The sequence below is a fragment of the Mus caroli genome, unplaced genomic scaffold (assembly GCF_978045245.1).
Source record: "Mus caroli unplaced genomic scaffold, Mus_caroli_1 scaffold_14, whole genome shotgun sequence".
NCBI classification, from domain to species: domain Eukaryota; kingdom Metazoa; phylum Chordata; class Mammalia; order Rodentia; family Muridae; genus Mus; species Mus caroli.
Window position 1 is genome coordinate 49,823,734 of NW_028227269.1, and position 288,358 is coordinate 50,112,091.

The 288,358-nt window shown below is 41.3% G+C and overlaps 4 protein-coding genes and 1 pseudogene across 19 annotated transcripts; 2 read left to right on the forward strand and 3 right to left on the reverse strand.

The window, feature by feature from the left end:
• Positions 1-12,412: 12,412 nt before the first annotated feature.
• On the forward strand, positions 12,413-24,866 carry Coch (cochlin). 2 transcript variants are annotated; one of them, XM_021179723.3, is made up of 12 exons: positions 12,413-12,500; positions 12,701-12,753; positions 12,837-12,887; positions 14,787-14,943; positions 15,882-16,015; positions 16,456-16,518; positions 17,415-17,459; positions 17,539-17,686; positions 20,941-21,044; positions 21,766-21,992; positions 22,316-22,832; positions 23,946-24,865. In XM_021179723.3, exons 2-12 carry the CDS (start codon positions 12,720-12,722, stop codon positions 24,119-24,121), a joined length of 1,656 nt encoding a protein of 551 aa, XP_021035382.1. In that variant the 5' UTR covers positions 12,413-12,500; positions 12,701-12,719; the 3' UTR covers positions 24,122-24,865. The 2 variants fall into 2 exon arrangements, with proteins under 2 accessions (XP_021035382.1, XP_029340578.1); XM_029484718.2 differs by having other exon boundaries at positions 12,437-12,517; positions 23,946-24,866.
• Positions 24,867-29,437: 4,571 nt separating this feature from the next.
• Positions 29,438-105,064, reverse strand: Strn3 (striatin 3). Of its 5 annotated transcripts, none has more exons than XM_021179720.3 (18): positions 104,473-105,064; positions 76,368-76,471; positions 75,915-75,988; positions 70,575-70,656; positions 67,845-68,018; positions 65,475-65,601; positions 63,389-63,530; positions 58,423-58,533; positions 51,820-51,960; positions 47,806-47,939; positions 46,169-46,344; positions 45,966-46,013; positions 45,563-45,684; positions 43,571-43,738; positions 41,980-42,120; positions 40,024-40,131; positions 30,204-30,290; positions 29,438-30,112 (listed from the first exon to the last, which is right to left on the reverse strand). In XM_021179720.3, the coding sequence occupies exons 1-18, from the start codon at positions 104,752-104,754 to the stop codon at positions 29,943-29,945; spliced, it is 2,391 nt and encodes a 796-aa protein (XP_021035379.1). In that variant the 5' UTR covers positions 104,755-105,064; the 3' UTR covers positions 29,438-29,942. The 5 variants fall into 5 exon arrangements, with proteins under 5 accessions (XP_021035379.1, XP_085686477.1, XP_029340580.1 ...); XM_085830351.1 differs by lacking the exon at positions 104,473-105,064 and adding an exon at positions 104,012-104,228; XM_029484720.2 differs by lacking the exon at positions 58,423-58,533 and having other exon boundaries at positions 104,473-105,061.
• Ap4s1 (adaptor related protein complex 4 subunit sigma 1) lies at positions 104,155-162,214 on the forward strand. Of its 4 annotated transcripts, none has more exons than XM_085830352.1 (6): positions 104,155-104,366; positions 136,301-136,509; positions 140,380-140,466; positions 142,708-142,776; positions 155,328-155,432; positions 162,144-162,214. In XM_085830352.1, exons 2-6 carry the CDS (start codon positions 136,372-136,374, stop codon positions 162,195-162,197), a joined length of 453 nt encoding a protein of 150 aa, XP_085686478.1. In that variant the 5' UTR covers positions 104,155-104,366; positions 136,301-136,371; the 3' UTR covers positions 162,198-162,214. The 4 variants fall into 4 exon arrangements, with proteins under 4 accessions (XP_085686478.1, XP_021035383.1, XP_085686480.1 ...); XM_021179724.3 differs by having other exon boundaries at positions 155,328-155,339; positions 161,835-162,214; XM_085830354.1 differs by lacking the exon at positions 162,144-162,214 and adding an exon at positions 161,835-161,913 and having other exon boundaries at positions 155,177-155,339.
• LOC110307361 (U6 snRNA-associated Sm-like protein LSm2 pseudogene) lies at positions 129,162-129,536 on the reverse strand (annotated as a pseudogene).
• Positions 162,215-168,860: 6,646 nt separating the features above from the next.
• Positions 168,861-256,883, reverse strand: Hectd1 (HECT domain E3 ubiquitin protein ligase 1). Of its 8 annotated transcripts, none has more exons than XM_085830358.1 (43): positions 256,742-256,883; positions 254,683-254,844; positions 234,673-234,907; positions 231,898-232,125; positions 230,747-231,028; positions 230,376-230,646; positions 229,111-229,187; positions 228,932-229,030; positions 226,800-226,914; positions 226,108-226,282; positions 223,067-223,205; positions 222,764-222,934; positions 219,499-219,721; positions 218,631-218,894; positions 218,450-218,526; positions 216,110-216,244; positions 213,844-213,990; positions 212,260-212,354; positions 210,338-210,443; positions 204,034-204,168; positions 202,220-202,359; positions 201,378-201,701; positions 199,647-199,813; positions 199,382-199,558; positions 195,510-196,205; positions 194,333-194,554; positions 190,704-190,831; positions 189,250-189,372; positions 186,993-187,149; positions 184,969-185,191; positions 182,497-182,551; positions 180,366-180,548; positions 179,718-179,925; positions 179,546-179,631; positions 179,244-179,371; positions 177,201-177,402; positions 175,432-175,569; positions 173,635-174,242; positions 171,791-171,869; positions 171,612-171,705; positions 170,906-171,056; positions 169,909-170,053; positions 168,861-169,801 (listed from the first exon to the last, which is right to left on the reverse strand). In XM_085830358.1, the coding sequence occupies exons 2-43, from the start codon at positions 254,820-254,822 to the stop codon at positions 169,664-169,666; spliced, it is 7,686 nt and encodes a 2,561-aa protein (XP_085686484.1). In that variant the 5' UTR covers positions 254,823-254,844; positions 256,742-256,883; the 3' UTR covers positions 168,861-169,663. The 8 variants fall into 8 exon arrangements, with proteins under 8 accessions (XP_085686484.1, XP_085686483.1, XP_085686482.1 ...); XM_085830357.1 differs by having other exon boundaries at positions 190,698-190,831; XM_085830356.1 differs by having other exon boundaries at positions 195,510-196,346.
• Between the last annotated feature and the right edge of the window lie 31,475 nt (positions 256,884-288,358).

Sequence of the window (288,358 nt, forward strand, 5' to 3'; positions counted from 1 at the left end):
CAGGCTTCTGAGAACAGTGCAGTCAAATGCATATACCCATGGGTCATTTGTAAACACAGAACAACAAAATTATCTGAACTTTTAGTACCCCTAACAGTGTTAGACTATAACACTTGGTGGATGGGTTTATTTTTTGGGTTGTTTGTTTGTTTGTTTGTTTGTTTGTTTGAGACAGGGTCTTGCTATGTAGTCCTGGCTGTTTTGAAACTTATCATGTAGACCAAGCTGGCCCCAATCTCACAGAAATCTGCTGACCATGGCCTGAGAACTGGAATGAAAGGCTTGTGCCACTAGACCCAGTACTGTATACTTTTGTAAAAAAGCTAAAGCCATGCTGAAAGTTTACAATGGTGGGTACAGAATATATATATGCCACATATGCAAGGCCCAGAACAGTACCCAGAACTACAAAAAGGAAGGCTGGGACAATAGGTTTAGTGTTTTGTACACACTTTTTTAAATTAGGAAAAAGGAACCCAAATCTTACCAAACCTCCATAGTTAACTACCAAATTAATTTTATTTCACAGGTCCAAAAATATGCTGAAAATATAATCAACAAAATACAAATTATGAGAAAAATTACCCAAAATGTTACCCTGACCTTTTTAATTTTAAAAATGAGTATGACATAATAATATACACCTATAATCCCAACAATCAGGAGACAGAAACAGGAAGCTAACCTGGTCTACATACAGGATTCAAGTTAGCCAGGTCTGCATAGTGAGATCCTGTCTCAAGGGAAAAAAAGGGTTGGGGCTGCAGAGATGGTTCAGTGGTTAAGAGCACTGGCTGCTCTTCCAGAGGACCTGGGTTCAATTCCCAGCACCCACATGGAGCCTCACAACCGTCTGTAACTTCAGTCCCAAGGATCTAATGCTCTCTTCTGGCTTCTGGTGGCATCAGGCAGGTGATACGAAGACATATATAGAAGCAAAACATTTCATAAATATATAAATAAAATATAAAAATATAGTGTATTGTTCAAACTCCACACATTTATAGTTTCTGTAACTTCTCTTAGTGATGTCTAGTTTTCTTCTATTATAATCTAACAAGGTTTGTTTTGATTCCCTTCTTTTATAGCAGTTAAGAGTTATTTTTTTATGGTCTAAATGGGATCCATTTTGCAGGACATTCTACGTGCTACTGAGAAGAATGTATATTCTGTAACTAGTAGGTGGGCTATTCTATACATACCCATTGAGTCCATAGTGCAGCTTAACTCATGTTTTATTGATTTTTCTAGCCTGGTTAACCTGGCTATAGATGAGCATGGGGCACAGAAGTCACCACTGTTATTATACCAAGACCTATGTGTGTATTTTTGTGCCCATTGTGTCTGTATTATGAGATTAGGATCAATGTTTCATGCATATGAATTTACAACTGTTAGATCCTCTTGATCAATTGCGCCCTTTATTAATATGTAGTGGCAACTCTCCTTCTCTTCTGACTCACTTTGACTTGAGGTCTACTCTGTCAGACACTTGAGCGGCTGCAACCACTTGTATTTGGCTTCAGTCGCCTACTTGGTCTGTTGGCTTCCATCCTTTCACGTTCACTCTCCGAGTCTCTAAAACACAGCAGACGATTGCATCTTGTTTTTTTTAACCCAATAATCTAGTCTTTACCTCTCAATCGGAAAGTTAAGATCATCTATTTTCTGAGCTATTGATAGAGATCTGCGTATTCATGTATTTGTTGGCTGTTTTCTGATTGGTTGAGTGATTATTTGTTTTTATTTTTCCCCTATTAGATTTGGGCATTACCTGGTTTCTCAAGATGAATATGATTGATTCTTTCATAAATTGCCTCTGCTCACTTGTAACCCCATGACATTTATTCTATCTTCTGCCAATCGTGGCATTCGACACCTTCAATCCCAGTACCTGGAAGGCAGAGGCAAGTGGATCTCTTTGAATTTGAAGCCATCCTGTTCTACATATGGAACTCTGTGCCAGCCAGTGCTACATAGCAAGACCCTTTCGCAAAAACAAAACAAAACCAGTGACAGATACACAGAAGAAAATGTTCCCTCCTGGGCTTTCATAATCAAGACTCTCTTATTCCTTTGTGTTTTCTGAGATGGTGGCCATGAAATGCTTTAGTTTGTGCTTGTCTTAGAAATCTCCCTATTCTCTATGACTCTGAAAGACAACTTCCCCTGGGTGCAGCCAGTCGGTTGGCATTTACTTTCAGGGACTGAACTATACCATTCCATGCCTTCCTGGTTTTTAGTTTCTATTGAAAGAACCAGTGTTTTTCTGATGGGTTTCCCTTTGTGAGTTGGCATTTCTCCTTTCTAGCTCTCCTTGGATTGTTGCTTTGTTCTACAGGTTTGGCATCTTGACTCTGATGTCTTGGAGAGGTTCTGCTCTGGTCATGTCCCGTTAGGATTCTAGATACTCTGCTGTTTGGATGACCATTCGTTTTTAAAGATTTGAGAAAGTTTCTGTTATAATCATACTGACTAGGTTTTTTTTTTTAATTCGTTTTTACTTCAGCTCCTTCTTCTACCCCCCTGGACTCTTAGGTTCAGTTGTCATTGTGTCCCAGAGATCTTGTCATTATTGCTATGCTCATTTTTCCTTTGTTGCTAAGTGCCATGTTATCTCCACCTTGTCCTTCAACAACAGTCTCTTCTCCTTTGTGAAGGAGTTCGTGAAGAAGTCTATTGGTGATGCTTTCCAGTGTCTTTTTTTTTCTTTCTTGAAATCTCTGAATTTTACATTTATAATATTCTATTTAAAATGTGGTCTTTTGGGAGAGGGGAGGGGAAGGGAAAAGGGGGTAGGACCGAGTATGGGAAGAGACAGGAGAGAAGTCCAGAGGGCCAGGAGAATGACTAGATATAAGTAGCAGTAGGGGATGGGGAACGGGGATGGGAGGAACCACTGGAAAGTCTCAGACACCAGGGATCCAAAAGGCTCCCAGGACCCAGTGGGGATGATATTAGCCGAAATACCCAACAGTGGGGAGATAGAACCTGAAGAGACCACCTCCAGTAGACAGGCTCAGCCTAGGGGATAGGGCTACCCACCCATCTCAAAAATTTTAACCCAGAATTGTTCCTGTCTAAAGGAAACACAGGAACAAAAAAATGGAGCAGACACTGAAAGAAAGTCCATCCAGAGACCACCCCATCTGCAGACACCAAACCGGGACACTTTTGCTGATGTCAAGAAGTGCTTGCAGATAGGAGCCTGGGATGGCTGTCCTTTGAGAGACTCTATCAGCACCTGACTAAGACAGATGCAGATATTCACAGCCAAACATTGAACTGAGCCCGGGGACCCTAATGGAAGAGTTAGGGGAAGGATTGAAGGAGCTGAAGGGGATGGCAACCCCATAGGAAGAACAAGAATATCAACTAGTCCCCTCAGAGCTCCCAGGGACTAACACACAAACCAAATAGTATACATGGGTGGGTCCATGGCTCCAGCTACATATGGCCTTACTTGGCATCAATGGGAGGGGAGGCTCTTGGTCCTGTAGAGGCTCGAAGCCCCAGAGAAGGAGAATGCTGGAGGGGTAAGCCGGGAGTGGGTAGGTGATTAGGGGAGCACCCTCTTAGAGGTAAAGGGGAGGGAGAATGGGGTGAGGTGGGTTTTGAAGGGGAGACCAGGAAGGAGACGTGTAATGTAATGTAAATAAATAAAATAATATATTTTTTAAAATGTATTCTTTCCCTAAATCTCAGTCTCTTTGCTGACTTTATCATCTCTATTCCTCAACTCTTCTCTGCATCTGAGTTAATTTCCTTACCCCATTATCGTCTTTACAAATAAACTTCTGAGTTCATCTGGCACTCAGCTCATTTCAGACTCATTGCATGTGTTAGCTGGGGCACCATGATAATAGCTAGAGGAGTCATGTTGGTTACATTTTTATGTTCTTTGTGTTTTATGTTTCTGGGTTGTGGTTTGTCATTGGTTGGGAATGATAGCTCTTCTAGTTTTATTTGGTACTCTTCTTAGTAAGCAGCCTTTCCTTGAGGGCTCAATCCCAAAACCTCTCAGAACGGAGAAAGTCATTTCAAGCCACAGACCAAACTATATAAATTGTGTGTGTGTGTGTGTGTGTGTGTGCTTTAATGTGGTGGTTTGAATAAGAATGTCCCCCAAAGCTTTGAAGGAGTCACTGCTTGAGAAGGATTGGGAGGTGTGGCCTTGTTGGAGGAAGTGTGTCACTGAGAGTGGGCTTTAAGGTTTTACAAGCCCACATCACGTCCAGCCTCCCACCCTCTCTGCTGCATGTGCAACAGGACATAGACCTCTCAGATACTTCTCCAGCACCACTTCCTCCTGCCACCATGCCCCCCTGCCATGATGACTGACTAAGCCTCTGAACCTGTAAGCCAGCCCCAGTTAAATGCTTTCCTTTATAAGAGTTGCCTTAGTCATGTGTCTCTTCTCAGCAATAGAACAGTGACTAAGACAAGTTGGTTAATACCAATTGTTATATCACCAATGATCATAAAAGTGAAAATGGCAAAAGCAATGTAGAGTAATCTATGATACTAAAATCACTAAGGGTAAAGCCAACTATCATAGAGGCCATTGTTGGAGGTTGGGGGATCAGAAGTCCAAGGTCAGTTTCATCTGTATATTGAGTTTGAGCCTGGGCTAATAAGAGGCTGTCTCACTGGGCCGTAGTGATGCAAACACTTAATTCCAGCACTCAGGACACAGAGACAGACATATCTCAGAGTTCAAGGTCAGCCTGGCTTACAGAGCGAGTTCCAGGCCAGCCAGGGCTACAGAGAGAAACCCTGTCTCAAAAAAACAAAAACAAAAATAACAACAACCAAAAAAAAAAAAAAAAAAAAAAAGGCCCTGTCTCAAAAAAACAGCAATCCCCCAAAATAAATGAGGAGAGGAGTGGAGAAATATCAATAATTAAAAATAAACGAACTCAATTCATCATAAAAAGAGGCAGAGTTACTACACTAACCAACTACCTGTTGTCCCCAAGAAACAAACTTTGATAGCAAAGATGTCCCAAAACTGAGTGTCAGAGGATACAAAGTAAACCTCCCGAACAATCAGAAGCCATAACCAATCAGAAGTAGCTATTTTTATACCTGATAAAGACTTCAAACCAAAACTAGTCTGTATTAAGAATTATGGAATTTTGACTTCTTTTGGTTTTTTTTTTTTTTGTTTTTTTTTTTTTTTTTTTTTTTTGGTTTTTCGAGACAGGGTTTCTCTGTATAGGCCTGGCTGTCCTGGAACTCACTTTGTAGACCAGGCTGGCCTCGAACTCAGAAATCCGCCTGCCTCTGCCTCCCAAGTGCTGGGATTAAAGGCGTGCGCCACCACGCCCGGCTTTTTTTTTTTTTTTAAATTTTTATTATTTTTTTTTGGTTTGGGTTTTTTTTTAAGATTTATTTATTTATTATATGTAAGTACACTGTAGCTGTCTTCAGACACTCCAGAAGAGGGCGCCAGATCTCGTTACGGATGGTTGTTAGCCACCATGTTGTTGCTGGGATTTGAACTCTGGACCTTTGGAAGAGCAGTCGGGTGCTCTTACCCACTGAGCCATCTCACCAGCCCAATTTTGACTTCTTTTAAAAAACACAGAGATATTATAAGAGCGTGCTCTCAAGTGAATCCCTGGCGTGGGGATGTGGGGCTGCTTCAGACTGTCCGAAGCAGGTGACTATGATTTGCCTCATGCTTTAGCAGAAGCACGGTTTTGCCACTGCAGATAATGTCTGTAATTGTATGATGTCTGGAATTCTGGGGATTTTCCAAAAACTAAGGGTTCCAAGAGGTAGGGTCAATGGTTGTTGGTCATTTAGGAAAGTTGGTTGTGGTTTGCTAGTAGCCATGGTCAAAGAAGAAACAAAAAGAAAGAAATTAGGGCTGGAGAGATGGCTCACTGGATAAGAGTGTCCCAAGTTCAAATCCCAGCAACTTCATGGTGGTGGCTCACACCATCCGAAATGAGATCTGATGCCCTCTTCTGGGGTGTCTGAAGACAGCTACAGTATACTTACATATAATAAGTAAATAAATCTTAAGAAAGAAAGGAAGAAAGAAAGAGAGAGAGAGAGAGAAAGAAAGAAAAGAGAGAAAGAGAGAAAGAAAGGAAGAAAGAAAGGAAGAAAGAAAGGAAGAAAGAAAGAAAGAAAGAAAGAAAGAAAGAAAGAAAGAAAGAAAGAAAGAAAGAAAGAAAGAAAGGAAGGAAGGAAGGAAGGAAGGAAGGAAGGAAGGAAGGAAGGAAGGAAGGAAGGAAGGGAGGGAGGAAGGGAGGAAGGGAGGGAGGAAGGAAGGAAGAAGCCAGGCGTGGTGGTGCACGCCTTTAATCCCAGCCTTGGGGAGGCAGAGACAGGCAGATTTCTGAGTTCGAGGCCAGCCTGGTCTACAAAGTGAGTTCCAGGACAGCCAGGGCTATACAGAGAAACCCTGTCTCGAAAAACAAAAACAAAAAAAAAGGAAGGAAGGAAGGAGGGAGGGAAGAGAGAAAGAAAGAGAGAGAGAGAGAGAGAGAGAGAGAGAGAGAGCGAAAGGAAGAGGAAGATGAAGAAAGAAATTAGATTCAGGAATTTTCCTAATTCCTCTCTCCCCTCTATACTTGTTACTCTCCTATCTAGGGAATGAAACCTGGGGGAAAAGATTGGGAAAAAGAACTCACAAAGTAGCAAAGACCAGCTATACTAGTCAGAGAGATAAACGAGGGAACCATATATTAAAAGAGACAATCATTAAGCATTTATGAACATTGTAAATATTTATACATCAAGTTTTGGGGCCTCCAATTTTATAAAACAAACACTAAAGACATAAAATGTCATGTAAGTCCAGACACAATTATAACAAGAGACTTCAGTTCCCACTCTCACATCTAGATGTCTTCCATATCAAAACTTAGCAAAGAATTCTCAGGGCTAAATTACACCAGAGACCAATCGGACTTAACAAATACCAAGAAAGCAAAAATTTTGAGAAAATCCCTGGTACCTACCCAGTCCATACCGGACTAGAAGTAGAAATTAAGAGAATCTTTGGAAACTACAAACGCTTGTGACTAAACAATATACTTTAGTTTTTATTCTATTTGATACTGGTGTGTGTGTATGTACATGCATGTGTGTGTGTGTTGTATATGATGCATGCACACATACCACAGCATACACGTGCAAGTCAGAGGACAATTCAGTGGAGTGACCAAACTCAGGCCATCGGGGTTACACAGCGAGCACTTTTATCCACCCAGCACTTACATTGGGCATCCTATAACTCCAGCTCTAAAGAAAGCAATATCCACTTCTGGTCCTCAGTGGTACATGAATATATCAATACATAGACATAAATACATGTATATTCAGTAATAATCAGCTGAGCCAGGCATGATGGTACAAGCTTTTAATCCCAGCACTTTGGGAAGCAGAGGCAGGTGGGTCTCTGAGTTCAAAGCCAGCCTTGAATATATACTAAGTTCCAGAATAGCCAGAGCTACACAGAGAGACTCTGTCTCAAAAAATAAAAATTAAAAAACAAAATAAAACAAAACCGAAGTGCTGAATCGAGTGAGTTGGTGCCCAGAGGAAAGCCCAGGAAGTACATCCCAGACAGCAAGGCCTTCCTGAGCAGCTCAGTAGCACAGGACGTAGCTCCAAGAATGTCCGAACACGAGTACGTGAAATTCAAATGTTTCTGCAGAGCAAATCCAATTAGCCACAGTGTGAACAGATAGCCTACAGAATGGGAGAAACACATTTATCAGTCACACTTCAGACAGAAATTACTATCTAGATTATATCCAGAACTTGGAGAATTTAACAGCAACCAAGAAAACTGCCAATCAGCACATGGGCAAATGCAGTGAACAAAAAATTCTTAAAACAAAAAAACCACAAATGGGCCAATAAATATTTGGTATTCTTGGCTATGAGGAGATGCAAATCATGACTGCTCTGAAAAAACATATCATTCTGGCTGGTTTATTATCAAGAAAACTGGCGAGACAAATGCTGGTGGGGAAAGATGAGCCTTCACCACCGGCATAAACCGGGTCAACTGTGATGGAAATCAGCATGTAGGGCCCCCAAAACTTAAAAATATAACGACCGTATGACCCAGCTAGGACTCCTGCAAATAGCTCCACACCCCACCACAGAGGTCCCTGCACACCCAGGTGTTACTGCTGCACTCTTCACAATATCGAGGAGCTGGAGCTAGCTCGGATGCCCAGCAACAGAGGAGCAGTGGGATTCTATTCAGTTGTAAAGAAAAGTGAAATGACAAACTGTTGCTGGGCATCTAAGTACTGTTTCCCACCTATCTCACAGGCCAGCTGTCGCAACTTCATTTCTGTTGTGATAAGACACCCTGACCAAAAGCATCATGGGAGAAAGGGTTCTTTGGTTTGCAGTTCCAGGCTACAGTCCATCAGTCCATCGTTGTGGGGAGTCAAGCAGGAACTGCAGGCAGCCAGTCACATCGAATCAGAGAGCAGAAAGAGAACTGACAGATGGCTCGATGGTTAAGCGCACCTATTGCTCTTGTACAGGACCCCAGCCCCAGAAGACCAGATGTCTCTGTGGGCTGTGCTCACCCGAGACTCCTCAGAACCACAATTAAAAATAAAATAAATCTTTAAATCTATTTCTAAAAGGAGCAAAGAGAGAATAAAATGCATGCCTATGCTGTGAGCACAACTTGCTTTCTCTTCTCTTTCAAAGTCCAAAGCCCTTGAGGCAATCAGGACAGCCTCCATAGCCACAATCACAGGCCTACCTAATCTTCATAATTCCTTATTGATATTTTTTCCCACAGAATTTTAGGTTGTATCAGGTTGACAAAGTTAGCCAACACATCATGTTAGGATTTTTTTTTTTTTTTTTTTTTTTTTTTTTTGGTTTTTCGAGACAGGGTTTCTCTGTATAGCTCTGGCTGTCCTGGAATTCACTTTGTAGACCAGGCTGGCCTCGAACTCAGAAATCCGCCTGCCTCTGCCTCCCAAGAGGATTTTTTTTTTAAGTAACTTTACTTTTAATTTTTTCTTCATATATCACATCCTTATGGCAGTTTCCCCTCCCTCTTTTCCTCTCAGAACCTCCCCTCCCCATCTCCTCCCTCCCCATCCACTCCTCCTCTGTTTCCCTTCAGAAAAGGATACCCTTCCCAGGGGGATCAACCAAGCATGGCTTGGTTACAATAAATAAATAAATTGGTACCAAGTTGCAATAAAGCTAGGCACCTCCCCTTACATTAAGGCTGGATGGGGCAACACAGTAGGAGGACAAGGGTCCCAGAAGTAATTCTTTACAGACCTTGAAAGAACAGTACTCAACTTAATATGGAAAAAAAAATGGGATAGCTAAAACATACTGTACAATAAAAGAACCATCTCTGATTTCAAGCTCCACTAGAGAGTTATAATAACAAAAACTACATGGTATTGGCATAAAACAGACAAGTTGATCAATGGAATCAAATCAAAGACCCAGACATAAATCTACACACCTATGGATACCTGGTTTTTGATAAAGAAGCCAAAATTATATAATGGAAAAAAGGAAAGCATCTTCAACAAATGGTGCTGGTCTAACTGGATGTCTGCATGTAGAGGAAATGCAAATAGATCCATATCTATCAACCTGCACAAAACTCAAGTCCAAGTGGATCAGAGACCTCAACATAAAACCAAATGCATTGAAGCTGAGAGAAGAGAAGGTGGGGAGCAGCCTTGCTCTCATTGACACAGGAGATAACTTCCCGAGCAGAACATCAATAGTGCAGGCACAATGATCAACAATAAGGGATTTACTCATTTTGTTCATTATAGAGTGTGGGCGCGAGTGTGCGTGTATAAGCTACAGCGCCCACCTCTGGAGATCAGAGGACAATTCGGCAGCCAGTTCTCTCCCTCCATCTTTATGTGGGTCACCTAGGGTTAAATTCTGGTGGCCAGGCTTGCAGAACCAGCACCTTTCTGTGCTGAGCCATTTCACTACCACTGGACATTGTTCTTAAACAACTATAATTTGTGTTTTATCATGGAAACATAGTTGACACATAGAAATAGAATCTCAATGAAAAAGTGAAAGGCCAGTGAAAGATTAAGAATTATTAATTTCTCTGCTGACAATGAATTAAGTATTGTGTATCTTGGGCTATGCATTAGAATCATCCAGAGAGGTTTTTAAATGCCCAAGGCTCTGTCCCCATCCCAGAGCAAAAGGATCAGAATCTCTTGGGGGATGGAAAACCCCGGGGCTACCATACAAATCAGTGCTCCCCAAGTGGTCCCCACAACAACCTAGTTAGGAGCCAGCTGCTCTCTGGTTTTTGGATTTGTTTGTTTGTTGATATCAAATGGTCTTTGTTAGAGCAAGATAACTAGCAATCCTGGACAATGCTCTGAAATGTCACCGAACTGAATATAAATGTGTCTGTTCAGTCAAGAGCCAGATCTGCCTCTCCCTCTGGCTCTGAAGACTGGTCTCTAAAAGCACATATTTTCCCTCCATATATTTCTGGTGAACATGAAAAACAAACTAACAGAGGAAAAGAAATATCACCCCGACTCCTCCACCCTCCTTGGTTGGTCTTTCCAAAAGAATAAAAATAAATAAAGACTTAACTTCTCTTAAATGTTTCAAAACAAAATAATTAAAATGCCTGGGTAAACAACCATGAAACTTAATGAGCTATTTCCTCTATTTCTTAAGTCACAGACTCAGGGTCTATCATGGAAATAGCTGCAGGAATTTGATTCTGCCAGATCATGGTGGACTGGCATCAGGGACTGTGCCCTGCAGGGACTCTTTCTCTGCCTTGCACCCCATTTGACCATGCTGCCTGAGTTGCTGCCTAGCAACTAATTATACAAGATCATGACAATTTCCAGGGCCTGACTGGAGGGACCTGTCCAACCCTGGCGTAGGACACACAAAGAACAACCATGAAAAGGACAGCTTTAATTGTCTTCATCTTCAATTTTTCTTCCAAGAAAAATATCAAGAATGGTTAGGTAGACTCCTGAGAAAAATCACAATTCTCTCGTGAAAGAGATCAAATCTTTCAAGCAGCCATGAAAAAGAAAAAACACCCAGTACTTCCCAACTCACCAACCAAGCAATTTTGCCCCTTCCCCCTCAGAAGACAGCCACGTGATAAAAGAAATGCCTGGTAAAACCACAGAGGCATTCTGTCAGCCCAGGCAAGGGCTGTTCAGCTGACGCACACTTCAGCATAGGCACACCTCCATATCATGCACTAGTGTAGGACTCCACATACATAATATCCAAGTCTATAGGGAGAGGAAGTGGACTGCTGAGGTCATGTGGTGGAGAGGAAAGGGCCTGCCGGCTCTTCACCAGGAGGCATCATTTTGGATGTGATTGAATATTCTGAAATTGATCTATGGTGAGGATCATAAACTTACTAGAAGTCACTGAATCCTGTCCTTTAAATGGATGGATTCTATGACATAAATTATAGCTGAATAAAGCTAGATTTAAAACAGGTATTGTAACCAGGTGTGACTGGTCCATCCGTGGCACTGCGGAAGGCTAAGGCAGGATATAATGAATTCAAAGTCATCTTAGACTACCTTAAAACCATGGCTCAAAAAACCAAAACCAAAACAACAACAACAAAAACCTAAAGCAGGGGCTGTCCAGGTCTGGAATGCCTCTGCTACCTTGCAGGTCTGTCATGAACACACCCTATGTGTTTTGTTCTTTCTCTATGCCCATCATGAAAAGTTACTATAATTGAAGTGCAGAGCACATACTACCAAATCTAAAGTTCTATAGAATCACCAGATTTGAGACTAGAAACACAGACAAGGAATCTTTCCTAATCTGGAGAAAGAGGAAGAAAAAAAGAAAATGTAAATATTGTCTGGAGGTTAGGGGCACTCTACAATGGACCTACTCTTTTCGACAAATGACCCATCAGGGAAAACCGTTTTCCACCTGAAAATAAGTCCAGAGGCCGAGCCCCTAAATTCCATAACATTTATCAAACACTGCTTGGTTTTACTTTAAAAGTAGGCACTGTTCCCCACGGGGCACAAAGCTGGGAAGTTTTGTTCTCAGAACCAGGTGGCTTGGCTGCTCTGCACCCTGCTGCGACTTGAGGAGGGGCCCCTCAATTCCCTCAAGGCGGCTCCTAAGACCGTCTCTGTCCAGTACCCTGCACGCACTAAGTGTCCCTAGGCGTGTCCCCAAGCGCGCTCAGACGCCTTTTCCCATCAAGTCCCCGGACGCCACTGGCGACCTTCACGCCTCCCCAGAGAACCCCCACACCGCAGGGAGAGGCGCCAGTGCGCTGGCCTCCCCCGGGGACCGTCGGGGGGGGGGCAAGGGAGGAGCTGGCGGGCGACCGCCCTACGGGGGCTGGGGGGGAGGGCTGGGGACCGCTCCTAGCCCCCGCTGGCGCCCCCCGCACAGTGCTCATGCGCGCCGCCTGTCTTTATAGCGGCCACGGAGCCGCGCTTGCCGCACTCGGGTGTAGCCGGGCAGATCCCACGCAGGTGCGGGACCCGGGAAGGTGCGTAGGGTCTGTGCCTCTGCCTGTGTGTCCTGGCGTCCCCCGACGCTGGTCCGAGGTGGCACAGCGCGTCTGGAGCTGCTCGAACTGCAGCGGCCGGGTTCTCCCGCCGTCGCCGGCTTCCGAGGAGCGCAGGGCCGTGCGATCCTCGGCGAACATCGCTCACTCCTCACTCTCCCGCAGGTCCACGGAGATCCTCGCCATGCCCTCGTCCTGGATCCCTGCTCTCTGCCTCGGTGGGTACACTCCCACGCCCTACCCCTCGCCCTCTCGCTCGGGCGGAGGCTGAAGCCACCACCTCGCTGTCCTCTCTCCGCAGGTGCGTGGCTGCTGTTGCTGCTGCCCCGGCTCGTGCGCGCCGAGGGAGCGGGTGAGTTAGGTGCGGGAGGAGGGAGGTGGGGAGGACAGGGTCAGTTCCCGCAGGCTAGGGACCTGCGGAGGGATGCCGGGCTGCAGAGGCGGAGACTCGCCCTCACCCATCTCCAGCGCAGCCCCCGGGCTTACTTGTTTTTCCACGCCAGGGTCCCCGGGGTCGGTCCGTGCCTCCTTCCCGGGAGCACGCCATCTAGCCCCGGGACCATTCGTCCCGAGTTACTCCGTTGTTTTCCGGGCTGGGGACAACTGTTTGGTCCCAGCCCACAGAGGAGGGCTGCTCACATCCTGGTCCCACCTAGTCCGATCACCTTGCTGTGCTGTGCGTTTGTGCTTGTAACCCCGTTGGAAAACAGCGTCGTCGGTTCCTATCGCTCCCTGGGAGCCTCAAAAGAGTTTGTTCCACGTGTAGAAGTCCGAGTGTGGTTCCGTGTCTTTTCTGCGATGTAAGAGAGTTTCGTTTCTAAAATCTTACGCTTGCTTTTCTTCAAAGTAGAAATGGTAAGTACCCTTTGCCCAACAAAACAAGTGTTAGCAGCTCCGGGCAACCTCGGTCCTGGATTCCAGAGTCGTCGCCGCCCCACTCCCACCTACCCCCACCCCCCGTCGCTGAAAAGGGAAAAGATTGGGGTTATTTGGTAGAGTTGCAAGGCTCCTATTTGAAGTTAGGATTTTAGCCGAGCCTGAAGAATTGATATTGCACCTTGCGTCTTCCCCTTTCTTCCGTGGTCCAGGCAAGGGTCCTTGGCAGAGGCAAATTACTCAACTTGTAAAACCACCCTTTCTTGCCGCGTGGGAGAGACCTTTTTTTTTTTTTTTTTTTTTTTAACATCTATTTACAAAAGTCTTGGATAACTTCAATTCCCTGTGTTTAGAAAGTCATATTTAATGATCTTAATCCCGACTTAATCATCAGTAAATTGACAGATTACCATTTGGGGGGGGGGGTTGTGGTAATTTGACAAATTAACAGCTTTCGTAGTAACTTTCTTGTTTGCATTTTTGAGCGGTGTCATTGTAGCTCAGGCTGAGCTGGGACTTATCTGTAACCCTCTTTAACCTCAAACTCAAGGCAATCGTCTGCCTCAGCTTCCTGAGTGCTAGGCTGGCTTCGTGAGCTACTCTGGGTGCAAAGCTGCATTATTTATTTATTTGTTTGTTTGTTTATTTATTTTTAAATTGGTCCGACTGACTGTAAGATTTAAGCATATTAGCAGTGCTTTCTTTAAAAAAAAAAAAAAAGTATTTGCTGCCTTCCGTCTTCCTTTGGACAGATCTGGAGGAGATACAATCAGATGCAAGCAGACGACTAATTTCCTTGTGTCCTGGCTTTTGGGAGTTGCGGAGTGCTCCGTAGGCTAATTAACTCTATGACGTTCATTTCCTCAGTTGTAAAATACGTGATCCAGGCACCTGTTAACTGGCTGGTTTATGTGAATGTGGGACTGTGTGGCCCTGACTGTATCAGGTAATGGGCCAGACAGCCCCCTGGGAAAGGTAGCTGAAGACGTTTGTATTTGGCTATGAAGACACTCCACAAAGGCTCAATACAGATGTACCGTCATCATAACTGGGAACAGTTCATCACAATTAAGATTTTTTTTTTTTAATTTCTAGGTCAAAGACTAACGTTATTTTCTCATTCTGATGTACTTTTTCAATTACATTTTCCAAATTGAAGAAGAACTGGGAACAATGTCACATTAGATGTCTGTAGTAACTTAGCCCTAGATTAAATTGGAAACCCCTTTGGGCTTGCTAATATCTAAAACGGTGTCAACATTTAAGTTGGTGTTTTGGTAGAAGTATAGAAATTGGGGGGATAAATAGAATCCCTGCAATACTTCCTCCGTAAAGCAGCCCGGGAGCTCTTACACGACACACCCTTTCTCTTCAGTTCCCATCCCTGTCACCTGCTTTACCAGAGGCCTGGATATCCGAAAAGAGAAAGCAGATGTTCTCTGCCCGGGAGGCTGCTCTCTTGAGGAATTCTCTGTGTTTGGGAACATAGTGTATGCGTCAGTATCCAGCATCTGCGGCGCTGCTGTCCACAGGTAAGCCGGAGCACACGGGAAGGGCGTGGCGGTGCCAATTGGCACACCTGTGATTGCTTCCTTTCCAACTTAAGCTGTGTGGACCCCTCTCCTACCTGCTTGCTTCTTCTTGGTGCCAATTTTGGCCATAGTTTTGAGATTTTCGTGGGTATTCCTGCATGACCTAATGTGCAAGGGAAACTTTCTGACAATGAGCAGAGTACTTTTTTTTTAAATGTTTGTGTGTGTGTGCGCGCGCGTGTGCACCCATGGAGGACTGTTGAAGGGGGTTTGAAGGTGGAATTACATGTGTTTGTGAATTACCTCACAGTGCTATGAACTGAACTTGGGGCTTCTGGAAGAGCAGCGAGCTCTCTTAAACACCGAGCCATTCCTCCAGCCCGGCATTAGTGCGTGATGGCCACATTTCTATAATTCTAAAATATTCCTCATCGTGTCATATAGAGTAGGGTTTTTTATACTACACACCCTGTCGTTTTAATCTCCACCACAAGTCTTACAGTAGACACAGCTTTGTTCTGGTTTTCACATGAGACTGAACTCAGGGTTATCAAATATCTTGCTGATGTCACTCTGGTAATCCAATCCCATGCCATCCTACAGTAGAGGCAGGAGTATGATTCTTTTTTTAAATACAGGTCAAGGGCACATGCAGTTAACTACTTTAAGAAATTTCATGCCTCTTTATTAAGTCTGAATCTCTGAAATGTAGGAAACAGGATATCAGTATATTCTTATCATCCCTTTTAAAAAGTTTGACAATATAAAGTCATTTTCCCAGACATACTTGTTTCTGTGTAAGCAGGTCTTCAAGGGCCAGCAGCAAGCATCCTGAGGCAACTAACTTCGCCACCCAGCTGTTTTCTTGACCAATGTAAGCAACAGATGGCTCTGTCTATTGGGTAGTGTCTCAGCTGTAACTGACTCTTGCCTGGCAGGGGAGTGATTGGCACCTCAGGGGGACCTGTGCGTGTCTACAGCCTTCCTGGTCGAGAGAACTACTCCTCGGTAGATGCCAACGGCATCCAGTCTCAGATGCTTTCCCGATGGTCTGCGTCCTTCGCTGTGACCAGTAGGTACAAGTTCATTGTTTTCAGCCCTGTCTAAACACCGCCTCCACTCTCCTCAAAAGGGTTCTCTGCTTTTCTTAGCCCTACCTTTTTCATTCTGTTGGTTAAGAAGTCAACCATGGGACAGAGTCACCCAAACCAAACTTGGGGGTCTGGGAGTGTTAACAATCCCACTTTACACGGTGGAAGCCAAAATCTGAATTGTTTGCAATCTGGATGCGTAGATACTTAGCAAGGAACTAACTGTCAAAGTAGGCAGTTCAGCCTTGGGTGCTTTTCAAATACATCAAGAATGCATTTTGATTCTCCAAACCTACGGGTCAGTGTGATGTTTATACCTGAGTGAACATTACTCCCTTAATTGTCATGTAGAACTTTAGATTCATAATGTCCTAATGTTAGAAAAGGAGGGAGAAAAACAATCAACTTCTCATTTCTACAGAAGGCAAAAGCAGTACCCAGGAAGCCACAGGACGGGCAGTGTCCACAGCCCACCCACCTTCAGGTAGGCAACACTGGGCTGATCCCCTTGTTACCTGGCGTTTGTGGATGCTTTCCTTCAGGACACTAATGTTAACGAGAAGCAAAGCAGCTACCTCATATTTACTGATGTATTCATGGATGAACGTATTCTACTTTATATTTCACAGTTCTTCTTTATTATAACCTAAGTCAGCCATTCCAGGAGGTTCTTTCTATCTCTCCCTGCTTTGATGGACCATGAGGAGAAACTGGTCAGAGACCACTTTCTGGCTGTTTGCTTCATGAAATCCCCTTAGTTTCTGCACTGTCATGTGACTGAAAGAAATCGGTGTGTCTGCTACAAAAAAAAAAAAAAAATCCAGGGATATCTTTTTCTAAAATAGTGACCATTTTATTTTATTTTATTAGAGATTGATTTTATGTGTATACGTGTGTGCTTGAATGTATTTATGTGCATCGTGTGTGTGCAGGCAAAGGAAGAACCAAAAGAGGATAGTAGCTATTTTGGAGCCTAAGTTACAGGTTATTGTAACTTGAGCAGCTTAATGTGAGTGACTGGAACCAAACCTGAGTCTTCTGTAAGAGTCGTGAGCACTCTTGCCTGCTACTCCATCTCTCTGACCCTGGCAGTGGCCATTTTAAATTCAAAGACATTATAAGCATGTGGCTTCGTATTCCCAATCTTGCCTTAATTGTTGGTTTAAGATATCAAAGCCTTGGATAGATTCATACAAAGTACATAGGCCTGCCACCATTCTGCTGTGTTTCTTTGTTGGAGTATTGCTTTCCTAGCCCAAAAGACCATGAAAAGAACTTAAAGGTCTTTCTAAGAATGGCACCCCTTGCCATGGACTCACCCAGGTGGAAGTTCCTGCTGTGTAAGCATCGTGTTGTTGCCAAGAGCTTCCTTCTTTTCAGGTAAAAGACTAAAGAAGACACCAGAGAAGAAGACTGGCAACAAAGGTAAGCTACGTGCTCAGGGAAATGGCATGTCCTTCAGAAGCTCTGGGGACTAACGAAGCCCTTCTCTGCCTCTCTGTAGACTGTAAGGCAGACATTGCATTTCTCATTGATGGAAGCTTCAATATTGGGCAGCGCCGATTTAATTTGCAGAAGAATTTTGTTGGGAAAGTGGCACTAATGTTGGGAATTGGAACAGAAGGACCACACGTGGGTCTCGTTCAAGCCAGGTACAAACTTTAAAGAGATTATGGATGTCTTCAATGATGACAGCTTACCAAGCTGTTATATTCATTTCAGTAAACATAACTTAAACCTGGACAAGCTGCAATCCAAACTATAAACTCAGGACTTAAGAATGCCTATGCATGGCTGGACATGATGGTGTATACCTTTAATCTCAGCACTTAGCAGGCAGAGGCAAGGCAATTGCCTTATGTCAGCTTGGTACTCATCTCTGTGAGTTCAAGACCAGCCTGGGCTATATAGCCAGGGCTGCATAGTGAGACCCAGTCTTTAAAAAAAAAAAAATCTCTGAAAGCACTTGCATGCACATGCATCATCCTCAATCCCCAACACTGCAAACAACGACATCATCAAAGACTGCCTGGGTAGACTGTGCAGGGCTAGTGTGTCATTGGCATAAAAGGACACCTTTCTCTGCTTCACTCAGTTCTTGGGTTTTCCTTTCGAGAGGAAGAAGCCATAAACTGTGTTCCCTGCCTTTTTGTTGGTTTGTTTGTTAGCTTGCTTGCTTGTTTGTTTTGGTTGCCCTATGTTCCTTCCTTGGGATCCAAGCATGGCTGTTACACTCTAGTTGACAGTGAGAACCTGGGAGAGTGGAGCCTGAAAAAAAAAAAAAAAAAGAATGAGGTAGCCTAGAGTGTCATCCAGTAGGCAACTTTATTCAGGGTATCAGACAATTTATAATCTGAGGGCACTCTGAGGATTAAGCAAGGTCGGATGAGCAAAGTTCACTGTGAGTTCAAGCTGTATCCAGTCACAACGGCGATGTCACATTGAGTTTAGGCTGTATACAGTCATGAGGGTGTACAGCTTACAAATGTCATTCTGAATAATAACAGGTAAAATGCTGGCTCATCTAAAGCACAACCCACTCCTGTGATTACACCTGGGAGAGGCACGAAAGCAGGTTCCAAGAACAGCCCATGTGATGGAGGGACAGAGGTCACAGCCTCTGTCTTGCTTACGTGGAATTTTCTAAGCTCTCAGAATCTCCTCACAGAGCTTCATTCATGGATCATGTTCTGACACACGACCTCTTGTGCTTTCTGACTGTAAAAATAATATTGGTGGGTTTTAGCCGTGTGCTATGTTCCTTACAGAAGGTTTCCAAAGTGGGGTACAAAGAAATACATTTCTCAGACCAAGCCTTTATAAAGTTGTTTCCTTTCTGCATTTGAGAAGATGTTCGTCTGTACGCATGCTCCCCTTTCTACAATTCAGGCTACCAAAATGTTGGACCCTGTGTATTTTCCCCCTTAGCATTTTCTTGAGGCAAATGTGCATTGTAGATTGCTTTATAGTTTTCCTTTGCATACTTGGCTTTCAATTTCTCTTTGTAGCCTTGGCTGTCCTGGAATTTGTTCTGTAGACCAGGCTGGCCCGAGTGCAAGAGATCACTCTGCCGCTGCCTTCTAAGTCTGCTTGTTACTTTTTATAGTTGGCTCTGCTTAGAAGTTATTTAACTTTTCAGTATAATTCAGCCATTTCCCCGTGTCTTTAAAACACTGAGCTCTCTGTTGTTTTGACTTAAAATGAAATATCAATTTCATAAACACTTAGACAAGTTTCTTTGACTCAGCTGCTGATTTTGCTGGTTTGTTTGGTTGGTTGGCTGGTTTTTTATTTTGTTTTTGGTTTGTTTTCTTTTATAGACCAGGGTGGCCTTGAACTCAGAGATCTGTCTGCCTCTGCCTCCCAGGTGCTGGGATTACAGGCATGCTACTATGTCTGGCTTATGTGCACAGGTACATACATATACATGTGTATGTAAAAGGTAGAGGACCACCTCAGGTCTTATTCTTCAGGTGTCATTCACTTTCTCTTGTTTTTTTTTTTTTAAAGATTTATTTATTATATGTAAGTACACTGTAGCTGCCTTCAGACACTCCAGGAGAGGGCGCCAGATCTCATTACGGATGGTTGTGAGCCACCATGTGGTTGCTGGGATTTGAACTCTGGACCTTTGGAAGAGCAATCGAGTGCTCTTACCCACTGAGCCATCTCACCAGCCCTCTCTTGTTTTAAATAGGTATTTCATAGGCCTGGAACAAGCTGAGTAGGCTAAGCTGGCTGGCCACCATGTCCAGGGACCTGACTCCCAGCACTGGGATCACAAGTCTAGGCCATTACACTCAGCTCTCTTTACATGGGATCTGGGGATAAACCCAGGTCCTGGACTGAACCAGGACCTGTCCTCAACATGGTCTCTAATGAACAAAATATAAAGAACCGGAATTCTTTATCATAACTAGGATTGGCGAATGTCATTGTTTATAAAAGAAAAAAAATGTAATTTTAAAAACATTGTAGTGTTTATAATGAATTCCCTTGTACCCTATCCTTAATCTTAGGGCTGGAAATGGCTCAGCGATTAAGAGCACTGGTCCCTCTTCTAAATGACACAGGTTCACATGGTTGCTCACATATATCTGTCACTCCAGTTCTAGGACATCCAACATCTGGCCTCTGTAGACATCAGGTATCCACATGGTGCACTGATATAACATGCAAGCAAAACACCCATACACATACAAATAATAAAATGTGTTTTGACCAGAGAGACTTAGGCCAATAGATTGCTGATGTACTCTCATATCCAATTGTTTCCTACCTACTTGGTGTCCAACCGTACAGACTTCCACTAAAGCCGGAGCCCAGAGCTGCACCTGCTTTAACACACTGCATATACGTAGTCTGTTATTCCAGTTCCAACCTAGATTTTGGAATGATTTTTGAGCCATTTGAGTCTGAATTTAAAAGGCAGCCATGTTTTCTTAGGCATATTATCTAAGTGTTCTGAGCCTGTTTCTTTAAATAATTGGGATAAGTCTACCTTGTGAAAGTATGAAGTGAAATTGCGTATACTTAGCTATCACCCAAAATATAATAAACGCTGAATATAGCAACTGTCCTTGTTACATTTCTGCAACATTCCCAGTGAGTGGAAGCGATGTCCTAGTTGACTGTATACTATGTGATTTAAAAAGACTTGGGTCTGACTTTAACTTTTTATTTCTATGAGTTTCCCGCCCCCCCTGAATGTATGTCTGAATCATGTGTGTGCCTGATGCCCATAGAGGTCAGAGGGGGTGTTAGATCCTTTGGAAGTGAGTTAGATGGTTGTTAGCCATTATGTTGCTACTGGAAATTGAATCTGGGTCCTCTGCCAGTAGATTTTTTTAAGGTCATCTGTTTATTTGCCTTTCCTAAAAAAAACCTTCTTTTTTCATTTTTATAGTGAACACCCCAAAATAGAATTTTACTTGAAAAACTTTACTTCAGCCAAAGATGTCTTGTTTGCCATAAAAGAAGTAGGTTTCCGAGGGGGTAACTCCAACACAGGTAAGCACACAGATGCTTAGAGATTAGACCTGAAAGCTGCATGCTGCCATTCATGACAGTTCTAGCACTTCAGTTCTGGCAGGATCTGCATATCAGTATCTGACACCTCTCTGTAATGGAAAATATCCCAATGGGTTAGCCGATTTTTCTTTTTGATTTTTTGGAGACAAGATTTCTCTATGTAGCCCTGGCTATCCTGGAACTGTATACCAGACTGGCCTCAAACTCAAGAGATCCGCCTGCCTCTGCCTCCCAAGTGCTGGCATTAAAGATGTGCATCACCATGGCTGGTGCTAATAATTCTTAAAGACAAAACAAAAACTCTACATCATTCTGAATTTGTAATCCTTACATTAGATAGGTCATTTACTTCTTTAGGAAAGTACCTATTTATAATCCAAAAAATCAACAATGAAGGAAGATGGGGCAGACTTTGGAAGGCTCCTTGTTCCCTAGCTGTCCTCATAGGTCAGGAGGGGCAAGAGTACATGACAGAAGTGGGTGTGGTTTGTTGGTATTGTTAACTGAAGGAACCGTGAGACTTCTGGAAGGTGGAGGGGAAGCATTGTGGGTTGTGAAGGCCAAAACTAGGTCTGAAGAATAATAATAATCTTTTTGCTAACTGAATTCCATGAGTTAAATTCTTAATGGCATCGTTATTACCCTGAAATAGGAATAGAATCTGAGCCACTACAAGTGATGCTCGTTTGCTTGTTTTTAGGAAAAGCCTTGAAGCACACTGCTCAGAAGTTCTTTACAGCAGACACAGGTGTGAGAAAAGGAATACCCAAAGTGGTGGTAGTGTTTATTGATGGTTGGCCTTCTGATGACATCGAGGAAGCAGGCATTGTGGCCAGAGAGTTTGGTGTCAATGTCTTTATAGTTTCTGTGGCCAAGCCCATTCCTGAAGAACTGGGGATGGTTCAAGATGTTGCATTTGTTGACAAGGTAAGGTGCAAGGGTTCTTGCTAGTGGGGAGGAGTGATTCATCTTGGGCCGACAAGCCCCTAACTAGATTAATGAACATAACATGTTTGATATGAGCCTAGAAGAATAAACCTGTAATCCTAGCTATTCAATGAGACCAAGGCAACAGGTTCAGGGCCAGCCTATGCAACTAAGACCCCTAACTCAAAATGAAAAGTAACAAAGGCCTGGGAACACATGCATAAGGTTCTAGGTTCATTCTCCAGTACTACAGAATTTGCAAAATTTTGCAAACTTTAAGCAACTTTTGATCTTTTGGGGTGTGTTTTGTCTTTTCCCATTAGGCTGTGTGTCGGAATAATGGCTTCTTCTCCTATCACATGCCCAACTGGTTTGGCACTACGAAATATGTAAAGCCTCTGGTGCAGAAGCTCTGTACGCACGAACAGATGATGTGCAGCAAAACCTGCTACAACTCAGTGAACATTGCCTTTCTGATTGACGGCTCCAGCAGTGTTGGAGATAGCAATTTCCGCCTCATGCTAGAATTTGTTTCTAACATAGCGAAGACATTTGAAATCTCGGACATTGGAGCCAAGATAGCTGCTGTACAGTTCACTTATGACCAGCGCACTGAGTTCAGTTTCACTGACTATAACACCAAAGAGAACGTCCTAGCTGTCCTAGCGAACATCCGCTACATGAGTGGTGGCACAGCTACTGGTGATGCCATCGCCTTTACTGTTAGAAATGTATTTGGTCCCATAAGGGACAGCCCCAACAAAAACTTCCTGGTTATTGTCACAGATGGGCAGTCCTATGATGATGTCCGAGGCCCTGCTGCAGCTGCCCATGATGCAGGTAAGATGGCTGTCTGTCCTTTGTATTCGGATGAAGGAAGGGGTCCTGTGAATTCTAGGGGTCAGCATTTTTTAGAAAGGATCCTTGCGGTGTGAATTTATATAGTCTACCAGCTTTGGTGTCTAAGCGAACTGAAATTTTTCCAAGCTCCACTGAAATTCCATTGGGAGGTTTTGCTCTTGTTTTTCAAGACAGGGTTTCTCTGTGTAACAGCTCTGGCTGTCCCAGAACTCAGGTTCTGGACTAGGCTGACATCAAACTCAGAGTTCCTCCTGCCTCTGCTGCCCAAGTGTTGGGATTAAAGGCATGTGCCACCAACACCCAGCTCAAGAAGGGGAGTGTTTTTTTTAATTCACCAGATTGCTTTAAAAACTTGCAATTTAAAAATAACAATATAATTTTTTCAAAACATTTGAGCATTTTTTCTGTGTTTATGTATGTGCACCAGGTGTGTACCTGGTGCCCATGAAAGTCATGAGAGGGCACTGGCCCTGAAACTGGAGTGTTAAATGTTTGTGAACTATGTGGGTGCTGGAAACTGAACACAGGTCTGGAACAAGAGCAACAAATTACCTGAGCCATCTCTCCCGCTCCAAGATCTACTACAATTTTTGATTGTAAAATGGATTTGTCACTATAACTTCAAAGACTGAATTAGAACAAACAAAATTATTTCTAGCCCCCATTCCTCAGACAATGCAACCTTCCCATTTATCTTCTGTGCCAGTTTTACTTTAATGTGGTTATCAGGATCCCCAAGATGATGTCTGAAAGTGACAATAGCAGGGATTCTCACTGCCAAACATGTGTGCCTGCTGCAGGGGCTTCATAAACCATCAACTTGATTTTCTTTCTCTTCCTCATTTGTTCAGTGCAGTCTTGAATAGATTGACAATCTCAGTATTTTCATCATTATTAATATGCAGTTGCTGATGGCAAAGCTTTTGGTTTTGACCAATTATTTTTGATATAATCAAAATGACTGTGGTCTAACCTAAAAACTCAGCATAGATTTCACTTAAAAATTTATCAGGCAGTTTCCTCTGCAGCTATGTATTAATGTATGGAATATATAACTACATTTTTAACTTATTTAAAATGTTTCCACTTTAGGTATCACCATCTTCTCTGTTGGTGTGGCTTGGGCACCTCTGGATGACCTGAAGGATATGGCCTCTAAACCCAAAGAGTCGCACGCTTTCTTTACCAGAGAGTTCACAGGATTAGAACCAATTGTCTCTGATGTCATTAGAGGAATTTGTAGAGATTTCTTAGAATCCCAGCAATAACTGATACTCTGACAACTCAAGGAATACATGCAAGGGGATCTAATGTGCAAATTATATTCTCAATGCCTATGTAACTTTATAGCTTACCAGTGTCAAAAAAATGCGTCAACAGCTGTTTAAAGCAAAAGAACATTCGTGTGAAGCTCACAATTTAGATTGGCCGAGACTTGATAATCAGGCCCTTAGAAACTCAGGAAAGAAGAGATGTCATGGATTAACATTGGGAGTTCAAATATGCATTCAAGTGGATAGGTAAGCTACACAGCTCAATAAAAGAACCTGGCGCTTACACACAAAGCACTGTTCCCTCTTTAATCACTCTGCATTGACCATGCAAGGAAAACAGAACAGCTTTTAAACACAGATCAAGTATAAATATTTTGACCCATGCGGATGTTTTCTTAAAACCAGCCAAGAACAGACAGCTGTTATTATGTGCACTAGCCATAACTACACATTATAGGAAATCATGTATCAAGCTTCTTTTGTAGTGTGTTTTCATAACTTGATGGCTGAAATACCACTGAGTAAAGGTAGGACTGCCTGGTATTTTTCTATTTATATCCTTAATTTTATGTGTATAGACAGGCATGTACTCCAAGGACTAAGAAAATGTTTAAGCAGATAACTTTTTTTTTTTTTTTTTTGAAAAAAGATGTGTCAAGTATTGTAACCGGAAAAATACACAGCTTAATAGCCTGGTTGTCAGCAATAAAACTGCTAGTGACTAAGTGCCTATTTATTAACACTAGTGTTTTTCCTTTTAAAAATTTATTTAGTGTACATTGGTGTTTTGACTGCATGTATGTCTGCATGACAATGTCAGAAACTCTGGAACAATAATTTCAGTTTTGAGCTGCCATGTGGTGCTGGGAAATTGAACCTGGGTCCTCTGGAAGAGCAGTCAGTGCTCTTAACCACTGAGACACCTCTCCAGCCCCTAAAGTTTTTCTTTATGACAAAAATGCTTCACTTGCTAACTTAAATGGAATGAGAAGTCTAATTTAGTCATGCAATAACCTCTCTTTCAATTATATACTAAATGCCTAATGTAGGCATCACTGCAGTCATGACCAGGGAAACCACTAGGGCGTGCTTTGGAGTACTGACTTCAAAAGAAATACAACTAGTATCATATTAAAAATTTAGCACATTTGTGAAGCTCATGTCAGGCAGAATCCACCTCGTATGGATTAGAGCTCACCACAGAGAGCCCTCACCACAGGGATATATCACCCCATCTTCTCTAAACCAGGCTCTGTCCCTCTCCTTACCCAACTGTGGATCCATTTACTACCAACTGACGTGGAAAAAATACTCGTTGTTGACTCGTGATTTACTTGAGTAAATGCCAAGCCCATGCAGAAGGCTTATGTGTGAGAAAGAGACAGAACTTGAATATCTCAAAAGCTATACAAAAATTTGATTTAAAAAAATTCCTTGTGCCCTCTTACAAAAGGCTGCAAATGACTCATTGTGAACCAGGAGAATCTTACCATAAAAATATTTAATTTAACCTAACTTGAGAAGTTCTCTCCTAGAAGTAAATGAAACCCCAGCGTCTCTGTAAGTGAACAAAGGATTAATAGTAAGGATATACAATAAAAAACATTAACTGAGGACAGGCTAGCCTTAACCTCAACATCCTCCTGCCGTATCCTCTTCATACTGAGCTTACAAGCACAGACCACACACAGCTTTAAGAATGAGGTTTTTAAAAGACATACTACAATCCAACTTCAGCCGGCACTTCTGGATGTCAAATAGGCTAGCTCATTTTGCGAAGTTTTGCTGTGCTTTTTTTGAGATAAAGTCACACATATCCCAGGCCAACCTTGAACTGGGGGTCCTGCTGACATTACAGGCATGAGAACCACACTGCCAGTGCCTGCTGCTTCACTTTATAACTTATAATGAGTCGAATGCTGGTTTTCAAGTTTTAAAAGCTTGAAATGAGGGAAGAAAATACAATCGTGAGAGATGCAGTGATTAAACATCAAGGAAAAAGAAAACCACCCTAACATTAAAATGCAATTAAAATTTTAAAACATTGAGGCAAATTATTTTTCATAAATCACAAATGGAAACAGACAAAAATAAGACATTATTTTATTTCAACCTTTTAGTCTTTTCCTATGTTTACCATCACTGAAAATCTCTACTATCTGTAAAGTGCATAGCACACTGTAAAGACAGATGTTTGTGCACTGCAATGATAAGTGCATTAGTTAAATGGCTGTTCAGTGACTCCACAACACAACTAGCTTGGGGGAATTTGTTAGAAAACAAAAACAAACGGGTAGTTTTTTCACTTTTCAGCTCAGAAAACAGGAACCATTTAGTGTCTATCTGACGCGTGCGCGCCCCTGCCTACATGCAGAAGCCAGAGCAGCAGTTTTCTCCAGTGCTTTCCAGGGAGAGGGTGGGAATTGAAAGAGTGTTCTCTCATTGACCCAGGTCACCAGTTAGGGCTAGGCTGGCTTGCCAGTGAGCTCTCAGGATCCTTCGGTCTTTGCCTCAGCACTGGGGTTATATACATGAACACCCTGCTTTTTCCTTATTCTCACTCACTAAACCACTACCATAGGAACAACAATTACTTTTTACATTTTTGAAGACTTAGTTTTGTTTTGCTTTTTGAATCACAACTAAGTCATTTGAAATTTCTCAATGTATAATTTTTAAAGCAGGAATCCAAATAGAATTTTGCATGTAAGTTCTGTAATGTCTAATTCAATTCCACTTACAATTTCTTTTAAGAAAGGGAGTACTAATATCATGAAACGCTTTTATTTATTTATTTATTTAAAGATTTATTTTAAAGATTTATTTATCATATGTAAGTACACTGTAGTGGTCCTCAGATACTCCAGAAAAGGGCATCAGATTTCGTTACGGATGGTTGTGAGCCACCATGTGGTTGCTAGGATTTAAACTCAGGACCTCTGGAAGAGCAGTCGGCGCTCTTAACCACTGAGCCATCTCGCCAGCCCAAAACGTTTTCTTTCAAACAGCTAACTTTATGAGGGCAACTTTCTACTAGTAAATGACGCAGTTTATTCTTTGCTAATAAACATGTCTGTGGAAACAGGTATACCTAAACAAGACAACACTACTTTCTATTAAGTAAAACTCAGATTTTAAAGTAATAAGATATCTAAGCAGATTATTGAAATTACTGCACCTGTGAAATCTGGAGAATGAGGATGACAATGGATGCCATATTTTAATAGCTTAAAAGCTACCCCCCAAAAGAACTCACACAATATGTATTCACTGATAAGTGGATATTAGCCCAAAACTTAGGATACCCAAGATATAAGATACAATTTGCTAAACGCATGAAACTCAAGAAGAATGAAGACCAAAGTGTGGACACTGTGCACCTTCTTAGAATTGGGAACAAAACACCCAGGGAAGGAGTTACAGAGACAAAGTTCGTAGCTGTGATGAAAGGATGGACCATTTAGAGACTGCCGTATCCAGGGATCCATCCCATAATCAGCTTCTAAACGCTGACACCATTGCATACACTAGCAAGATTTTGCTGAAAGGACCCAAATATAGCTGTCTCTTGTGAGACGATGCCGGGGCCTAGCAAACACAGGAGTGGATGTTCACAGTCAGCTATTGGATGGATCACAGGGCTCCCAGTGGAGAAGCTAGAGAAAGTACCCAAGGAGCTAAAGGGATCTGCAACCCTATTGTTGGAACAACATGATGTACTAACCAGAACCCCGGAGCTCTTGTCTCTAGCTGCATATGTATCGAAAGATGGCCTAGTCGGCCATCAATGGAAAGAGAGGCCCATTGGACTTGCAAACTTTATATGCCCCAATATAGGGGAATGCCAGGGCCAAAAGAATGGGAATGGGTGGGTAGGGAAGTGGGGGGCGCTATGGGGGACTTTTGGGATAGCATTGGAAATGTAATTGAGGAAAATATGTAATAAAAATATTAAAAATCAAAAAAAAAAAAAAAAAGCTACCCCCGGTGGTACAAAGTTACTCTGAAAAGTATTCTTAATAGTGTTTCTGCTGTAACCTTACTAGAATATCATTAAGTACAACAACGTATAAAAAGAATAGCATACCCAGCACTTGGGAGGCAGAGGCAGGTAGATTTCTGAGTTCGAGGCCAGTCTGGTCTACAGAGTGAGTTCTAGGACAGCCAGGGCTACACAGAGAAACCCTGTCTCGAAAGTCCAAAAAGAATAGCATAAAAACTGAAGGACTCCACTAAGAAAGCACCTTCATTTCCTAGTTTAATTGTGGAGAGTATTGCACTTTATTATTCAACACGAAATGATGTGGCCAAGAGCAACATACAGGTACACAATTTAATATTTATTATATGTATTTTATATACATTATTTTTCAACAGCTCTATGTTTGCTCTGGGGTACAATCTTAAAAATTTGCTGATTCATAGTCTGTAAAACAAAAACCTTACAAAACTCATCAAAACTCGCAAACTGATCAGAAAAGGCTTTTGGAAGACTAGAAAAAATACTTTATTGTCTTAATCATGCATTACACAAAGAAAATCTTCAGTTCCACCATAAAAGTAAGCACATCTAAAAAACAAAACAGGGGAGACTGTGAGTCCAGATCCAGCAGACTTCTGCATCCTGATTCAACTCTTTTTAAATATCTTATTTGTAATGGTAATAAAATATTCTCCAATTTTTTAACTAGTTCATTTTGTTTTAGAATCATGGTAAATCAAGATAGTATCTTGGGGAGAAACATCTTGGTTTGTAACTTAACTATAAAATATTCCATTTTTAGTCTATTTTAGACTGTTCAAAGAGTTCCAAAATAGATATACAGGTTCCTTTAGCACATTAATAAAAGGATATAAAGACCAACAAAAGGTAAAATAAATAATAGGCTATTAGCAAGATGGATAATCCTTGATAAATAAACTTGTAAATACAGTAAGATGTACAAAATATCACATAGTGATAGGATGTCAAGATTAGTTTTTAAAGAGTTCCTTTGGAGTACTAAACTCCACAGCTTTGTTTTAATACACTTAATAGTCCTTGGTTCATGAAGACATGTAGACAAAGGTGATTGATTTATCATCTTTATGAAGGACTTAGCTGAGCTGTATTAGGTAAAAGGAGGAAAGAAAGTGGTTATAGGTGGCAGGTTAGTGAGATCTCTGTGTTTTAGGGTTGTATAATGCAGAAAAAACATCAATATGATCTTGAGCACTGTTGTGACAGGCTAAATATATAAAAAGACTTATAAAAACTAGAATTTTATCCAAACATTTTGTGCAACTAATGCTAAAATATTTTAAGTTAAATTTTCTTTTCTTTCTTTTTTCTTTTTTCTTTTTTTTTTTAAAGCAAAATAAGTTTAAAAGGGAATCTGTGGCATTCAACTGATAAACATAAGATCACTAAGAGATGAAAAAAGCTACTCTTGGAGCTTGCTTCCCCACCAGAGCACCACATTCCTAACCCTAAGGCAGCACACAGAGTCCAACAAAAAGTCCTTTCCCCCTAAGATCAGACTCCACATTGGCTTAAACACCTTAAAAAACAAAAACAAAAACCGCTCAGTTCATATCCAGTATAGGGCAGAGATACTGGAGTCCTTTTTCTTTCTGTCCCACAAAATACAGTTAATTACAGTTAAACTAATAAACCTGACATTAGGATGTGACTCCCAATTTCTGCCTGCCCCAGTAGCTTTCACCAGCCAGATCACAGGTAGTGTCATGTCAGGAACCTTCATGATGGCAGTGATGCAGACCCCCTTTCTGACCAAGTCAATCTTTTTTTTCTACAATGTGAGTCTATGTTGGTTCACACAAATACTTTGGCAAGAGCATCAGCTCCTGCACTGGCAATATATGCCTTTGATGGATGGAAAGCAACATCATAAATTGACTCATCCAATTTCTTCCTATGAGCTGTTATTTCTTGTACACATGTCTTACTGTCCAAATTCCATAATCTAATGGAACAGTCATGGCCTGTAAAAGAAGAAAGGAAAAAAAAAATGCTTGTTACTAAGGAACAATTCTCTTATAAAAGTTTGTAGGTTGTACTCAAGTTCAAACTTACTTCCAGACATCAAATAGATTCCATTGGGATCTACTGCTAAACTTGTAACAGCATCCAAATGAGCTACCATAGAATGGATCATTTTACCTGTAAAACATAGCAGAAGGTTGATGTTGGGAGGCAAAGGCTGAAGCACACTACCAACACAGAACAAGCACCATCACAGCATTTTTAAGTTTTGGAACGTAATCACAACAAACAAGTTAGTAGTTAATGATCTAGGAGCACACAATTCCCCGTGAGCAACCACTACTACTTCAGAGCCCATCACCGAGAAAGAAAACCTTGTTCCAAGTCTATAATCTTTCCCCAATCCCTAGCAACAAGGGCCCTTTCTAGAAACTGGCCAATTCTAGATGCTTTACACTAGATTCTGAATATATGGCTTTTGTGTCTGGCTTCTTTCACATATTTTTCAAGATGCATCTACCATACTAATAGACTAAAGAAAATTTTTACCATTAGTTATTTTTAAAAGACTCTGCTCCTAAATGAAGCATTCCTCTACAGGTAGGGGGCGGGGGAAAGGATGCTCACTAGAGTCAGAAGATAAACAGTAGGTTACATATCTGAGAAAAGTAAAAACTTGGAAGACTCAGGAAATCCTGTCCCACCTTTTTTTTTTTAAATTAAATTTTAATTGATGTAAATGTTCTGTATGTGTGTCTACGTATGTGCCAGGAAGTCATAGAGGTGTTGGCTTCCTGAAGCTAGAACTGCCTGATGTGGGTACTGAGACTCTTTCCATAAGAATAGTATGTGCTTCTTAGCCACTGAGCCATTTCTCCAGCCCTTAAGTTTTTTAGAAGCAGTAAACAACTCCTTTTTAGAGATTTCTCCCATCTGCAAACCTACCTCCAAGTTGTGCAGAGAGCTCCACCGTTACTCACACTGGGGTGGGCCTTTCCCTACTGCAGCTGGTTTTTGTTTTTAAATCTATTCTGTAAGTAGCTCTCACCCGTGCGTGCTCCTGTTAGGAAGCCTCAGTAAGACCTTTCCAGGTCACCGATTAGGACGGAGCTCCCACCCATCCAGACCCGGTTAGGTAGGAACCCCAGTTAAGACCTTTTTGGTTCACCAAGTAGGATTTAGGCACTGTACTGGCTATTTTTGTGTCAACTTGACACAGCTGGAGTTATCACAGAGAAAGGAGCTTCAGTTGAGGAAATGCCTCCATGAGATCCAACTGTAAGGCATTTTCTCAATTAGTGATCAAGGGGGAAAGGCCCCTTGTGGGTGGGACCATCCCTGGACTGGTAGTCTTGGGTTCTATAAGAGAGTAGGCTGAACAAGCCAGAGGAGGCAAGCCAGTAAAGAACATCCCTCCATGGCCTCTGCATCAGCTCCTGCTCCCTGACCTGTTTGAGTTCCAGTCCTGACTTCCTTTGGTGATGAACAGCAGCATGGAAGTGTAAGCTGAATAAACCCTTTCCTCCCCAACTTGCTTCTTGGTCATGATGTTTGTGCAGGAATAGAAACCCTGACTAAGACAAATTGGTACCAGCAGAGTGGGGTATTCCTGTGACAACCTGACCATGTTTTGGGGAGGACTGTGGAAGGACTTTGGAACTTTGGGCTTGAAGATCCATTCGTTGTTAAGAGCTCTGTCAGATGTTGTGTAGGAGCTTGGAAGATAATGCTGAGAACAGTGTAGAAGATGGAGGCCTGGTTTGTGAAATTTCAGAGGGAAAATTAAAGACTCTCTTCAGGGCCATTGCTGTTTTTATTGTGAAGTTTTTGTAGTTCTGGTTAGCTGGGGCTGAAGAATCAGCTGTGATTAACAAGATACCAGAACTACTAAAGCAAAAACTTTGCATTACTGGGACTATTGATGCTGGTTAGCTGGAGCTAAGAAATTAGCGGTGATTAAGAAGAGACCAGCATCGTTGAGGTGACATCTTCTGGGAAGTGTTTTTTGAAAGCACAAAGAGGTTGTGTTCCAGAGATAGGCAAGTTTGTACTCCTTCTGCAGTGGGACTTGGTAATGTGTAAGGGTCACCCAGGTGGTACTGGTTTTGAAGGCATGAAGGGGTCACACAGCAGTTCAGGCTCGGCACTGTGAGAGGCCATGGAAGGCCATTGGTGAAGGTGCAGCCCCAGTTGTAATTGAAGGCCCAGGACTGAAGGGGTCACGCAGTGTTTTGGAGATGCCAGTACCACGAGATGACCACCAAGAGCAGCAGCAGCAGTGGAGTACAGGCATCTGGAGCCCAGAGGACGACATGTGTGCTACAAAGGGCATGGCTGGAGAAGTGACCCAAGCCCTTGGAGGAGCCCAGAAGATCGTGAGTTGGATCCCAGACTTTGGACGGTTGAAGATTGATTTTTGCTTTGATTGTGACTGTGCCCTGATATTTTCCCTCTTGAAGGAAGAAACTGTTTTGGTGGAGCCCACAGTTAAGAGACTTTTAATTGTAAAAAGACTTTGGATTTTAAAAGAGACGGATATTTTAAAGAGATTGAAATTTTAAGAATATGTAAAGACTGTGGGACTTTTAAAGTTATTTAGATCTTGGGGATGAATAAGAATGTAAAGGTTGAGGCTTACTAGTGATGTGTTTGTGTGTCAAGTTGACAAGGGGTCAATTGTACTGGCTATTTTTGTGTCAACTTGACACAGCTGGAGTTATCACAGAGAAAGGAGCTTCAGTTGAGGAAATGCCTCCATGAGATCCAACTGTAAGTAAGGCATTTCCTTAATTAGTGATCAAGGGGGAAAGGCCCCTTGTGGGTGGGACCATCCCTGGGCTGGTAGTCTTGGGTTCTATAAGAGAGTAGGCTGAGCAAGCCAGAGGAGGCAAGCCAGTAAAGAACATCCCTCCATGGCCTCTGCATCAGCTCCTGCTCCCTGACCTGTTTGAGTTCCAGTCCTGACTTCCTTTGGTGATGAACAGCAGCATGGAAGTGTAAGCTGAATAAACCCTTTCCTCCCCAACTTGCTTCTTGGTCATGATGTTTGTGCAGGAATAGAAACCCTGACTAAGACAGGCACAATCATATTTTGGTCTGTCCTGGGTTCCTTTCCTGGGTTGAATATTGTGTAGTGTTTTACTATAAAATCCACTACACAATAAAGATTCACTTATTTGTGTGTGTGTGTGTTTGCAAGTTTAAATTTAAGGAAATTATCAATAAGAAAAAAAACGGCAGACTGGGAAAAGATCTTCACTAACTTTACATCAGACAGAGGGATAATATCCAAACTATATAAAGGACTCATGAAGTTAGACTTTAACAAACCAAACAACCCAATTGAAAAATGGGGTACAGAGCTAAACAGAGAATTCCCAACAGAGGAATCTCCAATGGTTAAGAAGCACTTAAAAGGGAATACAGAGAAAACTGACCCTGAAATTCCATCTTACACCCATCAGAATGGCTAAGATCAAAAACTCAAGCGACAGAACATGCTGGAGAAGATGTGGAGCAAGGGGAACACTTCTCCATTGTTCGTGGGAGTACAAACTGATATAACCATTCTGTCAATCAATCTAGTGGTTTCTCAAAAAATTGTGGAAATAGTTCTACCTGGTTCTAATGATACCTAGTATCATTCCTGGGCACATACCCAAAAGATGAGCCACTATGTTCATAGCAACTTTGTTTGTAATACCCAGAAACTCAGGTTATTTCCAATGTCCCTCAACCAAAGAATCGATACAGATAATGTGGTTCATGTACACAATGTAAAATACTATTCAGTTATTAAAAACAAGGGCCAGGAGAATACAGGAAATATGCAGCTGATAGGGTGGGGGACATTTCTAGGACGTGCCAGAGACCTGGGGGGGAGGCTCACAGAAGTCATAGGGTTGGCCTTAGACTCCTACATTGGGGTTATGGCTACCTCCTATAAACAGGGAGGACTCCCAGTGGAGGGATAAGGACACCAACAGTCCAAAAAACTTTCAACCCAAAATTTGTCCTCTCTACTGTAGCTGCTCGGATTCTCATGTTATTTAGGTTCCCCCAAACCTGTTGGCAGTGTTCCATGTGTAAGAAAGATGGACTCTGACTCCAGTCGGTTCTGATTGGTAAATAAAGTTGCCAGAGGGCAATGACTGGGCACAGAGGCAGGACTTTAAGAATTCCTGGGCAAGGTTCCGAGGAGGAGGAAAGAGTTCTGCCATGCCTGGAGAAGTAAAACCAAGACGCTACTCCTGAGAGATGCAGGACAGAGAACATAGCCATCATGTAGGTGCTGGGGATGTAGCACATCTAGGTCTGGGGCAGCCAAGATGGAGGATTTAGTAATAACCTGGGAATATTGGGGGGTGGATTAGACATGTGGAGGTTAGGAAGTGGTCCAGCCATTGATCTGTTTAAGGCATATACAAATATAAAAGCTGTGTGAATGTGTCTTTCAATTGGGAACCCAGAACATGGGGGTGCAGGAGGGGGGCAGCGAGAAGCACTGTTTCCATTACAGGGATGGAACTGGACAGCGTTAATTGGATACAGCTACAGTCTACAAGAAATACAGGGACAGGGGATGGAGCAGAGACTGAGGGAATGGTCAACCAATAACTGGCCCATCTTGAGACCCATCCCATGGGGGCAGGCAGTAATCCCTGACAGACAGTATTAATGTATGCAGTAGTATGCTTGCTCCATCCAGCAGCTGACTAAAACAGACACCCACAGCCAAACATTGGATGGAGCTCAGGGACATTTATGGAAAAGCAAGGGGAAGGATTAAGGACCCAGAAGTGGACAAGAACAGCACAGGAAGTCCAACAGAACCAACTAACTTGAGCCCTTGGGAGCTCTCAGAGACTGAACCATCAACTAAAAGGCATCTGTATACATGGGCAGGACCTAGATCCCCTGCACAAATGTAACACATGTGCAGCTCGGTCTTCATGTGGTCCCCAACAACTAGAGTAGGGGCTGTCCCTAAAGTTGTTGCCTATTTGTGAAATCCATTCTCCTAACTGGGCTGCCTTGTATGGCCTTAGTGGAAGAGGGTACGCCTAGTCCAGCAGAGACTTGATGTACCAGGGTAGGTGGATACCCAAGGAGGGCCTCCACCCTCTCAGAGGAAAAGAGAAAGGGGAAAGGGATAGGGGGAGAGGGACAGCGATCAGTATTAATAAATAAATGGAAAAAGAGTAATCTTATGTTTATGTTTTGACTGCATATATGTATGTACTCCAAGTAGGTACCTGGTGTCTGCAAATGTCAGCAGAGGGAAGCCTGGGAACTAGTCTTACAGATGGTTGTGAGCTTCATGGGTTCTTTCCAAGAAGCTCAAGGACTCTTAACCTCTGTGGCAACTCACCAAGTTGAAATTTAAAACAGGCTGTGAGGGGGCTGGCGAGATGGCTCAGTTGTTAAGAGCGCCAACGGCTCTTCCAATTGTCCCGAGTTCAAATCCCAGCAACCACATGGTGGCTCACAACCATCCGTAACGAAATCTGATGCCCTCTTCTGGAGTGTCTGAAGACAGCTACAGTGTACTTACATATAATAAATAAAATAAATCTTTAAAAAAAAAAAAAAAAAAAAAACAGGCTGTGAATATAGTGGAGTATAAAGTCTTTGAGGGAAAGAGTATTCTGCACTGGCAACATATAATTTGAAGAAGAAAAAGCAACACCATAAATTGATTCATTCTGCGGTCATCAAGACCCAGAGAGGTGCTTGCCACCAAGCATAACAACGTGGGATTGAGTTCAGAAAGGAAAACCAACTCTTGCAAGTTGTCTTCTTGCCTTTAAACACATATCCTCACATACACAAATATATATTTTAAAAATTGGGCGGTGTATAACACTGCATGCCTTTAATCCCAGCACTTGGGAGGCAGAGGCAGATGGAACTCTGTGAGCTTGAGGCTAGCCTGGTTAGCAGAAAGACTTCCAGGACAGCCAAAGCTACACACAGAGAAACCCTGTCTTGGAAAAAAAAAAATAATTAAGTGAATGTTCTGTTATTCAGGTATCAGAAACTTCTAAAATTAATTTCTTAATTTTAGTGATAATGATATATAAACAGAAGTCAACAGAGGCATCTTGCTTTTTTCTCAAGTAGTAGCTGCTTAGTACTGCCGAAGTATGGTCAAACTTTTATAGTTTACGGGGCTGTTTTATGTATTTGTGTTCTAGTTTTGTATTCAGGTCAACAGTTGTGGCCTGAGGTTAAGGTTAAGGAGAGTCGACCTCTTTTATTTCCCAGTATAAAATATCACGCTGGACTAGCACTCTAGCAGATGATCACAACTTAAATTTATAAGATTTTCTGTATTTCATTAGAAATATATAATGAGGGCTGGCAAGATGGCTCAGCAGGTAAAAGCACTGACTGCTCTTCCAAAGGTCCTGAGTTCAAATCCCAGCAACAACATAGTGGCTCACAACCACCCAAAATGAGATCTGACGCCCATTTCTGGTGCATCTGAAGTCAGCTACAGTGTACTTATGTATAATAATAAATAAATCTTTGGGTTAGAGCAAACAGGGACTAAACGAGCAGAGTTGACTGGAGGGAGCAGGACCGACCAGAGCAAGCGGGGTTGATGGAGCGAGCAGAGGTCCTAAAATTGCAATTCCCAACAACCACATGAAGGCTCATACCCATCTGTACAGCTTCAGTATACTCACATACATAAAATAAATTTTAAAAAGTTATGCTTATAAAAAGGAATATATAATGAAATAACACCCATGCTGATTAAATGGAAATTGTTTTTTATAAAAAACAAGAGACCCACCTGCCTCTGCCTCTAGTGTGCTGGGATTAAAGGCATGCACCATCACTTAATAATTTTTAAGTATACAGTTTTACTTTGAGTCTTATACAATGTATTTCGCTTAATCAACTTCACTCCTCATTCCTTTCATCTCCACCCCCATTTTATGTCTTCTTCTCTATTTTTGAGATTATAAAATAATTACACTATTTCACCCTTCTCTATTCTCCCCCAAACCCTCTGTGGTGGTCTGAATGAGAACGGCCCCTACAATGTCATATATTTGAATGCTCGGTCATCAGGAATGGTACAACTTGAGAAGGATTAGGAGGTGTGGCCTTTGTTGGAGTCACTGGGGGTGGGCTTTGGAATTTCAAAAGCCCAAGCCAATCCTAGTCAGTCTCTCTTCCTTATTTTTTCTATTAATTAGTTTATGTATTCACTTTGTATCCTGATCATAGCCTCCTCACTTTCTCCTTTTCTTCCAGACCCACCATCAAGACTATGATAAAAATGGAGAAAGCCTCTAAAAATGCAAGCAAGCCACATTAAATGTTTTCTTTTATAAGAGTTGCTGTGGTGATGGTACCTCTTCACAACAATAGAACAGTGAATAAGATTCCTTCCCAAGTCACACCCTCCACCACTTTCTCTTTCAAATTCATGGCCTTTTTTGTATTAGCTTTTATGTGCACACAGTATACACATATACCTAAAGATAACTTGCTCAGTATGAATTATGTTACTTGTATGTTTGTTCTCAGGGTTGACCATTTGTTCCCTGGGGAACACTTTCTTCTACTTTGAAAATTTCCTAGTCCTACGGCTGTGTGGGGTTGAGGCTCTGTGGTCATTCCCCCACTGTGGCCTAGCTATTGTCATTGTTCTTGCTCAGCTTATGTTAGGTAGTCATGTTGGTGAGACTTTATGGGTATATCTTCTGATACTACTAGTCTCACAGCAGACTCCCTGCCCTGTCCATCTTCTGCAATGATCTGTAATCCTTAGGTTTGTAAAAATAAAATGTGTAGTCCATGCTGGCCTCAAATTTGAACCGGTAATCCTGCCTCTAACTCTTCAGCATGACCTACTTTTTTGAGCTACTCCAACAGGCTGCTCTTTTAAAAAATTATTTTTATGACTTCAAGTGTTTTGCCTGCAAATATGAAAGTGCTCTACATGTGTGCATGCAAAAAGTGCTGGATCCTGTGGAACTGGAGTTATAAAGACTACTATGTAAGCGCTGGGAACTAAACCCGGGGTCCTCTTCAGAGCAGTACATCCTGTCAAGCACTGAGCCATCTATCTCTTCAGCCCAAGAAAGCAAGCAGCAGCAGCATCTACCAAGTCCAATTTGCGCTGCTTATATCTTCACAGGTGTATGGTCAGCCACACCCATAAAGAAAATAGACTCTCTTTCTTCCAGAAGTTATCAATTGTCAATAGTTCCCCAGTTAGGAGTGATAGCTCTTGAGCCCCTCTGCCCTTTCCTGTACATACCCTGGAATGAGTTGACCTTGTGTAGATGACCACACCTGCTGATAACATAGCACATCTATCAGTTTTTTAATATTTATATGAGCACAAACAAAGAAGCCAAAGCAAGAATGTCGCATATCTTCTTATGCATCACTCTCTTTATTTACTGCCTTGACAGTGAGCCATACACTTACCCTTTGGGCTAAGTTGGCTAATCAAGCTCTCAGAATCTGTTTGTCTCTGTCCACCAGTACCAGGATTACAGGTACATGTAGTCATGCTAAGTTTTTTATATGGATGCTAGAAATTTGAACTCAGATCCTCAAGATTGCAGAGTAAAAGCTATTACACACAGAGCCATCTCCCCGCAGACTACTGCCCAATATCTTAATTTAATTAAGTCTTTTCTATATTATGTACAGTCACTTGAGACTGTGATTAATCCACCAGACAGACTATGAATAGAGGGATACAATGCTGGATCAAGTGAGATGTTGGTCCTCTAATGGTGATCATAACATTTCAGACCTCTTCCGGTAACAATGATCCCATTTTCACTAATACATACTTGCAGTTTCTCTCATTTAACCAACTTTTTTTATGGTTCCATTCTTTTAGTAACACCCTCTTCCATTAAGATGAACAGATTCCTACTAAAATGTAGTTCAGTAGTTCAGCACATTGACTATAATGTGCTAAGCACTGGGTTCATTTTCCAGCATCTGCCCCCTCCCCAACAAAATAAAAGTTGACAAAAGATAGTATCTTATGTAACATTTCACATGGTAACAGGAAAAGCAGTCCTTAAAAATAAATACACTGGACCAGTGCAATGGTTCAGCAGGTAAGGCATTTGATACACAAGCCTGATGGCCTGAATTTGATGCATACATCCTATATAAATGAAGGCCAGAACACAAAGTCCTTCTATGACTTCCAGATTGACACCCATGCTTCCAATTACATAAATCATACACACAATAAATTTTTAGAAGTTAAAAACTGAAACACCAATGCACATGAAACAGAAGTTAAAAACTGTGTATACATCTATGATTCAACTATAAGCTATTCAACAAACATACCTACTACACCAGAATTTGATCCACTCAGAAAGTTTTTAAGAACATACTTAAAATGCCAGTAAGTGATATATTTCTGGTGTATTAAAACATAATATGAAAAGTATTCAAATGAAAGAATGTATATCCAATGAAAATGGTGTTAGTTAGGCAAAGAATTACATATAGTCAAAAATGAAACTTGGGACATTTAAGAGTGCTATACTGGGAACGCCAGGGCCAAAAGGTGGGAATGGGTGGGTAGGGGAGTGGGCGGGAGCGTATGGGGGACTTTTTGGGATTGCATTGGAAATGTAATTGAGGAAAATACGTAATAAAAAAAATATTAAAAAAAAAGAGTGCTATATTAAGTAAAGTAAACTGAGTTCCATGGGCTTAGCGGAGGAATGCAGACCTGGGGTGGGTGGGTAATTAAGGAATGCAGACCTGGGGTGGTTGGGTAATTAAAACACTTCAGGAATCCCTAGCACCTCAGGAAACGTTTAACCTGATTATTTTATAAACCAAAAGACAACTTGCTTTATATAAAAGAATGGTACTTTCAATAATCTCAAATCAACAGTCTTACCCGTTTTATTGTCAAAAAACTTGATGTGTCTGTCTTCATGAGCAGTTATTGTAACAGGAAGTGTAGGGTGACTTACTACTCTGTTAATGTGATTACTAGATTGTAAACCTGAAAAATAAAGGAACACAGTAGTTTAAAATACAAACTAGCCGGGTTAAAGCTATATTAATAACAGCTTAGTAGTCTGGCCTATGTTAGGACCTGGGCTGGATCTTTAGCACAAAACTGATCTACAATTCAAACCTTCAAGCACAAAGTGGGTAACAGTTCTTTACTCTTATTCACTCTGAATCCCTGGTCAGAATCCTCAGATATTAAATTTAAGAACCCACTTATCTTATTCAGACCTGGAGGAGGAGGACAGGGCTGAAAGGACACCAGGAAGGACAGTCACCATAACTTGGGAGTTTATAATTGTAGTGCTTGGTAGGATAAGGCAAGAATGAGTTCAAGGACAAAACAACCCTTTCGCCTCAAATATAACCTGAGATCTGGCCAGAGAAACATGCAAACATTTCACATCACTATGAAACAATCCATATTTTAAAAAGCAGTAAACTTAACCCAGTGAACTGGTGGTATAATCTCAAAAGAAAAATATTTCAAGTACCATAAAATGCAGTGACTATGAGCACATGTCCACAGGGAATATAAGCTAGGTACAGACTACAGTTGAGCTGCTGGAGGTGGCAACTGACAGCTGTGTGAGACTCACAGGATGTATCAAATGAGAATGACAAGATGAGGATTCTGTGAGAACCAAGATAAATCTGAGTTTGAACCACAAGTCTTTTACATTAACAACAACAACAAAAACATGTTTCCTAAGTCTGTTTTTTTAAAAAAAAAAAGACCAAACAGTGAACACTCCTGAAGTCAGAAAGACCAGAAGGGTGAGGCTGATAGGTTAGCAACGAGAATGTTGCCACTCCTATTAACACCAACCAGTTTTTTAGGGAAGTGGATGAACTCAGGCCTGAGTTACAAAGTGAGCCAGATGGGCTTACATTGTTTTGCCGACCTGAGAAAGCAACAAAGCTATCAGAACCATGTCAGAGACTAAGGAGCCAACCTGAATAATAAGCTCCCACTGGCTAAACTGGTATCATCTAAACAGTGTACTGAAGGGAACACCTTCAATGAACTGAAAAACAAATACATTTTTATATAAAATTAAAAATATTTTGAGAACTGACAAAAGAAAATTTCTGGGTATTTTAGTTAAACAGGGAAGGAACAAGAAAAGCCAATTTTCCACAGTTAATGAAAAGACAGATAAATTACAAAAAGATAAACAACAGATTGTGTGTGTGTGTGTGTGGTATGTGTGAGGTAAGAGGAGCCCTATAAAATACCACCATAGGAACGCAATCAGCAAAATCTCCAATGGGAAACTTGATAAACTCCCAAAGCTCTTCAACTTAAAAGGCAACTCGTAGGTAAGCAGACTTATACTTAACCAAATCTCCAGACTTCTATGGATTCTTTAAAGAAGCTATAATAGACATCTTGTGCAACATTTGGAATACTCTTTGTAGATAACTTCTGAAAATAGGTAATGACTCTATCAGGTTCCTAGCATTTTTTTTTCTTCTTGGAAACAGGGTTTCTCTATATAGGCCTGGCTGTCCTAGAACTCAATAGATAGATATATCTGGTTGACCTCAAACTCACAAAGACCTGCCACCCAAGTGATGGGACTAAGGTATGTGCCACTATGCTTGGCTCACATATATTTCCAGATCAAAATATTTCCTTTGCTTTCATTTTCAAGTTACATTTTTGTTTCTATATACCTACTCTTTGAGGAAACAGTACAAATGATGTACAATGAGTATAACAAATTGTTTTCTAACCTCAATTCATAGTCAACATGAAAATTAGCTAAAATACCAATCTCTTTCATGTAATAATAATCTTGTAAAAGAAATTTCAAAGAAATTCAAAAAAACTTACCAGAATCTACCTGTGAGGAAAGCATCACTAATGACTGTGATGTTTCTAAATCATAAATTACCGCACTACCAGTGTTGAAAGACGTAACCATATGGGCTGGATCACAGCCTATAAAATCAACTGATGTAGGTATTCCATGTTCTGTAAGGGGCCCAAAATAGATTCAGATATATTTACCGGTGTACATAAATTTTCATTCTCTCTCCCTGCCTCTCTCTCTCTTTCTCTCTCTCTCTCTCTCTCACTCACTCACTCTAATAATAATAATGAAAAAGAAAGCAATGTGTTAGGGTAGGATGGTAAGAAACCCGTCTCAGCTACATAAAAAAGTATGGAGTAATATGTATTCTGTGATGCATTTTCTTTTAAGGTAAAGAAAAGAAATTAGTTCATTTCTTAATGAAAACCAACCAACAAAAAACAAAACAAACAGACAAACAAAAATGCCCCCAAAACTTCTCACCTCCTAACCTGGCATTCCCCTATATCATTCTCTGGGGAAGACTCTTGTCATATATGTAAGCCTTACCAAGAAGTTAATACAAGTCTACACGTCAAATTCTGGGTCTATAAACATGAAGCCTGAGACTGGGCATGGTAGTAGATGACTTTAACTAGGGAGGCAGTCTCAGTGAGTTTCTGTACAACCCAATCTATAAAGTTCTAGGTCAGACAGGCCACACAGTAAGACACAGTTAGGCAGGCAGGCAGGCAGGCAGGCATGCATATTGGGGATTTTAAAGCAGGTATATTTGAGAGTATGAGCCCATCAGTTCTTAAGAGTAGCTGACCCTGTAAGTAGTATCATTTGTCTACCTTAGTGTTTGATGCAAATATGTTTACATTAAAAATAGAACATGGGCTGGTGAGATGGCTCAGTGGGTAAGAGCACCCGACTGCTCTTCCGAAGGTCCAGAGTTCAAATCCCAGCAACCACATGGTGGCTCACAACCATCCACAACGAGATCTGGCGCCCTCTTCTGGAGTGTCTGAAGACAGCTACAGTGTACTTATATATAATAAAAAAAAAAAAAAAAAAAATAGAACATATTCCTGAAAATGCCAAGAAACACACTGTACACATCTGCAAGGCACTTCCAGTAAAACAGGATTAAGTAAAAAGATCATGGTGAGTTTTATAAAATTCTTTAAATATTTCTCTTTGAATTAATAAAGAAATAATTACTTTGTCCTCTTCATTTTCCAGTTTTTAAAAGAAATCTTGGAGCAGCAAGATGGCTCAACAGGTACAGGAGGCCCTTTAAATCAAGCCTGACGATCTGAGTTCCACCCCTATGATCCACATCGTATGTACCCACACATATTTTTAAAATACATATAAATTATATATATTAACTAGAGGCTCTTTGAGCATAGCAGTTAAGACTGCTTGCTTGCTACTTAGACTTTGTTCCTAGCACTTGTCAGGTAGCTCACAACTGCCTGTCTGTAACTCTAGCTACAGGGGATCCTACAGTTCTGTCTAGACTCTCTGGGCACCTGCAATCATGTGACATACACAAGAAACATAAGTGACAAATCTAAACAAAAACAAAACACACTGCTCCCCATAAAGGCAAATTTGGCTTACCCTTGTCTCCGTTGTAAGTGCAAACACATGGCAATTTTTCTTGTGGATTCCATAACCTAATAGTGCCATCTGCTGAACAAGAGAGTAATTGATTTTTTATGCCACTATAGGCAAGACCCCAGACTGCATCTGTATGAGCAACTAAAGTGCCAGCTAGAACGTTTGACTCTGTGAAGAAACAAATAAAACATTAATTGGAAGAAGTCTGACAAATAATATATAACTTAACATATAATTAAATATAAAAATACACATAAAGTCAGGCATAGTAGCATGACTTTTATCCTAGCACCTGGAAAGCAGATCTCTGTGTTGTATATGCCAGCCTGGTCTACATAAAGAGCCCAAGGCCAACCAGGGCTAGATAGTAAGACTCTGTCTCAAAACAAAAAGCAAAACAAAATATAAAAACCCCAAGAAGACAAACCAAAGCACAGGTAGTGAATATTTCTAAGTATGGAATTATGAATGATATCATTTATTCCAACAATATTATTGCATTTTCACAATTTCTATAAATTGTGTGTAAAATAAATCAGACATATGGATATACTTTTTATTTAGTTAATTTATTTACTGACTTATTTATTTATTTTGGTTTTTAAAACACGGTTTCTCTGTGAAGTACTGGCTATCCTGGAACTTACTCTGTAGACCAGACTGTCCTTGAACTAGAGATCTGACTGCCTCTGCCTCCTGAGTGTTAGGATTAAAGGTGCCCCAGCATGTCTAGCAACTTTCAGGATCCTTTATTATTACCTGCTAGTCACACTCCTTCCAACCATTCTTTACTTTTCTAAAGTCCTAGGTGACCACAAATCCAGTGGATTAGTGCAAATATGCCTACTTCTTACCGGCTCTACCGTTATTATTTAATCTTGGTGATGTCACCTCTCATTTCCTGGGTAACTCCTATTTTATTCCTGTCACTGCAGCTGCTATTAATCCCTTTCGGCCTCTGTGGGCCTAGAACTTTTTATAACTTGACTCCTTTACCCTTTTGCTTATAGCTTGAAAAATCAGTATTAAATACAGACCATTCCTGAGTTCTCATGTAAAAAAGGTCGTAAGTGATTATTCTTGTAGAGAGTATTATACTTTAATATTACTTAGCAAAAAAAGAAAGAAGAATTAAGCATAACTCCTCCCTTAAGACCTCGCTTATTTCAAATTCATCTAACTTCTTTGAACAAAGTCTTCACTATTACTCCTTACATTATGTCAATGTGAGCACATGTTAACCAATCAATGAGAACTCATAAATTTTTATTGCTATTTTAAAAATCATGAACAATGTCAACATAGTGTAGTTGAACATGTAGTTTTTTTAAAGTTTTAATCAAGAACAAGTATCTCAAAGTGCCATTTATAAAAGTCAACATCTTGTTTTGCTTTTCATTTTGAAATTAAAGAAATTTTTTGCCCTCCGTGAAGTAATGAATTAACCCCACCCCCGTTATCCCTACTGTTTCTGTTGTCTTTTATTTAATATCTAAGTATTAATCATATCGTCTCTTGAGTTTAAAAATGGTTTACTTCACCGGACAGTGGTGGTGCATGCCTTTAAACCCAGCACTTGGAAGGCAGAGGCAGGCAGATTTCTGAGTTCAAGACCAGCCTGGTCTACAAAGTGAATTCCAGGACTGCAGAGCTATACAGATACAGAGCTATACAGAGAAACTCTGTCTTGAAAAAAAAAAAAAACAAAAACAAAAAACAAAACAAAACAGGTTTACTTCAATTAATTTTCCTCTCTTTTTTAAGTGAGGTTAACATTTAAGAAATATGTTTTAGACAAAAGACAAAGTACCAATTCATGCACTAAAATACTCCTAGCATGACTTTTCTCTTTTAAATAATGAAACTTTCTAGCAAGTAGAAGAACTAGATGAACAAATGAATATATGCTTGGGCAACTTTGTAATAACATTCGAACTAGAGAATTTTGTCAGTTCTGTTAACTAGAAAGACCCATTGTGCCCATTTACTTACCGTATGTATCATAGGGATCCACATTAGGACTAGGCATAGTCCACCACTGAATGGTTGCATCAATGCCACCACTAAAACACTGTTCTCCATTAGAACTAATAGCTAATGACAGGACAGGGCCACTATTATAGAAAAAGAGGATAATTAGTTATAAATTCTAGAAGAAACTCAAAGACCCCCTCCCCTTCAATCCATTCACTAATGTAGTATCTAAAAGCAATTTTAGGTAAAAATGTACAACTGAAAAGTACTATTAGATTACACTCAAATATAATTAATCAAATGAGGCATTATTCAACTAATGTATCTTCTCTAACATCAAATGTTAAGAAAATTAGGTTTGAAGACTGCTAACTATAAACAACAACTGTTGCTCAGTAAATACTAATTCAAGTAAACTTACATGTGGGCCCTAAATGTGTAGATAGGTTCTACATCTAAAGAGGCACTCCTAAAAGAGAGAAAAGGGATGGGGAGAAAAGAACATATTAAATCACCATAAATCACTAGTTGCTATTACAGATGTACTAAAGATAAAAGATAGTAAAAAAGAGTGTTCATATGAACAAAACTAGAAGAAAAAAAAGTTAGTATGAAAATACTTGCTTTTTGGCAGGAACTGTCTTTTGCAGGTTCCAAAGTTTCAGGGTGTGGTCCTCAGAGGCAGTAACAAGCACAGGCTCTACAGGATGAAAAGCTAATGCTCTCACTCCATCAAAATGACTACGTAGTGTGTATTTGGGGTTCCAAGTCTTTCGAAAGGCATCTTTATTGGCAGGCAACTAAAACGAAAAATTGTACTATTTACAGGTAAAAGTAATAAGCTCAAAGGCATGTGGACTTTTTCTGTTTTCTTTTTGGTGTGTTTAAAAACACATATTTAGAACTGTTTCACTAAAATATCCAGGGGCTTTTAAATGTACCTTAAAAACTTCAGAGCAAGTCTATTTCTTTATGTAAGAACTCAGAAAAGTAATTTTGTTAGACTTCCAAATACCTAGATCAACTGAAAAGTTCCTTAATGTTTTCTTCTAATTATTAAGCTAAATCCAAAGCTCCTATCAAATGTTACGTGAGAACAGAAAATTGCCACTGCCATAATAATTTACATGAAAGCAAAATAGGAATATAAAAATTACCAAATACTCAAGGGTACAGTAAACACAATAGTTTCCATTTATGAAATTGGCCAGCACGTAAAAAATTTCAAGGCAGAAAGTTAAGGGACTTTTGAAACAATAAACTAAAAATAAAAACCCTTTAAGAGTATTTTCTTTAAAAAAAAAATTATTTTCCTACTTTTTTTTTGCTTGTTTGTTTCCTTCTAAGATGGAGTCTTCTGTCACCCATGCTAGCCTTGAACTCACTGTGTAGTTATCCTGAACTTACAGTCTTCCTGATTCTGTCTCCCAAAGCTAGGGTGCTAGGCACTGGCTACTCTGCCCAGGGATTTGGGCGTGCTAGGTGAGCACGATCCGAATTCTTGTATTAATAAAGGTTACTACTCTTTTCCTTCAGTTCTACTTCAGAAAAGATAAGCCGTAAAACCAGTTCTAAAGCAGGTAAAAGGTTACTACAATGTAGCTGAAAATATCCTCTAAAAATAAAGCCCACCAAGGTATGAATCTTTAAAAAAGCATCCTAATTTAGGCATAAAATTTTTTAAATGTTTAAAAAACAAATTTGCTGAAAAACTAAAGTGAATGTAAAAAAAATGTAAACAAATATTGTTAGCTTTCAATCGAGTGTTTATGCTTAGAAAACATTTAATCAACACTAGTCTACTATTAATCCAGTTCTTCCCATCTCCTCTTTCTAGCCCTCATCTCAAGTTAAACATCCAGGAAATGATAAAATCTAACTTTGTGGTGACAGACAAGATAAAAAGCTCAAAACCAAAAACATGGCTTGTAAGACTTATCCCGATAACAAAACCCTGATTTCTACAGCCATTATTGTGTTAATACCAAAATATGGCTTCAACTGAGTTAATAAGAGTTAACGACTCAAGATATATTTTGTCAACCAATATTTTGAAGTAATAACTTCTACCTAATCCACCAAAATTCCTAAGATTTAAACATCACAAAAAAATTACAGCAAATCATGTTATTGCAAATCAACACATCGACACACTTATCTTTCCCATGCACCTTGACATTAATTCTCTTTTACAAATGATTCCAAAGAATAAGGAGCCTTCTATTAAATCATTAAAATATTAAAAATAAAACTGCACTTACATCATAACTATAGTCTGCATCATTTGTTACCGTCAAGTCTGCAAGGTCTCCAAGGCCCAGTACACTTAACAAAACATCATCAGAACCCATAATAAATGACTTGCCTCCTCCAGATGGAAACGTTATTGGTTCAGCTATAAAGAACAAAACCGCTTCTTAAATGCTGAAAAATCATACAGTACAATACAATATTGTGGGGAATTTAAGCACGAAACAGTTACAAAATTCAGTAATATTATGAATTCTACCTCCCACTTCCACATACAAAAAGCCCTATTACTGGGTAGAAATAAATAAATGTATTCAAACTACAATGTGCTAGTTATTGTCCACAAATTGATTATAAACTGTATATATTATCCTAGAGTGGAGGCTGAACACAAAAATGTTGTCTATTTAGATTCCTTACAACTTCGGTAAACTGTAACTGGACAGTTTTGATTAAATAATCAGATTTCAGCCACTTTGGAGGAACAAATGTCTACCAACCTTATGGTATATTTTTTAAGTCAATAAATGACTGCTAAGTCCTTTTAGTTTCTGAGGAAGTGAAAGAACATTCAGGTCTGACAGTTTCCAGGCAATGACACACCACCTGTCAGTGCCAGCTACAGTCTAGGAAACGATGACTACTACTAAGAGTCCTAAAGGGAACACCTTCCAACTTTAAAACTTTCACTATGGCTTCATTTTAACGCCCTCTTTTATTTATTATGATGATGCTAATGTAAAAAACAACTACTTCACATTGAGTATAAAACTTTTAAGTTTTGGGTCAGAATGAAAGGAAAACGTCACTTCACTTAGCCACCTCGTCTCTGTCTTGTGCATGATTACACTTTCTATATTGATACCTCAGTCTGAATTCAACCGCCATCACTGGAATAACTCACTAACAAGATAGTTGAAAGTGTAAGCAACAATTCTCAACATAATTTTAAGTCTGTGCATTGGAAATACAAACATTAAATGCCAAGAAAGAAAATTACACAAGTCAACCTAAGTATTTAAAATTCATGAACTTTAAAAAATATTATTCAAAAACTCACGCTAGTGAATTATGAAAAATTCCTACAAAATGGCATCTATTTAATAACTATAGGAAGCAGGTATAATGAAATATACTAATACTAATTTACTAATACTGAAAATAATTCATTCAACTCATATATACTATTATCAAAGTAAATTTGTTAATTTAGGGTTTTTAAAATTTTATTTGATAGTTTCCAGACTCAAGTGGTCCCTTAAATGAAGGTATAATTCAGCAACTAATCTAATTTGAAAAGACTTCATAAAATATATATAATGTGTAAGATGGTAAGTATCTCACACATTAAACCATTATGAGAGTTACTGTTACTGTTCAGCTATCATTCAATGGTTATACTTGAATATGAATAATACATAGTACTGATCTCTATCAATATTAGTACATAGTTACTGATAATGCAAGAAGCAGCTAAGAACTGTAAGATCAATAGTTTAAGAATCACATTACAGTAACCAAATTTTACTTTTTACGTTTTACCAGTACAAAAAAATTACTTAAGTTCATAATTTGTTTCTAAGATAATTTAAGACAAAATGCTACAATTCCTTTCACTAACAACTATACAAATATTACCACAAACTTAAAAGTGCAATAAATAAAAAAAACTTCACCATCACAAATTAACTCAATTCTTTATAAATTCTTTTTGTGTGATTATTTCTGATCACCCACTGACCAGCTTCCGGAACAAGAAGAGAAGTGGCTCAACAACTTCATCTGGGTTATGTTGTTAAAGTCCTCATTTTTAAGTTATAATTTCTGCTTTCCCTATCACCCATCATTGCAGCATGCAGTAATCACAGTAAATTCTTATTTTTTTGCTCTAATATCTCTGCTTAAAGAATTAATGTCTACTTTACAAATCATTTTAAGTTCATATATAATTACCTAGAGTAGTACATAGCATAAAATATAATGAACAAATCAAAATAAAATTATTAAATGAACATTTTATTGTATTTATTTATTTTAGACAGAGTGGTTCTATACAGTCCTGGTCATTCCAGAGCTTGCTATGTCCTGGAGCAGGACAGTCTCAAATTCATAAGAGATCCTTCTGCCTCTGCCTCCTAAGCGCTGGGACCAAAGGCGTAAGTTTTTTATTTTAATGACAGAAATTTTTATTAAGCAGAATTGTCTTTCATGAGAATCCTAGGGGCTATGAAATAGAATCTTTCAAAAAGGTCCTTTTAAAGAGTCCTCTAATTAGTTCTCCTTCTGATAGATGGCGTGACCAAGGAAACCTGTAGCTCATATCCTCCTTTTTCTTTCAGTGACATGTGTGTGTGTGTGTGTGTGTGTGTGTGTGTGTGAGAGAGAGAGAGAGAGAGAGAGAGAGAGAGTGTTAGATATTGTTAGACAAGCACTCTGCCACTGAGATACATCCCCAGTCCCTTTCCTCCAATTTTATTAGACCTAAAGAACATGCAGACCAATGACTGATCCCAGTTTTGCCAGTGACAATACAGAATATAATTTGGTCTTTAGTAACAATAGTTTAAAATGTTGTAATATTAGACAACAGGTATTTGTTCTTTACGAACTGAAATGGTTTTTTTCCCCCAAAAGCACCAAATTTTTTGTCGACAAAGTCACTAAAATAGACTATAAGAGTCACTCTTTAAAACTGTAGTGAAGGTCAATCAGCCCATTTACCCTACCACTATGACAGAGATTAGTAACTTTCTTCTAAAAGAACACACTCACACACTTGACAAACACACAGAGAGCTCTACAATGGCTTTATAAGAGGAAGCCTACTGGCTTTTCCCCTTAGCTGGTTCTAAACATTAAAAAGCTGGTTCTAAACATTAAAAAGGGTTTGTATCATTAATCTGACTTTTCCTTAAGCTGCAAAATATGTGGCCTAAAATATAAGAAAAAGTTTAGTAAAACACATTACACATTACTCAGAAAAAGAAAATCCCAAATCAAAACAATAAAAATAGTAGAGCTAGTATCTATATTTTAGAAAACAGTAAAAGAACATAGCTCAGTGGAAAGTAGAAGGAAAAAAATCCAGGTTATTTTAATTTCCATTCTTTAGTACTAGTTTTCTTACATGATTTTAAAATTTTTTCCTTAAAATTCTGTAAATTAAAGAAAAAAAGGTAAGAAGTCATAAATGAGGAAAAATGGAAAATTGTTAAACTTCACTATAAGAAAATTATGTCCAGAAAAAATTAGAACAAAATGTATATAAAAATCTCAGAGTGAACAAATCCCCTTGCAAGCATAAATAAAAATAAACCTACATAAAATTACTAATGTGTTATCATACATGCATATATAAAGTAATTTGAATTAAATTGAGATTATTTAGAAATACATCTTCATCTAGAATTATACATTAGTCAAGTATACCCATGTATCTTTAGGTAAAATCAGCTTCAAAAAATGCTTAAGTAGTATTTTCACTTCGTATGTACTTGTGGCTTAGGTAGATTTTAGGAAACTCTCACTAGGTCCTGCATACCTGCTGCACAGTAGAAAAGTGATGCTCCTTATCCTCCCATGATTAACCACTACACTGACTTTAATGTGTAAGATCCACATCACACTTCCTCGCACTTCTGTTACGTGGTAGTTACTAACAGCTGCTACATTTGAACCACACTACAAAGAAATGGTTTTCTCCCCAACTGTATTTTTAATGTCTATTTATTAAATTGTTCTTTTCTTAATACTAGATTGTAAGGTAAAGTTAAGATTTAAGGAAGGTACTCTGAACTGATCTATGATGGAAACAACTATATCTAAAATGAAAATAAAAACAAAGGGAAAAACTAGAAGACACATTTCATCCCTGAGCAACTGCACCCCGAGCTCGCCCGACACCTCTAAAGATCATGCAGTGTGACCTTCAGCATTGTATACAACAGCATGTATTCAATACGAAGAGGTGGTTTGGAGTTAAGGAACTCAGCAATACAGACAAACAGGAGAGCTAAATGCTGTACCTTCCTCTGCTCTTGCACCTTCATGATCAGCCATTCTAGTAGAGGCTGACCTAGACTGATTAATGATTCCTGAAGGGATGTGGGGCAGCTCATCGTCTCCCAGATCAGTTATCATGTCGCAGAGGTTTGTCCTGTTGACCCCTGTAAATTAACGTCAGCAGTAGAGGTTCATTTAATAGCTACCGCCTGACTTGCTGGCAGCCTTACTAAAGCAATTTACTGACAAAACAGGCTTTTAAGAAGGCCAAGTTATTAAATATCGACTTATACACAACTTTCCAAAATACACTGAAAACATTTAAATATGTTGTATAGTTACTATTCTGTGGCCCTTTGTGGATAGATCAGTGAATAAATAACACTGTATTTGAAACATACAGAGGGGGGAGAGAAAAAAGAAAAACTCGTATTACTCAACTTGGATTCTGTAAGTTCAGCCACAGAAAATGCTATTAAATCAATTTTAAAAGTTAGTATTTAAAGCTGATGTTTACTAGTCCATAAAACAAAACATGGGCCTTTCAACTTAAATTATTGTTTTAAAAGTCAAAGAAACACATACAAAATGACTTTTATGAGGGTGCAACAAACAATTAACTTTCCCTGCTGTTTTCATGGATATTTCCCCACCATATTAGTACAAATATGTCATTCACAATTTAATCCAATTTGTTAAAAGTTGTTTCTTAGAATTGTTTACCTCAAATTTTCAGTTTTCCAAATTTCAAAACAGATTATCCTTGAGTTCTTTGAAATTCTTGTAATGATAGAAAAAGTCAGCACTGTCATAGGCCATAAATTTAAAGAATAATTTCACCTAATGTCTAGATAATTTAGATAGAAACCACAAAAGTCAAAAGCTTCAGCAGTTATGGTGTACTCCTTAACTATGAATTACATAGTATACTTTTAAACTATGAGTTACTATGAGTTTTAAACTATGAGTTAGGATGAAACTTAGTTTTAACAATGTCAAAAATTTAGAAAAAAAAAAAACATTTAAAATCGGCATAAGATAAAAGGAATTAAAATAGATCCAAGTCAGGTTCTCATATTCATTAGCATGAACACTAAATTAGGCTGCTTGTGATTAAAATCACTGGCAGGTATTTGTGTATCTACAGTCTACAGGGAATGTCCTTTATCTATGTATCCCAAATAGAATGAGAGGCAAATGGAGGTCAGGATATAATGGATATAAATGAAATTTTGTACATTATTTTATAGTAGTTCCTAACTAAATTAATATAAAATTCAATTTTTGAATGTGTGATATATGATATCCAAAAGAATTATAGTGGAGAAACTGTGCCCTGAGCATTTTTTCCTTGCCAGTGAAGCAATCATACATTCTCTAAATAAATGGGGGAAAAATAAAAATAAAAAAAACAAATCAAAACCATGCTGACTGGATATCCAACAACCAGGTAAATCCAATGGGAAAGAAAAGAAACATAATCTTTCTCACACAAAAGTCGTTGTAACTTTCTGACTTGTCATTACTGCCACTATTGATTTCGTTTCTGCAGTTAAAACCCTGAATCAAATATTATTAATTCTACAACTTATATAAAGAGGAAAAAAGTTATTTTTACAAAGAATATGCATTCTGCTTTATTTGACTGAATCTGCCCTCTCCAACTCACTCACACACTCTCTCACTTCCTCCCTCCCTCTTGCTTGCTCACACGCAGGCACACATGCAAACACACACACACACACACACACACACACACACACACACACACGCACGCACACACACACACACTCTTGGCCTATACAAATCCTATATATTTCTCTAAGCAAATCTATTTCCTCAGAAAATACTTTATTGATTTTTTTTCCTGCTATAAGAATTTATTATATGTCTGTGTGCCTTAGTAAATACTTATGTGTGGTTTAAGCAAATACTATAAATAATTTTGTTATGATAGCTTATAACAAACATCATAAAAATTCTAAAGCTTTATTTTGTTTTAGAAAATATGTAAAAATAAATTCCTAAGTAAGCAGACTTGGAAATACACAAGGGAGCAGAGATGAATATTAAAGCTATTGCTTAACTTTAGGATGCAGAATTACATAATGTTATCTTTGCATACTTACAGTAAAACATTAGTCTCTAAGTAGCACAATGCCAAGTCTAGGAGAAGATGAAACCTCTCTGCTCTAATACTAGTTTCTCAAAAGCTGTCAAACGATGAAAGCAGATTTCATAACCAGAGATCATAGTCTCTGCTCTGCAAAATAAGAGCATCTTTCAACAGCAAATTAATCAGTATATTTACTTAGGTACTGAGGACTGATCATAAGGGCTTGCACATGCTGGGCCACTGCTCTGCCACTGGCTCTATGCCCACCTTTTCAACTGAAAGATTACTGCGTCTTCACCTTCATCCTAAACCCAAAGAGTCTAAATCACTTAACAGTTTTAAATGCTGACCAGTAATGAGAAAACTGGAGTATTATTAGTATGAGATTATTGTGCCTAATGTTAATACAAATATTCAAAGGCATAGAGGCTCAGTAACTTCCTATAAAAACATTAGCTGAGTTAGGTTTAGGACACACACTTTTAATTCTGGCACTCAAGAGGCTGAGGCAAAGGCATTGGGAGTTTGAGATAAGCCTGGACTATCCAGCTGGTTCCAGATCAGCCTGGACTGTATAGTGAGGTTCTATTTAAAAACAGGTAACACAAATACAATAAAAATATTCCTTCAGTTCTTAAGTATTGCAGGAATTTAAAAGAAATATTTTTCTGTACGTGTGGTGGCTTACACTTGTAGTCCCAGCACTCTGGAGATAGAAATAGGAAGAACGAAGAGTTTCAACCCAGCCTAAGCTATAAAACAAAACAAAACAAAACAAAACAAAAAAAAACAAAACAAAACAAAACAAAACAAAAAAAACAACCTCTGCTTTATAAGAGGGGAGTAGAGGGGGTAGATTTTTAACTTTTAAGAGACAAACACTACTATGAACACAATACTTCTATCTCTTAACTGTGACTTTCAGATTTTACATAAATGTACATTCCTCTAAACAGACTGTAGCACGATGGAAAACATGGATAAACTGACTACTGTTATCTACATCCATTTACACACTCAGACTTTATCTTCCTTTACAAAGCACTTACAGTACTTTCTCCAAATCTAAAACTAACATTTTTCATTTCTTAAATGTGGTCTTTGCTAACTGATATTTTCTTTAGCAAAAGTAATGACTAGGAGGCAGTTTTATCTTCTGACTACCACTATAATTAAAATAAACTTTTCACATTGTTAGAAATAATCTATGTCTTGAAATCATACACACACAAATGCATACAAAAAAAGCAAGAGAAAAAAATGAAATTAATGAAGTATGCAGAACCTAAACTGCCAACATTTTGAACTTGGATTTTATCCCTGATATAAGTAGTGACTGTGTCTCAAGCTATCGTTGGGAGTCAATTTCATAACCTGATCTCAAAGTTCAGGAAATGAGTCCTTGCAGGCTAGCTTAAAAAAGAAAAAAAGAGCAAAAGCAAGTTTCTTACAACATGGTAACTGTTGTCTTAAATAAATGTGACACTACAATATTGAAGAAAAATAAGCAGAACTACAAAGTGAGTCTATGGCTTTAAAAAGTGCACTGTACTCTTGAGAGTATCTTTCTGACCTGAGATGAAAATAATTAAAAGGATAGGGAGGGAGAGAGTAACCCAGCACAGGATTAGCTGGTCCATTTGAAAACTGTGACATTAAATGGGAAATAGAAGGAGCGGAAGTAAAGCTAGTGAGACAGAGGAGAAGATGAAAAGAAGGGACGAGTACTAACCTAAGAGTCAAACAAACAAACAAACAAACAAACAAACAAATCAAGAGTGCAAATGTAAGTACAGTCTCAAAATGTGAATCCGTGAAATCCAGAAAGGCAGTACATCTTTTGAAGAAAGAAAACAAATTTGAGGCAGGATCTTTTAAGTGGGCCTGAAACTTCCTATACAGCTTAAGATGCTGCTGAACGTCTCACATCTTGCCTCTCCTTGAAATTACAAACATGTAAAACCACACTGCATCTATGTGGTACTATGGGCAGAATTCAAGACTGCATGGACGCTAGGGCAAGGCATTCTACTATTTGTGCTACATTCCCAGCCCAGTATTATGCTCTCAAGTCAACACAATTTTATGTGGCACAAAAGTAACAATCTACTAAGAGTAAAAGCAGTAATACAGTTTCGTCCTTTTCATGTTCAAAAACAAATAAAAACAAAAAATGTTTAAAAGACTTTTAATTCCTCTTATATTCTAAACAAAAGGTTGCCAGTTTTTCTTGTGAAACAATCAAGTGTATAATGCTCCCAATGCTATGAACCATGTGCTATTTATAAGCATCATTAGTTTATATAGCTTTACTGAGTTAATACATGAAGGAAAAAATGGAGAATATCAAAAACTAGAAAATTCTATGAAACTGATATTTTGTTGTTTTGTTTCAAGACAACCTCCTGTATAGCCCAGGCTGGCATTGAACTTGCTAGGGCTATACATATAAACCCTGTCTCAAAACAAACAAACGAAGAAAGCAACAAAACAAAACAAAAAACCTTGAGATGCTAGATATATTTCTACTAACTCTCAAAAAGATCTAGATCTATTCATAGTGTATGTAGAAGCAACATTAAAATGTTTAGCAGATTAGGTCAGTACACAGCATATAAAATATAACCTGAAGTTATTTTAAAATAAGTTATTTTCCTTCACTCAATTTGGGGGAAGGGTGGCTTACTGTTGTTTGAAACAGGGTTTCTTTGTACAGCTCTGGCTGGCTGTTAGCTCTGTAGACCAGGCTGGCCTTGAACTCAGAAATCCATCAGTCTTTGCCTCCCCTGAGATTAAAGGCATAAGCCACCACTGCCCAGCTATTTTATTTCTAAAAAAGAATAAAATTTAAATCCTAAAATTCAAATGTGATTTTTATCTAAACTGAAGTCACCCATGCAGTAGTACTTTCATACTCAACATGCATACATTATGGGTAAATGGTGTTAAAACTAACAGAATTCCAGCCTAGTACATAATGTTTTAAAAATAAGGAGTTCACAACAGTCTGGAACTTCTTTTTATTCCCATGCAACAACACCACTAGTACAAAGTTATAAACTGTCAGAAGGTGGGGATTTAGCTCAGGGACTTGCCTAGCAAGCATAAAGCTCTAGGTTCAGTCCCCAACACCAGTGAAGAGAGGGAAGTGAGGAAATGGAAGGAAAGGAAGGAGGGGAAGGAGAGGAATCTCATCAGTGAGATTCTCAAAACTCCAGTTAACTCCACAATAAATTAAATGATTCAAAAATGGCATTATTGAAGAAAACACTATTCCTGATATTCCTGCCATTTTATAAGCTAATGTATCTATCTGTCACTAGAAACAGGAACAGGAAAGAATTTCTCTGTCTCAGTCTTTGTTTTGCACTATTGTCCTTGACACACTTGTTACTTTACTCTTTAGATTTTGTTTGTTTGTTTGTTTGTTTGTTTGTTTTGAGATAGGGTCTCATAGCAACCATGGCTAGCCTGGAGATCCTCAGAGAAGGTTGGCCTTCAACTCAGGACCTAACTGCCTCTGCTTTGCCTTGTGAGTGCCAGAATTAAAGATATGTGTCTCTCTGCTTGGGAAGATTTATTTTTGTGTGTATGGATGTTTTGCCTGTGTGCATTTGTGCAACATGAGAATGCAGTACCCACTGAGCAATAAGGGGCACCAGATCCTCTGGGATTGGAACTATGTAGCTGGTTGCTAGCAACCATGTACATGTGGGAATTCAAGCCAGGTCCTCTTCAAGAGGTTTAAGTACTTTTAACTTGACACACTTAAAACAACAATAACAAAAAAGTTGGCCTACAAGTCAACAGCCAATAAAAATTTTTCAAACAAAATTTCAAGTCTCTCCATTAGTATCGCAAGAATGAGAATTTTCCTTGGGTGCTCTCAAGTATAACTCACAAAATAGACGGTTACCTGTCGGAGAGGTTCTACAGTCATACTTTTACAGATAGGAACAAGCATGCAGGCACCCAAAAAGAACCAATTATGGACTAAATAACCCTTATGATCACCACCACTTGCAGCACCATCACTATAGTGGTGTAGTTAAGTAAATATCACCCAGAAAAAAAAAAAATGTGGTTGCTAATTGTCCTTGGATTATGACCACAAGCAAAATCCTAGGAAAGGGTTACCTATCCCACTTACTTAAAGATTCTCAAACTAAGAGATCCTGCTAATAAGGAATACCTTCAAGTAGAAAATAGAAGAATTTGTATTTTCGTTCCTTCTGAACAAATTTCTATTATTTTAAATTCCAAAGCCAATATTCCTTTTAATTTGATAAATCTTTTAAATTTTGAAAATCTTTTTACCTTTACTTTACATATTTGAAGTGATTTTCTATTTAACCAATTACAGACCTTATATTTCAATTACACAACAGACAAAGTTTAAAGTTAGTTGCTCCCTTTATAACACAAAAAGTAAATTGCATAAAAAAAAAAAACCAAAACCCTTTTGTTCAATAGAGCATAGGAAAATGGTAATAGTGATAACTGCACTTACGCTTCACCCCTTTCTTGCCCTTTCGCTCCTTCTTGTACTGTTCCTTCAGTTTACTTATTAGCCCCTGGTCTACATCCCAAACCTCAGCAGTTGGGGAGAGGTCATCTTTATCTACATGCAGCATATTATTAAAAGAAAAGAAATCAGCAGTTGGCAATGCAAGCTGTTGGCAGTAAACTGTTAAAGGCTTTACATCATCATAATAAAGATATTATAATAGCATATACTCAAAACACTTTAAAGGTGCAGTCTCAAGTTTGGTATTCACAATGTAAATGTTCTTAAGTTCCTAAGTATTTAATATCATCAACAGGTAAACAAAACTTCATTTTTATATATATGGCAAATTTGAGTATTTCACAAATGGACTAACATTAAAAATATAATATTAAAAAATAGACCACTGCATCTTTATAAAAATGTTAATAAAACATATTCAGCCAGCATCATATAAGCAAATGAATGAATTGCATGCAAATTAATAAAGTGCAAGCTGTAAAAGTCAGTGTCATTTCACTGATGAAATTAGTCATGCATCCCTGTCATAATAGTTCTGCATGCACAGGGTAACTGTACTATAGCAGAAAGGTATTCTAGTCCAACATATACATAGAGTTTCCAAATACAATGTCTCAGATTATTCACACAAAGCATTCAAAGAACATCACCTGTCTCCATCCCTTCATAACCGTTCAACACTTCGTTACCTTTTTCCAGTAAAAATAACACAAATAAGCAAATTCATATTCCACTGAAGTTTTGACTTGAGCTGATTTTTTTTCATGGTAAAACAGTGACAAGCACAGAGAAGTTAAAACACATACTGCTCTATACTTGGTAGTATTTTTCTTGTGTGTTTTCAGTAATATTTAAGTAAATACTTATGATGGGGGAGGCAGATAAACTCATAGTAAACTAGAGAACTCTTAGAAAAAAAACAGTATAAAAATAATTTTCTTAGACTTATTTTACTCATTAAGGATTTTCCTTCATTGAGTTTTAAGGCAACTTTATTATTAAATTTAATAGTTACACATGAACTGTTTTAGAGTCCCGTTAATAAATAAAAAATCATATCCAAGCTCTTAGTTTTTAAATAAATTACACTAAATAGTAAGATTTTAAATTCTGGTAGCTAAGCATATTCTGTTTTCTAAATCTCATAAGCACCGTAGGCCTCATTCAATCATAGAGAGTAAGAGAAAGGCTTTCCTGCCTCTCTGGATTGATGTGCAAAAGCAAGCATAACAAGGTCTCATGTTTGAACAGAGAGAAAAAATTCAGAGTTCTAATTCTTTTATACAGTTGTTATTCCTTTTCTCTATCATCATAGGTGGCTGGTATGTGAAAAGATGTTAATTTGCTAAATTCTGTTACTTGAAACTAAAGATTAGTATTTTCATAAATTGTCAAATGTGTAATTGTAGCAGTTTTAATATTGATATAAGAAAAACCTAATTTTTAATGTACTCTAGTCATAAGGGTTCCTGAAACCTATGCTGTATCAGAAATCTTTTTCACTGAATTTACTGAATATTTTACTGAATAATGTGACCTGAGTCATTTGAACTCCTCTTTGCTGGAGGACTAGGTCTCAGAACACAGCACCAACTATCTTGGACTCATGATCCTCCTGTCTCTGCCTTCCTGTGAATTATGGGCTTGCACTTCAAGACCTCATATAGTCATCTTAATGAAACTAATGATTCCTGTTGTCAACTACTTACACTAAGACAAACTGACACATTTTAAAAGAAATGTTTTACAACCCACAAGCTAAATAATAATAACCCATAAGCTAAATAAATAAGTAAACCTTAGGCCTTAAGTGGTGCAATACATAGGAGAGAAAACGAATTATAATGACTAATTTTCTCAAAGTCCTGCATAGCAAGAATGAAGCTGTGGATAGCTCTAAGGACAATAGCAAAGAATAGAGTGAAAAAGCAAAGGAAAAAAGTTATTACTTGCAAGATAACCTCAAATCTAGAAAACAAAGTAAACTAAGGAGGTGCAAAGAACAGGTGGATGCATATGTGCACAAAAACATCTTGGAACTTGCCTGGTAAGCAACAGATGGTTTGATATGGCTTATAAGAAATAGGTAAGAGCAAAAGGGAAGAGGCAGGAATACCAAGAAATGAAGTTGAATCAATTATGGAAACCTTGTTTTTTTCCTTAAAAGAGAACACAAACATGTACAAAAGGGTGATTCCTAATAACCTGAAACCATAGAACAATAAAATTCTATTAAAGTAACTCTATTACCAAAGCAGAATGCCTACTAACCATAGTATAAATTTATAACTACTTTCATGTCTTGAAAACAGAAATATTTTATCACTTGTCTGTAGATACCAATATTCTGGTATTAATTATATTTTGTATCTTATTAAGTCCAGAGATCATAATTTCAAAAAGCTGAAGAAAATAAGTGAATTTTCTTTTTTTTTTAAAGATTTGCCTATTTGTTTTATGTATGTGAGTGAGTACACTGTCACTGTCTTCAGAGACACCAGAAGAGGGGATCAGATCCCATTACAGGTAGCTGTGGGCCACCATATGATTGCTGGGAATTAAACTCAGGACCTCTGGAAGAGCAGCCAGTGATCTTAACCTCTGAGCCATCTCCCTAGCCCCTAAGTGAATATTCTTAAAATGCCACCTATCCCCATAAGAAAAAAAGCAACATGCCTGCTAATACTTGTAACTATATGAAGAACATAAGCTGCTAAAAATTAAACTATATTATCTAATTAAATAACAGGCAAAGACTTCATAGCTTCCATTAAAAGCAGTGGTTTCATATGATAACAAGATAGTGGAGTATGTTTAAGGCTCTTGAATTAATGTGAATCTAAAAACCTTCCCATTTAAAAACCATTATAAATTTGAATAAGTGAATTAAATATAATGGTAGTGATTTTTACATGCATCCTCTTAGTTTCAGAAAAAAATGAACATAATAGCTGTTGAGTAAATGAATTTCACAAACATTGCATAGATCATTTTTGCTTTTATATAGAAGCTGCTTAGATCACTATGCACATAACACACTTTAAAGTTACAGTCTTGTTTAGTACTAAGAGACTTTCTTGGTTATTTACACTTAAAAAGAAAATGAAGATCAAGAGCTGTCACTCAAAAATCAAGTCCTCTTTATCAAGTCCTCCACAGCCAAAGTCTCTGGACAAAGTACTAATTACTTGATATGACATCATTAAAAAATAATTCCATTTCTTATCAATTTCTCAACTGTTTTTCCTTTGGTCTAAAAATTAAAATTATAGCAACTTTATTTAAAGGAAAAAGAAATGGTTGAATGCCAAGATTTAGCCGAACAGATGTGTACAAACTTTTAACTAATAAGTAAATTATACATATACACACATATATGTGTATATATATATATATTCATATATTTAATGAATATCTCTAATACTGTAGATGATTTCTAATTTTATATCTGACATTTATTTACGATCCCTAATATATATACTTTAAAATGTTTGTATAATTTCTACTTTTACATAACAAATCTTCTGAAAAAAAAATCGTACTTTTGAAGTTATAAGAATAATACAGTCAAAGGCTGGATATAAACTTAACTTTTTTTTTCTTTTACTATTTCTCTTATAAAGAAGTAATCTCTGAAAATATAGCATTTTAGGAAGGTACAAATATGTCCAAACCCAGACAGTAAATGTTTATAATTTCAATTACTGTGCCCCTTCTATTTCTACTTAAATTAAAAATGATGCTTTGAGCTATAAATGAGAACAGTAGTAAATAAATTAAAATCTTTTAAGTAATTGCTTTTTATACTAAGTCAAAAAATATAGTATTTATAAGTTTGTCTCTCCTATTAGCAATGTTCCATTTCAATACATAAATGAGGCTCTCTAAAAAAGATTTACTTTATTTTTATTTATATGTGTTTGCATCCATCCATGCATGCAGATCCCTGCAGAGGACAGAAGAGAAGAGTGTAAGATCCCTGAAGATGGGAGTTACAGGTAGCTGTAAGCCCCACAGATGTGCTAGGAGCCAAATGCTGGTCCTCTGAAAGCGAAACGCTATCCCCCTAGTCCCAACATTACAAACAAACAAACAAACAAATAAAAAACTCTGAAATGTGGTTTGTTTGTTTTCTGGTTTGCTGAGACAGGATTTCTCTTGGTATACCCCTTGCTGTCCTGAAAATCCCAGGGAGATTTGAACTCAAGAGACCTGAGTGCTGGGACTAAAGGCATGAACCACCAACACTCAGTCCAAGTGTGTTTTTCTTAACACACATACATATATATACATACACACACACATATATATATTATAAAGTATATTAAACAAACCTCAGAAAAGCTCTATAAATACATTTGAGTTCTACCACAACCAGAACTATTACCTTGAAACATTTTAACTACTGATAGACCTTTTCTTTCTTTTGATTATGGCCTACTATTAGCTTTATATATCACTTTCAAAGTTTAGGCCCTAACATTTACATAGAGAACACTATATGCAATAAGTGTAATATTCTCACTAAATCTTGCTCATTGTTAGGCTATGACTCAGAATTAATAATTTTATTCCTACCCAGAATTTAAAACAGGTAACACCACCATATGGACATACAAGGAATTCTCTTAAAGTCTTGATTACCTAAAATTAAACAATGGGTATGAATAAAAATGAATGATTCTCGCTTTAAAAAGATCTGTTAGAGGGAAAAAATAAATTTGTAAATCAAGAGACCACTTCAAGATCAACTTCAGAAGTCAAAAGCCACATACTAAAAATCTCAGTCATAAATACAGTAAACTAGAACCAAATAGCTCAATATCAATACCACTTCTCCTTGCTCTTAATTTACCTGCTACCATACACAGAGAGCCCACACAGGGTGTAGTAATAAGGATCTGAGAAGGCTAAGGTCCCCTCCACCCAGGCTTCTTTGTCCCCTTACCCCATTCTGTACCATCCCCTGAACTCCGAGCTTCACCAGCCCCTTCACCATCTTCTGCAGTCACTAAAAAGTCGAATTCTTTCAGTGCTTCCTCAGTGTCAGGATCATCAGTTAAGTCAGCAGCTAAACCTTCATTACCTATCTGTAAAGAGAAGATGAGCCAATAATTAATACTTTTATTCTACATTTTAAAGAGGTCCTTTAGTATTTCCACCTAACAATACTTACAGAGATCTACTTTGAAATTATTCAGATCCACAATTGTCCTTTTTCCTATGATTGATAAGTCTCAAACTATGCTCTAGACATAGATAAACAGTTCAACATTGTTGTATGAAGATCAACTGTAACATCTGACACAAGTGATGAGGGTGCTGGAAAAGGCCAAAGTTTTACTCAAGAGTGTCCTTTATAGTAGACTCACAGATGATCCCTACTGAAGCATCATCTAAGTTATCCTGAATTGGCTGAAGACACTGAGAAATGTACACTAGCTCTATGATTCACAGCAACACAGAATAACCACCGATAAACTTATACTAGTTGTACAACAAATAACAAAAGCAACCTACGTCCCAGAACAAACTAGCGAGAAAAGGAAAAAACTCAGTCTCTGAAATGGCTCAGCAGGAAAAGCAGCTGCGTGATGAGCGGAGTTTATCCTAATAACCAAATAAAGGTGGAAGAAGGAAAAACTGAGTGTGCACAGAGTTGTCCTTTGACTTCACACATGTGCTATAGCACACACACACTCCTCCATACACATTATATAGCACAAAAGTAAACCTCTATCCAGCAGAGTGCATCGTACTTGTGAAAAGCTGGAGAAAGGCTCAAACTGCTTTTGTAGACTGGAAGCTTTTGACAAACACTTGCTTTTTTTCTATATTTCTACAAAATCTCCAGGTACTACAACTGAATTTACTCACTTTTTTTCCTTTTCTTGATAGACCGGGTATGAAGAAGCCAAATGACTTCAAACTCATTATATAGGTGAATGACATCCTTGAACTCTCTATCCTCCTACCCTTACCTCCACGAGCTGCACCACCACATCCAGATTATGTGGTGCTGAGGCTGAAGGCAGGAATTTGTGCATACTAGTCAAATACTCTGACATACAACCTCGGCCCTTGCCATTTAAAAAAAAAAAAAAAAAACCCTACACAAACACTTGAAATATTGATCATTACTACTTTGATGCTTAAAAATGGGGCATAGTGTACAAATGGTCCAGCAGAGTCAACTCCCCATCTACTGCTACAATATATCAAGTCTGCTTCTTAGAGTATGAGGGAAAATAATTTTTTATTTATTAATCCTTACCAAATAGCCAGAATGCTGGCGCATACTGACAACCCATACATCAGACTCTCATCCAAGGTGGGAGCATCTACACCATGGTTTCTGTTCATTTTTCTCCCATATTATACTGTACATGAAAAGATAAACTTCAGTGTGACCCCAAGTTGGGATAGGATTAAAGAATGTGTACTGGCTGGTTTTGTGTGTCAACTTGACACAAGCTGGAGTTATAATAGAGAAAGGCGCCTCAGCTGAGCCTTCATGAGATCCAGCTGTAAGGCATTTTCTCAATTAGTGATCAAGGGGGAGGACCTAGCCTGGGTGGTGCCTTCCCTGGGCTGGTAGTCTTGGTTCTATGAGAGAGCCGACTGAGCAAGCCAGTAAAGAATATCCCTCCATGGCCTCTGCATCAGCTCCTGCTCCCTAACCTGCTTGAGTTCCAATCCTGACTTCCTTTGGTGATGAACAGCAATGTGGAAGTGTAAGCTGAATAAATTCTTTCCTCCCCAACTTGCTTCTTGGTTATGTTTTGTGCAGGAATAGAAACCCTGAATAAGACAGAGTGCTACTTTAAAAAAAAAAAAAAAAGTTTCAAGCCACTGGACAGATACTTTAAAAACAGACCTTCTCTCAGATCATTTAGTGAATAACATATGAAATCATAATTCCTGCCATATGTACATGAACGAAGTAGGAGCTGGCAGTTATTATCAACCTTTCAAAGACAACTAAATAATTACTGTTCGAGTCACTGTGTGGAGGAATACCATAACTCTCCTACTTTGTGCTTATGGATCCGAAGCTTGTCTTTTCCTTCTGGGATGCCCTCAATCATGTCATTTTCTTCTTCATCACTGTCATCAGCATTTTCTAAGAAATTGAATGTCTCAAGAACATCACCAGGAGGCCTGTAGAAAAGAGAAAAGATGATTCCAACTATTTCAAAGATTGACTCTGGTATTTCCTCCTGCTTCCTATTCCTATACCTTTCTTGTTATGTAGTGATACTACAAATTGAACCCAGGATGTCACACATGCTAGACAAGTGTTAAATCAATAATCCACATTCTGACCCTTCTAATTCCTAGTTTAAACTTGAAGGTAGCATCTGCAATTCAAACACAACCTAATTTTTTGTTGTTGTGAGACAAGATCTTACATAATTCAGATTAGTCTCAACTCATTATGTTGATGAAAATAACCTTTAACTCCTGATCCTCCTTTCCCAGTAGGCTCCTGGTTCAAGATACCTTAATTATAATATATTGCCTAAAACTTTTATTCTAGAGTATCTTTAAAGATTATTGGTGCTCTATAATTAAAATAAGGATTATTCAGTGTTTAATAAGTTTCATCGAAAGCTTTTTGCCTACATTTTAGGTAAATGCTGTCAGAAAATAAAATCTGGGGACTGAAAATGGCTCAGCAGATAAGACTATAGGTAAGAGATCTTTTAATAGACCCGAGTTTGGGTCCCAACACCCACATCAGATGGCTTACAATGGTATGAACTTTAGCTCTCTAATGGATATAATGCCTTCTTTGAGCCTCTGCACACACTTACAATTTATATGTACATAACCTCCCATCACACACACACACACACCAGCAGACTTAAAAACAAGTCCTTAAAAAGAAAAATAATCTACTAAGATTAAATGATCAAACATGCTATTATTTCTAAAAAAAATTTAAAAAACAATTTAGCAATTTTTAAAATAATTACAACCACTTATACTTTAGCCTAAATATTGGAAGACTAAATAGTAAAACACAAAAGCTAAATTTATTAACACTGCCCATATTTAAAATTATAAAGCATGTATTACACAAAATATACCACTCTGGGGAGCAGAGGAAGTTCTGAGTAGATGCACGTTGTTGACATGAGCGGTCCAGGCTTGGTGTGGTCATATGCATGATTTTGATCAACCCAGTGTTGGGTGGCAGAAGCAGGAAGATCTGTGAGTTATAGGCCAGCCAGAGCCACCTAAAGAACCTTGTCTCAAAAATACAAAAAGAAAAGGAGAAAAAAAAAAAAAGACCCGAGTGATGTCAAAAGACTAAACTTCAGCCCCATGGGGGTTGCAAACCCTTTAAAGAATGAGGTTCAGTGTGGTAGCAAAACCTTCCTCTGATCCAATTGTGAATGCTGACAGTTTGTGTAGAAATGCCCATAGTAGGTTTCTAACCCCCAAACCCAGAAATGAAGGTCCTGAAGACTGCTCCCCTGTGAGGACTGCTCCCCTGTGAGAACTGCTCCTTACCAAGACTAGCTAACCTCCTTATTCATCTGCACACCATAACCCCCCACTTCCTTGTTCAGTTTTATATAATAAACACACTAAGCTTTCTGAGTGCTGTACTCTCCATCAGAGTGTCCAGGAAGCCATCCCAGTTTTTCTGTGTTTATGTGTCCAATGTCTGTAATTTCTTCATTCCCTTCCCATATCTAGTTAGGGTTCCTAAACCCGAGAGGTACTAATCCATCTTATAAATCCCCCCCACACACATCTTTTTATTAGATATTTTCATTTACATTTCAAATGCTATCCCAAAAGTTCCCCTATACCCTCCCCCCTGCCCCGCCCTGCTCCCCTACCCATCCACTCCCACTTCTTGGCCCTGGCGTTCCCCTGTACTGAGGCATATAAAGTTTGCTAGACCAAGGGGCCTCTCTTCCCAATGATGGCCAACTAGGCCATCTTCTGATACATATGCATCTAGAGACACTAGCTCTGGGGGGTACTGGTTAGTTCATATTGTTGTTCCACCTATAGGGTTGTAGACCCCTTCAGCTACGGGTACTTTCTCTAGCTCCTCCATTGGGGGCCCTGTGTTCCATCCTATAGATGACCGTGAGCATAATTTTTTTTATGTAGCAAATAAGTATCTTTAATCTGTTAAAGATACTTATGTTTCAAGTATTTCAAGTATTTCAAAACTACTCCGGTAACAGCTAATAACAATAATCTATTTTACTAAGTCTATATATAAAAAAGTGGCTTTGATAGATTCATTTAATATCTAACAATAAATGCAACTATAGAAAATATAGCAAAAATGAGGCTACCAATGAAAAGTCACTGTTGTACCACTGATTTTGACTTCCATAAGTTAAATGATGTTAATCAACAAATACAAATCATACCTTTTGATTTCTTGTCCTTTTTGCTTAGGAGATTCACCACCATTCAAGATCTGTTCTAAATTCTTTGCTTCTACGGATCCATTTGGCTCTGAATTAGACAGGCCAAGCAATGACCTTACCCGCTGAGATCGTACATCTAATATTGTATCTGTGTATCCTACTTCCTGAAGATACCTACAAGAGAAAATTAAATGCTAAATTCAACATATTGTTAACATCTGCCACCTTCCAATCATATTAAAAATTAAAGAAAAAAAGCCACAATCACACAAATTACTTTTTCTTTGTCTCAATAGCTTCATTATAGCCTAATTCCAGGTCTAAGAGAATGATGTCAACTTTAAGTTCCAGGAGATCCTATACCCTCCTCTGACTTATGTAGGCAATCAGCATATATGTGGTGCACATGTATACATCCAGACGAAACTCATATACATAAAACAATCTTTTAAAACAAATGAATTAAGGCAGGTGTGGTGGTACACACCTTTGATCCCAGTACTCAGGATGTAGAGGCAGCCTAATCTATAGGCCTTCCAGGATAGCCAGAGAAGCCTGTCTTGAAAAAGCAGAAAGAAAAGAAGAAAAAGAAAAAGAAAAAGAGAAAGAGAAAGAGAAAGAGAAAAGAAAAAGAAAAGAGGGGGGAGGGGAGGGGAGGGGAGGGGAGGGGAGGGGAGGGGAGGGGAGGGGAGGGGAGGGGAGGGGAGGAAGAAGAGGGGAGAGTATGACTAACTACCAATTAAGAGCCAATTATCTCAATACCTAAAAAAGCCTCAGTGTTGAAACGTTTTTTGAGATACATAAACACAGGTTACATGCCTTTATATAGACACATATAAGTATCTATTTAAAGAATAGGTATGTAAATTTATACACATACATGTAAGCACAAATACACAATTTTCACATGTTCAAGGTATGTGAGAGAATAAGTTCTCAGTCAGGGATTGATAGATGGATTAATCCCCCTTCAAGGATCTCAGATTCCAGACCATTCCTCCAAAGTTCACACTCATCTAAACCAAATACTTAATAGGCTCTGACTTTAATTTCACCAGGGTTATCAGTAGGATACAAATAGCAAAATTTCCAACTATAAGAAAAAGAACCTGGGCTGGAGAGATGACTCAGGGGTTAAGAGCACTGACTGCTCTGCCAGAGGTCCTGAGTTCAATTCCCAGCAAACACATGGTGGCTCACAACCATCTGTAATTGGATGGGATGCCCTCTTCGGGGGTGTCTGAAGACAGCAACATTGTACTCATATAAATTAAATAAATCTTAAAGAAAGAAAGAAAGAAAGAAAGAAAGAAAGAAAGAAAGAAAGAAAGAAAGAAAGAAAGAAAGAAAGAAAGGAAGGAAGGAAGGAAGGAAGAAAGAAAGGAAGGAAAAAAGAAAAAGAACCACTAGATAAAAACAAAACCACAATGACCAGGAATTGCCATAGTCATCACCTCAGTACATCAACAAAGGAGTATCAAAAGTTTCCTCAAACATTTTAACTAAGGTCTGGGGCTCAGTGGTTCAAAGGATTTGCTGCTCTCACAATGGACCTGAGTTGAGTTCCTACCACCCATAGGTAGAATCCAGTGCCCTCTTCTGGTTTCTACTAGATGTGCACACAGTACATGCGTGCTCACACACCATAGGGAGAGATGCAAAAATACTCATATACAAAATATTAAAAAAGATTTTCAACTAAAAAGATTTGGCAAGCTATCTTTGAAGACACTTCTCTATAACTTTCAAAAGAGTTTCAAATGATTTAACACTTCTCTGTAACTTTCATACACTGACTTAGAAGAGAACCCCTACATGTAAACTTCACAGTGAGAGTTAGATGTGTGCCTTAGATGAATGGCGCCATACTAACTTATGTATCCGGGTACTTTTCCTACATGTATAAAAGTATACCAGGCACACAGCTCCTAGAGTAAGATGACCAGTAGATGCCAGATAAAGGCATTGATCCCTGGAACTGGAGTCATAGATATCTGTGAGCCACAATGTGGGTGCTAAGAATCAAAACTGGAATCCTATGCAAGAGCATCCAATGCTTTTAAATACGGAGTCATTTCTGCAGCCCAATTCCATACTACTTTAGTTGAAGCCTTCATCCAGTTTTTTTTCTTTCAGATTTTCTACCACATAAGAAATAAAAGAAGAGAGGAGAGGGAAGGGGGCAGGGTGAGGCAAGGAGAAGCGAACCGAAAGGAAGAGAAGAGAAGGGGATGGGATGAAAAAATAGAAAGAAGTCAATGTTATCTTTTAGGAATTAGCTGATCGTGTAAAGTGACCTACAGCCAAGCCTGATAACCAATGTCCAATCCCTGTGACCCAAATGTGAAAGGATAATCAATGCTGAAAGCTGTCCCTGCTCTCCAAAAGCAGCTGTGGCACATGCCTATGCCCATGCCTACATACATACATACATACAAATGGATCTCTTAAAAGCAGCATTATGGAAACCATACAGTAGAGTGAAGCATGTTTTTACTTATACTCAATACAAGCACTTTTGTAACTTTTTATTTTATTTTATTTTTATTTTTTGGTTTTTCGAGACAGGGTTTCTCTGTGTAGCCCTGGCTGTCCAGGAACTGACTTTGTAGACCAGGCTGGCCTTGAAATCAGAAATCCACCTGCCTCTGCCTCCCAAGTGCTGGGATTAAAGGCGTGCACCACCATGCCCAGTGAGTGTGACTTTTTAAAATTGAAATCATTACTCACTGTCTTAATAGCTGTCTGCCTTGCTTCCATGTTAGTTGGCTATTCTGAGGTGCTGGAGGAGCCTCCACATCTTTGGTTTCCTCTGGAAATTAAAGAGGGGAAGTTTCGCATACATTATTTCAACTTAGTGTTCAGGTTTTTTTTTTTTTTTTTTTCAAAAATAAATTTACACATGAAAATATTTTACATAAGACCGGAAAAAAGTTAACAATTTACTACAGATCATTTCTTCTTTAACTGTTAAGTCAGTAACTCAGGTGCTCTACCTGCTTTAAAAATCAAAAGACCTCAGATGTGCTTTAGCAGGATTAAAAAACTAAAAGTCCTAGACTTGAAAACAGAATTCTGCTGTGTCAAATACCTTTAAAAGTCAGAGACAGACTTTTGGCAGACAACCAAAAGTGAATACTTGCCTCTTCACTCCACTGATCCCTTATAATTTATACCTTAGAAATAAATATCTTTTATACACACAAAACCAGAAAATGGGCTTATTACATTGGGGCTTTTTGTCTGCCTACTGAGACAGTCTTATTTACGGATTTAGGCTGGCATCAAATTGCTCCTCCTATTTCAGCCTCCCAAGTGCTGGAACTAAAGGCATGTGTCACAATACTCAACATTATAGCATTATATAACAGTATATACAACAGGTAAAGAGCCACATTTTAGTCTCTGATAATAAAGTGTTTGCATTTACAAAAGAGGAAAAAGGAAGAAAGAATCCACAGGCTTAAATATAGCAACATGCTTACCATGTGCAAAACCCTAAGTCCAATCCTCATTATTGAATTAAACATGTTTAGTAAGCAGTGTAAGTTCAGATAAATTAAGTTTTCAAAAATTATCCCTATAGAAAACTAAGAACTATTGTGGGCACTATATTATCACCATACAGATTTGCAGTATCAAAATAAATGTATTATAAGAGACACACTTGAAAAACATCATTCCCCTCACAGCCCATACTGGGATCATTAAGATAATTCTAAACTATTAGTTCCCAGACTCCTTAGAGTCACTTAGTACCTGTTGGTAATATTATAATATCTTTTGTAGCCATTACTTCCTAACCATAACAATCTCATTTTCTTCTTATTCTTTCTTCAAACACTAGTTATTTTCTAATTTCTAGAATTACTTAATTCTGATAGTCTCTTATTTTTCATTTTATAGCATTTAAAATTAACAACTGGGGAGAAAAACATTTTAAAAAATCTGACTACTCAAAATCCAATCAGCAAACAACTAGTAGCAGTTAAGTCTCTCATTCCCAACTCCACAGCAGGAGCCAGTGCACACGCTCTATTATACTCCAGAGAACACACCAACACTTACGCCACAGAGTCAGGGGGTATCACAGTGATACAACACTTAGCATAGAATATAGAAGCCTACATTCCATCCCCACCACTACTGCAAAATAAAAGTATAACATTTTACACAACGTATATAAATATTTATTTAGCCCTTTATGCTGAAATGAGTTTTTATTATTTCACTATGACAGTTAAAAATTCTGAAGTATATTATAGCAATATAATTTAATGGATTTTGAATAAACAATCAGCACCTAGCTTAACAAGCATCAATAGCTCTAGAAACTCTTTCCCTCTAACCACTTACTAGCTATTCTAAAATAGTATTAACACCATCTCAACCTCTAAAACTTCATTTGTGAATGTGGCAGAATGATTTCTATCAATTTTCAACCTTATAAACTTGACACCTATGTTGCCAAGTTTTGCTGTAGTTAACTTACTTTTATTGCTAAACAGTATTCTGTCCACTAATATATCATATTTATCCATTTTAATGCTGACATTCTAGTTGCTTCTAGATCTTCACTATCATCAAGGGTATGTATATATATGCATATATATATAATACATACACACATTCATACATATGTGGACATTCATATATATATGCAATTCTTATATAAGCTGCAGTGATCAAATGTTTACATTTCAAGTAGTAGAATTATCAAATTACTGGGTATTTATGCTGTGTTCCCTTTATAGATACAAGGGCACCTTAGGGCCTCTGTTTATTTACAACCCCACAATCAACATGCACAAATAAATTCTGCTAACTCTAAAACCTCATCAACATGTGACATTCCTTCTCTGTCATTCTCATAAATGCTGAACTATATTTCACTGATGTCTTTGCCTATACTTCTTGAATAATAACGTATCACATCTACTTTTTTTTTCTTTTTGTTCATTTTTTCAGACATGATCTCTCTATGTAGACTTTGCTGTCCTGGAGTTCCAATTATGTACACCAGGCTGATCTTGAACTCAGGGGTCTGCCTGTCTCTGTCTCCTGAGTGCTGGGATTAAAGGTATGTGCCATATCCACTTTTTTTTTTTTAAAGATTTATTGTATGTGAGTACACTGTAGCTGTCTTCAAACACCCCAGAAGAGGGCATCCCATCCAATTACAGATGGTTGTGAGCCACCAGGTGGTTGCTGGAATTTGAACTCAGGACCTTCAGAAGAGCAGTCAGTGCTCTTAACCACTGATCCATTTCACCAGCCCCCATATCCACTTTTCTACTCAATTATCTATTTCCTAAACTTGCAAAAGTTAAATCATTTACATGCTTGACTACAACTGCTTTCAGGTTTAGGAAATATGCAAAATGATGAGGTATAAACATCTCTAATTTCTGTTAAATCATATTTTCTTTTTTACATTGATTTGAAGGATTTTATAAAGCCAATTGTTTCATTTAATATTTATCTACAAATATACTTTGATGAAGATAATTTTCTACTTAGCATGGTATATATTTGCTTACTTCATTTTTGTTTTCTATCCAATATTCTGAATAGTTTTCTGTATCAGCAAAAACATTTTACTTAGTTTTTTGTCATGTTTCATATAAGTAAAATTATTTTACTTATGCATATCATAGAAAAAAGATACCTGTCTGGGTACAATTTTAATTATCGGTAGGAGCAAATTACATGCTAACAATCTTGCTCTATGCAAACTAGTACAATACAATAAGCTCAGCTAAGCACAAGCTCTGCTCCAGGAGCAACAACCCAGGCAACTCTAACTCTCTTCGTTTTCTGAGAAAGCCATACCGGAAAGAAAATCAGTGAAGAAAAACTTTAAATCCATTTTTCCTGCATATGTTTTGAGCCTCATTTACTACAGTAGTCTTATTGTAATTAAAGGTAGTAAATATATACAAAAATACTTCCACCTGTCATTTTTCTAAGACTTACTCTTAGTTTTTTAGCAAAGGGTTTTTCTGTTGTTTCTTTTTTGTTTTTCGAGACAGGGTTTCTATGTGATAATGCTGGCTCTCCTGGAGCTCTGCAGCAGGCTGGATTGAACTCACAGAAATCTGCACATGCCCAGCAGGAAAGGGTTGAGACTGGGACATAGTTGCTAAAAATGACCTTGGGCTCCTGATCCTCTGACCTGTCTAGCCTGAGATGATGAGTATTATAGACAAATACTGTTCTTCTCAGTTCTTACTCTCACTCCTCTATGGAGGAGAATATGGTAGTATTCTCTAGAATCAGAATGAGCCTTTAGAACCACTCAAGAAACATGAATGGCGTGTAAATCTCAGTTTGTAACAACAACAACAACAACAAAAGGTTCTGCTGCTAAAAGCCAAAGCAGGGAAGGCCAAAAAATAAACAATCCGGGTGGTATTTATGGTCTGCTTCTTCACTTATTATTAAACCAAAGTCTAACCAGTATTTTTTTTAAATTTACTATTAATATCAACACCTATGTAAGTTTGAACCGTCTTACTATACACTTTGAAAAACCTTAAGGAAACAAAATTTTCATATTAAAATTTAAAAAAAATGGTTGCTTTAGGAGCAAGCTACTAATAACATCGTAGGCTTCTATTAGATTCCATCAAAAATGTCCGTAAAATCGGGCATTCTCCTCTGTACTCCAGCACTCTGAAGGTAGACACAGGACAGTCACATGTTCAAGGCTATCCACTGATAACTATGGAGTTGAAGGAATCATAGGATACACAAATCCCTACTTTAAAATAAGAGGGAAATGGAATAACCACGATCCAGACACTTAAGAAATAGACGATTGCTAGTGTGATTCCTGAGTCTGCTTATGTTAAAATATTCTTCATTCTTTTAGATTCTATACAGTTATATGGACACCTAAACTAAACTTAACTTTTTCCTATATCCAGTCTGCTCCAGGGTACACATTTATAAACTATTTTTCTCATATTTACTACTTAATACAGAAGAAAGCTAATTGGAGATAATTTTCGTACTCTAAATTTTATATGACTGCTATAAAATCCAATCTAGCTAACTTTCCAGTATCTTAGAACTTCTCCAGATAAACCTTTTTAAGTATTAAAAATATAGCTTAAGCTTGTGATTGCTGCCACATCAAACGACCTGAGCCAAATTCACCCAAAACCCACATGAGAGAAGTTCAGACGTAATTCCCAAGTGCTCCTGACTGCCCCCCCCCACACACAAAATACATACATAAATGAAAAAACACTCCTGACTGCCCCCCCACACCCACACACAATACATACATAAATGAAAAAACACTGACTGCCCCCCCCCACACAATACATACATAAATGAAAAAACACTCCTGACTGCCCCCCACACACACAAAATACATACATAAATGAAAAAACACTGGAAAGGGAACAGCAACTTATTATGTAGCCCTGGCTGGCCTGGAGCTCACTGTGCAGAACAAGCTGGTCCTGAACTCAAAGGATCTGATCCTGAGTTCATGGCATGTACCACTATACCCAGCCAAATATAAATAAATATACACACATATACATGAGGGACAAAAATTTTTTACAGCTAAAAAAAAATAGTTACTTTACCATGTTTTGATTTTAATTACTAGCAAAAAGATATCCATAATTTTATATAGGTTTCACTTTGGAGAAAAGAGGGTTGAGAGGCAGATGAAACAAATTTTTGTTTGGTATTTTCACCAAGGGCTGCAGAGATGGTTCTTGGATTAATAAGATTCTATACTGCTCTTCCAGAGGATCCGAGGTCAGTTCCCAGAACCGACATTGGGTAACTCAGAACTCTGTAACATCACCTCCAGGGAATTTAATGCCCTCTTCTATTCTCTGTGGACTGCAGCACTCATTTGCACATATAGGAATACTCATGTACACACATATACACATTTTAAAATAATAAAAAATATACTATTAACATTTTTTCATCAAATTTTACAGTTTATAATAATCATTCATCTGATGCTATAAAATCAAAATCAGGATAAAGCGTACATGCCTGTTACATAAAGATGAATTTTTTTAAAAGAATAAAGTTTACCTGATTCAAAGGTGGGCATTTTCAAATCACCTTGGTTCAGATCTGTGCCATATTTTAATTTGTGATACTTTGCCCTGAAAATTTAACAATTGGCAAAAAATAATTATTTGTTTATAACTGAGTACTGCTATGCATTACTCTAATAACAAAGCAATGTGTCCATTTTAATTTTTTTTGGCGAAAAACACTGAAAATGTATAGAAATATAGATAAAATATACAAAAGAAAATTACCCAAGTAACAAATACAGGTATGTAAAAAGATAAATTTCTACTTTGTTTAGAGAGAAAAAAATCTGAAATATATGGAAAATATATTACTTCTCATTTTTTCATTTCTTTTCCCATACACTAAGTAAAATGTGAAAAGGCCTTCAATGAGGTGTACAATGATGTAAAAGGGGACAGCACTGTTCTTCTGCTCTGGGCACAGTAATGAACGAGATACACGTACCTTTCTTGTTTTAATGCATACTCTAACATCTTTATTCTTCTCACTAAATCCTTCTTCAAATTCTCTTGACCTTTCCTTTCTCCTTGTAAAAATGCAATCCGTGCCTAAAAACATTAAGACGCATTTATTTCATTTTTCCTTAACCAACCAGCTAATTAAAATAGGAAAAATAATAAATGTAACATGCAGCATTTTTATGCATGACCTCAAGACAAAACCCATAAAAATGATCAACCAAACTTTCCACCAGATAACATAATGTCTTTGAAAATAAAAATAACCATACAGAGGCCATTTCCTTATGATTCTTTAGAGCCTCTAATAAGATTAATGCTTAATCTTTATATAACCCTGTAAGAAATTCTATGGGTAAAAATTAGCACAATTTTAAAAATCTGAAGGTGGTAGGAATACAGAATAGCCATTGAGGAAGAGGGTTAAAGAGAAAAGTTCTCTGTACAAGGTGGACAGAAAGCTAACATCCACTTGATTCTGGGAGTTTTTCCCCCCGTGAGTTAATTAGAAATTAGAGATCTGAAAATAAGACTGAACTAAGCCTGGGGTTTTTACCCATACTCTGGTGAGTGATCAGGAGTTTAAAATTGAACAAATAATACTAAAAACAAATGGATCCTGGGGTTTAAGATAGAGCTAAGGACAACAAATAAGACAGCCACAAGGAGAGGAGATAAAGAGAAAAGTGAAATGACTAAGGGCCTAAACATTAGAGTATTTATATATTTAAACTAGCATAATATTTACAAAAACTAAAATCATATTCACAAACAAGTTTTTTCAGAAACTTCAAAGTACAGAAACATCTCTTAGCATCTTTTCTGAAATAATTAAAATTAAAATTTGCTTTTGAGACAGGGTCTTAGACACCAAACTGTCCTCAGACTTCACTCACCTGCCTCTGCCCCCTGAGTGCAGGGATTGCAGGCATACACCACCACCATGCCCAGCCAAAAAATGTTCTATTATACATTTCCATTCTACCATCCCATTCCAAATGAGTTTCAATTCTTGAAATAATTTCAGAGTATTACAAATAGTTCAGCTACCACTTGTTTTGTGGTCATTTCTTTTTGTTACCATTGAAGAAGGAGGAAGAGGAGGAGGAGGAGGAAGAGGAGATTTCTTCTTTAAAAAATTTTAAAAGGCATAATGGTGAACGCCTTTAATCCCAGAATTTGGAAGTAGAAGCAGGCAGGTATCTTTGAGTTCAAGGCTAGCCTGATCTACATCTAAAGTTTCAGGACAGCCAGCGTTATAGTGTGAGGCCGTGTTTTGTCTGCATGTATGTCTGTGCACCATGTGTATACAGTGTGATAGTTATGAGCTGAACCCTAGTCCTCTAGAAGAACAGCTGGTGCTTCTAACCACTCAGCCATAACTCTAGCCTTTCCTTGTCTTTTTCTAGTGCATTATGAGGATTGAATGCAGGTCCTAAGTCTAGCAAGACAAACACCTTGCAAACAGAGCTACCTCCCCAAGCCTATAACTTTTTCTTAATTGCCTTGTGTCTTCTCTTGATGACTTTGATCTGGTAGTATAGTCAACTATTTACTAGTTTTAATCCAACTGAAAGTGTAAAGGTTACATTTGACCAAATAATTAACAGATTTAGCACTTAGTAAAGTATAAAGGGCTTCCTATTACTTACAGGTCATAATTTACTACTAGCAGCACTCACCTCTGCAAACACTTAAATGAAAACTCAAAAGACAAACTTACAAGCCAGAGGTGGTAGCCCCATACCTGTAATCCTAGCACTAAGGAGACAGAAGCAGGAGAATTAAAAATTTGAAGTCACTCTGGGCTACAGTGAAATTATATGAAAAAATTACTAAAACAGTATGATAGTATCAAAACCAAAAGATAGCTATTAGTAAACATGTAGGAGATTCTCACAGGTTAGTAATGGCACCAAAAGAGAAAATAAATGGACTAACAAACCCACTATGCTAAAACCATCAATATTTACCCAAATTAACCAAGAGATTTAATTTCAATCAATCTCCAAATGTACGTCTGCATATATCTGTATGTAAAAAGAGATGGCTCAGTGGTTAAGAGTGCATGTGACTTCACACACACACACACAAATAGAATAAACCTTTAAAGAAATAAAATAAGATTTACAAAGGATTTTCGTTGCCAGAACAGCTCTGGCCACTGGGAAGGAAAAAAGATGCTAAATGTCTTGGCTGGGTTTTTAATCCTTGACAAATGCTAGAGAGATATTTGAGTACTTGTGAAGTGGGACTTCAACTAAGTAAATGCCTCCATCAGACTGCCTATAGGCAGGGCGGTAAGTCATTTTCTTCATAACGGTTAATGTGGGAGGACCCAGCCCACTGTGATTGGTGCCACCCCTAAGGTGGCACCTCCTAGGGTGTTCCAGAGAGCAAACTGAGGAAGGGGTGGGAGGTAAGCCAGTAATCAACATTCCTCCAGGGCTTTTGCTTCAGTGCTTGTCTTCAGGCTCCTGCCCTGACTTACCTCAGTGATAGAGCATGACCCAGAGATTTGTTAGATAAAAATAAAACAAAAAACCTTTCTTCCCAAGTTGCTTTTTATCATAGTGTTTCATCCTAGCAACAGAAACTCTAAGGCAGAAATTGGTACTGGCAGGGAGGTACTGCTGAGACAGACTGGACCCATACTTTTAGGAAAGTTGTGAAAACTCTTTGGGCTAGAAAATTGAGTCATCAGAGCTTAATAATTAGTAAGCTATTGTGGGAGCGTAAGAGAAAATGCTGAAAGCAGTGCAGAAGATAGAATTGAGGCTGCCTTATCAAGCTGCAGAGACAGGTTTGAGTCTCTTAAAGGCTCTATCAGGACCATTTAATAGTATTGTAAATTAAGAATCTGGGTTCTGGATAGGCACAGTGGCACAAATCTTTACTCCCAACACTTGGATCACCGTGAGTTCCAGGCCAGCCTGGTCTACAATCTATGTCTAAGGTCTATATAGTGAGTTCTCAACAGCCAGAGCTATGTAAAGAAATCAATTAAAAAAAAAAAAAAAAAGAGCTAAGGTGATTAAGAAGTGACCAGCATCCGACTATAGAAATGACTTAAAAGTATAGAAATGGTTAAAAGTATCCTACTGCTCTTCAAGAGGACCTAAGTTCAATTCCCAGTACCCCTGTGAGGCAGGTCACAATAGCCTGTAACTCCAGGGGGATTAAAATCTCTGGCCTCAGCCAGGCGTGGTGGTGCACGCCTTTGATCCCAGCAGAGAAACCCTGTCTCGAAAACCAAAAAAAAAAAAAAAAAAATCTCTGGCCTCTGCAAGCACCTGCACTCACATATACACAACCAGACTCAGTCACACACATATACAAAATACAAACAAATAAATCGTTGGTAGGCAGTGGTGGCACATGCCTTTAATCCCAAGGCAGAGGCTCAGTGAGTTCCAGGACTGCTAGGGCTACACAGAGAAACCCTATCTTGAAAAACGAAAACAAAACAAAAACAGGGGTGGGACCAGCATCACTGAGGCAAAGTCTTCTGGGCAATGTTTCCTTAGACCAGCACACAGAGGTTAGAGATCAGAGAGGCCAAGGCTGTATTTCATATTAGTGGCATAGAATGAGACAAAAACATTCGATCCCCCTGAACAAGCTAGCTGTGGATTCAGTTCAAAGACCCTGCCTCAATGAAATCAGGTGGAGAATCACTAAGAAAAACTCTCAACTTCAACCTCAGGCCTCTATGTGAGTAAGCATGCATATGCATGTGCATAAGTAAGCATAGGTGACTTAGGCACCCATATACACGTTATACACTCACACACACAAAGTAATTTTTTGTTTTAAGATTCATATATTTATGTATAATTACACTGTTGCTCCCTTCAGACACATCTGAAGAGGGCAGTGGATCCTATTACAAATGGTTGTGAGCCACCATGTGGTTGCTCGGAATTGAATTCAGGACCTCTGGAAGAGCAGTTCAGCACTCTTAACTGCTGAGCCACCTCTCCAGCCCACAAAGTACTTTTTTTTAAAGGATAAAATATGTAGGAATTAACCAAGGATACAAAAGATTTGCACTTTCACTGGTGAATGAAATTACAGAGGATATAAGCACATTCTGTGTCTATGCAACACAACTTTAATAGTTAAAAATGTCAATGCCACCCAAAGTAATCTACAATTATGTTTTATGCACCTTATGTATATACAATTTGTAGCTTTCTTTGAAGGGCTATTATAACCCTGCCTGGTCTAGAACTCTAACCAGTCTGGCTGGCCTCAAACTCACAGAATACTCTAATTAAAGGTGTGCATCAGCATGCCCAACCTTGTATAACATTGTTGTTGTTGTTGTTGTTATTAGGTTTATATAGAAAAGGTTTCTCTGTATAATGGAGCCCTTGCTGTCCTGGAACTTGCTCTGTAGACCATGTTGGCCTTGAACTCACAGAGATCCGCCTGCCTCTGCCTCCCAAGGACTGGGATTAATGGTGTGCACCACCAATACCCGGCTTAATTAAAGGGGGGAGGAGGGTAAGTTTAGGTTCCTGAGTCACATGATGAATTCCAGGCTTCCTGAAGCTAAGTACCAAGACCTGTCTCAATAAAAGTAGGGGAAGAGCACCCTGCGATGGAATGTGTGGTTGGTTCAATGAAGGTAAGACTTCCAATTTCTTTTTACCTAGAGTGCTGAGGTTTGAGTCCGAAGCTTTACATTTGCAAAGTAAGTACTCCAATGAAGTGTTTTCCCCAACAGAAAAACAGTTGTTGAACACCAGCAAAGTTCTTTATCTGTTGACATCAATTGATGTTTTTAACCACCCTGATCTAAAAAGTAGAAAGGTAAGCCAGGCATAGTGGTGCATGCCTTTAATCCCTGCACTGAATTCGAGGCCAGCCTGGTTCACACAGTTCCAGGGTAGACAGGGGCATATAGAGAGACCCTGTCTCAAATGAACAAAGTAGGAAGGGAAGTAGTTAACTTCACTATTACCAAAGCAAAATGTACAAACTTGTTTCCATCTATCCAATTTTTGTTAATAACTCAGCATAACCCAACCTTGTTCCTGATTTTCAACATCTGGTACCATATTTTACATATCTCCTGAATTCATTCAACATTCAACATCTGACTGCCAAAGAACTATTTACTATTTGCTGATGTTTGGTGACAACCACTAGAGGTCACCAGCATAAAACTCTCAATACTGATTCAAGCAGGATCAGTCTAAATGATTCACAATTACTTGTTTCCCTTTCCAGTACCTTTTACTAAAACAAGATTCAGTTATAAATACTCTCAGGTATTCAGGTGAACCACTGACTTCTAGTGAATGCTATTCTCTCTCTCCATACACACACTGTATACGTGCATATATATTATGGATATCATTCAAGGGCTAAGAAAAATGGCTCAATGGTTTAGAGAGCTTGCCATGAAGCAATAAAAACTAGAGTTTGGATCTAACACGCATGTTACAAGTCAGGCAGCTTGTGCATGCCTGTAATCCCAGCTCCAAGCGAAGCAGATACAGGAGGATTGGGACTTCCTGGCTTCCAGCCTACCAGAGAAACCCAATTTCAGAAGAGACCTCAAAGGTCAGAGAGATAGATGAGGACAACTACATCCTCTTCTGGCCTCTGAGTGTGCATACACATACAATAAATAATCACACAAAAGATTCAAAACTTAGGATGGTTGTGGTAGTGTATATCAGTAAGATATGCTGAAGAGAAGGCATAGGACCACCGGGTTGAGGCCAAGCTGGTTTACACACTCACACACACACACACACACACACACACACACACACACACACGCACAAGAAGAGAGTGAGAGAAAAAGATACTTGAGATTTTGCTGGTAGAATTCGGATCATTAGGGCAGGCCTTAGAAACCATCTTCATGATCTACAGTCATATGAGAAGCTGGTACCATATATTTTCACTGAGATTCACCATGAAGTTGATATTTTTTTTAAAAAAACAACACACAAATAATTCACTCCAAAATTCAGTGTTCTGAGGCAGAACATACAAACCTTTGTATAATCTATCATGTTGTAATAAAAGTCTGTGTCCAAGTCAAAGGGAGGGCACTCTATTTTTATCTTTTCAAAGAAAATACATGAACAAAAATCTTGTATTCGATAGCTTACAGATTTTTTATTAAAATATTTTCCAATTTTATTGATGGAAAGAATTCCAGGGAAAAGAGAAACACTAAGAAAAAAACATACAAAAGCAAGTAAATCTTAAATTTTTTTTCTTGGTTTGAGACAGGGTTTCTCTGTGTAGCCTTGGTTGTCCTAAAACTCACTTTGTAGACCAGGCTGGCCTTGGGCTCAGAGATCTGCCTGCCTCTGCCTCCCAAGTGCTGGGACTAAAGATGTGTGCCACCACTGCCTGACTTCAAATCTTATTTTTTAAGCCTTCTATTTAAAACAAGGTTTAATGAATAATCAAAACAATTATCACCCTCCATGGCTCAGTGATTCAGAGCACAGTGCTCTGCTCTTCCTGAGAATGCAAGTTCAGTTTCCATTGCCCATGTTGGGTAGCAGGTCCTAAGGGAACCAAATTTTAGCATCCATGGACACCTGCACTCTTGTGCACATAATTAAAAATAAAATAAATCAAAGTATCATCAGCCTCTAAATTCCGAACTTCATTTTACACGACCATAGTTGGTTGAAGAATGGATTTTCTTTCTCTTTTCAATGCAGTCTCACTATGGTGGTAGCCCTGGATGGTCTAGAACAAGATAACAGAGTAAAAATACATTCATTCTGTCTGGGAATGGTATAATTTCATCTCTCAGGAAGCTAAGATGGAAACACCCTGAGTTCAAGGCCAGCATAGGTTATATAAGAAGACTATGTCTCCAACAAACAATAATACAAATAAAAGGAGATTAACTTCAAACTGTATAATAAAAACAAGATTACAAACAATACTAATTCTACATTCAAATTAATAGATGGGAATCATTAATCTCCTTAAAATTCAAAGAACACTTAATAATCAACAATTAAATTAGCAACTGACCAAGGGAGTTTCCTAAAATTATTACAAATCTTGATCCTCTGATGGGTGAGAAAACAGCATTCAGCTATGTAATATGCCATTCATGATTAATGCTCAAATCCTTCCCCTAAGACCTTGATACTAGGTGTGTTCTAGAAATTATAAATCCATATCCCACATATAGTAACATATGCCTAACATATTGTTTGATGCAAACTGTGGAAATAGCACAGGCACACACATGCTTGTAAGAAAGTGTCTGTTTATTTCATGTGAATAAGATTATAAACAGCCTTGTCCCTTCAGGTAAGACTTGCCCCTAATGCTTAACAAAAATCATATAAACTCTTTATCTTTTTAAATTTGAGAGTACATAATAAAGTAATAACCATCTATACTATTTTTCCTATATATATGGGTGAGTCTCATTTATACCTTACAAACAAACCTCTGAGCTGGTGTGTGTTTTCCCCTCTTTCTTTACAGAAGAGTTCAGGGACGCACACTTAAAGGAGCTTCTCTTGCTTCTCCCAAGAGAAACAGTGGAACCACTAAGACATGAATCTAGATGACCTTAGTTCAGAGTACACCCTATTACTTATGAAATGATAAAACAGCTATGAATAGCAGGGAAAAAACCATCTAGACAAGAGTTGGCAATCTAATGACTATTAATTACATTCCCATCTAAAGGCCTACATTAACTTCATTTCTGAGTTAGAATCCTTTTAGTTCTGTTGTGTGTACAGGGTATGGAGACCACACATCACTGAGTGCACAGAAGCTCAGGGGACAGCTGGTGGAGGACTTGGTTCTTTCCTTGACCACGGGGGCTGCATGGATACAGCTCGTGTCAGCAGCCTCGGCAGCAAGCACCTCTTACTTGCTAAGCCTTCTTGCTTATCCTGAATTAGAATTCTACCTCATTAGAATTAACAAGCTCCAAGTCAGTATAGTAAAACCAACTGAATTAGCAACAAGAATAAAAAATACTTGCCAGCTCAATTTCAGTCCAAAAATATTGGAATTCAGTCCTTTTTTCATCATTACTAAAATTAGGTGCATGCAGTTGTGCTCTTAACCATTTGGCCATCTCTTTAGGTCCTATTTTGTTGTTTTTATAAGACAAGATCTCAAGAGTCCAAGCTGACCTCAAACTTCTTATACTGCCTCTATCTCTCAAGTGCTACGATTGTCGATGTGTGTAGCAACATGTCCAGTTTTATGTGGTACAGAGGATGAACCGCCTTGGGCTCCATTCACGCATGCTAAGCAAGCCACCACACTATGAACTGAGTTACATCCTCAGATGAACACCTTTCCTCTTATTGAACAATGTCATAAATTACAGTTTGGAGCTTTCTTAATTATAAAATATGCCGGGCAGTGGTGGCGCACGCCTTTAATCCCAGCACTTGGGAGGCAGAGGCAGGCAGATTTCTGAGTTCCAGGCCAGCCTGATCTACAAAGTAGTGCCAGGACAGCCAGGGGTACACAGAGAAACCCTGTCTGGGGATATATATATATATTCATATATATATATATATATATATATATATATGAATACTCTTACATTTACAATCCACTTTTATAAGGTTTTTCTTTTTAAATTTTATGCATTTATTTTTATGTGTATGGACGTTTGCCCAAAGATACCAGAAGAGGATGTAAGATCCCCTAGGAATTAAACCTAAGTCCTCTGGAAAAGCAGCCAGAGCTCTTAGCCACTAAGTTGTCTTTCCACCCCCACATGTACAATTCTTAACAATTTTAGCCTAGAAGTACTTATTCTATCTTTGATATTTTACTTTAAAATAAGGCAAAATTGTTTTATATGATTAAAGGAGAATTCATTTGGTCCAAATAAGCATGTTTCTAATTTCAGACTTTACTACTCTACTGCATACTAATTCAGAACACTCATGACAGAAACTAAGAATGTATTTATTTGAAATTCTGAACATGAATAAGAAATGTAGGTTTTAGGATCCAGGTATACTACTTATAATCTATGCTATGCTATAATCATGTAACCTACTATTAAAATTTCCAAAGGGTTAAAGCCTGAATACAATCTCCATACTTAACCTTCAGAACATCAACGAAGAAGTGAACCATGATGGTGTACCCTACAACCACAACACTAGACAGGATGAGACACAAGGACTGCCAGAAATTTGAGGTCTAAGCTATATAGTGCCAAGCCAGCCAGAGCTACAAACCCTGCAAAACAGTTTCTCTCACTTGATACACAACCATTGCAACTACAGGTATTTCAAAATACTCGAGGCTTTAAGTCTCTAAAGTTCCATGACCTCTTCCCACAAGAATGGCCCAAAAAAGGTTTAAATCTAATTCTTTTCATTAAAAGTGCAATAACTTACCAATTAATAAAGTCACTGTCTTAGCTCCTTTCAATAAGACACCAAGACCAAGGCAATGTATAAAACGATGTGTTTAATTTGGACTTATGTTTCAAAGGGTTAGATTACACAATGGAGCAAAGGATGGCAGCAGGAACAGCTGGGAACTTACATTTTGATTCCAAAGTAGGGAGAACACCAGCAATCTTTTACAACCTCAAAGCCCAACCCCAGTGACACACCTCCTCCACCAAGGCCACATCTCCAAATCCTTCCCAGTTTTACTAGCTGGGGACCAAGTCTTCAAATTTGTAAACCTAAGGGCGGTTATTCTATTCAAACCACAACAATCGCTTAATTTTTTGTGAGGGGTTGTGTTGTGGATAGCCCTCATGCAGTTTGTATTTTGATGTTAATTCCACTTCCCCAAGTAAGGCTACTTAGGACGAGGGTGCTAAGGATTTCCTGGGTAACCCTTCTAACAAAGATTTCTAGGAAACCAATCACTGGGCAAGCAAGACTTCTGGGTCAAGTGGAGGGACAGCAGAGGCAGGGCTTTTGGACTTTTGGATGGAGCAAAAATGTAGGTAGTGGAGACCCAAGGTTCAGTTAAAGGATCCCAGGGACTCCCTACTGTTAGAATGGCTTACTATTAGCATGCTAATTGTGCCCAACAACTATGTTGCCTTTTGACTCTAAACTAAGATTGAGTGATGTTTTCCTTCACTCGGTGACTTAAATGAGTTCCAGAGAAAGGTATGATAGCAGGGCACTCCAGACAGTCACAGAAATTTGGAAGTGTGAGCCTAGAACAGCAGTGACCCGCCATGGGAACTTAGTGAGCTGAGTGGAGAGATTTCGGAGCTCTGGATCAGAGAGTCTCTACGAGATGGGAACAAGGCTGGCCAGTGCCCTACTGGAGATAGTGTGGATCACTTTTTTTATTTTATTTTTTCAGTAATTCATGCTACAGGGTTGCTTTTAAATAACTCATATATATTAAATAACTTAAATATTCAAATCACTTACCAGTAACTAATTTAAAATACAAACTTTTATGGAGTACACTATTCTCATAACTTTGACAGCTGAATTTGAACCAACCCTTCAAGAATTAACAAGTACTTAATAATTTGAACAGTCATTTAGAAAAGTTCTATGAAGCCAGGAAGCAGAGACAGGAAGATAGATCTCTGAGTTGGAGGCCAGACTGGTCTACAGAGTGAATTCAAGGACACTCAAGGCTACATAGAGAAATCCTGTCTCAAAAAAACAAAAGCATGGAGTCTAACTCATAGAAAACAGTCCGTTCCAGTTCAAGTTATAGAACAGCATCATAAAACGTCTTCCTCCAGGACCCAGCCTGGCAATCTGGTGTACACACTACCCACAAGCCAGACTCATCACCTTCAACGTGAAAGAAATGATCTCTCATATATCAGCGTGCATTCCAAGAGACCTAGATCTGCTATCAGAAGCAACCTCATGCTAGTCCAAGGAATTCAGAGTATGGGTCTGAGGGGGAAAGCAGCAACAAAATTGTAGCACATGAAACAAGAACGCTGGATTTAGCTAGTGCTTGGGGGGTGAGAGGCAGGTCTCCAAAGCGAGTTTTGGGACAGCCAAAACAACAAAGAAAACCTGCCCCTTGTAACCAAGATTAGACAGACAGACAGACAGACAGACAGCCACATGATTTACAAACAGATGGTAGATTCCAATTCACATTCCAATGCTAACACTTAGAATTGACCTTAGGCAAATTATCCTGCTATACCAGTAAAATACTAACACTCAGAAAACATGAGAGCTTATCTGTGAAATTACAATTCAAAGGAATGGATTTGGAGCCATGAATACACACCTGTAATCTCAGAACCTGGGAAGCGGAGGCAGAGGCAGAAGGGAATAAATTAGGTCAGACTCAACTATATAGCAAGTTTGAGGCACTCAAGGAAAGAGAAGGAAAAAAAAGAAGGAATGGGAAAATGGGGAAGGGGAAAGGTATAGTTTTAACTTCTTAAATCTTACTTTTAATATAGGTTTTAAAACCTTTTAACCTTCTTTTTAGCCCATCACCCACCAGAGGTAGTGGAAAAGAAAGGTTATTAGGATACAGGGAAGCAGACTGTTTAGAAAATTTTTTTGGAGCAAATATCATCTGTGTTTTCAGGAAATCAGTAGTTTAGTTCACAGGTCAGCAGTATTATACTTTACAAATATACCAGTGGTCTATTTTGGTAGTGTCAGGATAGCAAACACGAATTATCACAGGTAGCACGACTTAACAGAAATAGCCAGGCCTTAGCAGAACCAGCACAAGCCAGCAGGAGGGTCCAGAACCACCAGGGATGCCAGGAGGGTTTTTTTTGGCATATTTTTCTCAACAAAGCAGAGATCAGTGAAGACAACCAAAAAGCCAAACCCCTCTCCCACCACTGTCTGCTGCGTCTTATTATACTCCCTCCAATCACCGTGAGTCTTCCACGGGTCTTAGTTATACTCCCTCCAATCACCGTGAGTCTTCCACCGGTCTTGTCTCAGACTGCATCAGCTGACATCACTGCCAATCTGCCAAATCCACTGAAGCCATTAGAAACCTCTCATGAAGCTTCCTGGTCCATTTCTCTCTATGGAGTCATGACAAATGGAATTCAACAATACATACATATAAGGCAAACCACACGTGTGTCCTTTCACATATGCCCTTTAAATCCATCATGTGCCCTTTCACAGGCTTGCTTTAGAAAAATATCCTATCCCCTGTGTCTGCTTCAGGAAAACATTTCTTTATGTGTTTGCCCCAGCAAAATACCATCCGACAGAACTGACTTTCCAAAGAAACCAGAAGTTTCCATCTCAGGAAGGGAAAGGAGAAAAAATAGAAAGAGAAAGAATAAAGAGAAAGAAATGTAAATGTGGTAAGAGGAGTTTCTGCACAACTTTTTTCCTGGGCCAATGAACCAAGAGGTGAAGAGAAATGTCAGCAAATGGAAGTGTAAGAGCTCTCAATGAACACTGTGGGAGCAGGTACTGTGATTCATAAGGGTTATGGGGGGCTACAGGGGTAGACATGGAGGATCCTTTAACTTACAAAGAAATCACAGGATGTAGTGTTTAAAAAATAGCAGACACTATGACCGAACTGCCTACAATTGTCATAGCATAGACAAGGCCACCTGTAGCTGCACTAGAAAAGGAAGGACCTGGAGCACAGCATTACTATAGTGAGATGGTTGAGGCTGGAGAGACAGCTCCATGCCTTCCAGAAGACCTGCGATCCATTCCCGGCATACAATTTCCTGTAACTACAATTTAACTTGTGCTTCTGGCCTAGGCAGGCACTGCATACACATGGTACACAGACATACATGCAAACCAGACACCAATATACATAAAATAAAATTTAAAAATTAAAAATGTATTTCAAGCAACTGCCATAATATTAAAGTTCTATTAGTTGTGTACAAATGTCCCAATTTCCACTCCTTTACCAACACTTGATTTTTTTGTTGGGTTTGTGTTGAGATTAGGGGTTGAACTCCTGAGCCTCACACATAGTAGGCAAGTACTCTACCAAAGAGGTTTATATAGCCAACTCTTTTGTATTTTTTATCTTGAGAGTGTTATCAAAATTGCCCAGGATGGCCTTGAACTTATTCTTTTGCCTCACCTTCCCTAGAAAATGGATTATATACAACTAGACTCAATTCACTGAGGTTTTGTTTTGCACTGGAATTTAGACGTGGGGCCACCCTGTCTGACCTTTTCTTTCCTTTTTCTTCACTTCCTGACTAAAATACACTTCTAGCTATCTGTCATTCCTTCATTTCACTGAGTCTGGTAAATAGCCTTTTCTGCTCTACACCTCTCACATGCTGTTCCCCCTACATGAAACAACTCTCCCACTTGGCCTACTCTTCATGTCAAAGCTTAGCTATCCTTTTCTCTGGGAATCTATTATCAAAACCACGAGTATAAATGAGCTAGCCCTTCTGTGCAGTGAAATTTCTCTAGTATAACATTTGTTAACATGGATACAAGTCTACTTGTCTTTATTACTACTTTATAATCAATGAGAGTAGAGATTATATTGACCTTCACAGGCACTTCTAAGTAACTGTTGAAAATATAAACACTGATCTAAATACTATTTAAATCAACTATCATTTTTAAGGAACTCTGAATGATACAGAGTTGAACATGTATTATTCTATTTGATTTTAAGAATCAATAAAGATTAAATTAAGTTTTACCAAATTTTTTTTGAGTTCTTTTTTTGGAGGCAGGGTTTCTCTGTGCAACTCCAGATCTCACCAGACTGGCCTCAAACTCAGATATCTGCTTATCTCTGCCTCCAGAATGCTGGGATTAAAGGCATGCACCACCATGCCCAGTTAAGGTTTAAAAAATAACCAAAATAACACATTATATGTGTGGGGGGCATTTGCCCAAAGAAGAGTGCCATATCCCTTAGCCTAGGTAGAGTTGCAGGTAATTAGGAGCTGCCTCGTGTGGGGTACTGAGAAATAAATGTGAGCTCTCCATAGTAAGAGTAGCAAGTGCTTGTAACCTTACTAAACCACTCTCATAATTTTTCTCTTTTTAGATTTATATATTTTATTTTTACATGTATGAGAGTTTTGTATCTGTGTACCACATCTATACTTAAAACCCTTGGAGGTCAGAAGAGGACACCAGATCCCCTAGAACTGGAGTTATAGACACTTGTGAGCCACCATGTACGTACTGGTTAGTAAGTCAATCAAAGGACAATTCTTTCTTGTCATGGGGATCTGGGATTCCTTCTTAAAAATAGCCATCTTGGAAACAGTGGTGGTGCACGCCTTTAATCCCAGCACTTGGGAGGCAGAGGCAGGCGGATTTCTGAGTTTGAGGCCAGCCTGGTCTACAGAGTGAGTTCCAGGACAGCCAGGGATACACAGAGAAACCCTGTCTCAAAAAACCAAAAAAAAAAAAAAAAAGCCATCTTGGGGGCAGGACAGATGGCTCAGTGGTTAAGAGCACTGACTGCTCTTCCAGAAGACCCAGATTCAATTCTGAGCACTCACATGGCAGCTCAGAACTCTCTATAACACATTCCAGGGGATCCAACATCTTCACACAGACAAACACTCAGTTAAAATACCAATGTATATAAAATAAAATTTAAAAATAGCAATCTCTCTAGCCCCTTCTTAAAAATACAACTACCATGTGACCCAGCAATCCTATCTCTTGGCCTTATCCAGAACTGAAAACATACTCTCAAGTTCACAGTAGCACTGTTCTCAAAATCTAACAAGTAAATCCAAATGTCCATCAACAAATCTCTGCTTTATTATAAAATTATTCCATTATAAATCATTTCAACTTCACTTAAAACGTCTTAAAACTACCTCTAAGATTATCCTTAATGTAAATTCTCAACAATCAAAGTACTATTACTGACATGAGCATTCAGTAAAATACAAATTGATACAAGCAACAGCAATGACACAGATGATCTACAGTTCAAACAATCCACCACTGATACTATAACGTTCACTTAATCCTACAACATACTCTGACTTCTCATTTATACTGATTCTGCCAACAAATGAGGAGTTTCCATTACCTGGTAACTCACAGTCACTAGGAGAAGTTTCCAAAGTTAACTGTGAAATCATCTTCCTGGAAAGTTAAAAATACATCAGATCCATCTGTCCAAATGCTATCACTCCAGAAACTACTTGTTACTAAATATCTGCATACTGTTCAACATTGCTCCTAGGAACAAGATGATTCCAAACGCCATTAAAAAAAGAAAAAAAAAGACCTACTTAGTTTTAGAACTCCAATAATCTTTTCTTAGGAATTATAGAAAATCAGGTGAAGAAATAAGATATTGATCCAAGCACACAGATATATATTTGAATCCCTCTAACTAGCTTTATAAATGCCCAGTAGCCTTGTTCTTAGCTTCTTCAATTCTTGAATGTGAAGGCTGAATTGGATGTCTTTTTAGGATATACTAACTATAGGGCTAGAAAGATGGCCTAGGGAGTAGCTCCAAGCCTGCTACCTAAGTTTGGTCCCTGGAACCTATATGACAGACAATAGGAGAGAACCAACTCCCACAGATTGTCTTTTGTCCATCTCTGCTCCCCCTCTACCTCCACACACAATGTACATAATTAATTATTAATTAAGTAGTTGATTAATTAATTTGAAAAAGGACTTGGTAAAGAACTGGAAGACACATATTCCAGGCATGCAACATTTGAAACTTTTACTAACTCATTAGTTTCTTTATCCTTTTACCACTTTCCCTGCACTGTACAAAGAAGCCAGTAACCACACACACAACAAAAGTACAAAATTTAGAAAACAATCAAGAAAGGAGGTGAATCTGACTTCCAGAGTTGCTATTATTAAAATATTATTTTAAGTGAACCAAAAAAATGTAGAACTAAGCATATATAGAGTGCTTGCATACCGTGCATAAGGCCCTGAGTTCAGTCTCCAGCAATACAAATGAAACATAAAATTACTAAGTATGCAACAAAAGATGTAATACAAATTAAATATCATAAAACATAGGGAAGAAAGCAAAATAAGTAAGTGGTGTTCTCCAAGAAGGCTCAAACACAGATTTTGCTCAGTATCTCAGTTACATTTCTGCTGCTATGACAAAGCACCATGACCAAAAGCAACTTGGGAGAAAAAGGTTTATTTCAATTTACAGCTTACAGTCACTCATTCAGAGAAGTCAGGGCAGGAACTCAAGACAGGAATCTGGAGACAGAAACTGAAGCAAAGGCCATGCAGAAGTGCTGCTTACTGGCTTGCTCTTCCTGGCTTGCTTAGCTTGCTTTCTTTATCTACCCAGAGATCCCATAATGAATAGATTGGTCTGTACAGTAGCTGAAATTTGCTACATTGTGGGCTCTTCTTTTTCCCACTTTTTATATCCCTGGTTTCATCCCCCATCATTAGACAAAAGAGAAAGATAGATAGATGGGAAAGAGAGAGATCTGTGAATCAGTCTTATAGAGGCATTTTCTTGATCAGAGTTTTGGTTTTGTTTTTAACTAGAAATTCCAGAATTTTTATGTCATACCAAAGATGTCAAACCAAAGAAGTGCAATCTCTGATATACAGGAAGTACAGAATACACTTGCACACCAGCTGTCCTCTGACTTCCACATGCATGTTGTTATTGCATTCACACATGCTTACACACATGCTGTAGCTCTGTTGGTAGAATGCTTATCTGGCATGTATACAAGCTCTAGCCTGGCTCCCTACCCTACTGCATAACCTGTGTGTGGTGGTTCACCCCTGTAGTTCTGACAGCGGAGGTGGAACCAAGTGCATCAGAAGTCCAAGGCCATCCATCAGCTACACAGTGAGTTCTAGTGCAGCCTGGGACATAGGAGGCACTGTCTCCAGAGAAGAAAAGAGGGAATAACTGAAAAGTGACAAAAATGAATATCAATAAACTGATATAAAGCAGACAGAATAATCAATTTGAAATTCCGTACTCTGAGAATTAAACAACAAAAATAAAAATAAACCACAGAATCCCGTGAGACACAATTAAATAAGCCAGTATATGCATAATGAAAACAAAGAAGAGATATGCAGACTAATTATTTGAAGTCAGAAACTTTCTAAATGTGATGAAAACTGCTCAATGAATCACAAATAGAATAGTAAACTCAGAGATTATCATCATGATATACCAGAGTCAAACTGTCATAAAAAGAAACTCATAAGAACATCCAAAGAAAAGTGACTCATCACAGCTGAATTCCCACTAGAAATAATGAAGGAAGTACAATGATGAATTTAAAAAGCAGAAAGAGGGGGCTGGAGAGATGGCTCAGTGGTTAAGAGTACTGACTGCTCTTCCAAAGGTCCGGAGTTCAATTCCCAGCAACCACATGGCTCACAACCATCTGTCATGAGATCTGATGCCCTCTTCTGGAGTGTGTCTGAAGACAGCTACAGTGTACTTACATATAATAAATAAAAAACAAAAAAAAAGCAAAAAAACAAACAAACAAACAAAAAAAAAACTGAAAGAGACTGCCTCTTGCCCAAAGTAGATTCAAGCCTTGGCTTAATATAAAAAATAGAGAAAAAGACTGCCTAGGGCTAGAGAGTTGGCTACATGAGTAAAGGTGACCAGACTTCAAACCCCTAAATCCATTCAACAAGGAATGAGGAAGATTCCATAAAGTTGTCCTTTGACCTGCACACACAACACACACACACACACACGATAATAAAAACATTGGCAGGATGGTAGTGATGCACACCACTAAATTTCCTTGTATGACCTTGAGTTTGAGGCCAGCCTGCTTTACAAAGCAAGTTCTAGGACAGCCAAGCCAGGGCTAACAGAGAAACCCTACCTTGTAAAACAAAACAAAATTTAAAGACTCCCCATATCCAGCACGGGTAAATATAAAAGAGAAGCTGAGTGTACCGATATGCCTGCAATCTGAACACTTGAGATGTGGGAAGGGATGATCGTGAATCTGAGGCCAACCAGGTTACTGGGTGAAGCACAAGGTCAGTCTGAGCAATTTAGGGAAACCTCCATTTAAAAATATAAAGTGAAAGGAGAGTTGAACTTTGTTTTCCTTCCCAATTTAAGACACAAGTTCATTTAGTAATAATTAGAAGTCTGCATTGGTTGGACATACACTTACATAAATTGTAGGAGACCAGGGCTTTGCAAATGACAGACAATCACTCTACTAACTCAGCTACATCCCAGCTGCAAAATTACAAAGTATTTTAATTAGTATTTTCCTGAATGTATGTTTTCTTGCAGAGAGTGGGGGCAGTACTATTCAGTGAATCTAAGCCTTTACAAATGCTAAGCTAGGGCTCTACCAACCAAGCTATATATACAGCCCCAGCTCTTTTTCCATGTATTTTTTTTTTAATATACTTGATTTGTAGCGCATAACATGGACTATTTTCAGTTAAGTGCCACATGCTACTCATTAAGCACTTCAAAAAGTTAGAGTATCTTATTTTGAAGGAAGAAAGGCTCTTGCATTAAGCCTATATGTATTCAATTGTAAGATTCCTCTGGCAATCCATTTCTCAGAAAAAGGGGACGTACATCATTTTAAATCAGGCTTGGTGCCATCCTACACTACTACTACTACTGAAACATCTCCATTCTGTGGACTTCCCCAGTCAACACCACCAAATTTACAGTTTAATGAAATGCTCTCAGCAACTTTGTTCATTTAACAATAATTTAGCAAACACCTGTATCATGTGCCAGGTTCTTCCTCTCATAGTCAATATACAAGTGAATCAAAACACCTGATCCTTTCAAAGAACTTATACCAATCAACTACAGAAAAGGACAGCAAACTTAAAAGTACAAATTTTATGAGGTGCCAGAAAGGAATAACAAAAGGAAACAGTATGTGTAAACAACCAAGACACACAAAAACAGAGGTGTTACAGAATCTTGGTTCCTACTTGAACCAAGTAGTAATTTGAATGAGAACAGCCACCAGAAACTCATACTCCCTTGCTTGGTCCCCAGGCTTGCTTGGTCCCCAGGCTTGCTTGGTCCCCAGGTGGCAAACTGGAAGGATTGGGAGATGTGACCTTGTTGGAGGAGGTGTGTCACTGGGGCGTTGGGGTCTCAAAAGCCCACGCCAGACCCAGTGCCTATGTCTGCCTGGTTTGTCCGTCTGTGTCTGTCTCCTTCCTCCCTCCCACCTCCTCTCTGCCTGCTTATCAGGATGTAGCTCTCAGCTACTTTTCCAGCACCATGTGTTCCATCTGTGCCATGCTCCCCACTAGGATAACAAACTAACTCAATGTAACCATAAAAAAAGCCCCCAATTAAATGTTTTCTTTCATAAGACTTGCCATGGTCATAGTGTCTCTTCACAGCAATAGAACAGTGACTAAGACTTACTCTTACCCACTTTCTAAATATGTAAACTTGTGTATGGCCTCCATTCAGTTTTAATGGGTCTGGAAAAAAGCAGCACAAAGATGATTAAGTACTTTAAGAAAAGCTAGGTATGAGTCGGGCGTGGTAGCGCACGCCTTTGATCCCAGCACTCAGGAGGCAGAGGCAGGCGGATTTCTGAGTTCGAGGCCAGCCTGGTCTACAGTGAGTTCCAGGACAGCCAGAACTTTACAGAGAAACCCTGTCTCAAAAAAAAAAAAAAAAAAAAAAAAAAAGAAAAAGAAAAAGAAAAGCTAGGTATGGAGGCACAAAACTATAATCCTAGCCCTTGGAAGACCTCTGAGGCAGGGCTTCCAGGAGTTCAATAGCCACCTGGGCTGCATACCAGACCAGCCTAGTGAGATCCTAAGTCAATAATTAAATAAAACCCTAGTCTGGGCCACTACAGAAGTTCTGTGATCTGATTGAATGTTGGGTTCCCAGCTGAGACTATTTAGGAAGCATTAGGAGGTGAAGCTTTGTTGGAGATGTCAGTGGGAGGCCAGGCAGGCCAGTCTTACTGTCTCGCTCTGCCTCCTACCTACCTACCCATCAGGATGTAAGCTCTCAGCCTAATCCAGAACAAGCCTACCTGCTTACCTGCCTCTCACCATGTTCCCAGCCATGATGAAAACAGACTAGCCTACTCAAACTATAAGCAAACCCAATGAAATGCTCTCTTCTATAAGTTGACTTGGTAATGGTGTCTCTTTACAGCAACAGAACAGTACAGTATCTAAGACAACATCAAAACCATTACATCTCCATTAACAAATAGCTTCATGGGCTGGAGAGATGGCTCAGCAGTTAAGAGCACTGAATGCTCTTCCAGAGGTCCTGAGTTCAATTCCCAGCAACCACATGGTGGCTCACAACCATTCGTAATAGGATCTGATGCCCTCTTCTGGTGTGTCTGAAGAGAACAGAAGACCAGAGGTCAATCTCAGCTACACAGCAAACTTAAGGCCTGCCTGGCCTACATGAGCTCCTATCTCAGAAAAAAAAAAAGGGAGAGAGGACAGACAGATGATAGACAGATACACAGACAGACAGATATAGATAGATCTTTTATTATTATTAACAAGCAGTAACTAAATATCACCCCTAACATTTACTGAGTACTTACTTATAACTGACTTAAAATAAATGTACAACAATATCACATCCAAAAGTCAAAGCAAATGTTAGGGAAATAAAATGTCTTAAATCACAAAAGTTCTAATACATACTTCATTGAAACAAACAAGCATAAAAAAGATTGTCTAACTTAGAGACTGAGACGGTAAGTAGCCTGGGCTTATTACATTAAAAAAAAAAAAAACCCAACAACAAAATTGATTGTCCTTACACATGATCATTCCTAAGCCTTTGTATCAAATAGCTGGTAACACCACCAAAACCAAGCTTATGACTGACTACATGCCTTCTGGTCAAAGACCTTAGCACCACCTGGAAAACTGGCCTGCCTTCCTCACATTCCTCCCTCCAGGAAGAGCAGGAGAATAAAACAACTCTGATCAAGCCCCTAGGGTCAACAAATCAAGTTGTAAGGAAAGCAAGCAGGACCATACAAGGGACTAAAATTCCAACACAAGGGCAGTGCTAAACAAAACTCAGACATGAAGAACCTTAAAGAAATAATGGATCTCCTCCTTCCCACTGTGTGTGTGTGTGTGTCCACACATGTATCCATGTGAGTATGTCTTCAAGCACATACATGAAGTCAGAGAACAACTTGACCTCCTACTATGTGAGTCCCTGAGATCACACTCGGTCTTAGCAGCCAGTGCTTTTACCAGCTGAACCATTTCCCTGGCCCTTGTCTAATTTCTTGAACGAAAATGACTGAGATAGAAATGGTTCAAGCCACAATGTGGACCCTGATTCAAAGAGACACCAAGATTCTAAGCTGGAAATCTAAACAGTATATATTTGATAAAATCGAGGAACTAATAATCTATCTTAACAATATGACATGTAGTAGTTATAGTGGCTATTCCTGGTTGTCAACTTGACTATATCTGGAATGAATTACAATCCAGAATTGGAAGGCTCACCTGTGATCCAGATCTTGAGACTGGAAGACACATGTTTCTGACCTGGAGATCTTGAGGCATAGTGGCCATGAGCTTAGGCTCAGGAAAGGAGACCTCTGAGTTCAAGGTCAGCCTGGGACAAGCAGGTCCCAGATCCACGAGTGATGGTACACACCTTTAACCTGGGCCACAACTTCTGCTGGAGGCCTTCATAAGGACATTGGAAGAAGGAAGAGTCACTCTCCTTCACCTGCTTGCCGTGTGGGACTGAGCAACTGCTGGATCCTTGGACTTCCATTCACAGCCGCTGCTGACCATTGTTGGATAGTTAGAGTACAGACTATAAGTCATCAAGAAATTCCCTTACTATAGAGACTACCCGTAAGTTCTGTGACTCTAGAAACTTGACTAATACAGAAGTCATACTGCAGTTGTGTTTAATAGCCCTTATCTTTATAAATATATATATGACTTTAATTGTTTTGTTTGAGACAGGCCCTCCCTGTTACCCAGGTTAGCCTAGAACTCACTAGCTAACTAGACTGGTCTCAAATTAACAGTTATCCTCCTGTTTCAGCCTGTCCAAGTGTTAGGCTCATAGGCATGAGCCAATACATAGGCTTTATATTAAAATGTCATGAGTGAAATTACATGGTTCCAAAACCATGTAATTCAAAATAATTCATTCAAAAATAATGACATGTGGGCAAATGGACTTAAATAAGTTAAAATAAGATTGATCAAGAAAAAGGCTATATAGCTCAGTTTGCAGAATGCTTACCCAGCATGCACAAAGCCCTGGGTTCCATCCCCAGAACCACAATAAGCAGGCATAGTGTTACACTGCTATAATCCCAATATTGTCAAGAATTCAAGATTATCCTTCTCAACACACTGAGACAAGCCAGCCTGAAATACAAGAGTCTCTGTCTTGGGGGAAAGATAATGATCTTAGGGGTTATACTTTAAGATAAGTAACAGTTTGTGGGAGATCTCAGACTGTATTTTCTAAGCATGTATTTAAAACAATCCACAATAAAAATGCTAAAGCAAGTTTATAAAAATACAATTGTAGTTGCAATATAAAAGATAAACTTAAAAACACAGGCAGCATATAGAATAAATTTTAGATTACATTACAGAGTTTAGGCAAGAAGAGCACTATGAACAAAGACAATGGTAGCAGTGTAATGGAGCACACAGAGTAAATCAGGGCTTAAAACTTGAAATCTACAGAGGCAGGTGGATTTCTGAGTTCGAGGCCAGCCTGGTCTACAGAGTGAGTTCCAGGACAGCCAGAGCTACACAGAGAAACCCTGTCTCAGAAACAAAACAAAACAAAACAAAAACTTTAAAATCTAAAGGTAGATTTGAGGGGTGGGGAGAGCTGCAAGAATGCAATGAAGGGCTGAGATTACAACTCAGGTAGGATTCTTGCCTCCTATGCATGAAGCAAGCCTTGGAGCTTCGGTTGGACTCACAGTACCACACAAACCAGTTTACACCTGTAATTCCAGCACTGGGGAAGTGGAAAGTAAGTTCAAGATTCAACCTTGATACAAAAGACCCTACCTCATAAAAGAGTAAGGATATATTAAAGAACTTAATATCTGGAGTTTGTGGGAGAACACAAGACTGTATTTTGAAGCATATTTTGAAACATTAATCCAGCACACAGAAAATAATAAAATTAACTGAAAGCTCATAAACTTCAATCTCATTTACTTTCTAAGTGTCTTTTAATCTGCCACTTGAAGCATTTTATCACTTCCAAACAAGCTCCCTAGGTGAAGTCTTGGTTTCATATGTAATTATAGACCAGAGAGTAGCCCAAAGCAGCACATATTTACTCAATAAATAAGTATGAAAAAATTAATAAAATTCAGGAGACTGGGCCGAGCGGTGGTGGCGCACGCCTTTAATCTCAGCACTTGGGAGGCAGAAGCAGGCAGATTTCTGAGTTCGAGGCCAGCCTGGTCACTCACTCACAAAGTGAGTTCCAGGACAACCCTGTCTCGAAAAACCAAAATAAAATTCAAGAGACTGAATACACTATGGAAAAGGACTCTGTGGCTAAATAGTAGGAATAATATTAACGGAACAGGTTTAATACAGGTTTAATGTGGTTATAGGGAGAACAGGGATACACAACTAGCTGAAGAGGTAACAGTTGAATTGGTATAGAAAAGTTAAACAAGAAATTTACAAATAAGTCTGAAAGCTAAAAGCATGACCCTGAGTTTAAATCCCAGCTTTGCTTTCTGCTATCTCCAAATGTATATTTGAGCACATTTTTAAACTCTGGGTGGACCCCAATATTTCAGAGTCAGAAATTTAAATTTCACCAACCTCACAAACCTGTGCATTAGAATAACAAATAGTAAATCTGAGTACTACTGAGATTGTAAACAGGATTATGGCCCTGAAGACGGCCCATATAGACTTCTATTTACTATACCTGCTAACCTAAGTTCAATATCTAGGCCCACATGGTCTTTTAACCTCAAAACATACACTGTGCCCATGTGCATGCCCACATACACACAGGCACACAGAAAATAATCAAAATGTAATAAAAATTTTGTGTGTGTTTTTAGTAAAATACAGTGAAAAGGACAAAAGAATTAGAACTTCAGACTACAACTAAAAACAAAAGAGTATATTACAGAAAGTGGACAAGAATGGAGGTGCCCTATACTGTTCCTTTTATTGAAAAAGGTAAGGCATGAAGACTGCCGTTAGTTGAGGCTATCCTAAGCTACACAGTTGAGCACCACACCAACCAGGAATACATAGTTAAGACCCTGTCTCAAAAACCAAAAAGAGATGAAACAGAGAAAATGAAAGAAGGAATGAATAGAATGGAAGTCAAATAAAGAGTCCATTGCTTGAGACAGCCTCACTATATACCTCTGGTTAGCCTGGAACTCAAGAGAAGTCCACCTGCTTTTGCCTCCCCACTTCTAGGATCGAAGGCCTAAATCTTTAGGAAAAGATTTGGGGGAAGAAATAGTTGACAGCAGAAAATGTAGTTTAAACCCAATACTGTGTATAAAGCTACAGGATTTGGAAATTTGAAGGTCAATCATGATGTGGGAAGCGTGGGACTTGTGTTATGCAATGTTCATAAGGGACAAGACTCTTACTGAGGATAACAGGTAAGAAAGAATTGAAGAATTAAAAAAATTTTTTTTGTAAAGACAGTGAAATGGTTGAGGGGTAAAGAAGTAGGATCCTCAGGGCTCTGATAGTGAAAAGTGAAAACTGACCTCCATCTGTGTGCTGTGGGAGATCACAAAACACAGACACTAAATGGCATGCATAAGCTCAAGGTTCACTTTCCAACACAGCCAAAAAGTGTGTGTTTGCATCTTAGTCCCTGCTACCTAGGAGGCTGAGGCAGAGAATCACTTATACCCAGGAGTTAAGGTCTAGCCTAGCAACATTACAAGATAGTCTCAAAAAAAAAAAGTGTTGATAAAACGTAGAACATTCAGAACTACATATAAAAACAGAAGTAGTCTTGTGGGCTGGAGAGATGGCTAAGAGACTGCTCTTCCAAAGGTCCTGAGTTCAATTCCCAGCAACCACATGATGGCTCACAACCATCTGTAATAGGATCTGACGCCCTCTTCTGGTGTGTCTGAAGACAGCTATAGTTGTACTCATACATAAAATAAATCTTTTTTCTAAAAAAAGTAGTAGTAGTCTTGTTTTTAGGAAAGTAACAGAAATAATTTTAAACTTACAGCTTAAATACAACACATGTATTTTTTTACACATACATTCAACACAAAACTTTGAAGTATGTACTCACAAGCAGTTTTAATTAGACTAATACCATTCAAGGCCACTGTGGGCCACCTACCAAGGTTCAGGCAGCTTTTTCTAAACAGTCCTGGCCCCCACCACACACAATGAGTGACAGCACTTAAAGCACATTCAATATTCTACAAACAAATCTGAAACACTGTTAATTAATCCAATAAAACAATTTTTAAAATATACAGCACATACAAGGACATATAAACAATCCAGTTGTGAACATTTTATTCCAAAAGTATCAGTATAAAATAATGCAAATGTCTCTGGATAAAATAGAACCAGAGAACATCATATAACATTCTTTAAACAGAGTAAACTGGCTGGAGAAATGGCACATCTTCCAGGGTACCTTAGCCCCAGTCCCAGCCCCCACAGCAGGGAGGCTCACAACACCTGCAACTCCAGCTCCAGAGGAACCCACCCTCTGGCCTTTGAGCACCTGAACTCATGTGCACATGCACATACACACACATAATGAAACCTAATAAAAAGGTTTAAAAGGAGGGGAAAAGCAAGTAAATAAAGACTATCAATCTGAAAGAAACCAAGCTACAGAATCCTTAAAAATCCTTTTCTGTTGCTGTTAAGATCAGGAACAATGAAAAAGAAAACCATGTATTTCAGTAATGTAAAACTTGTTAATTTGGATACAAGATGCTTTCTTAGCTAGTTACATTAATCATGCCTGAGTGACAAATTCAATTGCTAATTTGAAAATCAAAACAACAGTACAAGGATCAAATGCTATATAAGGACCTGGTGGTTTATCAATTCAGCAAAAGCCTCAATGCAATTTTTAACAGATTACCTTCTCTCTATCCACATGGAAAAGTCGGTATCAACATACTAGAAAGATGTATGCCCACAAAACTCTAAATCCAAGAATAGTAGACTCAGAAATTTAAAAGAAACCACAGCAATTTTGACATAAGTTTTTTGAAAGTAGTAATCTCTAAAACACAAGTGTATTTTTTAAGCATAATTTTAAGATTACGGAATCAACTAAAGGTGCCATATAAAATAAGTAGGATTTTGTTGTTGTAAAATTTAACTTCACCCACTTTGTGGAGTTAAATAAAAGTTTACTGGCTTGCCAGGTGAGGTGGTACAAGCCTTTATAATTCCAGCACTTCAAGAGGTAGCATGTGGACCTCTAAGAGATCTAAACCAGCCTGTTCTACACAGTGAGTTTTCAGATCACCCAAGACAACAGAGACCCTGTCTCAAAAGCAACCACAATACTAGATGGTGAGGGCACACACCTTTGATCCCAGCAAAGGCAGAGGCAGGTGAATATCTGAGTTCGAGGCCAGCCCGATCTACAGAATTACTTCCAGGACAGCCAGAGGTACACAGAGAAAAAAGCCAGTTTCAAAAAACAAAACAATAACAAAAGCCCATAACCAAAAAAGTTTACTGGTTGAATCAATTGCTTTGCAATGCTTTTGGCAATGAAACAACCTTATTTTTAATTTTCTTTTACTTTTTTGTTTGTTTAAGATAGACTCTTATGTAACCGCAATTGTCCTGGACCTCTATATAAATCAGCCTGACCTGAACTCATGGATATTAAACATCTCCCTCCTGAGCACTGAGATTAAGGACTTGTGCCACTACACCTGGTTATTTTTAATTTTTGAATAAAATTGTTTATAGTTTGTAAATAATCAGGTCAGAAATAAATTAATCAATGTAATTAAAAAGTTTACTATTTGACACCAAACTGAAGACTCATATTTATTTGAGGATACCTTTTCTACATTCATTAATCACGTGTTGTTTCAACATTATTTCTAACCAAAGGAATTGTGTGTGTGTGTGTGTGTGTGTGTGTGTATAATAACGAACAATATTGCTTATGTCGAAATTTAAACATCTGAAAAACAGGTGCAACGTTTAATTAGATGCACGCTTTTTTTTCTTCTAAGCTTAAATTATACCCTGGAAAGGAACTTAAAACTAAATGCAACCATCCTCCAGCATGAATAATCCTTTCAAACAGATGCAGCAATTTTAAAAATTCAAGGCATGAACCCGCAACTGCCACCTTCCAAAAGTTAGGATAACTCAAGTCTGTCAGAGGATCACATTAAGTGGACATTTAACTCCGTTTTAGCTTGTACTAAGCGATAAGTACGGTCTACTTCAAATTAAGACCAATTCTTTCCGCAGACATTTCCTAAATACTGTGCAGATAGCCCAGCTTTGCTTTGCATCAGTAAAAACATGAATATAGAAGGGAACTCTAGAGAAGCCGACTCAAGAGAGAAATATTGAGTTAAAGTGTTGATGAATCAATAAGCGCTAAAGGAAATCCAAGCTTAAAAGAGTTGAGGATGGGAAGGCAAACTTCTCCGGCCGGCCGCGAGCCATTGTGCGCGGCGGTAGCCCGAAGCGGCGTGGCTGTCAAGAGGCAAGTGCGTACCGAGGCGCGGGGGAGGGGGCAGGACGCCACATCGGAAGGGGTTGCAGGAGCCAGGAGGCCAAGTCGCTCATCCCAGGCCCTCTCCGCGTGGCTTCACCCTCAAGGGGACCCACGAGCGCAAACTCAGTGCCTAGCGGGCCCACGCCAGACTCTCGCCCAGAGGCGCTGGGCCCAAACCCCGGAGGCCCAGGAGAGGTGGCTCCCGAGGAGCCCTGCGGACGCCATGCTAAAAGCCAAAATGGCTGCCCCAAGGATGCCCGCAGCGCGCCGCCCGTGAGCAGGGAGCCGGGCGCTGCGGGAGCGGGGGAGGGGGCGCCGGGAGCGCCGTCACCGCTCGCCCGCCGGAGCCGCTCAGGTAGGTCCCCTCCGCCCCTGAGGGCACGGGCCTCAGCCCCGGCCCCACCCCCCGGCCCGTGGCCCGGGCCCCAGCCCGCAGTCGAGAGGGGTGACGGGTGACGTACCTGCAGCTCGGCCCGCTCCACCTCCCAGTGCGCCCGCTCCATCTCGAAGCGAGCCCACTCGTGCTGGATGTAGTGTAGGATCCCCGGGATCGTGTACTGTTGTGGCCGGGACAACTCCGGGCCTGCCGGGGGCCCCGCCGCCTCGGCGGCCGGAGGACCCCCACCGCCCGGCGCTCCGTTCGCTCCCGGCGGCAGGCTCAGGTTCCCCCCGGGTCCCTGCTGCGGCCGGGGAGGGGCTGCCATCCCCTGGCCGCCGCCGCCGCCTCCGGCCAGCTCGTCCATTGTGTGTGGGGCCCCGGCCGGGGCGCAGAGCCAGACGCCGACAGCTGCGGGGAGGGCCGGGACGGTGGCCCCGCGCCGACCGCAGGGCGGGGGGCCGGCCGGGAGACGGCCGGGGAGGGGGTCGTTGCCGTGTGCTTGCCGCGGATCAGAGCAGGGAGCTGCCGGCCGCCGCCATTACGGTCCCTCCTCCATCTGCCCGTCTCACTCACTCACTTTGGGGGAGAGGGGGGCCGCGGCGGGAGGAGGGAGGGACGGAGGAGGAGGAGGGACGGAGGGCCGCCGCTCGCGCACGGCACGCTGGGTAGCGAACGCCGCGGCAAGCCGCACTCCGGAGAGCCAAATAGAGTCCGGCCTCACCCCACGCAGGCGCACTGAGGATGGACCGCTCTTCGGGGGGCGGGGAAAGGCCTGGGCCCCGCCCCCACTCGGGCGCCGGGCCCCAGCTTTTCTACGTCCGTGGAATCGGGATGCTGCCTTGACTTTGGGGAAGCGCGTGGGCGTTGGGCTTCCGGGTCGTTTTCCTCACGCACGTATCCTTAGGGGCAGCGTGGGTCTCAGCCGAGGGCCGGGGCTCTGGGGCTGCGTGCAAGGCGTCCTCCGTACTGCCCTGGAATTCCTGACGTTTCTCTAGAATTCCTGGCGTGTTTTGCTCAGTCCCAGAGGGTCGGGCCTCTTTTCTGCCTGTCACTCACTTGACCTCTGGTTTCGTGGCACCAGTCAGTCTGCAGGATTCTGGAGACGTCTACTTTTGGCAAATAGCCTAGATTCTTCCGGACTTTCTCACTGGTTCCTGGGCTTCGTCGCAACCTGCTTCTCTGGTCCCATTTCGGTGCTCCTGGCCGCCCGTTGTAACTTCTTAACTCTTTATTATTCTGAGATTGTCTGTGTTTGAGGGAGTTTGAGCTATTGCTTCTTTGTTTTTTTTTTTTTTAATGGAAGAAGTTGTGATATCTTGAATTCTTGAGAATAGTGGGTTGGATGGCAAACGATAACTTTCAAAGAGACTGATGTTTAGAAATCAATGAACGCAGATATTGTCATTAGTGGCAGAAATTTTGATCGAAACAAAATGAAAGTATTGTAAATAGAACTTTAAAATGAACTAAATCAACACAACGATATCTTCCTTCATCATTAAATGGTTTTAGAATGAAATACTACATACACAAAGGGTCAAGTTTTTAGGTGCTATAGTGTGCATTTTTCAGTGCTTGGTTTCACAGGAATTATCCTCATTAAACTCATAAGTTCTTAAAGTAAATAGAGGTAACAGCCTGGCTACCGGGCTTGGTGAACCATGTCTTTAATCCCAGCACTCAGGAGGAGGCAGAGGTAGACAACCTGGTCTCTGAGTTTCAGACCAACTTGGTCTGCAGAGTTCCCAGACAGCCAGGACAACAGAGAAACCCTGTCTGGAAAAGCCAAAAAAGAAAAGAAGAAGAAGAAAACAAACAAACAAACTAATAACCTATGTAACAGCAAATGAAAAGAAAAATACACAGTACTTACAGCTATACAAGAAATAGTATATAAAATTGGTTATGTTTTTAAACTTTTATTTTCACTATGAAAGCCTATTCACATTTTCACATTGGAGCATATAAGTGACTTCATATTACTTCAGAGAGAAAAAGAAATACATTTTATTTTGTCATGTCTGCTGTGTTATAAAGAACTAATTGGATCTGTTACACTTATTACCATATTTATGAAATGTAGTCTTTAATAAATGAAGAAATGAGGCTGGAGAGATGACTCAGCAGTTAAGAGCACTGACTGCTCTCCTAGGCGTCCTGAGTTCAGTTCCCAGCAACCACAGTGACTCACAACCTTCTGAAATGGGATACAGTGCTCTCTTCTGGTGTGTCTGAAGAGAGCAACAGTGTACTCACATAAGTAAGTACATCTTTTTTTTAAATATGAAGAAATAGTAGTAAGAGCTCTTGACAATCAGCATACAGCTGGTTCAAGCAGTCCCATTCCTTAAGGAAGGACACATAAAAAGCTCAGAAAAACTTACATCCTGGGTACCTATTTTATGAACACAAGGAAGCTTTTTTAGGGATCTGAAGCCCACATGGCTGGTGATTATATCAAAGAGCAAGTTGCACATTTATATTTCTCATTTCACACTTCAGCTCAAGGTAAGGTTGCCCCCCACCTACCCTGCAAAAAGATACCTGTTGTTGTTCTATTGTCTGTCTTAAGTGGAGACAGGCAGATCTTTGAGTTTGAGGCCAGCCTGGTCTACAAAGCCAGTTCCAGAATAGACAGGATCTTTACACAAGGAAACCCTGTCTCAACAAAGAAACAGAAACAAATAGCCAAGTTTTCTGCTCTGCTGAGATGATGTTTTACACTGTTGACATTGTGCTTCCTGCCCACTGCTCCTGAGAACACTGAATGAGTCTCTAGAACTTTTAGATAACAAGTTCTCCGAGTTATGCTATAACAGTTCAGCTTCCCTAACTGGAATTCTCTCTCTGACCCCTTGCTGAGTCATTTCCTCTCTTCAGTCCCCTTTGAAACTTCCTATTTATCCTGTTCTCTCACCTGTCACTCCTCCCTGCTCTTGCCCAGATTCTCCTCCTTTCAGAATGACTTGGGGTAGGTAGGTGGAGGGTAAAATGGTGTGCTGCCCTTGAGGGTGAGATCCTCCTGTTTCTGCCACCCAAGTGCTGGGATTGCAAATGGACTTCAGCTTGCTCAGTTCATGATAATCTTCAAGAAAGTCTATGTATGGCTGCTCGGTACTTTCTGCACTGGGGAGGCTGAGGCAGAATTATTGCTGAGAGCCTGAACCCTGAGCCATGTGATGAATTCTAGGCTAGACTAAAGCACACAGTGAGACCTTGTTTTGTTGTTGTTTGGTTTGGTTTGGTTTAAAAACATGCCTATATTTTTGATCAGCTTAGTTTTTAGGGCACTTTGTTTTCTATCCTACAAGTGATATTTGAACCAATATGCTTAGTCAGCTGGACTTGTCGTATTTAATTTACATGTATTATAAAAGCCAAAGTATACCAAAGAATTCCAGGCTTTTAACTAAGTTGGGAATAGATAATACTCAGATACCTTCTTATCAGTTGTTTCAAATGTGACTATGAAAAGCTTGTACTCTGCTCTGCCTTTGAGAACCAAGTAGTGACTTGTGATTATCTAAGCACTGTCTTGGTGACCTGTCATCTTCCCACTGAAGAACTCAAGCAGGTTCATAAATACTAGTTGTTGTTTTTCCTCATCATAAAGGGTATGACAAGAATTCTTGTTTTCATGGCTGGGAGAACAAGTCACAACACAGTTCTTGGTGACTTTAGCAAGTTCCATTGTATAATAGGAAGTGGTCCCCACCCCTTCATATCAGTGAGCGTGTGTGCATTGGGAAACAAGGAAATAAAATCTCCCTTCACAATTTGCCTACTGTCCTTTGATTAGGCTCAGTATTCATCATTAGCATGTTTGACATTATAGTAATTTCAGGTGATTCCATTACTCTGGGAAATAACAGGGTATTTGCACGTATAAAGTAAAAGAGCAAACAAATTTTACAGCCTACAGAAGGTTTCATAAGAATTGACATGAGGGGCTGGAAAGATGATTCAGTGGTTAAGAGCACTGACTGCTCTGCCAGAGGTCCTGAGTTCAATTCCCAGCAACCACATGGTGGCTCATAACCATCTGTAATGGGATCTGATGCCCTCTTCTGGTGTGTCTGGAGAGAGCTACAGTATACTCATGCATAAAATAAATAAATAAATCTTAAAAAAAAAAAAAAGAACTGACATGAGTTCAGACCCGAGGAGCATACCACATATTACATAGCTACGACCAAAAAGGAGGCAGCTCTAACCTGCACTGAGGCCCAGCCTACAAAATGAGATCAGATACTGACTCATCACAGAAGTTGTTTGTGGCTATGTGTCTTAGTTTGTTTTTTACTGCTAAGAACAGACACTATGATCAAGGCAACTCTTATAAAAACAATATTTCATTGGGGCTGGCTTAGAGATTCAGAAGTTCAGTCCATTATCATCAAGGCATGAGCATAGCAGCTTCCAGGCCAGCATGGTACAGCAGGAGGTGAGAGTTCTACATCTGCACCCAAAGACAACCAGGAAAAGACTAGCTTCCAGGCAGCTAGGAAGAGGGTCTTAAAGCCCACGCCCACAGGGACACACCTACTCCAAGGACACGCCTCCAAATAGTGCCACTCCCTAGACCAAACATATTCAAACCACTATACTATGAAAATTACAAATATATACTTTATATATTACACAAGCCAAAGTATACCAGGGAATTCTGGGCTTTGAAATAAGTTGGGAGTATATAATACTCAAATACTCAAATACCTTCTTATATATTTTCAGGGTACTGAGTCAGGCAAATAAAATATTGTGTGTAAAAGAAAAAGAAAATGGACACCAAACCTTTAAGAAACCCATGATACTATATAAAATTCTAGACCAAATTCATTTTGCAATTGTCTCCTGGGTATTATGAGTCAGAAAAAAAAAGTAGGCTGTGGTAATGTTGTATAATAGCTATCTTACAGAGATATCAAAATAGAAGAGAGAGGAAAGAAGATCTGGAGCCAAATTGACCATTGGCTAAGAGTGTACAATCAAATCTCCAAACTTCAGAGCAGAATGGTTGGAAAGCATGAACAAACGGGAAATTGGCCAGACTCTCCAAGGTGATAATTTGACAAGCTTAAGAATGTGGCTTGTCCATCAACCAGGGAGTACACATGGCTCCAGCTGCATATGTAGCAGAGGATGCTTGTCAGGCATCAATGGGAGGAGAGGTCTTTGGTCCTGTGAAGGCTCGAAAGATGCCCCAGTGTAGGGGAATTGAAGGTGGGGAAGTGGGAGTGGGTGGGTGGGTGGAAGAACACCCTCATAGAAGCAGGGGGAGAGAGGATGGGGTAGGGGGTTTCCAGGAGCTGGGGAAACTGGAAAATAGGATAACACTTGAAATGTAAATAAAGAAAAAAATATATAGAATGTGGCTTGTCTCCCAATGGAGCATCAGGCTATATTCAAAAAGATGATGCCGGGCAAGGGGCCCCTGTCCTGAACAGCCTGTGTAGGACAGCGCTCTCCTTTGGAGACTGCTGTGGTTTGGTTTGGACTTGTCTTGTTCTTTCTTCTTTCTTGTATTAATGATCAACTCCAGACTCACATATGTAAGACACACTACTGAGGCCATACCTTCAACCCCTTGAAAAGATATAACAGCATATTTAATCACCTTTAATTGTGCCTTTCTATGGACAGTGCAGCCTATTGACAGTACATAACAGCTGCCCCACAGAAAAAGGTGCAACTCTTTTTTTTTTTTTTTTTTTTTTTAATTTTCTTTTCCAGGACTAGAAATTGAACCCAGGGCTTTGTGCATGCTAGGCTAGCACTGCTATTCTCTTCCCAACCCTTCTTTTTGACATGTATTTATGTGGGGGGGGGGAGTACACATGTGCACATACACAGACATACATCAGGTCACATGTGGAGGTCAGAGGCAACTTGGTGGAGTCATTTCTTCTGCCATATGTGGACAGAGTAAGGGGTGTCAAATACAGGTCATCGGGCACAACACCCTTCACCCACTGGGACATCTTGCTGATCCTACTTTATATTTTGACACTGTCTGGCTAAGCTGCCCAGACTGGCTAGACTCTCTCTGGCCAGCACAGGGTTTAAATTTGTGAGTCTCTTGCTTCAGCCTCCCCATTAGGTGAGATGGGAAAATTCTTTAGAGACATTTAAAATAACTCTTATTGAACTTTGTTTCTTTTAGTTGAGGGTAGCAATAAGAATATTTTGTTTTTGCAATACTGAAGATCGAATCCATATTTCTGAGCATGTTCAATAGCAGTCTGCCATGGAACTAGACACTCAGCTACAGATTGCTATTTTATGTTTTGGATGGTTGCTCTGGGGATTGAACCCCCCTGCATATGAAGCACATGCTCTATCACTGACTGTACCCTACGCTACCCTAATAACCTTGTTAACAGAGATCAAGATTTTGCTACTTTATTGCATCTGCTGTATTTTTCTTTCTGCACGAGGAATATTTTAAATCCCATACTATTTCCCTAGTACATGAAAATGTCCACATTTTCCAAGAATTTCCACATTTGCAGCCCCTGCTCAATTAAAGTGTCCTGGCTGTTTCATACACTGCCCTTAGCCTGCCGACCTCCCCTCCCCACACATGTACTCCACTCTTATATTCTGGGTCTCTTCACTCAGACTTTTCACCTGCCTCTTCTTGCATATAAATATTTTCTTGCCCTATTCTGCTGGCTCTCCTTGGTCTTTATAAGGGAATCCACTCCACTCCCTTTTACCTCAACTCTCTTGTTCTTTTAGCTTTTAGTGGGGGATGGAGAACTGACTTCCTATCACAGATACTTGATGCTTTTCACATGAACCAGGGTTTAGATCCCAGCACCAATGATGAGCAGCTCACAGCACCCTGTAACTCTGTCTTCAAGGAATCTGATGCCATCTTCTGGCCTGCACAGGTGTACATACATATACACAGATGCACAGATAGCACATAAATAATAAGATAACAAACATAAATTATTTACCTGTTGCATTAAAGTATTTATTATGTGATAGCCCTAATTGAAATTCTTTTATTTAACCACTATTAAAATACTTTGATATTTTTACTATTCAAACATCGTAAGATATGGAGATTGTAAACTGAAGTATGATCAGTTTATGTGCTCTCCTGACAGTTGACAGGCTCTTAGTCTGATAACTTAATTTCCTATTTACATTGCAGCAGGGATTATATAGCATTGCTACAATTTATTATGAAATACAGAGTAGCAATAAACGAGCTGGACAGTGGTAGCAAATGCCTTTAACCTCAGCACTCAGGAGGCAGAGCCAGGTAGAGTTCTGTGAGTTGGAAGGCAGCAGGGTCGGCTGAGCAAATTCCAAGGCAGCCAGGCTATGCACAGAGAAACCCTGTGCCTTAGTCAGGGATTACTACTGTGAACAGACACAATGGCCAAGGCAACTCTTAGAAAGGAAAACATTTAATTGGGGATGGCTTACACTTTCAGAGGTTTATGGCAAGAAACATGGTAGTATGAAGGCAAACAGTCATGGAAGAACCAAGAGTTCTGTATCTTAATCCAAAGGCAGCAAGGAGGAGGGTCTCTTTTGTACAGGGCAATGTTTGAGCACAGGACCTCACAGCCCATCCCTGAAGTGACACACTCCCTCCAACAAGGCCATACCTTCTAATAGTGCCACTTCCCATGGGCCAAGCATATTCAAATCACCACACCCTGTCTCAAAAAAATAAACCAGAGAGAGGGAGGGAGGGAGGGAGAGAGAGAGAGAGAATGATAATTCAGATACATGGCTTAATTTTTCTTGGTCAATTTTTGCCTGCTAGATTTTAATTTTCAGAAGTAGAAAGGAAGCTGGGGACACACAACTATAGTCCCAGCACTTGGGAGGCAGAGCCAGTCCCAGGACAGCCAAGGCTACATGGAAAACACTGTCTCAAAAAACAAAGAGGGGAGGGAGGAGGAGAAGAACAAATAAAAGAAGTCGAAAGATAGATTAGCTCAGCTTTCTCAAGGAGGAAACCAAACAAGAATTTCAGAAATACGTTAACCAAAAATATTTGGGAGTTTGTTCCATTTGTTTGTGACCGGGTTCTATACATCTTGAGTCTGAACTTCAATTCATTATATAGCTGTGAGTGGCCTGGACGCTTCGGCTTCCCCCTCCCCAGTACTAACAATGCTGGTGTGTGCCACCACACCTAGCCCTAATCACAGAGGTTAGGCACGTCTTATATAGAATGTATACAGCATGTAGCATGTCATGTCTCTCAGGGCTTCAGAGATGAACCTAACTATGGGATTGAGGTAATGAAGAAAAGACAGACAGACACAGGACAGACACACGGGCAGAAAAACTGGGATCAGGTGATCTGGCCCCTCAGCTGGAGAAACCATAGGAAGTACAGTGTGTTTTGAGTTGAGCAGAGAAGCAGCACTACTGCCTCCAGCTGGGCAAGGAGGCATAGTTACTACATGAGGCAGATGAACAAGGCGTGGGGTTTATAGTACAGCTGGATAGAAGGGATAAGTTGAGCTAGTCTCAGTAGGAGCAGGCTCTGCAGGGAGCTGTGTCCAAGCTGTAAGTACCTAGGTTGGGAGAGAGCTTTGGTGGACATTTTCTGCACCCTATCAACATCCACCCGTGAACGAGAGGAGGCTTTGGCATTCCTCTCTGTGACTCACCCCTCTGATGGGGAAGGGTCGCTTTCCATTCCTCCCTGGGTCTGAGGGCCTGGGGTCCTTGCCATGGCTGTGTCTGTGTCACACATTCACTCAGGACTTACACCACTAAGATCTCCCTTCTCTCCTACAGTAGCAGCTTTAGCTTTTCTGTCCTAATTTTCTCATGATATAATTGGGTCACCTCTTGGACATTTTACACTGCCATTTTTTTTTTTTTTTTTTTTTTTTTGGTGGATAGAGAGACTCTGTGTCAAAAATACCAAAATAACTAACTAAATAAATAATTAAAAAATGGCCAGGCATGGAGGCATACCCCTTTAATCCCAGCAACTGGGGGAGGCAGAGGCAGGTGGATCTTTGTGAGTTTGAGACCAGCCTGGTCTACATAGTGAGGTTTTTTTTATTTTTTTCATGATGATGGGGACAGAACACAGGGTCTTACACATACTGCATAAGCATGCTACAGCTGCGCGCCATTCCCAGTCTCAGTAGACTTATACGGGTAAACAGGGTGCAGCTATGGTCCTACTTATAGTCATCACTAAATGGCTAAGTCTTTTGTTCTCTTTTTCAAGGAAGGAGAGAGTAAAGAACAGGGTGTCATGTATCTCAGCTTTGCCTCTTTTACTGGGTAGCAAACTGGCCTTGAACTCCTGACCCTCCTCCTGCCTCTGTCTCCTGAAATGCTGAGACTACTCTTTTTTTTATTATTATTTATTTTTTTAATTGGATATTTTATTTATTTTCATTTCAAATGCTATTCCCTTTCCTGGTGTCCCATCTGTAAACCTTCCCTATTTCATCCCCCACCGTACCCTGCTTCTATGAGGGTGCTCCCCCCCTACCTACCCTCTCCCGCCTCACCACCCTAGCATCATAGCAGCCATATTTATAATAGCCAGAAGCTGGAAACAATCCAAATGTCCCTCAATAGAGGAATGGATACAGAAAATGTGGTACATTTACACAATGGAGTACTACTCAGCTATGAAAAACAATGACTTCATGAAATTCGCAGACAAATGGACGGATCTAGAAAATATCATCCTGAGTGAGGTAACTCAGTCACAAAAGACCACATGTGGTATGTACTCACTGATAAGTGGATATTAGGCAAAGAGCGTGGAATACCCAGGATACAACCCACAGTCCACATAAAGCTCAAGAGGAAGGAAGACCATAGGATGCTTCAGTCCTACTTAGAAGGGGGAGCAAAATAATCAAGGGAAGTAGAGGATAGGTGGGACTTGGGAGGCAGTTCAGAGTGGGGGCGGGAAGAGGAGAAGAATCAGGTATGGGAGGAGATGGAGGAGATGTACAGAGGGTCAGGAAATTGAACAGAGGTGTGTAGCAATGGGGGATAGGGAACTTAGGGTAGCAACCAGAAAGTCCCAGATGCCAGGAAAGCAAGAACCTCCCAGGACTCCACAGGGATGGCATTAGCTGAAATGCCCCACAAAAGGGAGGGTGCACCTGTCCAAACCATATTCAGAGGTTAGGCATGCGCCCCCTCCCCCCGGTTGAGAGATGAGGTCACCCACCCATCTCCAAAATTTTAACCCAGAATTACTCCTGAATGACTATTCTTTAGACCAATGGTCTCAATCTGTAAGGCTCAACCCCTTGGGAGTTGAATATCAGACATCCTTATATCATATACAATTGCATTACGATTCACAACAGTAGCAAAATTACAGTTATGAAGTAGAAAGGAAATAAGTTTAAAGTTGGAGATCACCACAACACAAGAAACTGTATTAAAAGCCGGGCGTGGTGGCGCACGCCTTTAATCCCAGCACTTGGGAGGCAGAGGCAGGCGGATTTCTGAGTTCGAGGCCAGCCTGGTCTACAAAGTGAGGTCCAGGACAGCCAGGGCTATACAGAGAAACCCTGTCTCGAAAAACCAAAAAAAAAAAAAAAGAAAGAAAGAAAGGTCACAGCGTCAGGAAGGTTAAGAGGCACTGCTTTAGACAAACCCAGAAATACCCAGTCCTGAGGGGAACGCAGAAACCGAAGCATATCTGTGTGTATTTCATATTTTGTGTTGCAGCACGTCTCAGTTAAACTTCAGTTTCTCCCATTCTTTAGGCCGACAGTTTGAGAACATCCTGGCAGGGAAGGCCTGTGGCAGGAACTAAGAATGCTCATCATATTGCCTCTGCAGTATGGAAGCAGAGAGCAGGGAGTACTGCCACTGCCACCACAGCTGCCGCCCAGGGAATAGTACTTTCCATTAACCTGCTCAGAATAATCCCTCGTAGACTTCTTTCTTTGATGATTCTAGAGCCTGTCAAGTTGACAATATAGCCACCATATAATAGTTATAGCACAATAGAATAGTTATAGAGATCTTCTAGATTATCTATCAGCCTGTCTATAACTTCTTATAATAACTTTATTTAATAGCTTTATTTCACATTCTGTAAAAGTGAATGGCTTTTCCTGGGCTTACATATTTATACAACTCCTACCCTAAATCCCTGCCTTTGAGAAATCACCTTCTATCTCCCTCTGGTGGTTTGAATGAGAATAGCTCCTAGAAGCTCAAGTATTTGAATGCCTGGATCTCAGTTAATGGAACTGTTTGGGAAGGATTAGAGGGTGTGGCTTTATTAAAGAGGTGTGCTACTGGAGGTAGCTTTGAAGTTTCAAATGCCCACCCCAGGCCCAATGGCTTTCTCTGCCTGCCTGTCTGCTGCTATGCTCCCTGCAGTAATGATCATAGACTAACCTCCAAAACTGTAAGAAAGCCCCTAATTAAATGCTTTTATAAGATTTGCCTCAGCCAGGCAGTGGTGACACACGACTTTAATCCCAGCATTTGGGAGACAGAGGCAGGCAGATTTCTGAATTCGAGGCCAGCCTGGTCTACAAAGTGTGTTCCCACCCCATTTTCCCCATTCTTATTTATAGCCTGTGTCTATCCATTTTTTTTATTTTCCTGTTTTCATTTTATTTATTTTATGTATGTACACTGTAACTGTCTTCAGACACACCAGAAGAGGGCATTAGATCTCGTTACAGATGGTTGTGAGCCACCATGTGGTTGCTAGGAATTGAACTCAGGACCTCTGAGAGAACAGATGGTGCTCTTAACAACTGAGTCATCTCTCCAGCCCTTTTCTTTTCTTTTTTTTTTTTTTTTTTTTTTGGTTTTTCGAGACAGGGTTTCTCTATGTAGTCTTAGCTATCCTGGAACTCACTCTGTAGACAAGCCTGGCCTGGAACTCAGAAATCCGCCTGCCTCTGCCTCCCAAGTGCTGGGATTAAAGGTGTGTGCCACCACTGCCAGGCTAGCCCTTTTCATTTTATTTATATTTATATGGTGTTTTTGGTGGTGGTGGTGATGGTGGTGGTGTTGCTGTTGTTGTTTTGAGACAAGATCTCATTTCAAAGACCCAACTTGCCTGCAACTCATTTTGCAACCTAGGCTGGCCTGGAATTGACATTAATCCCTCTGCCTCTGCCTCCCCAGTGCTAGGTATAGAGGAATCACCTGCCGTACCTGCCTTGACTACTGTTATTAAATAGTAAAAGACACCAAAGTTGTGTTCACTTGATTAACAAGGAAGGCTTCTCCCTCTTTTCACTATTCCGGTATTATAGACTTTCAGACACATTGTTAATTATTCCTTAGATAAAGACTTGAATGTCTGAGTTCAGAGGCAGAAAATCACTTTTTTTTGTTGTTTTTACATTCTGTCAGATCACACTGTAGAAAAATATAACAATTTAAAAGACTAATGAGTTTGAAAGTGCAAATATGTGCCTGTTTCTTTCCATCTTATCAGTCTTTTCTAATTTAATCCTCATGAAGGGAGGAACTTAAAGTCAGCACAGCTAGATGCCATGGTGCAGCAGTGGATGCAGGTCTGAGGCAGGGGAATGGATATTGAATTCCCAGCCATCCTTAGCTAAATAGTGAGACCTTAAAAGAAGTAAGCGTGCTAAGTTACAAGAATTCCACCATTTATTTCATGTAATCTTTGCCTCTATTCTGTAAGAGAGCTGATCTCCCTTTGAGGTCAATATCACTCTAGCCAGAGCTAGGATGAGGAACAAGAGCCCAGTACTGGGACAGAAGAAGAGGACAAAACCACAGGAATGCCTGAGCTAGACTGCTTACCTGAGAAGTCCTTCAGGTGAATCCCAACACACATAGACCTACTCATCCTTTCCCTTTGTTATGTTCGTTGAGACAAGCTCCCACAAATTGGCTCAAAATTCACTGTGTAGCCCAGGGTGGTGTCAGCTGTCCAAGTGTCGGGTTACAGACTGCCACCATCCCTGGCAGCAGTGTCAGCTGGTGGTGCCCCTACTGTTCCTGATTCTTCCTCCCTTCTTCCCACCCCTCCCCCTCTTCCTCTTTTCTCCTTTGTTATTTTTCTTATGAAACTGGGTCTGGCTATGTAGCTTTGACAAGGCTACAGAGCAGTCTGTGGACCAAACTGGCCTCGTTCTTTTGTTCTTTTTTATTTTATTTTATTTTATTCTATTTTATTTTATTTTAGTCATTTTCTCATGAAGCTCAGGCCTACATTTGTAGGTCAGGCTAGTCTGGAACTAACGGCCTCCCAGGTCCTGGGATTCTCAGCATGAGCTACCACACCTGTCTTCAACTACAGCTTTTCCAAAACAAAATGCCATTTGAAAAATCAGAGTGCAGGCCAGTGATATGGGTTAAGATTCCATGGACAAAGCAAGGGCTGGGGGGAGCATGCCTTTGATCCCAGAGACAGGCAGATCTCTGAGTCCAGCCATCTCTCCAATCCTGAAAGTTCATGTTCATTAATTTTAATCGAACATTAAATGCCACTATTCCCCTGAGTAAGGCAGAGTGGCGTGGTGGTAAATTCACTCCATCGAAAGACAGTCCTCTGCTTCTCTGATTCCGAGTTCCCACCTGCAGACTGAAGGCAGTACATAACAGGGAAGACAGACAAACAGAGGCATCTGCTAACCTCCCTGCTCTACGCCACAGACCAGACTACTAGGAGCCACCTATAGTCCTTTGTTTTGAACCTGAATATAATGTCATAGTCCTCCCTAAAGCTGGAGTGCAGTTAGTCAACATTGACACTCAACTGAAAACCTATTTGATATCTGAGAATCTGACAGTCCCTGAAGTCTCCAGTTTAGCCCCTCTTCTCTCCGGGTGTCAGTTGACATCCTATAGCTGAGACATGGATGTGTTCAGGCAACTGCGAATACACCTAGTCTCACACATCTTGAACTCCAAAGCTTGTCTGTGTTAACTTAAGGAAACCTCTTTTTCAGGAACTGGGGAGAGGGCTTAGCAAAGTGCTCCCCACGAGAGCACGAGAACCTGAGTCTGGATCCCCAGCACGCACAGAACAAAGCCAGGTGTAGCAGCACACAGCTGAGCTCTTAGCACTGCTGATGCAAAGACAGGTGAGGCTTGCCAGACAGCCAGGCTAGCCCAGTGAGTTAGCTCCAGGTTCACCAAGAGACCTTCTCAGAAAATAAGGATGCAAAAAGCACTTGCTCAAGCCAGGTGTGGTGGTGCACGCCTTTAATCCCAGCACTTGGGAAGCAGAGGCAGGCGGATTTCTGAGTTTGAGGCCAACCTGGTCTATAGAGTGAGTTCCAGGACAGACAGCCAGGGCTACACAGAGAAACCCTGTCTCAAAAAAAAAAAAAAAAAAAAAAAAAAAAAAGCACTTGCTCTGACAGCCTATGACCTCAGTTTGATCCCAGGAACCCACAGTACTGACAGTGAACTTTGTCTTCTCACTTCCAGAAGCATTATGACAAACTCATCTTCACACACACACATACAATAATAATAATAATAATAATAATAATAATAAATAAAAATAAGATGAAAGCAACTGAGGAAGATTCCCAGTGTCATCTTCGGGCCTCCAGATGTGCACACACAACCTACACAAATTCTTCTCAATCTCTCTTCCCCTTGGGATCGTTCCTGTTAGGACATCTGGGCACCGCTGGGGGCTGTTGTCCCCAGTGGAGCTTCCACTTTGTTCTTCCTTGTTTCACACCAGCGTTTGTGTGTGAAATCGCTCACCTTCCTTTCCACATCAGAGCATCCTCCACACAGAGTTCATAAACACAGGAAGTTCATCCCTGTTTCCTGGCCGCGCCCATCATTTGTCTGAGCATGTATGCTTTAGTGTCTTACCTCAGTTTCGGAAGGATTTGATCTCCTTCCTGCCTGACGACTTACCAAGGACCGATGCCCACTGCATGCAGGTTCGCGTCACAGATTCGCTCTTATCTCTTGAGTCCCACATTGTTTGTCCTGGCCTTGAACATTTTAATGCAGTAACAGCTGAGTGCCCCATTGTGTCACTGTCACTCCTACAGAGAGTCCTGTGACTGTATGAACAAGCAAGGAAAGCAAGGTCTATTCTGATCTTCAGGTGCTCCAGAGTGCGCTCTGGGAAATCTGCATGCTGATGAGTGCCAATTCAAATGTCTTTGTCTGACATCCTTGAAGTCAGAAAGAGAAAATGCTGGTCTCGTAAGGTAGAACGAAGCTTGATCTCTTGATATGAATCTCAGGGGAATCTTTTTCCATTTAATTTTACCACCTAAAGTAACCAGGACATTTAAAGGCAAATGGTAATCATGGGTATCCCCTTGATATTTTTTATATATTTATAATTTATAATTTATTAAAAATTTCAAAATTGTGTTTGTGTGTGCACAACATAATACATATGCCATATTTTTTTTTTAAGGCATTGTTTCTCTGTGTAACCCTGGCTGACCGGGAACTCACTGTGTAGAACAGGCTGGCTTCAGACTCCAAGATCCGCTGCCTCTGACTTCAGAGTGCTGGGATTAAAGGTGTGCATCACCACCTGGCTATACGCCACATCTTGAATAGAGGTCAGAGGGCAACCTGTGGAAACCAGTTCTGTCCTTTAGGGTGAGTCCTGGAGATTAGCCTCAGGTCATCGGGCTTGACAGCCAATGCCGTTACCTAATAAGCCATTTCTCCACTTCATGATTGTAATTTGTAGCTATTATAAAGTTGGCCTTGCCGGGCGTGGTGGCGCACGCCTTTAATCCCAGCACTCGGGAGGCAGAGGCAGGCGGATTTCTGAGTTCGAGGCCAGCCTGGTCTACAGAGTGAGTTCCAGGACAGCCAGGGCTACACAGGGAAACCCTGTCTCGAAAAACCAAAAATAAATAAATAAATAAATAAATAAATAAAAAAAAAATAATAAAGTTGGCCTTATAATAACTCTGGAGAGATGACTCCGTGGTTAAGAGCGCTTGTTTCCAGTCCCCACGTGGTAGGTCACAACTTTCCATAACTTTAGGGATCCTGTGTCCCAGGCACACAGTGGTGAACACATGTGCATGTGAGCAAAGCTTTTATACACATAAAGTACATCAGCTGTCAGTTATTTTGTTAGTTAATTAGTTTGTTTGTTTGTTTTGTTTTAAGATTGGGTCTTTCTATGTGGTCCTGGCGGTTCTGAAACTCACTATGTAGACCAGGCTGGCCCTGAACTCACAGAGACCCACCTACCTCTGCCCTTCAAGTGCTGGGATCAAAGGTGTGCACCACCACTCCTAGCCAAATAAAGAAATCTTTTAAAGATAAAAAGGAATAATTTTGGTTAGTAATAACCAGACTTAAAAAGACAAATTACTAGGGGGAAGGAGAGATAGCTCATTGGTTAAGAGCACTGGCTGCTCTTCCAAACAGACCTGGCTTCAATTCCCAGAACCCACATGGTAGCTCACAGCTGTTTGTAGCTCCAATTCCAGGGGACCTGGAACCTTCACAGACATACATGCAAACAATGTATGGAAAGGAAAGGCCAACGCATATAAATAAACCTTTTAAAAAAAGAAAGACAAATATTGCAATTTTTCCATATATGTAGAAATGAGTGTGTGTGTGTGTGTGTGTGTGTGTGTGTGTGTGCGCGCGCGCGCGCGCACATGTATGACCCAGAGGTAGAAAGGGAACTGAGAAGGAAACAAGAGATCCACAGGGAGTGGAAGGGTAACAATAGAGGGTAGTAGAGTATGTATGTCTGGAGGAAGGAACACGACCAGCAGATGTGGGAGGAGGCACAGTGGCGTACGGGAACAGAGTGCATCTGAAAGACTCCAAAACTCCCAAAGGGAGGCACTCACTCAAGCCTCGGGTCAGCCGCGCACCCAAGAAGACACTGAGACCGGTACTTAAGATGTATAGGGAGTAAGATTTAATACAACAACGACAAGAAAGCAAACAAAACAAACAAAAAGCACATATACCAGATATCTGGGGTCGGACCTCATGCAGCCTGCAAGGTGCAGAGGAGATCCGGCCCCTAGCCCAAATTTTCACAGGCTTTTATAAGAGGAGGGCAAGGGGGGATGCAGGGCAGGGAAAATACAGTTTTTACGTCACTAAGTGATTCAACCAAGGGTTTTTCCAAAGTGCTTTTGCAACCGCGTCCCACACTTTGGCCATGTACTTGATTCATTAGAACTGAGGTTTTTACTCACACCCTTATCTCAAAAATGTCCCTGGCACAGTCCTTAGTTGGGAGGGGTAGGACTGGGTTCGTTCCAGGAAACCCTTATCTCAGAAATGTCCCCGGAACAGTTTTCATTTGAGAGGGGGTCTGACTCTGGTGTGAGAGTTCAGAATGTACTCTGGGGTGAGAGTTCTGGAGGGTTCCGGGAACAATCTCCAGATGGGAGGGGTAGGAGGGCTCTGAGTTGGAGAGTTCAGTAATTTTCCTCTTTCATTCCCCCCTTCTTTTAGTAAATAATTCTAATCTTAGAATTTCAGATACTGCATAATGCACCAAATGAAAGACTCTATTTTAACATGGGAACAAAAACAGAACAAGAAGCATTAGTAAACAGAACTAGGCAGGGGCCCTTTTAGCGAGGCTTGAGGGTCTGGGCATGATGTAGGTGCACGTAGATCAGATCTCTGGCTGGAACTGGTGAGATGTCCTTGGGGTACCCAGCTCGTTTACTGTCTCAGCTGTTGGGATCCCTGGAGCAATGTCGTCCGATTTTTCCCAGTTGTGACCAGACCACCTGCAAGCCTTTTAACTTAGCATACAGATCATTATTATAACAACATAGGTTTAAACACATCATTTGAAACAGTAATGGCCATAGGAGACTCATAAAGGATTTTAAACAGAGTAAAACTGAATCAAGAGATAGGGCATAGGGAAGGAACACCAAGTCCATGCCAGTCTCCACGATTAATTTTGTCAAGGTCTGTCATAGAGTTTTAAACTAATTTTTATCTATCCTGAGCTCTGAGGTCTATACACACAATGTAATTTTTATTTGACCTCTAAATGCTTGGCCACACCCTGACTTACCTGGGCAACAAAGCAGGGCTATTATCTGACACTATTGCTTTTGGCACTCTGAACCTTGGAAAAATTTTCTTCAATAATCTTCTTGATGACTATGTGAGCAGTCTCATTTATCCATTTTGAGAACGTTTTTTCTCAGTAAAGTTTATTTCTCAGTTGATGTCAGGTCTGTCTTTTCAAGGGAGGACTAGTTTTCTTTCTTTCAGTTTTTACCATTTTATACAGGGTTTCTTTTACCAGTCTTAATTTGTCTATAACTTGATAGTCTTCAGACTGCCAGGATCATTGCTCTTTGGGATGCCTGTTTTTGGCAGTTAGATCTGCCATCTGATTTCTTTTGTTCACAGCATCTTAGGTCTTTTTCTGTAGATGTCAACAGCTCTCTTTGTCTGTATATTGTTCCATACAGTGGCAAAAGCATACCTGCTGTCAGTGTAGACTTTTATAAAGCTTGTATCAAAGCCACAAGTTCAGCTTTCTGTCCACCGCTGCACTGCTGTCCCCGCCTTCCGCTTACCTTAGTCAAATCTGGCAAAGCCAGAGCGGGGGCTGCAAGCAGTGCTGCCTTTATGCTGTCAAAGGCTTTTTGGTGTTCCTCAGTCCAGGTGAATGGGACTTTTTCTTTCTGCAAAAGCCCGCCGTCCCCAGAAACTCACGTACTTGGCGCGGGGTGGTGGGGGTTGGGATCAGCATCACAGTCTTTTTTCTGGCCTCGGTGAGCCACCGCTTTTCGTCGTCTCGGCACCTCGGTCTCTGCCTTTAGCCAACCGCAGGGCTTGGGTTAGCGCCAAGAGTTCATGTTTTCCAGAGCATTAGTCAGCCATCGGTCAGGGGGCTGAACCACACTTTTAGGGCATGTGCCAAGTTTTGCCTCAGAGTCAGTTTATCTGCGTCCTTGACCAGAAGCTACTATGTGCAGACAAGCAGGTCATCTTACAGTCACCAGGTCTAATTTTCACAAGTATGCCACCGGTCTTTTTCAGGGTCCCAATCTCTGAGTAAGAACCTCTTTGGCAATACTTTTGTTCTCAGTCACATCTAGGAGTCCCAAAGTTGGGACAACATTAGGGCAGTCTCAATAGCATCTAAGGCCATCCAAGGTTGTTCTTTTTTTTATACGAAGGGCTGTTTATCTTTTTAATTCAGCAAAACCTGGAATCCACAGTCTGCAAAGGCCTGCAGTGTCCAGGAACCTTTTAAACTTGCTTTGCACTGGTCAGTGGAGGAATATGAAACACAGTCTCTCTTTAGCTGCTTTTAACAGGTAGGCCACCGGTCTCTTTTAAGGACTCAGCTTCTGTGTTAGCACCCCTTCTGCTTTTTCTTTACTTTCAGCCACAAACAGGTGAAGGGTTTGGTCATGAGGGGGGGCTCCTCTTCTTTTTGTTAGGGCAGTCTCTCACTCAGTGCTCTTTTTCTTTAACAGATAACAGTAAACACTTTGATCTTCAGCCAAAAGCTTGCTTTTGTTGCCGGGTACTAAGTTTTCTAGCTTCCCTGACTTTTGTGACCAGCATTTCATTTCTCTTATCTTTTTTTAAAAATTTTCTGGCTCCTTATTTCTTGCAGATCATCTCTAAGTGCTAGTATTATTAGCAAGTGTCACTTTGCTAGGTTCTAGTCTTTGTCAGTTATCTCTCTTTACTCCTATTTCTTAACTGCAATGGAGATCTCATATAATGTCTCTCTTTCTATCTATATATATATCTCTTTGTGTCTCTTCCCTGTCCTTGCTTATTTTGAATGTTATCTAATTATTACATCTATATTCTGTCACTTAACTTTTTTCATAGTTCACCTCCTTTTACTGTTAGGTCAGATTGTCGGGGCACTTTCAGTCCCACAGAGACGAGACCTCATCAGAGCCTGGCAGTTAGACCCATAGGTGCTCCTTACCTTGTATGTCTCCCTCACCGGAGCTTAAAACAGATTCACTGCTAGCAGCTCAGGGCGATGCCTGAGAAGAGAAAACACATGGGGCAGAGAAGGGAGTGTAGTTCTCACATCAGACCACTGATATTTCAAAATGAACACAATTTTTTCTCTATTAACAAGAGACAGGATACAGGGGACAGGAGAATGAGCCTTTCTCCCACCCAAGAGGCAGGCAAAGGCTGAAAACAAACCCTTTGATGCGAAGAGCCCAGAGCGGAGTCTCCGCCGCGCGCCGGAATGCAGCGTCAACTCCTGGGAGTGGCAAACAAACGCTGGCAGGCAGAGGCTGCAATTTAACTATTTAACTACCTGATAGACTCCAGGTGCTCTCTGCACTGTCTTTGGGGAGGGAGCACGCAGCCAGGCCAGCACAAGGGAGTGCGGGTAGACTCTGGGGGGGGGGGACCAAAAGAGGGACGCTGTAGTCGGCCCCTCCCCAGCTGTGGCAGGCTTCACAGCCACTCCGGGATTGGCAGGCGGGGGCCGGCAGGCCGCCGCACTCATCACCAGCATCTCACAACTCGGGGCACAGACAGCCTCTGCTTCTGCCGTGCCTGCAGAAGCCAGAACCTCAGCGCCACTGCTGCTATCAAAGCCCTACCCGCGCTGCCAAAGCCGGAAATTCTTAGCCCAGCTCTGCAATCTCAGAGCTCTTTTGAGCAGCCTGGGGAGGACCGGCCTGGTGGTTTTCTTTCCTTTTTTAAAACCATTTCTGACAAATTCTGTCCTGACGTCAGTCCAAGTCTACAGTCGACAAAGGGTTAACACACACATACACAGTCTGTCATGTGGCCACAAACAAGCACACTCGTCCACGCCTGGACTTACACAACCAGCCAAACACTATTTTCTGACGGGGTCGGATTTCACATTGACTCTTTTTCCTGATAGGGGTGGGATTCCACATCCACTCCCGCCCTGGCAGAGAGAACACTCTCTCTCTCTTTTACTCTGCCAGGCAACAGCCAGGTCTTTTTGACTGTTCTGTACCCTGGGCACTCCTTCCTGGGTCTCCTTTGGAACATCTCTTTTTTGGGGTGCAGACTGTGAGGCCATAGACAGTCGTCCTCTCACAGCCACTGCCAGAATAAACCCACAATCTCAGAATACACAAATGCAGCAGTTCCACACCTACACACCCAGCAGATTGTCCCATTTCTAGAATAATAGCAGACACGACAAAAGCAGACACAAGACTTAGACAAAAGAAACCAAAAACAGCGGCGACTTCCCGTCGCCCACAGGCAACTCACAGATTCAGATGGCCTTTCCAAGGCCGGCCAGCTTAGACCTTCCACCTAAGTGATGGTCTCTCGGCCTTCAGAGGGGTCCGCCAAGCGTCCTTGGCCCTCCCCTTGTCTTCCTGGGGCGTCCCCCAGGGCGATCGGACGGTGGGCACCAGATACGTCTATCTCTACCCACCCCGTGCTCTCTATTGAGACCTGCTTGGTCTCCAGTCAGGTGGCCTCTCCCAGGCCCACAGTCCCGGAGCACGGTCTCTGGTGCTCGTACTGAGCACAGAGCGTCACGCAAACCCAAAACAGCGATCGCACCAGATACAGATTCAGATGGCCTCTCCCAGGCCCACAGTAAACAGAACACAGACACTAGACCAAAGCAGAACAGTAAATCTTACTTCTGAGCGGGTCCAGGACTTCTGGGTGGTCGCGCTGATTCCCGGCCAATGCACCAAATGAAAGACTCCAAAACTCCCAAAGGGAGGCACTCACTCAAGCCTCGGGTCAGCCGCGCACCCAAGAAGACACTGAGACCGGTACTTAAGATGTATAGGGAGTAAGATTTAATACAACAACGACAAGAAAGCAAACAAAACAAACAAAAAGCACATATACCAGATATCTGGGGTCGGACCTCATGCAGCCTGCAAGGTGCAGAGGAGATCCGGCCCCTAGCCCAAATTTTCACAGGCTTTTATAAGAGGAGGGCAAGGGGGGATGCAGGGCAGGGAAAATACAGTTTTTACGTCACTAAGTGATTCAACCAAGGGTTTTTCCAAAGTGCTTTTGCAACCGCGTCCCACACTTTGGCCATGTACTTGATTCATTAGAACTGAGGTTTTTACTCACACCCTTATCTCAAAAATGTCCCTGGCACAGTCCTTAGTTGGGAGGGGTAGGACTGGGTTCGTTCCAGGAAACCCTTATCTCAGAAATGTCCCCGGAACAGTTTTCATTTGAGAGGGGGTCTGACTCTGGTGTGAGAGTTCAGAATGTACTCTGGGGTGAGAGTTCTGGAGGGTTCCGGGAACAATCTCCAGATGGGAGGGGTAGGAGGGCTCTGAGTTGGAGAGTTCAGTAATTTTCCTCTTTCACATCCATACACCATGTATGAAAAGGTCACAGCCGACTTCTGAGCGGATACCTGTTTCTTGCTCACTGGAGTACTTTTCCTGTCTTAATCGACTATTTCTATTACTTTAAAAACAAATCACGGGCTGGTGAGATGACTCAGTGGGTAAGAGCACCCGACTGCTCTTCCGAAGGTCCAGAGTTCAAATCCCAGCAACCACATGGTGGCTCACAACCATCCGTAACAAGATCTGGCGCCCTCTTCTGGAGTGTCTGAAGACAGCTACAGTGTACTTACATATAATAAATAAATAAATCTTAAAAAAAAACAAATCACAACTAATTCTCTCTGTCTGTATGGTAATCATTATTGTTGTTGTTTGAGGTAGGGTCTCTTTTAGCCCAGGCTAGCCTTGAATTCCTAATTCCCCTACCTCAGCTTCCTACGTGCTGGGACTATAGGCATGTGCCACATTGGACCACACTTTATTTTAATTACTCATTAAAAATATAAATAAAAAGCCAGGCGTGGTGGCGCACACCTTTAATCCCAGCACTCGGGAGGCAGAGGCAGGCGGATTTCTGAGTTCGAGGCCAGCCTGGTCTACAGAGTGAGTTCCAGGACAGCCAGGGCTATACAGAGAAACCCTGTCTCAAAAGATCAATATATATACTTGTTACATGAATAAAATATAAAATAACTAGGCTGGGTGGTGGGCACACACCTTTAATCTCAGCACTGGAGGGGAGCAGATGTGGAGGGGTGAGGATTTCTGTGAGTTAAAGGACAGACTGCTCTATTGAGTGAGTTCCAAGGTAGCCAGGACTGTTATACAGAGAAACCCTGTCTCAAAACAAACAAACAAACAAACACAAACAAAACAATAAAGGCTAGAGAGATGGCTCAGCCGTTGCTGGCTGAGTTGATGGCTCAGTCAGTGCGCTGACTGCTCTTCCAGAGGTCCTGAGTTCAATTCTCAGCAACCACATGGTAGCTCACAACCATCTGTAATGGGATCCAATGCCCTCTTCTGGTGTGTCTGAAGACAGCTACAGTGTACTCATATACATAAAATAGACAAATAAATAAAACAACTTTGCTGAAGGATGATAATTTTTTGTTATTGTTACTGTTTTAACCTAAGGTCTATGTGTCCCAGGCAGGCCTTGAATTCACTATGTCACTCAGGATGAGTTTGAGCTTCTGGTCCTCCTGCCCCCACCTCCCAAGTGTTGGGATTACATGATGCCCGGCCACACCCCGGCTACAGGCAATATTTTGTAAAGAGAATAAAAGTAACATATGACTAAACACCACAGCATGTGTGGCACTTCCGCCCACCCAGAGAGTTTATCTCCCTGGAAAAGGGAGTGAATGACCACAGCCTCCCACGGCCCAGCTGTCATATCCCTGGGTAAGCTGATCTAGATGGCGTCCTGTTCTGATTCTTCAGTGAATGAACACTGCAACCCCGGGCTTTGCTACACGGAGCCTAGCCTTTTGTAGCACAGTATTCGTAGGTAACCACCCGCCTGTTAGGGCTTAGGAAGGAAGAGGTGCACTGGTAGAAAACGACATGAAGCGTAGCGCATGCGCATGCGCTAGGGCTGTAGCTTAGAAGCAAAGTGCTTGCTTACTATGTGCAGGGCCTAGGGTTCAGTCCCTTGAACTGTAGGAATCACGGAACTAAAAATAACGAAAAACTAAACCAGGGAGATAGAAATGTTAGCCAACCACGGAGTGAAGAGTGTAGTAGACCAGACCCTGTGCCTCTGCACGGCACCTCATCTCACTTTCAGAAGCCGGAGAAAGCAGCTTTCCACTGTGGCTCAGGATCAGGTCAGGCAAGCTGGTGGAACACTGCAGGCATGTGGAAAGCCACAGCCTGATAGCTTTGTCATCCAGAGCTTTTAGGTAATGCGTTCTCGTAATCTCAAGTGGATAAAATCCCCAGTTTAAAAAAAAAAAAACTTACTAATGTCTAGCTTAATTTAGCAACTTCACCTAACCCGCAGCTAAGCAGACTCTGTGATGCTGTGTCTCAGCTTGCACTCTCTGTCTGTCTCTTTCTGTCTCTCTCTCTCTTCCTGTCTGTGTGTGTGTGTGTGTGTGTGTGTGTGTGTATGCGCGCGCGCGCGCACATGATTTGGTGGTGGTTGTGGTGTGTCTCAGCCTCTATAACTTGGCTGGAGTTCTGATTAGTTTTAGTCTCAGAACTACTCATTTCCCAAAGGTAGAATTCTCTCACGCAGTCTGCCTATTTCAGAAGAGCTGAGCTTATTGTAAAGGTCTTTTTTTTTTTCCCGGTTTACATCGTAAGCTTTATTTCTGATGCAGGATAGATCGTTCCATCCCTCAAATGTATTACATGTTGCCATGGAGGGCCTAGGATGCTGCTCCCATCTCCAGAGACCCGTTCTGAAGTTCCTGGGTCTCTTACCCTCCCTCTCATCCTTTCAGTTAAAAAGAAAAAGCAATCATTAACAAAACAAAACAGACTGTAAGTACTGGGCGGGGGCATCCTTGTCCTCAGCTGGACATCAAGTTATGGGTTGATGGGGAAGTGAGGGGGAGGGGAGAGGTGCCATCACTGTTTGCTGAAGGGCTTCCTTCCCCACTGCATCCTGTGGAGCAGCTGTGTGTCCTCCGCATCTGCTGGAGGCTGCACAGAGCTGATGAAGCGGTTCTTGACTGATAACATGTGAAGGTATTTCTCAGGGTCTGTGGTGCTGATGTCGGCTAGTTTGATTTTGAGGTACTGGTCCACGGAGTGGAGGGTTCCACAGATGCTCAGGTCATTCTTGGGTTCCATGACTACATCCTTGCCCACAGGGGACTTGAAAAAGGAGTGAAAGAGCATGGCCACACGGGGCGACCACGAAAGAAAGTGCTGGTGTGTATGTGCGTGTGTGTCTGTGTCTGTGTGAAAGAGAGTGTGGGTCTTTTGCTCACCTGTATGTCAATGTGCCACATGTATCCCTGATGCCCACAGAGGCCAAAAGAGGCATCTGATCCCCTGGAACTAGAGCTACACATGGTTGTGAACTGCCCTACCTGCAATGAGAACTGTGATAGTTTGTATATGCTTGGCCCAGGGAGTAGCATGATTAGAAGGTGTGGCCCTGTTGGAGTAGGTGTGTCACTCTGGGTGTGGGCTTTAAGACCCTCATCCTAGCTTCCTGGAAGCCAGTCTTCTCCTAGCAGCCTTCAAATGAAGATGTAGAACTCTCAGCTCCTCCTGTACCACGCCTGCCTAGGTGCTGCCATGCTCCTACCTTGATGACAATGGACTGAATCTCTGAACCTGTAAGCAGCCCCAGTTAAATATTGTCCTTATAAGAGTTGCCTTGGTCATGGTGTCTGTTCTCAAGAGTAAAACCCTAACTAAGACAGGAACCAAATCAGGTCCTCTGCAAATTCTCTTAACTGCTGAGCCATCCCTCCAGCCTTTATTGTATAATCTTTTTTTTTAATTATTTATTTTATTTATACGAGTACATTGTAGCTGTCTTCAGACACAGCAGAAAACGGCATCAGATCCTATTATAGATGGTTGTGAACCACCATGTGGTTGCTGAGAATTAAACTCAGGATTTTTGGAAGAACAGTCAGTGCTCTTAACCACTGAGCCATCTCTCCAGCCCTATTGTAGAACCTTAATTCCACTCTTTTTTAAAAAAATGGATTATTTAGTTTGTTGTGTGTGTGTGTAGAGGGGGGGAGGTTGTGCATACAATCAAAGCACAGTGCACATGTGAAAGTCAACAAACAACCTGCAGGAGACCATTCTCTCCTTCCACCGTGTGGGTCCCAGGATCTAACTCAGCTTGGCTTGCTTGCTGGCAGTCATCTTTAGCCACTTTTGCATGCTGAGCCATCTTACAGGCACTTAATTCCACTCTTGAATAGACACAGATGACTCGCCAAACAAATAATCTTCTATACTCAGAGGCAAACTCTGTCTTCCTCCTCCTCCTCCTCCTCCTCCTCTCAGTGTCCTGACAGCACATGGTTATATGCTGGGACTAAAGGTGTGCGCCGCCATGCCAGGCCCAGGCTAGAGTCATATTGTAATGTCATGTTGTAAGCAGAAATATATCCTCTCCTCCGCAAGTTGCTTCAGTCGTGGTCCTTTAGCATCCAACTGTGGCTAAGGTATCAGTCAGGGATCACCCAGGATGACGCTTCCTTGTACCTGCTTGGCTCTTCCCTGGCCGTCTCCTTGGCAGTAGACTGAAAGACAGCTTTGTAATTGCAGCTGCTAATGTGACAGCTGATATTTATGTGCAAATAGTAAGTATACATTAAAGTCAAACTTTTAAAAATGGGGTTCATTCATTTATTGCAGATATAAATAGAAATGGATTTTCTTGGATTTTCGCATTTTTTAGATAGAGTTTCACTAAGTAGCCAGGTGGCCTCAACTCGCCATCTTCCTGCCTCAGCTGCATATCTGGCTAGGATATAGTGTGATTTGTACGTACCAAGTAGTAACAAAATGACTGGGAAGATAAAAATCTTTAGGAAAAGGTGATGTGGTACTCATTTATAATCTTAGCACTCAAGAGGCTGAGGAAGGGGACCTGAAAAGATGCCTCAGTGGTTAAGAGCACTTGCTGCCCTGGATTCAATTCCCAACACCCACATGGCACCTCAAAATTGTCTGTAACTCCAGTTCCAGGGGATCTGACATCCTCACACAGACATACATTAAAGCAGAACACCAATACATATGAATAAAAATAAATAAATTATCTTTAAAAAAAAATAAAGAAGCTGAGGCAGGAGGATATAAATTCAAGACTGGCCTGAGCCACATGGTGAGACCCTATCCCAGGAAAATTGGAAATCTGTTTGTTCGTAGACATGGCTCGTCTGTGCTCTGTGGTGCAAGCTGGCCTCTTCTTGCCTTGTCCTTCATCCTTCCAAGCTCAGGGGCACAGGAATATTCCTGACTCAGGTTTGGCTTCTTCTTTGTTTTGGTTTAGGTTGGTTTTTGTTTTGTTCTGTTTTGTTTTCCCCAAGGTGAGGTTGAAACAAGGTCTCATACCTGCAGCTCAGGCTGGCTCCAATTCAAACCATCCTGCCCAGCCTCCCAAGTGCTAGGATTACATCATCAGCCACCATGCCTGGCAAGCTGGTTTACTTTTTTTTTTTTTTTCTTTTGGTTTTTCGAGACAGGGTTTCTCTGTGTAGCCTTGGCTGTCCTGGAACTCACTTTGTAGACCAGGCTGGCCTCGAACTCAGAAATCCGCCTGCCTCTGCCTCCCGAGTGCTGGGATTAAAGGCGTGCGCCACCACGCCCAGCTGCTGGTTTATTTTTAAGAGATCTTACAAATGACCCTATCCTACTGGGGGTTCTCAGCCTGGACAACTGGGTAAGTGTCAGGGAAGTCTGCACTGAAGCTGGTGTGCAATGTTGGATATATGCACCTCTTTATACAGTTTTCTGGAAAAGGTTCACTGTCTTTGTATTCTTACTGGGATCTATAGTCTAGCTTAATGCATTTATATTAGAAGACAACATACTTGATGATTATCTACCATGCCATCACACAGTTAAGAATACACCAGGCGCGGGCAGTGGTGGTGGTGTGTGTGTGTGTGTGTGTGTGTCTGTGGACCGCTTGCATGCCTGTGCCCTGAGAGGCCAGAGTGGGTGTCAGATCACAAGAAACATGGTTATAAGAAGTCATGTGGGTACTCACAATCCAATGTGGGTATTCTGGAAATATAGACACTGTTCTTAACTGCTGGATGATCTCTCCAGCCTATCTATCATTTTGTCATTTGGTTTTTTGAGACAGTCTGACTGTACACACAGACTTGCCTTGCTTCTCCTGTCTCTGCCTCCCTGGTGCTGGGACTAGGGCTCTAGGACTCTGCCACCAGGCGTCCTGCTTCTGTAGTTTTGTTTTGTTCCAAACATCTAATCAAGGCAAGCATCAAGCAAATCTAAATTAGGAGCCTGGATTCATTACTGTTCTCGCTGGCGTGATGAAATAGCCAACAAAGGCAAGTTAAGAATGGACTTATTTTGGCTCACAGTTTGAGGGTACAGTCCATCACGGTAGGGAAGATGTGGTGGTGGCTTGTGATTCTGGTCACGTGGAAGCTGAAGTCAAGAAGTAGAAAGCAGTGGTTGCTGAGGTCGCATCTCCTTTCTATTTGGCAGACCAATTTCATGGAATGCTGCTACCCACATATAGGCTGGGTCCTCCTAACAGTTAACCTCAGCTAGAACTCCCTCTGGATGTTGTAGTGAGGTTTGTTTCCATGGTAATTCTAAATTTCATCAAGTTGGTCATCAAAATCAACTACCACAGGGACTTTCTTATGGGCAGTTGGCAGTATCATCAAAACTGCCAATCAAGCTGGGCGTGGTGGCGCACGCCTTTAATCCCAGCACTCGGGAGGCAGAGGCAGGTGGATTTCTGAGTTCGAGGCCAGCCTGGTCTACAGAGTGAGTTCCAGGATCAGCCAGGACTACACAGAGAAACCCTGTCTCGAAAAACCAAAAAAAAAAAAAAACAAAAAAAAAAACAAAAAAAAAAAACTGCCAATCATGAGTAACAACAACTGGAAACTGTATTGACCGTTCAAGGTGGACACAAGAACAAAAGGAAGTCTAAGGGAAAATGCTGAGCTCCAAATTGAGCCTGTAGTTGAGCACTATGTGTCAGTCAGTACTGCTTTCTTAATTGTAAGATTAATTGGATTTTATGTTGGGAAGAGTGGTGGTGGTGGCGCACGCCTTTAATCCCAGCACTCGGGAGGCAGAGGCAGGCGGATTTCTGAGTTCAAGGCCAGCCTGGTCTACAGAGTGAGTTCCAGGACAGCCAGGGCTATACAGAGAAACCCTACCTCAAAAAAACCTTATGGTTTTGTTATTGATGGTTATATGTGTATCTTTGTGTGTAGGAGCACTTACATGTGGTGATTGTAAACTGTCTGATGTGGGTCCTCCAAGAGCCGTGTGTATCGTAACTGCTGAGCCATCCCTCCAGCGGCCTAGTATTGGGTTCTTAATTTTAACTAATGTGCCTTGATCGTGTTCTAGCAATGACTTTGTGTTAGAAACAAAGAATAAACTCAAGTGTGGCACAAAAGAATACAAGAATAAAGTGAAAGTGGTTCAGCAAGACAAGTTCTTTGTACAGAAAAAGGAGGGGCCAGCCCACAAACCAGCTTAACACACTGGGGCCAACATGGCTCATGTCTTTTGTCCCTGACTTGGGTGGTGTCTGGATCTCACCCCACTGCTAGGAAATGAGATTTACAGCATGAAGTGCTTGGGTGAGGGTGCAGCGGTTAAAGACGATTCAGGAGGGGCTGGTGAGATGGCTCAGTGGGTAAGAGCACCCGACTGCTCTTCCGAAGGTCCAGAGTTCAAATCCCAGCAACCACATGGTGGCTCACAACCATCCACAACGAGATCTGGCGCCCTCTTCTGGAGTGTCTGAAGACAGCTACAGTGTACTTATATATAATAAATAAATAAATCTTAAAAAAAAATAATTCAGGAAATATGATCCCAGGGACTCAGGAAATCTGAGCCTTTGTAGGCTAACTACCTTAGATTAAAACATAAACAAAAAACAAAACTCTTTCACCTGTGTAGCTTTTCTACAGCTCTAAAATTATCTCAGATTTTAAAAGGCCATTAAAGAATCTTTCAACTTAATATTTTTCCTTGATTTTTCAGTTTTTACAAAATGTGAATGAAAGTGGTATTATCCAGAGACCCCATAACAAGATATTCTCTTCATGAAAAGAAGACCAGCTTTGGTCAATTATTGTGGTCTTTTGCATTCATTATTTCAGACTTCATTCTGAATGTAAAGGGAACAACTGTGAGACTCAAGACAACTGTGGAGAACTAGAACCTCCCGCACAGCCTGGGACTGACAGTGAGTTAGGGTGTTGCAGCCTCTGGCCCAGTGTAATGCAGACTTCTGTAGTGTTCGCTCTCCTGTGCTCTAGAATAAGGGTGGCAGGAGCACCTGCCCTCACTCTTGGGTGGGGTGATGACTTCCAGGCCTCAGACACAGAGCTTCTTACTGGCCTATTAAGGAGTTTGGCAACCGTCAAGACTGTTTATTCTGCTACTAAAGAAGAGATCCCTTAGGTCTTCCCCCGCTGATAATAAAGCTCAGGCTCCTGAGCATGACCTCTGCTTGGCTTTTTGAGACAGAGTTTCCCACTGTTGCACGCGGCATCCCAGCTCCATGGCGGGAGCGTTTCCTTTGGTTTTGTTTGTTTGTTTGGTTGGTTTGGTTTTTTGTTTGGTTTGGTTTGGTTTTTTGAGACAGGATTTCTCTGTGTAGCCCTGACTGTCCTAGAACTCACTCTGTAGACCAGGCTGACCTCTAACTCAGAAATCCCCCTGCCTCTGCCTCCCAAGAATAAAGTGCTGGGATTAAAGGTGTGTGCCACCACCACATAGCTCAGCCAATCTTTTTTTTCCCCCTTATTTATTTATTTATTTATTTATTTAATGTGAGTACACTGTAGCTGACTTCAGATGCACTAGAAGAGGGCATCAGATTCCATTACAGATGGTTGTGAGCCACCATATGGTTGCTGGGAATTGAACTCAGGACCTCTGGAAGAGCAGTCAGTGCTCTTAACCACTGAGCCATCTCTCCAGCCCCTCAGCCAATCTTTTTAAAATGGTTTTTTTTTATTATTTTGTATTATGTGTATGCATGTATCTGTGTGGGTTATGTGCACATGAGTATAGATGTCTGTAGAGACCAAAAGAAGGTATCAGATCCCCTAGAGCTGGAGTTATAGATGGTTGTAAACTGCTCACGTGGATGAGGAGAACTGAGTGCTAATCTTTTGAAGAGCAGCAAGTGCTCTTAACTGCTGAGCCATTTCTCCAGCCCCCTCCTCAGCAGTTCTTGCTGTGCCCTAATCTTCAACCAAAGGGAACTGTCCAGAGCCTTCATCATGCTGTTTTCCCAGCCAGAGTCTCTCCTAGGTCATCCTTCAAGATACTGCTACTGTGCCCCTTTCCTGGGATGTCCTTCCTAATTGTTCTGCGATGGTCCCTCTGTGGGCCCTGGAAAGTACACCTGTCACAGTTATAGCTTATTAGTCTGTACTTCTGTTCTTTACTTCTTAGTCTAGCATCTTTGTTTTTTTTTTTTTTTTTTTTTTTTTTTTGGTTTTTCGAGACAGGGTTTCTCTGAATAGCCCTGACTGTCCTGGCACTCACTTTGTAGACCAGGCTGGCCTCGAACTCAGAAATCCGCCTGCCTCTGCCTCCCGAGTGCTGGGATTAAAGGCGTGCGCCACCACGCCCGGCGCATCTTTGTTTTATACACACACACACACACACACACACACACACACACACACACACACAGAGAGAGACAGAGAGACAGAGAAACAACAAATGATCACATCTTTGTTTCTGTATTATTCTGCAGAGCTTGGCTTAGATCCCATCGAATTTAGTGATCAAATTGGCTGGGCAGGAGTAGGATTGTGTATGTTTGTGGTAACTGATGAAAATCCTGTGTTTGGCTCTTATTTAAATCTCATTTCATTCATAGGAATGAGTATTGCGTGCATCCAATATTTCTTTACTTCTGGCTCATCTATAAAACAGACCTGGTGTGAGTCTATGAGAAATGTAATCTTGCCTTTCTGTTGTTCATTTATTCTACAGGTTCCAGCTACGGTCATCCATTGCCATAACTTTTAAAGGATATTGAAAAGAAACTGGCAAAAGGTGAAAAAATGATCAAGTTTTTCCTTATGGTGAACAAGCAAGGGCAGACCCGACTGTCTAAGTACTACGAGCACGTGGACATTAATAAACGTGCACTTCTGGAGACTGAGGTCAGCAAGAGTTGCCTGTCTCGGTCCAGCGAACAAGTAAGTGCCTGCTGCTCTTCACTCCCTGTGTCGACAACTCTGCCTTCACTGGCTTGTTGTGGCTATCTCAAGAGCCAATATTCTCTCTGAACTATATTCCTTCAAGGGCTGGTAGGGAAATAAAGACTAAAGAGAAAGGCAGACGGAAGGAAGTGTGACTCTTACCATCGCTGTAATAGGACAAGAGGCAGGCAGGAAAGCCTCAGGTTTTTATTTAGGATAATTGTCTTAGTATATCATAAAAATAGCTGCTAAATTTACTCTTGCTTGAGGACATAATCTTTTTTTGCTCATATAAATTCAGCCCTTGGAACTCTCCGCAGTGTCTGCAGCTGGTGGCTTTCTGTAAGCCAAAACATGAAGGTCAGATGACTGGTGTGGCAGGGAAATTCAAGACCCGTGTGGTGCCAGAGGATAATAATACGATTTCCATGTGCATAATAATTCTTTTTTGCTTACCATTTTTACATCTTTAAAAGTAATTTTTATTTTCCTGAATTAATTGCCATCTCAAAAGCTTTCCTGTCTCTCTCTGCTAACCTAGTCCTAGTCCTGGAAGCTTCTAGCCTCTGTACAATCTTACCTAGTCCTAGAATGTTTTCAGCCTCTGAGACTTAACTGCTGAATAAGCTCCCCCTTTCTTGTTCTTTCTGATCTCTGGCTGGCTGGGTCAACTCAGCTGTTCTGACTCAAATCCTTTCCAAGATGACTGATTTATATCTGGCTTCTCTCTGGCCTCTGACTTCTTGCTCTGCTTGGCCTCAAACTAACTCTGGCAATCTGTTCTAATCCTATGGCTCCTTCTCATTCTCTGGCTCATTCTGTCCCCACCTGTACCTAGTTTGTTCTTTCTCTACAACCTGTCTCTGTACAACTGTCCCAGTAAAATTGCCTCCTTTCTCCCCTGCATTGTGGGCATATCCTATTCTGTCAAATCTTTCTCTGATTTGTCACTTTGTCTGCCACTCAATTAGATATCACTTTCAAACATGGGAGCTTTCTTCTACAAACTACTTTACCTTTATTGTTTGGGATTAAAGGCATGTCTGTATTCCAGCCAGAGAGATTAAAGGTGTGTGCTAAGGGCTGAGCCACACCACAACTAGAAACAGATTTTTTCAAGTAAATAATATAATCAGGATTCACAGTGTGATTCAAAATCCTACAACTTACAATCAATAACTAGTAATTTAAAAACAAACTTAGTTTGAACTTGCTTTCTTATTATGTAAATAAGGGAAATGGCAGTCAACAAATCATATAACATAACAAATATATTCCTCTTACCAGAACCCAGAGTCTCACTACCATAGTAAAGAATGGCTTTGGGGCTGGTGAGATGGCTCAGTGGGTAAGAGCACCCGACTGCTCTTCCCAAGGTCCGGAGTTCAAATCCCAGCAACCACATGGTGGCTCACAACCATCTCTAACGAGATCTGACTCCCTCTTCTGGAGTGTCTGAAGACAGCTACAGTGTACTTACATATAATAAATCAATCAATCAATCAATCAATCTTTAAAAAAAAAAATGGCTTTGTGGTACTAGAGTTTGAGCCTTGTGTGCTTTGTAGGCACATGTTCTGCCATTCTGCTACACTGTAGCCCACTTTAAAAACTGAGTCCATTTTTTCAAAGAATTTAGAGAATTATTCAGTCTGAGTCCTTGCTGTCAACTCCATTAGAGAGCATTGGACAGATGTTACAAAGTCGGAGTCACTCATGTTTTCTCAGTTCTCTTCTCGCCACCCTGGAGAGGGTGCCAGTGGCAGCATCAGCTGTCGTACAAGTTGCATCAACACTCAGAAGTTGCATGTTGCAAGTGTGTTTCCCTTAGCCTGAAAATCAGTTTTCCAATTGCAATCTCTCCTGGTTCCTCTTTGATTACTACTGTGGCCTGCTGTGGGCACACACTGCTCCCTGGCATCACATGGAAACAGGAACTAATAAAGAGCTGCGTTTGTCACCCATGTGGGAAACACACTGAGAGACATGCCCATTGGAGCCTTCCCACCATCCACAAGCCTGCCGTAATTTAAACAGAATTTCCATTTGAACTTTACCCTTTGGAGTAAAGATACTGGTGGACTTTTGGAGTACTCTAAAATTATTTTTATTTTAAAAAGAAACCACTGGACTTTTGGCATCAGGCACCAGAGTATTATAGCAGAGAATTATAGCAGAGAATTATAGCAGAGAATTATAGCAGAGTATTATAGCAGAGTATTATAGCAGAGTATTATAGCAGAGTATTATAGCAGAGTATTATAGCAGAGTATTATAGCAGAGTATTATAGCAGAGTATTATAGCAGAGTATTATATCAGCTTAGTTTAATTCTGTCCAAAGATGTGATTGGTCTGTGTTTTGTTACGTCAGAGACTCTGGTAAGACTGAAAACTGTTACTCAAGTCACTCATGGTAATTCCCAATTCCAATAAGCCCGTATAAGAACCACACAATGCAGTTATTATATTTTATCAGCTACATGCCTAGATTGAGCATATCTGTCACTATCGTCCCTTGTTCTTCAGCTCTGAGACCCTTTGCTACTTTCAGTTTCTCCTGGAGTGGTTCTGCTCCATATTGGCTTCCACCGCTTCCTCCTCTGTCCTCTTTCCTGCCCCCATCCCCACCTCCAGACTTCCAGTTCCACCTTTCCCTTCTACTGCCCAATCATAGGCTCTAGCCTTTATTTGACCACTTAGAGTGGGAGAAGGTTCAGATCTCCTGAGTAAGTGATCTAGTCCGCCTTATCCGGGCAGCCGCTCTTAAGGAAGCAGAATTAATATCAAAATATAAACAGTACCAAGGCAACCCACAACGTACTTGCTTTTTAAATTTAAGGTAGGTCCACATTCTGAACCCTGGGCTGTCATAAATTTGAGATACCCTTTCCTCAGCCTTGGGTTAAAGGCATGATCCACCAGGCTCTATCCTAATTTTACATTAAATCCCGAAATTCCTCCATGGTATATAGACCGCCAAGAACCCTCCCCATGGAGGGATTTCCATAGTCAAAACATGTAATGTAGTTTCATTCTCAGGAACATTGGGTGTCCGAGAGCAAAGCCACTAAGTTCAAGCTCTATCACATTGGCCAAGCACACCTCGACACTGAAGACTTCCGCTGTGCTTTCAGCCTTCTGTCTCCTGCCCATCGCCCTGTGTACAGACACTGAAGGGAACAGCTAAATGAGAAAGGAGTTGTTTTATCTTCAGGCAGTAGTCATAAGCTAGTTATTAATTCATAAGAAGCAATATTTACAATGGAAAATCTTGTCTAGCATCTGCTGCACAAAGGCTCCTATTACATAATTTATAAAATGATCTACATTGGTTCTTTCATGCACCCTGGAAAGAGAGGTTACATATAAGTAGATGATGGATGGGTGGTAGATTAGATAGATACATACATAGACAGAAAGACAGACAGACAGATAAGATTCCTTGTGCTGGTTCCTCCATGACTATTAATTAGTACAGAACTGAGCAGATCTAATTGCTTCCCAAGAATTCATGGCAAGCTAGAAGTACAGCGCTCAGCATGTCTGTGCATCTTCACATTGAAGAGCCTTCAACTGCTAATCATGCCTTAGCTCTGCTTGCTGAGCTCCACAGGGGGCCAAGAAGGAATGGACAAGAGGCAGAAGGGGAACCTGTATGATCGATCGCCACTCCTTTTCCAAGACTTTCTTCAATTTCCTTCTCCTCCTGGAGGTGCTTCTAGTAACCCACTGGCTGTTGTCAGAAGCCCTCAAAGGCTGTTTAACATTTTAATGAGAAACAATGTAAGTTTCTAGGTACTCAATAGTAACCTAGGAGTTATGCATGCTGTCAACCAGACATTAACATCTAATTGTCTTTCATCTAGTGCTCATTCATTGAATACAAGGATTTTAAACTGATCTACCGGCAATACGCAGCTCTCTTTGTTGTGGTTGGAGTTAATGACACTGAGGTAAGAGGCTAGATGCAAGATTTTTATTCTCGTTAAGTTGAAGTTTTTTTTTTTTTTTTCCTATTTGCTCCCCAAGAGCTAGTAAGCCTCTTTCAGAGTATCTGAGTCTCAAGAGAAGCTGGGAAAGCTGTATGGAAGAGAGATAGATACTCAGGTGCTTAATGATCTAGGTAAACAGGTTATGGTTAGAGAGGCAGAAATTATAAAATGCTTTCCTTTTTATGTGTGTGGGTTTGTTGTTGATTTTGCTCTCTCTCTTGCTCTCTCTCATTTGAGTTTTTTACTATTTATTTATTTATTTAGAGTCAGTCTCACCTTTCCTTTGACCTGTAATTTTACAAAGACCAGGTTGCCCTGAACTCATAGAGATCTGGCCTTTCCTTTGACCTGGAATTTTACAAAGACCAGGTTGCCCCTAACTCATAGAGATCTGGCTGGCTCTGCCTCCTGTGTGATGGGATTAAAGCCTATACCACCACACTCAACTGTTTCATTACATTTTATTTATTTGTGCTACAGAATACATGTGGTGGTCAGAAGACAACTTGCAAGAATTGATTCTCTCTTTTTACCATGTGTGTCCTGGGGAGCAAAGTCAGATCATCAGGCTTGGTGACACAAGCCTTTACCCACTGAGCCATCTTGCTTGCCCTTTTTGTGTGAGGGGTTTTATTGTTGTTTTGCTTTGTTTTGTTTTGTTGTAGCAACCTCTTGCAATGCTCCCCAGGCTGGTGCCATACCTGGAGGCTTAATCTTCCCAGCTCAGCCTCCAGAGTTCCTGGGACTCCATATGAGCTGCTATGCCTAACTTGAATTGCTTCTTTCTCATAAGCAATACTGATAGCCTCCTCTTGCCCTGTTACACAATGGGGCAGCTCACACAGGCACAGGAGACTGTCAGTCATACATTAAATTTGGGCTAGGACTTGGGGCTCAGTGAATTAAGCACTTGTCATAGAAGCATAAAAACCAGGTTGTGGATTACTGACAACCTACATTCAACCCAGGCAGGCATGGTGGCCAACCTATAAAGTTAGCGTTCATGAGACAGAGATGGTATCCTAGAGGTAAGCTGATCCTATCTCAATAAATAAAGTGGAGAATAACTAAGGAAGCTATCAGAAGCTGGCCTTGGACCTTTACGTGCACACACAGATATATGTATACACACATAACAAATGTATATACTCATGTGCACACTCCACACATGTGGGAAGGTCAGAGGTCACAGCAAAATACAAGCATGGCTGTGCTGGGCTGTGCTGTGCTGTGCTGTGCTGGGTGGGGCTGGGCGGGGCTGTGCTTACCTCACCTCAGGTGTGACCATCTAGTCATGGAAAAGGTTTTATATGTCAGAGACTTGGAAGTCTCAGTGGACTGTTTTATCCATGAGTCGCTGTGAAGAAATTTCTCCATCCTCACAGATCTAAAGTAATATCCATGAAGAACCTGCGAGTTGCTTTCAGCCAGTTAGTTAAGGTCCCAAGTGGAGTTCATGGCTCTAATCTATGCTCTGAAGTTTCAGTTTGCCCAGATTCATCACAGACTGAAAAAGTCTGAGTGGTTAACATTTTATATATTTCCTTCATTAGTCAACATCTGTACCCTTCTTTTTTTGTTTTAAGATTTATTTATTTATTTATTTAATGTATATATGAGTACACTGTAACTATACCAATGGTTGCTGAGAATTTGAATTTTAGGACCTCTGTTCTCTCCGGTCAACCCTGCTTGCTCCAGCCTAAAGATTTATTTATTATTATATCTAAGTACACTGTAGTTGTCTTCAGACACACCAGAAGAGGGCGTCAGATCTCATTACGGATGATTGTGAGCCACCGTGTGGTTCCTGGGATTTGAACTCAGGACCTTTGGAAGAGCAGTCCTTAACCACTGAGCCATCTCTCCAGCCTTTTACCCTTCTTTCTTTTCTTTTCCTTTCTTCCCTATTTTAAGACAGTGTCTCATGTAGACCAGGCTGTTGGGATTATAGGCATGCACTACCATACCCAGTGTGTGTGGTGCTGGGATAAGCCCAGGGCTCTGTGCACGCTAGGCACCATCCTATGCAACCACTACCAACTAACCTACATCCTCAGCCACAGTGCTGTCTGTACAGGGACAGTCACAGGCTGCTTTGCACATCAGCAACTGGGCTGCTGCTCTAGAACCTTGGAAAGCACAGGGCATTTTTTTTAACCTGGAGGTATGATACATTAATTACACCTTTCTTTATTTCAGAATGAGATGGCTATCTATGAATTTATACACAACTTTGTGGAAGTTTTAGATGGGTACTTCAGCCGAGTGGTAAGTCTTAACCCAGCTTTCTAGAAGTTGAGTTATCTGGGTGCAGGTTAATATTATGCACGGATATAATTAACATGCAAAAGCTAAAATAAATGCTGTTGTATTACCACCCCTTCTTGCTCACCATAGCCTAACAGACCTGTGTGTGCATTAGATTTTCACAAAGAGGCCTATTTTAGTTTGCTTCTGTTGCGGCGGCGAACACCACTCACCAGGGGAGCTTACAGCTCTCAGGCCACAGAGCCTGACGGAGGGAAGCCAGGACAGGAACTTAGATAGGATCCTTGAGGCAGGAAGTGAAGCAGAGGCCACGGAGGAGCGCTGCTGACTGGCTTGCTCCCTGTGACTTGCTCAGCCTGCTTCTTTATATAGCTCAGGACCACCTGCCCAAGGATGAGATGCGTATGCGTGCCCGCGTGCACACACACACACACCTACCTCTGGACTGGCATTCCTTCATCAATCGTCAATCAAGAAAATGCAATAAAGGATTGCTGGAAATGGAAGCGTTTCTCAATTGAAGTTCTTCTTCCCAGATAATTCTAGCTTATGTCAAGTTGGCAAAAATGTAAGCAGCACAAAGTGCCGCTCAGAAGCCCGAGTCCCTCCGAGCACTTTACTGTCCATCGGGACACTTTCCCTCTAACTTGCTGTTTTTACATTCCTTTTGCTTTCTTTCCTGAGACAACAGAACCCTTTTTACCTAAAGAATCATTTCCAGCCAGATAGTGGTGATACACACCTTGAATCCCAGTACTCAGGAAGAAAAGGCAGGTACATCTCCCAGTTCACGGCTGGCTTGGTCTACAGAGTGAGTTCTAGGACAGCCAAGGACACACAGAGAAACCCTATCTTGAAAACAGCAGCAGCAGCAACAGCAACAACAACAAAATGAAAAACAACAACCAAAGATCCCAAATCATTTCCAAGTGGAGCATGGCAGTACACATCTGTTAACCAGCACTTAGGAGGTGGGACATAAGGCTCAGGAGTTCAAGGTTACCCTTGTCCATGTAGCAAATTCAAGACCAGCCTATCCAAGAAGACTGTTACACAAGAGAAAGGGTCAGGGGTTGGGGCAGGGGCATGACACTAGAGAGATGGCTCAGAGGTTAAGAACACTTGTTCTTGCCCAAGACATGGCTTGTGGTTCCCAGCACCCACATGGAGGCTACAGTCATTCATAACTCCAGTTCCAGAGGATCTGATGCCCTTTCCTGGCCTCCGTGTGCACCAGGTACACGTGTAGTACCGATGTGGCACACCACAGACGCGCGTGTAGACAAAACACCTGTAAGGTGTAAAATAAAATAAAAGCAGGAGAACCATTTCCATCTAAACCTTTGCTTTATCAGTCAAAAGCCAACTTCTCTTTAGCTAACTTTCCGGAAATGTTAGTGGCTGTCTTAAAATGTAATTCATATACCATAAATTTTCCCATTTAATGTATATAATCATGTTTTAGTATTTACAATCTTACAACTATCACCACTGTCATCTATTCATGCCACATGACAGATAGGCATAGTCACTGGCATTTCCCACATAACTCCCCTCAACCTACACCAGGCCCTAGGTGACCACTGGCTTGTTCTAGAGACTGGCTGCTCTAGATCCGTCACAGGAATGGAATTGTACGCTAGGGGCTTCTCCAGCCTGTCTTTTACTTAGCACATTTTCGAGGTTCATCAGCATTATAGCATTATCAGTATTCCTGTCTTCTTCATTGCTAAATACTATTCTGTTGTATGGATGTACCACATCTTTAAATCCATTTGTCATTGATATGCATTTAACATATTTTCATTTCGGGACTATTATGAATAGAATGGTGCTATTATGAACATTTTTGTCACATTTTTCAACAGATCCTTTTTTTAATTCTAAAAGAAAAAAACTCTTGATATGGTGATGTGCCCCTTTAATCAGGGGCACATCACTCAGGACACAGAGGCTAATGCATCTCTGAGTTCGAGGCCAGCCTGGTCTACAAAGCAGGTTCCAGGACAGCCAGGGCTACACAAAGAAACCCTGTCTTGAAAAACAAAACATAGCTCCAAAAACAAACATGCCAGTCAGAGCCACACACTGAGACCTTGTCTTTAAATAAGTACATTAATTAAATGAAATTTTCTTGGTTATACACCTGGGAGGAAAATTACTGGATACTATAATACCTTCATATTTAATATTTTTATTAACTGACAAGCAGTTTTCTAGTACTTGCATTATTTAAATTCCTGTTAGCAATATTAATATTCTGATTTTTCATCACCAAATCTTACCTGTCTTTCTTTCTGTCTTTCTTTCTTTCTTTCTTTCTTTCTTTCTTTCTTTCTTTCTTTCTTTCTTTCTTCCTGTCTTTCTCTCTGTCTTTCTTTCTTTTCCCTCTCCTTCATTTTCTGAGATACGATCTCATTAGCCTTGGCTGGCCTGGAACTCAGTATATAGACCAGGTTAGCCTCAAACTTGCACAGATTGTCCTGTCTCTGCCTCACAAGCACTGGTATTAAAGGCAGGCATCACCATGCCGTTCTACTGAGTAGGAAGTGAATTAGAGGCCAACCTTTGGGAAAATGTCTGTTTAATCCTTTGCTCAGTTTTTAATGGCAGATTTGCTCAGATTTACTAATGATAACCAGTCAGTCTATGGTTGTGGTGGTTTGTATATGCTTGGTCCAGGGAGTGGCACTATTAGGAGGTGTAGCCTTTGGAGTAGGTGTGGCCTTGTTGGAGGAAGTGTGTCACAGTGGTCCCCTGGTGGTGGTGGACTTTGAGACCCTCCTCCTAGATGCCTGGAAGATAGTCATCTCTTCTGCAGCCCTTGGATGGTGTAGAACTTTGAGCTCCTTCTCCAGTACCATGTCTGCCTGGACTTTGCCATGCTTCCTGCCATGATGATAATGGACTGAACATCTGAAACTGCAAGCCTGCCCCAATTAAATATTTGCCTTTATAGGAGTTGCCTTGGTCATGGTGTCTCTTCAGAGCAATGGAGACCCTAACTAAGACAGTGATTTTCTCTGTTGCTTATGTTTCAGTGTGATGTTTAGAAGGCCTTTACATTCACCCCCTTGTTTTCTTCCCAGTGTTTTCTCTCATCCCCAAATTTGTCTCTCATCCATTTTAAGTAATTTTTTTCTTTTTTTTTTTTTTTTTTTTTTTTTTTTTTGGTTTTTTGAGACAGGGTTTCTCTGTGTAGCCCTGGCTGTCCTGGAACTCACTTTATAGACCAAACTCAGAAATCCGCCTGCCTCTGCCTCCCGAGTGCTGGGATTAAAGGCGTGCGCCACCACCGCCCGGCTTAAGTAATTTTTTTCTATGTTCTATGTTTCTATTATAAATCATCTTGATTAATTTTGTTCTTATTTTATTTGGAGGGATGTATAGCACCTACCTGACCTTGAATTCATAATCCTCCTGCCTCTGCTTGCCAAAGATAGAATCACAAGCATGTAACATTGTTTATTGTTTTGTATGTGGAGATGTATTTGTCTCAGTAGCAGTTGTTGAAAGAACTGCCCTTCTCCATCCATGACTGTCTCAGCTTCTTACTGTGAAGCAGCTGCTCACAGGGGCTGAGCCAGGCATGGTGGGACAGGTCTGAGGGAGAGGCAGGAAGGCAAGGAGGAGTCCAGGACCACCAGATGCAGAGAAAGTTCAAGGCCATCTTGGGCTGCATGAGACCCCATGTCATCACACAAAACAACAATTTTAATTAAATCAAGTGCAAAAGCATATTTCTAGCCTTTCATTTCTATTCCATTGAGCATAGCATTGATAGTACCATACTACCATACTATCCTGACTAATCGAGCTCTACAGTAAGCTGGAAACGAAGTCCTCTTTTAAACAAGAATCAGTGGAGATGGTTGGTATTATACCAACACCAACTACAGTGCCTCCAGTATCCCACATGGCTTAGTTAGGGTTTTATGCTAAAGAGACAGACACCATGACCAAGGCAACTCTTACAAAGGAAAGCAGTTAATTGGGACTGGCTTACAGTTTTGGAGGTTTAGTCTGTCATCATCGTGACAAGAAGCATGGCAGCCTGCAGGCAGACATGGTGCTGGAGAAGGAGCCAAGAGTTCTACATCTTGATCTAAAGGCAACCAGGAAGAGATTTTCTTCTGTAGGCCACCAAGAGGAAGGTCTGGATCACATTGGCCAGACTCGACTATATATATATATATATATATATATATATATATATATATATATGAGACCTCAAAGCCCCGCCTCCTAATAGCGCCCCTTCCCATGGGTCAAGCATATTGAAACCACCATCCCAGTTATCCTTGAACTTCAGATTTCCTCCTGCCTCTACTTCCCTAGTCCTGGGATCATAGCTGACTATAACACACCCCCTTGGCACAGTACTGAAGGTGTTGTGCTTACTGAGCAAGCACTCTACCAGCTGAGCTATAGCCCTAAATCACTGTTTCTCAAGTTTATTTCATTCTGCCTTTATATAAAAAGCTTAGGAGGGAGCTGGTCCACACTGCTGCTTCCCACTGCAGTGAGTGGACACTGCTCTGAAGTTAGCAATACTGAGCACACTAGCAGAATGCCACACTCGTGATTAGAACCTATGTCTTCTGAGATATGGGAGAGGCAAGAGGATTGGGAGTTCTAGGTATTTCCTGATTACATGCTGGGTTAGAAGCCAACCTAGACAACACATGACCCTGTCTCAAAAAGAACAAGGAGTTATGTCTTTAATCCAATTTCCATGGCCTGGGATGCATTTCAGAAGCTCTTCATGGGGAAGCAGCCAGTTCATTCATTGCCTCAGTGCAGTGGCCCCCAGAGTCTGGCACCTTGAACAGCAGTATAAACTGGGAACTTGCTAGAAATCCAAGCTCTGGGCTCCACCCTGTCCCACAGGATCAGAAACTCTGCCTGTGTCCCTCAGTCTGATTTTACCAGGCCTTCCAGTGATTCTGATACACAGTAAAGCTTGGGAGCATTAAGGTAACCTTAATACATGAGGCCTGTCAGCAATTTCCTACTTCAAGAGATGGAACTTGGAAGATGGCTGCTGGCCTATGGCAATGCAAGTCATGTATCTCCAAGGGATGGGCGCCTCCCCCCCCTCCCCCAGCCTGGAACTAGAGAAGAGATCAGATGATTTCCAAAGCTGGGCATTCTGGGATAGTGGACAGGAAAGTAGCCTTAAACCTATGTCTGTGTTGACTGTGTAGACAGAGAATCATAAGTAAGCAATGTCTATAACCCTTCCCAATGCTAGAAATACTGCCAGCCTGCCAGCTACTACTGTGGGCAGCTCTGTGCATGTACAGTGCACTTAGTGTGACTAGGACACTGAAATACTGCCAGCCTGCCAGCTACTACTGTGGGCAGCTCTGTGCATGTACAGTGCACTTAGTGTGACTAGGACACTGAAATACTGCCAGCCTGCCAGCTGCTACTGTGGGCAGCTCTGTGCATGTACAGTGCACTTAGTGTGACTAGGACACTGAAATACTGCCAGCCTGCCAGCTACTACTGTGGGCAGCTCTGTGCATGTACAGTGCACTTAGTGTGACTAGGACACTGAAATACTGCCAGCCTGCCAGCTACTACTGTGGGCAGCTCTGTGCATGTACAGTGCACTTAGTGTGACTAGGACACTGAAATACTGCCAGCCTGCCAGCTACTACTGTGGGCAGCTCTGTGCATGTACAGTGCACTTAGTGTGACTAGGACACTGAAATACTGCCAGCCTGCCAGCTACTACTGTGGGCAGCTCTGTGCATGTACAGTGCACTTAGTGTGACTAGGACACTGAAATACTGCCAGCCTGCCAGCTACTACTGTGGGCAGCTCTGTGCATGTACAGTGCACTTAGTGTGACTAGGACACTGAAATACTGCCAGCCTGCCAGCTACTACTGTGGGCAGCTCTGTGCATGTACAGTGCACTTAGTGTGACTAGGACACTGAAATACTGCCAGCCTGCCAGCTACTACTGTGGGCAGCTCTGTGCATGTACAGTGCACTTAGTGTGGCTAGGACACTGAAATACTGCCAGCCTGCCAGCTACTACTGTGGGCAGCTCTGTGCATGTACAGTGCACTTAGTGTGGCTAGGACACTGAAATACTGCCAGCCTGCCAGCTACTACTGTGGGCAGCTCTGTGCATGTACAGTGCACTTAGTGTGACTAGGACACTGAAATACTGCCAGCCTGCCAGCTACTACTGTGGGCAGCTCTGTGCATGTACAGTGCACTTAGTGTGACTAGGACACTGAAATACTGCCAGCCTGCCAGCTACTACTGTGGGCAGCTCTGTGCATGTACAGTGCACTTAGTGTGGCTAGGACACTGAAATACTGCCAGCCTGCCAGCTACTACTGTGGGCAGCTCTGTGCATGTACAGTGCACTTAGTGTGACTAGGACACTGAAATACTGCCAGCCTGCCAGCTACTACTGTGGGCAGCTCTGTGCATGTACAGTGCACTTAGTGTGACTAGGACACTGAAATACTGCCAGCCTGCCAGCTACTACTGTGGGCAGCTCTGTGCATGTACAGTGCACTTAGTGTGACTAGGACACTGAAATACTGCCAGCCTGCCAGCTACTACTGTGGGCAGCTCTGTGCATGTACAGTGCACTTAGTGTGACTAGGACACTGAAATACTGCCAGCCTGCCAGCTACTACTGTGGGCAGCTCTGTGCATGTACAGTGCACTTAGTGTGACTAGGACACTGAAATACTGCCAGCCTGCCAGCTACTACTGTGGGCAGCTCTGTGCATGTACAGTGCACTTAGTGTGACTAGGACACTGAAATACTGCCAGCCTGCCAGCTACTACTGTGGGCAGCTCTGTGCATGTACAGTGCACTTAGTGTGACTAGGACACTGAAATACTGCCAGCCTGCCAGCTACTACTGTGGGCAGCTCTGTGCATGTACAGTGCACTTAGTGTGACTAGGACACTGAAATACTGCCAGCCTGCCAGCTACTACTGTGGGCAGCTCTGTGCATGTACAGTGCACTTAGTGTGGCTAGGACACTGAAATACTGCCAGCCTGCCAGCTACTACTGTGGGCAGCTCTGTGCATGTACAGTGCACTTAGTGTGACTAGGACACTGAAATACTGCCAGCCTGCCAGCTACTACTGTGGGCAGCTCTGTGCATGTACAGTGCACTTAGTGTGACTAGGACACTGAAATACTGCCAGCCTGCCAGCTACTACTGTGGGCAGCTCTGTGCATGTACAGTGCACTTAGTGTGGCTAGGACACTGAAATACTGCCAGCCTGCCAGCTACTACTGTGGGCAGCTCTGTGCATGTACAGTGCACTTAGTGTGACTAGGACACTGAAATACTGCCAGCCTGCCAGCTACTACTGTGGGCAGCTCTGTGCATGTACAGTGCACTTAGTGTGACTAGGACACTGAAATACTGCCAGCCTGCCAGCTACTACTGTGGGCAGCTCTGTGCATGTACAGTGCACTTAGTGTGACTAGGACACTGAAATACTGCCAGCCTGCCAGCTACTACTGTGGGCAGCTCTGTGCATGTACAGTGCACTTAGTGTGACTAGGACACTGAAATACTGCCAGCCTGCCAGCTACTACTGTGGGCAGCTCTGTGCATGTACAGTGCACTTAGTGTGACTAGGACACTGAAATACTGCCAGCCTGCCAGCTACTACTGTGGGCAGCTCTGTGCATGTACAGTGCACTTAGTGTGACTAGGACACTGAAATACTGCCAGCCTGCCAGCTGCTACTGTGGGCAGCTCTGTGCATGTACAGTGCACTTAGTGTGACTAGGACACTGAAATACTGCCAGCCTGCCAGCTACTACTGTGGGCAGCTCTGTGCATGTACAGTGCACTTAGTGTGACTAGGACACTGAAATACTGCCAGCCTGCCAGCTACTACTGTGGGCAGCTCTGTGCATGTACAGTGCACTTAGTGTGACTAGGACACTGAAATACTGCCAGCCTGCCAGCTACTACTGTGGGCAGCTCTGTGCATGTACAGTGCACTTAGTGTGACTAGGACACTGAAATACTGCCAGCCTGCCAGCTACTACTGTGGGCAGCTCTGTGCATGTACAGTGCACTTAGTGTGACTAGGACACTGAAATACTGCCAGCCTGCCAGCTACTACTGTGGGCAGCTCTGTGCATGTACAGTGCACTTAGTGTGACTAGGACACTGAAATACTGCCAGCCTGCCAGCTACTACTGTGGGCAGCTCTGTGCATGTACAGTGCACTTAGTGTGACTAGGACACTGAAATACTGCCAGCCTGCCAGCTACTACTGTGGGCAGCTCTGTGCATGTACAGTGCACTTAGTGTGGCTAGGACACTGAAATACTGCCAGCCTGCCAGCTACTACTGTGGGCAGCTCTGTGCATGTACAGTGCACTTAGTGTGGCTAGGACACTGAAATACTGCCAGCCTGCCAGCTACTACTGTGGGCAGCTCTGTGCATGTACAGTGCACTTAGTGTGACTAGGACACTGAAATACTGCCAGCCTGCCAGCTACTACTGTGGGCAGCTCTGTGCATGTACAGTGCACTTAGTGTGACTAGGACACTGAAATACTGCCAGCCTGCCAGCTACTACTGTGGGCAGCTCTGTGCATGTACAGTGCACTTAGTGTGGCTAGGACACTGAAATACTGCCAGCCTGCCAGCTACTACTGTGGGCAGCTCTGTGCATGTACAGTGCACTTAGTGTGACTAGGACACTGAAATACTGCCAGCCTGCCAGCTACTACTGTGGGCAGCTCTGTGCATGTACAGTGCACTTAGTGTGACTAGGACACTGAAATACTGCCAGCCTGCCAGCTACTACTGTGGGCAGCTCTGTGCATGTACAGTGCACTTAGTGTGACTAGGACACTGAAATACTGCCAGCCTGCCAGCTACTACTGTGGGCAGCTCTGTGCATGTACAGTGCACTTAGTGTGACTAGGACACTGAAATACTGCCAGCCTGCCAGCTACTACTGTGGGCAGCTCTGTGCATGTACAGTGCACTTAGTGTGACTAGGACACTGAAATACTGCCAGCCTGCCAGCTACTACTGTGGGCAGCTCTGTGCATGTACAGTGCACTTAGTGTGACTAGGACACTGAAATACTGCCAGCCTGCCAGCTACTACTGTGGGCAGCTCTGTGCATGTACAGTGCACTTAGTGTGGCTAGGACACTGAAATACTGCCAGCCTGCCAGCTACTACTGTGGGCAGCTCTGTGCATGTACAGTGCACTTAGTGTGGCTAGGACACTGAAATACTGCCAGCCTGCCAGCTACTACTGTGGGCAGCTCTGTGCATGTACAGTGCACTTAGTGTGACTAGGACACTGAAATACTGCCAGCCTGCCAGCTACTACTGTGGGCAGCTCTGTGCATGTACAGTGCACTTAGTGTGACTAGGACACTGAAATACTGCCAGCCTGCCAGCTACTACTGTGGGCAGCTCTGTGCATGTACAGTGCACTTAGTGTGGCTAGGACACTGAAATACTGCCAGCCTGCCAGCTACTACTGTGGGCAGCTCTGTGCATGTACAGTGCACTTAGTGTGACTAGGACACTGAAATACTGCCAGCCTGCCAGCTACTACTGTGGGCAGCTCTGTGCATGTACAGTGCACTTAGTGTGACTAGGACACTGAAATACTGCCAGCCTGCCAGCTACTACTGTGGGCAGCTCTGTGCATGTACAGTGCACTTAGTGTGACTAGGACACTGAAATACTGCCAGCCTGCCAGCTACTACTGTGGGCAGCTCTGTGCATGTACAGTGCACTTAGTGTGACTAGGACACTGAAATACTGCCAGCCTGCCAGCTACTACTGTGGGCAGCTCTGTGCATGTACAGTGCACTTAGTGTGACTAGGACACTGAAATACTGCCAGCCTGCCAGCTACTACTGTGGGCAGCTCTGTGCATGTACAGTGCACTTAGTGTGACTAGGACACTGAAATACTGCCAGCCTGCCAGCTACTACTGTGGGCAGCTCTGTGCATGTACAGTGCACTTAGTGTGACTAGGACACTGAAATACTGCCAGCCTGCCAGCTACTACTGTGGGCAGCTCTGTGCATGTACAGTGCACTTAGTGTGACTAGGACACTGAAATACTGCCAGCCTGCCAGCTACTACTGTGGGCAGCTCTGTGCATGTACAGTGCACTTAGTGTGACTAGGACACTGAAATACTGCCAGCCTGCCAGCTACTACTGTGGGCAGCTCTGTGCATGTACAGTGCACTTAGTGTGACTAGGACACTGAAATACTGCCAGCCTGCCAGCTACTACTGTGGGCAGCTCTGTGCATGTACAGTGCACTTAGTGTGACTAGGACACTGAAACATTATTGGATTGTAATGAGTTCAGTATAAACCTACATTGGGCAGGTGGTGGCCATATTATCAACCCAGCCCTGGCCCCTGATCCTCCAGGAGACCACTCTCATGTTAGAATAGACTGGAGGCAAGCCAGGGTCTGTGATACCCCAGGGAGCCAGCCACTTTCAAGTGACACTCACCCAGAAAGAATATAATTTCCAAAATGTCTTAAAGCAGGGAGGACAAAAAAGGAGGCTCAGACTCTGCTGCTGCAAGGTGTTTAAGTTATTGTAATATTCAGTTACTAAAAATAAACAGCACATGTAGAATTATAGCTGTCATTTTAGGGAGCGAGCTCGTGACTCCATGGACCATAAAAGTCAAGAGTCAGATTTAACTTAACTCAGGCGACAGTGCAGGGCTTGTGCTGCACCAGGGATGACCCCATCAGGATCTAACCAGGGCAGAGCGACAGGAAGAAGGAAGAGCGTGGGGAAGGAACAAGGCCGCAGCCTCACAGGGTGCCGTGTCAGCTAAGGCTTATTTTTAGCTTTGTGAGTTTTGAGCATTCTTCCTGGGGTATTTTTATCTTAGAGAGTTTCGGCAGCTTAAATTTGGAATGCATTTCATGCTGTTGCACGAGAAAAACATCTCAGTGTCATACTTTCAAAACAAAAGCCAAACTGGTGAGTCTCTGGTGGGGGGGGGGGGGTTCCCAGGGTGCACTGCTGCTGTGGAGAGAGGCGGCGGGCTTCCTCTCCCTCCCTATCGCATATGACCTCATTTCCATCTCCTGTTCCCACTGCATAACTATTTTATTGACAAAAACTCAGTGCAGAGAAGCAGAAAAACAAAGAGGATGGGTTCTTGGTGTTACCCATCTGTTAAGACTCAGGTTGTACACTGCCAGAGTGGCGCCCAGTGTGGACTCCGTGGGTGACCTGTAAGCAGAAGAGTGACGAAGACCCTCACTGTGAACAAAAATCCAGGCAGGTGTGCATGTGAGACAGTTCTATCCCTGCAGCTCAGTTTCATTGTGAACCCCAAAGTGCCCTTCAGACAGTGCTTTCAAAGCAGGCAGAAGACTGGCAGGGGCCCATCATTTAGGGACATCTGTTTAGAGGTACAAGCCCTTTAGACCTAGTGCACCTACCTGTAACTTTGAAACTGGACATCTCGGTAAACATCTGTCTGTAGGATAATACTGACAGTGTTGGGACATGAGTTCTAGGCCCCACCACAGCCCTGTGGGTACCAAATCCCTACACACTTAAGTTCCTTACATGCAGTGGTTGGTGTCGGCATGACACACACTGCATGGCTAACACACACTCCCACAGACTCTAACACATCTGAGTTACTTTAGCACCTAGCACAGCGTAAATGCTGTATGAGCAGTTGTCACTCCTAAGAAATCATGGCAGAGGAAAAGTGTGTGTGTTCGGTACAAGCACAGTCTGTTCCAAGTATTTCCCGGAGTGCTTAGTTAATGGATGTGGAATTCATGAATACAGAGGACTGATCACACACCATTTTTTAATGTTATTTAGCTTTGTGGTATGGAGATCAACCGTAGGGCAGGGTGCACACTGTACCCTGAGCTACACCGCCCAGCCTGCATAGCAGTTGGGAACCTGCATTTTACTTTGCAGCTTGCTAGTAATTAGACATCTACACTGTAGTTTGTTGATGGCTATAATTTACTGACCTAATCCCCGCCCCCCATAGTTCCTTGGCTTACTATCCATAGTTTGCTGTTGTAATAGCTTCACCCGTCTATCCCATCAACATTCTCTCGGCCTCCTACAGTATGCTCTTGAAGTAAATCAATGGATGCAAAGAGAAGGCATATTCTTGAGGCTTCTGATTCTTTATTATTCCCCATACTTTGGTTTGCTTCTGTTTTTGTCTGGTGTTTTGAGACAGGAACTTACTCTGTTAGCCCAGGCAGGCCTGAGTTCATGGCCATCCTCCTGCCTCAGCTTCCCAAGATTCCAGGTATGAGCCACCAACCCCGCCTCTCCCTCTGCCCTCTAGCCTGCAGCTTTTTAACCCTCACCTTCTTTTCCCAATCTTGGTTTCCAGCTGCGGCTCCCCCACTCTGGCTTCAGCAGGTGTAGAGCCACCCTTGCTGCTGCCCGGCTGGGAGGCAGGGCAGGCCTTGACTGTGCAGCTGGCAGTGCTGTCTGGGGTCATCTTCTCACCGTGTATTGTGTGTTCTTGTGTTCTTTTTCAGAGTGAATTAGATGTATCCTTTTTCTGTACATTTTTCCATGGTATGTGGCAAAAAGCACACTCAGGATGTGACCAGGGAAGTGTCATGGCGCTGGAGGGTGACTTGGTAAGTGTCATCACGCTGGAGGGTGACTTGGCAGAATCCAGGACATTAATCTGCAACTCTGCCAAGGCGGCGCCACAGCCAGCAAGCGGCCACAGGACTTCCCAGCCCGCCTCTCTCACAGATGATACTTTGTGAGGCTCCTTTTTCTTTTTCTCCAAACAAAGAACTGGGGTGGTGGTATTTAAAAATAACTGGTATGGGACTGGAGAGATGACTCAGTGGTTAAGAGCCCTGGCTGCTCTTCCAGAGGACCCGGGTTGAATTCCCAGCACCCACGTGGCCGCTCACAACTCTCTGGAACTCTAATTTCAGAGTTTCTGACACCTCACACAGGCATACATGTAGGCAAAACACCAATACACATGAAATAAAAATAAATTATATATTAAAAATAACATATTATATGCATATATTATATATAATATATGACACCCTCACATAGGCATACATGTAGGCAAAACACCAATGCACATGAAATAAAAATAAATTATATATTAAAAAATAACATATTATATATTATATGCATATATTATATATATGTATGTATATATAACTATTATATACATACATATAAGCATTATATGTATGTATATAAATCAGATAGATTTGTTCAAATGTGTATCCCACAGAGAAAGAGCTTGGTTCTCTCGGAGAGATCGTATTTTTAGGCCTCCAGGATAAACTTCCAGACAACTCCTCAAGAGCAGAAGGAGGCATTCTGGGAGATTAGCTGGAGGTTAAAGACATTGCCTGGCTTATGTTCATTTCTTTATAGCAGAAAAAGTCCTTTCGCTCTTTTAAATCTAAACTGTCTGTGTGTCCTGGGGATGCAGTACAGTGGTAGAACACCTCCTAGCATGGGCTTGGCCCTGGATTCAGACCTAGCATCTTACAAAGAATAAACACAGCCAGGGTCCCAGATGGAGGCAGGCACTCACCAGGCTTTTTGTAAATCTCCCAAAAGTATAACATGTGACTTCTAAGATTATCTGCCTGCTTTGACACCAGAGAGAAAACTCAGTGGTTAGAGTGCAGACTGCTCCTGAGAGGACCTGGCCTTGGCTCTGAACAATCCTGTCAGGCAGCTCACAGCTGCCTGTCACTGTGGGTCCACGGGTCCCAGGGCCTCTTCTGGACCCCAGATACACGTAGTGCACATAGGTGCCCCTGAGATGGACATGGGGCACACAGCTTTGGTCTCAGCACTCAGGAGGCAGAGGCAAGCAGATCTCTGTGAGTTCCAGGCCAGCGAGGTCTACACAGTGAAACCTAGGCCAGCCGTTGCTACACAGTGAGACACGGTATGCAAAAAAGCCATAAAATAAAATAAACCCACTCAACGCACACACACATAAAGTAAAATAAAACATAGACATTTTATTAAAATATGCCTATCATTTAAAAGTGATAAAGGCAGCTTTTGAAAACACTTTAATCTTTTCTTTTCTTTTTTCTTTTTTTTTTTGTTTTTTTGAGACAGGCTTTCTCTGTGTAGCCCTGGCTGTCCTGGAACTCACTCTGTAGACCAGGCTGGCCTCGAACTCAGAAATCCACCTGCTTCTACCTCCCAAGTGCTGGGATTAAAGGCGTGCGCCATCACGCCCGTCACCTATGATCCTTTTGGCCTAAGAGGCCAAGATTGGGCAGTGTATGTCACAGTCTGACTTTTTTTTTTTTAATATTTATTTATTTAATGTATGTGCTGTTCTGTGTACATATCTGTGCATGTATGTGCTGTTCTGTGTGAACATATCTGTGCATGTATGTACTTGGTGCCCTTGGAGGCCAGAAGAGGCCCTCAGACTCCCCCAGAACTAGAGGTAGAGATGATTGTGAGTCACCGTGTGGGTGCTGGGAATTGAACCCAGGTCCTCTGGAAGAGCAGCAGTGCTCTTAACCACTGAGCCATTTCTTCAGCCCCATGGCATTTATTCTTAACTAAGTCACTTAAAGTAATTCAAAATAAATCTGTTTCTAACTGAATGGGAGGGTAAAAAAGATTTTTGAAAATATATTTGGAAATCACCAGGAAAACGACAAGAGCTAGCAGACACTTGTGCAGTTCAAAAAACTCAAGATCCACTTTGGCTTTGCCACTAACTGCCCCTTGTATCATTTCACTCTTCCTTCCTCACCATGTTGTGTATTTTAGTCCAGGGTAACCATTCAAACCACAGCAGATCCAAATCTCAGGACTCACACGTGGTTAGTTCTCTTTAGCACGTCGCCTCAGAAAATCCTGAGGCAATTCAGGGAGACTCCACTCTCGCTCCTGCTCTCCATGGGGAGGGCAGCGCCTCTGCAGTCCACTCTTCAGTGCCACAGAAGCTGCTGGAGCAGTGGCTGCCCCTAGGATACTCTCTTCAGCCTCAACGCTTGAACACAAGCGGTTACCACATTTGAAACCTGGTTCTCACAACACTCAGCGCCATCAGTCTTTGAGGAGCTTTTCCTGTTCTGCTCACACAGAGCTGGCAGAGTGAGGGTGAGTCTGAGTGTGGTAACAGAGAAGGGGTGTCAGAGCCCAGGAAGCCCCTTTCTTCCCTGTGCCATTTAAGGCTGAGGTTCCCTGCGCTGGGCTTTGAGAAATAAGGGAGACCATTTACATTTCTCCTCAGTACACACTACTGTTCTGCTTCCAGCTCAGACTTACAAAACCAGACAGATGGGATTTAAACAGGAATGTCCCAAACACAAGAAATCAATTCAGGAGTTCTGGCATGTTGAAATCCTCACTCCAGTATGTAGAACCCTTGGTGCAGTGGTGTCCACTGAGCAAACTGTCCCCCTGTTACTGAGCACCTCAGTCACCCTATGGGGAGTAAGCGCCTCCCAGCATCCTCCCAAATGCTGGCTGTGACGAACCCCCAGCTCTTAGCTTTACATGTGTACTCTGACGTCCAAGGTACCACTCCTTCTGCTACCATCTCTTCCAAAGTCCTCTCTCTGTATCGTCCTACTCACTTTGTCCCTTGCGTCTTGGTTATGTTAGTCAAAAGTAGTAACAACTTTCACGAAGCAGCAGGAGTTAGGGCTCATCTGTCCCGGTGCTGAGCTGGGCTGTGGTTCACTGGGTGAGCACTCGCCTAGCATTCCTAAGGCTCTGCTTCAACCCCAGGAAAGCAAGCTAGTAAGAAACACAGACAAACCCACAGCTTATATTCATACTTTAAAAAAAATTTTTTTAGATTTATTTGATGTGTTTGGGTGTTTTGTTTGTATGTATTTCTGTGTGTCACATCTGTCCCTAACACCCAGAGGAGTTCAGAAGAGGGTGTCACATCTCCTGGATCTAGAGTTACAGATGTTTGTGAACTGCTATGTGGGTGTTCTTAACTGTTGAGCCATCTCTCCAGCTCCCTAGAAGAAGTGATTTTGGTGTCTAGGCTGGACTGTGCCTTGCAGTTGTTCTGAAATTCCATTTGACCTGTTTTGTTCCATTCTCTCACTTACTAAAGACGATTAACACATCATATTCTTATTTAACAATCCCGTAGGGCTGAGTATGTGGGAAGGCAGAGGCAGAAGGGTCAGGAGGTCAAGGCCATCTCCAACTACCATAGCAAGGTCAAGGCAAGTGAGGCCACCTAAGATCCTAATCAGGAAAATAAAACATAGTAGAAGCCGATGTTTTAGGAGCTGGAGATCAGCTCCGTGTGTAGGTCACATCTCGTGTTCTGTTACAGTTTGCCTTCCATAGAAATCCATGTTCTTGGGTTTCCATGTTGAGAAACATGGGGTTTAGTAAAGATGTATGTGGTCTTCAGGGTCAGTCATGTTCAACCCAGGCTGAAGGAAGTTCTTTCCCTGGTTGCTTGAATTAATGGACCACAGTCCAGTTCATTCTTGCTTCCTCCTGTTCCAAATGCCAGAGCTGAACTATTTGCCTGTGTCTATTGCCTTGAGGCTTGGCATATAGGATACTTTTTTGGTCCCTGGCATATGGCCCAAACGCTACTAATATTGGCTCCACCAGTGTGTACAAGTTGCTCATAATCCAAATCAAGATATGAACAACAGCTGGATTCCTATTTTAAAGGAGGCACGTGACTGTAGGGAGCCGTCAGATGTCAGGCCTGGGTTTGCTCTTGTGCTGCAGACCTGGGTGACCATTAGGATTCCAGCCAGATACCCAGATAGCCAGGCAGTCGTGAGCCCACAGGACATGACCTCACTGGCTCACTTGTGTTTCCAGGAGGCTGGGAAAGCCAGGCTTGCCACCGGACCTTGTCCTTGCAATGTGGGGGTGCCAGTGTTTGATATGATTCAGCAATAAATTCTGATTCGAATTTCAGAACACTCTGCAGTTGTTCAAGGAGACATCCAAACAACGGCTGTTTATTTTGCTGAAGATGTAAGAGTTTGATCAGTGAAACAGATTTAATTTAAACAGATAAAATGAGATTTCCTGATACAGAGATCAGGAAAATAAGCCATTAAAGCCCACTGCTCTCCATGCCTACAGAGCCCAAGGGCCTGTTCCATTCAGCCACCGAGCTGCTTAACTTCTTTTTATTTTTGAGATAGGCTGCTGTCTGTCTATCCCAGGCAGGCCTCTAGCTTGCTTTGTAGTGGAAAATGACCTTGAACTTGTGGTCCTTCCTGTCCTCCCCTCCCCAGAGTGGAGATTACAGGTATGTGTTCCTGCTCCTTGTTTAGAGGGTGCTGGGATCAAACCCAGGGTGTCACAAGCGCTAGCTAGGCAAGCACTGCCCACTGAGCTGCTCCCAAGCCCAGCTTCAGCTCAATTTGCCCGACTGGGTTCCCATTTTGTCTCAGCTTAGAAACTCTGGCCACTGGTTCTGATGAACAGAGCTGAACCTAACTTCATTCCAGTCCTATTTTGGCCTAGGACAAAGCAATCATCTATATAATTGGAAGATATTATTAATAGGTATATCAGAGCAAAGGTTTTTTTTTTTTTTTTTTTTCTGGGTCACTTAGGGACAGTTCCCATCGGCTCCTGAAAAAGTTTATTCTGCTAGAGGGCTATTTGCACAGAACTTAATGAGATGTTAACAGAGTCTAATGGAAACTGAAGTCATTCACAGGCTGTCCCATTCTCTGTATTCAGACTTCACTGAACAAGTACAATAGAGACTTTGAATATCAGGAATTGAACAATGTCAGGCAATGATTTGTTTGGCAAATATTCACTAATTACAAACTCACTGGTGTTTCTAATCACCGATTTGTCAAATGAAGTTTTTCCTTTGAAGCAGTTGTTTCTTTTTTTTTTTTTTTTTCAAACAGCTCTTTAAAAACAGAATCTCAGGTTTCAAATGTAAAATTAAGAAACATCTAACCATGGCAACCATCTTGCTCCATAATTAGATGCTCAGATGAAAGGATTCTCAGGGAGTCTAGTTTTCTAGTTTCTCACTGCCAGTGCCCTCTTCTTCCTCTAGCTTTCCCGGAAGAGCTTCACCAAGTTAAGGTTTCGGAATCTGAAAGAGATTCCACAGCCGGGCAGTGGTAGTGCACGCCTTTAATCCCAGCAGAGGCAGGCGGATTTCTGAGTTTGAGGCCAGCCTGGTCTATGGAGTGTGTTCCAGGACAGCCAGGACTATACAGACAAACCCTGTCTCAAAACAAACAAACAAACAAAAATACCCAACCAACCAAAGAAACAAACAAAAAAGAGATTCTACTTGTGAAACTCAGAGCTTGGGTCTTGGAGGAGTTTAGCCTCAGTTTTCTGTATTCTTTTCTCTCTTGACTATTTTTCCTTCTGCCTGGCAGAGAAGACAGCTGATGCTGCGGTCCAAGAATGTTGTGGATAGGTAGGTAGAGCCTGGGGCTCCTGGAGAGGAGCCTGGAGAACAGAGCTGTTAGCCCAGCCGGATCTGCCTTGTACCTGCCCTGTGACTTTGGCCAGACTCTGGACTGTTTACTTCTGAATAGAATGAAATATGTATTAAGGCACTCATCACAATGCCCGGAACCCTGAGCTTCCCACAGGCAGTGCTGCTGTTACTGAGGCTGAATTGTTACTTGCTGTGTGCGCTGGCACTTACATTCTACCCCACTGCATGCCGTTCTGGATTGGGATGCAGCTCAGTGCTTGAGTGGTGCCTAATGTGCAAGGTGCTGAGTTCCATCCTTAGCACAAATATATACACTCATACGTTAGTACTTGTATACACACACACAAGCACACGTGCATGCATGCATGCACACAGACAAACATAATTTAAATGGCTGTTTCAATATCTACTTATCCCACTTTGCTAGCCACGGTGAACATAGGTACGGACATGTATGTAGAGGTCCAGTCTGTCTACGAAGGATTTGAAAAACAAAAGCATGTTTAGGTTTACTTATACCAGGAGAGTATCAGGCTAAGCCTTGTTATTATTTTATTTATTAAATTCTCCAGCTAATTTCCTTAATGTGACCTAGATAATGTTTAATTTGGATAAAGTTCACATCATTTTGGATGAGATGGTGTTAAATGGCTGCATTGTGGAAACTAACAGAGCCAGAATTCTTGCCCCTCTGCTGATTCTTGACAAGCTGTCGGAAAGCTGATGAAGACTATCGGGGTTTGAGTGCTGTGCAGACCAAGGAAGAGATCATGGACGACAGCAGCCTTCTATAGTTCCTATCCCATAGTTCCAAAAGAGAAAACAATTCATGTGTACAAATTTTTCTCTTAACAGAGAGCCACAATTTTACTTGGTAACTGTAAGCTTGCTTTTCCTTCTATAGGTACTGCAGGGTTGCAGTGTGATGCAAGCATGGCAGTTGTCCATCAGCCAATAAACTTCAAATTGACTTGACCACGTGACGTTTGAGTGAAGTCCTTCTGCTCAATAAATACCTCTTTCCTTAAAGCCCTGAGTACTCTCTCCACTGTGCTATATATAGCCCCACTACCACTTTTCCTAAATTGTGTGTGTGTCTGTCCATGCTCATGTGCGCAGAGACTAGAGGTCAACCTTTTTGCCTTCCACAATTGCTTCTCCTGTATTTTAAATATAATTCTCATTTATTCTTTGAGAACTTTATACATATATATGTATGCATACATATGTGCAATGTATTTGATCATATCCACTTTTCACTTCCTATTTTGTTTGTTTTTGTTTTGTTTTGTTGATTTTTCTCTGTATAGCCCTGGCTGTCCTGGAACACACTTTGTAGACCAGGCTGGCCTCAAACTCAGAAATCTGCCTGCCTCTGCCTCCTGAGTGCTGGGATTAAAGGCATGCACCATCATGCCTGGCTGTTTTTTTGGTTTTTTTGAGACAGGGTCTTTCACTGAACCTAGAGCTCACCGATTGGCCACAGGGATCCTGTCTTCAGCTTCTCAGGGCTGGGACCACAGACATGTGCTGCTCTGCCAGACTTTAATCTAAGTTCTGAAGATCTGGACTTGGCTTCTCAGGGTTGTATACGCACTTTACCACCTAAGCCTTCTCTTCAGACTTATTTTATTTTACAAGGTAGTACCTCCAGCTTGGAATATACAGAGGGATGATGACCTTGTGAGTTCTGGGCATACCTGAACTGTGTAGCAAAACTCTGTCTCAAACAAACAAACACCCAGAAGTTTATTCCAATACACACCTAGAAAATTCAGTTTTATTTGCCAGTTTCTGGAAGTGTTTGATACCCATTTTAAGGATATTTAGCAATTATGATGCCACCATGCAATTAACTTCATGGTCCTGTGAAATCATTGTTAACCATTTCAAGAGCTCTAACAGCCCTGCTGCCACATTTTACTGTTATTGTTGTATACTTAGGCAGGGTCTCAGTGTAGCCAGGGGTTGCCCCCAAATTCTTATGTGGCTGAGGATGACCTGGAACTCCAAATGTGCTTGCTCCCAGGCCCTGGGATTACAGATCATCACACCTGGCTATGGCAATACCATTTACTTTAGTTCCAAGAAATAGAACAAGACAATTTCATCAGGCTGATACAAAATGAGCACTTTCCTCCCTCTTATTCTATAAAAGTTTTGTTTTTTAAATTAACACACAAGGTATTTTATAAAAACTGGGAACACTTGATGAACTTTTGTGTCATTCTTGCACAGGCCTGTAAGGAGCCGCCTTCACATTCGCCATTACAAGATGGCGCTGATGGCACTGACACCCGTGTTCTAAGTAGTAAACAAGCAAGCTGCGCATGTGCCGGGGTAGCTTTCCACGCCATGTGCTCTGCCTTTCCCGTGACGACAACTCTGGCTGATGGGCTGCAGCCAATCAGGGAGTGACACGTCCGAGGCGGAGGACAGTCCTCCATAAAAGGGAGGGGGCTCCGCCATCTCTCTCTCTCTCTGGCTCTCTTCTCCACTGGCTCCTGATGGGGTAAGCAATAAAGTTTGTGCTGCAGAAGATTCCGGTTGCCCTGAGCGTGTTCTTACCAGGGGAAGTAAAGCGCGGGCAATACAGGCCCATGCTAACCTCCCTATCATTCCAGTTTTATTGTAGTGCTGCTGCTGCAAGCACAAGTCATATCTAACCCCATCTTTAGTGTTTTATAAACAAACAGTACAAAGAAGGACCCCTGCTCCCTGGCCCCCTCCCAAACCTTCTGGCACTCAGAGCTGTCTTACCAAGAGCATATATGTGCACACTTGTATGAAGGGGTGGAAGCAGAACTCCGAGAGTCCTTCCACCTGTATCAGTCCTCTGAGAGGCATGCTGCTCTCATGTAAGGATGGGGAGAGACTAAAATTCTATATACTATAAAAGAGTTTTAATCTATAAAGACCAGAAAACTAGTCATTTCAGACTCTAAAAGCAAATGTGGATTGTTCTGAATGCATTTAGAAAGGCACAGGGAAGGCTTCTGGCCCATGGGGACAATGCACATTGTGTATACTAAGTCCTCAGGATTTGGTGAAAGCCCCATCTAGATCAAAGACCTTTGCATGGCTTGTGGCTTTGCATGGCTTGTGGAAGCACAGCAGCAGGGAGACACTGTCCTAGTTGGTAGGCACTTCATCAGTAGCATGTGGAGGTAACTGCAAAAACTGGTGCACCACAAGTAGCTAGGGAGTGGACAAAATTAATTTTTGGGTCACACTAAAATAGTTGATGAATTATATCTTGGCACAGATTCTAGTACCTTTAGAGAATATTAAAGTTTTTTTTTTTCTTTTTTAAATTAAGTAGATACCATAGCCAAATACACTGAAGAGCTTTAACTGTGCTTGGAGACGCTGGTGTGTCTGACAACGCCTGACTCAAAGTGAGCTGAGATTCAGCTGTTGGCTACGCACTGTGCGACCACCTCACTTCAGCTAAGTGCCCGCCGTAACTTTTAAACTGCTCTAAAAGTCACCACATAACCCACTGTAGCAATGTGCTAGACTAGGACCTGGCAAACTGACTCAAACAGGCAGGGGCTGAATACTTTATGGTATGTGAGCCATATATAATCTCGGCTATCTTCCCTACTCAGACAGCGTCGTGCAAAAGCAACCACACGTGGTCCATAGTGAAAGAACATGACTGTTCTAATAAGACCATGGACATTCCAGGGCTGGGGTGTCACTAGGATGCTCGTCTAGCATCCATGAGGTCCAGGGTTTGAACCTAGTCAGGCATAAGCAGGCATGGCGGTGCATTCTGTGATCCTAACACTGGGAACCAGAGGCAGAAGAGTCACAAGTTCAACATCATCAAACATGGAGTTTGAGGCCAGCCTACGTTAGAGATCTTGGAATTTTTTTTTTTTTCATGTCATAAAAAACACTACCTTTTCTCATATTTTTAACAGTCTAAAAACATGGAGTCCTGAATAAATGCACTTGTCACAAAGTCTGGTCATCTGAATGTGAGTCCCAGCACCTACATGGTTGGAGACCAGCTCTTTTTTCTCTTTCTGAGACAGAACTTCACAGGCTGCCCTGGATGGAACTTACAGAGCTCCTCCTGCTTCTGCTTCCCCAGTGCTGGGATTGAGTGTGTGCCACCATGCCCAGCTGGAGGAAACCAACACTTACAAGTTGTACCTCCATCTGAGTGCAGGGGTGTACCACAGTCCACCAATCCCAAATCAGTGTTTAAAAACAAGATAAACCATTTTAACATCACACTTACCTCACAGTCAACAAGAACAGGCAGCAAACCATGATCTGTTCCCCCACCACCCAGAAGTCTTCACAGAAGCCCACCACACACAAGGTTTCCCTCCTGCTTAGAGATTTAAATAATGGCGACACTGTACGCATAAAGTGAGTTTCAAGTCTAGTACGGAGCTTTAGTTGTGTAACTATGGCTTCACTGAAAAGTTAAAACAAAACCAAACAATAACAAAGACGCTTTCTTTTTCTGATTGAAACAGTTAATGCTGAAATGCTGCTGTTTTGTCTTAACTTCAGTCTTGCGGCCAAGCAGAAAGCAGGTGAGGTAAAAGACATAAAGCCCAGCTCTGGCTCCACATTCACAACACAGCTTCCATGTCCAAGGACTCTTGGAAGTGCAGGCTCACAGTATTTGGAAAACTGCCTGTACTAAACCCCCACAGGTGTGGCCTTAGTATTTCCACAGTGCTGGGTATAGTAACAGGATGAATCAAAGCCTCCAAGGGCAGGACACGTGCAAATACAATGGCATTTATATAAGAGACTGTAGTCTGGGCTCTCTTATGGTAGATAGTGTATGGAGTACTGAGCAACCTCAAATATGCTCCAATGCCTTTCAAAAGCCAGCGTGGGGAGCTGAGAACTGGCCCAGCAGTTAAGAGCATTGCTTGCTCTTCTGGAGGACCAGGGTCAATTTCCAGCACCTACAAAGTGGCTCACAACCATTGCTAACACCAGTCCCAGGGGTATCTTATACCACCTTCTGGCCTCCACAGGTATTGCACTCTTGGCTCTTGGTACAATCACGCAAACACCACTACACATACAAAATAAAAAATAATTTATTTATTTATTTATTTATTTGGGGGGGGGGTGTCGAGACAGGGTTTCTCTGTATAGCTCTGGCTGTCCTGAAACTCACTTTATAAACCAGTCTGGCCTCGAACTCAGAAATCTGCCTGCCTCTGCCTCCCAAGTGCTGGGATTAAAGGCGAGCGCCTCCAGTTACTGTGGTAACTACTGAGTATGGAAATTAGAAAAATACTCCTTTTCTTTAAAACCAGAAAATAGTAGCAGTCTGGTTTCTTTCAACACTAACAGAATATAAATCTTGCTCTCACACCTCCTCCTCCTCCTCCTCAAAGATACAGTGCTCAATAGCAGACCTGCTGTTTAAAAAGGTTAACACTAGTTCCAGCATTCAGGAGGCACAGGCAAAATGAACACCAAAAGTCTGAGGCAAGCATGGGCTACACTGGGAGTGGCCAGGGCTCTAGAGTTAAGACCTGCCTCAAAATAAAATTTAAAAATTAAATAAGTGTTAATTTCCATGTGAAATTATACCAACATGGCAGGTATTTCTTATACTTCTCCAGTCTTACCAAGTACCTTTCCTGTCCATTTCTTCTTATATTTTCATAAAACTGAGCAACTGAAAATGGAAAGTGGACAGAGCTTCATCTCGCCTCTGTTCCCCAGATCCAACAGTCTACTCTCATCCCCAGCTCTGCAGCACACCAGCTACGGCACCTTCCCTCATCCTGTCTCTATCTCCTCTAGGCTCCACAGATCTTCTTCTAACCTCCCTCCCCCTCCCCACAGCCTTGTCCCAGCTCCCAACTCCAGCAGCACCTCCTACTAACCCAAGAGCTGTGTTTCCCTGTTCACCCAGGCCCAACCCCTACCCGAGCCTCACCCCAGCTCTGTAGCAGAACAGCCACTGTAGTCCCATTTCCTCTCTGACCCTATGTCTAAGAGATCACAAATATCTTCTCCAACTTTCCTCCCCTCACCCCAACTCTCCTCCTTGTTCCAGCCTCCAACACCAGTAGGAATTCCCTGGGAACATAGCAGCTGAGCAGGCCAGGGAAACAAGTCTACAAATATTTACTACCAGGCACCCACACAGCCATTACACTCTCTTAAAATCCAGGGAGAAAACACAAACCAAGGAACACAACACTAGCCCAACAGAAACAAAACCAGGCAGCAGTACTGTAATCATCCCAATCCCAGATGCCACAGTAAAAACACAATAGCAGCCACGACAGTATGTCTCCACTTGAGCCCAGATATCCCACCATAGCACTCCGAATATTCCAGTATAGCTGAAGCATAAGAAAAAGACCTTAAAAACAGTTTATAAGTCCTTAAAGAGGAAATTAATAAATGCCTTCAAAAAAAATCTATGTTGGCTCACAACAATGGGATCTGATGCCCTCTTCTGGTGTGTCTAAGACAGCAATAGTGTACTTACATACATTAAATAAACCAAACCAAAGCCAGGTAGTGGTGGCACACACCTTTAATCCCAGCACTCGGGAGGCAGAGGCAGGTGGATTTCTGAGTTCGAGGCCAGCCTGGTCTACAGAGTGAGTTCCAGGACAGCCAGGGCTACACAGAGAAACCCTGTCTCGAAAAACCAAAAAACCCCAAACAAACCAAACCAAACCAACCAACCCACAAGAGTGACAGCTCATGATGGTGAGGATGTGGAGGAAGGGGAACACTCCTCCATTACTGGTGGGTGTGAAAACCTCTACAGCTACTATGGAAGTCAGAATGGCAGTTCCTCAGAAAGTTGAGAATCAATCTAATTCAAGTTCTAGCTATACCACTCCTGGGCATATTCGCAAAGGACACTTCATCCTACCACAAGGATACTTTCTCAACCATGTTCATTTTGCTTAAACATCCAGAAACTGGAAATAACCTAGATGTTCCTCATTAGAGGAATGGATAAAGAAAATGTGGTACATCGATGCAATGGAGTATTACTCAGCTGTTTAAGGGGTGGGGGTGGGGCATCGTGAGGTCTGCCAGCAAATGGATAGAACTAGAAAAGAGTCTCCCAGAGTGAGGTAACCAGTCCCGAGAGAGAAAGAAGGGATATATTTGCTTATATGTGGGTATCAGCCATTAAATAAATGACAACTAAGCTACAATTGGTAGGCCTGGAGAAATTAGGCATAAATGAAGAGACTAGGGAGAATATGCACAGGTCTCCCTGGGAAGGGAAGGAAGAGAGATGTTATGGCTGGACTGGGGCCATGAAACTCTTGTGAACTCATGGGGACTGAAGCAGCCCACACAGGTCTGTGCCGAGTCCTCTGCACGCATAGCCTGGCTTTCAGGTTCACATTTTTGCAGGACTTGCGGGTGTGCCGAGGAGTGGGGCTCTGATGCTCATGCCTTCTCCTGGGGCTCTTTTCCTCCTGGTGGTTTGTCTCCTCCAACTTTGATGTGATAATTTTTGTTTTATCTTAATTATATTTTATTTTGTTTTCAAAAAAGAGAATTTATGTTACTGCGAAGAGTTAAAAAAGCACTTGGTTAAGCTTGTAGGTGTGATGTCAGGCTGTGGTAAACCAGTGACACGACCAAGTTTCCTATGCTGCAAACATTTTAATGATTATTGTTGAGCATACATTTCAGAAATTTACTTCAAACTGCAACAAGTTAAATAACTGTTTATAATACACAAAGAAAATACAACCAAACTTAAAGGCGCGTGAGTGCGTCTTGCACCTAGACCAGCGTTTGCCCTCCCTTACTAGATCTTTATTTAGAGCTGCACAAACACACTTTAGAATTGCATCTTTATAGAATGGTATTTATGAAAAAAAAATATACTCCCACCTTAAAGAAATGACAAGGGTGTGCATGATTATATGCGGAACAGACGGAGAGCACGGGACACTCTGGTAGTGCAGGTGTCTGTCATTAAACAGGAAAAGAAACGGCTGGAGATGCTCACTAACACTCTATGTTTTAAGGAAGCAGTATTTTTGACCAAGTAGCTAAAAAAGCCAGCAAAACGGGAGTCAGTGATGGCAACTGTAGTGTGTGAAGTATGAAACGATGGCAAACTTGATACAAACACGGTTCCATTTACAGTGAGCACTGACGATCTGAGAGGCTGCCCTGTGGAACAGTTAGGTAGAGCCACCTTTTCCAGTCACGTGAGCCCTTGTAAAGCAACACAGTGTCCTGTGCTGGATACCTGCTGGCTGGGTAGTTAAAGGATTTGTTTTGTCATTAGCAGCTAAGGAACTTATTCCACGTGTTTTCGAAGCCTTAATGGTGGAAAACAAGGCAAGTGTCTTTACTGTGGAGAACCATACACTTCTCTGCACACAAACGCAAGAGGCTTCACCCAGACTCTGTCTCTCTTCTGCATTTCAAAACTCAATTGAGATGAAAGCCTTTCTCCATTGTAGCAGCTAGCAAACGCTCTCTCATGATCTCCTCAGAAGAATACTCAGGTAACTTAAGATAGTGGACACAGGTGTTGACTGATGGATAGCTCGCATCAGTAGCATCAACCTACAGTAAGAACAGGAAAATACAACAGCATGAGTTTATCGTTTTTAGTGCCTCTTAATCCTAGTGTAATTAAGCTCCCATTGGATTCTCCACTAGCTAGTTTGTACCTTTCGTACAACTGTGAGCCTGGGATGCAGGTTAGCCAGTCCACCTGGGGGCAGAGTTGAACAGCCAGTGGTAAACTGCAGGAATGCTTTCCTTTCATCTGATGACATGCCACATAAAACCCTCACAAACCGCAGGAAGCCGGGACTGAAAGAACAAGAACACAGCCATATTGATTTGACCACGGACTGTAAGGAAAACAAAACTTGACTGCTTCTGCTGTTTTTAAGTCAACAGTGACCTCCTGAAACAACAGACGCAGGCCAGAGAGTAAGCCTGTCCAGGAACTGCCAAGTTAGGTAAGAAATGGGCTGACGCAGCTGCTTCAAACTTCAAAGGCTGCCTGCCCCTCGCACAAAGTAAGGTCTCCAACAATGAGAAGAGCAAACTCACAACTAGCTCAAAGTCAGAGTCTAAGGTACACTTAAGAGACAGACATATTTATAATGAACAGCCACGGCTAAATTTATCAGAGTATATTTGCTCTATTTTCATCAGCCAAATCTTGTGACACCTTTTAATAAAGTAAAATGGAATATTACCTATCAATGAAGTACCACTACTACTATATGTCACATCACGGATGAATTTTATAATCACACTGTTAAACAACCAGACCAGAGAGAGTCTACAGAAGACCACATAATTTCACTTCTTAAAATTCAAAACCAAGAAGATGAATCAATGGCTGTTTTAAATTACTAGGAAAGACTTTAAGCCAACTGAGGACTTCTACAATTGTGTCTTACTCTGGCATCTGTTACACAGGTGTGACTACTTGGTGAGAATCCCTGAAGCTGAATCTGGTGCTTCTCGGTGACACTTTAGTAAAAACATCTGTGCAACGTAGCCTAAGGGGTTACCATTTAGCCACTTTCAGAGACAGTGATTAATCTCAGTGAGAAAAGTCATCAGTACTAAGTCATAGTTCTTTAGAAAAACCTGTCAGTTGAGTTTTGGACACGAAAAAGTCCGTACCTTAGAATTATCAATACATACCTGTCACGTGTATAGCCAAGCTTAGGTTCCGTGTAGTTGATAATGTCCTCTGCTGCCCAGGATGGTGACTGATTTCCACAAAGAATCATCTGGACTTCCTCATGGCTGAAGGAACTTAATTTCTCCATTGGAAAAACTTTATTAAACCCATCTACATTACAGATACAGGAAAAGGAAAGAACAGAAAAAATCAAAGAAAAGAGCAAAAGCACAGACTCAGTTCCTAAGTCATGATTCCAAAAATCGCAAATACTAATCTCTGTGGAGAAAAATGGGCCAGGGATCGGTCCTTAGAACCCTAACCCTCAAAACACACAAAGAAAATCAATGCTTAGTATCACAGATGTGAGCATAAGAATATTTGCTCACTACAGTCAGCTGACAAACTCTCATTTATTGTAGCTGTCAGTCTGACCTCCACCGACACGCTCTGTCATGACAGCAGCCAAGGGACTTACAGTTTAACTCACCCTCACTATGTTAGACAGTCAGTGGATAAACTTATATCCACTTACAAATGAACAAATGAGGGTGAGGTCTCCATTCCTCCAGGGGAATAAGAGGAAAGACCACAGCTAGTGTTCAACATGTCCTGACTACTCACTCTGCTGGACCAGAACCTAGGGGCAAATTCGACAATACTTAGCAGTGATGACTGTTGATGTTAAGGTCAAAGTAGAAGGAACTCATTGTCCTTTAAAATTACCTCGAAAAGCTTCCATCTGTTTCTGAATACCCGTATGCATACAGAAGTCAAACATCAAATCCACATATTCTTCTGCATTATCCATTGTTATCATCTGCAAAGCAAAGTTTGCCAGTATTAGCGTTTTGCTGAGAGGATGTTTCAGAGCTCAGTGACTGGACTAAGAGCAAAATCTTTACCTCATCTTCCCCACTTGGCTTGAGATCCACAGCTGTAAAGCCATATATTCTTGAAGATGGGCAAAACTGGAAATTTAAACTGAAAGTTCAAAAAGATTTGATTACTATTCAGCAGCTGTCAGTGTTTATAACAAACCATAAATGCCACACTCCACCAGCAGAAACCTGAACACCAGCTTAGAGTAAATCTGGCCTACCTATGTTTTCTTATCTATTTATCTGACATGCTGGGCTCAAATCCAGGGCCTTGTAGAAGCTTAAGGGCAAAACCCTGTGCATAGAACTATTAAGACAACTGCTTGCAAGCTTTCTGGGCTTTGCCAAGACTACATAAAAACACAGCTTGGCATGAATCACTTTTTCTTTAAGGAAAAGAAAATTATTCAATTGAAGATTTCCATAATGACTTATTACAGGAGAATGTTTATAAGGCTTTTCTCCCTGAGAAGAAACTATTGCTTCATTATTCACAATTATACAAAGTATATATATATATATATATATATGGAAAAACAAAGTCCTTTAACATGTGTTTATCTAATACTTTTTTGTTTTTTGATAGCATGTCACTATGTTTCCTGGTGGCTAACCCGGAACTCACTATGCAGATCACAGATTGCTGAGCTCACAGCAACCTCCCTGCCTCAGTGCCCAGTTCTCAGTTCTCAGTTTAAAGGCATACAGCACCACAGCTGGCAGTTATCTAACAGTTAATGATGGACACAATGTTGGGCAACCTTTTGTTGTACAAACATGAGCTGTACTGAAACAACACAGATGATACATTTTACCGCACATGCAGACTCCATGACAAAGCATATTACTGCTCAGCCACAAACCTGTACAGCGTGTTACTTTGCTGAATACTGTAGACAAGTGCATTATAATGGTAACTGTCCCTGATTAAAAACAGGTAAACAGAGGCTTGAGAGAGCACTGCCCACTTTTCCAGAGGCCCTGAGTTCAATTCCCAACAACCACATGGTAGCTCACAACCATCTATACAGAGATCTGATGCCCTCTTCTGGCATGCAAGTGTACATACATACTCATATACATGAGATAAATAAATCCTTCAACAAAAAGATTAACATAGGAAAGAGACGACGAAGAGACCAAGTGTCAGAATTTTAAATCCATGCTGATTGTATGGTAGCAACCTTGTTTATGTGGTCCATCTATGACTGAAACACTCACGTAGCATGAGTGCAGAACCAAACACTGTTTCTTACAATCACTAGCAAACATTAAAAAGAATATATGACAGTACTTGAAGGTATAACAATTATATATACGGGAAAGAAATTTATCAATAGCTGTAGCATTTATTGGCTGATAGAGCCAATAAATAAGTAAATAAATAAATAAATGTCAATCATTTTTGACCTTTACATGATATGTTCTTCACTTTAACTGAAAGTTGCCCAAATATTGGCTTTGAATTTTTGTATACAACACATAAATTTATCATATTTGAAAAATCAGATAATCCTTCAAAAATAAAATGATTAATGTTTTTGTCTTTTGTTGTTGTTTGGTTGGTTTTTGTTTTTTAAGCAATGTCTTATGTATCCCAGGCTGACTTCAAACTTTCTATATAGCCAGCGCTGGGATTTTGTCACATGCCCCTATGCTAGGTTCTAGGAGACCCAACCCAGGGCTTTACAGACACCAGCAAAGTATCATACCAAAGAAGCCATACATATTCAAACAGACAATCCGCATTTGCTATAGTCTATCACTGCCCTAGACTTACTGACAGCTTACAGATTCATAGGGACAGAGAAACAGAAACCTTTAGCTTTCCTCATTTGTCAGGTTGAAGAATGTACACAAACTCTTACCCTAAGTCCTCGATGCTCAGTGGAGGTCCGGAGCCTGATGGATTCCTGAGCACGAGTTCCTGTAACTTTGTGTTCTTCTCATCTTCAGAAAGACTTTTATTGCCTAGAATCTGGCGCCTCTTAATAGCAAGGTCTTTAATTTCTTTTAAAAATCTGGCTCTGTGAGGATTTACTAGTTCAAAATCTTCCCAAGTTAAAATTCCATTAAACCAGGCTGGGGGTTTGGGCTTAGGGGGATCAAGGATAAATTCTGATTTTGAATCTTCTTCAAAGCTTCCTACTGAGAGGGAGTCATGGCCTTCTTCTGTAGAAGCTTCAGACTGACTCTCAGTACAGTGCAAGTCTCTGTCGCCTCGGGACTCATAGATCAGTTTGCTCATATTGCTTTTAATGTCGCCCATGCACATAAGTTTAAAGAAAGGCTTAGAGATAGGCAAGTCCACCAGTCTATTGTCCTGAATACATTTGGCCAAGAAAATCCCAAGGAAATGGAAGAGTTTTGTGATCCTTTCAAGCTCATCACTGTCCTGTGGAAATGGCGCTGTGAACAGTCCACATGACCGCTGTACATAGTATCCTGGAGGCTTCAATCCACCTCCAAGATCAACCTTCACAAAAGAAAATGACACATTAATACATAGCCAAATAAATAAGATAGTCACCAAACCTCCCAAATGCCATACAAAAGAATCACAAACATCAAACATCTTTTCAAATTTCGTCATCTAAAGATGCATGCATGCTAATTAATTTGGAAACCAACTTTAATCCTTTATATATATATATATATATATATACACATACACACTTTTTTTTTGTTTTGTTTTTTGTTTTTTGTAACAGGGTTTCTCTGTGTAGCCCTGGCTGCCCTGGAACTCTGTAGTCCAGGCTGGCCTCAAACTCAGAAATTCCCCTGCCTCTGTATCCCGAGTGCTGGGATTAAAGGTGTGCACCACCATGCCCGGCTCCTTTAGAAATATTTTAATGGCACTAAGGTTATTTAGTTATAAAAGTAGAGGCCAACCTGGGCAAAATAGTAATACCCTGTCCCCAAAACACAGTAACTGGGGCTGCCAATTGTCTACTGGGTAAGAGCTGCCACCATTAAAGTCAATTGCCTGAGTTCAGCATCTGTGACCCACACAGTAGAGCCAGAGAACACTCTTCCCACACGTTGCTTCTCACACGCAACATGGCATGAGTGGTCCACACAGATGTAACAAAAAGTTTAAAAGTAAACAAAAAAATGTTTAAAGAAATAAAAAGCTGGCTAGCAAGATGACTCGGTTGGTAAAGCACTCACCATTAAGCCTAGTGGCCTGCGTTTAATCCCTGGAACCTACATACACTAGGAGAGAACCAACTGCTGAAAGCTGTCCTCTGACCTCCCTCCCCATTTAACTTAAAAAGGGCTTTCCTAGGATCAGCATCGGAAGCGGGGTGGACTGGAGAGCTGGCTCAGCAGTCATGCTGAGAACCTGCCTTCAGTTCTCAGCACCCACACAGTGGTCACAACCATCCATCTCTCCCGCTCCAAGTGACCCAATGCTCACATCTCCCCCAGCATTAGGCATGCATGTAGTGCATACACACACACATACACACATACATACAAGTACTGTACATACAGAAAATACACTCATACATATAAAATAAAGTAGATATATTTTAAAAAACAAACAAAAAAGCCAGCAAGTATAGGCAAAAAACCTGGCTCATGATCTAAAAACATAGCCTACTTTAACATTTTGTGGAAGCAGTAATAACTCAAAACACAAGGTAAGAAACCAATCTCACATGACGAGACTCATCATCTGGAAAATTATCATCACAAAGCCAAGTCCCCAAGTCAGTCCTCTGGAACTCTGCCGCCACAAGAGCATAAAACTCTAAAGTGGGTCCCAAGCCAGTTCCTTCTTCTCCTAGAAATTCAACCTAAAACGACAGAAGAACGAAAAAGACAGGATCACATAAGTCTAACATTTTGAGATTTCTTTGTTGGTGCTTTCATTTCAAGACAGAGTTTCTCTATGTAGTCCTGGATGCCCTGTAACTCTCTTTAGACCAGGCTGGCCTTGAGCTCAGAGGTCTGCCTGCCTCTATCTCTCAAATGCTGGATTAAAGGTGTGTGCTGCCACACGCTTGGGGTTTGTTTGTTTGTTTGTTTGTTTGTTTTTTTCCAGACAAGAGTTTCTCTGTGAAGCCCTGACTGTCCAGGAACTCACTCTGTAGACCAGGCTGGCCTCGAACTCAGAGATCTGCCTGCCTCTGCCTCCCAAGTGCTGGGATTAAAGGTGTGTGCCACCACGCCTGGCTACATCTTGTTTTTAAATGGACCACTTCTGTCACATCTGACCCAATAGCATCTCCTTTTTCAGAACAAGGTGGACTGTGATAAGCAGCAGGGATATGTGATTCTGAGTTTTCTAAAGTTTGCCATCTGACATTATTGGGCCATCAGGCACCACACTGAGTACTGTGCAAACATTAATTACTTCTCATAACAACTGTGGAGATTTTATCTCACAACTCACCAGAATAATTAAACCTGACCTTTCCATCAGAGAAAATCAAATCTCAGATAAAGTGGCTCTGCTATTTGCTTGAGAAAAGGGTGATAGACAGGTCTTTTTTCTACCTGGGTTTTTATGACCTAAAGCCTAAATTCTTCAAGTTATTGTGACTTTAAGCAATCACCTTGAAGGCTTCTGAAAACACTCTGATAAAAAAATGATAAGAAAACTTTCACAAAAACTTAATATAGCAAATCTCAAAACAAGTTTAAAAAATATTTAGTTAGGAAGAAATGTGATGGAAGAATAGGCTAGAAGCAAAGAAATCTTGTATATAAAGAAGAAGTAAAAGAGCCTTGCACATCTAGAGACATCACAGCTGATGCAAATGCTAGAGAAGCTCCACTTTATCCTAGGCACCCATCTTGGTAGTCAGCTGCCGTCTGTCTCTGACACCGGTCCCTGGAAGGTACGGAAGTTCCCAGGAACCCTGACTCACTGACTCCCACCCAAAAGTGTACAAGAGTGACCACCTGCTTGTTATAAGGTCAGTAACAGCTTTTTTTGGTTCTGTAACACGTTATGCAGACATCCAAAGATTGCTTTGCATTGCCTTATCACTTGGCAGAACAGAACAGCATTTGCGGACTTGCATAGACATTCAAGGTCTTCATGTGGCCTTCCTCTTTAAAATTCCTTAACTTGCCTGCTAGTGCTGACAGCTCACCCCAGCACCACAAGGAATAAAGTAATACTGCAAACAATCTGTTCCAAAACACAGTTTATCTAACAGCACAGCGGAACAGAAGGCTAGAATTTAGCCGGACAGAAAGAATTCAGCCCAACTTAGGTAAGTCACAACCCAGGCTCTGCTATCAAGAGAAGAGGAGGGCAAGCATTCTGAGCCGCTCTGCCAAGGAGAAAACTTCTGCAAAGGTCATAGAAACCCTCTCCTTATTTTCCTGCCATGGGTTTAAACAGATCACCTGGTTCCCATGCATTCTATTCCATAAAAGCAGACCCAGAACCCCTGCTTTATAGGCGGCTCCTCACCTCGAGAACTGACTTCCGATCTGCGTGTATCTGCATGACATTCTCGGCCCACTCCATCAGAGACTCTCCACGGGGAACTTTCACTCTTTCGTGCTTGAGGCGTCCCACTCTAAATTCCCCAGGATCATCTCGCCGTACACTGCTCGTGGTCCGTGTTCGCTCCACAGTGGCTTCCCGTCTGTTCTGTAGCCACACTATTGCTCTGAAACACAATACCAGAGTCCTTATAGCAGCTGAGTGGACTGCTAAGCTAGCAGTAGAAGGTACATGTTGGGAGGGTTGGTTTTCAAATTTTTTTAAATGTTGTTTTGAGACAGGCTTTTCTATATCCGTCACCTAGTTCCCAGGATCACAGATACACAATGCTGTGCTGCTCAGTTAGAATCTTAAGAATGTGTTCAGTCGGTAATTTTCTGTTTGCTTTCTTGAGACGTGTCTGATGATATCCCAGAATGGCCTGGAACTATGTAGCTCATGCTGGCCTCTTAACAATCCTCTTGCCTTAGACTCCTGAGTGCTGGGATTATAGCTGTAAGCCAATAGGCCTAAGTAGTCAATTTTTTAAGCAACAATTTATTAAGTTCATTTTATTATAATCTTCTTAAATGAATGCAGAAAGAACTGGTGATATAGTTCCTTTTATATCAACTAAATAAAATTAGAGGTCTATGGTTCAAGCACTATATAATACATAAAGACAGTGTTAGAGAAACCAAAAAGTGGTTATGCTATCTTTATTACTATGACAAGCTCTGAACAACCACCATTAAGGTAGTTATTTTAAAGATATTTGTGTGTGTGTGTGTGTATGCATGTGGAGATTAGAGGGCAACTCTCAGAAGTTAGTTCTCTGGTTCTACCACATGGGTTCCAGGGATTGTACTCAAGTTCTCAGGTTTGTTGGCAACCATCTTACCTACTAAGATACCACTTTCTTTTCATTTCCTTTTATTAACTGCGTGTGTGACAGTCAGAGAAGATGTACGTAAACATGAGTGCAGGAGAGAACACACGTGCACACACACACACACACACACACACACACACACGCATGCACACACACATGCAGTGGGTTAGCAGACAACTAAGGGCTTAAGAATCAGTTTCCGGCTGGGCGTGGTGGCGCACGCCTTTGATCCCAGCACTCGGGAGGCAGAGGCGGGCGGATTTCTGAGTTCGAGGCCAGCCTGGTCTACAAAGTGAGTTCCCGGACAGCCAGGGCTATACAAAGAAACCCTGTCTAGAAAAAACAAAACAAAACCAAAAAAAAAAAAAAAATCAGTTTCCTTACCTACTTCCTACAAATCATAACCAATGCTATTTATCACAACAGGCCCAGAGACTAACATTTATAAATGTTTTTTGAATGTTATTAAACGGCAGAAAACTGTAACTTAGTAAGAATAGAGATACAAGCACATTTATGATTTTATACCTACTTTGCCAGAATAGGTGAGATATAAAATCATTCCACAACCTATCTACCATCTACCATACACACTGTTTGAAGAACTTCAACTACAATAGCTAACAAAAGGGTATAGAAGCCCTGCCCTTGAGGAAGACAGAACAAACTTATAACTACGCCATATATAGGGACGCAGGAAGAAAACAGTCATCAGTTAAGATCCAGACAGCATCTGCAAAAAGAGGGGCTACTGCGCACTGACTGAGCACCTGTCCAGCTGGCATTACTAGGCCTGGGCTACACTCTTGCACAAAAAAAAAAAAAAAGGCTATTTGCCAACATTCAATCTTATGTGGCTGAGAATCTAGGTAAGTTACAAAGAAACTGGAGTGCTGGGAAATAAAAACGGATGCTACAACCGCACGCTGTATAGACTGATGCAATCCATGCTGTACCTACCAACAGAGCATATATATGTATTCAACTGAACATGGAAAACCTTTAGGTATTGACAATGCGTCAAAAAAACTAAAGACAATGCAGTCCCTCCATCAATCTTAGCAGTATGCTTGCATATTTTGAGCCTCTATAATGAAAGCCATCTTTATTCTATCAGCGTAAGTTCCATATCTTACCTGGACGCACCAAATGCAGTACAAGTGAAATAAAGCTGCCTCGTCTCGAATGGGATCAGGAAAGGACACTTGCTGGTTAGCTGCTCACACCAGTCTGGCAGAGCCCCACTTGCCAATGCCAAGGGTTCCTGCAAATTAAAACGAAACACATTAGCGCTAAGAGGCATTAGATGCAATTTATAGTGAACACAAAGACTATGTGAGCTCTACTGCTAAAGAACAAAAGAAGAGCTAATCAGAGGCACAAGAGGACAAGGCACACCAAGGACGGCACACCAAAAGTCTGCATGCAACGACATTACCTCAATCTGCTGCAAGATTTTTGTGGTGATTTTTTTACTAGTAAATTCATCAGGTGGAAAAGTAAACTGAGGTTGTTCATCACCATCTGTAAAATTAATTAACATAATTAATAAAATTAAAAATGACTTCTTTCCTATCTGAGATAGAAATAAAAGACAGTTTCTTACAGACCTTCTTGGGATATCCTTGAATAAGGATCACTTGCAACTATATACAAAATCCGCAGAAGCTGAAGGACATCCTCTACTCCACAGGGGCTCTGTCCGTTGCCTGCTTTAGCCTGAGGCTGCTCTTTTGTCAAATTAAGAATATCACTACTTTGAAGACTAGAAATAGCTCCCTGGTTTAATCCAGACTTTGTTCCATGCTCACAAAAATCCTGAACAAACAAATAACAAAATTAGCAATCTCTTTTCAAGAAAAACATTTATTATTCTTAGTATTAATGACTATTGAAATTTTTTAAACATTATCACCTAAGATAAAACTTTTTTCAAAACCATTCACACTACCAAAGATAATGAAACCAAGACAAGCTGTGGTTTGCTCAGATTCAAGGCCACAGGCAGCATTTGTAATTTTAACACTGACACATAAACTATGCCCATTCAAACTCTAAAGAAAACAGCCATACAGCCGTCCTTTATGCTGTCTTTCTTTCTTCCTTCTTTCTTTTTGGTGCTAGGAATCTAACCCAAGGCCTTATGCATGCTGGGTAAGCACTCTTATCACTGAATTGTGCCCTAGCCCCTCAGTTTTCAAACTAAAACAAAGCTCAAAGCCATTCCACTCAAACCAATGTTTTAATGCAATATATACCTTATATGCAGCTATAAGCTGAGAACAATTTCTGTTTTTCCTAATACTTTTATTAGTGCCAGTTAATTTCCAGTGGCGCAGGAAAGCGGCATCTGCATTCTTCTGCAGGTAGGTTATCAAGTCATTCTTTGGTAATTCATCAGTGCCAAGGTACTGTTCCACATGCTCTATAGACCAGCAACCCTACAACAGGAAAAACCAAACGTTGGCCTTTCCAGTGATACGCTCGCTCTATGACGTGTCACATGCAGTACAAGACTAGCTTTAAGATCATGCTCTTAATCTAACTTCAATAATTCAGTGTTAGTTCCCTTCCTCTTCAAATGTTTCTCTCCATGTTGGTTGGAGTAAGATGGCCCCCAAAGGTTCATATATCTGAGTCCTTAGTCACTGGGGAGGAGAACTCTGTGGTCGGATTAGAAGGATTAGGAGGTAGGCCTTGTTGGAAGAAGTGTGTCACTAGGGGTGAGCTATGAGCCTATGCCAGGACCTATAGTCATTCTCATTTTCTCTCCTCTCTGCCTGTCTCTCTCTCCCCTCCCTCCCTTCCTCTACGCACCCACTCCAGTCTCTCAGCTCAAAAAGTTTCCTCAAGGAAAATAACATTAGTAAGTGGAGTCGAGACTGCCCTTGTGATATTTTCACTAATGTGGCTGCCTTTTGCCCTTCTCCTGAAAATCTGCCTGAGGCAAAATTAAAGAGTTTTAGATTAATGCCTTGCCAAAGGAGATTTCAAGACAGTCTAGCATTGACTCTGTCCTATAAATACTAGTAATCACTTTTATGCATATCTAGAATGAAAAGAAATAAGCCAGTAAAGAGAGAAATATAAAGTGTCCCATAGGAGCACCAGAAAGTGCCATCGGACTAAATCCAGTGCTCAAGGAAATAAAACATTTAAAGAAAAGCCTGATGCTAAATGGAATAAAGGAAGTGGTGACCACAGGGTAAAACCCTACCCTACTAAGTTCCCAACCTGTGAAAAGGAACCAAAAGCTTAAGTATTGAAGAGAATAATTAGCGGGAAGCTGATGGAAATGTAATTGGACCAGGGGGCCAAATTCCTGCCCATCAAGGATCAGACCTTGGAAACTTCTGGCATATGGATTTAGAATCAAGGATCCAAGAAAGGGGTTGTGGCTCCCCTCAGGGACTAATAAGGAAAGCCTCGAGGCCAAGTGTGTGTCATAAGTATGCCTGCATGGAGGTCCAGGGAAGACACTGAATGAAGTTGTGATGATAAAGCCTTGGAGATGTCAGAGTTGTGGGACATCTGCCAAGGAGAGGTGCAGACTGTGGAACCAGCCCAACAAAAAGAAGTATGCTGCAGTCAACAAAGCTGAAAGGAGCTAGAGATCTGAAGCCCATTTTGACATCAGACATAGAAATACAGAACCTGAAGTCGGCCTGCTGGTTTTCAGCAGTGCTTTGCTACAGAATGTCCTAACTCTGCTGCCTTCCTCCCTTCTGAAATAGTAATGCATATCCTGTTACATATATGTTAGATGCGGTCTGCATCTTGACTTTACAAAGGGTTACAGTTAAAAGATTGCCACAAGTCTCAGAGACTTTGAACTTTGGACTTTTAAACAGTGTGGAGACTTTAAGACCATGGGAACTTTTGAAGTTGGACTGAATGCAGCTTTGCATTATATTAAACAAAGCTACTGGGCTGGGAAGTGGAATGTGTTAGTTTGGCTGAGATGGCTCTCATAGGCTCATATAGTTGAATACTTAGTCACCCACCAGGGAATGAAATCCTTTCCTAGGATTGGGAGAACTAGGAGGTGTGGTCTTATTAGAGGAAGTGTGGCTCTGGAGTGGGCTTTGAGGTTTCAAAGGCCCGTGCCAGGCCCAGCCTCTCCTCTCTCCCTGTTGCCTACAGAGCAGGACGTAGCGCTCAGCAGCTTCTCCAGCACTACTTAGACTCAATGTCATCCTCCTAGCCGTAATGAAAATGGACTAAGTGTCTGGAAGTGTGAGTGAGCCCTCTCTTAATTAAAGGCTTTCTTTGTAAGAGGTACCTTGGTCATGGTGGTTTCACAGCAATACCACAGAGGCTAAGATAGATACACTTTTACTTTTTTCACTAAGTAACTAAAAATAGACCCACTTTCTAAAAATAACTTACCATTTTCCCATTTTCCTTTTCTTTATCAGAATCCTTCATTTCTCTATACATGATTCTAAACATGAAGACATTATTCAATTAATTCATAAATCAAATGATTTAGTTATTTCTAATAAAGCTGTAATCTATTAAAAATAAATGTTAATAAGGGGATTCATTGGATATATACTAACATTAAACATTAAACTCAAGGAATTGCTAGCAAGTATTCTACCACTGAGATATCTCCAATCCTTGCTCTTTGTAACAACCTTTGCTGTGTAGTCTTGTAGCCTACGCCAGACTCAAAATTGATTCTCGTGACTATTGATTCTCGTGATTCTGCCTCCATCTCCCAAATGCTGGGATTATAGCCATATGACACTTTGTCTGGCTCAAATAGAAAATTTAAGACAAAATATCTAAAGAAAGCATTCATCACCAGATGTGCTGCCACAGGCCCAGTCCTCAAGAGTAGAAGAGCAGGGGCAAAAGGATTGTTAAGTTCAAGTCACCCTTTGCTACACAGGAAGTTTATGGCCAACTTGGGCTACATGAAACTCCACCTTACACACACACACACACACACACACACACACACACACACATCGCCATTGTCTGTGCATGCGTGTGAATGCACAGTAAATGCACATGCACCACAGAAGCACGTGGGACACAGGGCTGAAAGTCGACTCTCTCCTTCCAGCAAGCAGGCTTTGGGGCAGGGAGCCGGCCTGTCGGGGAACAGGTAAGCCCAAGTATCTCCAGCCTGTCTGTCATACACGGCTTACATTCTCAGGAAAGCATCAACCAAAATGCCTATAATTGTGCCACAGGGGTAGGGGTGGGGGCTGTCAGTTACAGAAAACAACTTCCCCTGATGCTTAGGTTCTACACTTTACAGAAAATCCACAATTACAATGCAAGCAGGACTTTCTTACTTGAAACTGCTTCATCTTGGTCTCTGAGTACACATAAGCATATGTGAGAACAGCTGAGGTTATAGTAGTCGTAGTAATTCTCCTGTTTCTCATGAAGTAGTAGTAGTCTTTTTTCTTTCTTACTTTCTTTTCTTTTTATTTATCTTTTTCGTGATTAAGAAATCTCTTGCCTGGGCTGGTGAGATGGCTCAGTGGGTTAAGAGCACCTGACTGTTCTTCCAAAGGTCCGGAGTTCAAATCCCAGCACCCACATGGTGGCTCACAACCATCCCAAACCAGATCTGACTCCCTCTTCTGGAGTGTCTGAAGACAGTTACAGTGTACTTACATATAATAAATAAATAAATCTTTAAAAAAAGAAATCTCTTGCCTACACCTTTATTCTTTAGGGAAGGCCCCCACTGTGTGTGCATGTGCATCAGAGGAGATAACTTGGAGTCCTCCCGTCAAGCACTCTTCAGCCAACGTCCATTCTCAACGTCCCTGAATCTAGGGGCTAAAGGTACGAGTGCTCTCTATAGTAAGTGTTTTGCCTTCCGTTATTGCTACATAAATGAAATGGGGTAAAACACTTTTCCTACGACTAGAAAGGCTAGGATAGGGCTGGCGAGATGGCTCAGTGGGTAAGAACACTGACTGCTCTTCCGAAGGTCCTGAGTTCAAGTCCCAGCAACCACATGGTGGCTCACAACCACCTGTAATGAGATCTGAGGCCCTCTTCTGGTGCGTCAGAAGACAGCTACAGTGTACTTATGTATAATAATAAATAAATCTAAAAAAAAAAAAAAAAAAAAAAAAAAAAGGCTAGGATAACAATAACAAGAAGGCTTATTTTCTAAGACAGTGAAATAAATTTTCAGTGTCTGAGAAGGTGATAAAGTCATTGTATTTCTATCTCAAAAAGCTCTACTATTATTAGATATCATCCGGGATTATGACTATTAAAAGAACATCATAAACCAAATTAATGTTAACTTAAATATCAATGTTTGTTTAAAATGCTAATTACTTACTCATAATATTAGGCACTTAACTATTCCCGAGAAAAAGCAGATGAAAAGACTGCATGTGATAATTCATTAATCCCTCACAATAATGCTCCATTTTATACATTTTTGGTACTAAGAAGCAAAAATGTTCAATCATTGGGGGTATAGCTTGGGTAGAGATTTGACTGAAAGCACATTAAATCTGTCATGTCATTGACAATGTTTTGCAGAATGAATAAAGAGGTAGTTTAACTCACATATTCCGCTAAAAGAACAGATAAAGTATTAGTGTTTCTGTCACATGCAATTATAAAAATCCAATTGACATTCTTTCCAAGCCTGAGCCTAGATTAGTATGGACTATTTCTGAAGGCTCTCCAGTTCTAAAGTTCAGTCATCCTGCATCTGGAGTCAGAAACAACCTCACTGGGTCTTGCAAAGCAACAAACAAAATGCATATCTTTTAAGTTCCTGTAATCCAAAATACAAACACAAAGGCTCCTTGTTCCTAGGCTCACAGATAATAACAGTGTTTACTTAACTATCAAGTTAAAATCTCTTACGTGTAAGTGGGCTCCCAGATACGCCTAAGTTTATCTGACTTCACATTGCCGTTACAAGACAGTTGAAGCAGTTTCTGTACATAATAAAAGATGGTGGATCTGAAATTGGTAAGTGGCAGTTCAACTTCCCGCGTTGTTCCAAGCCCAGTCACTTTCAATGTGAGAGCCAAGCGAGGTGATGGAGTACATTCAACTTCCTCCAAGAGCTCTGAGTGAGGTGTTCCTAAAGATATCAAAGATGTAAAAACAATAAGAGCACAAAGAAGACAAAGTCATACATTCACTAATCCATGTCCACTTTAGACTCCCCTGGCTTCAAGACTTGACTTACTACATCTGGTTTGAAGGAACAGGTCATGGAGTTCAGGATGGCCTGGATTATACAGCATGTTCCAGGGGGCCTTTGAACTCATGACAATCTTTTTTCCCTGAGCCTCTCAAGTACTGGAATAACATGATCCCTGACTGTTGTACTTAAAAATAAAAATAGGGGGCTGGTGAGATGGCTCAGTGGGTAAGGGCACCCGACTGCTCTTTCGAAGGTCCGGAGTTCAAATCCCAGCAACCACATGGTGGCTCACAACCATCTGTAACGAGATCTGACTCCCTCTTCTGGAGTGTCTGAAGACAGCAACAGTGTACTTACATTAAATAAATAAATAAATAATTTAAAAAAAATAAATAAATAAATAAATAAAATAAAAATAAGCGATTAAACATTCTTTCAATGTATGAAATGGACTGTCTTGCCTGCATGAATACATGTGTGTACCACATATTTGACATAGTGCCAGGGTCCTCTGAAATGCAGCAAGTGTTAACTGGTATGCTGTCCATCCAGCCTGTTTTGTTTTGCTTTAAAGTGGGAATTATTACACCTAGGTTTCTTAGAGACAGAATAATAGAACAGGTATATGTATATGAAATATATAAATTTTTATTTAAAATGCTTGATAACTATGAAGACAGTTAATATTTCATTTTACAAATTACAAACTAAAATTATCACTGACCCTACCTCAGGGAATACCATTTACTCTGAGCCAATGATCTGTCAAACTATTATTTACAGTACATGAATAAATTAAGAACAATACAAATATAAATAGATTGATGACATACTTAGGGAAACCTCATCTTTTTACTGACTCATAATGTTTCTTCCTTCTTTATATCAGACAACTCTTACAATAGTTTTTATTCACTGCAGTGCACTCCACTACGCTTTTTCTGTTGTCGTTGTTTTATTCACTGCAGTGCACGCCACTGCGCTTTTTCTGTTGTCGTTGTTTTCAGGACAGGGTCTTACTATGTAGCTCTGGCTGTCCTAGAACTCACTCTGTAGACAATGCTGGACTCAACTCACAGAGCTCCATCAGATAGGAAAAATACTGAGAGCGGATTGGTACAGAAAGCTGTGAGTACTCCTTAAGTAACTGTTCTTGTGTCAAGTTCAGAACATTTTATTCAAGCTACATCCTCACAAACAAGTACATGTGCCTTCATATTGTACACAGTATCTTTATATCAATAAAACATACTTAGTGACAAATCTTCTTTAAGGATCATAAATTAGAATACTTGGCATTGACTTATTGAAGCACAATCAGGTACCATGATAAAGATCTTAAACGTCTTCCTTCATTTAATCCTTTAAATGAGAAGTAAAGATTCATTCTTACTACAAAATGGATGCTCTTAGAACACAAATTTATTATTTCATAGTTCCTGAGATTTGAAGTTTTACCTGGAGTGGGGATGCCACAGAGCACATGCAAAGCGTGGGACAATGTATTAGCTCTCTCCTTCTACCATGTGGATTCCAGGGTTTGAACCCAGTTTGTCAGGCTTAGCAGTAAGTTCCTTTACTCACCGAACCCTTTCACTGGCCCCAAATCTATACAACTTCATTTTTTAAAAAATTGTTTTATTCATAACCTAAAAATACAAGTGGCCCTTTACTTTTCAAACTGCATATAATCATCTCATTTGTTGTCAATTAAAACTAGAACACAACACTGTACCTGGGGGAGGAATTTCTAGGTCAGTTGTCTGCTGGACATTGGTACGACCAGGTCTAGGATCAAAAGCGGGGACCAGTGCAGAAAACTGGCGCTTTAGCACATAGTCGTCATCCCAGGCTCTGCGGCGGCCTCCTTTGGTTTCATACTCTTCTTCTTCCTAGTACAGAGATTGCAGACTTACAGTGAGGGATGACTCTTCCTAAATTGATTAGCCATCTACCAAATAAGTTACCTGTACGTTAAGTAATTCTTTAACTGTTAAATGACATTTAACTAGGTGTCTATTTTTATGTCTATGTGGAAGTCAGAGGACAGCCTGTGAGAGTCGATTCTCTCCTTTGTACTTATACATCTCAAAGATCAAATCTGGGTTTGTCAGGCTTGGTGGCAAAAGCTTTAATCCACTGAGCCAAGTTACTGTCCTTTAGTTTTTTATAGGAACTGTACTTCCTTTATATGAACTGATTGCGAAAGAATAAAATAAGCTAATACAAATGTGTACAAATACATGTTTATCATATGTATACTGTTTGGTGGTTAAAGAAATCCATACTATATGCAACCTCTATTTCCTAGTGTTGATATTACAATTTTGTAGTATAGCACGAACCACTGGGGTGGAAAAAAAAAATCGTCAAAAGGCACATGCAATCTTTTGTAGTACTTTGAGCCTATTATTTTAAAATAAGTTTTTCTTAATGCCAATTTAATTTCATTCTGAACTATTCATAAAAAGTAGATGAGTTACTTGTGCCTTAAATTTCTATACGACACACAGATGAAGCATTGGTTGTTAAAATCGAATGACATATATGCATACATATGCCTCTCAGTTTAAACACTTGACTGCTATAACTTTTTCTTTTTTTTCCTTCTTCTTATTTAACGATTTATTTCACGTATGTGAGTACACTGTAGCTGTTTGCAGACACACCAGAAGAGGGCATCAGATCCCATTACAGATGGTTGTGAGCCACCATGTGGTTACTGGGAATTGAACTCAGGACCTCTGGAAGAGCAGTCCCTGCACTTAACGGCTGAGCCATCTCTCCAGCCCTGAAATAACTTTTTCAATAAAGTGACACTATATACCTCTAGTGTTAGAATGTCTAGTTTAGCATCCTAAACCCCAAGCTACTACGGATGACTTCCGGAGATAGTTCTGATAAATGCAGTGAATAACAACTTGTAAAGAGCACTAGAAAGAAGAAATAAGGTAATTTATGCGTGTAATGGAATACATGACAACCATGCCTACCCGTCAGTGGTCAGTGTTTGCTAATAAGGTTACTACTGTAGGGCTGACAAGTTGACTCAAAAGGTAAGGGAGCTTGCCACCAAATCTGATGACCAAAATTTATTACCTTTGGACCAACACAGTGCAAAGAGAAAAGCAACTGTGCGACTCCAAGTTATCTCCTCTGATACACATGCACACTCAGTGGGGGCCTCGTTAAAGAATAAAAGTGTAGGAAAGAGATTTCTTTTTTGTTTTTTGTTTGTTTGTTTGTTTTTGTTTTTCGAGACAGGGTTTCTCTGTGTAGCCCTGGCTGTCCTGGAACTCACTTTATAGACCAGGCTGGCCTTGAACTTAGAAATCTGTCTGCCTCTGCCTCCCAAGTGCTGGGATTAAAGGCATGTGCCACCATGCCCGGCAAGAGATTTCTTTTTCTTTTTTTAAGATTAATGTATTTATTATATTGTAAGTACACTGTAGCTGACTTCAGACACACCAGAAGAGGGCATCAGATCTCATGACAGATGGTTGTGAGCCACCATGTGGGTGCTGGGATTTAAACTCAGGACCTTTGGAAGAACAGTCAGTGCTCTTAACTGCTGAGCCATCTCTCCAGCCCAAGGCAAGAGATTTCTTAATCAGAAAAAAAAAAAAAAAAAAAAAGAAAAAAGAAAAGAAAAAAGAAAAAGAAAAAAGAAAAGAAAGTAAGAAAGAAAAAAGACTACTACTACTTCATGAGAAACAGGAGAATTACTACGACTACTATAACCTCAGCTGTTCTCACATATGCTTATGTGTACTCAGAGACCAAGATGAAGCAGTTTCAAGTAAGAAAGTCCTGCTTGCATTGTAATTGTGGATTTTCTGTAAAGTGTAGAACCTAAGCATCAGGGGAAGTTGTTTTCTGTAACTGACAGCCCCCACCCCTACCCCTGTGGCACAATTATAGGCATTTTGGTTGATGCTTTCCTGAGAATGTAAGCCGTGTATGACAGACAGGCTGGAGATACTTGGGCTTACCTGTTCCCCGACAGGCCGGCTCCCTGCCCCAGAAGGGACCTGTGGGAGCTGGGAGGTGACGACATGGTGAGTTACGTCAGAGCGAGAGCCAGCTCGGCGCTGCAGGGAGGGACGTCTCAGAATCTAAGATAAAAAAACACCAAGAGACATATGTCTAATTATTTGATCTACACTCTTCAATCAGTCTAGCCCCCAAAAACTGTTACTTTAAAAATCTCTTTTAGTTAGGCAGTGCTGGAGCACGCCTTTAATCCCAGCACTCAGAAGGCTGCGGCAGGCGGATCTCAGGATTCCAGGAGAGTCAGGGCTACACAGATGAATAAATAAATAAATAAATATTAGGGGCTGGAGAGGTGGCTCAGAGGTTAAGAGCACTGACTGCTCTTCCAAAGATCCTGAGTTCAAATCCCAGCAACCACATGGTGGCTCACAACCATCCATAACGAGATCTATCACCCTCTTCTGGAGTGTCAAAAGATAGCTATAGTGTACTTACATACAATAAGTAGATAGATAAATAAATAAATAAAATAAAAGTTCCTTCACCGGTCATCTTCAGCAAAGATGGGGTATCTGGGGTTTTTAATTTGTTGTGTATTGAATATTACACTTCTCCATAAGAATATACTTAGGGTTTTTTCTTTCTTCACTATAGTAGAGATTGAACGCAGAGCCTTGTATCTGCTAAGTAAGTCTTCCACTACTGAGTTACACCTCCAGTCCTTTTAGTACAAACTTTATTCTGAGACCACATTTATTACATAGCCCAGTCTGGCCTGGATTTACTATGAATACCAGGCTGCCGTAAAATCTGTGATCTTCCTTCTTCAGGCAGGAAGTGCTGGGACTACAGTCGTATGTCATTGAAAATTTTAAAAATATATACTATGTATGTGTATGTGTGAGTACATATGTATGTACCTGGTGTATACATGGAGATCAGAGGACAAGCTGCATCGATCCAGTCTCTCTTTTCACTATGCGAGTCCCAGTTATTACTGAACTCAAGTCAGCAGGCATAGTGGCAATTGTTTTTACCCAGCGATCACTCTTATGGGCCCCAGGCGTACACCATTAAATGATACATACTACAAAGCATTTTTTAAAGCTCTTCATTTCACTAACTAAAATCTTTTGGCTTTTGTTTTGTTTTGTTTTATCAAGGCAGGGTTTCTCTGTGTAGCCCTGGCTGTCCTGGAACTCAGAAATCCACCTGCGTCTGCCGCCCAAGGACTGGGCTTAAAGGTGTGCGCCACCACGCCCGGCTGGCTCTCCTTTAAGACACCGTTTTACGCAGCCCAGACTAGCCTCAACATCCCAGGTACTGAGGCTGACCCTGAATTTTTAATCTCCCTGTCTCTACTTCCCAATCGCTGGGATTACTAGAGATACCACCATGCCTGGCTTTTACTATCCTACATTAGTGAAGGGAATGGAAGAGTCTCTACCATAACCTCCTCGTATTCTTGGTCCTCCTGATTGTCATCTTCATTCTCATCGTCTTCCTCGTCAGGCTCAGGCAAGTCCTCATCATCATCTAGTTCAGCTAAGAGAGTACTGGCACGGCAGCTATCGAGGAAATCTAGGATGGACAAAGCCAACAACATTTCAGTCAACAAAATCTATGAAAGGGCAACCATGTAGATGATGTTTAAAACAAAACAAAACAATCCCACCTGCACCCTCTGAGTATTACAAGAAGTACAATTTGGAGTCATTGATTTTATCTCCAGATACCTGCTGAGCATATACTGCATGCCCAGAACTGTTCCATCACATATATACCATTGAAAACAAAGCTAGAATGTCCAAATCTCTAAGAAACTGACAAAAGACAGAGGATTCAATAAATAAATAATATCTATAAACACTAGCTGTGATACAAGACCTTATGGAGACATACAGAATTAAAGCCAATCAAAAAGAATTAAGCTTAGACATGGCAAGTTATTTAATGATAATGACTACTTAAGAATAACATCTATTTGTTATGGAATAAGTATACAGTATCTTTTACATTATCCATATAATTCAATGCATAGCCAAGTTCTGTAATCTTGAATCCCCTTTATCTTCTTTCTTAAGCTATCCCCCCTAGTGAAGACTGGGTCATGCTACAGTGATGGTGCATACCTGTGACACAAGCATTCAGTAGGCTGAAGCAGAAAAATCATGAGTTCAAAGCTAGCCTGAACTATACAGTAAGATTCTCTTTAAAAATATATAACAAACAAACAAACAAAGAGGGCTGGAGAGATGGCTCAGCAGTCAAGAGTAATGACTGCTCTTCCAGAGACCCTGAGTTCAATTCCCAGCAACACAGTGGCTCCCAACCATCTGTAATGGGATTCAACACCCTTCTGGTATGTCTGAAGAGAATAATAGTGTACAGTGTACTCGTATACATAAAATAAATAAATCTCTAAATATAATAAAAAAAACAACGCAAGGACAATCAAGAAGGTTCCATGGGTCAAAAGTGCTTTCCACACAAGCCTGACAACATGAGCTCCACTCCCAGAACCCACAAGAGAAGGGGAAATTCGTCTCCTGGGAGTTGTCCTCTGACTTCTACATGCAGACATCATATACTCATAAAGAAAGACAATATAGAATAATTTTTAAATATGTCAAGTTTATATTGTTCAACATAAAGACATTAACAAGCTGCTCTTCATGAGAACAACAACAACAACAAAAAAGCCCCAACAGAATAATGAGAGTAAACAAGAGAAGTTTTCACTGGCTGTATAAGAGGAAACTCAATACTAGAACTAAACAAAGGTGAAAATACATTTTGATAAAGAACATCAGATTATCTATACTAATTTAGCAACTTGCATTTATAGACCTTTGAACAAAACCGTCTTTTAATCAAAATTGAGAAGAGTCATAATATTCTCCTTAACTGGTTTCAAAGGTAGACATGTTAACATTGTGAAGTCAGTGTGTGTCCTATAGTTACCGGTAAATCCCAGCATGCCTGGCAACAATGCTAGCATCAGTGCCATGTTTTACAATCAATGGTCTCTTAATTTAATAAAATACATCTTTAGCATATGTGAGGGGCTATCCTACAACTTACAATAGCTCTTATGAACATAATATGGCTGTACATAGCATAAACCCATTACAAGATTTTGGTTCAGGTTTTAAGGTTTACTCTTAGCTTCCTATAATAAAAATCTCTGATATGTTACAATTCACTTAAGTCATTTCCCCCACATCCCTTTTGTTATTAGTATACAAGAACAATAAAAGCTTTGAGAGCCAATGGTGGTACACACCTATAACCTTAGCTCTTGGGACTCTGCTGGCAGGAAGATCAAATATGCAAGGCTAGGGTGAACTACACAATGAAATTCTATCCTGAACAAAGAAACAAATCAGAAATGTCCCGAATTTCAAATATCTGAATGTGCCACAGAACTGACTACGTCTCTCCAAGAAGAAAGTTCACACTGCATTAACTCTATACCTGATGAAAGCTTTATAGACACTTATGCTACTCTCATCCTTCAAGCTAGCAGTCTTTCATGGTCCTTCAGTGTCAGGCACAAAGAAGAGGAATTTCATCACAGCCAACAGCCTCCACATTTTACTCCCTTTCACATGGCAAACTCACAGCCCTATTTAGATCACCACGGTCCAAAACTAAAGTGAAGAGCTGGAGAGATAGCTCAACAGTTGAGAGCACTTGTTCTTGCAAAGGACATGAGTTCAGTCCCCAGCAGTCATGCTGAGCAGATCACAATCACCTGTAACTCTAGTTTCTAGGGATCTGACGTCCTGTTCTGGATTCCAATACTCATATTCATATGTGCATACGTAAGCTCATCTTTGAAAGTATCAAAAATATTTTTTTGAAAGAACAGAGGGCAGAATATACAGTTAAAGGACAGAGGGCTCTCCTAACCTGTGAGTCCTGGGTTTGATTTCTAGTATTGCCAAAGGGGAGACAATAAACATGATCAAGGCTATGTGGTAAAAAATAAAAAATATTTCAACCCATCTTGACAGGAAGACAACTGTTTTGGAAGTAATTACTTTAAAGAACTAAACCGAAGGCAATCCACAGCAATACTAGGCTGTATATTTATGTTTATGAGAAAGAAAAAGTTGTAACTGTTCTACAAAGCATATAACTTATCACGATGACCCTATAGTGGAATATTTGGCAGTAATTCCAAATGTTGTAGAAACACATCAAACAATGGGATATATTTTCAAATACACTGAGTAAAAGAAATAGCTAAAGGACACAATTCCCTTTAGCTTAAACAAAAAAAAACCCATTCACACAGGTATGTACCTGATCAGGTTGAAAGGTAGATACTCTACATGTTTGTTTGTTTGTTTGTTTGTTTTTCGAGACAGGGTTTCTCTGTATAGCCCTGGCTGTCCTGGAGCTCACTTTGTAGACCAGGCTGGCCTCGAACTCAGAAATCTGCCTGCCTCTGCCTCCCGAGTGCTGGGATTAAAGGCGTGCGCCACCACGCCCGGCTCTACATGTTTTATTAATTTTTTTTTTCCTAAAAACCTGGGTCAGTAGGACCAACAACTACACTAACCCCTGAGCCATCTTCCTAGCCCTATAACCAGATAATTTTTTTAATCTTCTCTTCATCATGGAGTTTTTCCATTTTATACAGACATTATTTTATATAAAAGGTTGAAAATATGTAAGAATGGAGATGGTGTGCACACCTTTAATCCCAGCACTCAGGAGGCAGAGACAGGTGAATTTAAAGCCAGCCAGGTTTACATAGTAAGTTCTAGACCAGCTAAGGCTACAAAGTAAGACCTTACCTCAAACAGCCGGGCGTGGTGGCGCACGCCTTTAATCCCAGCACTCGGGAGGCAGAGGCAGGCGGATTTCTGAGTTCGAGGCCAGCCTGGTCTACAAAGTGAGTGCCAGGACAGCCAGGGCTACACAGAGAAACCCTGTCTCGAAAAACCAAAAAAAAAAAAAAAAAGACCTTACCTCAAATTCCATTCCTCATCAAGAATTCCAAGGAAAAAGCACCATGTTAAGGATGGATGGATGGATTGTATAGTTAATAAACTTTGATCTGTAACTTACCATATAAGGAATATTCTGCTTCCTGGCCTGTGTCACTCTCACTAGAAGTTGATGTGAGGCTGGTGGTTAAAGTATTACTTAATGATTGACCCACTGATAAAACTGTGGTTGCCGTAGCTACATTGCTGCTGCTCGTAACACTCGATGTTGACATTGTCACTGTTGATGTAGTACCAGGTGTGGTCAAATTAGGGAAACTCTGAGCACCCATAAGTGGAGAAGCTAAAAATAAAAATGAAGCAAATCAGTTAAATACGCAGTATTGAAGGAACCTAAAAAAAAAAAAAAAAAAAAAAAAAAAAAAAAAAACAAGATAAATATTTTTTTAATTTCATGAAATACATTAATAATGAGAACATTTCAGCAACAACTTTGGGAACCAAACTGAAAACCAACTAAAACTTAACTGTTTTAAAAACATAATTACCGCCGGGGAGTGGTGGCACACGCCTTTAATCCCAGCGCTTGGGAGGCAGAGGCAGGCGGATTTCTGAGTTCAAGGCCAGCCTGGTCTACAAAGTGAGTTCCAGGACAGCCAGGGCTACACAGAGAAACCCGGTCTTGAAAACCAAAAAAAAAAAAAAAAAAAGAGGGGCTGGTGAGATGGCTCAGTGGGTAAGAGCACCCGACTGCCCTTCCAAAGGTCCAGAGTTCAAATCCCAGCAACCACATGGTGGCTCACAACCATCCGTAATGAGATCTGGCGCCCTCTTCTGGAGTGTCTGAAGACAGCTACAGTGTACTTACATATAATAAATAAACAAATCTTAAAAGAAAAAAAAAGACCATAATTACCTTTTAAAGCCTAGCTTTCACAAAATATAAGCAACAGAATTAATTTTATTGTAATTTTATGGGAATCACTTGGCCCCATTAGTAACTTAAAATTAGAGTTAGGTAGCGTTTGGAAGCTAAAGTGAGTACAGGAGCTGAGTGAGAGGCGTGCCGTGGGAACGGTGCGATTTCACACTCACTGGTCAGCTAATCTGTCGTGTAGTTTTGTTTAGCCATCTCTTATAAAATGCAAGCTCCTCTCAACTCCTGAGCTACTGTAGATTCCTCAGACCTTGACTTCCCAGTTCCCAAGTGCTGCATCTCATGAGGGCAGTCTGTCTGACATGGCTAGCCTCAGCTCCCTCAGAGGAAGCACTGGACCCCAGAAGCAAAGCTCACTTACTTGCGGTGCTCATCACGTTCCTCCCCAAAGTGTTAGTGTTGTTGTCACTGCTGCTTCGGCTTAGGTTCATGTTGTTGGTGGCATTAGTCCGTGCTATGTTTGCCACTCTCCTGACAAAGCTCTCCAAGCTAGACGTCTCTCTTGAGGACAGGTTAGGTACACTCGCACTGGAGCTCATAGGGGCCCCGGCTGCCAACAGAGAGCTCACTGACAGTCTGTTACTTGCCGAAGAGCTAAGGGGTCGTTGTGAAGCTGCTTCCTTATTGGTTAATTCAGATACTGAACTAACATCAGGAGAGCTAACGCTAACAATCCCCATGGATATCGCACTAGACTCCCCAGGAGCTCGAACAGAACTATCAGGGCCTAACTTCCTTTCCGCATTTTCACTTCCCGTTTCCGCTGTTAGGGTGCTGGTGCTTGCACTGGAAGATGACCCTACTTCTGTTTGAGGGACGTTTTCAGCAGATGAAAGAACAACAATTGGTTCATGGACATCAGCTCCTGAAACTATACTGTGTTCCATTACAATTTCTGATCTCCGTTCCGTTTTGGTCGAACCCAAGCTGATGTCGCTGCTACTGGCCACGCTACACACAGAACTGCTGCTTCCTTTTCTACTTGAGGAGCCTGCAGCAGCAGACGTCTTGTCTGGACAGTTGTTTTTCACCAAGCTGCTCCATGATTGCGTTGTGCCTGAAACAGTGGATGAAACAGGTTTGGGTGATGCCACTGTATCAGGGTCGTACCCTGGTGCAAGCTTGAGGTCAAATTTTCCTTCTGCGCCCATACGGTAAGAGTTTGAGCCACCAGCATCCCAGGTGACATCAATCCAGCCTGGAAAGGGACAGGAGTTTGTGAGACCCAGCAGAAAGCAGAGAGGAGCGTTAGACAGTAGCTCCACAAACGGGATCAGCGTTTCATGGCGCTGTACTTCCCTCAATTGCTAACCAACAGGTTTGCCAACTAAAAGACAAGTTTTGAACTCAGATTAATTAAAATATTATTTGATACTATTATTAGTCTATCTGAAGGTCTATACTATTTAATTCTCACATAATAATATGAAGTATGCATTATATACGATGTTTCTGGGATATCTCTAAAATTCTTCCTTTTATTAGATTTATCTCTGGACAGCCCAAGACTGGAAAATTTTTTTCTTTTATCCAAGACAGGGTTTCTCTGTGTGGCCCTGGCTGTTCTGGAGCTCACTCTGTAGACCAGGCTAGTCAACTCAGAAATCTGCCTGCCTCTGCCTCCCAAGTGTCACCACCACCAGGCCAACTAGTGATATATAAAAACATTAAAAAGTGATTATTTACATCTATTCTGTTAAAAGGGAAAAAAAACTTTTAAAAATTGATGCTGAGGGCGAAATCTAAGGCCTGACATATACAGGCATCTACCACTAAACTGCATTTCCAACTACAGAAACAATATTAGTTATAAAAGAAAAAACCTGAGATTTCAACAAGTGAAGATTTTTGACCTGTTACACGTGACTATATGACTATATCAAATGTTTCTTCTTGAAAAAAGCACTAACCATTAATTTCAAAGGTTGGAATAAAATCTTAAAAATGACAGATAAAGCATGCTTATGTCACTTACAGAAATTTGAGATTACTAGCTCAAATAAAATACTAAGCTGGCATTTCACTTGTCTTCTCACAGTATAGTGGTTACTTGATTTTATGGTTTAGTTTACTAGGTTTGAGTATGCACAAAAACACCCGAGAAACAATTTAAAACAAGTTGAGTTCTTTGAGGATTTATATACCAAAGCTAGTAACAAATTAAAAGATATTGGATCTATACTTACATATGAAAAATGTTAGTTTTTTGAAAGGGGTAATAAAATTCCAAAACCCCCCAAAAAATAGTTGACTAAGAAGGAAGCTAATAGAAAGTTCAGTGTTACTTCAGTTAGAGGCTAACTCCCCAGGGGGAGACACACATTAAGAACTTTGACTTGGAAGTACACTGAGCTTGTATAGAGCTTAAGTAGATTTAAGCATCCCTGAGCACTTGACACGAAGTTCATGTGTATAAGGGGGCTCAGAGGAGCACTGAGCCGCCTGCACTTTATCTATTTATGAGTTATTTGAAAGGAAAACTGACTGCTTCAAGTCTGCATAAGCTTAGATAGTATATATATTGTAGATATAATATAAGCATATTATATATATTTTGTATTCGTATGCTGAAATAACTTTTGAAGAACCAACATTTAAGTTTCTCATTTGCTACAGAGGAAGTATAAGAAAAGGTTCAAAAATACATCCCAGTATCAAATAAAGTTGAGACTTGTATTGCATTGATACCAATATATACTCAAATTATCAATCTCTCTCGCTCTCTCCACACATACACACATATATATGTATATGAATATTATTAAATATAAATATGCATGTTTTACCCAGAAGACAAGTTAATGGTATTTTGCTTTGACCATTGCACAGATGAAGTTTAACAGAGTCCCTTTACAATTCTGTAGACTAAGGGGATAAACAGGTGGTTCTACCAACACAGAGGCTCTTCAGAAGAGCAATGGGTGTGTACCCGATGCAATGTGGGAATACACTAAAAAGTGCACCCCATTTATATTAGGTTTGAGAAAACTTTTTTTAAAAGGTAAAAACATTTACACCTAAATATAAAATATTCCTATGCTCCAAACATAGATAAAGATTCCTTATTGTGGGAAATGTATTTGAAAACTTAAAACTCTGACGTGTTTAAAGCTAAAACTGAATTTCAACATTTGGAGGATCAGAAACATGTAAGAATCAAACCCAGGGCTTGACATACATGGAGCCAGCCATCTACCAACTGAGCCAGAGTCCCAGGCCTGTAATTTTTATTATAGCTCCTTAAATATTAGCAAGTAAGAATATAAACATTTTACATTTTTAATGCTCAGTATAATTGGTAAGAAAGAACTACTATGATTCAAGCAAATCTCTTGCTACTAAGTAAACCCGTAAATGTTAAAAAGAAACAGCCAGGCAGCTGCAGTGGGAGTTAACAGCAGCTTATTATTTGGATAAGGACTTTTGCTAAAATCTATAGCACAAAGATTAAAATGAATTTACTTTCTTTGTACAATTAGCCCTACTACAGAACACAGTTTAAATTCCCTCCAGAGGCTGGTAGACTGTAATTGTCTACTACAGAACACAGTTTAAATTCCCTCCAGAGGCTGGTAGACTGTAACTGTCTACTACAGAACACAGTTTAAATTCCCTCCAGAGGCTGGTAGACTGTAATTGTCTACTAAGTGATCAAGAAACTACTCCTTATTCCTTGCTCTATAGAAAAATAACTGTGAACACGAATCCTTTCTCTTCTTTGTGTCTTTAGTACAATAAAGAGGCACTGCCTAAATCCTAAAACTACCAAGAAATTCCTATCAGGAATTGGTGGTAACTTGAGAACAATACACAAAGGAAAACGAGAAGAAGTGTATCTTGAAATACTTAATATTAGCTCCATAATCACTACAATATTAGCAAATAGATTCTAGTCAAAATCCAAAATTCTGTTTTAACTATTTATTCTAAGTCAATGAGTTGTTACTTTTTAGAAAGGGTCTCAACCATGAAGCTCTGGGTGGCCTGGACCCATTAGGTTGGCCTCGTACACAGAGATCCTGCCCCTGCCTCATACACAGAGATCCTGCCCCTGCCCCTGCCTCTGGGTGCTGAGATTACAGACAGATGCCACTACTTCCAGCTCTTTTCATTTTAATGTTCCGTCATTATCAGTTCTTATAAAAATGTCTGCTATTATTTATACAATTTACAAAGTATCCGAAGACGGAAGGAAGACACAGGGTTCAATACCAGGTTCTAACCACGACTCACCATTGTGCAGCTCGCCTGTGACTGTGCCTTCTCCCTGCGGGCTGCCATCCTGATCTCGCCACTTCCAATCAAGGCCTCTGATAACACGTGCTCCTGGAACCATGTACTTGAGGACCTGAGAGCGCACCAGGCGCCTCTGCCTTCTAAGATTAGCTTCTGCTTCTTTAGCTGCTTTCCCTGGGAGATCAGAATTAGAGAAATATAAACCAAGTCACTTTACTAAACAGTTGTAGAAAGCTGGGAAGGCCTCAAGTCCTTTCATTACCTAGCTGGTCTTCGCACACGCCATTCACAGTGCCATAGAGTTCAAAGCCGGAGAGCGAGAGGTAATGCGTCTGTCCACTGGCGTTCTTCCCCATCTGCTTCAGCCGAACATGCCGCCACCCTTGTTTTTCATCTTTCGCTGGGTCAAGGGGCCATGTTGCAGTTGACCTGTAAATGCATTAGACAGAAAGTGTTTTAAAATGATTTTTTTTAAAAATTACATGAAAAAAGATAGTGCAAGAACATTTTTATACAATAACAAACTTTAGAAAAAAGAACATAGCCTTAATTGTCACTTAAAATTTGATCACAAAAATTAGAAAAACTAGGCAGTATTTCATGCCTTTAATCCCAGCACCCAGGAAACAGAGGCAGATAGAGATGGCTATAAATTCAAGGCCAGCCTGGAATACAGACTGAGTTCCAGACAGTCGAGGGCTACATAGTAAGACTGTATCTCCAAAAACAAACAAAACAAATTGTTTACAAACCTGAATAAAACATTAAATATGAAAATTTAAAGATATTTAGTTTATTTACAGTGCCAAATGATTTGGTTAATACAAAAGGATCCTGTTTAAAAGGAAAAGAAGTACTTTAAAAATGAAATTTCTTTGTAAATTCTTGACATTTTAAATGTATTAAAACTTTTAACTTTAAAACTTAAAATCTTTGAGCACTAATCCTAATGATAATACCACTACCTTTCATGCTATATCAAATATGGAAATCAATTTAGAAGAAATTTTTAAAAAATCTAATTGTGCTCAGCCAATCACAAGTTTTCTGTTCAACTCTTAGTAGCACACATACAAAATTCATACCTACACTTACAGAAAAAAAATAGGAATTCATAAAAATAAGATATTCTTCAGTTAGCCATACCGCTACAATAACTACTGGTAGTAAGTTGAACATCTGTTCATCTTATTACATGATATGATGATTACATAAGTGTGGGGAGCATTTATCGCTTTCCTTACATTTGTGTGCTATATAGTTCTCATAAAGTGCTTACACAAATACGGTCAGCTTTTTATCAAAATGTAACCTAAACTCTATAAAAGACATTCTATTTTTTTTTTTAATTTCTATTTTTATTGTAAGACACATTTTTAAGCATGTTTTGGCTGAATGTAAAGTGCACTATGTGCATGCAGTATCCTCAGAGGCCAGAAGAGGGCAGCAGATCCCGGAAAAACACTGTTATCTGCTGCCAAGTGGGGTCTGGGAACCAGACCCCAGGTTCCCTGAAGAGCAGTGAGAGCTCTTTACCTCTGAGCTATCCTTTCAGCTGCTTTTTGTGTGTGTGTGTGTGTGTGTGTGTGTGTGTGTGTGTGGTATGTGTGGTATGTATGTGGTATGTGTGTGTGGTGTGTCTGAACATGTACAAGGGAGCACCTGTCCAAGGACACATACCTGTTAAAGAACAACTTGTAGGAGTTGGCTCTGTCCACCATATGGATTCTGAGGCTCAAACTCAGGTTATCAGTCTGGCAACAAAAGGCTTTACTCCACAGACCCTGACTGGCCTCCAATCTGATTTTTTTCATACTTTCAGTAAAGCCAGTATTTCAAACTTCCAATGTCTAAACTATATATCAAGTAATTTGTTTTTAGAAAAATATCTTAACATTAAAAAAAAAAAAACAGAACTCTACAATATACAATCATAAAAAGAAACAAGGCTCTTTACTGATTTTCCCCAATTTTCAAAGACTCCTCAACTAACCCTGGTTCATTGAGACTGCAGTCATCAACATGGGTATACAAAGAAGTCCAGTTCTGTCCATCTTTGGATACCTGGAAAACCCAATTTCTCAGTGCAGACCTTCCATAGCCACGAGCATGACGAAGTGTGTATGCTGAAGGTATTACCCAGACACCCAGATCTATGGCAAACCAGGCATTTTTATCATCATTGCTGTGACAATTTAAAGCTGAATTATCTCGACTTAGTATGTCCTCCAAGCGGCCATAGGGCAGATTCCTTCCTTCTGATGATGTGACGACTACAAGTCCATAAGCTGCAGGATTTACCCATTCATACGCAGTTCTGCACAGAAATAAACAGTTTAATTAAAACAAAAACAGAAAATGAGAAGAAATCTCATTTTCTTAAAGGCAATCTGCATTTGTTCGTATTAGTTTTTAATTCCAAATTATAAACTGAGAATGGTCGTCCACTTCTTTAGCCAAGCATATGGAAAGCAACCAGAACTTCAAAATCACCCTTAGCTATTTAGCAAGCTGAAGGCCAGCCTGTGGTATAATCTTAAATTTAACACATAAGATAAAGTTCCTTGCCAGGCAGTGGTGGTGCACGCCTTTAATCCCTGCACTTGGGAGGCAGAGGCAGGCAGATTTCTGAGTTCGAGGCCAGCCTGGTCTACAAAGTGAGGTCCAGGACAGCCAGGGCTACACAGAGAAACACTGTCTCGAAAAAAAACAAAACAAACAAAACAGATAAAGTTCCTTAAGTGGAAGGATGTTCAGTGAACATCTAATCATTTCACTAAAGAAACCTTTTCCCAGTTAAGCACTGTCACTTTAGCTTAATGAAATTTAGCTTACTTTGCATTTGTTCCAATCCAGTAAATGATTCCATTCTCATCAAAGTCATGTTGGTGCCGGAATATAAAATTTTGGCCTTCTCTTAATTTTCGAACAAAAACGAATGAGGATCGGTCAAAGTCGTACCACTGCTTTGCCACCTAAATAAAGTAAACACAGAAGGCTTTCCTCTTAAGAACTCCATTTTAAACAACATTGAGCCACCCTTTCTCTCCTTTTCCAAGTCAATTGTGTTATGACATAATCACCTAGCTAAGAGTGATTCACCTGAAGACTATACAAAACAATAAGGTGTCCCATAACCAAAGAGCCTCGCTATCAGAAACAGTTTGCTTGTGTCTGTTTGGCTTTGTTGCAGTGCTGGAGAAGCACCCCAGGATTTTACATGTGCTACAAACAGTATCAGTGAAACACACTTCTATCAGAGTATTTCTCACATACTTTAATAGAAAAATTGCCTTGTTTATAAAATGACATCATTATAGTAAACTAAAACATTTTCTATTATCACTGGTCTTCAAATTCCTTTAAAGCTACATAATATTCAAATTGAGAAGTAACTGTCATAATTCTCTATTAAAATAAAAACTTGGGTGCAGTGATTCAGATGTGTAATTTATTGCTCTTTCTTTTTATTTATTTATTCATTTATTTATTTACTTATTTTAAACTCCAGATTTCATTCCTCTCCCAGTCCACCCGCCAACTGTTTCACATCCCATACCTCCTCCCTGCCCTCCTTTCTCCGCGAGGATGCCCCCACCCCCTATTTCCCAGCCCACTAGACCTCTAAACTCCTTGGGGCCTCCAGCCTCTGGAGGGTTAGGTGTGTTTTCCTCTGTCTAAACCCAGACGCCGCAGTCCTCTGCTGTACATGTGTTGGGGGCCTCATATCAGTTGGTGTATGCTGCCTGGTTGGTGATCTAGTGTCTGAGACATCTCAGGGATCCAGGCTAATTGAGACTGCTGGTCCTCCCACATGGTGGCCCTCCTCCTCAGCTTTTCCCTAATTCAACCCCAGGGGACAGAAGCTTCCGTCCATTGATTGGGTGCAAATATCTGCATCTGACTCTTTCAGCTGCTTGCTGGATTTTCCAGAGTGTAGTCATGTTAGGTCCCTTTTTTGAGCACTCCATAGCCTCAATAGTGTCAGGTCTTGGGGCCTCCCCTCCACTTTGGGCCTGTCATTCGACCTTCCTGTCCTCAGGCAATTTATTGCTTTTTCAATACAACATTTTAAGATGGGAATGGTGGTCTCTGTAAGCCCAGCAGGTGGAGGTGAAACAGGAGGACCAGGGAGTTCAAAAACAGCTCAGCTGCACCCCTGGCTATAACACACGGTCTCCAAACAATGTAATGTTAATATTTTCTTGATTGAAGAAGATTGCCTATGCCTGTAAGTAGCTATACCTTTATTGAATGGTACTAAGATTTTTGTCTACTATTTCAATATTAAATGAACATTAATAAAAATCTTTATGTTGAGGATGTTGTTAAGACATGTTCTCTTTTTTTTCTTTTTTCTTTTGTTTTTTTTTTGTTTTTTTTGTTTTTTTCAAGACAGAGTTTTTCTGTGTAGCCCTGGCTGTCCTGGAACTCACTTTGTAGACCAGGCTGGCCTCGAACTCAGAAATCCGCCTGCCTCTGCCTCCCAAGTGCTGGGATTAAAGGCGTGCGCCACCACGTGTTTTCTAAAACAGATTTCTAAAAGTAGCATTACCATAACTCTGGATACACATTTATGTGACTTTCCTACAAAGGGTCAAAGTAATGGAGAAGGTCTATCTCACAAAGCCCTGCCACACGGAGCTCACCATTTTCAGCAGATACTGTTCCAGAGACTCAACTGTAGCTAAGGGCTCCATCTTCAGCATCCTGCCTGTCCGGTCTATTAATGCAGTTTCACCAGGTGCACGTTCCAACCGAAAGCGTAATCTTCTTGTAAGTATCTACACAAAAACCATCAACATTCTTCAGAGAAGACCTTGTTTTGTTATCATTGTAAAAATTACTCACCAATATAAACACCAACAATTGAGATTTGTTATAATGTATAGCCACAATAAACCAGGATAAAACCAATGAATGCGGTGGCATATCTGCAATATCAACAGTTGAGAGAATGAGGCAGGAGAATTGCCACAAGTTTGAGGGCAGCCTGGGTGACCTGCAAAACCTGGCCTCAAAAATAAGGAATTAAAACAAGTACATGTTTCTACGTGTCTTGTAAAAAAGTTCAATGACAGACATTGATTATAAGGAAACAAGCTAACTTGTTAGAATTTTCAAACTTTAAATATACATGCTCTAAGTAAAATTACAAAGTACTTTCTCAGATGAGCCAGGAGTGGTGGGACACCCCTTTAATCCTAGTGCTAGGGAGGCAGAAGCAGATGAATATCTATGCGTGTGAGGCCAGCCTCACCTGCACACTGGGTTCCAAGACAGCCATACTGAGACCCTACTCCACCCCCCAAAGAACAAAAATAAATAAATGAGGGGGCTGGAGAGATGGCTCAGCAGTTAAGAGCACTGACTGCTCTTCCAGAGGTCCTGAGTTCAATTCCCAGCAACCACATGGTGGCATCTGTAATGAGATCCGATGCCCTCTTCCGGTGTGTCTGAAAAGAGCTGCAGTGTACTTACATATAAATAAATAAATCTTAAAATAAACAAATAAATGAAATGCTTTCACAGAAATATATAGCTTGTAAGCCATAAATTAGTTAAATTACTTTAAGTATCTAATTGACTTGTTCCTTTGAAGCCACAACATATATAATGAACCTTTCATAATTTGTGAATCTATTTACTTACTGATTTGTGTGTGCGTGTGTGTTTAAGTGTACATCTACACAAGCAGGAATCAAGAGAACAATCCACAGGCGTCAGCCTCACCCTTCACCATGTTGGTTCTAAGAATCAGGCTTGGTGGCAAGTACTCACTGGCTGTAAAAGTCAGCTTTTAGGCTGTTATCTTTTTAAATATTCTTACACTTTGTTTATGTAGCTGGGGTAGAGTAGGAAACAACTGTGGAAATCAGTTCTTTCCTTTAATCACATGGGTGCTGGGGATCAAACTCAGGTCCTCAGGCTTGGTTACTGTCAGCTAACTTACATTACATTATAGAACATAGACTCACATGAGAGGAGAGCCTCCACTAAGAGGTCTAGATCAGTGTGTCCTGTAGACTTGTCTTAATTGATATAGAAGATCCAGCCAAGATGTGGGCAGCCCCATTTTGAGAGTAAAGAAAGCTACCTGACTGAACAAGCAATCAGGCAGCACGGGCACATTCGCTCTGCTCCTAACTGTGATGTGACTTGTCTCAAGCTCCTGCTTCTGTGACTTCCCCACAATGGTGGACTGTTGTGGTGGTTTGAATATACTTGGCCCAGAGAATGGCACTGTTAGATGTGGCCTTGTTGAAGGAAATGTATGACAGTGGGGGTAGGCTTTGTGACCCTCTTCCTAGCTGCCTAGAGGACAGTCCTCTTCTGGCTGCAGTTGGATCAGGATATAGAAAACTCAGGTCCTTTTCTATCACCATGTCTGCCTTGCTTCCTACCTTGATGATAATGGACTGAACCTCTGAACCTGTTAAGCCAGCCTTAATTAAATGTTGTCCTTTATGACAGTTACCTGGGACATGGTATCTTTTCACAGCAATGGAAACCCTAAAACAGCTATAATCTGGAATTGTAGTTAGTTAACCCCCTTTCCCACTAATTTGCTTTTAATTAGTATACTATATCACAGCAACAGAAATGAATATGATAGCCAGGCGTGGTGGTGCACACCTTTAATCCCAGCACTCGGGAGGCAGAGGCAGGTGGATTTCTGAGTTCTGAGGCCAGCCTGGTTTACAAAGTGAGTTCCAGGACAGCCAAGGCTACACAGAGAAACCCTGTCTTGAAATATCAAAAAAACAAAACAAAACAAAAAACACCCCCCCCCAAAAAAGAAATGAATAAGATACTGGGCTCTAATAAAGTTAAAAATGCAAGATAATTTTTCATCTGATACACTTTAGCATGTAATGGATTTCAGTAAGCTTTATTTCTACATAATCTTTTTTTTTTAATTTTTAAAAAAAGATTTATTTATTTATTCTATGTAAGTACACTGTAGCTGTCTTCAGACACTCCAGAAGAGGGCGTCAGATCTCATTACGGATGGTTGTGAGCCACCATGTGGTTGCTGGGATTTGAACTCAGGACCTTTGGAAGAACAGTCAGTGCTCTTACCTGCTGAGCCATCTCGCCAGCCCCTACATAATCTTAATTCCTACAGAAACACTGCTAAATATTTACTTAGGCATTTGGCACATTTGACCTTGCTTCTTTGGATTTTTACACAACTTTCTGAAATGAAAATGTACAAAAGGCTAGGGATATGGTTCAGCCAGCAGACTACCTGTCCTGGGTTCAGTCCCAGCCCCACAGAAGCCTAACACATCGGCTCACAATTATCATCCCAATACTTGGGAGGTAGAAGGAAGACTGAGAGTTCAAGGTCATCTTTATCTACATTAAGGAGTTCAAGGCCAGCCTGGGTTACAGGAAACCCTGTCTCAAAAAACAAACAAACCAACAAAAACATAAGAATAAAAATAAGAATAAGAATAAAAGACACTGGGAGGCTGAAGAGGGACCCAGCCTTTAAGAGCACTTTCTGTTCTTCCCGAAAGACCAGGATGTTTCCCTCAACTACATGCAGCTAGCTGACAACCTCATCTTCCATTCCAGAGTCAGGGGATCCAATACCCTCCTCTGGCTTCCGCGGGCATCAGACATACACACGGTATACTTAGGTGCAGACATAATACTTATACACATAAGAATTTTTTGTTTGTTTTTTTATCTCCAATTTTTTATTAGGTATTTACTTCATTTACATTTCAAATGCTATCCTTTAAGTCCCCTATACCCTCCCCCCACCCTTCTGTGTTTGCCAGGCACTGGCATAGCCTCACAAGAGACAGCTATATCAGGGTCCCTTCAGCAAAATCTTGCTGGCGTATGTAATAGTGTCTGCGATTGGTGGCTATTACACAGAAGAATTTAAAAAAAATATTTACTTATGTATATGAGTACACTGTTACTCTCTTCAGACACACCAGAAGATCCCATTACAGCCACCATGTGGTTGCTGGGAATTGAACTCAAGACCTCTGGAAGAGCAGTCAGTGCTCTTAACCACTGAGGTATCTCTCCAGCCCAAGAATTGTTTTGAAGACATTAGCAATCCTACATAGATTCGAGGAAGTGAATTCCTTGTCTGAGCTATCCTTCAATTTACTCAAGGATAAAGCCAAAAATCAATTGATCAGTATCTTTGTTCTGTAAACTGTCTGCCTGACACACAAAGTAGCCCTCCCCATCTTTCTCAGTACGTCTATAATCACAGAGACTCCCTGAATGGAGAGCTCTGGACTCTAAGCTGGAGTCACGTGGCATTAGTAACTCGGGTGAGATTTCTTGTTTGGTTTTTGGTTGGTTAGGTTTGGTTTTCCTTTTTTTTTGTTTTGCTTTGCTTTTTGAAATAGGATCTTGCTATGTAACAAGAAAGATTAGGCAGTTACAAAAACTTCACTCGCACTGAGTAGACACTGCTTTGGCAAAGTAAATACTTAGCTGATAATTAAATGCTAAATTTAAAAGAAACTATTCTACACACTGTAACAATTTCATATAGAATAAGTTAAATAAAAGCACAACTTACTAAAGCAGGGTCTTCTAGGCAATACTAACTTAATCCACAGAGTATGTGGTATAGATTCATAGAGTATGTGGTATAGATCGAGGCTGGGATATCAGCAGTGAAATGTGGTTTTGTGGTTGTTCTGGGGTTTTTGTTTTGTTTTGTTTTGCCATATTTAGATCTTGGCACTAGCAAAAGAATAGAATCAATGATTGGGATATATCATATCTCTAGGTATATATGTCTAAAACCAGGCTATGATTAATAAGAACAAAAAGGTTTCTGAAAGCTCTAACTAACGATACAGAAAGTTAAAAGGAGGCTGAGCATGGTGACACATCTATAAAGCAAACATCTGATGATGAAGACAGGAGGATCGAGAGTTCAAAGCACTCAAGAGGCTCCATCAAGCTCTCATCCTTCATCAAAGGAACATATTTTTGCAGTGGTCAGAGGTTAATACAAAGAACCACAAGTGATCAAGGTCCCCAAATGGGACATCAATTTTCACTCCCAGCCAAGGCTCAGTAAACACCGAGGAGCAGAGGTAGAAAAGAGTATGTAAAAGCCAGCAGTCAGGAAGAACTAGTAAAAGATGTTCCTGGACATGGCAGCAGTTATACTCATGAACTGTCAACAACTGTGGTTGCCTCCATAACATCCCCACGAGATCAATCTAGTCAACCCTGCAGCATGGAGTGAGAGCTTACAAGGTCCCACGCCTAGCTGGGAAACTCCAGACTCTCAAGAGCAGGGCTGCTGGAAGTCTGCCCATGTTATAGTGGACAGCTCTATAGCACATTCATGTAGATAAACCTAACTCTTCTCAGTAGGGTTTATATCTATATATGATATGAAATCGGGGAGACGGAGGAAGGGCTCCAGGAGGAGTTGTAAGGGGAGGTGAAGAAGACACATTTGATCAAAATTAAATGAAATAATGTATGAAGTGTAAAAAAAAAAAAAATCTAATATGATGTTTTAAAGAGTTTAATTGGAGGCTAGGCAAGGGAGGAGGCACACATCTTTAATACTAGCACTAGGCAGAGGTAGGTGGATCTCTGAGTTTCAAGGCCAGCTTTGCCTACAAAGTGAGTTCCAGGACAGCCAGGGCTACACAGAGAAACTAAGAACAAATGAAAACATGTAATTTGCACCCACTGGGAGAACTGAGGGTCATTCCCAGCTGAGCAGTGAGTTGGAAGAATCGCTGACAGCACGAGACCCAGAGCCTTCGTTACAGAGAGTGGAACTTACTGTCACTTTTCTTTTTCTCTATCTCAGCACAGATATCCAGAGAAGAGAGGGGAGAGAAACTAGAGTGTAAGTGTGTTAAGTAGAACTCTGGCAGGTGATTAATGCACCGGTACAGTCCTCAGGAACTAGTTAGAAGTCAGAAAGAAGGGTGAACATGGTGGCTCATGGCTGTATTCCCATAATTAGAGAGCAAAGAGGCAAGTGAACTCTTTCAGCTCCAGGTTAGCCAGGACCATAGAGTGAGAAACCTTGTCTCAACAAGAACGAACAACAACAACAAAAGATAAAAACCTACTAGAGCTTGTTCTTTTTTTTTTTTTTTTAAGCATGTGAACACATGGTATAAAGAAGCCATAAACTAGACACCAAATCTACTGATGCTGCTATATACAAATGCCCAGGCTCCAAAACTGTATCTGGTATCTGTTTTTTCTTATAACAGTGCAACTGAACTAAGACTAAACCAAACTTATAATTTGAATCTTTTTTTTTTTTTTTTTTGTTTTTCGAGACAGGGTTTCTCTGTATAGTCCTGGCTGTCCTGGAACTCACTTTGTAGACCAGGCTGGCCTCGAACTCAGAAATCTGCCTGCTTCTGCCTCCCCAGTGCTGGGATTAAAGGCGTGCGCCACCACGCCCGGCTATAATTTGAATCTTTTAACTTGATTTTTCAACTTAAAAAATAGTCTATAAAATATATCTTACTTACAATGTTTATTAAATGTAATATAATTATACCATCTAATACCATACAAGACAGATTTGAAATAACACATATAGTGCCATTTTAAAAGTCAATTTAAAAAATAGAATGGGCTAGAGATGGTTCAATAGCTAAGAGCATTTGTTCTAATTCCCATCACCCACATGACAGCCCACAACCACCTCTGATCCTGGTTCTGGGAGATGTGGCACCATCTTCTTGCCTCCTCTGGTTCTGCATACATGTGATGTGTTTAAATGAAGCCAGAACATTCATAAATCCTTCCTAAGAAATCATAAATCCTTCCTAAGAAATCAAGTAGCATTTAAAGTAGAATCTTAAAGATTAAAATGAAAATTGTCCTTAATCCAACAGGAAAGTCTTGTTACATAAAAGTAAAGCCTATCACTGCTCTTACACACTTGGTTGTGACAGCTCTGTTTCTCACACTCACCTGGAGGTTATACGTGGATCCTGGTGTGTCATATAAATGGAGAGGTAGGCGTTCAATTGATTCTAGTACAGCTATTAACTTTCGAATTAATGCAACTGCTGGTCTGCTATAAAGACAAAAGTAAGAGCTTTTATGTAACTCATGTAAATGTTCATGTGCAAGTCTCAGTCACCAACTTCCTATGACCCCTGCTTTCTTAGATAGGGTGCATTAGACACCTCCCGTCCTTACATTTGTTTGTGTGACCAATAAAGAGGTCAGAGAACAACTTGCAGGCGTGGTTTTCTCCTTTCACCATGTGAATTTCTGGGATTGAACTCGGATCACATAGACCTAGCAACTTCTGAGTGGTCCAAGACACTCTCCTAACTCAAATTTCCTTCATTTAATAATAAAATATTTGGGCTGGAGGAATGGCTCAGTAGCTAAGAGTATTTCTGCTCTCATAGAGGGCCGGAGTTTGGTTCCTAGCACCCACACCAGGGAGCTCCTAACCACCCGTACCACCAACTGCAGTGGATCTGATGCCCTCTTCTGGCCTTTGAGGGTAGTAGTGCCTGTGCTTATACACACCCACAAACTGACACACACTTAAAAAGTAAAAGTAAAATTTAAGAAAAGACTAAAATATTCTAAATTTCATAATAAAATTTTCAATTGTATATTAAGTATATGTTTTATTTTCATATTTAGACAGCTATAATATTTGTTATATTTAGTATGGTTTTTTTCTTTTTTTTTTCCTTTGGGGATATGTGGTCACAGTCCCTGGAACTTGCTCTGTAGCCCTGGTAACTCATGAATGCTTCTGCTTCTGCCTACTTAGTGCAAGCATGACATACATGTTGCCGCTATACCTGGCTTAATATAGAAATATTTAAATTAATTGTTGTCCCCAAAGATATAATGTACACGCAGTAAAAGTCGCTCATTGTTAGAAGAAATTCTACCACATTCAAAAGTAGGAAAAATGGTGCAGTGAACTGTCATCAATCAGAACCACAGCTTACCCAGTCTGCTGCTAATGGCCAAGCTACTTTTAGACCCAAGCAGACTCGTTTCATTTTATTTTGCAGAAAATGATAGTGTGCGATTTCTTCCAAAGGTATTTTAACTATATGTCTGTACAGTAGGATTAAGTATCCCTGCCACAGCTAAAGAACTAACAATTACCACTTAATGTCCAACATTTAGCCAATGCTCAAATTTTCTTTCCTTTATCTTCTTTTTTCAAGAGATTAAGACAGGAATTCTTTATTTAGCTTAGGTTGGTCTTAAACTCAATCTACCTGCCACCATCTCCCCAGGCATAGGACTACAGGTGTGTGTCACACCCAGCTTTATGTCATTGTGAAACAAATGCTTAACTATGTAGTCTAGGCTGCTGAAAATATTACATAGTTTGACTGTATCTTAAACAGCTATGTATTTTAAATGATCAGCTGAAGTCCTGGCAAACATGTTTTACTTTCTTCTATTAGACTGAAAATTTTTAAATTTTATATTTATCAAAATATAAATAAGCCGGGCGTGGTGGCGCACGCCTTTAATCCCAGCACTCGGGAGGCAGAGGCAGGCGGATTTCTGAGTTCGAGGCCAGCCTGGTCTACAAAGTGAGCTCCAGGACAGCCAGAGCTATAAAGAGAAACCCTGTCTCGAAAAACCAAAAAAAAAAAAAAAAAAATTCCCTGTGTGTATATAAACACAGACTTATTTAAAGGACATATATCAAGTATATGAACATGACAAGTATCAAAGTAAAAGAAATTTGGGGTTCATTTTTGTTTTGGGCACTAGGTATTAAATCCAAGCATTTCATATAACAAGCATAGACAAGCATGTGACAAGCATGTGGTGAGCAGGTAACAAGCACGTGACAAGGTGACAGCATGCCGGATGGCTGCACATTCCTGTCTCTTTACCTCTCATCATCTTCACTTTCACTAAAGGCTGTTTTGAAGACATTTATTCTTTCTACCAGTTGACTACAATCTTGCTTCATATCCAAATCTATACTCTAAAGAAAAACAAAAAGCAGGTCAAAGCGTATTTATTGATTTTACTGTCAATTAGTAGATGCTTATAGAAACATGAGCATTATAAAATTATCATAAACGAGGAAAATACCTAATAAAAAAATAAATTAAAAAAAATAAATAAATAAATAAAATTATCAAGACAGTCTCAGTAAACTCATTAATCATTCGATCTTTAAATTAAAAAGGCACAAAGCGTCCTGTGCGCTGAGGAGGCGGGCCGACATGCACGTGTTTCTCTTCACTAACGTTAACTGTGCAAGCTTATACCAGTGTTTCCCAAAGAAGGCCAGTGACTTCAACTAAACGAGAATCAATTCATTTCCATTTTTACTGTACTAGTTTAATGAGTTTAAGTGAAAGAAATAAAAACCATGGTTTAATAGATATTAATAAATGATATATTATCAATTATTATTATAATTTCAGTAAATAGAAAATAATACAACTGGCAAACCAGGAATGTAAGACCCATTGAAGTTAAAGATTTTCAGAAAATTCAAACTTTATCAACAAATACAAATCTAAGAATTAAAAATTAAAGTGAGGTCCTGGTGGTGGTGGCACAAGTCATTATCCTAGCATTTTGGAGGGAGAGGCAAGTACATCTCTCAGGTCCAGGCCAGCCTGGCTTACAGCGTGAGTTTCAGGACAGCCAGCAATACACAGAGAAATTCTGTCTTAAAAAAACAAAAGAAAGAATGAATTTTGGTAAAGGGGCTGGAGACTGACGTTCTTCCAGAACCTAGATTCTATTCCCAGCACCAACAACCCTGCTCACATCGGCCTGTAACTCCAGTTTCAGGGGATCCAATGCTCTCTTGTGGCCTGCATGGGCACTGCATACATGTGGTACTCACACATGCAGGCAAAAACCCATACACATAAAATAATTTTAAAATTTCAAGTTAAAAAAAGAAATCAAAATTGCAAGTAGAACTGACATAAGAAGTTTTTCTAGCCGGGTGTGGTGGCACACGCCTTTAATCCCAGCACTCGGGAGGCAGAGGCAGGTGAATTTCTGAGTTCGAGGCCAGCCTGGTCTACAGAGTGAGTTCCAGGACAGCCAGGGCTACCCAGAGAAACCCTGTCTTGAAAAACCAAAAAATAAAAATAAAAAAAATAAATAAAGATAAAGTTTTTCTTTACTGAAATAAGGGAAGATATTTTTAAAAAACATATTTACAGTAGATCAAGTGTAAAAGAAATATATGATTATTAATAAATAGTTACATTATATTTTCTAACACTGTCTTACAAAGTAGTTTTATGAGTATGATTTAAGAACTAAGGTACTCTATATTTTATGTAACCTCTGAGGAAATTAGAGAACTAAATGTTCAATCTTAGGATAAAAAAGTAATTAGAAATATTAAATTTACTTAGTATTAAAATGTTGCATGAATAAACACTTACAATCACCTTTGGGACTTGATTCTGTTTTTGCTTTGTAGTCCTAAATACACTTACATTGTTGAGAACAGTAAGAAGTGCTTGGACTAAACCACTACTACACATTTCATACGGTGAAATCGTGTTCTCATCCTTCAGAAGGACAATTAGGTTTTCTAAGGCTGTCTTCATTAAGTCTCGCCAAGTGTTTTCACCTTCGATACACTAAAAGAAAAAATAAAAACAATGTAAAACTACACAGTCCTTAAGAAAATGACATATAGGGCCGGGCGTGGTGGCGCACGCCTTTAATCCCAGCACTTGGGAGGCAGAGGCAGGCGGATTTCTGAGTTCGAGGCCAGCCTGGTCTACAGAGTGAGTTCCAGGACAGCCAGGACTACACAGAGAAACCCTGTCTCGAAAAACCAAAAAAAAAAAGAAAAAAAAAAAAAAAAGAAAATGACATATAACAACCAAGCCATGGAAATTGAATAATATAACACTAGATTAAAAGCTCCTATTACTGAAGCAAATTATTTTGAATAGGTCAGCAATATTTGTTTGTAAAAAACATGCGGTAAATATTTTAGAGGGTTTTTTAAAAAGTATTTTAATTATGTGGAGAATAGGGGAAACACTGTATGCTTCGGCCTATAGAGACCCAGAGCATCAAATCTCTCAATATCTAAAATTACAGGTGGTTGTGAGCCACCCAATTTGTATGCTAAGAACCAAACTGAGGTCTTCTACAAAAGCAATGTATACTTTTAACCACTGAGCTATCTCTCCAGCCCTACTATTTTAGGTTACATTAAGTTACATAATTTCTGTGTAGTCCTGCTGTACTATATATATATATATATATATATATATATATATATATATAGCACTTCTATTAAGCCTTGCTTATTACAATACTGCTAAGCACTCACAGAAAATATGAAGATGAATAAGCATCGTATGTACAATAAAACGAATTCAACAAAGCTAACATCTGATCTTCATATAACTGTCATGTATCATGAAAGCCCCTTTTTTAAAACATAAAACTTGTGGTCTAGAGAGATGGCTCTGGTTTAGAGCACCTATTGTTCTTGCAGAGAACCTGGGTTCACTTCCCAGCATGTACATGGTGGCTCACAACCATCCCTAACTCCAATTCCAGGAAACCCTATGGCCACTTCTGACCTCTGCTGGAATCTACACACACGAAGGTAGACACTCATACACATAAAACAAAAATATCTTTTAAACACCATAAACATAAAAACTCTTCCTGCCTCACACAACCACACTAAACTTAGGTGTGAGAAAGACCTGTTTGTGGAGTGTAAGCTTCCTGGCTCTTACTCACTACTCAACATAAAAGTTACAAGGTAAGGAGCAGGGCAAGAAGAGGATACAACGCAAACTGAAAAGTCATTATTCACCTCAAAACCAAGAGATTGAGATGAAACATACAAACCTAGAAACCCAAGCACTTGGGAGGATGAGATAAGAAGATCATGAGTTCAAGACCATTATGAGCCATGCAGGTAAGTCAGACACAGTGGCAATTACCAGTAATCTCTGCATGTGGGAGCCCTTGGTCAGAGGATTTCCTAAAGTTTGCAGCCAGCCTGGCTAGCCAGCGCTACAAAGCAAAAACTTGCCTCAAAAAAATAAAAAGCGGGGCCTGGAGAGATGGCTCAGTGGTTAAGAGCTCTTCCAGAGGTCCTGAGTTCAAATCCCAGCAACCACATGGTGTCTCACAACCATCTGTAATGGGGATCCAATGCACTCTTCTGGTGTGTGTGAAGACATCGACAGTGTCTTCACTTATATGAAATAAATAAATCTTTAAAAAAAAAAAAAAAAGGTACAAAAAAGCAAAATGTGAGGTGACCATGAATCCTAAGTCAAAAGACCATAAATCTTCAACAATTGAGTTCAAAGATACAAACTAGTAAGATGACCAGGGACAACACGCAAGAAACATAAAAGCAGATGAATGAAGTAAGAAAATCAACCTTGAATGTAGAAAAGAAAGCCAGTAAAATAAGAGAAATTCAGCAAGAAAATTGCAGTTAAAATAAAATAAAATAAAAAGCAGGGGCTGGAGAGACTGGGCGGGTCATAGGATAGGACCCACTGCTCTTGCCGAAGCTCCAGGTGCAGCTCCCAGTACCCACGTGGTGGTTCACAGAAACAGCTATCTGTATCGGCACATCTAGGGCTTCTGAGTAATGATGCCTTCTGACCGCTGTGGGCACCAAACACACGTGCAGTGCACAGACATATACATGTAGGCAAAACACACAAACACAGCTTTTAAAAAATCTGAAAACAAAAGAGCTTGACATACTTGTCTATTCGTATGGAGTTCCCAAGATGACTCCAGCTGAGTTGCTATATTTCTGAGTGTCACCACCACCCCACGAGGCATGCTTTCAACAGCTTTAAAGTGGTCGTCATACAAGTCTCGAGCCATAGTTCGTACCTAACGAAGTAAGCAAAGTAATTATAAATGTCACGACGATTAGCAGCTTAACCACTCCTGAGCTCATTCTCCGCCCCCCTCCTCCCAGGCACTTGCTCGGACTGTCAAGAAATGAGACTGTGAGGCTGTGGGGACAGTCAGAAGTCTGCCTAACACGAATGTCAAGGTCAACCCTCACCTCCACACAACTTAACAAAAAAGGACCATTTTGTCCCGTGTCAGCTTCCACACCATTGTTATTCTCACTTACACATTCTAAGTGCTAGAAAGACACTCTAGTAGATTTTAAATGTTTACTAAAATAACTCTTTAGAATGTCCTAGAGTGTCCTTTCTTTTTTAAAAAAAAAAAAAAAAAGGAGCTTATTCACAGTTAACTAATTAGAAATACAAATGAACACCAACCCTCCCCTAAAAAGGCTGTCGTGGAACTCTTACATAGAGGAGGCTGGCTTTAAACTCAGAACTCTTCCCTCTTCTACCTCCCAAGTACTGGGATTAAAAGTATATGACAGAACTTCCAGTGAGTAAGATATTTCTGTCTGAAATATTTCAATATATATTGAGTTGAATGTAATATCTAACCTTATGCTTTTTCAAAAGAAGCACACAAAGGCAAAACAATAATAATTAAATAATAATAATGATGATAATCACGTAGCTACAGAGGATAAGGACTAAATCTGGGTCCTTTACTCACTGAAACATCTTAATGGCTCTAGACTGATCTTTAAAAACAGAGATAAATTCTTAGAAGAACTCTACAATCAGGACACATCTTCAGGATAACCCAGAATATTTCCAACAGAAACAGAATGAGTATCTTGTGATACAGATGGCCTAGGCTGGCCTCAAACTTTCGCTATAGCTGGCCTAGAACTCACAATCAACCTGCCTCAACTCAAAGGCACAGTCAGCATGCCTTACCACTACTACTTTTATTTTTAAAAAATATGGGGTTTTTTGCTTCAACTAAAACTCACTATTTTATCTTTTCCCTAATCTCAAGCAGCCACATACACTGTATTTTTTAGAGTATTTCCTGGGATAGGCAGCTTTTAACCTTAGCACACAGGAAAGCAGAGGCAGGCAGATCTCTGAGAGTTGAGTCCAGTCTAATAGTGTGTTCCAAGCCACCTACATAGTGAAACCCTATGTCTAAAGAAGCAAAAACTATTTTGTATAACCATTATAGATAAGATACACCTACTTGTCACCAAAAAATGTTCATTCTGATATTTTAATTTCCCTTTCCAATATGCCAAATTTAAGGGCAACTGGTAAAATAACAGCAGCCTTATACTGGCCTATTTTACTTACTTGGGTTTTTTGGTACTGGGGGTGGGGGGAGGGTGTAAATCCAAGCACTCTTCAACTGAACTATCATCCCCACTCCTCTCTTTACTTCTTGAGATGGATCTCACTAAGTTACTCAGGCTAGCCTTGAACTCACTCTGTAGCCCAGGCAAGCTTGACTTTGTTACAATCTTCCTGTTTCAGTCTCCTGAGTGGCTAGGTTATAAGCCCATGCCACCAGCCTTAACAACTAGCCATGCTTTCAAAGAACAATGTACATCTGATAAATAAAACTTTAAAGTTAATACTCTGGTCTCTAAGTGCTTAGGTTTGGGCTTGATTTGTGTGGATATGCCAGGAGCCAGGTTGGGCAGACGCTCTACACTATACTCCTAGGCTCCTGGTCTCTAGCATCCTAAGTTCAGCTAAGTCAGCCATCAAAACAAGCATTACAATGATCTAAATCAAGAACCAAGCAGTTAAGCTGCACCACTCTGAAGTACTGAGTTGGGCTTATGAAGCGACATGATCATCTTTAGTTTATTATGTACTGTGAGTATGCACGTGTGTACCATGGAGATAACTGACAGTACGTTTTCTTCCAGTGTTGAGTTTCCTGGACCAACTGAGGCTGTCAGGGTTGACAGCAAACACCCTTACCCACTGAGTCATCTCCCTGGCAGGAAAACCAAAAATGAAACTCAAGTTTCACTATTTTTCTCACTAATTCCAATTTTCATGGATTTTAAGCTAAACACAATGTTGGGTAAAATTAACAAAGAGAAAAGGCATAACTAAAAATGTTCTCTTAGGGAAGCTGAGATTGTGTTGAGCCTTTTCAATGCTCATCAGCTGTCACTGTGAGTTACCAATCAGCATAAAAGGGGGACAGAAAACTGTACAGCTGTACCTTTTGCTTTGTTTTCTCCAACTTGGATTTGAGTTTTCTGCCTCTTTTGCCAGTCCAGCCAGTCACAAACTCTGAACCTGAGAGGGAGGGGACAGCACAAAGAGTCAAAGCACTTACTTCACAGAGTGCACTCTCTTATACTACAGTATCTCACCTGCAGAGCCCTCAGCCTCACACTTACCCAGAGAGGTTTCTGCAGTAAACGAATGTTTAGTTCCTCTATTAGATTCAAATACAAAACCAGGCAAATCTTCTTTCAGTATTGTAGCTTGCTGACCATCTGAGTTATGAATAGCAATTTCTCCTTCTTTCAAGCATGTTAATGACCAGTTCCCTACGGTCAGTTTCGTGGGTCCCGGTGCTGACAGTATAGGTTGACTTGAAGTAGATGGCTTTACTTGGCCTCGGGCTCTTTGTAACTTCTCTAAGAATTCACTTCTGCTTTCTATAAAGACAAAATACTTGCTTTAAAAAAATCTGCTGTTTCAAATCTACCGGCTTACTGAAATGTAACGTCTAGAAAGTCAGTATGAAGAGTTTTGTTCTCCAGCACCTTCTGAGTTTTTAACCTAGCTCAGGCTTAAACCAACTCTCCAGACATGTTTTTTTCTTGGTAACTACAAATGAGGCTTCTGAGAAAAGATGTAACGAGACATCTACATAACACATGCAATTAACCATTTCATAACAAAAGAAATGATGAGATTAAAAGAACCTACAGCAGTGTTCCTTGGCACATAACAAGGAAAAGAAGTATTTTCTTAATACATCTTTTAATTTTTTGGAAGTAGGGTTTTAGATAGTCCAGGCTGTCCTCTAACTCACCATACAGCTGAGGATAATACTGAATGCCTAATCATCTTGTCTCTAATTCCCATATGCTGGGATTACAGATATATATCACCATGCCATGCTACAGTACAAGTACAAGTGATTTTCTCTACTTAAAAAAAAGAAAAAAGAAAAAGAATATCAACAACAGTGGCAAAACTATGAGCCATAAAACCACATTGCATAAGCTAAGAAAATACTTTTAATTAGAGTTTTACCTGAACTATCCGATCCACCTTCAGGACTACCACTTGAATACATGGTAGCAAGTTTTCCATCCAAGATAAATCTGAACCATCCATTACTGCCATTAGATAATTCCAAAGCTGCAGCATCACTCCAAATATATAAGCAGTCCCTTCCTCTAATTATTGACCAGTCTCTCCAATGATACGGTTTACCTTGCTGCAATTCCTTAGCATCTTCCTGTGGTTCGTCTTCCTAAATATGTAGAATGATTCCATGAAATATTTGCAATAATTTCAATTCAAATATTCACAAGCATTTAAAAAACATGAATATGAACCAGGCTTATAATTAAGACATCTAAAATATATTAGTTGCTTGAAGTTCAATGCATATTATAATAAACTAATTACCTATTAACTAAATTTTAAATAATATCTTAAGATAATAACTATGTAAATTATATCATATGCAGATTATACACACTGGTATATTACTCAGCTATTTAAATAAACAGAATGAAATCCTGTTACTGCAACACCATGCATAACACAAGAGCACAGAGTGTGTTAAGGGAAATAAATCTGACACAGAAAATCGTGACTGCCATGAGCTCTCACTTCTGTGAAAATTAAAATAGTATTTGGGAAGAGAAGAAGAAAATGGCCTCTAAGACAGAAAGGGGGGAGGGGGACTGGAAACACAATGAAGTTGGGTAATAGGTACAACATATAGAAAGTTCTAATTTTCTACAGCACAGCAGGGTGACCAAATCTACAACAATTTATTAGAATTAGGAGTCTTGAAGAATCTCAATATACACAAAAATCCAGCGTTTGAAGTAAAAACGTATATCACCCTGATCTGATCATCACACGTTGAATATACTAATCATGTTATGCTGTATCCAACAATGTAATTATGTGCCAGTTATATATTAAAAAGAAATGAAAGTCTTAGGGGCTCTCAGAGACTGAACCACCAACCAAAGAGCAAACACAGGCTGGACCTAGGTCCTGAACACATATGTAGCAGATGTGCAACTCAGTCTTCAAGTGGGCTCCCCAACGGCTAGAGCCGAAGTTGTCCCTAAAGCTGTTGCCTGTCTGTGGATCCCATTCGCCTGACAGGGCTGTGTTGTCTGCCTCAATGGGAAAGGATGCGCTTAGCCCTGCAGAAACCTGATGTGCCAGGGTGGGAGAATATCCAGGGGAGGCTTCCACCCTCTCAGGAGAAGGAGAGGGGTGGAATGGGGAGAGGAACTGTGTGAAAAGAAGGGGACAGTGACTAGGATGCAAAATGAACGAATACATACATACATACATACATACATACATACATACATGAGAAAAATAAATATATGAATAAGATTCCAAACACCAGTTCCTAATCAGGTAAATCAAATAAACTGTTTTTGACAAAGGGTCTCACGCAGCCAAGACTGGGTATCATGTACCTCAAAGGGTAGGGATCCAAAGATGACCTTATACTTCTGGCTTAGAAAATGATTTTTAAGAACTGAAATAAAATTAATCTATAAGGACATTTTACTTTAGCCTAGAAGCTACAATTTTTACTGACATTTGGAGAATGAGAATAGAGCTGGTGAAACGGTTCATCACTTGAGGGTTCCTGTTGCTAAGTCTGACAACCCGAGAACCTCTGGAACCCACATGGTGGTAGGAGAGAACAAATTTCTGAAAGGTATCCTCTGAGCATACCATATACACATAATAGTTAAATATTAAAAAGTAGAGTTGATAATATGTCAGATATGACATGTGCCCATAATCCCACCCTTAGGATACAGAAGCAGGAAGATCATAAGTTTAAGAACAGCCTACACAGGAAGTTAAAATCCAGCCTGAATTACATTTTGAGATGTCTGTCAAGAAACCAAGGGTTGAAAGCTAGAAAGATGGCTCAGCGGTTAAGAGAACTGCTCTTCCAGAGGTCCTGAGTTCAAATCCCAGAAACCACATGGAGGCTCACAGCCATCTGTAATGAGATCTGATGCCCTTTTCTGGTGTGTCTGAAGACAGCTACAATGTACTTGTATATAATAATGAATAAATCTTTGGGCCAGAGCAAGCAGGGACTGAGGGAGCAGAGTAACAACATAGTATTAACATCTTTTTTTTAATTGCAAGATATGGATTATAGTTGATAGAGAATTTACAGTGCATTAATTCTAGTTTGTAACCAAAAAAAGTACCATCTAATCCTTGAGATGACTTTTTTTTCCTCTTTCTTTCCTTTGTGGTAGGGTGCTGTGGACTGAACTCAGTCAGGGCCTAATACATCCTACGCCTAAGTTCTGCACCTTCCACCCCATCTACAGGTCTTTCATTCAAGAACTGGTCCCAACAATCTGAACCAAGGCCCTGACATCTTTTTGTAAACAGTATGCATGCCTGAATTCCAGGTCAGAAACACGGTGGGGTATAATGGAGACACTGCTATTAAGGACAAGAAACTTTGAACACTGTCTTCCTATTAAATATTAGTTGTAGGTAATGATTGTTTTTGACAGTTCTGGGGTTCAACCTCCAAATATCGTTCATATTTGACACAACGTAAGAGGTTGTGCTGGGGTGTTTTGATAGAGTATCTAGGTTTAAACAGTATATACTTTATATACCGTGTATACTTTGATCTCCAAACATTTTTGAATGAACATACACAGGCTGGCTGTGGTGGCTGTGCCTGTAAATTTCAGTACTTGGGAGGCTGGGCTCAGGTTCACCCTCAACAAAAGAGAATTAGCGGCTAGATGGGATCTTGTCTCCAAAAAAATCTACACACACATAAGTACCTATAAAAAGTGATAAAGCAGGGACTGGAGAGATGGCTCAGCAGTTAAGAGCACTGACTGCTCTTCCAGAGTCCTGAGTTCCATTCCCATCAACCACCCATAATGAGATCTGATGCCCTCTTCTGGTGCATTTAAAGTCACCTACAGTGTACTTATGTATAATAATAAATAATCTTGGGCCAGAGCAAGCAGGGACTGAGTGAGTGGAGTTGAGACCAGAATGAGTGGGGCCAACTGGAGCGAGCAGAGGTCCTAAAAAGTTCAATTCCCAACAACCACATGAAGGCTCACCACCATCTGTACAGCTACAGTGTACTCATATACACAAAATAAATAAATAAACCTTTAAAATATATGTGTGTATATGTATGTATGTGTGTATGTATGCATACACACACACACACACACACACACACACACACACACGTTTCCTTTAAAACAAAACAAACCCTGTTCTCAATATAACAACCAGGACCACTCACCTTTTCTGGTTTTGATTCCTCTTCATTCTCATCATCAGAAGAAGGGCCTGCCAAAGCTGACACTTTGCTAATTACACCAAGTCTGGCGAGCTGATCCAAAAAAATATCACCACCTTTATCCACTAGATCCCTTATGATCTGCAAAGCCAGCAAGTGGCCATCATCGTCATCCTGGGGAGGGAAAGGGGGAGCAGATGAGAGCAAGGAAGTCACGGGAAAGAGCGCTCAACACAGCGGCCATCTGAATGTCAGCGCAATGCTTTTACTTATGGATGACGCGACAAAGGAAGATGAGAAACCAACCTCTTGATCAAGGACAGTTGCAGTGATTTCCACTAGTGTTGTGGGCAAATTGTGACCAACGTCAGAATCACAAACTTCTTTTAACAGTGCTTCAGAGCAAAAATGAATCATTTTTCGGATTAAAGCAAGACTGGCTTTCCTTAAGAAGGGAAAAAAGAATTTTATGTAACAAAAAGCTCAAATTAGATATTTGGCTATGCATTAGTAAAAACGTTTTTCCAACAATTCTATAAGTGCTAATAAAGAGGATATACTTGAGAATAGCAAAAAATTAAAACTCCATGCTATGACAACAGTTTATGCTTACTTTTTAGTTGGCTTACTTCATATTAATACGTTGTTAATCAAAACTAATTGTCCTGAATAATCTTGTTAAATGCTGTTTTATGTATCATTTAACCAGCCTGGCTGCTGAAACAGCATGTTAATTTTTTAAAAAGGAGTAAAAAAGCAAAGAGAACTGGTATGAGTTATTACTAACCGAAAATTTCCTATAACTCAAAATACAAAGCTCTAGTCAAATATTTTTTTAGTTACTTTCGCTCTTCGGCAATTTGAAAACTCCACACTCATTGTAGCTATTTCTCAAATAAACAAAGACACAAGATACTAATCTCCCAGTTACAAATGCTTTGTTAACTCCCATCCTTCATTACTGTCACTGGGAACACAGTAGGCACCCAAAGCCACACAATCAAGTTCCATTTTACAAATGGCCTGTTCTTTTAAAATACATAAAATTACCAAAAAAAAGTTATACGACTCACTGCAATCCATTTAATTCTATCCTGAGGACCTAACAATACTCTAGGCACCAAGCTATAGTACAGTTACCCTTGAGGTGACCAGACAGAAGGATCCAGTGGCAATATACTCCTGCCATCCCAGTGTCTCCCTCACTGACTCTCCCTGCACCAGGACCGCCACCACCCATCAGTTTTGTTTGTTTGTTTTTGTTGATTGGTTGGGGATTTCTTTTTTGGTTTTTGAAGACAGGGTTTCTCTATGTAGCTCTGGCTGCCCTGAAACTCAATCTATAGAAAATATGCTGGTCTCAAAGTCATAGATCTACCTGCTTCTGCCTCCGAAGTGCTGGGATTAAAGTCACACACACACAGGTATATATAATGTTATATAATGTACGTTTATATTACATACATTAGTATATGTGTGTGTGTGCACTAGGAACACGTGCTCTAACAGAGTTACATCCCTGGTCATTCTAACCCTGTCTAGCTGAATTCTTAACATCCCATTTTCTGAAAAGAAATCTAAATTATTACAAGCTGAATTACAAAAAAAAAAAAAAAAAAAAAGTGAGTGGACAGAGGTCAGACAATTTTATTGGGATTAGTCAAAGACTGCTACATTTTTGAAAAATTACTGAGTACAGTAGTTTTAGATAATGAATTAAGAACAGTGTAAAAATTAGTCTCCTGTTCTCTGGCTCTGTGCCTGTCTCTCTCTCACACATACACACTTGGACCCATTATGAGGCAGGAATTCTTTCTGCCTCATATTTTGAAACATTACAACTCTTTAAACCATACAGCAAACCACATGAAGTAGGTTTTGTTATTGAAGAATGTTTAAGAAAATAGAAATAACAAATCCATTTGAATTCACTTTCCTTTATCAGCATATTTTTATACATACATATAAATGTGATACAAACTTCCTAATTAACACTACTTTATAAATTAAGTTCTCTTAAAAGTATTTTTCTATTACATTAAAAATAGCATCATTTAGGGAAAGCAAGTTTTTTCCTTTAATACACAGAAGAGACTAATCCATCTAAGCACTTAAACACTTTTATACAGACTGAATGCATATGCGTTCAGCATCCACACTTGAAAACTGATTTTTAAAAGGCCAGAAACCCAAGTGTGGTGGCTCAGACCTATAGTTCTAATACACAGTTACAGGCATGATGATTGCTAGCCTGGGACACCATGAAGCTAAAAGGCTTCTGTACAGCAAAGGACATCAAGGTACTGATGAGACAGTTGCTGTATACGTCTGACAGGGCTAGTACCTAGAATATACAGAGGAAAAAACACCTAACCATGAAAAAAAGAACTCAAAAATTGGAGCATGGCCAGGTGTTGGTGGCGCACGCCTTTAATCCCAGCACTAGGGAGACAGAGGCAGGTGGATTTCTGAGTTCAAGGCCAGTCTGGTCTACAGAGTGAGTTCCAGGACAGCCAGGGCTATACAGAGAAACCCTGTCTCAAAACAAACAAACAAACAAAAAAAAAAATTGGAGCATGGATATGTTTAGAGAGTTCACGAAAGATAGGAAAACAAATGCCTATGTGGATGTGTGAAAAGGGAAACAATTACTCAGTGTTGGTAGAAATAAAACTAAGTATAGCCACTGTGGAAATCAGTGTGGCAATTCCTCAAAAAGCTAGAAACAGATCTATCTATGATCCCACTGTCCCACACCTGGGCAGATACCCAAAGGATTCTATATCATACTCTAGAGTGATTTGCTCAACTGCTGTTCTATTTATAGTAACCAAGAAATGGAAACAGCATAGATTTCCATCAACTGGAGAATGGATAATGAAAATGTGGTGAATATATACCGTGGAATATTATTTAATAATTAAGAAAAATGAAATTTGCAGGTTAAAGGGTCAACAACAGTTATGAGTGATATAGCCCTGACTTAATCAAACCAACATGACACATGGTTGTTTGGGGATACTAGATTTCAGGACTATTAACTTTCAAACATTTTCTCTTAAACCAGAAGCCAGGTGTGGTGGTGCACAGCTTTTAAGGCCAGTTCTTGGAGTAAGAGGCAGGCAGACAGATCTCTGTGAATTGCTAGCCTGGTCTACACAGTGAGTTTCAGGTCAGTCAGGGCTACATAGTACAAAATACAAAATAAAATAAACCAGAAGAGATGATGTTCATATTTCCAGCCTAATTTATATCATGTTTTCAGATATTAAAACAAATCCCAGATCCTTCTGAAAAGCGGGTGTAATCACTTATCAGTATTGCTTAGGTGCAGTGTGAAGAGCTACCTTATTGAAGGCAACATCGTGTGCTGAAATGTCTGTGCAAACACGGGCAGTAACCTCTTCAGGTACATCGGTGCCATTTCTGGATCCCCTCTGGGTTCGTTACATTCCTCTTCATCTTTGTTTGTATCTTTCTTTTTTTTGTCATCCCCTTTATTAACTGGACACATCCAATCACCTACAAAATATTATTTTAAAGAACACTTTTTGAAATGCAATTTTCTTCAAGGAAAAATATTTATATTCACTTCAAACTAAATTACCTAGAACAGGGTCCAATTTTGAACACAACAAAAAAGCCCTACCTACACTGAAAACTTAAAAATAATATTCAAATTATTCTATTTACAGAGCTTCTAAAATTATTTGTTATATGACAACCCCTTAAATTTAGAATTTTTTTTCATTCTGATTTATACATCCAGTCTCAGAAACAGAAACGGGGCCAGAGAGAAGATTCAGTGTTTACAAACATGTCTCTTCTGGAAGAGCTGACTTTTCTGTAGTACTCGCTCGCTCTCTCTCTCTCTCTCTCTCTCTCACACACACACACACACACACACACACACACACACACTCTATAATATATAAAATTATTTGGCTTTCTAAGGACAATGCGTTCATATAATGTTAGGATGTCTGTAGAAATTCACAGGAAACCCAAATGGCCTAAAAGGAAAGAACACATAGCTAACCTGGAGACTGGAGAATTGCCACTACTTCACTGTGGCCTCTTTCTCGAGCTTTATCCAATGGTGTTTTCCCATCTTCATCTCTGAGATCCGGATTTGCACCATGCCGTAACAGAGTCTTATAAAGAAAAGCATTTCATTTAAATACAACATTTCTTCAATCATTCAACTCTACAATTTAAAGATCTTCTGGCAGCTGGAGAGACGGCTGCGCAGTCAGGAGCACTTACTGCTCTCAGAGGGCCTGGGATCGCATGGATCTCAGAGATGCCCACAATGCCACGGTGGCTCACAACCACCTGTCACTCTCACTGCAGGAAATCCTACCCCCTCTGACCTACAACAGCTCCTGAACACAAGTGGTGCACATACATACACAAAAGCATACAAACACATAAAAAATAAAAGTAAAAAAAAAATACATTAAAAAAAATCATCAAAAAGGCAGATACTAATTAATACCCACCTCCCCTTGTACCTATCACCTTAAAAGCAAATGTTCATATCTCAAAAAAGTATACATAATTTCATTAGTGATTTACCATCCCTAAATTAAGATAACTCAGATCTGACTCTGTCACTTCTTCGAACTCCTCCCGGTTTTTATGTAACAGAAGTACTGCTTGGTTTATGGTAGGCAATCAGTCCCAGCATGTTCTACACAGCATCACTTACCAGTTCCATGACCAAACAATGCATCAAGATTTGCCCCTTTCCTCTGTGTCCTGTTAAATGTTTTATAACCTCATGGTGAGTCTAGTTAATCATAATGGCTCAAACCCTTCTTTTATGATGATGGAACCGATACAACTTAAAAATAGCTGAAACAGAGTAGACCCCAAATGTTCTACACTAGGTCTGATCCCCAGAATGGGACTGCAGGGAGAGGATTCTCTCTAAAATAAAGACCTGCTTTGTTTACTATTACTGAAGTACCATCAAAGGTCTGGCTCTCTCTCTAAAAATCAGCCACTTCAAATTGCTAGTCTCTACATGTCAAGAGACTGCCTTTCTCTAGTTAGAAAGAAAAGCCACCCAAGGATCATGATCAGAATCTCTATCATGGTCAAGATGGCGGCTATCGCTCCAACACCTGAGATATGCAGGGATCCGCATGCACTATATTTTTTCTAGTTCTCCCAATTCTGACAGCAGTGCAACCACTGTACAGACAAGACATCAAAACAAACCCAGTGGCTTTGTGAACATGGGCTGAGACTTGAATCCAGGTGCACTGACTTCAGAGTAGAGTAACCTTTTATTACGGCAAATTATCTCAAATAAACAGAGTCAAGTCCCATAGGACATATCTGACGGGAACACTTTTCATTTAACCTCTAGGTTTTTGAATGTTTTATTATTATTTTACACATATGGGTGTGTATCTGTGCACCATGCCTATATATGATGCCCTAAGAGACTGTCAGATCCCCTGTATTACAGTGACAGAAGGTTGTGAGCAGTACCAGTGCTAGGAATTGAACCTGGCTCCTCTGGAAAAGGAGCCAAGTGTTCTACCTGTTGAGCCATCTCTCCAGCTTATGATTTCAATTTCTCAAATTATAGAGAGGAATCTCAAAAGTGGAAGATACTATACATTTTTGTTTAAGAAACACTAAATCTATTTTTAAAAACGAATTAAAACCAGTTACAGTAGAAATGGGAGGAACAGATACAGGCAGCATGAAGCGTACACTTACCTGAATGAAATCTTTTACCATTCTAATTTCTGAACCATGTAGTGGTTAAAATAGTGCGTTAAAAGCATGGGGCTATTCAGATAGCTAAAGGGGTAAAGGTGCTTGTCACCAAATCTAGTGACCTGAGTTCAAATCCTGAGACTGACATGATGAGAACTGATCCTGCAAGTTGTCATCTGACCTGTCATGCCATGGCATAAATATGCAAACATACACACCATGGCACACACACACACACACACACGACACACACATGTGCACACATGCGCCATGGCACACATATACACACACATACACACATGCCATGGTATACACATGCACACACACACACCATGGCATACACATGTAAACACACACACACAAACACCATGGCATACACATACAAACACACCTGATAAGTAACTAAAGATTTTTTTTTTTTAATCCAAATTTTACCTTTGCTACTTGAGGTCTTCCAAAACATGCAGCATAGTGCAATGATGAGGACCTTTGGCCTCTATTAACATCAGCACCCCTCTCACAAAGAAATTCTACCTGCAAGATGATAAAGAGTCACAAAGTTGCTCTATTAATATTTCAACACTTTAATTAAACACCACCTTTTATCATCTTACCATTTCCTGAGTTCCAAATGCAGAGGCCCAGTTTAATAGAGTCTGACCCACATCATCCATAAAATTGACTTCAAAGGCTGAAAGGTAAAAAAAAAAAACTTTTTATTTTTTAGGCCAATAACACTCAACTTTTCTAAAGTTTAAACAAATTTAAAGATTGATAGATTGATATGAATATTTTATTAACTACAGAAATAAGGTATTTTGCATATTGAGGTCAACTATAAATAATCAACAAAGCTAAGGTCATCTAAGAAAAAGTATTAAAAACTTTAGTCTAGGCGTGGTGGCACACACCTGTTACCCCAGCAGACATGAGGCAGAGGCAAGAGAGGTATTACAAGTTTATGCCTACTACAAGTCTACTATACATTCTCAAGCTCTAGGCTAGCCAGAGTTACGAAGTCAAACTGTTGAGAATTGGAGGGAAGATGAGGGGGTATCAAATAATTGATGAATTACATCATCATTTTAAACACTAAATATAAAAGTGAATAAGAATGGAAAAAATAATGACACTCCTTTGAAAAGCTCTCATCCACCTTCACCTTCTTAACCCTAGTACTTAAAGTCTGTATTGGAATTCCAGGATAGGCGCTGGAGAGGCAGCATGGAAGCTAAGAGAACTTGCTGTGCTTGCCAAAGAGCAATCAGTTCCCAGCACTACCTACACAGTGGCTCACAGCCACCTAGAAGCCCCCGTTGTAGGAGATCCAACTTCTGACCTCTAAGGGTCACACAAGCAAAGTGCACATACATACATGCAGGCAAACACCAACACACATAAAATAACAATTTAAATAGGTACATTATAGACAGACAGACAGACAGAGACAGAGAGAGGAGAAGAGAAAGAACTGGCCAGAACCTTTCCATCAGACTGTCAACAAACCCATACTCAAGCATTACCATGCATCAGGCTGATAATTATCCAACTATATGAGGAGAGAATATCTAGTTAATGGCCAGCTTAGCACAACTGCTTAGCATATTGCCCAAAGGCTATCAACTAGGAATAATCTATACTTCCTTATCTTATGGGTTTTCTTTATTTGTTTACTTATTTGGGTTTTTTTTTTCTTTTTTTTTTTTTTTTTTGCTTTTGTTTTGTTTTGAGACAGGGTTTCTCTGTGTAGCCCTAGCTGTCCTAGAACTTGGTCTGTAGACCAGACTGTCCTTGAACTCACAGAGATCTGCCTGCCTCTGGGACAAAAAGTGTGTACAACCTGGCTATAAATGTTATATTTAACAGAAAAAGTTCTGACCTCCTGTGTCAATCGCATCTATGAGAGCATCAGTATCTTTACTTCGAATACAGTCTATAAGCTGCCGATGGGAGCGCTCCCCAGAACTATCCAATCTCCGCAGTCCTGGGATTCTGCCTGTAGATCCAGCGCTAGACTTAGGCAAAGCCTTTCGTCCTTCAAATAACAGCACCAAGAGGAGGTCAACCAGACGCATGGTATCAAGCACACATCTTTCATCACCCTGTAATGCACTTTCGATTGAATCTGGAAGCTCTGACCTCAGAAGATCCTAAAAAGAGAATGGGAGAAAACACCTAATATATTTGCCACTAATCAAAAACACTTTTTCCAAAAGGTCAAAAACCAAAAGATCCAAATAGCATCCTTACGTGCGTTACTAGTGGAGAGCCTCTGCAAAGCGTGGAGAGGAGACTCACAATTGTCGACACCTGGTTACTCAATTTGGAATCTGCCGCAGCAGAGGGGGCTCCTGTGGTACTGCGACCTGGTTTGCATGCTGAAGATGGTCCTGATACAGTACCACCAGCCGCTGCCATTCGAGATAACAGCTCCTCAGTTAATCCATGCTTGGCCAATGGAGCTGGGTCTACCCCACGACGAGTAAACCGGTCTGCTAGTGATGCAAAACACCGCAGAGCTCCATCCGAAACCTAACAGTGTACAACAATGTAAATAAAACTTCCCTCCTGAGATTAGCATCAAGTCATCTCAATGTACACACCAATGAAAGGCAGCCAGAGCAAAGTGATATAGTACGTGCCCTATGGGGCTTGAATGACAGCGCCATACACTGCTAACTCCATAATCTGAGAGTGTTACACACCTGTCAAAGGCTGTTTCCTCATTTATTAAACAGTTTAAAAATGCTACCGTGTCTGCTGAGAGGCAGGACATATAAAGGATGTAAGTAGTAGAAACGCAGAAAGATTAACTTAGTATGTGCAATTTGCCAACATAATCTATGAATGTGAGGTGAGATAGATCTACACTAGAAAAGGCATGAAAATTCTAGTTTTATTTTCTAACATGGTAATTCACAAAAGCTTACAAATAATGTTATATAAATACTAGGTTATTTTACTTTGGTAAGATCTAGCTTATTATTTTCAGTAAATATTGCACTAAATTAACAAACTGTGACTGAATACAAGCACAGCTATAAAAATAGTATTCCCCTAACATTTAAATTTTAAATATATTACTTTCATAATTAAATGTTTTATTTTGTGCCTTAGCCTGTAACCCTGTCTGGCCTGAGCTTAGTATGTAGACTAGCCTAGCCCAGCCTGGAATTCAGAGATGTGCCTGTCTCTCTCTGCTTTGAGTGCTTAGGATTAAAGTCCTGCACCACCACGCCTGCATTATAACACATTCCACTGCCCTCCCAAAGGCTTACAGGGTAGAAATATTAGATAAGTAAAATGAAAAGTTCAAATTATTATGTATCCGATGTATTCTAAAGAGGAAACATTTAAAGCCCCTTTTGAAAACTAAATGTATACAACAGCACTTTACTGACCTGATGATCTTCATGCTTTAATAAACTAGATAGAGACTCTACACAAATTTCTAAAGAGGAATCCTGAGGCTCCATTTTGCCACAGAGTCTCGATACCACAGCCATCGCAGAGTGTAATGTATCTTTATGAACGAGGTGTCCGCTGTCACGAATGAAGGTGAGAACACAATTCAAACCACCAGCCTCAAAGACTGCCCCTGACTCACGCGTGCAGATCAGTTCCAGCACCTGCAACAGAGACACAAGATTAGTAGAGGACAGCAACGCTAAACTGAACCTATCAGAATCACAGAAAACATAACAAACGCTCCAAATTCAGTGACTACATTCAAACAGTAAAACATGTGAAATTAAATTTTATATCAAGCCAACTTTTATTTAGGCCAATATAGGGAATGTATTATAAATGCAACCTATAATCAATAAAAAATAACTGATATAAACCAGGTAGGGTGATGCAAGTCTGCCATGCCAGCACTTGAGGGACTCAGGCAGGAGGATTTGGAACTCAAAGCCATCCTTGGCTGCAAAAGAGTACAATGCTAACTAAGCACGTGGGGAAAAAAGAAAAGAAAGAACAGAAAGTCAGTGTATCAAACCTCATCAAGGTCCAAGCTCAGCGCTCTAAACAAGTGATGTCACTGGTGATGTTCCTGGCTGTTCTCAGGAGACATGAACAACCCCACCCCTGACCTCAGTGGGCTTGAGAAGTACACCTTTGGCTATTCTTCCTAGGCGCTGGCGGCTGGACTGGAACCAATAACCAAACGAGGGTCTCTGGCCTTTTTCTGGTTGTTGGTTTTTGTTGTTGTTGTTGTTATTTTTTGTTTTTGTTTTTGTGGTCCTTTGGATTATTCGTTGTTTCTGAAGTAGCAAACTACCAATAATAGTTTACAAAATATACCTTCCAATGCTATAAAATATGAATTATGTAACAAAAGCAGCAGCATAGCACCTTATAAATAAAGTTTTCAGAAGGAAATTAGAGGCAGGGAGCTCTCTGTGATTGTGAGACCAGCGGGAGCTAACACAGTGAGACCCTGTTTCAAAACAGACAATCAAAAAAATAAAATAAAATCAATCATAGCCAAACCTACAATAAAGAGCATCATAAAATATAACTGTCGTGGACTCTCTAAAAAGGACAGTGTCTAGGGAAAAAAAAAAATGAAAAAATAATATCAATTATAAGATTTAATCCTGAGTACTTTTTTCAGTCAACAAAAAACATGTTTGGCAACCAGAGTCTACCAACTGCATACTGTATGTAACAGACTCACTTGATTTACAAAGAATAGTAACACTGTAGTTTGACAGAATGTTATCATTCTTAGGATATATGTGTTAAAATATTTATATATGAGCTGTGATGAACATAACTAATCTTCAAGGGATCAGAGAGAAGGGACTAAAGAAGAGAAGGAAGTAGAGGAAAAGAAAAACTGTTAACTGGCAAATCAGAGTGAACAGAAGATGTTAACTGTACCATCCTTTCAACTGTAGGTCTCAACTTTAGAAAACAGGCTGGAAATATAACTCAACTGGCAAAGCACTCGCCTATAACGCTCATCATAAACAAAAAGGGGGAAAAAAAAGAAACTTTTAGTTGGGTATAGTGAGCACACACACCTACATTCTCAATACCTAGAAACAACAGGCAAAAGCCAGGCGTGGTGGCGCACGCCTTTAGAGGCAGACGGATTTCTGAGTTCGAGGCCAGCCTGGTCTACAGAGTGAGTTCCAGGACAGCCAGGGCTACACAGAGAAACCCTGACTCGAAAAACCAAAAAAAAAAAAAAAAAAAAAAATCTTTTGAGTTCAACGCCAATTTGCCTACATAACAAAACCTTGTCTCAAAAACCTCAAATAGGGAACTGAGATGTAGCTCAGTTGGTGAATTCAAGGCCAGTCTGGGCTACACAGCAAGACCCTGACTCAAAAATACAAAATAAAACAATCCAAAAGTATGCGCTAAATATTCCTAATAAACGACGTAATTGGTGTTGATACTTTCAAAGATGCACAAAATTTACAGTAATTCTTACAAGGAGCGTGTGTGTGTGTGTGTGTGTGTGTGTGTGTGTGCGTGTGTGCGTATCTCTGTGTATACATGCTCACACAAATGCAGGTGCCCATGGAGACCAGAGAAATTAGATCCTCCCTAGAGCTGTGGTTACAGTGGCTGTTAGCCATCCAATGTGGATGCTGGAAACCAGTCTGGTCCTTTGTAAGAACAGCAAACGCTCATAACTGCTGAGCCATCTTGGTGGCAACTAAAACAGATTATTCATGAGACGATAATAAAATAACTAAGTCGACCAGTCCTAAAACCAGACCTCCTAATCTTCAAATCTCTGCTGTCACGACTACCTGCTCAAGTGCACTGATTTTTTGCATCTGTAAAATAGCTACAATATTAATGGTATCACGCACAAAACTACCATGATGACTTAAAAATGCTCAGAATTCTGCCTGTACTGGGTACTAGTATTTGTCATGGTGAACTTTGTTACTATTTTTATACACAATTAACTCTGGGTAAAAGCATGAATAACTTCTCTCAAGTGCTAGTGACGACCAGAACTAAAACCCCCCAAGCAAAGCAGGAAGCATATCTCTCTACCTTTAGCCGTCATCCAGATTTCATTTCCCAACCTTTAAGGAACCTTTGATACCACAATGGTTGTCACTTAAGACTATTGTCAACCACTCTCAAAGAAAAATGATGAGAGATTTTGACTTTTTCAGTAAGATGTACTTTTTATTTGTACTTACCTTTACACACTGTTCAGCTAAATCTCTGCTGGTCCTGTTGTTAAGTTCAACCACCACCAAGCGATTACAAAGTGCTTTTACAGCTCCATCCACCCCCACTATCCTCCGGGTGCACTCTGCAGAAACATCCAGGTAGTATGTGATGGCACGGGCTGTCACCTCTAAGACATTGTCTGGAGCACTTTCATCAAGGAAAATTTTGCAGAGAGCTGGCAGGAAAGTACGAGGTGGACATCTACAGTGAAAGAAATCATATTACAATTAGGATTACTAAACAAAACATTAACAACATTATTTTCAATATTATATGTAAACATTAGGTAGTATTTTCACATTATTTTGTTTCCTCTACAATACTCACACCCAAATTTCATCACTGGGCAAATACCAAGCTGGAACTGTTTAAAGCAACAGCACTATTTTGAAATGTTAATCTCCTTCAAATAGTTAAGTATTCCTGTTCCTTAAACCTAATAAAACCAGTGGATATAACATTTAATGTATCCCTTTACTTCAAGACCAGGTATGAGTGCATGGGTGTATATATATATATATATATGTGTGTGTGTGTGTGTGTGTGTGCATGAGCGCATTTAAGTGCACACATGTCATAGCTCAGGAGTTAAAGGTCAGAAGACATTTTGTGGGAGTCACTTCTCTCCTTCCATCGTGTGGGGATCAAACTCAGACATCAGGGTTGAGAGCAGGCACCTTTCCCATTAAACTATCTTACCAGCCACAGTTCATATTTTATATAAGCAGGCACCTCTTTGAAACCTCAACAACTGGATTAAAGCAGAAAATAACAGCTCTGTAGTCTTTATAGGCCTATTTCCTCATTAGAAAAGCAAAGACAGCTAGAGAAAGTACCCAAGGAGCTAAAGGGATCTGCAACCCTATAGTTGGAACAACATGATGTACTAACCAGAACCCCGGAGCTCTTGTCTCTAGCTGCATATGTATCGAAAGATGGCCTAGTCGGCCATCAATGGAAAGAGAGGCCCATTGGACTTGCAAACTTTATATGCCCCAATATAGGGGAATGCCAGGGCCAAAAGAATGGGAATGGGTGGGTAGGGAAGTGGGGGGCGCTATGGGGGACTTTTGGGATAGCATTGGAAATGTAATTGAGGAAAATATGTAATAAAAATATTAAAAATCAAAAAAAAAAAAAGAAAAGCAAAGACAGTATATAAATAACACCTACTTTACATGGTTATCATAAAGGAGAAATTAGACATTAAAGTTAACTCAGCACCTGTAGAATTTAATCCAGTAACATGGCTGCTCTGGCAAGGGATCTCATCCAAAGACTTTCTAGGTCTGTGTGATCTGGCTGGAATACAGACACAACCTCTAATCCCAGGAGACAGAGGCAAGAAGATATCTGAGTTCAAGGTCAGTCTATGAAGTTTTAACCTCATAGAGTCTCTAATTTTCAGTGTAATTAACTTTATCTCTGAGGAACAAACAAACCTAAGATACTCTATATAATACACAGTTTATTTTATGCCAACCATAATGAAAATCTACTTTGCATACTTTGTTTCCCCTTTTTGTTTTCTGAGACAAGGTTTTACTATGTAGCCCAGGCTAGCCTGGAATTAACCATGGGCTGAGATTCCAAGGCTCCAGGATATTCTTCATCTATGCTTTTTTGCTCATGAGATTTTTAAGTGAAAACACAAAACACCTGATGTATAGTTGATTTTTTTACCCAGAAACGTTCTCTCTCTCTCTCTCTCTCTCTCTCTCTCTCTCTCTCTCTCTCTCTCTCTCTCTCTCTCTCTGTGTGTGTGTGTGTGTGTGTGTGTGTGTGTGTCTGCCTCCTCCCCTTCTTCCCCTGAGACAGGGTTTCTCTGTGTAGCCCTAGCTGTCCTGGAACTATATCTGTACACCAGGCTGGCCTTGAACTCAAGAGATCCACCTCCCTTTGTGTTCCAAGTGTTAGGGATAAAGGCGTGCGGCACCACACTGGGTACTTGTACTTTTCAACACTAAAGCATTAGGAGTATATTCATATGCATTTAAAATTACTAAGTTGGGAGTCTGAGGAGATGGCTCAGTGGGTAAAGTGCTTACCACAGAAGCATGAGACTGTGAATGCAGATCCAGTGGCATATGTCTATAATCCCATCCAGCACTAAGGAGACAGAGACAAGGCCAGGGGATGCCCCAGAGCTCAGTGGCCAGATAGATTAGCCAATCAGTGGAGTATTTTTGAGACAGGTAGAATGACTGGGAAGACTCCCTGTGTCAACCTGCGATTTCCACATGTGTGTGCCCCCCCCACACACACACATACGTAAACACACAAAAATCAATTAACATTTTAAAAGTTAATTTGATTTTATGTGACTGTCTATGTACACCATGCGTACCACATTGGTACCTGATGCCCACGGAGGCCAGTAGCGTGTTGGAGCCCCTGTAAGTAGAGTTATAGATGTTATGAACTGCCATGTGGGTGTTGGGAATTGAAGTAATGTCCTCTGGAATAGATCTAGTGCTCCTAAACCATGGAGCCAGCTCATACAGGCTAGCTAGAAGGACTATAGTTATGTTAGGTGAAAGTCATACAAGCCTAAAGCCTAAAGTTAGGAATGCGTACTCCTCCCCGACGCGCTCCGCTTGACTTCCCGATTTCACACTGCCTCTGCAGAAGACTTACTGGCTCTTCAGTCCTTGGTTGATGGATTTCTTTCTTAGGTTTCTTTTTTTTTTTTTTTTTTTTAAGATTTATTTATTTATTATATGTAAGTACACTGTAGCTGTCTTCAGACATTCCAGAAGAGGGCGCCAGATCTCGTTGCGGGTGGTTGTGAGCCACCATGTGGTTGCTGGGATTTGAACTCTGGACCTTCGGAAGAGCAGTCGGGTGCTCTTACCCACTGAGCCATCTCACCAGCCCCTTAGGTTTCTTTCTTTAGTTAAATTTTACTGGGTTGCATAAAATGGTGAGGAAATTTCTTGCCCTCATTTCAGAAAAGCCCATGGTTGTTGATAGGTAATTAAAATTCAGCTGTATTATTAGTCATCTAGTACTTGAATACCATCCACAAACAAACAAGTCCTTCAAATATCATCTATCACTTCCTGACTACAACCACAATTCACTATGGTCTGAATCCACTGCTAAAAATAAACTAAAAACGTTTGCTTAATCAAGAAAACTGACCTCACTATAAGTTTATGACATCAATGTTAAATGTCTACTGTACCTAAAATTCCCCTACTGTCTGCAATAAATATTTAACATATCATTTTTGCCTCTAGCTTATGCATTCTAATCTCTTTCCAAGAGTTCATTCTCTTCTCTCCTATTATTATTTTTTTAAGATTTATTTATTCATTTATGTTAGTAAGTACACTGTCGCTCTCCTCAGACACATCAGACGAGGGCATCAGATCCCATTGCAGATGGTTGTGAGCTACCGTGTGGTTGCTAGGAATTGAACTCAGGTCCTTTGGAAGTGTTCTTAACTGCTGAATCATCTCTCCAGCCCTTCTCTCCTATTATTATTTGACTGATTTTGTTCACTCTTTATTTTACTGTGGATTGTATCTAATCCTAATCCTAACCCTAACCCACATACCACAAGGCTCACAAAGTGAAGAGCTTGCTCACAAAAAAATATTTAAGAGCTTGTTCAGTAACCATAATGCTCAGGCTGAATTATCTATCTAAACAAGGTCTCTTTGAAAGTGCTAAGAAATTGCCTATCTGTACCTCAGACTAACTCCCTATCAGGGTCTCCCACTAGAATTAGCACTGATATGTTATGTAAGTACATCTAAGACACAGTACCTGCTTTATGTCTCTATAGGCCCAAATTTTCCTCACAATTTAATGTCAACTAATCAGAAAGCCTAAACCCAAGAATCATCCTCGTTTTCTCCCATTCCCCAAAACTACACATCCAAGGAATCCGTTGACCCCTATCAGTCTTTTTGCTTCTCTCCATTCTTTTAAACTCTAACACAGGACCACTTCAACTCTTAGACATCCATATAAAAATGTGCCTAGCACTAATGCTGAGAAGGATATCCATGGAGGGAAGGAGGCTATCTGGTACAGGGTACCTGAGGGACACAAGAGGAAGAGGGCAACCACGCATGGGAACCGATCATATAAATACACTAAAGGTAGTAGGAGCTAAACTACCTAAAATCCAGCATTCGAATGGCTAGAACAAGAAGGATTCATGTGAGGTTGTGGCTAGTAAGAGACCCTGTCTCAAAAGACTATTTAAAGTGGACTGTGGAGAGCTGAGGAGATGGTTCATCAGTTAAGTTTGACATGTTGGAGTTTGGATCATCAAAACCCACATAAATCCTGGTTGACTATGAAGGCTAGCCTGTGATCCCGGCCATGGATGGAGGAGACTGGATCCTTGAAGCTAGCTAGCTCTAAAGACTAGCCTAAAAGGCAGCGTTGGTTTTGATTGGGAGATCCTGCCTTAAAGAATGAGGGAGAAGAGCCACTGAAAAAGATTAGCAACATCAACATTGGGCCTCCATTTGCATGAAGGTTTTTTAATAGAGAAATGAACAGAATCTAAATATTCAAGTTTTAAACTTAAACCTCGATTGAAGACACACACCTGTAATCCCAGCACTCAGGAAGTAGAGGCAGAAGAATCAGAGTTTGAGACTATCTTGGCCTACACTGTACTGTCTCAAGAAACAAAACACTATGGGGGCTGGTGAGATGGCTCAGTGGGTAAGAGCACCCGACTGCTCTTCCGAAGGTCAGGAGTTCAACTCCCAGCAACCACATGGTGGCTCACAACCATCTGTAACGAGATCTGGTGCCCTCTTCTGGAGTGTCTGAAGACAGCTACAGTGTACTTACATATAATAAATAAATAAATCTAAAAAAAAAAAAAAAAAAAAAAGAAACAAAACACTATGACCACAATGGTATGAAAGCAATACATATTCAGAAGAAAGCCTAAAGCAAGTTTGAATGCTGACCTTTTCCTGGGCTACAAATATCCTCTCATGATCTGCAGAGGCAGCCTGCCACATTAGCTCCCAGGCAGCCACAAGATCACGAGGGTAAACAACCCACACCATACAGGGGATCCTTTCTAGCAAAGGTAGTTAAGTTAGCCCAACATGAGATCTGCTTTTGGGACAATTTACCAATTACATCATAATGCAAAGTAAGCTGCCACCAACAGAATGAGACAATTGTCACCTAAGTTAGGAATAAAAAATAAAGGCCATTTTGGCCACACATACTTGCTAGCTGGTATGGGTTTAGCATACCCTTTTTGCAAATAGACTGCCTTGCTGAGTTACTTTCAATATGTTCACCTGTTTATTTGTTCAACATCAAAAAATTCACATTCCCAACAATCTCTTTGCTGACCTATTATTTCCAGTAAGTTTAGATGTGTTAAATGTATTTCTATCTGATGTTATTTTCAACTAAGAAGAGATTTACTAAGCTACAATCCCATCTTAAGTCAAAGAGTACCTATCAGTTACAAAAAACTAATTTAAACGTTGGTCACTATCAACAGTGTAAGAGCCTTCATATCCACAAAAATTACCTACTCAAAGACTCTGAAACAGTATCCAACAGCAGACAGACTAGAATAGAGGTCAGAACATAAATAGTAACACACAAAGGTACCTTTCTTTTCTTTCTTTAAAAATAATTTAGTGTGTATATATGCCATCGGGCTAGATTTACACATAGTATTGAGTCACCCAGTGTGGGAACTGGGAACTGAGTCAGGACCAAACTCTGTTCCTTGCAAGAGCAGTACACATTCCTAACCACTGAGCCATCTCTTCCTCCCCTTTCTCTTCTCTCACACCTATAGCTTAGAGCTGAATGTCCCCCAGACATTCAAGTATTCAAAGCAGACTGCAGAGCTGTGTCAATAGTAAGTAGTCTCTGGGAAGTAAGGCTTAGTAGAGAAAACTAGGTCATCCCTGGCAGGCAATAGCAGGATATAAGGGCTCCAGTCCTTTCCTTCTAGCTTCTAGACTGTCACATGGTGAATACTTTTGCTCTACTCCAGAATCCCTACCACACACCCTAAAGCCAAATGAATACATACTGAAACACTTAAAACCATAAACTGAAAGGAATCTTTCCTTTTAAGTTGTTCTCAAGAATTTTGTCATAGCTATAGAGAACTAACAAACCGTAGCAAAGCCACATACCAAAACTGTGTGGCAGAAGCACACAACAGAAACTGAGAAGAAAGGGGAAATGTGGGACAATTCCTCGGGGGCTTTCCCTCCTAATCTGGCCCCAGAGCTGGCTCCAGCACATGCTTGAAAACCCCTGGGACCTCAGAACAAGGCTCCCGTGATCCAGAGCCTGAGAAAAATCCTGTTATCAGGTGTTCTTGTTACCTCTCCACACCCATTTTCTCACCACTTTCATCCTGAGGGTAGTCCAAGTATAAAAACAAAGCCAATACTAGCCAAGATAATGGAATGGAGGGTGGGGCAAAACATGGCAAAAAAACTCAGACTTAGCTTTCTAAGACTAATTAAAAGAGCTCCTGGGGTGCCAGGTGGTGGTGGTGGTGCACACCTTTAATCCCAGCACTTGGGAGGCAAAGGCAGGCGGATTTCTGAGTTCGAGGCCAGCCTGGTCTACAGAGTGAGTTCCAGGACAGCCAAGGTTATACAGAGAAACCGTGTCTCGAAAAACCAAAAATCCAAAAGAGCTCCTGGGAGCTGAAAGATGGGGGAAGAGAGAAAAGAACTAACAAAGGAATCCCTGGGAGGCTAGACAAATGTTAAGAGCATTTGAAGCTCAAGGTTCAATTCCTATGTTCAATCAATTCAAAACCATCTGTAATTCCAGTTTCCAGAGATGATCTGGTACCCTCTTCAGGCCTCCCTGGGTGCCAGGAACACACATGGTGCACATATGTACATGCACATATAAATAAATAAAACTAAAATGGGAATGAGAAATGGTTCACCAGGTAAATGCCAAGCCTGACAATCTGAGGTCAATCCTTGGGCCCCGACATAAAAGGAAAGAATCACACACACACACACACACACACACACACACACACTTGAAAAAGTGAGCCAGGGGGGAGAGATGGCTCAGCAGTTAAGAGCACTGACTGCTCTTTCAGAGGTCCTGAGTTCAATTCCCAGCAACCACATAGTGGCTCACAACTATCTGTAATGGGATCTAATGCCCTTTTCTGGTGAAAAGAAACCGTGAGCCAGGCAGTGGTGCATGCCTTTGATTCCACAAAGCATCCAGAAGGCAGAGGCAGGAGGATCTCTTGAGTTCTAGGCCAGCCTGGTCTACAGAGTGAGTTCCAAGACAGCCAGGAACCTTGTCTCAAAAAACAAAAAAAAAAAAAACAAAAATCTTTTTTTTTTTAAAGAGTTATTTATTATTATATGTAAGTACACTGTAGCTGTCTACAGACACACCAGAAGAGGGCGTCAGATCTCATTATGGGTGGTTGTGAGTCACCATGTGGTTGCTGGGATTTGAACTCAGGACCTTTGGAAGAGCAGTCAGTGCTCTTAACAGCTGAGCCATCTCTCTAGCACCAACAAAATCTTTTTAAAGAAACTCAGTTACCAGTGAAACACTCAGACATGTGAATTTATTCTTTTATGGGCTGTGCTTGTTAGTTACCCGTAATAGTTGCTGATTAACCCAACAGCACAAAGTTATCTTACCTGTTCTTTTAGTCTTAGTGCTTTTGTGTTAATATATTTGTCTATAATTTTGCATTTATTTTTATATATTGTATGATGTGAATTTTATTTACATTTGTTTGTTTGTTGAGACAGGATTTCTCTGTGTAGCCCTGTCCCAGAATCAGGCTGGCCTTGAATTCACAGAGATCTTCTGCCTCTTGAGTGCTGGGATTAAAGACATACCACTGCCCAGCGTAATGTCTCAGTCCCATGGGAAAAAACCTTAGGCTGGTGGTACACTTCAGTGATGGAGTGCTGAATATGTGCAAGGCCCTGGGTTTCATTCTCAATACTGGGTGAGTGGGGTGGGTATATATTTGTGATTATCCTTTTCCCACTCAACTGTCTTTGGTTCATTTGTCAGAAATAAGTTCTCCAGAGCTAATGCAGTGGCAGCACCCTGTAGTCCCAGCAATCAGAGGTAGAGAGAGGAAGATCCGGAACTCAAAGTTATCCTTAGCTATAGCACGTTCCAGGCTACCCAGTGGTACATAAACACTCTGTTCCAGGAAATAAAAAGTTACTCATGCATGCAGGAGTCTGTCTCTCAACTATTTTCTGTCCCAATGATCTACTTGTTTGTCTTACTGCCATCAACTTTACTTTCTTTCTTTCAACTTTACTTTCTTGACTGCGGCAGCTCTACACTAAATGGAGAAATAGTCCTCCAACCCTGTTTCCTTGTTTTGGTTGGGTTTTTGGAGACAGGGTCAAACAAGCTGGCCTTGAGTTCAAGATCTTCCTGTCTTAGCCTCCCAAATGTTGGCATTACAGGAGCAGCTTACCATGCCTAATTCTTCTGTCCACTTATTGGCTAGACAGTTGGGTTTTTATGTTTGCTTGGTTAGTATTGTTTGAAACAGGGTTTCCTATACAGTTCAGGATGGCCTCACATCACCAATGCAGCCAAGGATGACATTGACTTCCTGACCCTACTATTTCCATCTCCCAAATACTGGGATTATAGGAATATGCCACCATGCCTGGCTGTGAGTCCTCTCTATGTTCCAAATACTTATAATTTAAAAGAATTTCTCCCATTCTCTAGGCTGTCTCTTTACCGTGGTGAACAATTCCTTTGCTGTACAGCAGTTTACTTTTATACAATTCCATTTCTTGAAATTATTTCCTGAGCTATTTGAGTCTTTTTCAGAAAGTTCTTGCCTATACCTTTAACTGGCCTACCAATAATTACAAGTATCTCCACCCTGTGGCCTGATGCAGCTAGGGCAGTTATAAATGTGGCTCAATGCATTCATTTATAGATCACAAAGTCACGTTACAATGTCAAACAGCTGAACACCATTGTTATTAGCCTCAGAATTTCAGGCCTTCTGATTGGTAACCATTTGAAGTGATTTTTGTTCAAAGTAAGAAAGAAGTGGTGGCGCACGCCTTTAATCCCAGCACTCGGGAGACAGAGGCAGGCGGATTTCTGAGTTCGAGGCCAGCCTGGTCTATAAAGTGAGTTCCAGGACAGCCAGTGCTATACAGAGAAACCCTGTCTCGAAAAAACAAAAACAAAAACAAAACAAAACAAAACAAAAAAAAAGAATGTCTACATTTAACTATTTGTATGTAAGTTCATAATCCAGTGAAAAATTCATAGTGAATATATTAAACAGTAGTCGCACACACGAGACTACAAAAGTAGTCTTTAAATTGACCTACTAACTTAAAAAAAGAAAGAAAGATTCTCTAAAGGCCAATAATTTTAAGTATTTTAAGTCTGTAAATCTGGTTGGCTTAGAGAGGGCTCACTGGTCAGGAAGCCACTAGTTACTACATCAATGTTCATTTCCCCATACCAATCCTAGATATAAACAATTCTTTTAACCCCCTACCTCAAAGAGAAAATACAGGTCAGACTAAAATGGGTTCACCATCTCACCATTAAACCTAGTTTACCTTTTTCTCTAACTATCTTTAACCAGTACATCTGAGATTGCCACCCAGTAGTTTTTGTGTTTGTTGTTTGTTTGTTTGTGCATAGCCCTGGCTGGCCTCAAACTCTTGGTGATCCTCTTGCCTCAGCCTCTCACATGCTGGGATTGCAGGGATGTGGAATTTTCTGGTGAACTGTCTTTGCATTACCTAGACGTGTATTAGGAATATAGACCAGGCCTGGAGAGATGGATGGTTCAGAGGTTGAAAGCCCTTGTTGCTTCTAGAGGACCCAGGTTTGATTCCTAACACCCATGTGGTGACTCATACGTGTATATACATTCAGTTACAGGGAATCCATGTTCTCTCTGGCCACTAAGAACACCAGACACACACATGGTGCACGACATACATGCAGGCAAAACACTCACATACACACAAACACACACACACACACACAGAGAATATCAACAACTTAATCAGAATACTCGGTTTAGTAAGAGCCCCAGGTGTCTCTCACTGTGAATATCAGAAGTTAAAGCTCAGGGCTGGCACTAGAGCTGCTCAGTGTACAGCCCTTACCTAAAACAAGGCCCTAGGTCTTCCCCTAGAACTGAAAGCGGCAGTACTGCCTAGACAAAAGCCAATTCGCACTATGGATTATTTATCCTCTGACCTAACTCCTTTCCCCTTAAAACTCAAAGAAGCTTTCCATAAATTTTATCTCCACATCTTCATTTCCCAGTGACTCCTCAGTTCATCCAAATCTGCCCTCATCGCCAGGACACTTGGGAATGATGCTGAAATACAAAGAACACCTTACAATCTTCGCTCTACTTGACCTCACCAGGCTCAAGGAAACCGTGCTTTCTCTTCCTGAATCACGGTTTCTGTGCAGACAATGCACTAATAACGTCGGAGCAAGGCAGGATAAAACTGCTGGAACTGGTGGAACCTTTAACCCCAGCACTTGAGAGGAAGGCATGTACACCACTGTAAATTCAGCTTGATTTACAGTTAGTTCCAGGCTAGCCACGGCTACACAGTGAGCACCTGTCTCTAAAACAAACACCTGCCAGTGCTTTACCCTGATGAAGCCAGCAGCTAAACTACAGTTAACACTAGTAACGGTATCCTTCACTGTAGGAACTAACATGGAAATGAAGGCCAATCTCAAAGAACTATGATGAAGTAACAAAATTATTAATTTTACTAAATCTGAAACCTTCAGATATAATTTTTTAAATATTTTAAACAGAAAATCTTAAATAAGCACAAAGCACCTCCATATAAGCAAAGAATAACATTTAAAATATCTGTGCAACCCAGTAGAAAGTATTTCCACATGACCAATGGAAGATTTTATAAAGTTAAAAATAGAGGAGTCATTCACTTAACTATGTATAAGACACATCAAGCAAGTCTGATTGTTCAAGTCTGTGATCCCTGCTCTGGGAGGCTAATGCAGAAGGATCACCAAGTTCAAGGCCTGCCTAGGCTAGAGTAAATTCATGGCCAGCCTAACTAATCAGTGTAAGACTCTCTCTTCATATACCATGTTTTTTGGAGCCATAGCTGAGTTGGTAGGGCGCCTGCCTGGAAGGCACAAAGCCCTGAGTCCAATCTTCAGCTCTACAGAAGCCAGGCATGGCCATGCACACCTCTGATCCCAGCTATACTCACATGAGTCTGGGGACTGAGAAATGTACTTACAGTGTATTTCACAATAGCTTGGCAACTCTCCAGCATGAGCTTCCCACACTTACTATGTCTTACTTTGTTTTCTTCCTGAGACAGAAACCCTGTCTCACTGTGTAGTCATGGCTGTCTTGGACCTCACTCTATAGACCAGGCTGGCCTTGAACTCTGCTTCCCAAGTGATGGGATCAAAGGTGTGTGCCACTTCCACCACGATGTATGTTTTATTCTTTTCTAGAACATCCATGCTTAAAATGTGTTGAAATGTCTGTTAAGGGCTAGAGAAATGACTCAATGGCTAAGGACATTTCCTTCTCTTGTAGGACCTGAGTTTGGTTCCTCTGTCATATCAGACAGCTTTCAACGGTCTGTAACTCCTGCTCTGGGGACCTCTGAGAGCACGTGCACACGTACCCATACACCCACATTCAGACACTCATATCTATAAAGACACATTTCAAAATGGCCTGAGAATCCGAGTTTGACTCCTGAGTCCCATGTGGTGGATCAGAAACAATTCCAGAAAGCTACTCTGACATGTGCATTCACAATGCAGACACATGCACGCATGAGCACACAAATAAAATGTAAGTTTTCTTAACTAAAAAAGAAAAATAGCCGGGCGTGGTGGCGCACGCCTTTGATCCCAGCACTCGGGAGGCAGAGGCAGGCGGATTTCTGAGTTCGAGGCCAGCCTGGTCTACAGAGTGAGTTCCAGGACAGCCAGGGCTATACAGAGAAACCCTGTCTCAAAAAAACAAAAAACAAAAAAAAAAAAAAAAGAAAAGAAAAATAAACAAAAGCTGGGCAGGGTGTCACAGGTTTATATTCCCAGGACTGTTAAGGTAGAGACATGGGTAGCTTGAGGTGAGCCAGCCTCGTCTAACTGGCAGGCCTCCAGTTCCACTGGGAGAACTTGTCTCAAAACAGAATGGGTGGGACTGGTGAGAGGCTCATTTGGTAAAGGTGCTTGTCTCACACCTGATGACCTGGGTTTAATCCCGGGAACCCATAAAAGCCAGGAGGAAACCACCTCTACAAACCTGTCCTCTGACTGGTAAGTTCACGCCATGGCAAGTGCAGGCATCTATACCTACTCCCAATTATAAAGCTTAAATTTAAAATGTGGATGGCTCCCGAGGGCCTCTACAAGTACCCACACACCCACAGATGTCTTCTTAACAAACTCTAACTCTCTTTGAGAAGTCTATTTCCAAGCTCTAGGTGTATCCTCACAAATGCCTTCTTCTGCTAACCCTCATGCTTAAATTGCTATTTTAAGTCTTTAGGCCAGGTATGATGGCACACACCTTTAATCTCATTACTCAGGAGGCAGAGCAGACAGACCTTTCCCGAGTTGGAGGCTAGCCTGGTACGTAGTGAGTTCCAGGTAGGACTACATAGTAAGACCCTGTTTCAGGAAAAAAAAAAAAAAAAGGTGTCCTTAACTGCACTCATAGCATTGGAGATATGGCCACCTCCTGTAGCTAGGCAGGAACCTCAATGGAGTACAGACACACCAACCCACCCACAAAACATTCAGCCCAAACTTTAGCCTATCTACAAGAAATGCAGGAACGGAGGAAGGAACAGCCAACCAATAACAGGCCAAACCACACCCTGGGTAAGCACCAATCCATGACACTATTAATGACACTCTGTCCTCTGAGAGGCTCCACCCAGCAGCTGATTCAGACAGATGGAGACACCCACAGCCAAGCAGTGGATGGAGCTTGGGGACTCTTATAGAATAGTGGGAAGGATTAAAGGCTCCAAAGGGGATAGGAACTCTAGAGTCAACTAACCTGGACCCTTGGGGCTCTCAGAGACTGAAAGACCAACCAAAGAACATACACAGGCTGGACCTGGAGGAGGAGGGGCTATCCCAAAAGCTGTTGCCTGTCTATGGAATATGTTCTAGCTGGGCTGCCTTGTCTGGCCTCAGGGGGAAAGGATGTGCCCAGCCTCACAGAGACTTCACATGAGAGGGTGTGGGATACCCAAGGGGGCCCCCACCTGCTCAGAGAAGGAGGGGGGATGGGAGAAAGGATTGTGGGAGAGGGTGATGGGGGCAGTGAGTGGGATGTAAAATAAATGGATAAAAAAATTTTTTTCTCTTTTTTAAAGACTTATTTATTTATATGAGTAGACTGTCACCATCAGTTGTTTGTCACCAGAAGAGGGCATCAGATCCCATGACAGATGGTTGTAAGCCACCATGTGGTTTCTGGGAATTGAGCTCAGGACCTCTGCAAGCGCAGTTAGTGCTCTTAACCACTGAGCCAGCTCTCCAGCCCCCTTTTTATTCTTCTTTTTTTTTTTAAGCTTAAAAAAAAAAGGGGGGGCTGGTGAGATGGCTCAGTGGGTAAGAGCACCCGACTGCTCTTCCGAAGGTCCAGAGTTCAAATCCCAGTAACCACATGGTGGCTCACAACCATCTGTAACGAGATCTGGCGCCCTCTTCTGGAGTGTCTGAAGACAGCTACAGTGTACTTACATATAATAAATAAATAAATCTTTAAAAAAAAAAAAAAAAAACTAGGAAAAAGGTGGGTCTGGAAAGATGGCTTATTGGTTAAGAGCACTATCTGTTCTTCCAGAGGACCCAGATTCATCCACATGACAGCTCATAACTGTCTGTAACTCCAGCTTCAGGGGACCTGACATCCTCACACTGGCATACATACATTGGCAAAATACCAATGCACATAAAAATAAATAAGTCATTTTTAAAAATTAGAAAAAGCACCTCAACTCTGCTTCATTAAATAAAATTGAAAATAATAAGATAGGCTTCTTATATGTTAACTTAACCATAGCTTGTAAAAATAAAGTTAAAACAAAAACAACCAAATGACACATTTGACAGAAGAGGGCAGGTAAGGCAGTCATTAACACCTTTATAACACTCTAAAGTCTGCCGAATAGAAGAAAATTATTATCCTATTTGCTTCTCCATGTACTCTGTTGCATTATGGATTGTTTCATATTTAAGTACATTTATTTACTTATGTGTGTGGTATGTGTGCATATGTGGAAGTCAAAGAACAATCTGCAGGAGTTAGTTTCCTCTTGCAGTGAGTTCCCGGGATCAAACCAAGGCCTCCAGCCTTTAGCAGCGGAGCCTTTCACAGTGCTGGAGACAGAACGCTAAGCCTGGCCCCTGCAAATGTGCTATGACTGAGTTCAACCCCTAGCCTATGGCCTGGTTTTTTGTTGGTTTTTTTGGTTTTGTTTTTGTTTTGTTTTGTTTTGTTTTGTTTTGAGACAAGGTCTTGCCTTGGCCTCTAGAGTGTTAGCTTACAGGTATATTCTGCCATACCTGATTTAAGTAATCATTTTAAAAGACAAATTTAAAGACTGGGTAGGTGAACTTAATCCCAGAAGCACAGAAAGAAATACTATAAAAGACCGTCATAACTCTCATTGGCAGTATTCCAATGCCCTACCGATACTCTTGTATGACAGAATCCAAAGCCTGTGCATCATACACAAAAGACTCACCAATCCAGTCACTACTCCACAAGGCCAAGTGCTCCTGCACCTCCCCTGCCGGATACACGGCTTCTTCCCAAAAGTCCTGTCCTCCCATCATCTCAACTGCCCCTTAATCAAGTCCATTCCTTTTTTGTTTGTCTTTTGAGACAGGGTTTCTGTCTGTTCCTCAGGCTGCCTAAAAAATCATTATAATCCTCCTGCCTCAGTTTCCCAAACACTGGAATTATAGATGTGAGACAGCAAACTCAACAACATCCTTTTCTCAAAAGCCACCCATTATCTAATGTCTGAGAGGCTAATGATAACTACCAAGGGGCCTCCAGCTTATCCTTCTCCTGCCTCAGTAAACTCAGGCAGTGTTCAGAAGCAGCGCAGCATCACAAAAAGCATCTTCCCTCTATCACTCCAAAGGACACTCAAAACACCCCGGGGAAATTCAGGAACAATTCCACGGGGGAAATCATTCAACTATTGTGCAAGACGCACCTGAGAGCATTTTATAGGAATAAATCTCACTTGATTTTCATAAAAACTCAACAAGGATTAGGAGTCAGGCTTAAAGCATGACTACTCAACAGTGAAGACAGGATTCTGAACTCAGCTGTAGACCATTTCAAAGGCACATGGGCCCTTCCTAAGTAAACAGAGGCACACTTTCAATACAGAGACAATACAAAACCAATACAAACAAATCAAGCAAAATGTATCAAATACATGAACATATGATTTGTTAGACATAACCTAAACTATTAACCTTATAAAATCCAACTAGAAGATTTCCTGTGGTATATTCAAAATATATACAACTTGTACTTCATTTGACTTATTTGTTGACTTTAAAAGATTTTAAGCTGGGCAGTGGTGGCGCACGCCTTTGATCCCAGCACCTGAGAGGCAGAGGCAGGCAGATTTCTGAGTTCGAGGCCAGCCTGGTCTACAGAGTGAGTTCCAGGACAGCCAGGGCTACACAGAGAAACCCTGTCTCGAAAAATCAAAAATAAATAAATAAATAAGATTTTTAAATAAATAAATAAATAAATAAGATTTTAAAATAGGGGATTCCTGCCTGAAATTCCAACACTGAGGAAGCTGAGGAGGAAGGAAAGACAGATGTGATACACAACTTGAATAGCAGCGCTCAGAAGTTCCCCTTGAGCTGGAAGTCAGCCTGCATTACATTGTGAGCTCTAGGCCAGACTGGATTATAGAGTGATACCCCGTCTCTAAAAACAAACAAAAGAGAGCGGTGCCAGCATGGTGGCACATGCTTGAGAGGTGAAGGCAAGAGAATCCAATGCCATCTTAGCTAGATAGCAAATTTCAGGCCAGCCCAGGTTACATGAGAACCTGTCTAAAAACAAGAGAGAAAACCTCCCAAATTAGTTTCAGAAAATAAAAGTACCAAAATATAATTCAAAATTAAGTATTATAACACTTCTTTACTTGAAACCTTTTTTTCACGTATATCTCTCCATTACTCCCCACAAGAAATCCACTGATATAAGATAATAGTCATTTTACAGAGGAACAAACTAAGGCTCTCGAAGCTAAGTAGACAAGCAGACCACAAGAAGTTGAACCTAGCCGGGCGTGGTGGCGCACGCCTTTGATCCCAGCACTCGGGAGGCAGAGGCAGGCGGATTTCTGAGTTCGAGGCCAGCCTGGTCTACAAAGTGAGTTCCAGGACAGCCAGGGCTATACAGAGAAACCCTGTTTCGAAAAACCAAAAAAAAAAAAAGAAAAAAAAAAAAGAAGTTGAACCTAGGGGCTAAAGAAATTGCTCAGTGGTTAAAAGCACTTGCTGCTCTTGCAGAGGACCCAAATCTGGTCCCCAGCACCCACACTGCCAGCTCCAGTTGCAGGGGATCTGGCACCATGTCAAGCCACATGTCCACACATACAAGCAAAACACTCATACACATATAGTAAAAATAAATCTTTAATAAAAAGAACTTGAACCTAGGACCATAATGTCAAGTCGAAAATAACAAGATAACCACCTTGTGTTTATGGAGGTGGGGAGGTTCAAGACAAGGTTTTCTCTGTGTACCCTGGCTGTCCTAGAACTCTGGAGTCCAGGCTAACCTTGAACTCAGAGATCCGCCTGCCTCTGCCTCCCACGTGTTGATATTAAAGCCAAGTGCTACTACACAGCCTAACAAAATAACTTCTTGTAGAAAAAACATAAGGCTATGGAGTACTGAAAACAAGATTTAAGGGGGAAGCAGAGGCAGCAGGTGGTAAAGTCTAATTCCCTAGGAGCGATCCCCCCGAGCAGAGTGATGACAGAGCCAGGTCCTGTAAGTTATCCTTTGACCTCCACACGCACCACTACATAAAGGCAAGCACACACTCATGCATCACAACATACGATATGTAAATTTTAGAAAAATTTTAAACAAAATAAAAATAAACAGAAAAGCAAAGGTTAATAAGAGGGATAGTTAGAAAAGGTCACAAAACCTAAACAGATGTGCACTTTGAATACATAGCTGCTACGTCACATGAAACAGGACTAACCCGTCTAACTGACAGTATCCTGGGGCTGGAGAGATGGCTCAGTGAATAAGAGCTCTTGGAGAGCACTCAGATTCAGTTTCCAACAGCACCTGGCAGCTCACGGTAGTCCTAACTACAGGTCCAGGGAACCTGATGATGCCCTCTTCTGGCCTCCAAGGGCACCTGCACACATGGTGCACATGCAGACAGAACTCAGATAAATAAAAATACATCTTTAAAATTTAAAAAAAAAAAAAAACCTTATTCCTTTACATAGTACATCATATCTGAAATCACTTTAATTTCTTTTTCTTTTAAAATTTCATCACATGAAATATGAAAAAGGGGGGGCTGGCGAGATGGCTCAGTGGGTAAGAGCACCCGACTGCTCTTCCGAAGGTCCAGAGTTCAAATCCCAGCAACCACATGGTGGCTCACAACCATCCGTAACGAGATCTGGCGCCCTCTTCTGGAGTGTCTAAAGACAGCTACAGTGTACTTACATATAATAAATAAATAAATATTAAAAAAAAAAAAAAAAAAAAAGAAATATGAAAAAGGAATGGAAGGGGAAGTAGAAAATGTAACATAGCTGTTTTGTTTAGTTGTAGAATTTTTCATAAGAACCAATTTTACATTGTTAAAATTTCCTTTTAAAAAGTTCTTTATGGGGCTGGTGAGATGGCTCAGTGGGTAAGAGCACCCGACTGCTCTTCCGAAGGTCCAGAGTTCAAATCCCAGCAACCACATGGTGGCTCACAACCATCCGCAACGAGATCTGGCGCCCTCTTCTGGAGTGTCTGAAGACAGCTACAGTGCACTTACATATAATAAATTTAAAAAAAAAAAAAAAAAAAAGTTCTTTATGTATACTCATAGACATAAAATAAATCTTTAAAAAAAAAAAGAAATCTACTGATAAAAAGGAATCAACAAAGCACCGGGATATGGATGTTTATTTATAAGAACTTTTATCAACCCTGTGTACTCGAAGATGCTAGAGATGTTAGAGGTTACCAGAGCTGGTTCTCTCCTTCTACAACCCAGGTCCTCGGCCCTCCACTCGCACTCGTGGTGACATCCTTTATCCAGGGAGCCCCCTCCATAGACACCCTTACTTTGACTTTTTCTTTCTTTTTTTTTTTTTTGGAGACAGAGTCTCCTACAGCTCAGGCTGGCCTGGACACTATGTAGCCAAGGATGGCCTTTAACTCCTGCTCCTACCGTCACCTCTCCTCTCAAGTGCTGAGATTAAAAGCATGAGCCATATCCAGCTAAAATAATATTTTTTTAACAAAAGTATAAACTACTACTTAAAAATCAAAAGAGGGAGCCGGGCGTGGTGGCGCACGCCTTTAATCCCAGCACTCGGGAGGCAGAGGCAGGCGGATTTCTGAGTTCGAGGCCAGCCTGGTCTACAAAGTGAGTGCCAGGACAGCCAGGGCTACACAGAGAAACCCTGTCTCGAAAAAACCAAAAAAAAAAAAAAAAAAAAATCAAAAGAGAGAACACTTTGAAAAAACAATATAGGGCTGGTGAGATGGCTCAGTGGGTAAGAGCATCCGACTGCTATTCCGAAGGTCTGGAGTTCAAATCCCAGCAACCACATGGTGGTTCACAACCATCCGTAACGAGATCTGACTCCCTCTTCTGGAGTGTCTGAAAACAGCTACAGTGTACTTACATATAATAAATAAATAAATCTTTAAAAATAAATAAATAAGTAAATAAATAACAAAGTTTAAAAAAAAAGAAAAAACAATATAGATTTAGCAAGTAATATAGCCTATTTCCACCTCAAAGGCATTAATTATACCAAGCTTTAAGCCAATATCACAAATATTTTTAATTACCTTTAAATAGCATTAAAGTACATATAAAAGGTTTTAATGACTTATTGGAATTCACAACTCAGATGAACTCAGAAAAATGTTTATTCCTTTACTGAACCAGAATCACACAAGAGGGAAATCATGGCCCAAGTGGCCTAGCTAGCAGAGTAATGTCTTTTATATTTTTATGCAAACTTTCTAGTATCATCTCTGATACAACTGTTTAAAACTCTCCAAATTTGAGTAGTGAGATGGCTCAGCTGGTAAAAGTACTTACCACAAAGCCTGAGAACCTGAGTTTAATCCTGGGACCCACATGCTAATGAGAGATCAACTCCCAAAAAGTTGTCCTCTGACTTCCACATGCACACCATACCATACACGAAAGTGTACATGTACACACACACACACACACACACACACACACACACACGCACACACACACAACTTCAAAGCTTCTGTACTTCAAAAAGTATTGAAAATATCATCCAAAATAAAATTTATTAACCGAAGTTATTTTAACAAAAGCAATGACACATGAAAACCAAAGAAACAGGTAGTTCTGACCTTATTCTCCAAGTCATACACAAAAACAGCTTTAAAGAAGATAAACATTTATAATCTTTTTAATTTATGAGATGGTTCATAAATGACTCAACCAAGCTATGGTTAGTATTAGTATTTCTAATCCACACTCATTGAACAAATATGTATTTACATAATCACGATTATCATTACTAGGGTTCCATTAACCACAGACAACGGCAGAAATGTCTAAAGGGATATTTTAAGTTCCCTAGCAAAGTTTTCACACAAACTGAAGTCAGCAAATAGCTGGAAACAGATGTCAGCACAGTGGGCCCAGAGGAAGGTGATGCAGGAATGCACTTACGTTTCAAAACAGCGATCCACATTGTCAGACATCAAAAGCAGCATGCAGAGCTGTTCCAGGGCTATTAGCTGCATGTCCCTCTCATCCCCCTGTCCCATCTGCAGCCATTCCAGCAACGTATCAGGATCCACATCTGCCATGGTCTTTAAAATGCCCCTTTGCCTAAATTGAAAAAGGGAAATGGGTTTTTCAAACATTTGTTCAGAACTGATCAGCCTGTGTAGACTTTTTTCTTGTACATCTGCTTGAACCTTGAACCAAGTTTCTGTAAGGTTCTCAGGTCCTCAAGACACACACACACACACACACACACACACACATATGTATATGTATATGTATATGTATATGTATATGTATATGTATATGTATATGTATATACATACAGAGCTATTCTCCGATTTCCATATTGCACTGTGATATGCACACATACGTGCACACACACAAAATAAGCAAATATACATGCTTTTAAAAAAAACTTTCCAGCCGGGCGTGGTGGCGCATGCCTTTAATCCCAGCACTAGGGAGGCAGAGGCAGGCAGATTTCTGAGTTCAAGGCCAGCCTGGTCTACAAAGTGAGTGCCAGGACAGCCAGGGCTATGCAGAGAAACTGTTTCGAAAAACCAAAAACAAAAAAACTTTCCAAACTGCAAAGTATTACTTCAAAAAGTACATGCTACATATGCAGCAGTCTACTTCCTGGGTTTAATGCAGAAACACTAAACGCAAAACAGCAAAACAGTTTAACACTGGGATGAATATATGCCGATTAGGTTGCTAGTTAACTAGAAACCAGAGCTGTCTTGGTCAAACACTATGAAACAAGTTTTGGATCCCAGTACTGTCTGTTATCACCAACGTCTGTGCCAAAAGGCAAAAAACATGTACAAAAAAGTTCTTTTACCAGTCAACTTCTCCCTGCAACCTGCCCCCAAACTCTACCAAAAATCGGGGCTTCAGATACGGGTCAGATCCAGTGGTTTTAAAGACCACTTTCCAATCCAATTCTTCTTCGGATTGAATTTCCCTTCTCACAAGTTTTGAATTCTCAAACTTACTCCTAAAATATGCCCAAATACAAACAGTAATTAGATATGAAATCTACCTATGCGGAGGTAGTGATAAGAACTTTTGGCAATCTAGGCAAAGGTTCTTTTTTTTTTTTTTTTGGTTTTTCGAGACAGGGTTTCTCTGTGTAGCCCTGGCTGTCCTGGCACTCACTTTGTAGACCAGGCTGGCCTCGAACTCAGAAATCCGCCTGCCTCTGCCTCCCGAGTGCTGGGATTAAAGGCGTGCGCCACCACGCCCGGCTGCAAAGGTTCTTAAAAGTTTTTTTTTTTGTTTTGTTTTGATGCTAAAGTAAATACAACTAACAGGTTACCCGCCCCCCCCCGACAGACAGACAGACAGACAGACATTCTTTCTCCCATAGGATGGCACAGTTAGTTTTTATGTAAAAATTTTTCGAGAAGTAGTCTAGGCAGGCAAGTCATTTACAAAAGCTCCTAGGTGCCCGACCAAAGGACAGCGCTGGGTCCCACGCAATCCACCTGCCGGTGTGGGAACCTAGAGGCGGATCGCGGTGGGCACCCCTCGGCCGCGCCCGGCGGGGCTGCCCCATCGTCCTCGGCCTGATCAAGGCCGGAGCCGCGACGCTGACAGCCGACCTGGCTAAGTTAGCTACCTGCCTCCGGGCGGAGGGCGAAGTTCTAGAAAAGCAGCAAACCTGCGAGCTCAAGAGGAAGCCGCCGAGCGGCCGGGGTGCGGGTCTCCCGGAACTCGGAGGCCCAGCGGGACGTCCCCGGTCCCCGCCGGGCGGCTGAGCCTTACCAAGGACAAGGAGAGCGTAGCCGGAGCTCCGGAGCCAACAAGCCAAGCCCCGTAAGGCCCGGAGAGGGGGAACAAAGGGCCCGAGACGCAGAGGCGACGGCGGAAGACCGACCTCACCGCGCCGGGGTCCAGCTCCGCGCCCGCCGCTTGACTCGGCGGCCCGGATCCTCGCGCAGGCCCAGCCTGCCGACAGCGCCTAGCGCCCCCGCCTACCCTGACCGCAGGCTCTTACCCTGCCTCGCCGTACCAAACAGCTCCGGTCCAGCTCCAAGCAGGCCGCGGGCAGAGCCTGGCCCGGCCGCGGCCCTCGAGTTCCTAGGAAACCGCAGGCCGCGCAGGTCGAGCCAGGCAGGCGGCACAGGAAAAGCCGTGTCTCGTCCCTCCCCTTCCTCCGCGGGGACCCGGTGACAAGGAAGCGAGAGGCTCCCCCGAGCGGCGGCAGCCAGCGCGGGTCCCGACCCCAGCACGCGGCTCCTCAGGCCCTGCGGTTCAGAGCCAGGTCCGCGCGGGGCCGTCGGCGGCAGCGGGGAGACGCCGCGTCCATCGCCAGCCGGGCGGGGGCAGGAGAAGGGTCGGCAGAGCGCCGGGCGGGGAGGCTGGTGAAGGCCGCGCCGGCGGAGGCGGAGCGAACGCCTCCCGGCCGCCCTGCCCGCGGCCACCTGGGGCGCTGCGGAGGCCCGGCCCCAAGGCACGGGGCGACGACGGGGGGCGCCGGGCTCCCTCGGCGGTCGGCTACGGCTCTCCTCAGCCCGGCCTCCCGGCGCCCGAGTCGCCGCGCTGTCAATCCGCGCGCGCCGCCAGCAGCTGCTCCGCGCACGCTCCGCCCGTCTCGCCCGGCGCGAGCTGCTCCGGAGTCCTGCGGAACGGAGGCCACTGTCTCGCAGGCGCTCGGCGTCCCCGGGTCACCCCCTCCTCCGGACTTGTGAAGCCAGCGGTTTACCAGAACGCTTCCCAGCGAGCCTGGGAACTCGGCGTGCGCTGCGCAGCCGGGCGTTATCGCCTCGGCGCAGATGGGACCTGGACGGCTGCGGGAACTCGTGCCTCCTGCCTGCCCACTGTGGAGTCCCGGGAAGCAGCCAGCGTCGAGGACTTCCCACACAGTTGCCTTCGGCTCGTGGTCACTTGTACTTCCGTAGTTATTCCCGTCAAACTTTTATTTCATGGGCGTTGAAAAATCAAATGCTAGCCGCTGCAAGTGGAGTCCTCACGTCACCGTGACACTAGAGAACTGGAGGCTGGAGTTCAAGGTCATCCTTGGCTACAAAATGAGGTCGAGACTTGTCTGGGCTACAGGGCGGCGACGGTGGTGATGAAGAAGGAGCAGCCAAGGGAGAGAAAAAGACTCCATACTGAACTCATCCTTTGAACAACAACAACAAAATAGCAGTAGATGCCCAATTTTAGGAAAGAACTGTATGCAAAGACCGAGGCTAGTAGTTTTCAACCCTGGCGGCACATTAGAGACACCCGGAAACGTTTTCTTTAGAAGAGTTTTAGATCCACAGCAAATTGAACAGAAAGTACAGAGAATAAGTTAGGGCTACCTTGTTCTGTATCATGTGTTCCTGGCCAGGTGGGGCTAAGGACAGAGAGTTCCCACTAATCTCTTTGTTTATGGTTTTGCCCTTTCCAAAATATCCTGTCTAGTTGGAATTATTCACTAACACTCTTTAAGGGTCCTCTGTGAGTTTTTATAGCTTGGTAGCTCATTTATTTGGTGTTGTGTTTTGTTTTGTTGTACTGGATTTTTTTATTTGGTTTTGTTTTTTACTTTTTGCTTTTCTTGTTGTTTTGAAGTGGGTATGCTTATGTAACCCGGGCTGTCCTAAAGTCAATATCCTCCTGCCTCAGCTTCCTGAGTATGCTAACAAGAGGGCTTCCTTCCTGAGTATGCTAACAAGTATGCTAACACCTGGCTTGGGAGTGCATTCAATTCTTACTGCTAAATAATAGTAAGTTGTTTAGATGTAACACAATGTGTTTCTTCATATACAGATGCCTGGAATCTACCTTCACAGACTATGAATGGCTCATGCAGAAATTTCCAAAGTTCCCCAACAGGAAGAATACTTTCTAACAGCGTAGCTAGCACAGGACTGTGGCCAGAACAAATGAAAAACTCTTCAAACCCAAGAATAAGAAAAAACCTTTGCCGGGCGTGGTGGCGCATGCCTTTAATCCCAGCACTCGGGAGGCAGAGGCAGGCGGATTTCTGAGTTCGAGGCCAGCCTGGTCTACAAAGTGAGTGCCAGGACAGCCAGGGCTACACAGAGAAACCCTGTCACGAAAAACCAAAAAAAAAAGAAAAAACCTTGCCAGGCAGTGGTGGCGCACATCTTTAATCCCAGCACTTGGGAGGCAGAGGCAGGCAGATTTCTGAGTTCGAGGCCAGCCTGGACTACAGAGTGAGTTCCAGGACAGCCAGGGCTACACAGAGAAACCCTATCTCAGAAAACCAAAAAAAAAAAAAAAAAAAAAAAAGGAAAAGGAAGAAAGAAAAAACCTTAATTAGAAATTGTAAAAGACTGGAGACATTTAACCAAGAAGACATCCCGGTGGCTGGTGAGTAAGCATATGAAAGATGCTCAACATTATCTGGCCTTGAGAAATTGAAGATACTCACTGGTGGTCTGTGCGTTTGGTTCCCAGTACCCATATGAGGCAGCTCACAATTGCCTTAACTCTGGGTTCAGGGGCATCTGATGCCTCTGGCCTCTACAAGCACCTGTGTTTACATGCATTCACCCACACACAGGCATGCATATGTGCACATAATGTAAAAGTAATATAAATAAATCTTTGAGGAAAATAAATTTTAAAATAATACTCTAGAGCTATAGATAACAACTCAGTTGGTAGGGTACTTACCTACTACACACAAGGCCTGGGTTCTCTGTCCAGGACTGGATAGAACCAGGCCCTAAAACTGGGATTGGCGGGACAGACTATGATTCCCATCACAGGCAGAAGAAGCAGTTCAAGAGCTTCCTCAGCTACATAATGAACTGGGTTCCAGCCTGGAATAGATGACCCTGTCTGAAGAAGGGAAAAGAGGGCAGAGGGGAGGAAGGGAACACACGAGACTTCTAAACATCTTTAGAAGGGTGAAAAACCAAAGCCCAATAACACCAAACGCTGGAAGGGTGTGATTCAGCCGGAGCGCTCTTGGTACCCGTGGAAACTAATAGTGCCCCTGTGTAAGATAAAAAAGGCTCTGGTTTTGTAAAAACAGAGATGGGCAAAGCCAAGGACCTAGGACCCACATGAAAGCCCGCAGACAGTGACAGGTGCCTGCAGTCCCGGCGCCTCCCGCGGAGAGCTAGGAAACAGAGAAGAATCACCTGGAATCTTAGAGGCCAGCTCTCCAGGGGCGGGGCGTGATGCAGGGCAGAAAGGAGAGAGAGAGAGAGAGAACCAACTCCTGAACCTTGTAGAGGTTTGTTTTCCCTTTAGAAGTTGCTTTATCTATGAGCGAGGCATGGGGCTACCCACCTTTAATTCCTGCACTCAGGAGTCAGAAGCAGGAAGGTCTCTATGAGTTTGAGGTCAGCCGGGAAAGCTACATAGTGAGACCCTGTGTTCAACAAGACAAGTTTGTTATGTACAAATAACAGGCAACATTCTATCCTTGAGTCCTGTTTTCTAAGACCTTTAAAAAAAGAAAGAAAGAAAATAGACAATACTTTTTAAAGGCACGAAGAGTCTTCTGCTTCTAGATGATTGCTGGGCTAGAGAGAGAGGGAAGTTTGTTGAATCGAAAGTGACAACTTAGAATTTCATAGTCTCCAAAACAGGAATAGTAAGGTGACGTCTGGGGGCAGCTAAGAGTACGGGCTGCTGTTCCAGAGGACTGGGTTTCAGTTCCCAGCACCCACACATGGAAGCTCATAACTGTAACTCGAGTTCTGGGGTATCCTATACCCTCAGACAAGCATGCAGGCAAAACACCAATCAATACACATTAAAAAATTAGAAATGGGGCTGGAGAGATGGCTCAGTGGTTAAGAGCACTGACTCTTCTTCCAAAGGTTCTGAGTTCAAATCCCAGCAACCACATGGTGGCTCACAACCATCTGTAATGGGATCTGACGCCCTCTTCTAAAGACAGCAACAATGTACTCACATATATAAAATAAATAAATCTTTAAAAAAAAATTAGAAATGACTTAAAAAACAGTAAGATGACCTCAGAGCAAGTTTATTCAACATCCCTCCTGGACATCCACAGCTGCCTACCAGAGCCTTTGAAGCAGGTCAGGAAGTCCAACGTAATTCAGCTGCTCCAACAGTCCAGTCCACAGAGGCTCCCATGAAGGTTAGGGGCTTAACCTCCGCACTTACACATCATATATACACTAATAATAAATAAATAAATAAATAGCTGAGCGAGGTGGTGTATGCCTTTAATCTCAGCACACAGGAAGCAAAGAGTTCAAGACCAGGCTGGTCTATGTAGTGAGTTCCAGGCTAGTCATGGCTACATAGTGAAACCTTATCTCAAATACATAAATAAACACACACACACACACACAGGGTTATATATATATATATATATATATATATATATATATATATATATATATACTTTTACCAAATAATCAGCAGCCAATCTCAATATTTACCCAGCGGAGTTGAAAACTTAAGTTCAAACTTAAGCCCAAAGTTGAAAACTTTGAGGGATTTTGTTTGTTTCATTTTGACTTTTGAGACCAGGTCTCACTTGGCCCATGATGGCTTCCAGTTCAGCATGTAGCTGAGGATCGCCTGCTCCTCTGGGTCTTCTTACCACCACCTCCTAAGTACAAGGATTACAGGCGTGTACCACAGGGTGCACACAGATCCTGATAGCTACTTTATTCATAATTGTTAAAATTGAGGGAAAAGACAGTATATCTCAGCATTGGAACTTTTGTGCTTAGTAGGTCCCAGGTCTTCGTTCCACAAAATACTAGCAACAGAACCTAGGAGCAACTAAGACAGCCTTTAGTAGATGAATAAACACATACCCTTCAAAAGCTGACACAGCGCTAACCCATCCATCAGGTACTTTCCTTTCTTCCTTTCTTCCTTCCTTTTTTAAAGACTTATCTATTTTTTATGTGTGTGTGTACACTGCAGCTGTCTTCAGACACACACTACAAGAGTGCATCTGATCCCATTACAGAAGGTTGTGAGCCACCATGTGGTTGCTGGGAATTGAACTCAGGACCTCTGGAAGAGCAGTCAGTACTCTTAACCGCTGAGCCATCCCCCGGCTACTATTGTCTGGAATGCCTGTGAGTTTACCTCAACTACTCCCTTTTTGGAAATGTGAATTTTAATATGCTTTTATCTGAAAGGTGACAGTATTTGCAAGATAGAATTTAAAAATTAACCATATAATATAGAATGTATGTGTCTCCAAAATTTTAATGGCTAACTTGTCAAATGCTCTTAGTCTTTTATAGTGTGTGTGTGTGTGTGTGTGTGTGTGTCTGTGTATGTCCATATGTGCCAATGGTAACTGTGTGGAGGTCAGAGGACAATTTGTAGGAGACAGTTCTCTCCTTCCACCATGTAGGTAGAAGGATCATCAGGTCTAGTGGCAAGTGCCTTTCCCCACTGAGCCATCTTGCCAGTCCACAAATACATGATTGAAATTCATTCATATCAACTATGAAATCCCAACAACATTTGAGGAGCCTTGGTAAAGGCTGAATAGGAATTGTTAAAAATAATTTTTGCAACGTTTCTTGTGGTTTTGTGACAAGGTCTTACTACCTAGAACTTGCTTTGTAGCTAAGGCTGGCCTCGAACTCATGGACATCTGCCTCTCAACTGCTATTACAAGCACGAACCACCACACTTAACCTATTTTTTTTTTGCAATTTTAATAAGCCTCAACTTATTTCAGAATAAAAAGTTTTTTGATGACAGTAAATTTAGCTTATAATGGCTAATTCTAAGAAATAACTTTCTTCCAGGGATCATCATGGTTTTCCTAAACATTTTTAAAATGATGCACTTAAAATAAATCCTAGAATATTGATACATTGTTATAGGATTCACGATAGCTGCCATATCCCTTGGTAGTAGAATCAAAAGCCAAACAGTAGAGCAAATGCTGAGCACTCCTCCGTGTTCCTAGTCAGTCGTTCCTGTTCCAAGGCTAATACAGTCTTCCATAATTTGCTACCATCCTGTTCCTTTTGTCTTGAGAAAATTTTTTTCTTGTCGGTCAATAAAAGGTCTGTTGTCCTGCTTCAGCATTCTTAGATACATGAATATCATGCAATACGCTTAGTTATAGGAAAAGTGGAACCTAATTTGCAAAAGTAGAAATGTGTTGGTGGGATTGCAAGCTTGTACAACCACTCTGGAAATCAATCTGGCGGTTCCTCAGAAAATTGGACATAGTACTACCGGAGGATCCAGCAATACCTCTCCTGGGCATATATCCAGAAGATGTCCCAACCGGTAAAAAGGACACATGCTCCACTATGTTCATAGCAGCCCTATTTATAATAGCCAGAAGCTGGAAAGAACCCAGATGTCCCTCAACAGAGGAATGGATACAGAAATTATGGTACATTTACACAATGGAGTACTACTCAGCTATTAAAAAGAATGAATTTATGAAATTCCTAGCCAAATGGATGGACCTGGAGGGCATCATCTTGAGTGAAGTAACACAATCACAAAAGAACTCACACAATATGTATTCACTGATAAGTGGATATTAGCCCAAAACTTAGGATACCCAAGATATAAGATACAATTTGCTAAACGCATGAAACTCAAGAAGAATGAAGACCAAAGTGTGGACACTGTGCCCCTTCTTAGAATTGGGAACAAAACACCCAGGGAAGGAGTTACAGAGACAAAGTTCGTAGCTGTGATGAAAGGATGGACCATTTAGAGACAGCCGTATCCAGGGATCCATCCCATAAGCAGCATCCCATATGACACCATTGCATACACTAGCAAGATTTTGCTGAAAGGACCCAAATATAGCTGTCTCTTGTGAGACGATGCCGGGGCCTAGCAAACACAGGAGTGGATGTTCACAGTCAGCTATTGGATGTATCACAGGGCTCCCAATGGAGAAGCTAGAGAAAGTACCCAAGGAGCTAAAGGGATCTGCAACCCTATTGTTGGAACAACATGATGTACTAACCAGAACCCCGGAGCTCTTGTCTCTAGCTGCATATGTATCGAAAGATGGCCTAGTCGGCCATCACTGGAAAGAGAGGCCCATTGGACTTGCAAACTTTATATGCCCCAATATAGGGGAATGCCAGGGCCAAAAGAATGGGAATGGGTGGGTAGGGAAGTGGGGGGTGCTATGGGGGACTTTTGGGATAGCATTGGAAATGTAACTGAGGAAAATATGTAATAAAAATATTAAAAATTAAAAAAAAAGTAGAAATGTGCTTCTACAGTAAAAGTAGAAATGAGAAATGTTCTACAAAATGTAGAAAACTTTCAGTAACTTTATTTTTATGAAGAATATTATTTTTTTTTAAATGGTGTATTTTTTTTTAAAGATTTATTTATTTTTTATTATATATAAGTACACTGTATTGTAGCTGTCTTCAGACACTCCAGAAGAGGGAGTCAGATCTCATTATGGATGGTTGTGAGCCACCATGTGGTTGCTGGGATTTGAACTTCGGACCTTCGGAAGAGCAGTCGGGTGCTCTTACCCACTGAGCCATCTCACCAGCCCTGAAGAATATTATTATCAATTACAAAATGTGTATTGGGGAAGTTGCATAATTTGTGCAGACTTTTAAAACTGTCCTCCCGGATACTAAGTGGTTACCAATTCTTGTTTTTGTCTTTGGTAACAATAGAAGGGTTTCTAAGAGAATCCTAATCCTAGACTGCTTGGATAGCGAGCACAAACAAGCCTAGAGTCTGTTCCCCAGCACCGGGTAAAACTGGGCATCACGGCGAAGGCCCATAGTCCCAGCAGGGAGGAAGTATCAGGACAGCCAGACGTTGAAGGACAAACTTATCTACATCCTGAGTTTGAGGCCAGCTTGGGATATGTAAGACCCTGTCTCAAAACATAAACATATAAAGTCATACAACATATATATGTATATGTCATACTACAATTATATCATAATCTTATTGTTAACCAATATGAAGGAAGTATGATATTAAACTAGACTTAAAACTCTTTCCTGGACTTTTAAAACTTTTTTATCTATTTTTCTTCCTTGCACTTTTTATGCTGTCCAAAATCGTCTGCCAACCAGCATCCCAGCTCATCTGTTACTTGGAGAGTAGTTTTTACTGCTTCTATTGGTTAGCCTGAAAAAGTAGATTTGTGTTCATTAACATGAAAATTCTATTTATCCTCAGATCAGTGGTCTGCAATAGCAGAATAGAGTGAGGAACGGCTAGCCAGGAAAGCTGCTTAGGAGAAAGAATCTATTTAGGTCATTCAAAACCCAAATTACCACTTCCCTGGAGGTGTTTTGCCACAAAAATCTCTGAATTATTGTGTATAAAAGTACATTGGGGGCTGGTGAGATGGCTCAGTGGGTAAGAGCACCCGACTGCTCTTCCGAAGGTCCAGAGTTCAAATCCCAGCAACCACATGGTGGCTCACAACCACCCGAAATGAGATCTGACGCCCTCTTCTGGTGTGTGTGTCTAAAGACAGCTACAGTGTACTTACATATAATAAATAAATAAATCTTTAAAAAAAAAAAAGTACATTGGTACTAGCAGGTAAGTGCTTGCCACACAAGCAGGGTAACCCCACTATTGGTAACCCCAGGGCTAGTGTTATGGAGACAAGAAACTCCCGTACTCCTTAAGCACCCAGTATAATCCCAGAAGGTGAGTTCCAGATACAGTAAGAGACCTTGCTTCAAAAACTGAGGTGCAGGGGCCATAGAGGTGTCTCAGCTGGTAGAGGCCCTTGCCACCGAGATTGATGACCTAGTTTGATCCCTGAAGAGAACCAGCTCCTGCAAATTGTCCTCTGACCCACACATACACACAATAACACACACACACACACACACAGAATAACACACACTCCCTCCTTCCTATCCACAAAGACCCAGATTGGAAAGTCAGAATTTAATATTTAATATAAACTCAGCCCAAGGAACAATGTTTGAAATTGCAACCCCTGGTGACCCTGAAGACCGTGCATCTCCAGTAACGTGGAGATGTGCATGCTGAGGTTTCCAGAAAAGAACCGAGCGCTTCTTCATCAACTAAATGAATCCCCAGAAGTCTGCAGCCAACTGCTGCCTATACTAGTTTTCTGTGAAATCCATTAATGGCCATATCATTTCCCTGTATTACTCAATTCCATTAAATTTGTATTTAATGTCCAGTTACATCTATATGACATATACAGATGCAACTACTTTATTAAAAATATTAAATATAATTCAAATATCATGAAGTTTAGCATTTTCTCTTTTGTTTGTTTGTTATTTGTTTGCTTTTGAGATTGGGTCTCCTATAGTCCAGGCTGGCCTGGGATTAGATAGCTGGGGCTGGCCCCAAACATACTGTAATCTTGCCTAAGCCTCCAGAGTACTGAGACTGCAGCTATGCTTGCTTGTGTTTAGGGTTTTGTCTTTGTTGGCATGGGCTTCCCTGTAACCCAGATTGGCCTTGAACTAATTTGTAGTTGAGGATTTTGATTTTTGCGACAGGGTTTCTGTGGGTAGCCCTGGCTGTCATGGACCTCACTCTGTAAACCAGGCTAGCCTTGAACTCGAAGAGATCCATCTAGCTCTGCCACCTGAGATTCAGGGTAAGCAACACTTACATCTGGCCTACATTTCCATTCTTATGCAAGCTCCCCTAGTTTAGTTACAATAATCCTGCTGTGTTTTGAAATTAGGCATGGAGAATTCAAATTGGTTTCCCTTTTCAAGATTATTTTGGCTTCCTGGGCTCCTGGCATTTCCTTATGTCTTTTTTTTTTTTTTTTTTTTTTTTTTTTTTTTTTTTTTGGTTTTTCGAGACAGGGTTTCTCTGTGTAGCCCTGGCTGTCCTGGCACTCACTTTGTAGACCAGGCTGGCCTCGAACTCAGAAATCTGCCTGCCTCTGCCTCCCGAGTGCTGGGATTAAAGGCGTGCGCCACCACGCCCGGCTCTTATGTCTTTTTTTTGTTTGTTTGTTTTAGTTTTGGTTTTTCCGAGACAGGGTTTCTCTGTGTAGCCCTGGCTGTCCTGGAACTCACTCTGTAGACCAGGCTGGCCTTGAACTCAGAAATCTGCCTGCCTCTGCCTCCCAAGTGCTGGGATTAAAGGCATGCGCCACCAATGCCCAGCTCCTTATGTCTTAATATCAGCTTGCCAATTGTGAAAAACATAAACAAAGCAAAAAATAAAAATAAAAAATAAAAAAATAAAAGTTTCCTCTTTGTTGTTTGTGTACGAGTGTTTTGTCTGCATATTTGTCTGTGTTCTGTGTGTGTGCCTGGTACTCTCAGAGGTCAGAAGAGGGCGTTGGGTCACCTAGAAAAGGAGTGAAGATTGATTGTGAATTACCACTAGAAGTCTAGAAACCTGGGCTGGTGAGATGGCTCAGTGGGTAAGGGCACCCGACTGCTCTTCCGAAGGTCCAGAGTTCAAATCCCAGCAACCACATGGTGGCTCACAACCATCCGTAATGAGATCTGGCGCCCTCTTCTGGAGTGTCTGAAGACATCTACAATGTACTTACATATAATGAATAAATAAATCTTTAAAAAAAAAAAAAAAAAAAAAAAAAAAGAAGTCTAGAAACCTAACCAGGGTCCTCTGTAAGAGCTGCATGTACTCATAACTACTGAGCCATTGTTCCTGCCCTCTCAGCTACCATGTCATAGGAATAACATTAAGTTCATAGTTTCATATAGAAACTGTTAGCATGTATGGTATTACCTTCAAATTTATGGGCATACAATGCCTTTTGTTCCACAATATCCTCTAGAACAATAGTCCCAGTGTTGAGAACCAGCCCTGAGGTACCATGAGACTGAAAAACAGGCAGACTGGCTAGCCCTGGCAGACGTATGTCTCAGGTACTCCAAAACTGTTACATCTCGGCAATGTGAAACAGACAGAAAGGCCTGTTGATGCATCTGCACAAGTGATTTTGCCCTCACTGGATTGTACTTGGTTGATCTTAAACATTACAGCTCAGGCACATTGTCATATGTAGGGTCCATTTGTAATGTGTCACACACCAATCTGACAGGTGTTTTAATTTATTTTTTTTAATGACTTATGTGCGTGCATCTGTGTTCTGCCTGCATGTGTGTCTGTGTGAGGATGTCAGGCCCCTGGAACTGGAGGCAGTTATGAGGTGTCATGTGGGTGCTGCTGGTGTGATTCATAGCTTCTCTCTCCCCAATCATTTGCCTAGACATTGTAACAATGCCTGAACTAGAATATCTCGGGTTTTCCACTACTATTGTTCATTTGTCTGGTTCTCACTTCAATACTGTTAGCTTCTTGCTATTTTATTTATTGTTTTTATTATACTTTATTTATATTATTGTTTTTATTGCATTTATTTTTCTGGGGGTGGCTCGTGTGGAGATCAGCAGACGATCTATATGAAGTCCATTCTCTCCTTCTGCCAGGTGGGTTCTGGAGCCTACACTCTGATCAGACCTGGCAGCCAGCACCTTTACCCACAGGAGCCTCTTCCCAGCCTGCTTATTATCTTTTAAAAAATACACGGGCATGCGTGCACACACATGCACATACACACACACACACACACACACACACACACACTCTCAGGCACGCACCACTGCTATGTATGCCATTTATTATTACATTATGTGTTTATTTGTATCTAGTAACATTAGCTATCTTCAGATCTAGTTTGCCTGATATTATCACAGTCACTTCAGCTCTATTCTGAGTAAGGCTTATATGATACAACTTTTTCCTTTCAACCTAAGAGTATCCTTAGGTGTTTTGGTGCGGGGGCTGGACATTGCGCCCAGAGCCTTGTACGTACTAGGCACATTTTCTACCACAGAGCTACACCCTGTAAGGTCCCATGATCTGTCAAAGAATGATACCCCAGACTCAGATAGTATGTAAATGTACAGTGTTTTATTCGGCAGAAGTCTAGGGTGCTGGGGTCTCCCATTACCAAGACAGAGAAACAACCAAGTGAGCTCGAAGGCCTGATTTGAAGCACATTAGGGGATCTGGGGGCAGGTGACCTAGATCTTGCGCCATCTCTAGGGACATTTCATTACCAGGACAAGGGAACTGGAAACTGTTGCTGAGGAAATCTGGGGTAGGTGGCCTTTATCTTACTCTATCTCTAGGGACATTCTAGTACCTGGACATGGGGTCTGGAAACTCTTGCTGATTCAAGTCTGGCTGGGCAGCGTCTGATGGCAGGGCAGTTTCTGACCAGCTGCCTGAAGCCTGTTTTGTTTGTTTGTTTGTTTGTTAGTTTTTTCCTAGTAACTGACTTATCTGGACTTGCTCAGTTCTTAGGCCCAGTCTGCTAAACTGCCAATTTGAAGCCTGTCATGGAGTCAGCCTAGTCTTCTCAATCCCAGCCCAGTCAAGTCACTTAAAGCATGCCAGGTGTGGAGGCAAATACCATTAATCCGACACCTGGGAGGAAGATGCACGAAGGTCTCTGAATCTGAGGTCAGACGAGAAGTCATAGAGGGAGTTCCGGGTCAGCCAAGGTTACACAATGAGACCCTATATCTCAAAACACCAAAAACAAACAAGCAAAAAAAGAGGGGGGAAAACCCTATTCTGAGAGTGAAACACTGTTGAGAGTGAACTGTTGGGTCCATTTACAGCTCGCAGAGGGTTCCAGTCCGCAATTTTCTTGGTTATTTTCTGTTTCATGTCTGTTTTGCTCTATTTTTTTAAAGACTTATTTGTTTTTATTTCATGTGTGTTGCTGTTTTGCCTTGTCTCTGTGAGGGTGCCAGATCCCTTGGAATTGGAGTTACAGACAGTTGTGAACTCCATGTGGTTGCTGGGACTTGAACCCTGGTCCTCTGGAAGAGCAGCCAGTGCTCTTAACCACTGAGCCACACCCAGCCTATTTTTTTGGTCCATTTCTATTTCTCCATTGTTGCTTTTGTTTTAAGTAATTTTTTCACATAGTATGTAATCTTTGTTATTTCCTTTTTTAAATTTTTACTTATTCTTTGACAATTTCATCCATGTAAACATTTCTATTGTGTTTTAAGTTGAATCAGCTTTTAGAGGCTGGCCTGGGGACGACAATCTTTTTTGAATTAAATTTTTCCTTTTGTTTTTGAGATTATAATATAATTACATCGTTTCTCACTTTCCTTTCCCTTTCCAAACACTCCCCCTCCTTGCTCTCTTTCAAATCAATGGCACTTTTCCCATTAATTATTACATGCACATGTGCATACACATAATACTCCTAAATAAAACTTGTTCAGTCTGTATAACATCACTTGTATGTATGTTCTCAGGGACAACTACTTGGTACTGGGTCACCTATTGATATGCTCTTCCTGGAGAAGAGCATTTCTCCTGCTCTCCACATTGTTCTTAGTTCTTTGTGTAGGATTGAGTTCTCATGGTCTTTCTTTCTTCACCACCATGGCCAGACGTCTAACACCCCCAGCCCCACCACATTCACATCCACTTTGGTATGCCCACTGGTGTTATCTTTATTCAGCTCATGTTTAGGCAGTGTGCTGGCTAGTCTTTCCACTTGACACACAAACCAGAGATATCTGAAAAGAGGGAGCTGAAATTGAGAAAAATCTCTCCATAAGATCCAGATGTATGGCATTTTCTTAATTAGTAATTGATGGGGGGAAGGGGGCCCAGCCCATTGTGGGCGGGGCCACCTCTTGGCTAGAGATCCTGGATTTTATAAGAAAGCAGGCTGAGCAAGCCAGTGGGCAGCTCTCCTTCATGGACTCTGAATTAGCTCCTTATAGATTCCTGCCCTGCTTGAGTTCCTGTCCCGACTTCCTTCGGTGATGGACAACTGATGTGGAAGTGTAAGCCAAATAAACCCTTTCTTTCTTCCCCAGCTTGCATTTTGTTGTTGTTGTTGTTTTTCCAGACAGGGTTTCTCTGTGTAGCCCTGGCTGTCCTGGAACTCACTCTGTAGACCAGGCTGGCCTCGAACTCAGAAATCCACCTGCCTCTGCCTCCCAAGTGCTGGGATTAAAGGTGTGCGCCACCACTGCCCGGCCCAACTTGCATTTTTTGTCATGGTGGTGTGTCCTAGCAATAGAAACCCTAAATAAGAATGGCAGTCATGCTGGTGAGACTTTAGAGGTATAGTTCTGACATTACTAGAAGACACAGTCTCACAGCAAAACCCTGGCCCTCTGGTTCTTACAAAAAACAGTCTCCCTACCACTTCTGCAATGTTCCCTGAGCCTTACGTGCGGGAGATGTTTTGTAGAAGTATCCAATGGGACTGAGGTCCACAACAACTTTGCATTTTGTACGTGGTTTTCTGTAATTGCCTTCATCTGCTGCAAAGAAAAAATTCCTTGATGAGGTGTACAATCAATACTTTAATTTAAAACTAACTCAGAGTGCTGGGTGTGGTGGCATGAGCCACCATTCGGGAGGCAGAGGCCGGCATATCTGTGATTGGAGGACAGCCTGGTCTACACAGTGAGTTCCAGCCTACCAGGTATAAGAAGTGAGATCCTAACTCAAAAACAACCAGACCAAACCAACAAAACAGAAACAAAAAAACCAAAAACCAGGCAAACAGGGACAACAATTCAGAGTTACAGGCGGAATTCAGTGATAAGGCTTTCGCCCGCTATCTCTGAGGCCCTGCCTGGGTTCTGTCCCTAGAATGCAGAAAACCAAACCAACTAACCAAATAAACAAAACCCCTAACCCTAACCAGATTAAAACCAATTTAATTTTAGTATTTTTTTTATGCAGTTGTCTCTTGCAGGAGATTTTTTTAATAAGTTACAAATATTACATTTATGGATTTGTCTTTACCCATACTCTGTTCATCATATAATTATTGTAAAATAAAGTTTCTTAAATATTAAAATTGTATCTGCTTTGCTTCAGATGCTTTTCCATTCTCAGTAGTTTTTATACAGTAATTATCTAAAGGAAAGTGGCTTAGTGGAAGGACTGAATGGGCTTTTATCAGAAACCTAGTATCCACTAATGGCTTTTAGCAAGGACTGACTTTGTGATCCGGATTAAGCCATTGAGTTGCTGTCCCAGCTTCAGGGTCCTCGCCTCTCCTCATTTGTGGGGAGAATGCGCATCTGTGTCACTCCTCCAGGTTCCCCACCAGGGCTTCGGGAGGCCCTTGTCATTCTAGTCAGTAAGAGCCGTGTTCTGAAAGGAGGTCAAAAGCTTGATGATAAGGAGGTCAAAAGCTTGATGATATGTCAACAACAATGATAAAAATTGTTAGGATTGCCAAGCGTGGTGGCTTACGCCTTTAATCCCAGCACTCGGGAGGCAGAGGCAGGCGGATTTCTGAGTTCGAGGCCAGCCTGGTCTACAAAGTGAGTTCCAGGACAGCCAGGGCTATACAGAGAAACCCTGTCTCGAAAAACAAAACAACAAAAAACAAACAAAAAAAAATTAGGATTAAATAAAAACTATGAAATGTACTTCAGGACGATCCACTGTTGTTTGCAATATGCTGTGATAAGAAAAAAAATTCTTCATCTCTCAAATTGCTTTCTGGGGACATTTCTACGAAAAAACTCAACTCAAATCTCTGATTGCTCAACAATACAGTATACATCCAGCCGAAGGTGAATTCATTTTTAAAAATACACTCATAGCTTTCCAACAGGGAGGAGACATAAATGATTCTCCAAAATAGGTGCAACCTGTTATCTTCATGTCTGTTTCATTGGGTCTGATGTTGACTCTTTCTATCAGGTTTTAGTTTTTGAGAGACAGGCTTTGGTGATGGAGCCCAGAATAGCCCTGAATTCTCAATGCTCCCACATCAACTTCCTGTGTGATTTTTTTTTTTTTAATGAACCAGATATTGACTTTTAAGGGATAGGGCCAGAATCATCTAGAGTCTGCAGCCCCCCCCCCCCCCCCCCCGTGAGCTAGATACTCTATTTCAGGGCTAACAGCAGAACTCAATGGCAGCACACTTACACTACCTAGACCTCTAAGTCCTGGCTCTGATACCCAGAACTGAAAAAAACACCTATTGTGTGTCAGAATGCTGTCCCAGCACACAGCTGGCTCAGAAAGAAGGACTGACTACAAAGCAAGTTCTTGGCCAGCCTGGGCTTCATGCAGTCAGGCTGCACAATGAGCAACAAAAATGAAAACTAAATGGGATAGGGAAGGGGAGAGGAAAGTGGGAGAATAGAGGAGAGTAGGGTTGGGAAGAGAGGCACTTAGGATTTTGGAGGAGGCACCATTTACACTCTGAAGTTGGTGGTTCATTATTCAGAAGATGAACTTTGGTGTTTTACTCCTGTCCACATTGGAAGAAGCATTGTCTATACTCAGGTGTTTTGAACTGCTGAGGCCGGTGTGTTCCCTAAATATTAATGAAAGGGCACGTGTAATGTGCATGGGCATAATTTAACTATGAAGTGATTCTCCTTCTTAAAGAGCTCACAATGTCCTACTCAGTCTTGGAGAAGGGCAGCTGGACCGACAGCAATCTTAACGACTACAGAATTTTTTCCCTATGTGGGCGGGAGGGGTGGGGGTGGAGAGGGATAATTCAGTGACAGCGTGCTTGCCTAGCAGGCAAACTTCCCTGGCTTCAGTCCCCATCTGCAAAGCAAAACCAAACAAATGTTCCTATGATCCTATCTTATCAGTGGACGGCTAGCCTTCTCTTCCTCTCTGCTAGCCACTCAAAAACATCTTTTTTTTACCACAGGGGAGGAAGGGAATCGAATATTGCTCTTTCACACTTAGGAGCTGCTTCTTATGGGAACCTTGCTCTCCTAAGCTAAAGCAAGCTGCCCTTTCATTAGTGGTCTGACATCTTATTAGCAAACAAAATTGCTTAAGGCTTTGTCTTAGTGTTATTGTTCCATCTGGACTCAAGACGCAGCAAACCTAGCTTCAACCAACAGACGGAACTCGATGTACTTCGACTTACTCGATATTCACAGGCTTCAAGATCTGAGTAAGACATGTTTATTCCTGAAAGAAACCACTGAAATCCCTCCTTCTCGGCTATTAGTTTTCCTCCTATAACCTGTGTGAAGTCGTGGGGGGATTTTTCTCCCCACACCCTGCAGTTTTCAGTGTCTGTAAACAAAGCACAGAATCTTCTCATAGTGGTGTCTTCAATAAGCCTAACATGCAACACCAGTTAAATTACAGATTATTTTAGTACTAGGACAGTTCCGTTTCCTCTTTGGCCTGTTTTAGGGAGGAAAAAGTACCTGCTCCAATCAGAGATTGATTTCTGATGGGTAAACAGAAACAGGTTAGGGGGACTAGTTTTAGTTCTTAAATTCCAGTTCACAAAATGAGTTGCCCCCCCCCCCCCCCCCCGCAGGGCCAATGCTTCAGCCAGGCTCTTCCTTTTCTTCCTAAACAGAGTAGAGAGCTTTCTTGTAGCCTTCTTTTTCTTTGGAATACTCCCCTTCCTTGTCCACCTCCTCCCAGCCTGGCCCGCGCTCGGAAGGCAGGACTTTGGGAAAGTCGCGCCTTTCTAAAGGAGTGGGTGCTGTTTACAGACTCCGGCTGCTGGCCCCGGAGGTGACTGGAGTCAAATGTAAACCTGGCGTTTATCTCTCGCAGTCAAACATGTTGTGCAACCGGGAGCAGTGGGCACTGTGTGAAAGGTTGTTCCGGCAGCAGCCCCAGGTTCAGGATTACTCAGCTCTTCACCCTGAGCTATGTGGGACCAAGATACTGGAGGTCACCTATGATGGAAAGAGCAACGGGCCAATGAGAGGAACCAGGAGGCGGGGAAACAGTTCTTGGCAAACATTGCGGCACAGGGCAGGACATCTGAAGGAAAGTTGTTTTGTGACCTTTGTTGTTTCCCATGAAAAAACTTTCTCAGGCATGAAACGTTAGAAGTCAGAGCAGTTTCTGGCAATACTGGTTTATTGGGGGGCCAAAACATGCTTTTTTGGAAAAGCCATTTTTCTTCTTTTTCTTGAGTCAAGATCCCATGCAGCCCAGGGTACCTGAGAGCTGAGAATGACCTTGAACTCTTGGTCTTGCCGCCACCCCCATTAACAGGCATGTTCTGCCAGACCCAGCTAACAGTCTGTTTTCCTTTGGTAGTAAAATGTTTAACTATTAAAAAGAACATCATCAGGCCAGGCACGCATGCTTTGCATCCTGTGAGGCTGAGACAGGAGGCCTGAGAGTTTGATACCTGAATTTGTATTTCTTTTTTCTTTCTTTTTTTCTGGGGGGGTGGGGATGGGGGGTGGGCTTTTGAGACATGGTTTCTCTGTGTAGCCCTGGCTATCCTTGGACTTACTCTGTAGACCAGGCTGGCCTCAAACTCAGAAATCTGCCTGCCTCTGCCGATGCCTCTGCCTCCCAAGTGCTGGAATTAAAGACATGCGCCATCACTGCCCAGCTTGAATTTGTATTTCTAAAAGCCAAATACAAATACCTAAACAAAACAACAGAAGAGAAAATATAAACAGAAATAAAATATAAGGAGAGATGTTTATAATCCATTTTGCTAAGAACCAGCTCTATTATGGCTGAAGTCATCATATGCTTATTAGTTTTTGTCACTTTTGTTTTGGTAACTTAAAAGCCTTTTCTCCCTTACCATATTTTAAGCACTTAAATAACATTCTATTCATCATATTTTATAACAGGACTTTCTATAGACCTGCCAGCTATATAAATAATGTCAGAGGTTTGTTAATATTTTAAAGCTTAGGCCTTAGCTGGCAGTCTTGCAACGACTCTATCCTGATTAATTCTGGCCTGCATCCTGCCCCGTGGCCAGTTCTACCTTTCTGCCAGGGCTATCAGTCCACCTCCGCACATGCTGGTGAATCTCCTGTGTCCCAGCTCTTCTCCCAGCGTCCCTATCTCTGCCAGGAACTTCTGCCTTCCATTTCCTGCTCAGCTATGGGCCTTCATTAAAGCCGATGAGATACAATTCTAGACTGCCTTAGGCAGGTGAGGGAGAACAAATATTTACAAAATATGAGACCAGTGATGGGCCAAGGAAATAACAATACCAGATCCTGCTAATGTTTAGCTCTCTGCAAGCACAGCATTAACACTTGAATATACAGAGAGACACCTTCACATGATGAATCGCAACAATGTTTCACTTTAATAATTCACCCAAATAGACTGCTTTCATTCTGTTTCTATACATAACACCAAAATGAACATAGTTGAAATAAAGCCTCCTATAAGAAAAGTTGTAATTTCAGTGCCTTAAAACACATATAAAACCTATGTAAAGCCCGGGGGGTGGGGGGGTGGGGGGTGATGGCAAATGCCTTTAATCCTAGTGTTTGGCAGGTGGATCTCTGAGTTCAAGGCTAGCCTCGTCTACAGAGTGAGTTCTGGGACAGCTAAAGCTATACAGAGAAACCCTGTCTCGAAAAACAAGACAAAAACTCAACATACAGAATATATGGAGCCGGGCTTGATGGTGAATGGCTCTGATGCATGCTTCAGAGGAGAAGGTGGAAGTCGGAGGAACGGGAAGGAGTTCCAGGTTAGCCTTGCCTACATAGCAGTTTTGAGGCTAGGCAGAGCTACATGAGACCCCCCTCCCCCTTAAAAACAAACAAGCAAAAAGGTATATCTGAGTAGTTCAAAGAACAATAACAAAGAAACAGCTGAGGGGTCACACCAACTCACAAAATAAAATATCTGGTGTAACTCGGAAGTCCGCCGCTTGCTTTCCCTCACATCCTTCTTCTTCCGCACCGATAACCGACAGCCTAAACGTTTTGTTTACCACATAAATGTTCTGGGTATTAGTTTCCCCTGGGTTAGAATCTGGTTGATGGGGAGAAGGCTTAGGGTTAGGAATGAATAGGACTCTGCAGAGGGCTTGAGTTCTGTTCCTAGCATCCACACTGAGTGGCTCACAACTGCCTGTAACTCACTTCCAGAAGTACTGACTCCTCTTCCCAAGTACCTGCACTCATGTCCACAAACCCACACTTAGATACATATACCTATTCATAATTAAAAATAAATCTTGCCGGGCGTGCGCACACCTTTAATCCCAGCACTCCGGAGACAGAGGCAGGCAGATTTCTGAGTTCGAGGCCAGCCTGGTCTACAAAGTGAGTTCCAGGACAGCCAGGACTATACAGAGAAACTCTGTCTCGAAAAACCAAAAATAAATAAATAACTAAGTAAGTAAGTAAGTAAATAAATAAATAAATCTTGAGAAAGAATTTGATAGTGATGGTGAGTGCCTTGCACGCTTGTCCAGCTAGTTTCCTGGTGTCTGTGGGAAGCATCGGCTTTTAGTTCTACTCCAAAAATGATCGGGCTTGTCAGATCCATATAGGCCGTGGCCCCACAGACCAGGGAGCCCCTGTCTAGTCTAGAGGTGAGCTCTGGAGTGGCAGTCCTCAGCACTGAGGAATTAGGACTTAATTCTAAGAAGTTGTACCCCAGGATGGTTGGTGTCAGTCTGGTTTTCCTGTGTGAGGCTTCTCTCACCCGCCTCACTTCTCTCTACCAAGAATTTGGTTTGAGTTTTTAAATTTGTACATTGTTATTTCCTTACTTCTTAAATGGGCGGCGGTTAGGGCTGGAAATGTGACTCAGTTGGCAGAATGCCTGGCTAACATGTGAGAAGTTCCCCAGCGCCATATAAAACCGGGCATACCTGTGGTCTCAGCCCTTGGGAGGTGGAGGCAGGAACGTCAGAAGTTCAAAGTCATCTTCTGCTACGTGGGAGTTTCAGACCTGCCTGGGCTACCAGGCCTTTTCTAGAAACAAAACAAAGTAAAACCCTAACTCAAACCCAAACAAACAAACAAGCAAAGAAATAGACATTTCTCTTAGCAGAGCATATTGATAGCTGACATCTGAGATGAACGCCAAGATAATTGGTCTCAGCTTTATGTGACTCCAGAAGTCAGACTCTTCAGATTGATCTTGGCTCTAAAAATACAGAGGCTAAACTGAATTAAAAATGGCCGGATCAGCTATTGATATGCCCTCAGCACTTGGGAGGACAAGGTAGGAATAGTAAGAGTTTGAAGCCATCAGCTGGTCGCATGGCATAGTGGGTAAAAAACACTTACACAGCAACTTTGCCAACCTCATTCAGTCTCTAGAACTCAGAGTGAAAGGAAGGACTCCTAAAGTTGTCCTCTGACCTCAGACACATGCTGAGGCATATACGTATCCCCACCACACACATTAATAATAATAATAATTCTTTTTTATTTTTTCTGAGACAGGGTTTCTCTGTGTAGCCCTGACTGTCCTGGAGCTCACTCTGTAGACCAGGTTGGCCCCAAACTCAGAAATCTGCCTGCCTCTGCCTCCCGAGTACTGGGATTAAAGGCGTGCACCTTTAATAATAATAATAAATAATAATAATAAATAATAAATTTAATAATAATTCTTGAAATAAAAATGTTAAAACAAGCTAGGTGGATTCCCCATTAAATCAAAGCATAAGAGCCATTCTTCTACAAGTGGTAGGGCACATGCTTAGCATACACATGGCTCTCTGTTTAATATCTAATACCTAAAATACATAAGAGCATAAATAGTCATTGGGCGGTGGTAGAGCCAGTAAGGATAGCTGGCTTTCAGGTCACTGGTAGAACCCACCAACAAGCTGGCTTGTTACCCAGGGATCTGTAGTTTGGTGAACAGCACAGAAAGATTCCCAGCAGTTCACCGTGCAGAAGAACTCTAGGGTTGGTGGCACAAGAGAAGCGGTAAGGCTCCTGCACGTGGAGCCTGCTATGCTCTGCTCAGTTTCAAAGACTAAGGGCAACAAGGAAATGAAGAAAAGACAGACACAGGGACAAGCTGGGATCAGGTGGGCTGTGTTCACTCTGTAGAGAGCACCAGCTACATCAAATTCATCAAATTTATTTTATACACCTGAATTGAGGAGGTAGGTTTGATGTACATTGCCGAACAAGGAGGCAGGTTTAGCTAATCTCGGGTAAGAGGTCTCTTTAGGAGAGGAGTCTCCGAAGAAGAGATTAGTCTTGGATTGCGGTTATCTGGGAACAAGAAGCTATGATAGTTTTTGAGCACACTGGTCAGTTCTTCACAAACTCTTATCTAAGGTTAAGAAAAAGGCTTTGCCACATGTCTGAAACTACTTTTCAAGAAGTTCCAAGAACTACCTTAATTATTGTTACAAATTAGTGGTAGATTCTCATTGACTATTGGCCAACAGCAAAAATAAGATTCAAGATGGCTGCCACCTGGAAGCCCATGCTAAGTTCAGTTCCAGTACTCGCTCAAGAACAGCATCCCCTTCCCAGTGTTTCCTGATGTTCTGTTTGTTCTGGTGCTGGGGGTCCCTAGGCCTTGTGTAACACAGGGCAAGCACTCTATCAAAGATCTGCACCACACCCAGACCTTTTCTTCTCAGTTTTGACTAGAGCTCCCATCTGTGGCCTTTGCTACAATCGTGGCCTGCAGAATACTGATTATATAATAACTATCTTTGCATCAGGAGTCAGGAAGCCTCCGGGCACTTATAGAGAAGGGAAGTGGGGGAAACCAGTGGTTGAAAAGCTAGAAGATAAGGGTTGTATAAACAAAATAAAAAAAGAAATAGAAAACCCAAGTCAGAAAAATATCATTAGCAGTCTGGGAGACACTACCTCTATCAAACACACCCTTTTTTAGTGAAGCTTGGGAGACAGATGTGCAAACAACTGTCTGGAAATGAACCTGAGGTTATGGGAAGGCTTACCTGCTGCCTGCCACGGGGAAGAAATTTCTTCTAGTGGCACTTACATGCTCTAAAATACTTACTGCTGATATCTGACTTTTTTTTCTAGCTTCTTTTATCTCACCTTTCTACTCAGGCTGTCAGAAATATACTGTGTTTAAAGAATCCAGCAATGATGACTAAGGACATTATAATTCAATAATTACTGTGCATACAATCTCGTAAACATTGGCTAATATTGCCAGTGTGTGGCTCACATTTTCAATCCCAGTACTTGAGATGCAGAGGCAAGAGGGTCTCTGGGGGGGCTGGAGAGATGGCTCGGCGGTTAAGAGCACTGACTGCTCTTCTAAAGGTCCTGAATTCAAATCCCAGCAACCACATGGTGGCTCACAATCATCTGTAATGGGATCTGACACCCTCTTCTGGAGTGTCTGAAGACAGCTACAGTGTACTTACATATAATAATAAATAAATACGTCTTAAAAAAAAAAAAGAGGGTCTATGGAAGTTCAAAACCAGCCTGATTCTACACAGTTTTTTTTTTTTTTTTTTTTTTTTTTTTTTGGTTTTTCGAGACAGGGTTTCTCTGTGTAGCCCTGGCTGTCCTGGACCTCACTTTGTAGACCAGGCTGGCCTCGAACTCAGAAATCCGCCTGCCTCTGCCTCCCGAGTGCTGGGATTAAAGGCGTGCGCCACCACGCCCGGCTAGTTTTGTTTTTTGAATATTTAATCCTGAGAAAATTTGTGAAGATAAATTAATTGGCAAAATGTCAAATAATTTGCAAATATATTAGGGACCTTTTATTGTATTGGCCATGAATAAGGAGAAAGAATCAAATAATAAACAATATTGCCATTAAAATAACATTTTCAATAAAAATTGCACATTCAGGTTCTTTTCGATGAACTGTTGGTGTTTAAAGCTTTGGGTTAAGTTCTGTCCCTAGAATGCGGAAAAATGTCAGATTAATCTAAAAAATATTTATGAAGAAAAACTTCAAAGATATGGCAGATATGGCAAAAAAAAAAAAAAAAAAAAACCCAACCCAAACCTTTAATCTATGCAAGTAGTGCACATAAAAGAATTAATTAGTAATATAAAGGGGGTGGTAAGATGGCTGAGTTGGTAAAGTGCATATCTAGCTAGCAAGCAGTAGAACCTGAGTTTGATCCCTGGACCCCAGAGGCCTGGTGGTACAAGTCTGAAATCCCAACATAGTGGTGGGGTGGGGGATGGGGAGTGAAGCCAGCAGAGTCCCTGGAGCTCTCACCAGCAGCTAATGTAGCCTAATCAGTGAGATCCAGGCCAAGTGAGAGATACTTTTTTTAAAGAAGGAAAAAAGGGGGCGGGGAGAGGCTGTTAAAGAAGGAAGTAAAGAAAGAGAAAAAAGCGATCGACTCCTAAAGAATAACACCTGAGGTGGTGCTGGTCCCACCGCGGTTTATGGTTTATTTAAAACTGTTTAATTCTGTCCAGAATAATGGACTCTGGTCCGGTCTATACCTGGGATTCCCAGAGAACGGCTGTGGGTTGTGTTAGTCCATGGCATTATGAAGGCAACCCTCACAGGTTACAGACTTCTTCTCCTGCCTTCTCTCCATTGGAGCAAGCATACATCCTGATGGACTTTCCGCAGACGCACCTCCAGCACACAGGTCTAGGGCAGCTGGGACAACCAACCTTGTTTATTGAAGTGAAAATGCTTGGCTTCTTATCTTACGTGAATGACAACCTCCAGCATTACAGGAAGTTATCTGTCCTTGGGCAAGTGGGGTTTACAGGTTAGAGGGATTTTTGTTTTATAGATCTCTTAAGCATTTAAAACATACTTTAGCCTTCACAGTTGGCCTTTGGTTTCCACACATGCATACATATTCATGCACACACACACAGAGATACATGTGGCTGGGAAGTTGGCTGGGATGTAAGCCAACCACCATAGTCTGGTTAGAATAGCTCCGAATCTGCCCACCTTAGTACCTGAAGCTTATTAATAAGTATAAAGGTCTCCATGTTATTTGTCAGGCCAAGAGCAGGCATAGAAAATCCCTATACTTTTACACTCACATACATGTAAATGCATACACACATATATGTACATGTTCACACACACACACACACACATACTGTATTAATCAGGGTTCTCTAGAGCAACAGAACGTATAGAATGAGTCTCTCTCTAGATATACGTAAAGGGGTTTATTGGATTTACAGGCCCTGGTCCAACTAATCCAACAATGGCCGCCTATAAATGGAAAGTCTGAGACTCCAGTTGTTGTTCAGTCCACAAGGCTGGATGTCTCAGATGATTTTTGCTCTATGCTAGAATCTCAAAGAAGTAGGTTCTAATGCCAGAGAGCAAATGGACTTGCTAGCAAGGATGAGATCAAGCAGATGAAGAGAGAAGTTTTCTTCTTCCATGTCATTGTATGAGCTCACAGCAGAAAGTGTGGCCCAGATTAGAAGAGAGTCTTCCCACCTCACAAGATCTGGATTGAAGGTAGCTCTTCCCATCTCAAAGATCAGGCTTAGAGCTGGGTAGTGGTGGCGCACACCTTTAATCTTAGAACTTGGGAGGCAGAAGCAGGAGGATCTTTATGGGTTTGAGACCAGCCTGGTCTACAGAACAAGTTCCTGGACAGCCAAGGCTATACAGAGAAACCTTGTTGTGGATTTGGTTTATTGCTTATATTATGTTGATTTGGTTCCCAAATTACACAGGAATTTGAACATCTACATGTAAGGCATCGAAGGTCCCTAACCCCAGTGGGCTCTAATTGGTAAATAAGGTTGCTGGAAGCCAATAGCTGGGCAGGGAGACAAAGGTGGAACATTAGATCTCCTGGGCGAGGGTACCACAGGAAGAAGGATTTAAAATCACCCTGCTGGGGAAGCAGGAAGATCAGGCTTGGCAGCTGCAGGAGAGAAAGCATACAGCCATGTAAAATCCAGGGAAGAGTGGTCCCAGGGACCCCTTCCATGTTTGGGTCTGGGTAGCAAAGATGGAATATAGATTTTGGTAAGTAATTCTAGGAGTATCAGAAGGGGAGGCATTAGCAACTTACAAGTTTGGGAGTGGCCCAGCCATTGAGCAGATTTGCATATTAAATAGAAGGCTCAGTGTGTGTGTCTTTCATTCATGAATCCAAAACATTAGGCAGGTGTCAAGGAACACACGCTGTAGCTGGTAGAGCCATTTGAGTAGTGCTAATAGTTAAATGAATGCAACAAACCTCGTCTCAAAAATCTAGGGAAAAAAAAAATCCAGATTAGAAGTGGAGTTTTTTGCTTCCAATGATTTAATTAAGCAAACATCTCTCACAGGTGTATCCAGCCATTCTTTTGGTTTTAGTTAATTCCAGATGTAGTCAAGTTGACAACCCAAAATAGTCATCATACACATATATTCATATACACATACACGCACACACACACACATAAACATATCCACCACATACATACACATGCACACACATATACATAAATACATACACAAGTATACACAGACACACACATACATATACATACACATATACCTATATACACAGACATACACATACATATACATACACATATACCTATATACACACATACACCCACACACATGTATACATACACACATAAATATACACATACACACCTAAATACACAGAGATAGAGGGAGAGACATAAGAAGTAATAATTTAGGAGTTAACGAATTAAGACTAGGTATAGGGGTGCAAACATATAATCCTAACACCTCAGAGGATGGTACAGAATGCTCACTAGTTTGGAGGCCAACTGGATGTAGTGGCTTGAATAAGAATGGCCCCCATAGGCTCATATATTAATGTTTAGTTGCCAGGGAGTGGCACTGTTTGAAAGGATTAAAAGGTGTGGCCTTGGAGGAAGTCTGAGATTAGGGGTGGGCTTTGAGGTTTAAAAAGCCCAAATTAGGCCCAGTGGCTCTCTCTTCCTGCTGCCTTTGAATTCTAACCTTGAACTCTCAGAGGGTCTACTTTACATACCAGCATGCTCGACATGAGGAAAATGGACTGACCCTCTGAAACTGTAAGCCCCAATTAAGTGCTTTCTTATTATAAGATAAGAGCTGCTATGGTCGTGGTGTCTCTTCATAGCAATAGAACACTGACTAAGCCAGTGGGCTACATAGTGAAGCCCTATCTCAAATAGATAAATAAATAAATTTCAGGCTGGGGTGTACCTCATTTAGAAGGATGTTTGTGTAACACACAAAGTTCTGGGTTCACTCTTCATTACTGCATGAAGCAGGCTGTGGTCCTAGCACTTGAGGAGGAAAGGAAAGCCGGAGGATCAGAATTCAAAGCCAGCCTAGACTACACAGTGAGTTTGAGGCCACCCAACAACATCCTGACTGGATGAAATAACAATTACAGCTGGGATGGAGAGGACTTCGTGTGTAATAAATCTTGAGATAGAAATTCTAGAGCCCATTAGAATCAGGAATCATGTGTTTATTTAGTAGAACTAATAATGGATACTGCCAGAAAGAAAGAAAGAAAGAAAGAAAGAAAGAAAGAAAGAAAGAAAGAAAGAAAGAAAGAAAGAAAATGAAACCATTCTTAACATGTGTAGATTCACTTTATAAAGTCTAAAACCCAAAAGTTCTACATATATATGTGTACTTATATGTGTGTACACACACACACCCATATGTACACATATGCATATGCAAATTTTGCTCTTGGAGAGGACCTGAGCTTAATTTTCCAGCTCCAGGGACTGCAACACTCTCTTCTGGACTCCATGAGTCTATGAGTCTATGAGGCACTGTACTCACATGTGCATATATACTTCCATACAAACACACATATACACATGTAATTTAAAAATAAAATAAGTCTTTAAAAAGGAGCAATTGCCATGAGTTCAAGGTCAGTTGGAGCTATACGGTTGGTTTTAGTGTACTTTGGGCTACAGACTGAGATCCTGTCTCAAGAAAACACAATAAAGGAACCAGCAAGATGGCTTGATTGTTAAAGGTACTTGCTGTTAATTTTGGGGACTTGAGTTTGATCCCTGGGTCCCACATGGGAGGAGGAGAGAACCAAGTTGTCCACTGAATTCCACCTGGGCTCTATGGCATGTGCACACACACACACACACACACACTCACACACACACACAGAGTAAATAAATGAATACTTAAGGTGTTAATACTTTTCTTTAGGTGTTGACACTATGTGTTATTTGTTTTTGTTTTTTTCTAATTTGCCCACAATAAGCACACTATCACTTTAAAAGTATAACAGAGAGCCACCTGTCAAAGGATAGCATGAGTTAACTTTGTAGAACATGCTATTCAAATAATTTCCTTGTAAGGCTTTTTCGTTTGGCTTCCTAGGAAACCTTGCTTCTGAGAAGCATATCCTGATACTGAGATTAAAGGTTGTGCTAAGTAGATTAAGGGGTCCTGAGGAGAGGAGGCAGAAGATAAAGGCACTCTTTCATCTCACAGGATCTTTATTCCATGCTGCCCACTCACACATGGGGACATGCATGAAGTCCAGCAGGAGAGGGCACGGGACACACAAAACCATGTACTTTCTTACTTCTCCTGAAAGGCCGGGCAGTGGTGGCGCACGCCTTTAATCCCAGCACTTGGGAGGCAGAGGCAGGCAGATTTCTGAGTTCGAGGCCAGCCTGGTCTACAAAGTGAGTTCCAGGACAGCCAGGGCTACACAGAGAAACCCTGTCTGGAAAGAAACATTTCAGTTCTGAAGCTGAAGATACCCCTTAGCATTATGGTTTTCTTTCCCTTCCTTTGCTCCTCCTCCTCCCCCTGCTCCTCCTCCTCCTCTGAGCCTAGATCTCACTTAGCCATAGCTAGAGATAGACTTGAACTTTGTTTTCCTTGCCTCTGTTGGTATCATGTTGGCTACCAGGCTGGGATTTCAACTTCGTGAACATTTCCTACCCATTGAAGACAAACCTAAACTATTACTATGATTTCCTTTTGAATGCCTCTGCATTTACCTTTGCCTTTGAAAACAGAATAACGGGAGTACTCATTTCCACCCACAAGCCTCACTTGCTGACTTACTTCTCAGCCAGTTTTTTCAAAGCCTACAGAAGTGCCAGCCCTAGTGCTGCAGACCCTGAGTTCCAGCACTCTGGAGGCAGAGGCAGGCACATTTCTGTAAATTCAAGACCAGCCTGGTCTACAAAGCAAGTTCCAGGCCAGTCCAGGCCAAATAATGAAACCCTGTCTTGAAGACACCAAAACCAAGCCGAAACCCTTAGAAAAAGTTCAGCGCTATTTATTGCTCAATACTCTGGAAAAAATGACCTGAGGGAACCCCCCCCCCCGCCCCCCCGCCACCGCCATCAAAGTGCTCCAACTGTACTTGTTTCTAGAAGACTAGTATACAGGGACGTGACAAGGGATGGAAAACATTTAATTTAGAAGCATAGTTTTCAACCTGTAGGTCTGGACCACTTTGGGGTCACATACCATACATTTACATAACGATTCACAACAGTAGCCAAAGCACACTTACGAAGCAGCAAGGACTTTGAGGTCGGGGGTCACCACTACATGAGGAACTGTATTAAAGCACTGCAGCATTAGGAAGGTTGAGAACCTCTGAGTTAGAAGGTGCAACTTAAGCCATTTTTAAACGAAAGCTTATTTTACATATCAAAGTATAGCTCAGAACACTTTAGGGACAAAACGGTTTGGCTTGGTAAGGAACCCAGCTTGATAAGTGAACACTTTAGACCACAAAGATAACGGCATCTTGAACGCTATGCCTTATAATAATGTTCTAGCAACCTGATAAGCCAGAGCTGGGCTAGGAAGCTGGCTCAGTGGTAATTTACTGCTAAGTCTGAGGTTGAAATTCAATATAAGGGCCCCACATGGCAGGAGAGAAATGTTTCATACAACCTGTCCTCTGATCTTCATAGACTGAACACACACACACACACACACACACACACACACACACACACACACACCATGATTAGCACCTGGCTGTCTCATATTAATTCCAGCTTTTCTTTGAAACTCTGAAACTGAAACATACAAACACTGTTGATCTGACTAAAGTTCCTCAAATCTGCTGAGGTTGGCTTCAAACTCGAGATTCTCCTGCCTCAGCCTTCTGAATGTTGGGAGCACCAACATACTCTGAAACATACTCTAAAGTTCCTTTGTTTTTAAAATAAAATCCTGCGGGGCAGTGGTGGCCCACGCCTTTAATCCCAGCACTTGGGAGACAGAGGCAGGTGGATTTCTGAGTTCGAGGCCAGCCTGGTCTACAAAGTGAGTTCCAGGACAGCCAGGGCTATACAGAGAAGAAACCCTGTCTCAACAAATGAACAAACAAATAAACAAACAAAAACAAACGAACAAAAAAAAAAAACCCGAAAGTCAACAAAAAGTTGAGATTAACGCGCACCAACAGTGGACATTCTTCCTTCTCATGGTCACACAGTTCAGAGCAGCCAGGGCTTGCCATCTGCTGCTGGAAACACTCATGGAACTCCTCAGAGCCGCTCTGGGGCAACTTCCGCTTTCCAGTTGATGGCAGAAAAACAACAGTGAGCTTTGCGGCGTCCTTGGCCGTTGCATCCACAATGATGATACTGCTGAGAAGCAAGGCATCATCGTTTCTCAAGTCTTTAAGTTGAGTTTGAGGCCAGCCTGGTCTACAAAGTGAGTTCCAGGACAGCCAGGGCTATACAGAGAAACCCAGTCTCAAAAAACCAAAACCAACCAACCAAACAAACAAAACAAAAAAAACCCTAAGGACCAGGGTGTAGGCCGGCAGATGAGAAATCAGACTGGAAGCATCGAGGAAAGGGAGGATTCTGGTTAAAGGCACTCAAATGCTTTCTTACAGAAGGGAGTCCAGGTGGATGGGGAAAGCATGGGTGAGGGACTGGCGGGGTAGTGGCAGATTAGGGGCGGGGGGGGGGGATTTTTTTTCTAAAACTAAACAATATAAAGCAAAGATTCAGAAGTCCAAGCGTCAAAGCTTAGCTAAAAAGGCTCAGAATAGGCTTTGATTAAGGAGAAAGCTTTTGCCAATCTTTCCTTTGGAGACTACTGGAAGTACTTGGGAAAGGAGCAGGGTAATTAGCATTTACAACGCAGCAATCAAGTGCTGGCCTTGGCCTTTCTACCTTCCGAAGGCAAAGTAGAATTCATTGAATTCAAATGTAAAAATGTCCAGACCAATAGGAAGTAGCTAACATCTCCTTAAGTATTCATATGACTGACTGTTTACCACTCTTTCTAGCTTGTCTGGGTGGGTCCCTCACTCTGGCTCTAAGTCCTCATTGAGCTACTTAAAAACCTGTGTTTTGAGCCTAGTCTAGAGGCAGAAACCTTTAATATCGGGTATCAGGAGACAAATCTCTTGTCAGTTTGTACCAACCCAGAGATATATAGTGAGAACCTGTCTCAAGCAAAATGAAACTGATGGAAATAAATGGCAAATTCAAACAAAAATTACACTGTGCAACAAATAGATCTCACATAGGAGGTTTATCAAAAGGAAAGGGTACAGAGCGTGCCTCTGGGTGGAGGAAGGGAAGACAGGGTGGGGGGAGGAAAAACCTGCTGCATTTTAGTTAGGTCGAGGCGCATGCGCAGGAAGACAAGCAACAGGTGCGATAATAGGACCCTGTGGCCACTGGGCAGCTAGTGATGACGTATCAAGTCACTGGGTCCCTCAGGCTGGCCCTGGAGGTGCCTGATTGCCAACAGAAAACCCCTGTGTTTCTAGATTGAATAAGTAGCGTAGGTAGGATAGTGATAGCTTAGTAGCATGAAGTCCAGGGCCTGATCCCCAGCCCCATAAAACCAGGGTTGGTGCTGAACACTGGCACTCAGGAGACAAGAGACAGGAGAACGAGTTCGAGGTCATTCTCACCTACAAAGCAAGTTCAAGGCCAGGCTGTGCTGCAAGAGATTTTTGTCTCAAGCAAAATAAAAACAACACCCCATATTATGCAGGGCTGAGGATTTACCTCAGTGGTAGAATGTTTAGCCCCCA

Bases quoted from the DNA above. Each gene is read 5' to 3' on its own strand.
- Coch (XM_021179723.3), top strand. From the start codon at position 12,720: ATGCCCTCGTCCTGGATCCCTGCTCTCTGCCTCG. The intron at 21,045-21,765 runs GTAAGCACACAG...GCTTGTTTTTAG, and splicing joins AGGGGGTAACTCCAACACAG to GAAAAGCCTTGAAGCACACT. The intron at 22,833-23,945 runs GTAAGATGGCTG...TTTCCACTTTAG, and splicing joins TGCAGCTGCCCATGATGCAG to GTATCACCATCTTCTCTGTT.
- Strn3 (XM_021179720.3), bottom strand. From the start codon at position 104,754: ATGGACGAGCTGGCCGGAGGCGGCGGCGGCGGCCAGGGGATGGCAGCC. The intron at 65,602-67,844 runs GTATGATTTGTA...TCTTTTCTACAG, and splicing joins AAAGGACAAGAAATCAAAAG to GCCTCCTGGTGATGTTCTTG. The intron at 47,940-51,819 runs GTACAGCATTTA...TGTTCTTTATAG, and splicing joins AGGTGCAAGAGCAGAGGAAG to CTGAACCAATAACGTTTCCA.
- Ap4s1 (XM_085830352.1), top strand. From the start codon at position 136,372: ATGATCAAGTTTTTCCTTATGGTGAACAAGCAAGGGCAGACCCGACTG. The intron at 140,467-142,707 runs GTAAGAGGCTAG...TCTTTATTTCAG, and splicing joins TTGGAGTTAATGACACTGAG to AATGAGATGGCTATCTATGA. The intron at 155,433-162,143 runs GTAAGTGTCATC...TTCCTTCTATAG, and splicing joins TGGCGCTGGAGGGTGACTTG to GTACTGCAGGGTTGCAGTGT.
- Hectd1 (XM_085830355.1), bottom strand. From the start codon at position 254,822: ATGGCAGATGTGGATCCTGATACGTTGCTGGAATGGCTGCAGATGGGA. The intron at 229,031-229,110 runs GTAAGATGATAA...ATCATCTTGCAG, and splicing joins CATTTGGAACTCAGGAAATG to GTAGAATTTCTTTGTGAGAG. The intron at 196,347-199,381 runs GTGAGTCGTGGT...GTCCCTTTCCAG, and splicing joins CACAGGCGAGCTGCACAATG to GCTGGATTGATGTCACCTGG.